The sequence below is a fragment of the Engystomops pustulosus genome, chromosome 1 (assembly GCF_040894005.1).
Source record: "Engystomops pustulosus chromosome 1, aEngPut4.maternal, whole genome shotgun sequence".
NCBI classification, from domain to species: Eukaryota; Metazoa; Chordata; class Amphibia; order Anura; family Leptodactylidae; genus Engystomops; species Engystomops pustulosus.
The window spans coordinates 243,685,969-243,966,367 of record NC_092411.1 but is presented as its reverse complement, the minus strand read 5'-3'; the positions used below and the strand labels follow the sequence as shown (position 1 = coordinate 243,966,367).

Below are 280,399 nucleotides of genomic sequence, written 5' to 3'. Positions count from 1 at the left end.
TAATGTTACCTACATGTAATACCACGGAGTTATTATATGTATTTATAACCCATCCTGAAATATTTGGCAGAGAATTTTTTTGACTAGTTTCTTCAATGCTGTAATTCTGACACAAATATTGTTTAATTGGAGACCGCATATGCAGTGGGACTGTGGATTACGAGCATAGTTTGTTCTGGGATTCTGCTAATAATCCAATCCACTTGTATATCAAAGCAAGGTTTCGCATAGAAGATCATTGAAAAGCAGATGATTAGTTCCATAACCAGAATATGGTCATGTATAGCAGCATTTAACCCCTTTATATCTTTTTTACTTCAATATTGCATTTTACATTTCTTTTGTGAGAGGGAGGTACACTACAGTAGAGGGTGGGGAAGGCTTACATAATGCCCGTATAGCAAACTTTGCTTGTTAATCAAGTTTCATTTTTTTGGTAAATTCAGGCCGTCTTCTAAATCATTTGTAGACTGGGTTACTCATAATCCAAGGTCTACAAAACTAGCAATTCATCTAATCTGGATTATAATAATTTCTGTCTAGTATCAGTATAATCAGGGCCAGCACCAGCAGAGCTGCTTGGGGGGCCCATATAAGGCTGTGCATAAAGAATCCATGGTGGTGAGGGGGGTTGTATGTAATGAATCTAATGAATCCATAGGCGGTGAGGGGGGATTTATTATAAAATAACCAAGAGTGGACAGTTTGGTATGATAAACTAGGGAATATTTTAGGGGACAAGAGACTGTTCTGAATTTTTAATACCAACACGTGAGTTCACTGCAAAGGGGCCCACTGAGGCTATAATACAGTATAATAATAATAGCCTTTATATAACATCAACATTTCTCCAGCACATTATACAAACCTTATACATTGATAAATACCAAACACAGAGCAAGATCCGTCCCATGAGAGTTTATAGTACAAATGGAATATAGGTGACACAATGGGGCACATTTACTAAGGGTCCTCAGCCGCGAATCCGTCGGGTTTTTCCTGAATATTTCCTCTTTGCGCTGTATTTCACGGGATTGTGGCGCACGCGATCGATTTTTGGCGCAATCGCGCCGACTTTCGCGCGACAGAAATCGGGGGGGGGGGGGCGTGGCCACCGGACAACCCGAAGGATTCGGAAAAACCGCAGAATTTAAAAAGCCATTTGTGTCGCAAGATCAAGCACTCACATACACCAGAAAAAAGCAGGTGAACTCCAGCGGACCTCGGCGCAGCAGCGACACCTGGTGAATATCGGCGCACGGACCTTAGTGAATCCCGGCAGAACCCGAATCAGCGTCGGAGAACCCGCCGCTGGATCGCGACTGGACCGGGTAAGTAAATGTGCCCCAATAGGTACAGAAAGTATTCAGACCCTTTCATTGTTTTCATTCTTTGTTTCATTGCAGCCAATTGGTAAAATCCAAAAAGTTAATTTATTTCTCATTAATGTACACTAATGTACACAATGGGGCAGATTTACTTACCCGGTCCTTTCGCGATCTCTGCGCTGGATTCGGGTCCGGCCGGGATTCATCAAGGCAGTTCCCCCGACGTCCACCAGGTGGCTCTGCTGCGCTGAAGTTCCCTGAAATGCACTGAAGTTCACGATCCTATCCTGGATGAAGGAGAGTGCAAGCTCCGCGACACAATTTCCTTTTTTAAATGCAGCGGTTTTTCCGAATCCGTCGGGTTTTCGTTCGTCCGCGCCCCCGATTTCCGTCACGTGCATGCCGGTGCCGATACGCCACAATCCAATCCCGGGGCCATTCAGGTACAATCGTCCCAAATCGGAAATATTCGGGTAACGCGTCGGGAAAACGCGAATCAGGCCCTTAGTAAATGACCCCCAATGTTCACCGCAGAAATGTAGATATTTTTGCTAATTTTTAAAAAAAGAAAAACTGAAATATTACATGGTGATAAGTATTCAGCCCCTTTGCTCAGTATTGAGTAGAAGCAGCTTTGGAGCTGAGTCTTCTAGGGAAGATGCAACAAGTTTTTCAAACCTGGATTTGGGGCTCCTCTGCCTCTTGCAGATCCTCTCCAGTTCCCTCATGTTGGATGGTGAACGTTAGTGGTGAACGTTAGTGTTCACCTAGGCAAAGCCCTACTGCAGTGTGGAACGCCAAAATTATTGAAAGTATGTTCTAATGGACTGGTGGGAGGATAAACAGTAAGAAAAAAAATGATTTCTATGCATTTTTTAACAAGTGAGGAATAAACTGCCTTTGGGTCGTGAACCCAGTGGGGGTCTAACGACCAAAACCGGGGGTCGCCTGAAGCCATCGGAGCCCCAATTTTATTGCGTTTTTACTGCAAATCGCATGGTTTGCGGTCCCTGCAACATGACGAACTGTAATGCGGGGTCACAGCATTAGAACGTTTGAGAACCACTGTTTTAAAGGATCAAGAGGATATGTGTCAGGATATCTCTGTACTTGGCCACATTCATCTTTCCTTCAATTGCAACCAGTTGTCTTGTCTCTGCAGCTGGAAAACACCCTATAGCATGTTTCTGCCACCGCCATGTATTGCTGTTGGGATTGTATTTGGAAGGTGATGAGCAGTGCCTGTTTTTCTACACACATACCATTTAAAATTAACACCAAAAGTTTAATCTTCGTCTTATCAGACCAGAGAATCTTGTTTTTCATAGTCTGATCCTGTGGTTCTTCTTTACCTCTCTCACCAAGGCTCATCTCCCACGATTGCTTAGTTTGTGTCACGGGTGCTCCCGCGATCCCTGTCTCGGATCGCGGGTGCATCCGTGCTCCTCCGTGTGTCCCCGCTGCTGCCCGGTCTCACTCACCTCTCCCGGCTCCTGCTCTTCCCTGGACTGCTGTGCGCGCATGTCCCCGCCTCCTAGGGCGCGCGCGGCTCCTTCCGAAAATTTACAGGGCCAGCGCACTGCTAATTGGTACACTGGCTGAACACCTCACCTTTAAGAATCCTGCCTCTTCCTGTGTTCCCTGCCGGATCTTTGTGCCTCACAGCCTAAGAGAAAGCTTCCTGGTGATTATCTGCGTTCCTGTGTATTCCTGCGTTCCTGTGTATTCCTGCGTTCCTGTGTAATTCTGCATTCCTGTGTAATTCTGCATTCCTGTGTATCTCCGCTCCCGAGTCCTGTGTTCCTGTGTTACCCGAGTTCCTCCGTGTTGCTGTGTTCCGTGTGCCTGTGTTCCCGTTCCCACCTGCCTGGACTTCCCGTTGCTGACCTCGGATTTGGACTTGACCTCGTATCTCTGCCGCCTGCTCTGACCCCGAGCCTGGACCTGACTACGAGACTGTCTTCTGCTAAGGTACCTCAACCTCGGCTGCCACCGCGGGCTGGTCACGCCTGGGAACGACCTGGTGGTATCCTGTCGCAGCAAGTCCAACCCGCTTTGCGGCGGGCTCTGATGAAAACCAGGTGCCCCTTCGATTCCGGTCCTAGGTGTCGGCTAGTTCCATCTCCCGCGGTGGTCCAGAGGATCCACTGATCCTGACAGTTTGGCAGTTCGAGGAAGAGTTGTGGTTGTCCTAAACCTCCTTCATTTAAGGATTATGGAGGCCACTGTGCTCTTAGGAACCTTCAGTGCTGCAGAAATTCTTTTGTAACCTTGGTCAGATCTGTGCCTTTCCACAATTCTGTCTCTTAGCTCCTTGGGCAGTTCCTTAGACCTCATGAGTTTCAGGTGTGCCTTTCCTAATAAAGTTCAATCAGTTTAATTAAACACAACTATGCTATAGTGATGGTTGACTTTCTGGAATTTTCTCGCATCTGTGCAAAGGATCGTTGGAGTTCACTTTTCAGTTCTTGGTTACCTCTCCTACGAAACCCTAATGACTCAGGTGGGGTGGTCAATTATAGAAAGGGGTTTGGTTGTTCCAAAATTCTTCCATTTGAGAACTATTGAGGTCACTTTGTTCTAGGAAACTTTTAATGCAGCAGAACAGTTTTTGTCCAAGAAATAAAAGATGTAGAAAGCCAACACTCGTTTCTTATTCCATTTTAATATTATGAAATAAATAGTACATTTTAATGGAAAAGGAAACGAGTGATGGATTTCCACATGTTTCATTCCTTTAATTATTTGATCGTCCGACAATACTTTTTCTCTCCGGGCACTAGGCTCTACAAGAAGACGCCAAACTACGTATTACACGTGGAACTGTCGTGAGTGAGCGGACGCTCAGTTCATTTTGCTTGTACCCATCTCTATCTGATATATTTACCCCAAATAATGTATATGTAGAGGGCAGATCCAATGGTACTGTGTGAAGGACTCCAGGGTATTAAGGTCATAGCCATTACACGCCTTTCATGTCACTATTTGCCCCCAGAAGAACTATTACAGACAGTAACTACATCTTTTGTCCATTCATGCATTGAACACCTGTAAATGTTGTTTGACATTTATCTGATGCTCTTGTATCATGGACATTCCTGTTACATGTTCCCATTGTCTATGAAACATTTAAAAACAAGTTTTAACAAAGACATCAATGTAATCTTTAGTTATGAAGATGTAATTAGTGACTTATGTAACCGATCCTTTCTCTGTGGTTAATTTATCTCCTAGGAACTTGCATTGTTTACTGGAAACTAAAATAGCCTTTAAATAGATAAAAATAATCGCAATTTCATGCAATGTTCTAGAAATTGTGGTTATTTCAGTACTTCTATGCCAGAAACTGGTCAAGAAGCACTTATAAAATCCCCCATTAAGTTTACAATGACACAACAACTTGAGGAATCTATCTAAAAAAGATACATTGGGGCACATTTACTTACCCATCCGGAGGAGTTCACCTAAAGTGCATTGTCCGACGATCATGCACTGGGCCGCGATTCACTAACATTGTGCGCCGGATATCCTGCATGTGTCGCTTCCCTGATCAAGTACGACAGAGTTCACGTTCTTCTTCCTGGTGCTTGTAAGTGCTTGATCTTGTGACATAATTTCAATGTTAAATCCCACGCTCAGTCCGAATCAGTTGGATCGTACGACCCCCCCCCCCCCCCTATGAAAGCGCCAAAATCCGATCACGTGTGACACAATCCCTGGTTAAATACCTGTCACAGCCCTGCAAATCCCGAAAACGTAGGAAAATCTGATTAAAGTGCGTCCGCGGACCCTTAGTAAATAAGCCCCAGTATGTTCCAATGGCTTAACCTCAAATCAACTTGTATACATCAGAAAATATCCATACGCAAAAAATGGAAAGTTCCTACTGCGTTTTCGGATATGTATGTGGTTAAAGCACACACATTGCAGAAAGATAACACACAGAATTTAAGATGATCTGCAGAATTTTAAATTCCACAACACATCAGTTCTGAAGTGTACAGAGCTATGTATTCTGCTCAAATTCATTTAAGGGTGAGTTCACATGTGGCAGTAACAACAGCTGAGAAGAGGAGATTTGCCTAATTACATTGCTGTTAACATTTCGTTTACAAAAAGCATGCTTTATGTGATAACATAGTGTTAACAAATGAATAAGTGAACACATGCATGAACATAGTGTTAACACATGAGTTTTGTGGACAGCAATTTAATCAGGAAAATCTCCTCTTATCAGCTGTTGTGATGTGCTTGAAAACACAAGCATTAATGCCCCATGTGAACGCAGTCTCAATGCTGCAAAACTTGCATTTGGTTGTCTGGCGTGCATAGCTGCTGTGACTCACCTGCGCCCTGGATATAGCTTCAATATAATCTGACACCTCACTGACCCCCTGATCTATTCTATCTAATAATATATATATACAGTCCCCAACTTAAGGACACCTGACTTACAGATGCCCCTACCTATAGACGGACCTCTCTGCCCACTGTGACCTCTAGGTAAGGTGTCTACAGTAAACTTTAAAGGACATCCACCATCTGATTAGTGATGGTAGACTGTGCTCACATGCATGCTCATTACCTCTAGGGGAGGATGGTAGCATTTTTCATTAATTCCAGGACATCTATTATATGGAGAAATTAAGTTTATAAAAATATCTATCTGAGCGCCTCATGGCTCCTCCGTCTCCCATGCACGCTCCCCGCCTACTTTATATTCACTGCTAGTCCCTCCCACTTATGGCAGACGGCCGATGATGATGACGGGCAGCTGTCTGCAAAATTTGCGTATGCGCAACATGTCCATCCTTGTGCAGCCGCACTAGTAACCTAATTTACATATTTTTATGAACTTAATTTCTCTGTAATACAGATGTCCCCGAATTAATGAAAAACAATGCCATTCACGCCTAGAGGTAACAAGTGTGCATGTGAGGACAGTCTACCATCAGTGATCTGGTAGGTGTCCAACACAGGCTGAAGTGCAATGTCAGTCACACCTTGTAGACAGTTGTGGTTCTGTTTTTGTCATCCTATGTAACCCATTCAAAAAACAAAGGTCAAGTTTCCAAGTGAGCAAGAAGTTTTAGGACAGACAGCATTTAACAGATCCCAGACAAGTGCTAAGGAGGGAAGTGCTTATTTAAGAACAATACAATATCGATCATCCTGACACATCTTGTGTAGTGTGTGTATGGCCTTGCTTTAAAAGTTATAGAATAGAATAGAATAGAATAGAATAGAATAGAATGCTTTATTGTCCCCATAGGGGAAATTGACTTTGTCACAACGACAACAGCAACACCTCCATTCATGATCACAATTGCACATATATACAAAACAGTAAGATACAACGTACATATACATATAAATAATAACAATTATTATAAAAGAGTCAATAAAAAGTTAAAAAGGAGAAAGACACAATGGTTACAGATATTAATGACTAATTACTTGCCCATGTTAACTAATACAATTGCCCTAGGTATAAAGGAGTTTTTAAAACGATTCGTTCTACATTTCATATGCAGAAACCGGTCACTAAATGTGCTACGTTGACCCATCAGTGTGTTATGTAATGGGTTTTTCTCATTACATACAATGCTCTCAATTTGGAGAGCATACGCGCACACAAGATTGACTCCCAATCCTCTATCTTAGTGCCAACAATTGAGTTCACCTTCCTAATCAGTTTCTTAAATTTGTTTAAGTCAGTCGTGCGAGCATTGTTTCCCCAACATACCACCGCATAGAATAAAACACTTCCAATTACAGACTGGTAAAAGGACAGCAACATCCTACGGTCCACATCAAAAGACCTGAGCGATCTTAAAAAGTACAGTCTCCCAGACGCCTTTTTATACAATTTCTCTGAATTTATATGCCACAATAACTTATCATCCAGATAAACACCCAGATACTTATAGTTTGTGACGCGTTCCACTGCGACACCCCTAATCTTTGTGGGCTCACCATCAGTATCACGTTCTTTTCGGAAACTGATTACCATTTCCTTGGTCTTAGATAGATTCAATTCCAAGCCATTTGTGTCGCACCATTCCGAGAACAGGTCAATGGTCGACCAATACTCAGACAAATCTCCCTCTTTTATACACCCTATTATTGCAGTGTCATCCGAATACTTCTGCAGGAAACACTCACTTCTATTTTTTTTTAAATCTGCAGTGTAGATGGTAAATAGAAACGGGGCAAGAACAGTCCCCTGTGGGGCTCCAATGTTACTCACAACCACATCCGACACCGTGTTTCCAATTTTCACCTTCTGCGGTCTTAATATCAGATAATTAAAGATCCACTGAATTAGGCCAGAACCAACCCCCATTTTCTCCAATTTCTGACATAAACGTTTCGGGATAATCCTGTTAAAAGCACTCCCAAAGTCGAAGAACATTATCCTGATCTCAGACCCCGGCCCGGCTTATAATTTAGGGTATTAAATCACTGTAACACTAATAATGGACTATGAGCACTAGATTGTCACCATAGACAATAACTTGTGGTGAGACATAACAGCTGTAGTTACATTTCCAGGCGGATTTCTTAAGTGTTTTTCACTACCTGTACTTCTATCCCATTTTAGCTTCCAATCTCACTAAAAAATACAAAGTTCCTCAATCAGATATGGAAATGTCTTATAAGACTAAAATAACAAAATTATTAGAACAAGTGATCGTCTTTATTTATAGAAAAAAAAACGAAAACATTGCCCTTGTACTCTTGCACAGCTTCCAGTCTTCTTGGGTATGAAGCCACAAGGTTTATATGCTTGGATTTGGGCATTTTCTGTTATTACTTTCTGAAGATTCTCTTTAGCTGAATGAAGACGAAGCTTTATGGAGATTGTGGGGCACATTTACTTACCCGTTCCTTGGAGTTCACCCAAAATGCACTGTCCGACGATAATGCACGGTAATGTGATTCACTAAGATTGTGCGCCCGATATCCTGCATGTGTCACTTCCTCGCTCAGGTCCGATGGAGTTCACCTTCTTCTTCCTGGTGCATGTTAGTGCATTGTCTTGCAACACAATTTGAAAGTTAAATCCCGCGCTCAGTCCGAATCAGTTGGATCATCTGACAGCACGCCCTCGATTTGTGTGGCATGGAAGCAGCGCAGATGTGCCATAAAAAACCGTTGTGTGCAGCATGATCCCAGCGCAGACACCTGTTAAATACCTGTCAAAGCCACACAAACCTAAAAACGGCACAAAGGTCACTTCAGGACATTCAAAGAGTTGTTCCTAAGGCACAATGATGTCCTGGCTGTGATTAGGGACATTGGGGGGCATTTATCACTCCTTCTACGTACAAGGCATGAAAAAGTAGCAAAAGTGTGTGACTAGGAAATAGTGAATTTTTCGTGCTTTCACCTCCCTCATGCCACTAAAAAAAGTGCTATAAGGTCCTCCAGGTTGTAGCTGAAATCTACTCCAGCCAAGAAATTGCAAACTCTGTGCAGCGCTGCGTAATCTGTGTGCGCTATATAAAGAATTATTATTATAGTTTTCATTCAGGCCGTAAACCTTTTAGCAATGCAAACGTATTGTGAACCAGTGCGTGGAGAATTAAGATTGATGCATGATTCCCCCCAATGCTTGTAGGATGGTGAGGTCTGAGTCTGAAGTTCAATAAGAATATCTCTGTACTCTGCTTCATTCAGATTTCCTTTAACTGTAACCAGTCACCACATGCTGAAAAAACCCGTCCACAGCAAGATAACACCATAATTCACTGTGGTGATAACAAGCAGTGCCTACTTTCTTCCAGATACAGGCGGTCCCCTATTTAAGGACACCTGACTTACAGACGACCCCTAGTTACAGACGGACCCCTCTGCCCCCTGTGACCTCTGGTGAAGCTCTCTGGATACTTTCCATTAGTCCCAGGCTGCAGTGATCAGCTGTAAGGTGTCGGTAATGTAAGGTGTTGATAATGTGAAAATCAATTGTCACAGGGGCAAAAATAATTATTGTCTGGAGCTACAATTATAGAATATACCAGTTTCGACTTACATACAGATTCAACTTAGGAACAAACTTATAACTGAGTTCAACCTTATTTTCCACTGACAGATTGGAATTTTATCTGTGAAATGCTGTATTTTTGTTAATAACAAGGAATTAGAAAATGTATTTTGTTATCCTGTGTACATTTGAGAAACTATGTATGACTATGCCTTTTTTAATGTTATGAAATAAATAGTAAGTTTTAATGGAATAGGAAACAAGTGCTGGATTTCCACATCTTTTATTCCCTTGGATCATTTGGTCGTCTGACAAGACTTTTTCTCTCAGTACACAAGACTCTACTAGAAGACGCCATACTATTACACGTGGAACTGTCATGAGCGGATGCTCGGTAAATTTTGCTTTTATGTTAGAACAGTTTTTGTACCCATCTCTTTATCTGTGCACGGATTGCCGGCATATGATTAATTTACCCCAAATAATGTATATGTAGAGGGCAGATCCAATGGTACTGTGCGAAGGACTCCAGGGTATTAAGGTCATAGCCATTACATGCCTTTCATGTCACTATTTGCCCCCAGAAGAACTATTACAGACAGTAACTACATCTTTTGTCCATTCATGCATTGAACACCTGTAAATATTGTTTGCCATTTATCTGATGCTCTTGTATCATGGACATTCCTGTTACATGTTCCCATTGTCTATGAAACATTTAAAAACAAGTTTTAACAAAGACATCAATGTAATCTTTACTTATGAAGATGTAATTAGTGACTTATGTAACCGATCCTTTCTGTGTGGTTAATTTAACTCCTAGGAGCTTACGTTGTTTACTTGAAATCAACATAGCCGATAAATAGTGCAATTACATAATGTGGTGCCCGGCATGATGAAAGGATTGTGCCACTTCCAAACTTTTACTTAAAGGGAACCTGTCATCAGAAATTGGCCTAACAAAACCACTACCAGTATGTTGTCAAGCAGGTGAGCAGCTTCTAGATAATGTTTACCAAAAATCAGCTTTGAAGTGAGATGTAAATTGGTAGTATAAAGTCACAGAGGCAGAGATTTTAATACTGAAGTCAAGCTCTTTCTTCCGCAGAAAGGTATCTTCACTGTAATTGATGGTCCTGCATCCAGAGACATCACTAACCAGATCTCCTGAAGTCCGAGGCACAATAAAAATCACAGAGGAGGAGACGTTCAGAGCTCCCCCCCCTTGATTTCAGTGTTAATCTCTCCACCTCCTTGACTTTATACAACCAATTTATATCTCACTTCAAAGTTGATTTTCTGGATGATGCCACCACAATGGGCCATGAAAGAAACAAAAACTTAAAGGTGTTACGCTACCTGACTATTTACTAGTAGTGGTTTATTAGGCCAATTTCTGTTGACAGGTTTCCTTTAAAGGGGTTGTAGATAACAAAATGATCAACGATGGTCCGACTGCTGAGACCTCACTGATCACGTTAATAGTATCCCCAGCAGTCCGGAGAATGGGGTCCTGTTCTCACTTATGGGTCGAGTAGAAGGACTAGCATGCAACTTGCCGTTCCATTCAATTATAAAGGAGTGTTGAAAAATACTGAGCGCGTTGCTCGACTATCTCCGACACTCCCATAAACAGTGAATGAGAGTGCTGGAGATAGCCGAGCATTGTGCTTAGTAATTTTCAACGCTACCATACAACTGAACAGAACTGCAGGACACATGCTTATCTTACTGCTCCACTCATTAGTGAGTGAGGGCCCCCATTCTTTAGATTGCTGGAGGTTTCATCAGTCAGACCCTCAATTAGCTTACTATCTTCTATACTGTTGTTAGTGATATATACCTCTACAGCGGCCATCTTGGACCAAGACAACCAAACAGTGGCCATTTTGGATCAAGCGGCCACTTTAGTATTAGCCAGGGGTCATGCCGGGGGTCAAGCACTGTCCAGCAAATGTCATGATTCAAACTTCATTTTTATGTAACCTGTTTGCTCACCTGCCAGCTTCTCCTTGACATTTAATGAGAGGCAAGTCTGTCCTTCACTGTTGTCCTATATTTGTGCTCTAGCACCTGCTTATCTTATGTTTTGACTTGCCCGAGTCTTCTTCTCAGGGAAATTAGTATAAACAAGAAGAAATAGTTAAAGGGGTTGTCCGAGTTTTGAAAAAAAAATACATGTGGCCGGGAGCGGGCTGCCTAAAACAATAAAGCGCTGCTGTCGCTCCGGTCCGGGCGCCATGTAAACAAACATGGCCGTCAGACCAGCACTGCATTCAGCTTCCGGCCGGACACGACAACCTTCCGGCCCCCATACACAATGCTGTGTATAAGGACGGATAGGCGTATCCGGCCACGGCCGGCCGAAAGCTGAATGCAGCGCTGCTCCGTCGGCCATGTTTGTGTACTTGGCGCCCGGACCGGAGCGACAGCAGCGCTGGATACAGGAGGGCACCGGAAGGTAAGTACAGCTTTATTTTAGTCAGCCCGCTCCCGGCCATATATATATATTTTTTTTTTTTTTAAACTCGGACAACCCCTTTAACCATTTTGGAGAATGTCCTGGTAAAATTCTTTATGGCCAATAGCATTGCAGTATTCTATCTCCTTGTCACGCCCCCTTTTCCTGATGACTCTGTATTTGATATATGCGGCTGGGCGCACTAATAACCATGGAGATTCTACATTCACTAAGAGACTGGTGTGTCTTGGGTTTGTGCTCTCGTCCCGGTACCGGGCAGCCATGAAAGAGTTAATTTGAAAGTCACTTTTGCAATGTGGGGGTGTGGGGGGGGGGGGGGGTTTGAGCCCCAGATAAAAATCTCTGACACTGTGGATAAGGGAGAACATAAATAAAGAGATGGAGGTGAATACATGTACAAAACATCAAATCTAATCTTAAAGGGGTTATCCGGGTTTAAATTTTTTTTTATGTTCGGGCTGGGGAGGGCTAGTTAAACATAATAAACATGTACTTACCTCCTCCGGTGCTGCCGATGTCCCGCGCCGCGGCCCGTCTTCTCCGTGCGCCGGTTTCATTACACCGGCGCACAGGGAGCTTCCGGCCGGCCGGAAGCTCCCATGCGCACCATCTCTCAGCGCTTACAACGCTGAGAGATAGGGACGCATGGGAGGAGCCGTCCACATCGTGGACCGGAAGCTCCCTGTGCGCGGCTTCCGTGCCCCTGTAAACAAACAGGGGCACGGATCGAAGGGACCGTGGCGCGGGACAACGGCGGTGCCGGAGGGGGTAAGTCCATGTTTATTATGTTTAACTAGCCCTCCCCAGCCCGGACATAAAAAAAATTTTAAACCCGGATAACCCCTTTAATTTCCACATTTTGCTAAAATGTGTATAGACCTAAGTTTAGAGCTGACCATAAACTTCACATCAGCTTTGTTTAGCGTTATCTCAACTGGCTTCTCCATACACATGAACGCTCTAATGGAGAGGGCGTGCATAATGAATAGGAGGGAAGAAGCTCTGGTAAAGCCTTATTACACATAAAGATAAAGAAGTATCAGGAAGTTTCCTGATGAAAGCAGGTGCCATACAGATGACTTGCTGAATTGGACCAGTTGAAATAAGGGCATTTGGTAAAATGAATTCTCATTAAGCCTGTTGTCCAGAAGTCAGTTTGGTCCAAGAAACTTGCTCACTGTGCTTGTTGGTTTTCCTAGCCCAAACATCAAATCACTGAACTGACATGTTGAGTGATTCTCGAATCGCATTGGGAATTCCAGCTAGCGCAACAGGATGGTCAACAAGTCAAGCTTGAGGATCATAGTTAAGCGTATGCATCTAGCTTTAATCATCACACATTTAACCATGTATGTCAGCTATACTGTTTAAAAGGAATGCTAAAAAAAAGCATTAGGGTTACTTACTGAAAGTGACACAGTCCCTGGACTGAAGGGGGTTACAGATATTACCATATATAGAGGATGATGTAGCCGTGTAAAGTAAGATCTGTGTCATTGGGTATTAAATCAATGATGAGAAGTATTAAAGATTGACCAACTATTACTACTGTAAATGTTTCATCTTAATACAAACACAACACAACACCCTAAAGGAATGTACACAAAGCTTCTACATCAAAAGACAAAAGCTTAATAAAACAAAGAACACGCCAATCGCCTGGGCAGCACAGCATGAGGGAAACTGAGGCTATGACCAATGGAGAGACCAAACCATTAAAGGGAGTCACTGGCTCTGGTAGGGTATTATCACATATAACAGGCAGTCCCGACTTGATCCCTTGTTACAGACGGACCTCCCTGACCACTGTGACCTCTGGTGAATATCTGCAGATTTTCTGAACTGTAGTCCCAGGCTTCAATGATCGACTGTGATGTGTTTGCAACGAAGCTTTATTGTTCATCCTTGTTCCCCGGTCAACCCAAAATTCCAATTGTAATCATGAACAAAAAATTATTTAGATACAGTATACACTCACCGGCCACTTTATTAGGTACACCTGTCCAACTGCTCGTTAACACTTAATTTCTAATCAGCCAATCACATGGCGGCAATTCAGTGCATTTAGGCATGTAGACATGGTCAAGACAATCTCCTGCAGTTCAAACCGAGCATCAGTATGGGGAAGAAAGGTGATTTGAGTGCCTTTGAACGTGGCATGGTTGTTGGTGCCAGAAGGGCTGGTCTGAGTATTTCAGAAACTGCTGATCTACTGGGATTTTCACGCACAACCATCTCTAGGGTTTACAGAGAATGGTCCGAAAAAGAAAAAACATCCAGTGAGCGGCAGTTCTGTGGGCGGAAATGCCTTGTTGATGCCAGAGGTCAGAGGAGAATGGGCAGACTGGTTCGAGCTGATAGAAAGGCAACAGTGACTCAAATCACCACTCGTTACAACCAAGGTAGGCAGAAGAGCATCTCTGAATGCACAGTACGTCGAACTTTGAGGCAGATGGGCTACAGCAGCAGAAGACTACACTGGGTGCCACTCCTTTCAGCTAAGAACAGGAAACTGAGGCTACAATTTGCACAAGCTCATCGAAATTGGACAGTAGAAGATTGGCATGACAATGAGTTCACATGACACATGACAATGAGTTCACTGTACTCAAATGGCCTCCACAGTCATCAGATCTCAATCCAATAGAGCATCTTTGGGATGTCCACAAAAATAGAGAAAAGTATTTTCACTATGACCGGAGCTCCAAGGATTCTTCTTCTCCCTCTTATTTTATCTTAAAACTTCGATGAACAGCACCAATCTTCAATTTCTCCTGCTGAAAGTATGTCACCATTCAGACTAGCACCATCGCACTCTTATTCTCCTCTTTTAATTGTATTGTAACTGGAAGAAAGTATGCAGGCAGATGGTGTGGTACGTTCCAACAAGGTTAAAATTTATTCCAATTCATCATCCTCACAAAAATCCATTAAAAATGCGCATATCACAAATTCACATAACGGGACGCTAGCTTTTTATCCGCCCGACCCAGGGTTTCGCCGGCAAGGCTTCTTCTTCTGAAGAAGAAGTCTTCTTTCCATGATATTCTTCAACTGTGGTGTCATTGTATACATAGAACATTTGGTCATTATCATTCTTAACGTCTTCAGTTCAGGAAGAAGCCACCAGGTGTAAGATTCTCTTTCTGCACAAACTGGGGCACAATTACTAAGGGTCCTCGGACCGCATTTCCATCCGCTTTTCGACTATTTCTGATTTGCGCCGCATTTAACAGTGGTTTTTGGCCCACACAATTGGATTTTGGCGCAATCATGCCAACTTTCATTTCACACAAATCGGAGGCGTGGCCATTGGACAACCCGACTGATTCGGACTAAGCACAGGATTTAAAATTCAAATTGTGTCGCACTCACATACACCGGGAAGAAGAAGGTGAACTCTGGCGGACCTCAGCGGGGAAGTGACACATGCAGGATATGGGGCATGCGATCTTGGTGAATCGCGCCGGACTTCATCCTCGCTGGACAGTCCGGATCGAGGATCGCGACAGGACCGGGTAAGTAAATGAGTGGTAGTAGGGTGAAGGGGAGTGGGCTTGGTCACCGTCAGCTCATAGGAAGATTTGGCTATGTGAAGGTCTCTTCTTCCTGACCTATGTTATGTGTGCTTTCTGTGTATGTATATAACTATACAACAGTAATTACACTATAGTAGAGTTTCTACAGTACAGACCAAAAGTTTGAACACACCTTTGCATTCAAACAGTTTTCTGTATTTTCATGACTATAAAAATTGTAGATTCACACTGAAGGCATCAAAACTATGAATTGACACACGTGTAATTATATATTTAACAAAAAAGTGTGAAACAACTGAAAATATGTTTTATATTCTAGGTTCTTCAAAGTAGCCACCTTTTCTTTTGATTACTGCTTTGCACACTCTAGGCATTTTCTTGATGAGCTTCAAGAGGTAGTCACCTGAAATGGTCTTCCAAAAGTCTTGCAGGAGTTCCCAGAGATGCTTTGCACTTGTTGGTCCTTTGCCTTCACTCTGTGGTCCAGCTCACCCCAAACCATCTCGATTGGGTTCAGGTCTGGTGACTGTGGAGGTCAGGTCATCTGGCATAGCACCCCGTCACTCTCCTTCTTGGTCAAATAGCCCTTACGCAGCCTGGAGGTGTGTTTGGGGTCATTGTCCTGTTGAAAAATAAATGATGGTCCAACTAAATGCAAACCGGATGGGGTAGCATGCTGGTTCAGTATTCCTTCAATTTTGAATAAATGTCCTACAGTGTCCCCAGCAAAGCCCCCACCACCACACCTCCTCCTCCATGCTTCATGGTGGGAAACAAGCACGTAGAGTCCATTCATTCACCTTTTCTGTGTAGCAGAAAGACACAGTGGTTGGAACCAAAGATCTCAAATTTGGACTCATCAGACCAAAGCACAGATTTGCTCTGGTCTAATTCCTCGTGTTCTTTAGCCCAAACAAGTCTCTTGTGCTTGTTGCCTGTCCTTAGCAGTGGTTTCCTAGCAGCTATTTTACCATGAGGGCTGCTGCACACAGTCTGCTCTTACCAGTTGTTGTAGAGATGTGTCTACTGCTAGACCTCTGTGCGGCAGTGACCTGGTCTCTAATGTGAGCTGCTGTTATCCTGAGATTTCTGAGGCTGGTGACTTGGATGAACTCTTGGTCTTCCTTTCCTGGGGTTGTTCTCATGTGAGCCAGTTATTTTGTAGCGCTTGATGGTTTTTGCAACTGCACTTGGGGACACTTTCAAAGTTTTTATAATTTTTCAGACTGACCGACCTTAATTTCCTAAAGTAATGATGGACACTCGTTTTCTGTCCTTAGAATTTGTATTATGACGAGAAAAAAAGTAGCTAACAGTCTATTCTGTTGGACTATCAGCTGTGTATGCACGTGACTTCTGCACAACACAACTGATGGTCCCAACCCCATTTATAAGGAAAGAAATCCCACTTATTAAACCTGACAGGACACCTGTGACGCGAAAACCTTTTCTGGTGACTACCTCTTGAATCTCATCAAGGTAGCTACTTTCAAGGACCTAGAATATAAGACATATTTTCAGTTTCAGTCTATTTTGTTAAGTATATTAAAAGGGCTGGGGGCGACTTTAAAATCTTAAATGGGAACCCCCTTTTTTATGGCAGATTCAGATTCCCCAGGAAAAGTTACCTTGATTAAATCTACGATTTAAGTTATTTTCATACAGATGGTGCTGTACTCCCTGGAAATCAAAATGGGTAAAATAGTGTTAAAAATGGGGATATCTCGAGAAATATACATCGCACCGAAAAGCAAAAAATATGTGCGAATATTTCTTAAAAATCTATCCAATGATACTAAAGTTGACCCTGTATTTTCACACCCTGGGGGGAAGGTGGGATGAATCAAACTAGTGGTTTTCTGTTCTCTTTGGGGGCTGCTTTAGTACTATTTTGAAATGGAATCAAAGCGCATAGGAGCATTCCAACTACCCAATCACATTTGCGTTTCTATGGAAATGCCAACAACATGGAGGTGCTGGACTGAGAGGAGAAGGGGGAAATCTCCAGGCTTCCATCCTACATAGAAACAGAGAAGGGCCTGTTCCTCTGCCTCCCAGTATCTGACACATAAGCCCCCAGCCCTTGTGCCCCCTTGACTCCATTCCACCCACTGATTTTCTATATAGGAGGCCACATGCCCTTCTTACCTCTATCACATGCTGTTCCCCCACTAAAATCACTATGGCTTACCATTAGCTACAATGGTGAAGCAAGAGAACAGTAATGACTTTGTGTAAAGAAGGTGGAAGAGATGATGATGAAGTGAGGAACCTAAGGTTTCTGGGTTGCTAAGTCTATAGAGACAAGTTGTAGGTGAAAGAAGCTTACATGGTGGCCAGGTAGAAGAAAATGAGAGACTCCTCCAATCACAGACGTCATATGTTAGTCACTGTGGTATTTCTCATGGGCTCACAATTCTGGAGCATCTCCCGGTGCTGGAACTCTGTTATTTTCTCCTTTGAAAGTGACCCAAATGGAGACAGTCTATAGTGTTAAACTGTGACAAACCTGGTGCAGTAAAGAGCTGTCTTTGTCACTGTACTTTATGTGTATGTAATAGGTTTAGTTATGTTATAGTTCTATGCGCTTAAAGTCAGATTATTTGAAACCTGTATAGTGTTGGGGAGGCCAGAATCACTTTACAGATCAGGGTTTTAAACTTCTACAGCATCTCAAACATAAATTTAAGATGGCAAAATTGTTATAAACCAATAGTGATGATAGCAAACTGTGTAATATACTTTATTAAACCCCTTAACAACCTTCAACGGTTGTCCAGGTCGGTGTCTGCATTGGGCACCTAGATCTTCGTCTTGTACTTGTCACTGTGACAACTGTCAATGGTGACAGCAGTGTGGGAACCCGGCTTCACGGGTCAGCCGGGACTCCCATGTAACAGCTGGCATGGCTACAGACACCTAAATCCCCCTTGAAAGGCCAAACCCTTACATATTTACAAAAAAAAAAAAAAATTCCCCACACAAACAGTGCATATAATATATCACCTGGTCCATTACAACCCCTTCAATAAAATAAAATCATTACTAAACTCGTATAATGAACACCGTAAAAAAAAAAAAAAAAAAAAAAAAAGACAAATATTTGGATTTTTGCGCATTCAACCAAACAAAAACAGCAGTAAAAAGTGAGACCCAGCCATAATCCTTCTTCGATGCTTCTATAGAGGGAAGGAGGTTGTTGGCCAAAATCTTGCAATATTTGACCCCATCCACCCTTCAATAAGGTGCAATTGTCCTGTCCCCCTTTGCAGAAAAGCATACCCCATAGTATGATGTATTCATCTCCCATGATTCACAGTAATCTTTGAGAGCGCAGTCCCAACTCACTTCATGTGATTATCAGGGTTCTGGGTTGATTCCTGACCTCTCTCAGAAATGGAGCCTCAGACCAAGGAAGATCATCTTGTGTTTCTCCCTTTTTCTAATAACTGCACCAATAGTTGTTGCCTTCTCACCAAGCTGCTTTTGCCTATTGTCATGTAGTTCACCCAGCCTCATGCGGGTCTACAATTTTGTCTTTGATGACCTTAGACAGGTCATTGGTCTTGGCCATGGTGGAGAGATTGGAGCGTGATCGAGCATGTGGACAGGCATCTTTCATTTTTTTGCAAACCGCTTATGAGGTTCCAAAATAATACCCCGTTGTATTTGTTCCAAGGTTTCCTGATTAACCAATGTCTACACAAAGATATTTTTCCAGTTGCAGCAGCTATCCAGGACATCCAGATGAGCAAACAGCAGGAGGTTGGTCTGTGTGATCCAGCCAGAGAAGATAATGACAAATATCCTAAGGAGCACCTGCTCACTATCTTTTACTCATCTTTCCTACAAAAAGGGAAGTTTGTGTCTATTCCCAAACTCATACAAAACAACAAGAATACAAGTTACAAGAGCACAGCACATCTTTATTAAACGGGAAGCCTACAAAAGGGGCTTCTCTTTATAAAATGTGGCTTTTATAATAAATTACCAAAGTAAAATAAGAAAAACCATCTAGATGATGAACTGTTATCATGTTGGCTATTAAAAAAAAAAAGAGTCTTCATGATTTCTAGTCATCCTCGGTGGAGCCAGTTTTAGAAAGCTGTAAGAGAAATGAAAATGCTGGTTAATAAAGGAGGTTTCATAGCCTTCAGAAATTGCTGAACTCTCCCTACAATAGGCCAACGACAGCTTACTAGTGTGTGGTCTAACCCTGGCTCCCCCACCCACCAGGTCTCTCATATGTTGGGCTGTGCACAGTGAGGGCAGAAATAGTCGAGTATGTGTGAGGAAAAAAGATGCATATTGCAAACTGATATCCACCCTTATCAACATGCCTAGCATTTCTGGAAAATTGAGGAGCAAAGACTCATTGTCCTGAAGAAGAGATGTTTACACCTTGAAATGCATTGTACAAAGAGAAGATTTTAGTTCTAACTGAATAAAAATAAAACAGTTCCCTTAGAAGGGGTTGTACAGACTCAGGAAGGTCTCCCCTATCCACAGGATAGGGTTTAACAGGTGATCGTGGAGCGCATAACTACTTAGACCAGCACCAATCATGAGAACAGGAACCAGTACTCACTAATGGGTGGAGCAGCAATAGGAGCACGTATCACGCCGCTCCATTTAATTATATGTGAGCTTTGCAAATTGCAGAGCACAGCACTTGGCTATCCCCGGCACTCTCATTGACAGTGTGCGCTGGACATACCTCTGCTCTGCAATCTCAGACCATAGAAATGAATTGAGTAGCATGGTGCATGCTCATCCTGTTAATCCCTTCATTAGTAAGAATGAGAACCCCACTCTTTACATCGCTGGGGGTACCGTTCTTGAAATCGATGGTGAACACATTATCTGCTATTCTGTTTACATGGGATAACATTCTAAGTTGGTCTAACCCCTTTAATTTCATATTCTGTATAAGAAATACACTTTAAGGGCATGCTCCATCTTTCCCCGTGTCTGCAGCCGAGCACCGCTTTTCACTATGGAGGGGTCGCCATCTCCTCCTCTCCGGCTGCAATTGGGCAGGCATAAAGCATAGTTACTTAGCGTTTAAATGAACTCGATACTTACATGCTGAAAACGTGTAAACAAATGCAGCGCCCGCCAGGTCAACAACAATCCAAAGGATAAAATAAAAAGAGAGAAAAATAAACATTACAATAAAAAGAAAATGTTTTACAATTTCACAAATAACGCACAGCAGTAATGATTTACCTTAATGACATCAACCCAGTTCCATCCACGTGGTAGCTCTCCTTTGTGGTCTAAAATGTACAAGGTAATAATTATCACTTTGATTCTTATCAAGTGCATAAATTATTCCTGTCTTCAGAACATTTTGTAAATTAGCAAATGTATTAAGTTTCTCCCCCTCAGGCTCTCTCTAAGGCTACATTCACACGAAGGTATGGGGGATATATATACGTCCCCCATACACTTCTATGGCCTCCTGGTGCCGTATGGGAGCAGTACGGTGCTACACACACGTGCGGCACCATACCGTTCCGTAGCAAGATAGGACATGTCCTATCTTGTGACGGAATACGGCGCTGTGTATTACTATGAAGAGGGGAAGGGGTGAGCAGCGGGCATACATTGTGTTAATGTAGCCTAAAGACGCTTGCCCGCAAGCAATTTTCTCATAGAGCAATCCTAGTCTATGTCAGAGAGAACTTGGACACATTAATATTCTATTGCGCTGCCGCATGTCACATGTTTTTACACAATCTGTTGATCTAAACCTATAAGAGAAAAACAGCACTTAGTTAAGCATTTAGGAGTGAGGGGAAGTAAGGACCTGATCAAAGGAACATGAAGGTCCTCTACCTCAGACTGTAAGGTATAAGCAGGGCCCTAACTCGTATTGTTTCATCTGACGACATTACGGATTTGTAATGTAAAGGATACCACTGCTTATACGAATCTCGGCTATGGAAATTGCGTGGTCATCTGTAGTTAATAAACCACAACGAGACGTCTAGCCAGGTAGTGATAAATGGTTACTGACCAGATTTCTTGTTCACCCTACTCTAGAAACCATGTGCAATGAACTGAAAATCCATACAGTAGATCTTTGAAGCAATGTACCTGTTTTATCTGCAAGTTTTCTCTTTTGTGCTTTCGTCAACTGTTCCTTTTTCTCTTTTTTCTTATTAGGTTGATTCGCATTTGTTGCTTCTACTGTGCCGTCACTTCCTATTAAGGTCTAGACCAAAGGATGCAGACAAAATACAAACCCATTAAATACCTTTTAATAAACCCAACCAAACAATGAGCATTAAAGGAGCACTCCCACAAATTTTGTATTACTTTAAGAGTCCCGACATGTCTCACTAGGTCTCCCCGGCAAATGTCCACAGACGCAGCATAGGGATGGTAATACTGAGGGAGCACATAGGCTGAATTGTGTATCCGTGAATGCGAGCGCATATGCTTTGGGCCGCTGCTTAGAACAGAGCCGGAGGTTAATGTGACAATTGGACATTGGTATCACTGCTGTGCAGGGTGAGCTGCGAGCAGGCGGGAGCATGTTACAGGACCCAGCACGCAATAGGTGTACGATGCCATTGCACATGTTGGTCTTTTTCATAGTACTGTGGGCTCCCGGTGCCAGGTTGTCGGTCACCTTTTGTGCACTGGGATCCAGCCTACCTCCCTCGTGAACCCCTGGCCTTGTGCCTGTTATTAGAGGGGGATTACATAAATTTTATAATAAGGAGATCACTTTAAATATAAATGAGAAGATCTCTGTTTAATTAATGTTGCCAACACCTTTTTCCTTTCCGAATCCCATTATCCCTACTGTCATATCCTCGTTCCAATAGGTGGTGCACATCGTCAGTGTACTTTGCATAGATTTACTCTACATAATCCTGTCTGCCTGCTCTACCTTCCCACTGTCTGCCGAAAATATTGTAGCATCAGTTAACTAATACTCTTTGCTGCCACAAGATTTCTGGAAGAAGGGGCAGGGAGGCAGAGGAGAATTGCTTCAGGAGCTGTCTAATAGCCAGAGCCCCCAGGTGCCCTCCAATGCATCTGTGCTTGATTAACATAAAGAAAGTTTTTTTAAGTACAGGAGCACAGCTCCTAATATACATAGACAGCAAAACCACTCCAGAAGACCACCCCTTTTGAGGAGAACCTCTCCCTAAAATACTTTTTTTTTAGTGTCCCTCATATTGTATGGGCGCTGTCTTCTTATGAGCAGCCCACTCCTTTAAAAGGCCAATTTTCTGTGCAGACTTGGGCAACTGCTCAAAGAGTTTTCAATTCTAATCGCTCTGCTGGGAGCTACCCAACAGCATTAATGGTTAATAAAGAGGAAATCTAGATTTAGTTTAAAGGGATTGTACAGTGACTACAAGTTTCCCCTACCTACAGGATAGGGGATTACTTACCAATAGGTGGGAAAATATAGTAAAATGTAGTAAATCTCATACATGGAGAACAGCAGATTCTTTTGCATAATAGGAAAGAAGCAGGTTTCTAGCACTTACTATAGTGTTGCTGAATGGTTGGTGTTTCTCCATTAGTTCTTCCTTGTTGTCTTTGGCGTATTCGAATAAGGTGTACGTCATTGATGTACCTAGATTTGCCTCCACCTGCTCTTGTAACTTGTCTATGATGTCCTGTTTCAAAGCTTGAGAACTAAATAAGATACACAATGCATAAACCGAATAGTAATCCCAGAATAACAGAACTGTACAATATAGCACTTACATTTGATTATTAAAAAAAGCATTCATAGATATGTTAGGGGCAGTTTCAGGATAGGTTTCCGGCCAAGATATTTCAATGAGAAAGGCTTTGAGTTCCCCGATGTCACCAACCTGAAAGAGAAGCAAAAGCAATTAAATGGATTTTCACAACAACAAAATGTATTCTCTAACCAATCAATGGAATTGATGGGAGTAGCAGCACATGAAACAACCAGGGCTACTCAAGCTCCTTTATTATTTCCATCAGTCTGAAACAGCATTTATGTCTCCTACTACTACAGCTTGTAAAAGGCTGCAGTTTATACTACTCATCGATCTACTTACGATATGAATATGTATGCAACTGAAGAATCACATTACCCGATACTGAAAGACTGTAGGCCCGAGCTCTTTAAAACACTCATCCCCTTCATAGATCGATCGGAGAGCTTCTAGCTCCATCTGCAAAACAACAACGTGTCAGAAAACATCTACTGGCAAGGTGACCTTTAATAAAATAAAATTCTCACTCTATCACATTTCTAAGCATGTTTATCCATCTCCCATATATAAAAGGTTATTATCCCAGACAGCTTTATGCAGGGAATAGGGGTCCAGTCACCCTCTTTCTTGTAATTAGTTTAGTTTAATATGTTCTCACATACATAGAAAGGTGCACCCTACATGTTCTATAATATATCATATGTCATCTCATGGAGCACAACTTCCAAAATACAACACACAACTGGGGTCACTTATGTACAGTATGGATGCATAAGGGATCCCTGGCTTGAACTGCGTAGATATCTCTTGTGACTAAGTTCTCTTATAGACTGTCATCTCATTTCTATATGTCCCCTATGACTTGTAAAGCGCAACGGAATATGATGGCGCAATATAAAGATTATTATTATTTTAAGGAGGAGGACACCTTAGAGTTCTACTCCCCATTTTCCTTATATAAGCGGTCCCCTACTTAAGGACACCTGACTTACCGACGGACCCCTCTGCCCACTGTAACCTCTGGTGAAGCTCTCTGGATGTTACTATAGTCCCAGACTGCAATGATCAGCTGTAAGGTGTCTGTAATAAAGCTTTATTGATCATCCTTGGTCCCATTACAGCAAAAAATTTTGAAACTCCAATTGTCAATAGGCCAAAAAAAAGGTTGTCTGGATCTACAATTATACAAAATATACAACCTCAACTTACATTCAGATTTAACTTAAAAACAAACCTAGGGAACCTATCTTGTACGTAACCCGGTACTGCATGTACAGAAGTTTGTATCTTAGGAGTTAGCTAGGGTGTAAGTTTAGAGCTGTAGGGTTTGTTCACTTATACTTTGTTGGTCGGGATTTTGAGATGTCATTTATAAAGACTGGCACATCCTATGCCAGCCTTTATCTCCACCCTGTCAGGCCCATATGCCCTTGATTCACTAAAATGTGCATGTCTGTTCATAAATTATGTACAACATCTTATATTGTTACATAGTTTATACAATTGAAAAAAAGAAATATGTCCATAAAGTTCAACCAAGAAAGGGAAGGGTTTTGGTCTGCCCTTAAATCGCACATTTTTACCAGCTAGGAGCTCTACCCCAGAGAAGTGGTTAAATAGGGCATAGTTGATGGGGAAAAAAAACCCCACACAAAAAAAAACGCCACATAAAAGGATACATTCACATGAGCATGTCATAGCGTTGCTCACACCTTTCCTCTCCAGCAGCGTAACACCGCAAAATATACATGTCCTTTATTTCGCCGTACACAGTCACAGTGCGGTGAGACAAGGTGTGTTGGCCATACAGTGACCGGGCGCCATGAAAGTCAATGGGGACCAATATGTGGCCACATGTTGGTGCCCAGTACGCTCCTGTGAATATATTTTTAGATGCTGCGGCTAAAAATATGACATCAACCATCAACGCACATGTGTCTCCGATAAACGCATGCGTTCCGGAAACAGCACCATGTATGTTACATTTGAATTTTAAAAAAAAAACAACTGTGTGAATAGGACCTCAGCATAGAACCGGTGTCCACTCACCTGACTGCTGCCATGTGTGCTCATAACCTGCCCTATTACCTGATGCACAAGATAATACTATGGAGCCAGGTGAAGGAGACCATGGCCACTCACCTCCTGGTCCTCGTTGGCAGCCATGCTGTCACTATGGGAAGAGGCTGCAGCTCCTAGCACATAGATGTCACATGAGCCCCGCACTCCACTACTAGCCACTGCTCCCAGAACTCACCAAACCCGCACTGCGCATGCTCCAAGCTCTTAGCGCATCAATTTGCGACACACAGGAATAGCTGAAGCGGACATTTTGGTTAATGGAGAGATGAACTTGATTCGATTCATTTATGATTTAAATAATAATTTTATGGGAACGATATCACACCAACACGATTGTATTTGTTTTCGCTAAAGTTAGAGTACTTAATACGAACAATGTATGAAAAGAATTAGAACTGCATGCCCATAGTAAACATGGCGACTGTGGAGCGCTCCCGGCAGGCTGTGCGGTTGGATCAGCTGACTGCAGGGACAGGTCTGTGTTCCGGGGGTGACAAGTGACTGCTCAGTGCGGTGTATCCGGGGTGGTCGTATCCTGACATGTACTGAGGATCCCAGCGCATCTGGTAATTCATCACCTCTGTATGTATGTCTGTGTGTAATACACTGCACCGGCCTCTGCTTGTACCTGACATCAACACAAGGTGTGCAGAGAGGTCCAGTGCACTGATCTTACTGGTACTGGGACCACTTGTGCCCGCAGTATCCCCGGTGCACCCAGTGCCCGCAGTATCCCCGGTGCACCCAGTGCCCGCAGTATCCCCGGTGCACCCAGTGCCCGCAGTATCCCCGGTGCACCCAGTGCCCGCAGTATCCCCGGTGCACCCAGTGCCCACAATATCCCCGGTGCGCCCAGTGCCCGCAGTATCCCCGGTGCACCCAGTGCCCGCAGTATCCCCGGTGCACCCAGTGCCCGCAGTATCCCCGGTGCACCCAGTGCCCGCAGTATCCCCGGTGCACCCAGTGCCCGCAGTATCCCCGGTGCACCCAGTGCCCGCAGTATCCCCGGTGCACCCAGTGCCCGCAGTATCCCCGGTGCACCCAGTGCCCGCAGTATCCCCGGTGCACCCAGTGCCCGCACTATCCCCGGCGCCCAAACCCGAATGTCGAACTGAAGCTACAGGTCCGCTCATTGCTATTAAACTAGCTGCTGGGGACTCTGAGTTTTAGTTTATGGACTTATGTGTCTGAATATGACAACATCTGCTGTTTGTCTTCTGTATTTACTTAAAATTGATACTATCTTATATTTATATCTTAGATATTCACGCAAAATTCAAAAATGAGCCCCACACAGTGGGATTTTCCTGTGGAATTATGCTGCCGCCCTATGGCCTTTGTAACGCTTACTGGTTTGGATGTGACCTATAACGCTGTTCATCGTGCCATATGGGATGCGTTTTGTGCAAATAGAAGAGCAGACCGGGTACCTATCTCATTCAAAGTCCTCCCTGGAGATCATGAATATCCAAAATGTAGAACAAAGGTAGGATGTGTTTTCGCACATTCAGACATTTTATTCACCTGATCCTAGTTATTACATTTCAATAAGGTCTCCTGTTTTTGACATCCAGTGTAGAAGTGTTTATCACTTTTGTATATTTGCTGTAATAAAAATCATCTTAACATGGACAACATTTCGGTCATTGTTCATACTTCTCCAGAATGATGCAGCCAGTTGCTAACAATGAGTTACATAATAACTAGCATATAAGTTCTTCTATGGGTTGTATTTTGTAAGACCACAACTCTGCTTAATCTTTACAACTCCTTCTTCAGAGAACATCCTATGAATGGTACATCCCCAAAGGAATCCTGAAGACCGGTTGGATGAATAAACACCTGAACCTGGTGCCAGCGCTGGTAGTGGTCTTCTATGAACTAGATTGGGACGAAGCCCAGTGGAAGGAGAAACAGTCAGAATGTGCAACCAGAGTAGAAATTGTGAGGTAAAGATTATGTAACACTAAAACTGCCAATGTGTTTGTGGAATCTGATGTCAATCTAGAATTTTTGGAGTAGCCTTTCATGCCAAATAGCTGTTATTTTTGTCTGAACTTAGGTTAATGTGTATATTATTTGCATAACTCTTCATATAATGCATGGGGCTACAAGTTCCAGCAGGGAATCACTTTCCTTGAAATGGAATTTCACATAAAATCTAAATCATTTTAACAAGCCATGCACATATTTGAGATGGTCTTATGAAGGCAAGTTTCCAGCCACTGATGTGTACAATACATATTTACTCATTGCTTCTATGACAATTTCCTCTACCTTTTAGGTACTTTTTTTTCCTGAATAATATCATTATATTTATTATATTATTATATTATATTCATAATATCTTTATTATTATATCATTAACCTTTTTGTTTTCCCCTGTTCCTGAAACAAATGTCAACTATATACCGGTAGTAGTGATATGCCTGAAGTTCATAGTGTGCTTCTGGGAGCCCAGTAAAACACGAGGCAGAAACAACTAAACATTATGGGTGACATTTATCAGTGCTTCAGTGGCAGTTTTCTGGTGTAGAAGCACTGAAATAATTTCAATTTATGATTATTTGCGCAACTATTCCACGCCATGTGGGCGGGAATGGGCACAGCAGCCGGTGGAGTGGGCTGCAGGAAAGCCCCGTGCCTGAGGATGTTATAAAAGCCTGCAGATATTCACCACTAATGTTTGCAGGCTTTTATGCAAAACCACACCATATTGGACTTGCTGTAGTTTTGTCCACCATCACTGCATGACCATCACATACATCATAAGGTCTAAGCCTCATGATGTATCTGCCCCTGGCAGGGGTCATCGCTTTATCATATGGCGGTGCACTGAGCGCTGGTTATGTTAAATCTCCCCCTCTGTCTCCAACACATTTACACCTCTTCAGTAGAGATAGGCTAAGCATTGTATGAATCTTCCCATACCCACATATCGTGGGATAGCCAATATAGACCTATTTTTGACATTTTTTCTATCAGTGGTAAGCCAGACAGTTTATGTTTATACACGTTATTCTATATTTCCGTGTCACTAACACTCCTCAGCCACAATGTACAATGTAAATATGAACTTACACTTCTATGTATGTGATACAGGCAGAGCTTGCAGGGAAGAAACACAAAGGTGGCCGTTGTCCTCATTCAGAAGAAAACGCCATTACCACCAGGTATAGTAAAATAGAGGTTTATTACTGGAGAACAGTTCATGGACCTATAACTGTGTATGTGAGCTGCTGTTTGTATGTATTTAAATAAATCCTTGTCTTTCTTTACAATGGCCAATTTTCAATGACTATCGTTCAGCTGCACCTAAAATTGTAATTTGTTGGCAGCACATCACCCTTAGTAAAGAGCAGGGAGATGCCAACAAATGCAAGTGTAGTGATTATGATTGATTCACTTAACCCCATACAAAAGCAATAACTCATGGGGTTTGTGATGGGGAATGAACTTTTCTAGGAATGTCCATTGCAGATGATTTGCCTGTGCTTCACACCATATTAAAGCCCCCCTTAATTATTACCGTAATTTCATTAATAAATGTATGTTTCCATGTGCAGGCGAAGACCTGATCGCTTCCGAAAGAGCTGCTGCCCTGTGCAATGCCTGTGACCTGTCAGGAAAGTCTCTTTTTGTATTGCCCCACACTGATCACTTGGTGGGCTATATAATCCGGTACGTGACTGTATAGATTGATAAGATTTGACTACCGGTATGTAAATTATTAAGTTTATGGTTATATTTGCAAGCAACACACATTTGCTAATAAATTAACAGTAAACATTCACTTTGTCATGTTGTAGGTTTTATAGTATAGTCCTTTGCATATTATTCCTGTTACTTATAACTTTCTGAGTACTGGGCATGTAATAACTAGATGTGATCACAGCTTGAACAAAATATATTTCTCAGTTTTGGGACTGTACATTTATATTGTGTTTTTGGCATGTACGACAGGAAAGCTCTAGGGGTTTATGAACATTTCTATAGATTTATAATAGCATATGGGGACATCCTTTTTGCACTGCACCTGCTCAGTATATGAAAAAGCGCAGTATTGTGCAATATATATCATGCTGCTTCCTGCTGGAGAGTGCAGTATACACTCAGCAGAGGCCATAAGAAGCTATGGGGAAGTAAGGCAACTCCATGGCATCCATCCCCAGCCTCCGCTGAGTGTACACTGTGGGTGTTTTCTCTGTCATGGAACTGTTCAAATATGGACAGTTTCATCATTTGGGAAACCCCCTGAACATTAGCAGCAAATTACTGGCTGCCGATGTTCACTCCTCCTCCTCAGGGAGAAGGAGGCGAACCAGAGGAGTATGGTCATACAGTGGGATTTGTTGTAAAGGACACATCAGGGGAATCCTCCTGATGTATCCTAACACAGGAGGGAATGATGAGGTGTGAACAAAGCCTCAGTGAACCTGACAGTTAATTATATTCAGTTTTTATATTTCTAACCACTGTCTCTCTTTCTGTCCTTTAGATTAGAAAATGCTTTTTATGAACATGCACAAACCTACTACTACACTGAAATCAGGAGGATAAAATCCCACAAGGAATTCTTAAATAAAACCACTCATCAGGTACAGACATAGTCAAATTAGAATTGGCCACTTTGGAAGGTGTCAGAAGGTCACTGGTTAAAATAACAGAGTGAGATTGTCACATATACAGTATATGTGTAAGAACAGTGGGCAGATTATTAATACTGTTGTCAGCTGTCTACATTGAAAACTAAACTGGATTGGCCTAATCTATTGAAGTGTCTTATGCTAAAAATAATCTATGCTTTATTATGCACACTTCCAGCTATATACTGCCTCTTGGTTGCTTTACTTTATGCATCCTTTTAATACCAACATATTGGTTTCAATTTGACATATCTCATGCCACTTCTTCTATTCTAGTAAAGGACTAAAAAGGATGTGGCATGTGACATAATATACAAATTTGAGAAGCCCTGCTTCCATAACCAATGGCTATATACAGTTCATGTATATGCTCTGTACATGTCATGTTCACATTATTAGTCAATCAGATCTCCCATGTTAGAATCAATATACCATATGTTCTGATTGTCTCCCATGCATTTCACAAACAAGGAACCATTGTGCCTGAGATGTGGTTTTCCTTCACCTTCCCTTTCACTTGAATATGGGTTCTGTAAAAATTGGTCTGTATGTCTGATCTATGGAAAAAATGGTGTATGGCTATAGAAATAATTTGGAGGAATATTATTGTTCACATGATGCACGGCAGCTTTTTCTTTTGCAAATATCACGGCTGTACAATTTATTGTATTTATTTTATATTTCAGCTGCTTTTCGTAAGGCATCAGTTCAAGATCGCGTTCTTCAGTGAACTGAAGCAAGATACACAGAATGCCCTAAAGTAAGCACCTAGCAGCAACTCGGATTCTTGTAGAATGACATTTACAGACTTGTGCACAGAAGTGAACGGTCTCCATCATGGTTTAGCTTGGTTTTGAGTACTTGAGATCAGTGATGTTACATTTATTGTACTTTATGTTGCTGTTTAGGAATTACAGGACGGCTTATAACCTGGTGCATGAACTGAGGTCTCATGAAACAAATATGCTAGAAATAAAGACTATGGCTGGATTCATTAACTACAAGGTGAGACCACTCATAAATAACTAGACCTCCATACTAGTTATTTCTCTATAATCCCCCCTCCCCTCATCATACAGAAGAGAAAGGCCATTGGAAGAAATTTCATTCATTGATACCAGCGTGGATCAGTGGATCTCAGACTCTTTAGAGTGAATTTGTCACCACTTTTCTGGCCCCTAAACAGTTGTGTGTCTATACTTAGGGCAAAGAACCTGGTGACTAGAGATTAGCGCACCTGGCGTTCTCTTTCGGGTTCAGCAATTGCTGAATTGGCCGCCGATTTGCCAGATAGGCTCTTCAGCCAGCAATATGTCCGGGCCCAAAAGGCCATACATGAGTATCTGGTCAGCTCATCTCTACTTACTCCAGTCCTGCATATCACTACAGTATATTAACACTTTTTTTTCAATTAAAATTCTAGAGATTATTGTCAACTTCCTTGTCTCTTGATTTCTGCTGTAGATCTGCCGCCTGTGTTTCCAGCACAACACACCTCTAGATGCCATTGCACAGTTCAGAAAACACATAGATTTGTGTAAGAAGAAGATAGGCAGTGCCGAACTGTCCTTCGAACACGCAGCCTGGATGTCTAAACAGTATGGACTTCTCTACATCAGTGTATCACTTTGCATATTCTATGAAGTCTAATGATGGTCATTTTTTTTTAAATGTATCTATCTTTTTGTTTTAAAGGTTTCAAGCCTTTGGAGATTTATTTGATGAAGCCATTAAGCTCGGCCTGACGGCTATTCAGACCCAGAATCCTGGATTCTACTACCAGCAGGCGGCATATTATGCCCAGGAGCGTAAGCACCTAGCAAGTCTTCTGTGTCATCATGATGTACGTCATTATGCCATTTATCTTATCGTTTATATGTATTTCTTTGTGACTGTGCATTGTGCAAGTGTCTTACATTCTTTACATGTATTGAATGTTTAGCTCTCTGTAGCATACCCCAGCCCAGATCCCCTGGAGACCCCCAATGGCGTGTTGGACTTCTATGGACAGAGGGCCTGGAGGCAAGGCATATTAAGTGAGTTGATATTACATTCTACTTGTTTTTGTCTATGGTGTCCATTAGATGATGCATGGTGACCTGTTTCACCTTATAGTTATTGTTAAATTCCCTAATTCCTAAACCTTGTACTGTGCTGGGTCCTCCTCACCTTCTCACAGCTGAGCTTCAGCTCTTATGGCTTTAAATCGTTGATTGCTGTATTCAAGATCAAACGAGTGTCTCTTGTTTGATGGGGTCAATTGTTACAGGGACCATAATGTAGTCAGCTATTCGGTTGTCAACTTCCTACAATGTCACTGTAACAAGTAATGTGTCAACATAGAGGAGTATGCAAACACATTGGGGAAGAATTTAACCAGGAAAATGATTTCATTATTGAAAATACATTGGAGGGAAATTTGACAGAAAATCAAATCTATTGCCATTAGGTGTAAATGTGACATTTACACTTAATTTATACTTCATTGGCATAGGTTACAAGGCAGTCTGCACAATGGCATCCTTCTCCATTGAAGTTTAAAAGTAGCAATTTCACACCTATATTCACCTATAATTGTGTTTGTATGATTTCCCCTAATACTTTGGTTGTTCCTGATAATTCATCAATTTAAGATGAGTGTGAGGCCCAGGAAAAGCCTGTAGATACTCAATCAAGATAAAACTGTAATAAACTACCGTATGTAATTGAGAAAAGTATGCAAAATGAAAGAGTAATTATTTAGCAGAAATATTTTTTGAGTATGTATGAGGCGCAGTTCACATCAGCGCTACTGGTTACCATTATGGAAACCTATTACTTGAGGTGAATGGGAGATCTTCAGTTCACCTTCTTTTCTCCATAGTGGTACATGTATGGAAGGTCACTTTCCTTCATGCTTCCACTATTAATAAGGGGAAAAATGATGGAGGCTGTAGTGCTATTTATTCCATTCTAAATAACAAGGTGATGGTCGAAAACCCTTAACCCAGATGCAAACTTGGCCGTATTCAGATATTCTATCCAGGCCATTATATATATATATATATATATATATATATTATATTTGATCTAGCCATAGTTGTTACTAATGTACTAATAATAATAGTGCTGAGATTTTTTGAATTTTTTTGAATTTGGATGATGGTTATTACTTGGCCTTTAGAACCAGTTACATGTGACATTTGTCTCACTGTAACATGGAATGTTGGGAAGTGTCATGTTCTATGAGACCCAACAGATTCTATCATTATATCCCCGAGTTACAGAATGTAATATCCATCCACTGTAGCCTTGGTCATCCGTGTTACACATCATGAATGAATATTACGTGTGTTATGCAGGTTTTGATCTTTCGGATCCAGAGAAGGAGAAGGCGGGGATACTTGCACTGCAACTTAAAGAGAGAGATGTCATCCACTCGGTAAGTAGCATCCATTCTTTTTTTTTTCTCTGAACTATAACGAAGAGGTTCCTTAATTCTTTATTGTTTGTTTACTAGGAACTTATTATCAGCCTTCTCAGCAATGCCGTAGCTCAATTCAAGAAGTACAAGTGCCCACGAATGAAAAGCCACCTAAGTAAGTTATTCTAAAACCTTCCATGAGTTGTTAAATTTACAGAAAAACCCCATGAGGAACAGTACAACCGTAGTAAGCAAGTACTTACATTGCATTCATTCTGCAAGAGATCACTGAGCCAATAGCTGGCCTCAATGGTCACATCTAAATGAATGCTACTTGAGCATAGAAAACATTGGAGTCCTGGAGCCATCACAGAAATGGGTGGGGGGCTCCAAAGGGGGAAGTGTTTTTTAATTCTGTGTTTTAACAAAACCTGGAAATCTCTTTAGATTTGGGATATCAATAATCTATTCCCATTGATAAGCTGTTCTCTGCTACTCAATGGGATTATAAAAACACCTCATGATCTGTTTATGATGAAATTTCCTAAGGATAGGTCAGCAATATTAAAAAATGCCCCAAGGCCTTGACATTCTGTAATAGTCTAAGGGGGCTCGTTAGCAGGGTCTTCTGTTGGGATGAGCAATCATCCAAGATTCACTTTGCTGAAGCTTTGCCAAATTTAAAAATATTTGGTTTGGGTCAGAACTGATGTTGCTCCAATTCTCCTGGCAATTTGTATATATCACCACCTAGTCGTCTAATATGTATAATCGTATATACTCGAATATACGCCGAGTTTTTCAGGGCAATTTTTGTGCTGAAAGAGCTTTACTCAGCATATACTCGGCTTTTGTATAAAAAACAATTAAAATGTTTTTAAAAATTAGTACTCGGCTGCGGCGCTCACCCACGGCGTCCTCTTCTCCCTCGGCTCGTTTCCTGCTCTCTGCTCCGGCTTTCCGTAACCACAGGCAGAGGCATGTCCATGCTCTCTGCCCGCATACATGGCGTGACGTCATCATGCGGCGACATTATTTTATAAGGGGCACTGCTGGACCTTTCTTTAAAAAGGGGGCACTGCTGGACCTTTCTTTAAAAGGGGGCACTGCTGGACCTTTCTTTAAAAGGGGGCACTGCTGGACCTTTCTTTAAAAGGGGGCACTGCTGGACCTTTCTTTAAAAGGGGGCACTGCTGGACCTTTCTTTAAAAGGGGGCACTGCTGGACCTTTCTTTAAAAGGGGGCACTGCTGGACCTTTCTTTAAAAGGGGGCACTGCTGGACATTTTATTAAAGTGTAATTGCTGCATTTAACACCCTAGGCTTATACTCGAGTCAATAAGTTTTCCCATTTTTTGTGTGGCAAAAATAGGTACGTTGGCTTATACTTGAGTATATACGGTATCAAGTTTTATGTTCCCCAAATCTAGTGGCAAAAAAACAAGCCCCCACCAAGTGTCTGTAATAAAAACACCTGAAAGTTAAGGGCTGTAGATGGCGAAATGTACAAAAATAATGTGTCCCTCTCAAAAGCTAGAATAGGCTGGTCCTGAAGGGATAAAGCATGTCCAATACATGTTCTGCTATATAGGGATTTAATTTGTTACCTTACTTTTTCAGTGGTACAGATGGGTGAGGAATATTACTATGCTAAAGACTACACCAAGGCCCTGAAGTAAGTTTGAGTTGTGAACATTACTTCTGTATTATACAGTAGGACAGCCCTGCGGAGGATGCTGCTAAAGATCACAATTCTGGTTACATTGTGTCATGTCTCCCTTTTCATGCTCATCATTATATTTGGGGAATTTTATAGAATGTCCCTTATTTGGTTTGCAACAATGGGGCGCATTTACTAAGGGTCCACGGACCGCGATTCCGTCGGGTTTTCCCGAATATTTCCGCACGCGATCGGATTGTGGCGCATTGGTGCAGAATCAGGGGGGCGTGGCCGTCGGACAACCTGACAGATTTGGAAAAAACGCGGAATTTAAAAAACGAAATGTGCCGCAAGATCAAGCACTCACATGCACCAGGAAGAAGAAGGTGAACTCTGGCAGACCTCGAGGCAGAAGCGACACATGCAGGAAATTAGTGACCACGGCAGACCAGAATCTGGATCGCGACAGCACCGGGTAAGTAAATGTGCCCCAAAGTTTTATTCATCACGCTCCCCCTGCACCTGATGTTTGGAAGCCTCCAAGTCCGATGTTCCTTACTTTCTCAACACCTGGTCAGATGCCTGGATTGGGGGGAAAAAGCAATCTTGTTTGTTTATACTTATTTTGGCCCTTTTTTTACTTTATAAAAATTTTTTTTTGTATTTTTATTAATTTTTACCGTGTAGTTCAGTATATATTTTGTTGCTCAGGTTACTGGATTATGTGATGGTTGACTACCGAAGTGAGAGGTGGTGGACCCTGCTGACCTCTATACTGAGCACCGCACTAAAATGTGCTTATCTTATGGCACAGCTTAAAGATTACATCACTTACTCTCTGGAACTGCTTGGAAGAGGTAAGCTCTCTCTGAGGTCCTTTGCCTACTAAGTTCTGTTTCGTCTACGTTGAACAGCACTCGGACATACACAGACTATGGTGCTATGTTGCACGTTTGTTGATCTGATCCAATCCATGAAAGTTGCAGCACTGGCTTTAAAGGAAATCTTCAAAATCTATCATGATAAACCAGGGACACTTGCTCATAGATCCAGGCACCATGGCTATGGAAATCATCTTTTTAAAATTTTTCCAATGAGCCTGAGGGGCTACCTTAGACCCTCTGTAATACCATCTGGCATTACAGAATATCTCACCCTTTTCCTGCTCCCTCAGCACTTGTATGCTAGGTGCCTGGATCTATAAGTAAGTGGTTTATCAGACTTGATTTTGATTGTAGATTTCCTTGATTGATCACTCTCCCTTCTGTGATTTGAAATTGGTCATTTGTATAAATGGTAATTCTCTGTATTCACATTCATTAGCTCTTGACTGTGTCAAAAAAACTTTTGACTTGATCAAAAATATGGATACTTGTACCAGCAATGGTCGTTGCTCTAACCACCAAAGCCACTTGTATCATAAGCTGTTATTATAGCATTTTATTTCTACCCATCACAGTGACAGATTATTCCAAAAGATACATTTTCCTTTTTTTCCCATCATAACGGAGAGTTAGGTATCTAGTTCCCTTTAAAAATGTATTTGTTATGTATGTTTGAATGTTGTTATATCATTTTTTATCCTTCAAAACAGCTTCAACGTTAAAAGATGATCAAAAGTCCAGAATTGAAAAGAACTTAATAATGGTGTTAATGGTGAGTTTACATTGTATGCACATTATATATCCTATAAAAGATTCTATATGTTGACTCCATAGTGATCCTATTTTTTTCTCCATAATCTGCAGAATGAGAGTCCTGATCCGGAGCCAGAATGTGATGCCTCCACGGTGAAGCTAGCACAGCGATTGTGGGCTGATCGGGTCTCCTTGGCGGGTAGTAATATGTTTACTATTGAAGTCCAAGACTTTGTTCCATTTGGTAGGTGTGAAGGTGTAGATTTCTATGTACTCTCTGACATAATTGTGTATGGTTCATCTTGGGCTCGTGTTCTGATTTAAATGTTTGTTTTTGTGTTGTTTTTTTTTTTTACTCGTGTCATACAGTACAATGCAAGGCTAAGTTTCTGGCACCAAGTTTTCATGTTGATAATCCGGTGGAGCTTTACGTTTATCTTAAAACTGATTGCCCACATCCTATCCGATTCTCAAAGCTCTGCGTTGGATTCAGCAACCAGGTAATATCTCTAAGGCTACTTTAACATTGCCTTTTTATGGCACGCGTTCAGTATATACATACATCAGGTAATCTCCCAGTGTACACGCTGAACATGTCCGTAGACTAATGCTGGCAGATGGAGGCATCCTTTATGCCTCCATCTCCCCAATATACATTGCATCCAGAAGGAAACGCTGGATGAAATAGTGCTGCATACTGCGCTTTTCCATCCTGCTATATAAATTTATCCAAAATCAGAACAAAACTGGTATGGGACAAAACATTCAATTTCCGTTGTATTTCAAGACACTATGAATTTTGGACCATAATATCAATTGACTGGCATTAAACCAAACATTAAGCTTACAAAAAATGCAATACTTAGCATATATATAGATTAAAATAAAATATCCTCTACGAAACATAAATACAATAAGACATTCAGGGATCAAAGGTAAGATGATGAGTTCACAGATGAGATGATGCACTCACAGTACTGTATAGTAAATGAGTATATCATGATGTGAATGTTGGTTTATTATACTTATATGCTGCTTTTTGGTCAAGGAATACAACCAGTTCTGTGTGGTGGAAGAACAGTATCAATCCAGTGATATATTGCAGCAGTCAGCACAAGGAACCATGTGCCTGGTACCTGGAAAGACCAGAAAGTTCACTTTCAAGTTTGTAGCTAAAACTGAAGATGTTGGTAAAAAGATTGAGGTGAGTAAGAGAAGAAATCTCTATGTGTAACACACAGTAGAGTCACTTTGTCATGACTGACAGCTAACATCCATACAGTGCAGCATGGACAGCTGCTGTAGCAGTGACGTAGTAATATCCTGGCTATTGTGTTTGACATATATATATGGCCGCAAGTTTGTGTCTGGATATATGTCACCACACATAGGTATGGTGATCTGGTGGTGGTACGCCGTACCGTACACAGGGGAAAAGATAGAGCAAACCCTATCTTACCTTGTTCATTCGGGCGGTGCTGTTTCCTATGGAAAGTGGCAGGGTGGGCAGTGTGGCCATATGCTCGATAGGCCGTAGTGCATGGAAATGAGGCCTAAGCTGGAGGCATCTGGAGCTGTGAAGACCGCACTGCGTCCGGCAGTTGCTCCCAGGTGCCTGGTAGTTGATTGTGCATGATAAACAGTTGACATATGTGCAGCCAGCAAATCCCACATATCGCACTTATATACCCACCAAGTTGAATGCTCTGAGGTCTGTGGTAGGTGGGGCGTCCATAATAATGTGATGTGACATATATACGTTGTGATCACAATATAAAAGAAGCATAGATTTAATGCGGACACTGCAATTTAAGAAGGCTTTAGTAACCTATTGGTTGTCTCTATCTAGGATGCCAGTTGAGCTACAGTCCTACATATCCTGTGGCACATTTGCCTACAGATGGTGAAGCTAGGCTTGTAAATCCTGTACTTTCACAGGTTGTCCTATTAATGCTTGTTTGGTGATAAATCTGGTGCAGGCCAAAACTATGGTACTATCTGGGTATGTCATTACTGGGAAACCCATGATGTCCCAGATCATCACCCACACACACAGGGCAGTGTAGCAAATTCAGGATTAAAGCTCTTACCATGAGGCCTCCATACTCAAACTTTGGTGTCGTTGGGTCGTAAACAGAACTGGGATATATCGCTAATGACAATACTGTTTCAGTCCTCAGGCTAAGTTCACACTAGACACAAACGGAGCACAAAAGACCTGTTCATCTTCGTTTAGTGTTTCTGTTTATTTTACCAGACGATAAAGTCCTATATGCAGGATTTTTTCATCCTCACTTTGTATTTTTCATTCGCAACACTAATATAAGCAAAAGCAACAGTGTGGGGCTTTCAGTTCTGTTATGGCTCACAAGGTAGTTAGTTAAAGGGTTACCCCTTTAATGTGTTTCATGCAAAATTTTACTCCTTTATTTAATTCAAGCTAAATCAAAGGTCCTTAACTTTGGTTATGGAGTGTCTTTTACTCACACAAATGATAAATGATAATATAAAACAAATTCATCTTCAATAATTGAATGATCCTTTACACAGCGCCATAAAAACCTGTATGAGGAAACATAGTCATTATTACAATAGATAATCCGCATACAATTTGCATCATTGTCATCAGCACAATCATCATTTTTGATCAATGATCCAATCCCCCACTAATGAATCTATGCTCATTTGTTGGATGAACGGTTTTCGACAGATCCATGTTTAACGTTAACTTTTCTTGACTTATCAGTTGTTAGGCCAATCCATTTTATTCTGCCGCAAACGAAAGGCTTACATTTAATTGATCAATAAAAAATTACTTTATTCAAAAGCTAAAGCTAACAATCAATGTGAACACAACCGAAAAGTGCTCTCACCCCAGTAACCTTTTTTGGTGCAAAATGTTTCAAATACATCTGTTTAATACATCTGTTAAAATACCTGTTCAATAAGGAATATTTGTTTTTGTACTTTTCAGATCACATCAGTGGATCTCATCCTGGGCAGTGAGACCGGCCGCTGCGTCATCCTGAACTGGAGGGGCGGTGGAGGCGACGCAGCCTCCGCTCAGGAAGCCGTCCAGGCTGCTCGCTCTTTTAAACGCAGACCAATGCTTCCTGACACTGAAGTGCACTGGGATAGCATCATAATCCAGGCCAGCACCATGTAAGAGAAAGTCCTGTACAATATCTTGCACTTATGTAACTTTACCATCATGAAACTCAAATGAATATACTTTTGCTTCCAAGGATTATATCCAGAGTACCTAAAGTTTCTGTGCAGCTGCGTCATGAGCCTCCAGCACTGAATAATGAGATGTACTGCCTGATGATCACCATACAGTCCCAGGAGGACGCGGTCATCAGAGATGTCAAGCTCACTGCAGGGCTAAAGCCAGGTATGCCGCTTCTTTATAGATGGATCTGTATTATGTAGACATATTTGACACACACAAAGCTTGTCCCGACTGAATCAAACTAGAGGAATCCTAGTGATCGGTGATGCTGCTAGGTCAGATCATTAGACCCATGGTCAGGACTGAAGTTGTGGTTGCAGCATATTATGTACCACACAGACAGACTATTTCTAGCTGCATAAGCCATCCGTTTTCATCCTAAATTATACTGTTCTCATTTCTACTATTTATAGCTTGGTAACTGAACACAAACCACCACATTTTTGCTATACAGTGAATACCTGGAGATGCCAGAAAAACTACCCTTTCTATGACTGACAGTGAGAGAGAGCACAAATTCATTCTGATTGATACTGAATATGAATGAGGTCTATAAGGACTTGGCTATCACAAAAATACAGGAAATACTATTATCACTTGTATTTTTGAGTTTGCTATACACTAAGAGTGAATTCACACGTGTTTAATACTGCCGGTTATTCTGGCAGTATTGATTTCCAGGTTCTATTGAGAAGAATAGAACTGATCTGCTACATGCACATAAACCATTTTCTTAATATCTAAAATATGGCCTCCTATATATATATATATAGGTATGTATGTATGAGCGTGTTTATAGCACCAACATATTCTGATACATGTGTATGTACACAAATGTACTTGATCAGACAAAATTAGAATTTGCCATTTAAGGCGCAGTCCACACTGAGTTTCAGTTACACCGAAATACTAAAGGTAAATGTAAGCTCTTCTGTTCATCTTCCCATTCCACAGCAGACTGTATGTAGGGAAGGGTAAAAATGAGTTGGGCTGCAGCAAATCACAATAGTTAGGGTTCATCTCAGAAGAGCGTGCAATCTATGAGGGCGACTTAATACTAATAAATCTTTACTTCAAAAGCACCACCATTTCTCGCAACATGGGGTAACAGTCATATGCAAAAAGAGCAGCAAGGGCCCTGCTCACAAGAGCTTGCAATCTATGAAACAATGAAACTTGGAAAATGCTCCAGCTATGTTTTATAGAACAGGAATTACAATACAAACCAAGGACTGGTTATATACACATACAAAGATGTTGTGCCATTATTCTTTGCGCCATTCTTTTGTTGTCCCTCCTTGTTAGGAATACATTGCCAACTGGGTATATATCATTACTCTTGTCACGAGGCTGTGTCCTTGTGTCTGCATCAAATACATAATAGCCCCCTCTACCAAATGTATTTCTACATTTACAAGAAGAATGATGGGGGAATAGCATGATACACAATACTCCACCTCTTATGGATCTTGTGCTGAATGCAGACTGACATAATTGCATATCCACTACAGGAAAGGAAATGTACCGTACATAGAATACAGATAAATAAAACATCATAGAGGATGGAAATAATAGAAGGTGAAAGCTTCCAGATTGGGGCACTTGGGAGATGTGGTCTGGATAGTACAACATGGGTCTTATAGGCAATATTTCTGCTAATGCTTAGACTTTGTAGTAATAGCTGCTTGTAGGAATGTAGTCCTGGAGAGAGAGTACAACATGGGTCTTATAGGCAATATTTCTGCTAACGCTTAGACTTTGTAGTAATAGCTGCTTGAAGGAATATAGTCCTGGAGAGAGCGGCTTCATTACTGCTACTAGTCGTCACCTTGTCTGACCCCACACCATGGTGTATATTGTGAAATAACCCAATAATACAATGTCTCTCACAGGGCAGGATGCCAACCTCACACAGAAGACTCTGGTTACGCTTCAGGGAACAGAAATATGCGATGACTCAAGCCCGGCTCTGCTCACTGACATCCCCATAGGAAACCTGCAACCTGGAGAAAAGGTGACCTTTCTGATGAATAGCAAGCTGTGTGTATTCTTCAAGGAAATAATATAAACTTTACCCGCAGCTAAGGCAAATACGGATCATGCCGACCTGTATACTGATGTAATACCCAAGCCGTATATTTATATAGAGATTGAGGCCAGAGAACTGAAGCCTGATGGTTGCTGTGTACACTATACATGTCTTGGTTACCATTTATCAAATTCCAGAAAGGGCCCGTAACTGGAGTAACTTCATAGTAGCTTAAACTTATTGACGTGCGTTTAATCCTTAGATTTCACTGGTGCAGTGCAGTACCTATCCTATATTTTGGATTATTTTATTGTTTATCTTTATAGTATTTCTCTATATTTCTATTTCACTCGGAGTATTCTGTGACATGACCACTAGGTGGCACTAGCTTACTTCTGGTGTCTGGATATCAGTTGCCCCAATTCTCTAATAATAATAATGTTCATTTATTTCGCGCCTTTAAATTTCGTAGCACTTTACAGATTATATACAAATAAAATAAGACATTACAGAGTAATAAGAGTCGTATGAAAAAATAGTGAGGGCCCTGCTTGCAAGAGCTTACAGTATATGAGGATGAATGGGGTAACACAAGAGGTATAAGAGCTTGTATAATGTATATATGATGTATAATATAATAAATAAAAATGCTGCTGCTTATACCAGCCATCAGCCACCATCTTATATACAAAGTCCAAGGTAAGTAGGACTGCAGAGAAGCCAGGAGCTTGGTACCGGGCATTTGCCAAATAACAGAAGGGAGGAGGACAATAATTGGTTAATAAAGAGAGAGTTAAATTTGCATGTAGTTAGCGAATGTGATAGGCTTGTCTAAATAAATTAGTTTTATAGGTTTCAATTGTAAGAAATGGTCAGATTCTAGAAACGGTTTAAGGTGCATCCGGCAAGAGCAATCAAGAGATTGAATATACGGTGCAAAGTAGAGGTCAGCACAACCCCAAGACAGCGGGCCCGCTGCCTCTTGTTTCTCTACTAAGCAATATAATTATAAATCTTATATATATATATCTCGATCGCCATCAAACTCCACAGCCCTTTACAGATTTTGTGGTACATATTCCAAAAAGATAAGACATTAAATAGTAATAACATATATGACTGTTGGGCTGTATGTCCTCCATTGCTATGGCATTCATTGCTTCCTATGTGTAATGTTCAGGTTTGGTAAGTGTATGTCTTTCTATCTCTGTAGCTGGATATGCCCCTCTACATCCGCTGCAGCACTGTCGGGACACGGGTCTTCCTAGTTTATGTTTCTTATCTGATAGATACCTCTGTGGACGGTAAAGACATTGTCTGCAGATGTCACAGGGTAAGTTTATTTTACTATATATTATAATACTGGGGGCAGCATCTTGTTGTAAAATATGTCCATGGCATTTTAAGAGCAGCTGAAAGTTTTTTTTTATCTTGAGAAGGTTGTAGACTAGAGATGAGCGAGCACTAAAATGCTCGGGTACTCGTTATTCGAGACAAACTTTTCCAGATGCTCGAGTGCTCGGCTCGAATAACGAGCCCCATTGAAGTCAATGGGAGACCCGAGCATTTTTTTGCTAAAAGAGTAAAAGAACACTTTTTATTCTATTCTTCACTTTGAAGATGTGCGCGCGTATCTCCGAAGACACGCGCGTACATCTGCAAAGTGAAGAATAGAATTAAAACATTAAAAACAGTGAATACAGGACCATTTAAGTGCAGAACACATTGAAAGAACAATATTCTTCACATTCCAGATGTTTGCGCACATCTCCAAACCTACAGGGAGACACGCGCGAACACCTGCAAAGTGAAGAATAGTGTTATTTCAATGTGTTTTACATGCAAAACATCAGGAAACATCTGTAATATTTTGTTAAACAATAAAAAACACTGTTCTTCACTTAATTTAATGCTCGATCGCGAGCAGGGGAAATACTCGTCCGAGTAACGAGCCGGTCCGAGTATGCTAATACTCGACCGAGCAGTATACTCGGACGAGTATACTCGCTCATCTCTATTGTAGACCCCTGATCTATTATTCCTACAGCTGAAAGGCACCAGAATTGTCCATGTTCTATATTCAGGATAATTGTGTCATATTGACTCTCTATTTACCCTCCAGGATGAGACGGTAACCATTGAGACCGTGTATCCCTTCGATGTTGCTGTGAAGTTTGTCTCTATAAAGGTCAGTATTATAGGTAATAGCGGCTATACCACATGTAAAGCCACAGCAAATTCTACCTCTATCTGGTGGAAGGAGACGTATCCACCTGTATGCTCGCACCCCGCTGTATGTGCTCGCACCCCGCTGTATGCTCGCACCCCGCTGTATGCTCGCACCCCGCTGTATGCTCGCACCCCGCTGTATGCTCGCACCCCGCTGTATGCTCGCACCCCGCTGTATGCTCGCACCCCGCTGTATGCTCGCACCCCGCTGTATGCTCGCACCCCGCTGTATGCTCGCTCATGGGCTATACACACATTTATTACAGATTCTGTCAACAATAAGCGACAAAAACTAAAAAGTCCAGCACCCGTAGGACTGTTATAGTTAGTAGTGTCCAACAGGATCTGTTTATTATCACAATATGACTGATTTCCCCAAAGGTATTTGAAGGAAATCTACCATCAAAATCAAGCATGGATAAAGCAGGGCCACTAACTCATAGATCCCGGCACTGTGACTGGGGTATCTTCTTATATTTGTTATTCATGGCTTCCTTCTAAAATCAACTTTTAAACTTATGCTAATAAGACAGAAGGTCTCTGGAGGTGTTACCAAAGCCTCTCCATGCTTTTGCTTCACAGGCTGTTACACTTTCTCCTCCTCCCCCAGCACCCCTCTCCCTCTGCCTGCTGTAAATGCCCACATTGGGAGGGAGGACGTGCTCCTGCAAAATGTAACAGTCTGTGGAATTGCTTTTAGAAGGAATGAGGTAATGGATAACAAATATACGAAGATTACAAGTAAGTGTCCCTGGTTTATCAAGCTTGAGATTTTCTTTGTTTATCTTTTCCTATAACCGTACATTGCGTTATAGATGTGAACGCAGTGCAATACTGATGTGCTTTCAGGATGAGGTATCAGGACATGTTATTTCCGGCAGCAGTGATGGAAATCCATTGTCTGATAGTGATTTTTGTGCCCCAGCAGTTTGAACATTTGGACCGCGTCTACACAGACATCCCATTCTTGCTAATGGCGGATATTCTAAGCGCCTCTCCATGGGCTCTCACCATCCTCTCCAGCCAACTGCAACTCTCATCATTCGTCACCCCTGTGGATGAACTGGAGTCACACGTGGAGAATGGTGAGTGCTCACGTGACCCTCTTGTGAGGGATAATAAAACCCAAAAAGCATCGCCTTATAGTGTTAAATGACTACATCTTTGATACTGATACCAATGTTATACCTCGTCAGTATGATTAATGTAATATATAAGCACCAGGGTGACTGTTCTTCTGTTTGTACCAGTTGTGTTACAGACTGGTGAGAGCGCCAGCGAGTGCTTCTGTCTTCACTGTCCTCCCATGGCCAGTCCTCAGAGCGGTGTGGCCACTGGGAGCTATATTATTTCTTGGAAGAGGTAAGTATTAATGCAGCATCTAAATTATGTAGTAGTGTATATATGTAAATCTTACATCTACAGCAGAGACTGAGTAAATTGACCCTAACACATTGATACATCATTTAAAATCTGTCACTTTTTATCATGAAAGCACTAGACACCTCAGCAAAACTTGTCGGACTCCATTAATATTCCATAGTATTCATAATGCTACAGATCCCATTGTGAGAATAATCTTATTACTTATTTCCCAGTGGCTAAATAGCAACAAGATAAAGAACAGCTATTTTACTAGGTACTCTTGTCATCTAATTGGTCCAATCACAATTTCAGATGCAAACCCATTCAGTGGGTTCTAGAGTGTAGAAGGTAACATTAGTATATGCTTTAGTTACGTTTTTCTTAAAGCAGGAGAAGCTGAGCAGATTGTTCATAGTGTCCTATCTGCAGGCAGAATGTTATAGAGCAGGGGGAGCTGAACAGATTGCACACCGTTTTGTATCTGCAGACAGCATGTTATAGAGCAGGAGGAGCTGAGCAGATTGTACATAGTGTCCTATTTGCAGATAACATGTTATAGAGCAGGAGGAGCTGAGTAGATTGTATATAGTTTTCTATCTGCAGATGGTGTGCTGTAGAGATGGAGCAGCGGAGTAGATCTATCCCTTTATATGTTAAACACATAATATTCCCTGTTTCATCGATCTTCTAAGTACATTTTATATTTTATATTTGGTTTTTCAAGGAGTTCTGCTGTAGACAATGTACCAGTGGTGAAGACGGTGGTTACGTTACCCCACGTTATGGTTGAGAGTATTCCACTCCACATTCGAGCAGGTAAATGTTTGATATCCATTGAACACTTGACTTTCTCAAAGGTCTATGTATACAGTTCATTGCCGCAGGCTCTGATGCTCAGCTTCTTCATATCACTGCAATATGTGAGACAAATGGTGAGGGTGGTTTTCACTTGTCTCCTTATACATCTCTAACTTTACAAATTTATAGTTATATTTGCCATCCAGTTGTGTTTTTAAAGAGAAAAATGTAGAAGCCTTGAATTCCCTTTTCTCATTTGGCTTCCAAAGCACAGGTTTATATTTAAAGTAAATCTACCATCAAAATCCATCATGATAAACCAGAGACACTTGCTCATAGATCCAAGCAGTGTGACTGTGGTAATCTTCTTATATTAGTTATCCATAGCCTCCTTCCTTCTAAAATCAACTTTTACAATATGCTAATGAGACTGAAGGGGTCTGGAGGTTGTTACCAGAGCCCCTCTTTGCTGTAGCTTTACAGAGCCCCTTTGCATCTCCTCCCTTAGCACTTCCCTCTGCCTGTTGTAATCTCACTGCAGCAGAGGAAGTCTCAGCACACAATGGGAGGGGGAAGTGCTCCTGCACAGTGTAACATCCTGTGAAGCTGCTGCACAGAGGGGCACTCCTTAGAAGGAAGGAGGCCATGGATACACATATAAGAAGATTTCAACAGTCACGGGGCTTGAATCTATGAGTAAGAGCCCCTGGTTTATCCATGCCTGATTTTGATTCTTGATTTAGTTTACATGACCATTTGGGAAATTATACACATAATAAGGATTCTGCCACAGTATAGAGTTATAGGAGTGTAAAACACATGAAATTACACATGTCAAGTAATTTGCTAATCCTCTGAAGATAGATAGATAGATGGATAGATATATGGATAGATATAGATATATTTTGTGTATGTGCTGTATCCTTACATGTGTCCATTTGCAGATCTGCCATCTTTTGGAAGAGTAAGGGAATCCCTGCCCGTCAAGTATCATCTGCAGAATAAAACCAATTTAGTTCAAGACATTGAAATCGCAGTGGAGCCGAGTGACGCCTTTATGTTTTCCGGGCTCAAGCAGGTAGAAGATGTTAATATACCTCCTGTTATTTCTTGACATGTCTCTCATGGGAAAAAAAAGTTTTAAACTAAGTTATCTATCATAAAAGCATTTACACTTTATGTCAAGTGAATGTTAACACATTGTAAATGCAGCACAAGTGCATGTGAACACAGCCTCAGGATTGGGATCGGGAATAAACAAAGCAAAACACTTGGTGCTTATTCCCCATCCCAAGCGTTTAGGTCTAAACTCATACGATTGGGAGAAACTCATCCAAATTTCAAAAAACCTGATTCAAACACAGCACACTACCCTGATGCTGCGTTCACACGTTGTGTTTGTGTTGTGTTCTGAAACGTAATTCAAAGGCATCGGGGAGGAGCTCGGCCTGATTGTATTGCGTTTAGGCCACGTTCATAGGTAGAGACGCAGCACTCTTTATTTCACAAGTGGGAAATACTTTAGGCCACGTTCATATGTTTTTAGTTTCATTAGTGTTTTTAAACCTAACTCAAAGATTGCATTTACATTGAGTTAAAGGAAACCTGTCAGCAGAAATTGACCTAATAAACAAATACCAGTCTGTTGTCAATACCTTCTAGATGTTTCTTTCATGACCCAGTGTGGTGGCATCATCTAGTAAATCAATTTGAAGTGAGATGTAAATTGGTTATATAAAGTCAAGGAGGTGGAGATTTTAACACTGAACGCTGCCTTCATAGTAATTGATAGTCCTTCACCCAGAGAAATCACTACCCAGGTCACCGAAAGTCTGATACATGATGTCAATCACAGGAGAGGAGGCAGGGAGAGCTGGACTTCCATGTTAAACTCTCCGCTTGACTTGATGCAATCAATTTACATCTAATGTCAAAGTTGATTTTGTGGATGATGAAACCATGCAGGGCCATGAAAGAAACACGATCTGGAAGGTTTAAAATTGATAAAAACTTTATTCCTACACTATCCCTTACAAACTACAGAAAACTAGAATGGGTCTGTTTGTCATTGCCACTCCTGTGTAATCCTAATGTACATGTGTAGCATAGGAGCAAAAAGTGCAAAAGCCTTGACTTGTAGTATGTTAGAGTTTTTTTCTAAATCTGAAAAACCTTTCCTTCTTGTGTATAGATCAGGTTACAGATCCTCCCCGGGACACAGCAGGAGATGCTGTATAACTTTTACCCCTTGATGGCAGGATACCAGCAGCTTCCATCTCTCAATATCAATGTGTTAAGATTCCCAAACTTCACCAGTCACATGCTGAAACGTTTCCTACCTACTCATGTATTTGTGAAGGTGAGTCTTTTACATTATTCTTTACTATAACCATTTAGTCTTTATCCTGTATCCATAGTTTTCATTGTAATGTGCGTTTGTAGCATGTACAGGTTTTCACTTTGGCAGTAGGGATCTAAATAATATATGCACAGTGGCTTAGTGGTTGGCATTACAGCCTTGCAGCGCTGGGGACCTGGGTTCAGGTCCCAGGGTGAGCATCTGCAAAGAGTTTGTATGTTCTCTCCGTGTTTGTGTGGATTTCCTCTGGGTCCTCCAGTTTCCTCCCACACTCCAAAACATACTGGTAGGTTGATTAGATTGTGAGACCCATTGGGGACAGGGACGGATGTGACAAGCTCTGTGCAGCGCTGTGTAATCTGTGTACACTATATAAATAAAAGACTTATTATTCTTCACAATAAATGTAGATTGACCTGAATACAGTATCACAAAGTCCATCTGCACCTGCACTGGTTAATCAGTCCTGAATAAGTAGAAATTGTAATGTTTTTACCCAAAAGAGACTTTTTTTTTAAGAAAAATAAACCTCTGTGACTGATCCAACAAGGAATAGGTGCTTCAGTTATTGTGTTACCCAAAAGGATTAATATGAGTCAATGTTGCTTTGTCTTTTCAGCCTCAAGGACGCCGCGTGGATGATGACTCCATTGAAGCAGCGTGAGCTGCAAAATCCCAACCATATAATAATTCTGCTCAATACATCTTGCTATCAGAAAATGTGTTTTTGAGTTTTTAGGTATAGAGAAGGATGTACCTGAATATGTGTCGAGGCCAGGTTAGGCCCATATTTATCAATATTCAGTCATTCAAGGTATAATAACCTATGGAAACTGAAAACCAATCAATACAAGGAATCCCCTCCAAAAGGTCAGCTCTTTAAGAAGACTATTTGCCCTTATCTAGACCAGATGTTCAGCGCCCCCATACTGCACATACTCTTCTGTCAGAAGGGAGACTACTTTTCTATGTCATTTCCGGTGATCATCTCAGAGTTGGTTTCACTATATCTTGTCTTGTTATACATCAGTACATTACCAGGCAAAAACCTAGACAACTGAGACTATGAGGGTATCTGCACTCGTTGTGGATTGTCATGTGGAAATCCTGCATTGAAATCTGCCTCATAAATGCACGGTTTTCGGTTTTTATGTGCGTTTATACACAAATTTGTAGTACATTTATTTTTTTGTACACTTTTTTTTTTTCACCTAATCTGACATTGTTTCAAGCTAAAATATGCATCAAATCCGCATCATGGTGCAGATCTGCACTCTCCCATAGACAACATTGTAAAAACCGTGAGGACGCACAAGAAGAGTGACACGATCATTATTTTATTTTCCACATTGAGCAATTTTTTTTTTTTTTTAACCGGGCCATTGCTGTGGTAAGTTTTGAAATTGATCAAACATGTACTGATAATACACAGATATATTGTCATTGTGTAAATGTGGACACCAAATATATATAACCTGGGATGCAGGAGCTGGAATTAAGAAAATATGACATTACATATGGGATGACACTGAGTTGAGCGGTGAAAGCACATTATATATTTATATACCCTCAACGATTTGGGTCACTAATTTGAACACGGTGATGTGGCCCTTCAGATTTCTAAACCCAAATCGGTTGCAGGTTTTTCTGTCATTACAAGTTGATGATACATTTGCAGGCAACTAAATTGCTATATTTATCAGCGGTTATCTATTACCTCTTATACAGGCTTATACACGCACAGCTGTAAAGTTTTGCTAACGTCGCCATCCTCACCCTTTCTACCGTTACTATTCCATTAATGACTCCAGAGCGGCTTCATTGGGTTGGATTTCAGATTTGGCTTAATTCACATTGTCCATTGTAAATCATTTGTAAATAAACCATGTGCTATCCAATGATTAGTAAAAAGTAAAGTTTGTGCAGCTCACCTGGTTCAATGTGGATGGTTGCTTGTAAAAGCCTGGAAATGGAAATTTTCACGTGTATTTAACACGCTGGGAGTGCAAACCGCGTTGCCTGCTAGGATTGCAGGTGTGAAGTGGAAGCATTGAACAGGAGAGATCGCGGCACTTCCGAATAAAACTTGGATCTTTATTTGATAGTAGAGTTAAAACATGGTAGATGATGTGTTTGTTTCATCTACCATGTTTTAACTCTACTATCAAATAAAGATCCAAGTTTTATTCGGAAGTGCCGCGATCTCTCCTGTTCAATGCTATCCAATGATCATTGCCTTATTTACTATATAATAATTTAACGTATATGTCAGTTATTTGGTTGCATTTCTGGTTTGTAGGATCGAGTAGGTAGCCAGAGGAGCCACAGGGAGAGCCCAGAGGGGCATGGGGGAGCCTCAGACAGCCCTATGTGGAGTTAATTCCTCAGTGCCCTGTTGACAGGCAAGGTCATATATATCTGCCAGGGGAGCCAGATTGCAGGAAACCAAAACCAGTCATCAGGAGTTCCTGCATTTGTTGGGTTAGAGCTACTTCTATAAATGGGAATGAAACCTAGGCCTTGTCTGGCTTTACAGGCTATTACACCGTCTCTCCATGACCCCTGCTCCTTCAGCACTGGGGAAGTGCTCACTGCACAAGTGCAAAGGGAGCAGGGGAAGGGTGAGATATTGTAGTAGTCTGTAAAGCCAGATTACAGAGGGGATAGCCCTTCAGGCTAATTAGCATATGTTTAAAAGTTGATTTTAGAAGGAAGGAGCTGATGAATGACAAATATAAGATGATTTCCGCAGTCACGATGCCTGGATCTATGAGTGTCTCTGGTTTATCCATGCCCGATTTTGATATTGGACACATTAAAAAATGGAGGTGTGACGGAAGTCGCACTAAATTTTGCTTTCAACTAAGCTTACAAATAGAAGACGAGAATTAGACCATCGCACACCACATTATCATTAATCAGCAGTATAAAGCCCGTTGCTCACAAGGGAGTTCAGTCCATGAATCTTGCTATGTTCTTTGTGGGATTTCTCGGACTGAACCTCTAATAACACGACTGAACAGACATGATGAATTCAGTCCAGTGGTTTAAGGGTTCATTTTGAGAAATCCCACAAGCGCACAGATTAAAACAACCTTTCTAGTGGGCAATGGGCTTAAGAATGTCTGGGGTTTTTTTTTTTACATATTTCTAATAAATATGCTCCAAAATATATCTAGTATCCACAATGAAGTGCACTGATCATACACTGCTGTATATTTCACCATTTTGAGAAATTTAGTGTGATACTTTGAATTTTTTAGACCAAAAATCATGCAGCTTATGACACCATGTGGAATAGTCACATAAGCACAAAAGAGCTGGTGTGTATTAGCGACCCATAAGAAATAACAACACATGTGATACAATAAAGTTGTGATATTTTTGCAACATCTCCAAAAACATTTAAAATAGCACTACACACTATCCTGGGTCTGGTGATAATAAACCAGCATACCCAATAACATCACCCCACCCACATCACCAATGATGGTGTGGATCCTGACCAAAAAATTACCAAGAATTCATCTAACAGCATAATATGCAATCCATTTCACTATAGTGAATACAAACAAAATCACACCAAAAGTCAAAGACTTTATATGCGATAACATGGAAAAGAAGGTGGAAAATAAGATCACCGGTCAATATCCAGAAAATAGGGGTAAGGGGGGGGTCAAGACGGTCCCACGCGTTCCGCCACGTGTTGTGGCTTCCATCTCTCAATATCACGTGGTGGACCGCTTGGGGCCGTTTTGCCCCCCACCCCTTACCCCTTTTTCTACAAAACAATCCGAGAGTTTAACCAGTGTCAGCGGATTTCAATAAAATGTGGGTGAGACCAAAGTGCCTTTTATATTTGTCAGTCTGTTTTGTATTTTTTTTAATCGTTTTTTTTTTTGTTTTACAACTAGTAAAAGTTTACTCCAACACCAAGATAAGCCAGCATAAATACAAACTGGACCTGTAATTTCCATTGGGACAAAGGCTTTGGCAATTGTTCTGTATTGTGTGATTATTGTTACAGTAACGGCTTGTTAATCTCCCTGGATGATGTATGGAACAGCAAATATTGCCAACTGCCTGGCAGCATGGTGAGAGCACGTAGTGCTGATAGATGCCGCCTGCCCTCACACTTGTGATAATAGCTTCAGCTAAGCCACGGATCAAAGTATCAAACATTGACCAAAATATTGATCCTTTCATTGGAGATTGTTGTCATTAGAATTGTAGGCTTACTGAACACCGTGCGTCTCCACAAACATCGCTGTAGGCAGTTATATCTATGTCTGGTGATTGTTGTGGTGGGCAATAAAAAGGGTGAACTTATCAAGGGCTGGGATACTGCGCCAGCGCTTGTACTTCCCCCTGCCCTGCACGTTGCAGCAGATATACTAAGAGGTGCATCCGGATTAATCTACAGTTGTGCTATAACCTACAGTGCGGAAGTTCCCTGGACTGGTCCCTGCCTGTCCCAGCCCTCCCCGTGCTCACCCGCACCTGGCGGGGTGGGTTGTTAATTGCCGTTGCCAGTTATATTCCTATCGGACAAAAAAGGCTCCTTGTTTCTGTATTAGAAGTAATGATTTTACTTGAAGACATAACACAGAAATGCAAAATAATGTGGTAGGCCAAAGTATAGAAGACGCAGAGGTAGCAGTCACGGGGTGGTGGCACACGTGGCGTTTTGAACCCCCTTTTAGTCAGTGTTTAGTAGTGCGTTTTTAGATCGTTAAAAACGTACGCGTCAAAAAAAGCATATGTTTTTTGACGCATCCATTTTTGTCCAGTTTTCCCATTTAACTTAATTTAAAACGGACAAAAACTGATGCGCTTTCAAATGATCTAAAAATGGGTTCAAAACGCCCAGTGAGCCGCCACCCTTAGGAGTCACAGGCAGCCCAATAGCCTCTAGGCCTCATACGAAGACACAAGTATCAGAAAGTAAAGTTAGGGGGCAGTTATATATTTTTGGAAGACAGAAACTCATCCAATTTGTCACAAATGGCTTTTTTTTTTTGCATTGTGTACATGCAAAACACAGAGGAGATCGGGTTGGCTCGCCTGGATTACACTGTGAAATGTAAGCCTAAGGGTGGTGGCACACATGGTATTTTGAACCCGTTTTTGGGCCGTTTTTAAGCAGTCCGTTAAAAAAGCATGCTTTGTTGAAAACGCATGCGTTTTTTGAAAACGCATCCGTTTTGACAGGTTTTACCAATTATCTTAATTAAAACTGGTCAAAAACTGATCCGTTTTTAATGCATGCATTTTTTACTGGACTGCTTAAAAATGGCCCAAAAACGGGTTCAAAACGCCACGTGTGCCTAAGGCGTGGTCACACGTTTCGCTAGTGTTGCATTCATAACCCGATGCTAGCGCATAGGGGACGGACCTCGGCCCGATCGCATATGCGTTTCCTGTAATTCGGCAAATCTCCTTTTCAGCTGTTTAAAAAACGCATGCGTTAAACGCAAAGTGTGACAGCAGCCTCATAGGAGCATTATATGTATTTTTTTTTTTCCTTTTTTAAACATAATTTTGAGACTGCATGTTTTGTGCTGCAGCCAACAGACTTGTGTATATTCAAGTTATTCTAGTTATTTAGGAGAGACATGGGAGAGCTACTCCTGTGAGCAGCAAAGCGATATAAAGCCTCCAGTAAGTGGGTGACACTGCTGATTCTTGGATCAGTGGAGCGAGGCTGTATAAAAGGCTATTGTAGACCACAGGTCAGGGTGACCCTGTATAACACTGGCGTGTAGACCAGGCGTAATCTTGAGAGCCCACAATGTAGACAGCGCAGGTCAGAAACTGGAAGCCATTGGGTTCTTGTCCGTCATCTGTACATTTCTTTACTCCGTTCTGCTAGAGTGACCTCAATGCTGAGAATGTCTTTCAGTTTGGATATGATTGATGACCCTTTGCTACAGAATACAGGCGTAATTGTGAGCTGTAACAGACGAGGTGTGGATGGTGACCATAGGTGGATCCTTCGCAGTGTGTAATACAGGTTATTTGTTCCACACTATTAGCTGAGGTCACTGGGTGTTAAACACGGGATCACTGAGCAGAAAAGACAATTACAATAAACTAATGGCGTTTATGTTGTAACAAGGGACACACCTTCTACATAAAAGGGAGCCTGGAGGGCCTGAAACCCCATAATAATAGATGCTGAAAACTGGGCACAGCTTGTTTTACAAATCACTTCAAAGACACATGGAAAGGAAATCTCCAAGTAATGGCCTCAGCCGTCTAAGCATACATGTCATCAGATTTATATAAAAAGGTTTACTCTGATCTTGTTTTCTGAGGTTTGATGGTAGAATAATAATAATAATTCTTTATATAGCGCACACAGATTACGCAGCGCTGCATAGAGCTTGCCAAATTGGTAAAATACGATTTTATGTACATCATCACTACATAGACACCCAGGGTGAAATTTATTGTGCGCTGGTGCATAATAAAGGCCACGACCCCCGTGTTAGTCAGATACAGGCGGTCCCCTACTTAAAACACCTGACTTACAGACAACCCATAGTTACAGACGGACCCCTCTGCCCACTGTGACCTCTGGTGAAGCTCTCTGAATGCTTTACTATAGTCCCAGGCTGCAATGATTAGCTGTAAGGTGTCTGTAATGAAGCTTTATTGATAATTCTTGGTCCAATTACACCAAAAATTTTGAAACTCCAATTGTCACTGAGGCAAAAGAAAATTTCTCTAGAACTTCAATTATAAAATATACAGTTTCGACTTACATACAAATTCAACTTAAGAACAAACCTCTGGACCCTATATTGTATGTAACCTGGGGACTGCCTGTATATCAAGAGGTGTAAGCCAGGCAAAACTATGTGAGGTCCGACCTGGCATAGTTTTGTGTAAAAACCTGCAAGCGAAAGTTTACAGGTCATTTAAAAGTATGCACGCACCACTCCGCCGGCGCCTGCGATGTGATCACAATAATAATCGCCAATTCTTGAAAGGCAAAAAAAATTGCGATTATTTTAGTGATTCTATGCCAGAAAACTGCTGTAGCAGCACTAATAGATCTCCCCCCTTTTAATCTGATATCAAACAATCATGATGTTCCATTTTCTAAGACCAAAATTGCAATATAATGAGGAATTATAATGTGGAATTATAATGAGGAACTAAAAGCATAAAGATGAAAAATGATCAACAATTATGAAATGTTTTTTTGTTAAAGGGGTTGTCCAGCCACCTCAAGTTTTCCCTTATCCTGTGGAAAGTGAAACTTGTGGGTTGATAACCCAGCTGTCAACATTGTGTTTACGAATCACAGTCTTTATCTGATGACTTGACACCCGTCCACTTTGATTAATGTTGCCTGGAAGTTAATAGGAATCTGTCAGCTCTTTGACCACATACACAAAGCATATGACCTATATTGTTGTATAATGAGCAGACTTTTCTTAAAAAATCTTGGACTGAGTGCAGAGAAATCTTCATTTATGATTTGTATGTAAAAAAAGAATTCAGCCCGGTCTAAGGGGGACGTTTATCATAAGTTTCTTAGAGCAGAACTGTTCTAGTTGCCCATGGAAACCAATCAGAGCTCAGCTTTCATTTTCCCACGGCCGTTTATAAAATTAAAGCTGAGCTCTGATTGGTTTCCATGGGCAACTAGAACAGTTTTACCTCAGAAACCTATGATAAATCTCCCCCTAAGAGTCTATAACATTGACTACTTTAGTAATCCTTTGCAATATTCCTCTCCTCCCAGGTGATGTGAGGACACATTTCATAGAATACCTCAGGGATGCTAACAGTTTATAATACTTATACTAAGAATTACTTTAGGTCACTCAATATCGGTTAGTGGTGAGTTAGGCTATATTCACACTGCCGTTGCCCGCCCGTACCGTAGCGGGCAACGGCAGTGTACGGGGAGAGGAGGAGGAGGTGAGCGCAGCTCACCCCCGCCCCTCTCCATAGCAACCTATGGCGCACGGCGCCGTATTATGGGAAAAGATAGGAAAGGTCCTATCTTTTTCCCGGGTACAGAACGGTACGGTGCCGCACGTGTGCTGCACCGTACCACTCCCGTAGGGTGCCGTGCGCCCATATTAGTGTATGGGGGACGTATATCGGCCGTATATACGTCGGCCGTATATACGTCCCCCATACGTTAGTGTGAATGTAGCCTTAGAGTTCATAAAAATTTTACCTAATCTTATAGAACGGCGCTGTGGTAGCACTTCTGCCTTGCAACACTAGGGACCTGGGTTCAAATCTCAGGTCAACATCTGCAAAGAGTTTGTATGTTCTCTCCGTGTTTGCGTGGGTTTCCTCTGGGTCCTCCAGTTTTCTCCCACACTTCAAAAACATACTGTAAGATTGTTTTGATTGTGAGCCCCATTGGGGACGGGGACTGATTTGGCAAGCTTTGTGCAGCGCTGTGTAATCTGTAGGCGCTATATAAATAAAGAATCATTAACCTATAACCACTGATCTTGGTGATTTGTAGCCATTATAACCCACAAAGATGAGAAGTGAGACAGTTGCTAATAGTACACAAGTTCAGTTAATTTGGCTTCCCCCGTCTAGATTTAGATAACACACCGCTATAAGTTACTGCACTCAATTTCATATCAAGGCCCAATAAATGAAGCTGTGGGAACACCAAACCTTAGTATAGACCTAAAAGGAGTTTTTTTTCGCCAATGTCACCTCACGTCTCCCGGTATCTCCCTCATCCCCCCTCCAGTCAGCAGAGCAGAGGATAACATCACCTGAAGTTTTGGGGGATGAGACTCGCATGAATAACACACGCCCTTTGGACTTGCTGCTCCTTTCAGCAGGATGCCTGGTAGGCTTACAAAGTTCATATTCTAGGGAAAGAAAAGATGTATTTTAGCTAAAAACAGTGTGGGCACAGATTAGTATTGTGCTATGGAAACCTGCCATTAGGTTAATTAGTGAAAATCTCTTTAAGGTCATGGCCTTAAAAGTATTGCTAACAATGCACTTACCAGGTGCTTCAATGCAAAGTGATCAACCCTTTTCAGGCCACTATATGATCACATAATGTGCACCTGCTACATCCTATTGGTCACTTGATTCTATTGTGGCCTTAATGCATTACTTGAAAGACATAAAACTGTGTGAAGTGTGCCTTTCAGGTTTAACAGGTAGTGACTGAACATTCAGAAGCCTTTTTAACAGGTAACATTATCTCATGTAACCTCCCAGGTATCATAGGATCATAATAGACAGAGTTGAATAAAGTCAACCTATAATGCCGCATGGTAGGAGTGACATTGTGTGGAGAGAACTATCAAGTGGATGACACCCCCAACTTAACTAAGAATTCCCCACCACCACCACCATACATATGCCATTTTGCGATAAGATAGCAATGGAACTTTACGTAAAGTAAAAAAAATAGATATTAATTAATTGGAAGTAAGGCTTTGATTTCAGATATTCAGTACACGTCTAGTTACAGTCTATCACGAAAGTTACCAAATTTCCTCAACAATTAGTCCATCTTTTTTCGGAGTGTCTATTACTCCCTTGGGCAGACAACTTTAGACAGTAAGATAGAAAGCATATGTGAAGTTCTTCAGCATCTGAAAGGTGTATGCTCCTGGGGGAAGCCGGGGATAGGACTACTCAACACTTATTATTCAGAAGTTCCCCTTTAGCAAAGTCTTAAGTGAGTTGTCAATTATTGCAACAACTTGACAAGAAATCATTTTATCTTCCTTAGGTTCAGCCATAGGGAGAAATGCAGACCAGCACGAAATAAGTCCCAAAATCCATGATCTCCAACCTCAGGCTGGGACCATCATCAAGTTCATTTTATTGCAGCTATTTTCTTTAGACTCTATGTGACTTACTGTCTTCTAAATTCTTCACATTATGATAATGTAGTCTTGGCCAATCACAGGCAAGAAATGAGACTCCCTTCTTTTGTTGGCCATATTTAAACATCTTAGAATTGGTTCTGATATCATGTCCACCTGTTTATTCATGGAATATCATTAGTCTGTAATCAGACATATCAGATATAAACCACTACCAGTATGTTGTAAAGTAGATTAACACTGATCATGGTTTTACATGTCCTGTCATGATGGTATCATCCAGAAAATCCGCTTTGAACTGTAATATAAATTGTTTGTATAAAGCAGAGGCATAGCTAGGGGTTCAGCAGAGGAAGAGGGGGGGGGGCTTCAAAGCTGCAAAACTTACCCAGGTGGGCCCCTAACCTAGGTATATCAGTATTCCACCATACAGTGACCATATAGTGGTAGATACTGGTTCTCTTCAGCCCTCCTTAATAATTATAGTTTATAGCGATGTAGTGACTTACAAGAGACATCTTTGTACTCTACCACTTCTACCAGCAGCATCTTGGAATTGTTAAAGAGAATCTGTCAGGTAGATTTGGGACACTAAACCACCTACAGGTCCTTATGGAGCATTTATATTTATCCAAATGTGAGTCTGCTGTGGCCCAGAGGACTCACATCCAGGGCTCTCGTGCCTCCTCTCTCAATGCTTCACTGAAGCTGGAACACTCCGGCTTCATAGTACATGCTGCATATTTACAGTGAAGCCAGGGACTACTACTCCGGCTTCATAGTACATGCAACGTACTTAGAGGACTTCTGTAGCATAGCTAGGGTGTACTACTGCGGCTTCATAGTACATGATGTGTACCTACCTCGCTTGTGCAGTGAAGCAAGGGTGTACTACTCTGGCTTCATTAGCAGGTTCACACAGGTGCTCAGAGCCCCGGACTGAGGGATTTTGCTGTCACTTTCAAGTTACAGAACCATCCATGTTGACAGATATGAAAGGAAAATCTTCCATCAACCTTAATTTATCATTACTAGTACTGTGCCATGCCCATATATACATGATAGGAGTAGTAGTACTGGGCTGTGCCCATATATGCAGGGTAGGAGTAGTACTAATCGGTGCCCAGATATCCCAGATTGGAGTAGTACTGATCTGTACCCCTATCTATCAGATAGGAGTAGTAGTACTGATCTATGCCCATATATATGGTATAGGAGTAATATATATATATATATATAGGAATTATTATTATTAATAAGACTGAAGGGCTCATGGGGGTGTTTCCAGAGCCCCTATGTGCTACAGGCTCACAGGCTGTAACACTGTGCACCTCCCTCTTCCACTGTGTGCTGGAACTTCCTCTGCTGCCGCGTGAGATTACATCAAGCAGAGGGAGGGGGAAGTACTGAGGGAGCAGGGGGCAGGCTAAGACTATGTAACATCCTTCAGAGCCCTTCTGGCTCATTAGAACAATTTTAAAAGTTTACTTTAGAAGAAAGGAGGCCATGGTTAAGAAATAAGAAGATTACCACAGTCGTGGAGCCTGGGTCTAGAAGAAAGTGCCCCTGGTTTATCATGCTTGATTTTTGATGCTATATTTCCTTTGAGCTTGACAAAGACCTTGAAGGGTTGAAATGTTACATTGATGCTTGGTGCTTTTGGCTTCTATCTGCTATTGAATACATAATAATTGATAGAGTCTGTGCAACTGTAAGTCCTACTTTTCCATAGTAATGAATATAAAGATATTTACAATGGGTCTGAGTATAGTGAAGACCATTCTGACATTGACAATAAGCAGCAGGTTGTATAACATGTAACTACCACTAGCCTGCAGCTTTACTAATAATATCTACTTTGAGCTTTGACATGAAAGAATATTCCAGCATTCAGAGAATAATGGATGAGTTCCAGTGTTGATGGAGGTGCTGTCTGCAAAGGTCAGGCTAACAGGAGGTTGGATTCTGCCTTTGTAGTCCATATTTTCTGCTGCACAGGTCAAAAGCCATCATTTGACTCAAAATGATGTTGGAGTGTCCACAGGTTGTAAGGGAAAATTGTCCAAAGGGGCAGATATTAAAAAAATGAGTGAATGAGCTAGAAAAATCTGGTGTATGTAACTCCCAGTAACAGTTACATGCTAATATTACCATGGAAAAAGCATGGCCTCGATTCCTATTAAAGTCATGAATGTTCCTCAATATTACAATTTTGAATGTTGTAAGATTTTCCTAATTTTTCACTACATATGTTTTAAAAAAAACTCTCTTAGAGCTGTATTATCCGTAGGGAAAATCTTGGGGGGGGCTTATATTGCAAGTAGAATCAAGGAGTAGAGTACTCGGCATATTGGGCATATTTTGGAAAATGATGGAATTTCCCATGTGTACGTTTGTCTTTTCATGGTTTTACATGATAACTACTCTCACCCTTTCCCGTCGGACATTAGTCAGCATGTTCCTACAAGGCGGCAGGTAACCCTTTAATTAGACAATCTCCAATGCACTTAAAAGAAATGTCACTTTGACAAATGGTGAAGTGTATGAACTCTGAATTATGCAGTATGTGCTCGCCTCAAGACTACATACTCACAAAAGTGGCCATTGGTATCAGTATAAAACTCTATTCAAATCCGCTTTGTTTCAGGTTAATCTTCCAGGTCACTAGCTGTTTACTGCGGGGCTAACAGCTGGCCCCTGCACTGATCAGCTGTTCTGTGCCTTTACTACCCATTGGACAGAGACGGAAGGAAATGTCTCTGTTCCAAGACCATTCCAAGTGATTCCAGGCTCATCTCCCATTCAATTGAAAAGGAGAATCAGCCATAAAGAGCCACACCCTCAGCCACCATCACCACCCTCACCACGCACACCCCTAGTCACCTTCACCCCCACACACATACCCACCCAGCCACCATCTTCACTCCCCCACAGCCACCATCTCCACCCCACCACACACATAAACCCACAGAAAATATCTCCACCACCACACACACACCCCGACCACCCCTGCATGCGCAGTAGCTCCAGCTTCGGAGCAGTGGCCGCGTAGCCTCGTCCGCAAAGCTGCATGCCAAAAATGTCAGGGTAGGAGGAACAAAGAGGCAACTGGGGCGTGGAGTAGCCGCAATATGTAGCCTCATGTCCGGCTACTCCATGCCCCAGTGGCTTCTTTAGAAAATTTACCTATTAGGGAAATAAAGATTAGCTCTAAAAAGGTGATAGGTTCCCTTTAAGTTCATGGTTCTGAAGCACGGCTAAAACATAATGCTGAAATGCTTAGTTTTGACACTTTTTCACCAAGGCTGTGTTCTTTTTTAAAATGGAGAAATAAGAGATTGAATTTTATCAAGGCTTTTTGAGTATTGGCTCAACAAATCTTCATTGTTCAGTATATTACGGTATAGAAATGTCTTAATAACATTAGCCCCTACAAAATGTGTTTACTTAGGATGAGAATATGTCCGCAGCTCAACTACATCAACTAATAGCTTGGTTGGGATTATAATTTAGTATATCAGCAGCATAAAAGTTAGGGGGAGATATGAGGACCTCAATTCTAAAGGTATTACCTGTTTATGGTTGAGTCCGAAAAAACTGCTTCCTATTCCTGGTTGAGCCTCGTATATTAACGTATATAATTTTAAGTTTGGATGGAATTTTAGAGGGTTTCCCTTGCACTCCTTATATCTTATCTCAAGAAGCAAACACCTAGGAGAGAAATTCTTGGTATATTTACGAGGAGTGCCTAAGATATAAGCACAATGTACACACATTAAAGTTCTTCTGGCATCACATTATTGTATGAAAACTAACAATGTAGGTTCAGTACACATTTATAACAGGAAGCAAAGGTGACATTTTGTATACAGGTGGTCCCCTACTTAAGGATACCCGACTTACAGACGACCCCTAGTTACAGACGGACCCCTGTGCCCACTGTAATCTCTGGAGAAGCTCTCTGGACACTGGATTACTCAACTTCCAGGCTGTAATGATCAGATGTAAGAGGTCTGTAATTCTTGATCCCATTACAGCAAAAAATATTGAAAACCCAATTGTCAATGGGACAATCAAAAATTTTTCTGGAGCTACAATTATACAAATATGCAGTTCCGACTTACATCCAAATTCAACTTAAGTACATACCCGGGGACTGCCTGTAATCTAGAATTTTTCTTAACAGTTTTTGTAATATTTCTTTCTAGTGACAACCTTCTGATCCTTAGCTATAGTACTTGACTTACCATATGTCTTCTTCATTGTACTATAGTAACTCGCTATTTTGAAGTCTGGAGCATTGCTGATAAGCAGTCCAAATATGGTACAAGGTCAAATTTGATAACAATCTGAGGTCAAGATCAAGAAGCAAAAAACAAGATAAATCTATAAGGACAAAAAAGCATCTGAACCTATGAACCTTTTTTGAAGTCACTTGTTCAAAGTTACGGATGTGGATCAGGGCGCACTATTATTATAAAAGGCCTCAGGGTCCACTTTTCAAAATGGAATGCCTTGTCATATTTTAATGGCTGATTTTATCAGCTCAATTAAAAAAAATGTGAAGCCTAAGGCATTGTCCACATGTCAGATGAACATTCTACAAGTGTAATAATCAGCATGTGTAGACCTACTTTGCTATCAAACTGGTTTGACTTTGGGCAATTTCTAGAAACTTTGTGTAAGTTGTGTCCTTGTTTTCACCCTTTACCCTTCTATATGGGGATCTGAATTTCACTTCAGGGAAACCTTCAGCTTGCCAATCCCTTGGCACAGACCCAGTGACAGCAGACTCAGGCAGGTCTAGAGGGAAACAGTTACGTTTAGGATGTGGTCCTGGCAGGCAATGTTCATGTGGTGTCCATTATGGAAATAGGTCAGGATAGGCTGAAAATCAGGAAACAAGCAAAGGCCAAATACACCTTTGTATGCTAGGTAGCAAATAACTAGACCTCACATGGCTGGAAGCCTATGATACCCTTTGGACAATGAATATTGGCTGCAGTAGATCTGGGCGAGTGTTAAGAGCCATAGAGTAGGTATGGTAGCAAGCAAGGTAGTGGTTGAGGCCAAAAACAAAAGGGAGAGATATTCCAGCAGCAACTGACACTAGGAAAGGGTGGATAGGGGAATGGTGACTTTGAGCAACTGGTTTCCCACAAAGGCTATACTGTCATGGATATATGTCATGGATTTGCTACAGGCACATAGCAGATCCACAACAGATTGTCTAATGTGGCTTTCTAGCACCCAGGTTGAGGAGTCTTAGGGGGCACCCAAGGTGTCTCTTCCTAATATAAGGAGAACAGACTATAATTGATAAATTATTGTAGCTGGAAAAGGAGCACTCAGGTCAACTGGTGTGTGAGATTGATTAACTGAACATAGCGATGCACCTTTCTTCGGCTGTAGCAGGCTTCTGTTTGGATACTATAGCAGTAACTTGAGGAGGGGGGTATGCTGTGTTCACTGAAGAGATCTCATACACAAGTACAACTACAATTCTGAAATATAAATCCATTTTTCACAGTCCTGCTGCTACTAACACACACACAAAGATATACAGTGGCAATACCTAATACTGTCTGCAGTACAATCCAAACTACAGAGAGATCCCCTTTGTAGATCCCCACAGATTACAGGCTATTAAGCAGGATATAAAGAGATTTCGGATGCTCTTTTTCTGCTGATCACAGTCGCTGTGTGGAAGCTGTTGTCCTGGATCACAATGCTATAACTTAAAATGACAAATGGATTTATAGGCTTTGATCTGGGCTGCGGGGCTGGGCTTTTATTTTATGAGGTGAACATCTGTGCTTCACATGAATAGCATTCCTGGTATTACCAAAGACTGCTCCCAACAATAACTCGTAAAAATCCAACACCACAGATCAACTTTTCAACACATATCTTACTGCTGGCAGCGCCTGTCAGAAAAATGCACAGTGTGTACAGTCATATAGGGAGATTGCATCACCAACTCCTCATTGCTGAAGAACTTTACTCTGTGCTATAAGTTGAGCAGGAACAGAACGTTTAAGCAAGTGACTATGAGAGGAACTCAAAAAGCCTCACAAATTCTCTCTTTAGAGTAGAGTTAAGTTTAAAGGACATCTACCACCTTCTGATAGTAGATGTCCTTTAACCCCTTAAAGGGGTTTTCCCACAAACAAAAATTAGGTTCTATCCAAGGGATAGGGCATAACTTGCTGATCAATGGAGGTCTCAGTGCCACAGATCACAAAAACGATCACAAAAAAACGAGGGTCTGTCAGACCCCTCGTCTGCTCCAACAGACTAATGGCCACGCATGACCGTTCAGCTCCATAAGTCTCTATGCAGATGAAGGAGATTGGTGAGCGCAGCACTCGGTAATTTCCGTCAGCTCCATAGAGATTAATGAAGCACAACGGTCATGTGCGGCTGTCTGCTCCATTAATCTGATGGAGCAACAAGGGGTCCGATAGAGGTACGTGGGATCCCATCGGACCACTCATTTTCGTGATCTGTGGAGGTCTCAGCACTGTGACTCCTACTGATCAGCAAGTTATGCCCTATACCTGGTTATTTTTATTTGTGGTTCAGTTTTCTGCCTGCTCAATGCACATGACAGGAGGTGGGGAGGGAGCTGGATAAGTGCGGAGATGAGGAGACTGACACATACAGGCTGCAGCTGTGATTCAAGACTCTTTAATGTTTTAGTGACAAACAAACAATTAAAGGTCCTTTTACATGGTAGAATATTTGGCAAATTGTTGGGAAATAGAATTTTTTTTTTTATAATGGTTGTTCCCCAAAGCTGATTTTATGTTCAAGAGGATCAACTTACAAATTGAAGAACAGGTATTTGAGATTTATAAAGTACATGAATGTAAAAACAAGTTACAACAATTTGGGTTCGCAGAATACCCAACAACTTTTATTTATTCCATGTCATTAAAAAATAATTTAATAATAATTAAAAAGGAACATTAAAAAATACTTTACACTAACCATGAACAGACTGGTGCAAAAAAAGAAAAGACCCCGCTCTCCAGGGCTTACAAACTTCAATGAAATGGGGGTAGATATAGTAGGTGAGAATATAAGCTGCTCAGATGGTGATAAAGAGTTTGCTTTCTTTTGAAGGTTTGAAATAAGGAACAGATAAGGAACCGAAGAGGGTGCACTTGTGAGAATTGGAGATTGTGGGGAGATTACATGGGAAATGTAGAACAGGTTATGGACAACCTTGTATCTCATTGTTCATTTTCTAAACTGGACTAACTGGGAAATTGATAGCCATTGAAACTTGGACTGGAAGGAATAGGTAGGAGATTAGCATTAAGAAGAATGGAGATATTTGGGTAAAAATAATATTGGTAACAGTATAGTAAAAGGAAGTAAAATGATGGTAAAATTACTACTCATTGGATGTGTATAAGGTGAATTTTTATCTCACAAAACATGATCAGAAATAAATTATTTTATCCCGTCTTTAGGCTACATGCAAACTGCCGTATGCTGTGCCTTGTTATGGCTGCGATCACGGCCACCATTATAGCACAACGGGGCATACGTTTTAAAGCGTTTGTGACAGTTTTCTCTCTGATTTTGCACTGAAAAGAACGTGCAAACTGCTTGTACATGTATTTATAAAGTGTCTGCACCAGTTTTTTGTTGCGGCTGCACTGTGTCCACCGCACCGCAAAATTATTCACATAAAGGGGCGCTACACTGCTGATTACAAGTAAAAAAGTAAATACAGGCTTAAGAACACCCAACTTACAGATGACCCCTAGTTACAAACGAACCTCTGGATATTGGTAATTTACTGTACTTTAGCCCTAGACTTCAATGATCAACCGTAACAGTTATAAAAGGTGTCTGCAATAAAGCTTTATTGTTAAACCTGGTTCTTACGACAAGCATTTTCAAAATCCAATTGTCACAGAGTCCAAAAAAATTCTGGCTTGGGTTACAATTATGAAATATACAGTTCCGACTTACATACAAACTCAAATTAAGAACAAACCTACAGAACCTATCTTGTACGTAACCCAGGGACTGTTTGTATATAGAAAGACTTGACTTATAATATGCTTGACTCGATATAAATAGGTAGAAATTAGATGTAAAGACAACTACTACTTCCAATAAAAAATATATTATTAAGTACCAGGTGAAAAGGAGACATAGTTATATTATATAAAGTGCAATAACATCTAAAGAGATCTTGAAATATATATAATAGACCCTAGAACCATTTAATCCATTAAAAAACACCATAAGAAAGAATAAGACTAACTACCATATACATGCTGGATGGTGGATATTGACGAATAAGGGTATATAAAATACACAAACAACAACAATACTTTGTAGATAGATCAACATCCGCTTTCTTGATTGTGCAGTTTCTTCTATCATCACTTGACCATTACATTTTCAACAAAAGACTTGTACTGTTAAAAGAACAATGGGCGAAATTTGTTAAACTATAATTACCAAACTGTGAGAGAGAAAAAAAAACTTTTTACTTTTAAAAAAAAAAACCTGTAAAGAGAAACTCTTGATTCAGGCCTCTGGGTCTTAGTGTCTCCATTTCGAAATTCCATCTAGCCTCAATTCTCATCAGTCTGGCTCCCATATCACTCCCTCTGATGTTGTCTTGTAGAGTTTCCAATATATAAACCCTAAGTCCATGTGGTCGACCCTGATGGAATTTTAGTACATGTGTTGCTACCAAGGATAAACTTTTATCCTGCGCAGCACTCTGATATCCTGTATTGATGGTAGACAAATGTTTCTGAATTCTTTTACGTGCCTCCTGTGAGGTTTGACCAATGTAGACCTTCTCACACAGACATAAAATTAGCATATTGTTGTAATCTCCTCAAATGTGGTCTGTGGGTCCACAAATACATCTGTTGGACTCACATAATGCCAAATACGCAATTTCCGACAAGGATAGGAGCCTGTTAGACGTTCCCTTTGAGATTTTTCTCTTGGGATAACCCCTATTCTGAAATCTTGCAGTTAAATCTCTAATCTCTATCCAGAAGTCTTCCCATCTACTGCAATTTCTTCTCACTAGTAAGAACTGTCTTGTAAGAATACCTTCCCGGAGATGTCTTGGTCACGAGCTCTCATACCTCAACAAAAAGTTTGTTGCTGTCTCTTTGCTAAATAGAGTTGTGTGCCAGTGATTATTTTTTTTAGATTTTTTAAGATCCATCGTGCTGGAATAGATGGTGTATGTCAAATGAATGTTACAATCATTTTTGTTTAGATGCTCAATAAATTGCATACATTCCATTTCATTTCCCGACCACAGTAGCAGGATCGTCTATATATCGAAACCATCTAAGCAGTTGAAAAACCTGTGATGAGTATATGATTTTCTCCTTCCACCAAGCCAAAAATAGGTTGGCCTTGGAGTAGGCACACCATAATAATATAGTGCAGGACCTATCCTTGCTCTGTTTTGCTGTGCAGCCTCTCAGCTTCCTATGTAGAGTGGAGGGGTCAGCAGCCTACCAATTGTTACTGTTGCTTTTGTCAAATGTAACATGATAATTTGTTGATCGCTGCTGGCAAAGCTGCCGGCAGTGCATGGGCATTGCCATCTTGGTTATGATCGTCACTCTCCGTGACGTCATTGGGGAGTGGCGAACCTTTGCTATGACCGGAAAAAATGCAAACGCCTCATTACAATGGTCTAACACTTGATCATTACAGGAAGTAGCAATTTAAAGGATACCTCCCACCTCGGATCTACACGGTTGCAGGTTCCTCTAATGTGTAGTAGTATAGCCCTTTTTAGGGCTAATTCTTTCGTGGCCCATAACTGTTTTAAATTTCAATCCCCCCAATATTAAAATTTTCTAAAGAGGCTACTGGGACGTGGAGTAGCCAAAGCTGAGGCTACAAGGTGTGGCTACTCCATGCCCCAGTAGCCTCTTATGTTCTGCCTACCAATGCATCTCCAGCACCCAGCTCCTGCTAGCTGCGCACACTCGTCTGCGAAGCTGGGTTCAGCGCATGCGCAGTAGCTCCGGCTTCAGAGCAGAGACTGCACAGCTGGCGTCGGCTTCACAGACGAGTGTGCGCAGCTACCAGGAGCTCTGCGCTGAAGATGCATTGGGAGGTGGAACGCAAGAGGCTACTGGGGCATGGAGTAGCCGCGCCGTGTAGCCTCAGTTCCAGCGACTCCACGCCCCAGTAGCCTCTTTAGGAAATTTGAATATTGGGGGAATTAAAATTGTAAAAGTTATGGGCCACAAAAGAATAAGCCCTTAAAAGGGCTATACTACTATACATTAGAGGAACCTGCCACCGGATCTACCTTAAAAGGTAGATCCGTGGTGGTAGGTTTCCTTTAAAATTGAACATTGTGGCACATTTACTTAACAGTCCCTGGCGCATTCCCCGATCCGGAATGTCCGACTGGAATGCATTGTGCTGTGATTCACTTAGATCATGCGCCCAGTATCCTGCATGTGACGGTTCCCCAATCAGGTCCACCGGAGTTCACCTTCTTCTTTCCTGTGTATGTAAGTTTTAAACACAATTTTAAAGTTAAATCCCGTGCTCAGTCCGATGGCCGTCTCCCCCCCCCCCCCCGGTTTCTGCTGCATGAAAGCCGGATTGCGCCAAAATCCGATTACGTGCAACACAATCCCCTTCTTAATATGTGTCACAGTGGTGCAAATCCCAAAAATTTACCAAATCCGACTAAAGTGCATTCCGTGGACCCTTAGTAAATAAGCCCCATTGTGACTCACATCAATTTGGAAATAGTATGAAGAAAATACCTTATTCGATCAATTGGTAATGTACACCTAGGGTAGGGGGTTGATAACACATCGGGATTTACTTTGTTCCCATCTAGTATGATGATGCCAAGGAATACGGTATATGCATAGTTCTTTTTAACTGTTTTTATTCATTTGTTTTGTGCCTTGATAGTCTGTAAGCTCTTGCGACCTAAATCCTTTTGTTCCATATGAATGTTTGTGCTCTGTCATGTATTATTATATTTGTATTTGTCCCCTATGCTTTATAAAGCGCTGAGGAATATCATGGCGCTATATAAAAAAGATTATTATTATAATAAAGATTTCTGAATTTATACAGTTCACCCTGGATTTCTCTGTATTTTGTATAATGATAATACAGGCAGTCCACTACTTAAGAACACCTGACTTACAGACGACCCCTAGTTACAAACGGACCTCTGGATGTTGGTAATTTATTGTACTGTAGCCTTTGGCTTCAATAAACACATGTAAAAGTTATCTAATGTGTCTTCAGTTGAGGTTTATTGTTAATCCTGTTTCTTATGAGAATCCAACATTTTTAAAATCCAATTGTCATAGAGACCTAAAAAAACAATTTGGCTGGGGTTACAATTATAAAATATACAGTTCCGACTTACATACAAATTCAACTTAAGAACAAACCTATAGAACCGATCTTGTACGTAACCCTGGGACTGCCTGTATTATGTAGCCAATGGAGGTGGTAATATTATATTATATTTTATAGGCCAGGCTCTTCAGACATTATAGTTCTGTCACAACCTTGTGATGAGATAAAACATTGAAAGATTGAAAGATGTTTCTTTCCAGGTAAAACTAAGAAGTTAAAGCATATATTATGGAGATATCATGGAGGTATAAAGTGCTAGGAATGATTTATGGCATGAAATGATCAGGTCAGGTAAGGTCATTGGGTATCTGAGGAATCTGGAATGGCATTCCCCTAGCACTCTCAGAAAAAGATAGATAAGATTTACTTTAAAAGGAAAGAAGATGTGTAAAACAAACCTGTATTTTCCACAGGTGACCAAAGGGTTAAGATCTGGACGGCCCCAGGCAAAATTCATGTGATAGATACTAAGAGACTGCTCATCTGCATCTGAGGAGGTAATGAGGGAAGGAGAAATATTATAATGTAAACTATTAGGACACACATGCACTGTTTAATCACTTTATTCACAAAAATAAAAAAATTGTCAAAATTAACAAAAGTTATGTTAATTGATATGGGATGGGAAATTGAGAAATGATTTGCTATTTACAATCTCTTTATAATTTTTGACTGGCTGATTCCCCAGAAGAAGGTATTTTAGGTGAAATTTGAATAAGATGTATTTTGATTCGGACAATGTTAACAATGTTTTGTTTTATCATTTATTATATCCAAGAACAAAAAATTATTCCAATATATTTGATTAATTTTTCTTAATTATACTGGAGCAGGGGGTGACTACTAAATTCCCTCTCAAGTAGAAAACAATGATTGTTTATTAAAGGAAACCTACCACCATGGATGTACCTATTAAGGTAGATCCAGTGTCAGGTTCCTCGAATGTAGTATAGCCCTTTTTAGGGCTAATTCATTTGCGGCCCAGAACTTTTTTACATTTTAATTCCCTAATATGCAAATTTTCTAAGGAGGCTACCGGGGCGTGGAGTAGCCAAAGCTGAGGCTACACGCCGCGGCTACTCTACGCCACAGTAGCCTTTTGCGTTCTGCCTACCAATGCATCTTCAGCGCATAGCTACGAGGAGCTGCGCCCACTCGTTTGCAAAGCAGAGAGCAGGCCGCCAGCTGCACGGTCTCGACTCCAAAGGCGTAGCTACTCCTCATGCACAGAACTTGGCTTTGCAGATGAGTGTGCACAGCTTCCAGGAGCTGCGCGCTAAAGATGCATTGGTAGGCGGAACGCGTGAGGCTACTGGGGCATAGAGTAGCCGCGCTGTGTAGCCTCACCTTCAGCTATTCCATGCCCCAGTAGCCTCTTTAGAACATTTGCATATTAGGGGAATCAAAATGTATAAAAGTTCGGGGCCACAAACGAATTAGCCCTAAAAAGGGCTATACTACTCTACATTACAGGAACCTGCCACCGGATCTACCTTAATAGGTACATCCGTGGTAGTAGGTTTCCTTGAAGTAAGCAGACCCAATTTAAAATATGCCACATCAACCAAAAATAGTCATGGAGATCTGTGGACTCATAGGAATCAATGCCTTAGACAAGATGTATAATCTATACTATATATGGCAAATATTAGGGATTAGAGACAATTACATTTCGGATAGGTTTACCTAATAGTCATATTAAAATCCCAGCATTACCACAACTTCAGTGGTCTAATCTATGGGAAACTAGGAAGCAGACGACCTTCACTTATCTAATGTATATGATCAGTTTAATCACTTCCCCTGATCTGCCTTGTAAACATACAGTGTCCCCATCCCTTAATTGGCATATCAGAAGCACTAATGGTTCCTCACATCTCTGTGCATGTTAAGAGACATCTGAATTCAGAGCAGGAGATGCAGGATACAGCCTAGTTGTGAGGGCCCCACCTTACCTGGATGTTTTTACAAGCTCCATAATCACATAACACCTTCAGGCAGAGACAGTGTCAGGAAGCTGCTGCATTTACATATCCGTAACTCGGCATCTAACACCAGAATTTATCCAAATCAGATCTGAGTCATTTTTTATGTGAATGGAAGGGTAAAAACTTAACATGATGATATATCATAAGAATTTATAGTTATGTACATCTAGAGATGTCAATGTGCATTTTAGATTATAAGGGCAAATTCTTCCCCTGCAAACCTGATATTGGGCCTTATTTACTAAGGTCCCGCGGCCGCATTTCTGGGTTCTCTGACGATTGCATCACACGTGATCGGATTGTGTCACAATCGCGCCAGCTTTCACGTGACACTAATCGATGGGCGGTTCGACGGACGATCCGACGGATTCGGACAACGCGCAGGATTTAACAAATCAATTTGAGTTGCATCCAATGCACTTACATACGCCGGGAGGAAGAAGGTGAACCTGATCGGGGAAGCAACACCTGCAGGTGTCATTGTTTGGAGGCGTATAGATTATGTTTTCATTGATACCATTATTGAGGACTTCAATTTTTCTAAACTTTTTTTATATGTTGCAAAATGGCAAAAAGGTGGCGTTTCAGGTTTAATTGTTGTGAATAACTGCTATTAAATTTTGATAGATTGGATATTTTGGGGCGCGCCAATATCCAACATGTTTATGATTTTTACTGTTTATTTTAAAATCAGTTCTAGGAAAAGGGGGGGATTTTTAGGGTTTTTTATTTATTTATTTTTACCTTTAATTTTTTGTTTATTTTTTACTATTTTTCAGACTCCCTAGGTCAGTGATGGCAAACCTTTTAGACACCGAGTGCCCAAACTACAACCAAAACCCACATATGTTCCGCAAAGTGCCAATCCAACAATTTAAGCAGTAACTTATTACTATCTGCTCTTTCACAGGATTAAATTGTATGGGCACCTGAGGACACCAATATAGTAGAAAGAAGGAGAAGAAGTTTGGATTATCATTGTAGCTTCCTTCTAGGGTCCTGGGTTGCCTGGGACTGCAAGAGGCCTTGAGTCCTGTCTGGCAAACTCTGCCCTGGGATGATGGCAAGAGTGCCCATAGAGAGGGCTCCGAGTGCCACCTCTGGCACCCGTGCCATAGGTTCGCCATCACTGCCCTAGGTTGTCTTAGTGACTCTACAGTAAAGCAGTATATAGGGATTTTACTGATCATTACCTACAATGTGTACTGGCACATGGACCCAAGGCTGTCATGGTAACAGATCGTCACTCTCCGATGACGACACGTGGTGCCCCCAGGATCCAGTGTATAGGATGACCCCCGACTTTTGAAAAGATGTTCTGGGGTTTAAAAGTCATCTTATATGCCAGAAAATACTGTATATTCACTAAATAAAATTTTGAATTAGAGGTGGTGAAGCCAAAACACCTCTATTCCAATAATTATTATTTTTATATCCCGAAAACAGTGTTTTGTCCCTTGGTGTGCCACAGACAAAGAGGTACACAAAAGACTTTATTAACAAAAAAATGTTTTGTTATCATCTAAAATCCATAATGTTGTTATACTTTGAGGTACGCATCTCAGTCGAGTGTTCTTAAGTAGGGGACCGCCTGTAATATTAGGGCCTTATACTTATTCTGTTAAAGTTTTGTAAAATGACCAAACCCTTTAAACAGTAGAAATCATACATGTCCTCTAGCAAAAGGCTGATACTGAGTTACTGAATTTTTAAGCGAGGGAATATTTATATGAAACCTTTACTTTGAAGACTATGGCAGGTATGTACATGTAGAACGTTTATAGGACATTCAATACTCATACTGTATGTCCTGGGAAAAAAATAATGATAAAAGTAACTGCACTTTGCTTGCTGATTATAATAATCTCATTCCAAGATTAAAAAGAACCAGACTGTCCTCTTAAAATATGTCATCACATCTAGCATTATATGATAATAGTGTTTCTACTACATTTTCATGCAATCAGTAGAACTCCCAAACTTTGGATCAGCTTTGATGGTGGTGAAAAAAACTCCATAGATTGTTTTCATATACTGATCACTATCACTGGAAACATTTACTATCAGAGGAGTATATATATATGCCTGCAGCACTTCAAGGAATAAATCTTTGTTATGCAGTAAAGTCTCCCAAATATTCATTGGCAACAAATAACTAAAATCACCCAATAATCTGTTGTTATTGAATGGATTTCTCAAATGTCTTTTTGCAAGGGACTCAATGGAGGGGAGGGGGTGGGGTATCATTATGTTGTCTGGTTTCTTGCATTACTTTTTGAAACTTTTTTGTCACAGTTGAGATGCAGTTGGGTCTGTAGAATCAACCTCATTGTCTAGTTAATATCTAGTAATACTGGACCAGCTCATCAGTGGAAAACCATATAAAAGGCATGGATTTTGTCCCAGCTCTCTGTTCAGAACCAGTTTAATGAAAGCTGAGTGTCCAGAACCATGGATATAACAAAGGAGATGCATTAAAGACAAGCAAATGAGAGGAAAGAGGAGCAGAGGAGAGGAATGAAGAGGAATAAGGGGAGAATAATGAAGAGCAGCAGAATAGATGCAGAGAAAGGGAATAAAGAGGAGCAGAGAAGAGGAATAAAGAGGAGCAGAGGAGAAGAATGAAGATGAGCTAAGAAGAGGAATGAAAAGGAGCAGAAGAGAGGAATAAAGAGAAGAGAAGGAGAGGAATTACGAGTAGCAGTGGAGAGAAGTGAAGCTGAGTGAAGGAGTGGAATAAATAGGAGTGAAGACTAGAAATGAAGAGGAGTAGAGAAGAGGAATGAAGATGAGCAAGGGAGATGAATGATGAGTAGCAGAAAATAGGAATAAAGTAGAAAAACAATATAAAGAGGAGCAGAGAAGAGGAATAAAGAAGAGCAGAGTAGAAATCATGGGGCCCAAAATCCCAGATGCCGGGGCCCTCTGACACTTCAGGCCCCATAGAAGCTGCCATGGCTGCTACCGCTCTAGTTACACCCTATGTCCTCCACAGGTCCTGAAACTGCAAATTGAAAAAGCAAAAGCGACGCATTATTGAAATGCAACTTTTTACTAAGAGTCACAGATCTCACTTTCGTCAAGATTCTTCACAGTTTTCGGGATTTGCGCAGCTTTGACAGGTATTTTACAGGGGTTTGCCCTGGGATGGTAATGCAAGCGATCAGATTGTGGCGCGGCTGCTCTGGCTTTCATGCGACAGAAATGGGGGGTGGGCTGTCAGACAATCCGACTGATTAGGACTGAGTGCGGGATTTAACTTTCAATTTGTGTCACAAGACAATGCACTTACATACACCAGGAAGAAGAAGGTGAACTATGTCGGACCTGAGCGGGGAAGCGACACATGCAGGATATCGGGCGCACAATCTTAGTGAATCGCGGCACAGTGCATTCTCATCAGACAATGCAATTTGGGTGAACTCCATTGGACAGGTAAGTAAATGTGCCCCATTATGTGTAGTTTCAGTGTGACCTGGAAGTTGACAGATTTACTTTAAGGACTGAGTTTCCAGACAGTTTTATGAATTCTAAGTGCTGCTGCAGACAAATAAAAACTATAATTAAAGTCTGTAAAAACTTCTATTGTCTCAGAGGAAACAATAGGAGCTTACAATTATGTATACAAGAAAAAAATGTTTTATGTTTTCTTTTTTATGGGTCTCCACCTACTCATGGATAACCACCCACATCAACTTCCATGGACTGACCCTGCTGTTACCCCAGGCTACTCTACAAAGACTAAAGCACAGTGATTGATTGTTGTGACCTAGAGTAGCCTTATAATGAGCTTCCTCTACCTGATAGTCCTCTATACAGAAGGCAACTTTTATCTCTGCATTATCACACTTAATGTATATTCAGAGTGCCAGGACCCTTCCTAAACCTATGCACCAGCCATGTATAGTTTTCTGCGCCTTGGGGAATTTGTATCAACATAGTAGGTATAAAAAAGACATCAAAATAAACGATGGGGGAGACAATGATGCAAAAGCTTCAAAAAGTTGCAAAATTCTGTGTCGTGTGCGTCATACACGACATGATAATTCTCCTCCTATATTTTATATGAACATAATTTAATTTTTTTCTAAATGTTTACAATTTTTTATATTCAAATTATGTTGTATAAACAATGTAAGAAAGAACAATGACAACAGAAATTGTGCATTTTAGGCAAATAATTTTGTATGTTCTATTGGGTCATATGGAGGCATTTGTACTTGGGATATTTGTATTTGGGATATCCCCAATTTCTACAGAAAGACAAATTAATTCATAATTCCTTAAAGGGAACCTGTCACCAGATTTGAGATGTCCTTTCTAAATTCCCTCTTTTATGTGAAATCTCACATGTTTATCTATAAAAAAAATCTCAGTCAGGGACATATGATTCTTCTCACCTCATTTTTACATGAGATGAGTAAAGTTTAGTGAGTGCAGGTAGAGTGCAAAAACCCAAAACTTTGGTTCTATTTTCATATTTCAGATCCCATTAAGCTTATATTTCTGTGAGCTACAGAGCTGGACATACAGTTAAAAAATAGACAACTGGATCTTTATCTGAAGCTTGCAATTCTGTATATACCCGAGTATAAGCCGAGACCCCTAATTTTACCTCCAAAAACTGGGAAAACCTATTGACTCGATTATAAGTCAAAGGTGGGAAATGCATTGATCACAGCCTCCCAGTATATAGCCAGCCAGCCCCCAATAGTATATAGCCAGCCAGCCCCATGTAGTTACAGCCAGCCCCCTTAGGTATACAACCTGCCAGCCCCCTTAAGTATACAGCCAGCCCCCTTTAAGTATACAGCCAGTCCCCTTTAGTATATAGCCAAGCCGCAGTTTGCCAAGCACATAAAAAAAACAAACTTACATACTCACCTTTGGGTGTTCCTGATGCCCGGCGCAGCTCCCCGATGATCCGGTCCCCGCAACTCCTCCTCCTTTCTTCTCTCTGCTCTAACAGCAGGCCAGCAGGCATACACTATGAAGTCATCAGCGGCAACACCGCCGCATCATAGTGTGCAGATAGCATGGAAGTGTCTCTGACAGCTAATACAGCATAGAGAAGACAGAAGAGGAGCCACCAGGAGCTGCTCGGAGCATCGAGAGCTGCACTGAGCATCGGGGTGCCGGAGGGTGAGCATGTAAGTTTTTTTTTTTTACTAACTCGTGTATAAGCCAACGTGAGGTTTTTCAGCACATTTTTTGTTGATTGACAACAATAGAGCTGGGCATTAACGCGGAAGAGAAGTGAAAGTGGAGGAAGCGACTGCAGGGGAATGGGGGAGGTGAGTATTGGCAAAGGGGGGGCATGCTGCAGGAAACAGGTCATGGAGGGAGGGGGGCAACTACAGGACAGGCAATATTGAAGGAGTGGGGCAGCTACAGGAAAGGGGACATTGAAGGAAGCGGGCTTGCTGCAGGAAAGGAGACATTGGAGGCAGTGGAAGAGACAGCTACCGGAAAGGGGATATGGGAAGGGGGCATGCTACGGGAAAGGGGACATGGGGGGCATGCTACAAGAAAGGGGAGAATGGAAGCAGGAGGCATCAAACAGAAAAGGGGACAATGTAAGTTCAGAGGCAGTTCTTCAGGAAATGGAACAATATAAGCTAGGCTAACGGGTGTTACAGTGGGGAGTGCAAACATACATTTTATGTCACAGTCGGTCCCTGGGCAAAAAAAGGTTAGGGGCTACTGCCCTAGTATATATCAGCAGAGATTCTGCTAGATGGACAGGGTTGAGGAAGAGGGCAGTGTGAAAGTATATATATGTATACTGACCAAAGGAGCCGGTCCCCATATGCAGAAATGGTCTTGTTGCGAACTAAATTTCATTGCATATATAGAGGATTCCCCACAAGTAGAATAAGCCTCTGGATGACATTGCTCCTCTTTATCTAGATGTAAATTATGGTTATATTTCACATATAATACAGGAATTCCTTCTTCTTTGGCTGTGGAATTGAGCTCATAAATTACATTGCAGCTTGGAATGGAAATTCTCCAGATCTGCATGTAAGGGCTAGGCATGGCTTCACCAGACAAGTGTGAAATGATCACTGCTGCTATGTGATGACTCAGGGGAAAAGCTCTTATGGTTTATTACGTTTTCTTCATTGTTCTGTGCTCTAGACTATATATTCGTGAAAGTTACTGTATTGTTCATCTTTTCACTAGGGTGTTTCATGTGTTTTGTGTGTGTCCATGTATATTTTATGTAGGTTATGATGAGACAAGTTACAAGGAAAAGTTGCTGAGAAGTGACAGCTCAGTGGGGCGCACCGCGTCCTGTGCGCCGGCAGGGGGCAGCAGTGTGCGCTGTCAGCTCTGGAGGGAGGGTCTATAGCTGCCAGTAAATCAGACATTTATTACCCACCTGTAAATTCCTCCCGGGGCTCTTCAGTGTCTCTCTCCATTGGGAATGGCCAGCAGTCGGGCGAGCAGGGTCTTGTTATTGGGGAGGGTTGCCTTGTGCCGGTGACCTGGGCAGCAGAAGTTTGCAGGGAGCATGCACTTGCCCTCCCCACCTGCAGCAGAAGTTTGAGTGGGCACCTAGTGCAGCCAAGATGCCTCACAGCATAGAGCCCCTGCTGCAGATCGCCCCCCACTCCCTGGCAGTGGTCCTCAGCCACAGGGGCACCTCAGAGAGGCTCCTACTGGCAGATGACAAGCTCCAGAGGCACCATGTGGGGTATGAGATCTTTGCCGACTTCAAAGCAGAGAACATGCAGCATTTCTGGAACAAGAAGGTGACTGCTGCCATCTCTGAGACCTTCTTCCTGGGCTGGATAGATGAACATGTCCTGCTCATCCAGGGCAAGGAGGAGCACCTGGGGGTCCTGAGGGAAGGCTGGGTTAGGAGGTCTCTGAAGCCCCCTCCTGGCTTTGATATCAAGTATTTAGGTAAGTCTATGTCCTTTGTATTTAGTGTTGTGGATACTGGATACAATGTCTCACAACATTCCCTGCCCTGTAGAAGGGACATGTGTCTCCAGTCCTGCTCTGTTACGGTGTTTATTTATGGATCACTTGTGTTTGTATTGTATCAATGTCAGTATAAACATCTATGTGCTGTGTACATGTTCTGTGGTCGGGGCCGGGGCACTACAATGCTATTCGGTGGCAGGAGTATGATTGGCATGGAGGGCATTCCTGGAGTCTGCAGACTTCATCAGAAAGTGCAAAGAGTTTTATTTAGGCTGCATGTAGTGGTAATGCCCTACCAGTAGCAATGTTTAATAATTAAATATATATATATGAAAATAAGTAAAAAGCAGCACAAACTGCATGAATTACCCAGGTGCCAGCTCATGATCTAGACAAGATCAATCAAATGAATAAGAAGCAAAAAGAAACAGCCCAAAAGTGACAAAAGTTAAGGTGCTTTATCCATCCAGTGTCCACAGCACCGTTGAGCCATTCTCAAATGTTTCTTTTGCTATATATATATATATCAATCATACTATAGGGTGCGTCAGGTCCAATCAATATATATATATATATAAGCTTGTAAATAAGTGTTTGAATGTGTGGCCATTGAGCTTTCCCACAATCTTTTTCAATTCTCGAAAAACTTGCAGATATTCAATGAAACCGTTCCTACCTTTGATGTGGATTTCAATGAGTTGACTGATTAACCAATAGTTCTACTGCCTCTGGTGTCTATGACCTCCCCTTTATGTTTTTGTTGTCACAGCATTGGCTGAGAATTCTAAGAGTAGAGTATCTATAGTAAGTATACTCGTCTAACTTGAGGACCATCATAAAGCCATTCACTTTAGATAAATCCTAATGTGTGATAGGGTAGTGTAGTGGTCTTGGTATAAACTGTGAACCAAGTGGAAGTAGACAACATTTTACTAGGATCCCAACATTTCTATTCCTTACTTTGATTATTGTAAAGAGGACATTGTATGTCAAATATGTGGTGAAAAACAACATATTGAAGGAAATCTACCATTAGAATCAACCAGGGACACTGACACCATGACTGTAGTAATATTCTTATATTTGTTACCCATGGCCTCTTTGCTTCTAAAATTAACTTTTAAAATTATGCTAATGAGCCTGTGGAGCTAGCCTTTACCCTCTGTGAGCTGACATTACAGACTGTTAGGGTACATTCACATGGCCGTCTGGGGGGGTGTATTTTCCAACTGCAAATTTGCGGCCACATATACGTCCCCATAGACGGCAATGGCGGCCCGGCAGCAGCACGGTGCCACACTTGTTCAACGCCATACACGGGGAAAAGATAGAGCATGTTCTATTTTTCCCTGTGTATGCAGCCATGTGCCACTGTTCTCTGGGCATACGGCTGTGTGAATGTACCCTTACACTGTCTCACCCTCCCCCTGCTCCCTCAGCCCTGAGAATACAGCAGGAAGTGCTCAATACAGGAAGCATGGGGTAGAGTAAGAAGTGTAACAGTCTGTAAAGCCAGATCAGAGAGGCAAGGGTAGCCCCTCAGACTCATTAGCATAATTTCAAAAGTCGATTTTAGAAGGAAGGAGGCCATGGATAACACAAATAATGGTGCCTGGATCTATGAGTCAGTGTCCCTGGTTTATCTTGATGAATTTTGATGGTAGATTTCCTTTTAAATGATTGTTTTCATCGGAAAAATATACTGCAGATTCAGCCAAATTCAGTGTATAGTTGCAACAGGGGGATGAGCCCTCCTGGGCAGGGTCCTCCTTCTACTTATATTATTATATTATATTAATGTAGTTTTGCGGTTTCTTGCACATGTTTCAAGAAAGTAACTCAAGAAAATATGACAAAACTAGGATGACAATAAGACTACAAAGACGGATGGTCAAGGCCCAAAGTGAAAGAAGTTGCAGGAGTGGCACAGTGGTAATCTGGATCAAGATCCGTGTGGGTGTAGGCTTTAGGGAATCTGGCTCAAAAAACCCTTACGTTCAGAAATCCAACAACAGGGAAGCAGCACTCCAAATTGAATAGTGGTATTTATTTCACCAGTGGAAAAGATACAACGTTTCAGCTAACTCTATGTAGCTACATAGAGTTAGCTGAAACGTTGTATCTTTTCCACTGGTGAAATAAATACCACTATTCAATTTGGAGTGCTGCTTCCCTGTTGTTGGAAGACGGATGGTCGGATACCACTAGAACTGAGATATCAAACTCTGATCAAAATTGTTTTGACACTTGGGTGGAGAACTTACAGTCAGGTGGATTTTGAACAATAAAACAACTACAGGTCCTTATGGTCTGTGATTTAGTGTCCCAAATTGCCCTATTTGAGATTTGTCTGTGGGCACCTCGTTTTTATTGTACATGGACCGTACATACAGTTTTGGCGTGGTGAAGCCTCGGTGTACTACACCGGCTTCACTTGCAGCTTTGTACAGGTGCTAAACGCTCAGAAACGAGGCGCGTATTTTTTAATGCAGTCAAGGACACTTAGGACATTTAGGACACTTGTGCTTTTAAATCACGAATTCTGTTTTGAGCACCAAGTATCTATTCATACCCTATATTATATACTTTAGCTCATAAATAAAAGTTAAGTTTTAATCGCCACTCCTTATTGTCAGGATATGGGCTCCTTTGTGCCGCCCTAGGGCGGTTTTTGTATCTCTTTCCAGTAACAAACCCTGCCTGACAATTGGTCCAATTCCTTTTAGTAAAATAAGGTTCACATAGGGCACCAAACCATAAGGACCTCTGATTGGTTTAGTGTCCCAAATTTATCTGATAGGTTCCCTTTAAAGACTGGTGAGATCCACTGCAAACTCATAAGAGAAAATTGACATACAGGATATTACACAATTTGAAGCAGTTTCTTTTCACGCAGAATTAGGCTGCATTCACACGGACATGTATTTCTCCAGTCCTGTATCTACAGGCTGTATTTCTGTATAAATACGTGACGTTTTTCATCCGTATGCAGCACGTATTTAACCCGTATTTTATACATGCCCATAGACTTTTAGGGCATACAGAACTGAAATACGGGAGAAAATAGGACATGCTCTATATTTTTATATGGCCAGTATACGGTACGTACACTCCAGTGTCAAAAACGGCAATATAAATGGTTGAACGTATTGTCCATTGAAATGAATGTGGCCGTATGTAACCTGTAAAAAAAACGGTACGTATACGGCCGTTTTTATACGTCCGTGTGAATGTAGCCTTATTCTGTAGTGCGTGTATGGATAACTTTGACATTGATGTTATATTCCGCTCCAATAGAATTCTGGAAATCTGTTTTGGATCTGTTGGTCTGGACTTGGTAACTATTATTAGGCAGATTTGTAGTGCTGCTCTGGTTCACTGTAGACTTTCTCAGTATCTGTTTCCAGTGGATTGAACATGTCCTTTATACATTGATTGTTCTGGCTCTGACACCAATGTACTAAATTATTGTATGAACAAGTCTTATCCTCCTTACAAAGCCGTCACTGTTAGGCGTCCATCCCTGCTTGTGCTTGCTTCATACTTGGATGTTAATGGGACAGTATTAAAGCAGATATTAGATTTCATGACCCTGCTGATATAGGAAGATTATGTTTGCACAGTCTATGTAAATCATGTCCTCCTTTTGTACTGTACAAATGACTCAGCCATAGACCCCATGTGCTGTGGATTCAGTTTCACAGGATTAGGGATCAGGTTGTTCTTCCTGCGCCCTGAGGGTCCTGTGGCATCAGCCATGTTTGTGAGTTCTGTATGTGGCTGGGAAATAGCAGATAAATGTAGAATGTATTTGCAGTTTTTGTATTTGGTGATGTGGAGTTTGAGCTCTCCATCCGCACTCTTTACCATAATAAGTGCTAGTAAACCTGTCAAATGGACCTGTCATTGTAAAGCATGCTGTGAAATGCATGAAATGCGATAGCCCCAGCCATACATACCGTATCTAAACTAGTTTCACCATCTTTTCAGAGTCAGAAAAGTTTCTGGAAAGTGTATTGTTCTCTGTATTTTCACTTCGCTTTGTTGGTTTAAGCATTAACTTTTCTTTCTTCAGTGGTTTGGATGGAATCATGAAAACAAAGGAATAATTGTATTAAAATACATCCTATCTGTTGAGGAATATTACATCAATGTGGATTAGTGACTGTGAACTTTAGTTGATGGATGTTTTATAAATGTTAAGAACCGTAATCAAGCCCTAAACATGAACATGGTCTTTCCATATCTGTGGCGGGCTCAGATGACCAGGACTAAGGAGATAGACAGGTGCTATGTTATTTCCAAACACAGGTGTGCCTATATTACACAGTAATGTCACAGGGTGAAGATACAGTACAGAGATTGTACAGTGATGTCACATTAAAGAAATATTGTCCACAGTGATGTCACAGTACTGGACACAGCTAAATCACAGCATAGATATATTACATACAGTAATGTCACAGTACAGGGACAAAACATACTCCAATGGCACAGAGCAGGGATTATACACACAGTGATGTCACAGTACAGGGATAATACACACAGTGATGTCACAGAGCAGGGATAGTACAAACAGTGATGTCACAGTACAGGGACAAAACATACTCCAATGGCACAGAGCAGGGATAACACACACAGTGATGTCACAGTACAGGGATAATACACACAGTGATGTCACAGTACAGGGATAATACACACAGTGATGTCACAGTACAGGGATAATACACACAGTGATGTCACAGTACAGGGATAATACACACAGTGATGTCACAGTACAGGGATAATACACTCAGTGATGTCACAGTGCAGGGATAATACACACAGTGATGTCACAGTACAGGGATAATACACTCAGTGATGTCACAGTGCAGGGATAATACACACAGTAATGTCACAGTGCAGGGATAATACACACAGTGATGTCAAAGTACAGGGATAATACACACAGTGATGTCTCAGTACAGAGATAATACACACAGTGATGTCACAGAGCAGGGATAGTACACACAGTGATGTCACAGTACAGGGATAGTACACACAGTGAGATCTCAGTATCGGGATAATACACACAGTGATGTCACAGTACAGGGATAATACACACAGTGATGTCACAGTACAGGGATAATACACATAGTGATGTCACAGTGAAAGTATAATACACACAGCAATGTCACAGAGCAAGGATAATGCACACAGTGATATAAAAAAATGTACATATCACAAGAAATAAAAGTCATAATGATATCACCATTCCTTTATAGTGCAAATAATTTTGTCAGCATACAGATATTATGCTTCAAGCACACAGGCAGGTGGAGAAGGGAGGCGGGTCAGCAATCCTAGTAGGAAGCGGAGCAGATGCTCCACAAATCAGGTCCAGCTTGGTCATAGTGTGGTGAGATCAGGTGATCGGTGTAATAGACCACTATGGTCCACTACGCCTCTTTTGGTAAATCGACAGAAAAACTGCACCTAGTTGAGTTTGCATTACTTTTGATACATGTGGGTCAATGTGAATAGACACATAAATGACCTCTGTTTTTGTTTTGTTTTTTGTCTGCATGAAAAAATTCAGTGGGAAAATAAAAATATTTATTATATTGTTGCTTGTTGTTTTGGGCTTGGTTCTGAATAATGAACCCAGGGATTATCTCCGCTTTATATTGTGTGACTACAGCCCTGACAGTTTAATTGTCTATGATCATTGTATTACTGTGATGGAATGTGCATCTTACGTCATGTAGATCAAATCCTAACAAAAGATCCCAACTCCTTGTCATCCTTATACAGACACCTCACTAGGTGCTTCACAGATGCTATCAACACACCATAGCTTGACAAGTCGGTGCTAGTAAGTTCTGTCCTGCCATTCATTTATGTATCTCCATGTACAATTCTTACTTAGAAGACTCATCATTGCAATTTTTTGTTACTTTTATGCTTCTTTTGCAATAGGATTGTGCAACGGGTTCAGCACCAGTGAATGGCATAGACATAACCTAGTTCTCAATGAAAATACCGTACTGGTCCCCCCTACTATTATGTATTATGTCTTATAATACTGGTTTCCTTAGGCCTGCAGCACACGTGGCGTTTTGCACCCGTTTTTTGGGCCTTTATTAAGCAGTCCCTTAAAAACTCACACGTTTTTGACCAGTTTTAATTAAGATAATTGGTAAAACCAATTTCAAAAAACGCATGCGTTTTTAACGGACTGCTTAAAAACAGCCCAAAAAACGGGTTCAAAACGCCTTGTGTGCCGCCAGCACAACTCTTTGCCCTCTATTGTAAAGATATGTTAGGTGCATTTTTTGATCTGTCCTCATAATGAAGGGCTAGAGCATATACCCCTGTAGTCCCATCCAGGTCAATATCTGCAAAAGAGTTTGTAAGTTCTCTCCGTGTTTGCGTTGGTTTCCTCCGGGTTCTCCGTTTTCCTCCTACACTCCAGAAACATACTGGTAGGTTGATTAGATTGTGAGCCCCATTGGGGACAGGGACTGATTCGGCAAGCTCTGCGTAATCTGAGTGCGCTATATAAATAAAGGAATTATTATTTTTATACATATACAGAGGAATACGTAATTTTCAAAGTGTGAGGAAGAGCGAATATGCCGATGTCTAGGGTGTTTATCTATCTTTTATGAACAGTGACATCACTGACAACAACCCAGAGTGTATGCACAGTGGAGACTGGAGGAGGAGGACATGCATTGCATCCGTCCTACTTAAGCTCCGGTGGCCTCTGCTAAGCAAATGCATCACTCAGCAGGAGGGAGCAGGGTTTAAAGATGTATGTTGCGGCCTCTTTCCATCCTGTATTGCCCACAGTATATGATGCATAAATGGAGACATACAGCACATATGTCTTGAGTATACACTGAAGTTACCAAAAAAAAAATACATATGAATGTAGCCTTACAGAGACCACATCTGTGTGCAGATATCCACAACCCGTTAAGATGCAGATGGGATCAGCCTGGCGTGGCAGAAATGACCCCATATCAATAGCAGGTGTATGGATGAGACCATATGATCGTATGTCGGGATAAAGGCGGATGAAAACTCCAAATTGATGAAATCCAAATTGAAATGTAAATTTGTCAGAGAACGGTAATTCTGGTTTCTCCACAAAGTACAAGTCCCATGACTGGAAATATCCACCCTGTAAAACACTTAAAACGTCGTAAATAGGCTGTCATGACATTATTAGAGCAATAGCTTTGCCCAAGCCTACATTTATCTTTTTCTTATTAATAGCCGGTTTTCCATGCAATAAACAGTCATAAATGCAGATAATAGCTACTTGTTTCTGTCAGTTCAGTGAAAGTTTGGTAACTATGATGACTTTGGCCTTGTTATCCCAAGAACATGATGAAGTAGCCTCTGGTGGATGTAACCTGCAATGGCCAACTCTATCTGCACCCCAAAAGTTTGCTCTGGGGTCTAATTTCTAGTGATGTCCTTGAACATGACATTGTAAAATACAACCTTCTACACACTACTAGCTTTGTTGATGCAAAGTTGTGGATACTGTCAGCAGTCTAGTACATTTTTTTGGATGTATGGTTTGGCAATAGATTACACACTCATTGCATAGCGGATTCAGCACTCGTTCATGTGCAGGTAACTTAAAGGGAACCTGTGACCACGTTTTCACAAATACAGCTAGTGGTAGGTTTCCATAGAGCCCTAGTAACTAACTGACATTATTTTAGCTAAAATTTGTTTCCCTTATATCTCCCATAAATCAACTTTATCTTGTATTACCTGGCATCAGAGAAAGCTTGTCCTACTCAAATGACCCCTCCTATCTACACCTTCCCATTTCCCATGCTTCTTCTCAGCATGTCATGTGATCAAGGTAACAGCATCACAGGTCCTAGGCCTACTAACATTAGCAAACTGCACACTATGCATATATCTGATCACATGGCATTATCATGGCATGATTGCAGCACACTGTCGACTTCTACTCCTCCCCATCCTCCATGCAGACTGCTGTGATTTCATGTGATCAGATATATATATGAGGTAGACTGTGCAAATATAACAGGACCCTAGATGATTTCACCCTGGTCACATGACTTGAAGTGGCCAATGATGTAACAGAGCTATAACTCAATGTTTCATATAGCAGCAATTCGGTAATACCGAGACTTGCCAATCAGGAACTAGGAGGCAGAGCAGTGCATATGCAGGGCTTCACTGGACTTAAGTAGTGAAATTGCACTCATGTCAGGTGAGTTGCATATAAGTTTATGATATAAGTGTACATTTTTTAACATTACAGCCATGAAATGGGACCATTTAGGGATAAGGGCAATGCTTTTTAATCATAGTTTTTAATGGATTATTAGAAACTCTAGCTTTAAAGGACATCCACCATCAGATATACTGATGGGAGACTCCTATAACTCACCAGTCTGCCATCTTCTCCCCTTTATACATTTTTTTTATTACTTTGTAAAGTATTCTTATATCATTCAGACTGCCAGGTGACGTCACTGGCATTCTGAACGATATCAGAGTGGGACCAAATACAATTAAAATATACAAGGCATGAATAAATTATCATCCCTTAAAGCAAGGAGGCGCTCAGGTGACGTAAGCCTGAGCACCTCCGGCTCATTAGCATATAGAATGTAAGTGTATATTTCCGCAATAAGAATACTCTATAAAGTAATAAAAGACGTTTTATAAAGAGAAGATGGCAGACCGGTGAGTTATAGGCGTCTTCCATCAGTATATCTGATGGTAAATATCCTTTAAGCACTTATGTTGTGTCCTGACTCTTGCAGTTGTTATGTCTCGTGTACAGACACCTACATGGATACATGAGTTTTACTACTGGCTGTCTATGTAGGGGATACTTTAACCAGACAAGTGGTTCCGGATGAAAACAAGTCAGAGACCTACAACACAACAGGAGGTTTAGTCCTGTACATGTTCCTCATGGTGATATGGAGAGATAAGCTTGTTTCATCTGTGTGCTGTTATGCGGGTGACTGAAATGTCAGGAATGAAGTCTAATGGCTGCAGGACAGTTAGCGGACAATTGTCTGAGACATTTCTCTTCTTGCATTGAAATGTTTTGTCATGTCTCCAAAATCTTTGATTTTAGGCTATAGTTCATCATTTTAGTAATCAGAGTCAAAGGGTCACATGTATGAAACTTTTGGCTTTTTCTTTAATTTTTGAGACCTTTCATGGTGCTTGCTCTGATTTGCAAAACCCTTCAAAGTTCATCAATATCTAGTTTTTTTTTAAAGCGTTCCCTAAATTTTGACCTGAATCCTGATGTAAAACTTTTTTAAAAGTTGCAAATTTTGGTGCAAAGCTACGGCTGCCCCTGACCAGATGTAGATATAGTTTAGAACTGATTGTGGCTTTTTGGGACTTTTTGTAAGTTTTGTTTTAAAAAGTTGCAAATTCCCTAAAGACCCTGTACCAATAAGGAAAAAATGCTAAGATACATCTGACCAGCAGAGAAGCCAAGAAAAGACCCAAAAAACAAGAAGGACAAAGTCGGATTTATGATATGTGTGCCCCAAAGTGTTCTTTTTTTGCTGCCTTTTATAACATGTGGAAAACACTGCCCGTAGATGTTACTAATGTTTTGGTTATTAAATCAGATTTTCATATTAAAGAACATATAAAGGGAACCTATCAGCATAAATTTATCTACTACACCACTACTAGTATGTTGTCAAGCAGATTAATACCTTACACATCAAGTCTATATGGTCTCATGTGGTGGCATCATCGAGAAAATTAACTTTAAAGTAAGATGTAAATTGGATGGATAAAGTCATGGAGTAGAGATTTTATCGCTGAAGTCAAGCTCTCCCTCCCTCAGAATGTCCCCTTATCTGTAATTGACATTCAGCATCACTAGCCGACTCTCCTGAAGTCTGATGCATAATGTCAATCACAATGAAAGGAAGTTGTTCTGAGATGCAGAAGTCTTAACTTCAGTTCTAAATTCTCAACTTCTATGACTTTATTTACATCATCACTGGATGATGCCACCACACTGGAAAAACCATGATCTGGAAGGTGTTCATCTGTCTCCATGTTGTACCACACTTAACTACTAGTCACCTCAGGTAGGGTATGAAGTATCCTTTCTAAAATTCCCACTTTTATGGGAAATCTTGCCCTTTTACCTATAAAAAAAATCTGCCCCAAATTAAGGGAAATTTGACTCTTTTCTCCTCATTTTCATATGAGACGCGTCTAGTTTAGTGGTTGCAGGGGTAGTGTCACTTTAGAAACACATATCTTCTGTTATAAAACAAGCCTTTTTCATATTAAAGATATGGATCTCAACTTTCATATCTCTTAGATTACATCAGGGTAATGGCTTTTTGATCTACAGAACCAGAAATACAGCTAGCTAAAGACATAGTTGTAAATGTAAGGTTCAGATAAAGATGAAGTTCCTGCCTATTTTATAACTGCCTGTATGTCCAGGTTTGTTGCTCAGAGAAAGCTTGGATCTTAAATGATGAGTTCCTTAACTTTAATTTGACACAGTAAAGCATGTTTCTAGGTGCTATAGAACCAAAGATGGAATCTTGAAAATGTGAAAATGGGATGACAAGAGTTATATTTTTTATAGGTAAATGGTTGAGATTTCACATCAAAGAAGAAATTCTAGAAAGTAAATTTCATCCCCTACTATCACCATTGTTGATAAATAGTTGCACTACCTGCAATACTTTTTAATGGATTAAGCTCTTAAAAATGTGTGACATCTATACTCGCGGGCTGAGCCCTCTCCAAACACTCACCAGTAACAGCTGTGATGGCGCCGTCGTCATGGCCTCTTTGTAAGATCCTAGGCTGTGTAGCATCTGATCATTTGTTACAATGTGACAGTGGCAGACTGTAATGCATGATCAATAAAATCCCCGTATACTGTCATATTTTAGAATGGCAGTATATGGTAGGATTAATCAGACAACCTTTGGTTAAAGTACCCTAAGGGGCCGGAACTGATGGAACTGATAAATATAAATAAACAGTAAAAATCATAAACATGTTAGATTTTAGGATGCAGCAATACCTATCAAAATATAATAAGGGTTATTCCCTATGTTTAATGCCGTAACAAAAAAAAGTGCCCAAAGATGAAAATGCCACTTTTTCACAATTTTGCAATACATACAATTTGTAATAAAACGTGATCAAAAGGCCATGCAGTCTTCAAAATGGTATGACTGAAAATGTAATCTCATCTCTCCAAAACTGACACCACACACAGCTCCATACACTGAAGCATGAAAAAAGTACAGGTACAGGTTTTAATTTTTGTAAATGTATGAAAACATAATAAAACCTATGTAAATTTGATATACTCATGACCGCTCCGACCCAACGAAGACATGTCATTTGGGGTGTACAGTGGAATCTAAGCCCACAAGAATATGACACAAATATAGTTTTATTACCAATTACTGTATACTGCATTTGGAATTTTTTTTCCCACTTCCCAGTACATGGCATGGGATATTAAATACCATATGAATTGTAATTTGTTATGAAGAATGCAATCCCTCACACAGCTCTTTACATGGGAGTGACATGAAAACTCAAAAACTAAAAAAGGGTCTGGTCGTTAAGGTGTTATTGTGCACGGCAAACATTTTAATGGATGTGCGACTGATCCTTTAAAGAGTAATGTGCGAGTCAGAACCATTTTTAAAAAATTTCTTTATTAAACCTTTACAAATACATCAGAGAGAAAAAAAAACAAGAATATGATTTATACTTCAATTATAAGGCATGAGATCGATAACTCTAGATTTCCTTTCAATACACATATCCAAATTTTTAACATAGAATAGGTACCCATTAATTATTTCAAATACCATTATCATACATATTCCTACCAATAATCCAGATAATATCTACCCCTGCCCAGACCCCCCCCCCCCACCCTACCTCAATAAGAGAGGGGAAAAAAAGGAGGAAGGGACTTCATATCTTTCAAATCTCTTCATCAACCATAGTCAGAACCTTTTTGAACGGATCACTCATAGACTGCAGCCACTGCAGGTCCTATAGTCTCACCTTCCGATAGTTGGGGTGTCATTGGATTATGTGTTCAGGGTTGGAGCTGCTGTAGTGATTGTATAGAGGTGTGTGTCGCCAAAGCTCTGACAAGGTGCTGTGACCAGCATATAAATGCCATATAAAATTGTAATAGCACATTGTAGTTGGCTGTACACTGAGAATTTGACTCAGATCACCCATAAACCTGGTCTACAAAATGATTGTCCCACGAGGTGAGTGCTTAAATATTGATCATCCTTTATTAAGTCTATTTGCTGCACATTTAAGTGCTTTCCAAGTTAATATGTAACTTTTTGAGAACTTTCTTCTGCAGTTTTTCAATTCTGAAGCATCTTCCTACAATGGCCTATTTTACTTTAGGTGGAGTTTTACCTATTCCTGATTTTATACTACAGTCCAGTAGGATATTATTCTTGAGTGAATTGTGAAATCTCTAGCACTGGATATGTCCCTGTGTTTATCTTTGCAAAGAAAAAGAAGAGAAATTACAACTCTTATTTTTCAAAGAGCCCATGAAACAATGAATATGATTGGTTGACATGGCCTATTTTTTTCAGTTTTTTTGGAAAATGAGTTGTAAAAGGATAGATGCATACATATAAATGATTGGTTAATGCTTGTAGGTAATGGAAAGAACAATAGCATTATTCTTAAAGAGAACCTACCATACAAATTAACCCACCCAAGCATTGCCTTTATCCGTAAATGGTTCCTTTCTATGGCTGCAATGTTAATAACAAAATCAGATTGTATACTTATATGCAACTCCCCTCATGTGAGTCCAATGATAGTAATGGGCTCAGGTGTATGCAGATATATAACTGCACTACCCCGGCTTTCTACAAACATGCTGCTGGTATGGAACTAGTACTTAGGGACCCTCTGCCAATATTCAATTGCCGACATATGCTTTCTTTCACCTTCAGGGGCAGTAGGAAGTTGTACACAATCCCTTGCTGGATAATTGAGAGAGAGAGAGACTGATAGTGGCTGTGACTCAGTGCTGCTACATTATTAACCACTCCCTCAGAAAAGTGGGGGCCGAGAGAGACCCGGCTATGTGAAGAGAAATTAAAGGAAACCTACCACTTGTAGTGGCAGGTTTCCGATGGCAATACTGGGCACCAGCTCAGGGTGAGCTGGTGCCGGAGCTTATTTTAGTTAGTGTTTTAAACCGCGGTATCGCGGTTTAAAACACTTTTTAAACGTTATAGCCGGCGCAGGCAGGTACGCGCTCGGCGCTTACCATGCGCGCGGCTACATAGGAAGTGAATGAGAGCCGCGTGCACGGTAAGCGCCGAGCGCGTACCTGCCTGCGCCGGCTATAACGTTTAAAAAGTGTTTTAAACCGCGATACCGGTGCCCGGTATTTCCATCGGAAACCTGCCACTTCAAGTGGTAGGTTTCCTTTAAGCTCATGCTCCGGAATTGTCTTCAGAGAGTCACCTGAGAGTCACATTCATGAGGGGGATGGGGCTAGCATTGTCGGCTTCAGTGAGGAGGTGGGGCAGGGCAGCCATCAGGAAATTCGGGGCCCCATACAGCAAAAGTGTCTGGGCCCCAACACACCCCAAAACCGAACAAGCCTCCTGCCCCCCGCAGTGACCTTTCACAAACAGGGTTTGAGGCCTGTTGCTACGACAAGGCACACTCTTCTGGTAGATTGCCAATAGGAGTCATACTATTGAACGTCACGTGCAATTTTTCACATTTTCATAAAAAAAGCTAAATCCTGCTATTGAGGGACCTGCTCAGGTTTCAAGTCACTTTGAGAGGCCTAAATAAAGTAAAACCCCATAAATTACTCCATTATAGAAACTACACCCCTCAACGTACGTAAAACAACTTTTATGAAGTTTGTTAACCCTTTAATTGGTTTACAGGGGTTAAAACAAAATCGGATGCAATTTCGAAATTACATTTTATTTGGCTAAATTAATGTGTTTTTCATAAAATGTACAAATTCTCAGTGGATAAAATTCCAAAACGCTCCTCAAAATTTGATCCCCCATCTCTCCCGCGTATAACAATACCCCATATGTGGTGGTAACCTGCTGTATGGGCACACGCCAGGGCATTGAGGGGGAGCTGCGCCATTCAGAGCAGATTATGCATTGTCACTTTTTATTGGCTATACAATCTTTATTTTTTTGGCAATTTGGACATTTAAGGGCTTATTTTTTGCGACATGAGATGCACTTTACAAATACTTCATTTAAGTGGGTCTATAGCTTTTCGATGAGATTTTATTAACTCTTTAATGTATGGAGGAAAAGAAAATTGTCAATTTGGGGTTTCTTTTTTTTGTATATTTTGGGGGTCGTACACCATACACTAAAAATACTATAATATTTTCATTCTATAGATCACTACGATTACGGTGATACCTCATTTATATAGTTTTTCATTTATTTTTACAATTTTACTGGAGAAAAACTAATACAGAGGAAATCTTATTTGTTTCTGCATCGCCATCTTTTCGGGAACTTAACCTTAATATTTTTTGGTTGACAGAGCTAGTTTAGGGCTTATTTTTTACGTGTTGAGTTGTTCTTTCAATTGGTACCATTTTGGGGCACATAACTTTTTTTGATCACTTTTTAGAACATTTTTGTAAAGGGATTTTATGAAAATTTATATTTTTGGCGAGTTTTTCGGGTTTTGTTTTTACGGCGTTCACCGTACGGGTCCAATAATGTTTCTGACTTATTGTACAGATTGTTACGGACGCGGTGATACCAAATATGTGGGGGGTTTTGGTGATTTTCAGGTATTTTTACTTTATTAGATGTGTATAGGGAATGTTTGTGTTTAGGGGACTTTAACTCTATTTAATTAATTATTTTTATTAAAAATTGTGTTTATTCAGTGTTTTTAACTTTTTTTTCTTTACTTTTACAGGTTAGCTTGAACAAGTGATCCACTGATCACTTGTTCAAGCTATTCTTCACCTAATACAGTGTAATACAGATGTATTACACTGTATTATGTGAAACACTGAGCATGCTGCGCATGCTCAGTGTGTCACAGCCGGGTCCTGCCAGGAGGCACGGACCCGGCACCCGGAAGAAGATCGCGCAGCCCCGGGCACCGGCAGTCCCGGGGCTGCGATCAGAGCAGCGGGACCCCCCCGGTAAGCGCCGCGGGGGGGTCCGAATCCTGTTAAATGCCCCTAGCACTCCGCGGTCAGCGCGACCGCGGCGTGTTAGGGGTTAACACCCGCGATCGGAGAAATCTCCGATCGCGGGTGTTAGAGGAGGGTGTCGGCTATAATATATAGCCGACACCCGCAGCTTCTGGCCCCGGCTCCATTCAGGAGCCGGGGCCAGAAGTTTGACGTACTATTACCGCATATTACCCCACCGGCCGGGCCCCCCCCCCCTAGTGTCTTAGAGTCCGGGCCCCATAGGGCAGTACCAGTTGTACTGCCCTATCGGCGGCCCTGAGGTGGGGTATAAAGACTGTATAAAAAAGGTCCCTGCCTCCATCACTGGGACAGAGCACATCATTAATGTGTTCTGTAGATGAATATTGGCTCTAATCCCATGTATCAAAGCATCAGTTTAACATGTTTAAAAACACCTAGAAGGTACTATGTGTGGCTTATGGGGGCGGGGTCGCTGGTGACAGGTTCTCTTCAGTTGGTAATTTTTATGTTGTGTCAGTTAAAATACTAACATTTAGCTTATTTAGAGATTTTTCCCAAGTCTGGGTCCCTAATTTGCAAACAGATTTGGAATTGGAAGCCATTTTTCCCCATTCATTCCAATAATGAACTTAAAGTCAGTCTCCTATGAATGAAAATGGCCAAATACTGGGAAAAATGGCATCGTGAGTTGACAACCGGTAGAATAATTAAAGGGGTTTTCCCACAAAGGCAAGTTAGGCACTATCCACAGGAAATATTTTCAGTATCAATGTCCAAATACCTTATTTTGGTGTTCATAGCCAAATGTCCATTCAAAATTCCAGTAATAGGTAATCTGACTATAAAGTAACACTTTATAGTCATACTGGATTCATCTCTTGATACAAGTCTAATGAATCGACAGGTCTCTTTGCTGATAACGTGACCCTGCCAATACAAAACTTTAAATAATAAAGATGCTTTTGCATGGTTTGGTATCCTGAGACATAGTGCTGTGACAGAGGGGACTGGATCTCTTCAGTACTACCACACTTCATTTTGTGGACATTCCTTCATTTTCAGACACAATATTGTCAATTTGGGCATATTCTGCTCTAAAAAGTGTTTGGTGCTGCCCAATTTAGGGCACAGTTTATGTGGGTCCTAGGATGACTTAAGGGGTGTCATCACTATTAACCCAACGATAAAAGTGGATAGGATTGAAGCTACAGAGAATGTAAAAATTCAATTCATTCTTAAATTATCGTTATTAAATGTATCTGTCTGCTAAAGTAATTTTATTAACATGGACTGTATTTCAGAGAATATAAAAATACTGTATAATCCTTAAAAATTGGAGAAAAGATTGTACTTATAATATATATAATAAGTCTGTGGATCAGCAGTATGGATGGGCTCTGGGAAAAACCTCAGTAGCTTTCTAGGAATAATTAGCATAATATTAAAAGTTGATTTTAGAAGGAAGGAGGCCGTGGCTAAATATAAGAAGATCACCACAGTCCTAGTGCCTGGATCTATGAGTAAGTGTCCCTGGTTCATCGTGATGGATTCTGATGGCAGATTTCCTTTGAAGACTCAGTTTGCACTCCATTTTCTGATGTATTATGAACGTAATTATTTTTTAAAATAATTTTATGAAAACTGTGGGTGTTCTCGCTCTTTGAACTCCACAAGTTGAAACACAAAAAAGGGAATTGTCCATCAATCTCAAAATCACAAATTCATTGCAATCTTCAGAAGTTTACAGCTCGTGCCTGCCACGCCTGTGCCCCACAGGATAACCTTGCCTCAGGTATTCTGAGACCTCATCTACTGCATATCTTAATAAGGAATGTCAGGAAATAGGTTAGGGTGAACCTGGACTTTTACTAATGCGGATCATATTCGTTTTTCCAAACACAACACACATATTGGGAGATACTGTCTCTGTCCATGTACAGGTGCTGTCGGTGCACTTCCTTTTCTTAGGTGGATCCATGTTATAGACTAAAGACTTAGGCTATATTCACACTGCCGTTGCCCGCCCGTGCCGTACCGTAGCGGGCAACGGCAGTGTACGGGGAGAGGAGGAGGAGGTGAGCGCAGCTCACCCCCGCCCCTCTCCATAGGAATTAATGGCGCACGGCGCCGTACTACGGAGAAAGATAGGACAGGTCCTATCTTTTTCCGGGTACGGAGCGGTACGGTGCCGCACGTGTGCTGCACCGTACCGCTCCCGTAGGGCGCCGTGCGCCCATTGACGTGTAAGAAGGACGCATATATCGGCCGTATATACGTCCTCCATACGTCAGTGTGAATGTAGCCTTAGATGGTATTATTTGAAATAATCTCTTAAAGTGAAATTGTGTCAGTTATTTAGCGCCACAAAAGAAAGACTGCAGGCTATTCTTCTTATAAGTTTTTACGATATCCTGACATCAAAGACAAAGCGTTAAAATGTATGATATAAGAAGAAAGGAAATATAACAAAGGTGACATGAGATGATAGTTGCCATTCTGAGCAAAGTCATTGTTTTTTTTCATTAGCCTTGTGTGATAAGAGGAGGATTTAAGATCAAAAACAATATTAACATTTTTGTGAGAGATTTCGTTTTTTTTCTGTCATTTATTTGCAATTTTTTCAAATACAAAATACATATAAAACACATACAAAATAGCTGTAAATTGACACTGACAACATTAATATGTATAAAAATGTAATAATCACATAATCATCTACATTGGTCCCCACCACCACCTTTGCCCACCCTACTGAGAAGAGGGAGAAAAAAAAACATGCGGATGCATTGTAGTTATATAGTCACTATTCCCATATGATGATAATAATAATAATAATTTCCATTGGTACGCTTATCAGCTTGGATTTGTTCATACTGTATAATCTTTACTGATTCTGGCATGTTTGGAGCCTTTCTACCACCCAACTACTTCATAATAAGCACCTTGCCTATTGTCAACAGTTTAATTAGACTGATTCTCTATCACAATTTCCATAGCACATATCATTCCGACAATTGCTGTATTACTTGAGGGGTTCTTAGACAGACCCAGAGCTCTGTTAATCCATTCAAATACATTTATAACATTTAGAAGATTCCCTAATTTTCATCTTGTGCAGCTCTGCAGGTGAATAATAAAGTATATAAAGAATTTAAACTTACATAAGTCTATGGTTTTCATTAATCAACCCTATCTTAGCATCTCTGTAAACCCCCTCCCCCAAAATCAAACCTACCTAGTTTTCCCAACATTCCTGTGACTTATGTTTAACTTCATAAGAATATCCTTTAATCAGGAACCTATATATCCCTTCCACCAAATCCTTTCTTTTCAGTGGTTTTAATAAACTCTATACTGTCAGGCTCCAGAGGTAGTGGACCCCTTGGACCACCGTGGACGATGATGTAAGCCGACACCTGGGACCGGAATCTAAGTGGCACCCGGTTTTCACCAGAGCCTGCCGCAAAGCGGATTGAACTTGTTGTAGCGTAGGACGTTCCACAGGTGCGACCTTGTCCGTGGTTGCAGCTGAGGCGAGGTACAGTAAATTGTAGTCGGGGACAGGCAGGAGGTCAGGACAGCAAGCACAAGATAAGAGGTGGGGACATAGCAATAGGTCAAGGCAGGCAGCAGAGGAGCCTTGTCAGGAACGTACCGGGGTCACAACAGGAAATCACAGTATCAACGCAGGGCATGAGACAAAGCTTTCTCTAAGACACAAGTCACGAATATCCGGCAGGTAGAGGCAGGTTTATATAGATTTCTGGGAAATCAACGGTGCGCTGGCCCTTTAAATTTTCTGAAGCTGGCGTGTTAGTGCCCTAGGAGATAGGGACGCAGGGACTGGTAAGAAGCGCGGGTGCCACTCCAGTGTGTACAGAGGGCCACGGGTGAGCCCACGATCCAAGATATGGGTCGCGGGAGCACCCGTGATATAAACATTAGGGTGATTCTGCTTTTAAACTTCTATGAAGACCTATTGCTTTTATAGCGTGTGCCAATTATGAATATTTCAAAAAATCCCCACCTCCCCATGAAAATGTTGATTTCAATAGCGTGAAACCTATCACCTTCCCGTTTTCAACTACTTGTGTAAAGAAACAAATACCTTTCTTTTCCAAAAAATTGGGTCCGCTAAGCTCCCAAACTCTGCAAAGTCCGGATTATTAGTAGAGTGTCTTTTGTAATACTGTTAATATGTAACATCTTCTTTGTCTCCTTCCCACTCTTACACACTACCCACATAATTACTCCGTTCTACCCCACTTTGTGATCCGTCCCTCTTACAAAAATTGATATTAAGTGATTGCCATCCCCTAACAATAACTTCACTGATTCTATTTTATCCTTCCATCCTACTATTCTAGAAATCTGACCTATCAAAAAGGAAGGGCAACCCCATTCCTCCCTCTACAATAGGCCAATACCAGTACCTCAGTCTAATTTTAGTTCATGTAAATACAGTACTATTTTACGATTTTGATCTTTCATTGTCTATTCTGTGAGTGATGGAGGTCTCCTACATACAACAAGCTTTAGTATTCATGTCACTGATCGGCCAAGTGTTAACCATTGATAAAACGTGCATGTTATTAATGTGGATCACTGCTTATATCTTTTTTACTTTTCCATTTTGACTTGAGTTTTTGGCACAACATCAGTTTTGTTGCATGAGCTCCTGGTGCAGAGTGATTCATTATTATTTATACGACCTTTAATAATGGTACAAAACAAAGGAACCTTCATACTGTTCATTGTTATCTGATATTTTCCAGTTGCGGTGCCAAGTGCTGGTTTAGGAAGTGTGAGGTGACTGTGATTTACCCCTTGAGCTCAAGCCATTGTCCCAATGCCTTATACTGTACATACTACAGGAACTCGGGGAAATTGAAAATGTTATAATAAAAAGCATCTCTTTAGAGAAGTACCGTAAATAGCTTCTTCTTTGGAACCACCTACCATGTTGGATCAGCGTTGTATAGTATTATTTGGGTTATACCTAGTTTTCCTGCATGCAGCATGTATTTATATTTTTATTGGTCCATGATTGACCTCAGATTCCTTGCTGGAAGTATATGATAAAAGGGGTACTGCAGTATTTTTATGATTTCTTTTGTCAATACCAGATTTGCGTCTGACACCTTGTATCCCCATTGTGGTGTTTTCAGTCTTCTGAGCACAGCAGTGTCAATTTTATAGTGGCTGTTCTTGGTATTGCACAAAAATATCTTAGATAAAATTGAGGCGCCTTATTTTCCATTAAAGGAGTTTTCCCACGAACAAAAGTTAGGCCCTATCCCGTGGATGTTATAAGTACGCTTCACATTATACATATACATTGGAGCTTTGTTCTGAAGGCAGCCATACTTTCAGCTAGCTGAATAGCAGTGGATAGTCAACTTTTGGCACCATCTTACCTTCCGAAGAACAAAAGAATTGGGCATTTGAAAAGGCTTCTTATGTAAAGAGCCGGTACCAAACCGCCATTCATTATAGATGGACGCTGATGCCATTTTAAATAGTGGGTTTGGCCAATACGCATCTAATGTTTATGGCATATATTGTTACTGAAGAATTACCGAGACCATAGTGTTAATTAGCATCAAAAATTGTTTTATGTTTGCTATGGATCTTTTTCACCTCTAGTTCTAACAGTGGGTTAATATTTCAGGTCAAAGAAACATTAAACTGGGAAAGACGTGTGAACAATTCCTTTTTCGCTGCCAATAAGTTTGTACTTCTCCGAAAGAAAGAGTCTTGGCAGGACACAAGCACCATTTATTACACTGTGGTAATCGAATGTTACATACTGTCAGTACATGATACATTGTTGGACAACTGGCGTCACACACTGCCATGTAAGCCTTAATGTAAAAAGGCGTTATTATTTATTCATCTCTTGTCGCCTGTACAGCAAAAACAGTACAAAATACAGTCACTCCCCGATCTCGCTTTGTCAGGTATTTACAGAAAATGGTGATTTTACAAAGAGTAAGCATCTGAGACACTAACCAATATTTGGAGTTAAAGGCGTTTTCCCACAAAAGAAAATTCTCACATCTCAATCCCCTAGTGATATTAAAATAAAGATAATAATAATAATAATTCTTTATTTAATATAGCGCCTACAAATTATGCAGCGCTGCACAAAGCATGACAGATTGGTGCCTGTCCCCATGGGGCTCACAATCTAAACAACCTACCAGTATGTTTTGGAGTGTGGGAGGAAACCGGGGGACCCGGAGGAAACCCACGGAAACACAGACATTTTAACCTCTTACTTTACAATGTTACTCAGTTTTATTGCTGTTTTAGCTCCTATCTCCCTCTAGGCTGGTCAGTGCAAAATCCTAGGGCAGGAGCATTTGAGACACTAACCAATATTTAGAGTTAAAGGGGTTTTCCCACGAAAGAAAATTCTCACATCTTAATCCCCTAGTGATGTTAACACAATAAAGATCATTTAACCCCTTACTTTACAATTTTACTCACTTTTATTGCTGTTTAGCTCTATCTCTCTCTAGGCTGGTCAGTGCAAAATCCCAGGGTAGGGGCGGGGCTTCTCTAAGCAGACACATTATTATCCATCTAGTTCTGTGGGGTGACAATGTGGTTACATTATCAGGGTACAGGGTTTATATGCACTTTCATCTGGCTTCTGACATTGTACTAACACACTGACACATAGAGATGAGACAGATCAGAGATGATGAGATGCCTATTGCACACACAGCTCTGCTACATATCACAGATCATGAGATCCATTAGATGCCTATTACACACACAAGTCTGCTACAACTCACTGATTGTAGTTTGCAGCTTCTCTCTCTGCTCACCATGTACTGACGGGAAGTAATCAGTGAGAGTCTCTGAGCTCCGGGCAGGGGGCGTGGCTACATCCACACAGCAGAGACAGACAGACAGAAACCAAGCTCCACAATCTCACACAAAAATCCAAGATGGCCGCAACTTGTCTTTGTGGGAATATCCCTTAAAGGATCATCTGGATAATACTTGGGCCAAGTTTTCCTGTCTGAACTCAGTTTTGTGAAATCAAAGTATGGGATCTGAATAATGTGGATCCACAATGCGGTACCAATAGGAGTCTACAAAGTTCATTTGTCACCCACTGTGAAAATGAATAAAACAAAGTTCTATGCACTGAAGTATCCTATGGAATATGTCTATATGTAAGTATCACTACCACCTATCATAGATATACATTTATCAAACTGAAACCAGAAACAGACCTCAGTTGTGACCCTTAATAGTCTAAGAATACATTTTTACAAAGTAGTAAAGCTCAATAAGAAATCTCATCACAATGAGACAAAGAATGACATTTACCCTTCGATCGCTTCCCAGAGACTATAACCGCCGTGTTTGCTTTGGGTCAGTACACAGGTATGCTAGCTAAACACAGGACGTATTGTGTTACTGCCACCTTCGCATTGATTTTTTTGCTCCTGAGTTATAGTGGGGTTGTAGACATTGTGAAGAAATTAAACAAAAAACTTTTGAACAAACCTTCAAGTTTGTAACAGATTGTAAAATGTATTTTTGAACTATTTATATACAAAAAACCAACACTATTTTGTTTGGTTATCTTTAGTCTCCAACTGTGAACTGTAAAATTCCAAATTATCTTCTGTTTCTAGAATTTCTCAACTATTAGATGGCAAAAGCATTTTCCCATAGTTTATTGGACAGTCAATCCAAGACATTTCTTTTTGTCTATTATTAAGGTTTTATTCTTCCAAATAAATATTCCTTGTTCCGATGACATATTCAAATAGTATTTGGTGTTCTTCAGAGGGTCATATAGTAGGAGTGTTCATAAACAAATATAGGGCACCGTAGCAAAAATCTAATTTGACCCTTCCCCATAAATACTGCTGGACTCAATCTATGAGACCAGTGTTTTCATTGAGCAGTGCTAGCAGCTAAATGACACATATATGTTTTGTCTTGTTTTAGCTACTAGCATTACAGGCCTGTAGCGATGTTACTCTGCAATTATATAGAGCAATAGACCTTGGTACATGGTGTGTGGGCTGCCAATCATATCTGCTGACATCAACTGGGACCAGGAATATTGAGAATATTTAATAAGTTTGCAAAAGTTAAATTTTGTTCTCATCAGATCCCCTCTTCTCACATGTCAAGGTCTAGATGCAGATCCTTTTTAAGTTCATCTACCACTAGAATTGTAAACCAAGCACACTGACATTCTGGTGTGCACCCCCTCAGACAGGATCTGCTCTTCTTTTAACTTCTTATTCCATGGTTTTTATGGCTTTAAAAATTATGCTAATTTGCCTTAGGGGCTCCAGGCTGCATTAACACCTATGGAGCCTGGAGCTCCTTAAGCTCATTAGCATAATTTTAAAAGCATTTTTTTTTTCAAAACTGGGGCAAAAGAAGCTAAAAGAAGAGCACATCCTGCCAGAGGGGGCACACACCAGTATGTCAGTGTGCTTGGTTTACAATTCTTCATCCTGGTAGTAGATGCCCTTTAACTCCTTCTTAAGGGGCCTGACATTCCTTTACATTCATGGTAAATATTTTGGTAGTTAAGTGAATATCTCCACCCAACAGCTACTTAAGTTTGCATCTGTTAACTATTGTTTGAGGTTATTGTCGGGGCAGATCAGGATTTCTCATTGAATCGCTTGACAGCTTTATGTCACAGGGGACACAATGGCCCGGCTTCCCACTACTATAAAATGATGAGTGACAATAGCATTGGGCTGGCCTCCTATACCAGCCTGGAGTATCCCTCTGTATTGTTCTCCCACACAAGCAGAATTCCCCCCTTTTATTTAGTTGGATGTCAGCATTCCATATGGGGGGGGGATGTCTATGGAATAAAGCGTCCAAGTAATACAATATGCAGAAGTCTGCAACTAAATCTGGAGCTGAACTCGGCTCCATTTACAAAAGCACCAGTGCACTAAGTGTATTGTACTTACCAGTGTTGTAGTTACCACTTGTGCTCTTTGTCGTCTAGTACAACTATGACCAGCAAACTAAACACACTGTCCCTTTCCTGATAAGAACATGTATCATATGTCCAGAAACGTTACCACAACTTATTTATAAACGTCCCGATGTTATTTATCAAATTATTCACGATCTGATTTATTTAATAAAAAGTTGTGATATAAAGATACTGTGCAGTCTGGCCGTAACTTTAGAGATAATAGATATGTTTGTTCCTGTAGGATTATACATGTGAGTTTGAGCAAGTGGTGAGTTTTCAATATCCAATAAATGGGGCATCTGCCACCTTAATGTAACATTTGTGTAGGCGCCATCCTCTCTTCGTAGACTACGCTGAGGATGCGCTGATCGGATTATTATGTGTTAATCTGACACCACTAGTGTGAACTGTAATTTATGTTTGCTGAATACCTTGATTAATTTGCACCACAACCTGTTATTCTCCCTATAGCTCAGCTCTGGTTTATCCACAGTTAACTCTCTGTTACTGACAGGCTCTCCATCCGCTCACATCACTCCCTTCTGTTCTTTTGGCCGTAATGGTACAGCTCTGCTCCAATCATTTATGGGGCATCACAAAAATCATCTGCTCACATTTTGTTTGGTGCCTGCTATAAACCCAGTTTGTAACAAGCTCCTGATATCTTGATATCGTGTTATTTCTGATCTCTGTATTGTGGTATTTTGACCTTCTGCCTGTATTCAGGCATTACTTTTGCCTTGTGATTTTGTACTGCATGTGTTCTTTGTTGTGACCTGGCTCTAGAGTCTATTCTTCTGTGTTTGTTATGTCTTGTCTTTGTGATTTGCACTATGGTGCAGGGTAAAGTAGAATAGAAAAGAGATGGGGATTTCAGTTCACTTACTGTGGTTATACATTGAACTTATCCATGCTTGTATATTTTTTTTTGCTATGTATCAAGCAGCATATATTAGCTCTATGAAAGAGTGTTCTAGACTATGCTAATTTATTTAGACACATACGTTATACGGCATAACGGCCCAAATATATGAAAACAGGTGCAAACTCACTACTGTGCCAGATAATCTAATAGTGGTGTTCGATGTGAGTAAATCTGCTCTGTTTTCAGGATGTGCACACCGTTGCTACTTTTTTTTGGTGCACTTTACTCCCTGCTGCAGAATTGTGGTGCAAACTCCCACTTAGCACTAACAGTGCCACAAAAGTGGCACAAACACTTTATAAGTACATGTGCAAGCTCCAAAGACACTTCTTTTGTGGTATAAAATACTGATGCATACACATATTGCTCTACCTGAGCATATGTGTATGGTAATTTTTTCCTGCAGAGCCATATGGGATGCTACAAATTGTAATGGATTTTGTAACATTTACAGATAAAACTAAAACCTCCCCACTATTTACAGGCTGCCGCACAGCGCGGCTTCCTAGAGGTCAGGTGTGCGTGACACCATTGCTCAGCATTATTCTATACTGCACGGTGACTTCTCGGTTTCTGGTGTCCTGTTGCATCTCCTGGTTTTATGTTGCTCGTTGGAGTGAGATTCTTGTGGAGAAAATGCTTGATTTCACACAGGAATGAGGGAGGTCTGTACCACGAGGAGAGATTCCTGTAGCGCCGGGCAGATAACCTCCCATTAATATTAATCACGTCATCATGACAGGCATGTGATATAGAAGTGGCTTTGTGATACAGGTGTATTAGTTCTCTTCTATACTATTATACTTACTACTCAGCTTTTATATTATAAACGCGGTCACATTCATATTATTGGGACTATTATCCGTGTTAATGCCCAGGCATTTTTTTTTTTCATCAACGCCTCTTTCAACCTATAACTTTTTTTATTTTATGGTCACCATAGCTTTATGGGGTCTTAGATTTTGGTGGACAAAATGCAGTTTTTAATAGCACAATTTTGGGTTTCATATATCCCCCTGTTGAACCATTATTAACCTTTTCTGTGTAGTTTATTTGAAAAAAACCCAAGTCTGACATTATTTTTCTAATAAAATTCTACACTTATTGTGGATAATAACATAAAATCTTTTTTATGTGGGTCACTACACATACACTGATACCAAATGTATAGGTTTTATTTTATAAATGACCTATTTCATTTGTATAATGAAATCCTTTTGGGGAAAAAAACTTTTCTATCATTGCTTCCCAAGCGTCAGAACATTTGACATTTTTTGTCAATGTGGCTGTGTGAGGGCTTATTTTTTGCAGAATGTCCTGTAGTTTTTATTTGTTCACATTTGGGGTTTATAAAGCTTTTTTTTTATTGCTTTTAATATTATTTTTAGTGTGATGGATGATTAAAAAATGTTATTACGGTATGTCATTTGTATCCGTTCTCTGATACTTCCAACTGGGTCAGGAGTGCAGGTGATTGAATCTATTTGTTGATTTGTGGATTTGGTACAGATCTCCCATTTTTCAGACGCCAAATTGAAGCCAAATGATTTTTCTTTGCTGTGGAAGAATCTTTTGAATGGGCAGATAGCTACTGCTATCATTTATTTCACAGGTTAGCAAGGGGGAATGGGCGAGGAAAAATGAAAAGATCCATAAAATAAACAAAAAACAGTTTTCATTAAAAATCTGTTAAGAGCACTATATACGTTTTTTTCGGAGAATTTGACCAATATTGGATAGGACTAATTAGCATCTATTGGGCAATCAGTACCCCCAGCAGACTCCAGTGACATGTGAGACTTAACTTTAAAGGGGTTTCTCCAGAAATTCAAAGCGGAGGGGCATTTTACATCCAACATGACCTATTCTGATAAATGTGGTGCATTGTTAAGATGTTGAGCACCAACGTCTTACAATTTAATACACTGGTCGGTTTGATATACTTTTGGGTTGGAAGAAAACCAAAACCTGTGGCGGAAGCCACTGCGATGCAAAAGACCACATACAATTTGTTCCCTGTCAGGTTTGTACCCCCTGATAATAGGGGTGTGCACACAGTGTGTTTATCAGGGGTGCCTCACCCAGCACTGTTATGGGTGGTATCAATGAAAGCCTGGCTTATGAGCTGTAACATCATCTACTTTGGTAAATGAGTTGGATTTTTATTATATTAAGCCTAAAGCAGGATATACAACTTAAACTGTCTGAACCTACCCAATTGGACGTGGGTTTCCTTCGGGTCCTCCGGTTTCCTCCCACACTCCAAAACATACTGGTAAATTGATTAGATTGTGAGCCCCATTGGGGACAGGGACTGATGTGACAAGCTCTATGCAGCACTGTGTAATCTGTGTGCGCTATATAAATAAAGAATTATTATTATTATTATTATTATTATTATTATTATAGTCGGCCAACCATTGAATGTGTATGGGGTTCTCCAAACTCACCATTAATGGCAGGGACCTGACTTGTTGGAATTCAGCTGCCTAAACCTTGTTCTCTTGGGGAGATAATCTCCAGAATGGGGGTTCTCTTACCTGTGTCATGGAGTTGGAGTGAAGGAATCAATGGCCACACATGCAGTTAATTTTTCTTACTTGTAAAGGATCTCCACAAATAGCCAAGCCTGCCTGAATCCTGATATCCTGATAACCTCATTCACACTGAGGTTAACATTGTGTGCATATCACGTGGTTCAGTGTATCCAAGGCTGTGACATACTTTGTAGACTGGCTTCAGGCAATGAGCTGCATATGCTCTACATACATGGAAGCTAGTTCAGTAGGTCAACTATAGGACCCTATAGAGCACTAAGCTGCAGGTAAGTATTTACAACCGACATGACAGTCTTGGCTAGATGTAACCTGCTTCTTATTGCTGCAGGCACAAGACATGTGGAAAGTTACATTAAATTCTCAGCCAAAGGACAGGACTGTGCCGTCTATACTGTCTGCATATAATATGTCAGGGGTCTTTGCCACTGTTATCCATAAAACCCTCTCCCTTCTATACTACAATCCGTTTGCTAATAGATTTGAAGGATGCTATTGGGTTGTAAGGAAATCAAGGAGAGTAGAGGAACCCCAAAGGCGACACAGCTGATCCGAATTGTACCCGGGGATGGTAACGGGAGCGCATCCAGTGTGTTTGGCAGGAGGGCATCATCTATCCAGATAAAGGTGGAATCATTAGTGGCCTGGCAGAGGTTAAATAGCAATAAGAGATTATACTGTTATACTCCAGGTGTGCACCACCTTCTAGTAGCTCAAATGAATAGGGAATGAGGAGAACAAAAAAAGTAAGGGGTGTGTTAAAACATAGATTTTATTTTTGTATTTAAAATATTATATTGTAAATATACTCAGAGCTTCTTAAAATATTATTTGCAGGGAAATTTTAAGATTACCTGCCAATAATACTCTAAGAAGCGCTGAGTATATTTACAATATAATGTTTTAAAGACGCCCCCCCCCCCCCTTACGTTTTCTCTTCTCCCCATTTCCTATTCATCTGGTATGTTAAATAGCACTTGTTGCTTTTATTTGGTTATTTTAGGTCAGGAGGTCTTAGAGCAGTGTGTGAGAATGTATAACACTGCTCCTTAGGGCGCGTTCACACGTTGCGCTTTGCTTGCATTTTCATTGCGTTTGAAAACGCATTACAACAGCTGAGATGAGGTGATTTGCCTAATTACATTACTGTTAACGTTTCCGTTTACAAAATGCATTGTAAACGCGACGTTAAGGCGTGTGTTAACAATGTGTTAATGTGTGTGTTTTGTTCATACATGTGTTAACATTGTGTTAACAAATGTAAACATTGATGTAATGAGGCAAATCACCTCTCCTCAGCTGTTGTGATGCGTTTCAAACGCAATGAAAACGCAGAACAAAACGCACCCTTAGGCACGTGTGAACGTGCCCTTAGGCACAGGATAGTATATTCATTGCATTGCACAGGGCATCAATATGTTTATGGTTTTCTTTGGTTTGCACCTAGCACCTTATTTATATATAGGGTCAGGACGTAATTCCCCTAATATGGGTTATTGGCATAGGGGTTTTTGTCTTGCTCTGGATCAACACAATAGGATTACAGGTTGGGCTTGATGACACTAAACCAGAATGACTGGACGACTTGTGATTGAGGTCATTGATTGAAGGACTGAATGAAAGACCTGGAGTGCAGTGACCTCAGCAGGTGTATCATCTTCAAAGGCTTCTAGCCACAGATCAGATACCCAGATTTGGACAAATTACATGGAATTTCTTATAAAATGTTTAAAATATAGAAAATATAATGTAGAAAATATGTAATAATTTACTAAAAGAAAGACTGCCAACAGAAAAAATGCTAGTGTGACCTTCGATGGCTTCACTTTTATTAGTAATATGAAAAATATTAAAAATGGCTGACGACGGTCAGCTTCTGAAACTGTCTGCACAAAGTCCAAAGCTGTTTCCATACTTCACATTAAACCCTTAAAATACAGCCATTAGCGATTAATTTATTGTGAGTTGTAATATTACAAATAAGCACTAGAGGGCAGAAGTAACATAGAAAATGTAAGACTTGTTGTTTATGTACAATGTGAAACAATGTCTCCCTCTAGTGTTTACATAGCAGTACTGCAGAACCACCTTTTATTTGTATATATGATGTCTATGTCTTTGGCTTGCTTTGTACTATTAGTGTATAAATTACATTTTCCCTAAATATAATGTTATAATCTTCTGAAATTTGACTCTTTATAAACAATGCCAGATTTTTTTCAAGCTCTTTAACCCCTTCATGACTGAGGGTCATTGGTGCCTGAACATCCAGGTCAAATTTTGCAGTTCTGTTCTGCTCTTCTTTAAATGATGGAACCGCTTTACATATCATAATATTTTTTTTTCCATAACGTATTACACTTTAGATAGATTTAATTTTATTAATAACACTTTTGTATAGAATTAGTAAACATTAGTGATTCTGGTTGTTACCTGATCACTCAAAATACAATAGCGCGCTACTAGAAGAAAATTGCCGTTATAACTTACAAGTCTATTTGATTAGGGTTAATGAAAACAAATGGCGGCCTTGATCCTTGATTGTTAAGAATTTTTTTTAACATTGAATGGTCTGCTTGGTACCAGTATTCTGTAACCATGAGACTTTAGAAGAATTTGATACATTGGAAGATACATCAAAGTCTACGGAATTAATTTTGTTTTCTTACCTCTATTTCTTCCTCTGTAATCTTGGTAAGACCTCAAACCCAGGAGAGTCATGTGAGCGGGGGCAGGTGGTTCAGTTTTGGGACCCAAAAGCCTTAAAAAAGAACAGGTGTACCCCACTAAACTACTAGTCCCCTCAGTATGAAAGTCAGACAAATATAACTCTTCTCACCTCACTTTCACATGAGATGAGTCAAGTGTAGTGGTTGCAGCATTAGTGTCACTTCAGAAGCCACTATCTTCTGTTCTATAGGACCTAGAAACACAATAAGAATCACATCTTTCAGATCCCATCAATCTTATGGTTCTGTGAGTTACAGAACTGGACATACAGGCTGGTAAAAAATAGCCATGAACTGGATCTTTATCTAGAACTTGCATTTCCAACAATGTTATGAACTGTCTCTATCTCTGGTTCTGTGAATGACAAAGCCATAAGCCTGATATCTTAAAACAAAAAGTCTGAAAATGATATCTTTAGCTAAGCATATTTATAGGTACTATAGAACATAAGATAGGCCTCCTGAAATGACACTACCCCTGTAACCACCAAACTTGACTCATCTCATGTGAAAATGAGGTGAGAAGAATCATATTAGGCTGACTTTGGAGGATATTTTTTATATAAAAGGGTGAAATTTCATTTAATAGAGGAATTCTAAGCACATTTCATACCCTTCCTGAGGGGACTAGTAGTTTAGTGGGGTAGAACCTGGTAACAATTTCTTTTTAACCCCTTCACGACGGATTCCGTGATATGGAGAGGGCTCACGGGCCGAGCCCTCTCCATAGCGTATTGCAGCAAAGGCTTACCGGTATCACCCGTTCCTGCCTATCGCTGCTGGCAATGGTGCCCGTGGAGGGAGCGGGAATGCGTCACCATGACAGCCTCGGGTCTTAAGAAGTCTTGTTTTGTCTCTCTGTTTCATTTTGACCCATGCTAATTGCACATTGTAATGAATGAGGAGGAAAATCCCCATATACTGCCATACTGTGATATGGCTGTATATGATAGGATCGATCAGACAACCTAGGGTTAAAGTACCCTAGGGAGTCTAAAAAATAGTAACAATTAAAAAAAAGTATAAAAAAAAAATCTAAAAATTCAAATCACCCCCCTTTCCCTAGAACTGATATAAATATTAATAAACAGTAAAAATCATAAACACATTAGGTATCGCCGTGTCTGAAAATGCCCGATGTATCAAAATATAATAATGTTTTTTCACTGCGTTTAACCCTATATCGGAAAATAGCGCCCAAAGTCGAAAAATGGCACTTTTTGCCATTTTGAAAAACATTAAAAAAATCTATAAAAAGTGATCAAAAGGTCGCACAGTCCTAAAAATGATAACAATGAAACCGCCATCAAAAGTCTCAAAAAATGACAGCACCCACAGCTCCGTACACCAAAGTATGAAAAAGTTATTGACGCCACAAGATGGCAAAATAAAAAAAAATTGTTGTAGAGGAGGTTTTAATTTTTGTAAATGTGTGAAAACATTATAAAACCTATACAAATTTGGTCTCCCCGTAATTGTACCGACCCAAAGAATAAAGTAGACATGTCATTTGCGGCGCACAGTGAAAGCTGTAAAATCCGAAAAGAAAACATTGCAAATGCGTTTTTTCCCCATTTTCACTGCATTTGGAATTTTTTTCCCACTTCCCAGTACACGGCATGGAATATTAAATACTGTCACTATGAAGTGCAATTTGTTACGCAGAAAATAAGCCATCAGAGCCCTTTATGTGGAAAAATAAAAAATTTATAGATTTTTGAAGGTGGTGATTGAAAAATGGAAGTGAAAAAACTAAAAAGGGCCAGGTCGTTAAGGGGTTAAAGTGTCTCTTTTCCGTAAGCAGAGAGTAGTGCAATAAACAATACATTACAACATGATGATGCAACCTAGAGTTCTTTGACATTTTTTCAAATTTATTGTTATTTAAAAACCCTGGCCTATAAATATCACATCTCTTCTCCCATTTTTGGAACCTGATGTGACCACCATAAACTGGCTAGCACTAGCAGGATTCCTATTCTCTCACATCTTGCTGTAAGATCTAGTTGTAGCCCAGCGGTTTCATTTACATGACTGAAACACAGGAGCCTGAAGAGGTAGCACCTGATATTTCACTTATAAATATGACCATTAACCATTCATTTTCACATACCACCAATGATGTATTAAATGCATGTTATACTTTGTTCTCAAAAATATATATATCAATCTGCTCAGCTCTACCTTCTCTGTAACATGCTGTATGCAGATATGACACTATGTACAATCTATACAACTCCTCCTGCTCTATAACATACTGTCTGCAGATAGGACACTATGTACAACCTGCTCAGATTCCCCTGTTCTATTACATACTGCCTGCAGATAGGAAACTGTGTACAATCTGCTCAGCCTTTCCTGCTCTATAACATGCTTCCTGCAGATAGGACACTGTGCAATCTGCTTAGCTCCTTCTGCTCTATAAGATACTGCTTGCAGACAGGACACTATGTGCAATTTGCTCAGCTTCTTTTGCTTTATAACATACTGCCTGCAGATAAGACTCAAAGTACAATATGCTCAGCTCCTCCTGCTTTATAACATTCCGCCTGCCGAATAGGCTGCATTTCATAGTGACTGTTTCCATTTAATACAAACGATTCTAGCAATATAAAAAGACAGGGAGCCCCTCAGCCTGATCAAGAGCATAGCAAAAACTTAGATTGAAAGAGTTGATTGTGGATGCATCAAGAAAATGTATAGTGAAAGTGCACTAGCATTGTATATGATATTATGTACATTAAAGTTGTCTGTCTATGAAAGTCACTGCTAGTTAATTAATTTGCACAATCCAAGCATAAAAGCCCTTCACAAGGCTGAAAAAAATTTCTTGTATTGTACAGTTGCTTGAAATTGTCACAAAATGTAGGATGATATATATTCTTTACTTCACCTTCCACCTTGAAGACCCTCTCAGACCTCTTCTATATGGATGACTTTCCAAGAATACAGAAATTTGGGTTCATCTTAGGTCGGATCTTTTGTATTGACTTACCTGCGGGAGTAGAGATTGTCATAAACTGTATCCATGAATAATTAGGAAGCAGGTTAGACTTTAGAGGTGTACTAGACATGACAGGCTACAGATTATAGAAATTATATTCTTAACTTAAGCCAAAACATTTGGATTTGTTTGGAAATTGGAAGGGCGTGCGCACGTTAGAATGTCTTTGAAATGTAAATGTAATGATTAACTGTAAGCCCTTGTCAACGTGTTACCTAGAGAGTATTATCCTTGTCCTAATGATCACCCCAGGTCTCCATCTACCCTCACGGGCAGGGTCCTCCTCCCACTTGTTTCCTGATCTCTGTCGTTTTTGTATTTTGTACCTGTATTTGTTCTTGTCTTAGTGTAACATATGGGAATCCCTTACAGATTGTACAGCACCAAGGAATTACTAATAATACGGTAATAAGCAATTGTCTCATTACTTCCCCGGAGTAACTTGGACAATAGTCTTATATCAGTTCAATAAGTGAAAGTGGAACGCACTCTATGTTTAGGTTACATGGACAGGTGTGTTGTGATTTCCAACCTGTTTTTGGTACTTCTGTCTATTATGTGGTTTACAAGATATTCCCTGTGTACTCTGAATGCTAATTAGGCAATTGGTAGACCCAGAACATGTCCTCAGCACCCCGAGCACTGATATTCACATCTTTATCACTTCCTTCTTCCAGGGTCACCCCCTGCACCTCATAATACAAATGACTATTGGAGAGGGTAGTGGAGGCAGTCCTGAGTCCAGAGTGCACAAACTGTCTAATTAGCATATGGATTAAAATGGGGATTTCCCAGAAATGACTGCAATGTGTACAGGTGCACATCAGTCGGATTAGAGGTTCATATTTTGAGTTCCCACCCTTTTCAATATTATAAGCAAAAATATGTTGATTGAGTGAAATTAGGGCATTTTATTCCTGCTATAATTTTCTAGTGGTCTAGTTGGTGGTCTAGTTGACCTTTGTCAACTGCAAATATATAAATACAAAATAATAATGAATACAAAGTAAATATCATGATGGTAAGGACATGGTAAGTATAACCACAATAAAATCATAAAGTCCAGTGAAAAAGCCGTCCACCATTCCAGATAATGGGGCACATATACTAAGACTATGAGACACACTTTTTTCGGACTGTGCCCTTTTTTCAATGGGAAAAAAGGCTTGCACAGGTATTTAACTAACGGGTGCGTTGCGATTGTGTTGCACGTGACCCTTTCTTTTGGCACAGCTGCGCTGGATTCCTTACGGCACAATTTGGGACACGAGGCATCAGGTGGTCCAACTGATTCGGACTGAGCGCAAGATTTAACTTTCAAATTGTGTCGCAAGCCCAAGCACTTAGATGCACCACTAAAAAGTTGTTGAACTCTGTCAGACCTGAGCAGGGAAGTGACACATGCAGGATATCGGGCGCACGTTCTTAGTGAATTGCGGCACAGTGCATTTGGGTCAGACAATGCACTTTCTGTAAACTCCGGTAACGGGATAAGTAAATGTTCCCCACTATCTTTCACATATCTCAAAGATAAGTACAAAAATGAGTTGTACTGCGACATCCAAAATTATGGAAATACAAAGTATGATCACCTCAGTATAGACTACCATGGAGTCTCTTTTCACTGGACGTCTTTTTCACTGGACTATATGATTGTATTGCGGTTATACTTGCCGTGTACTTACCGTCATGATATTTACTTTGTATTCATTATAATTTGTATGTATATATTTGCAGTTTGGCGAAGGACAACTAGGCCGAAACATCACTATAATATTGAAGCTTGAATAATAATAAATGGCGTAATGGACAGAATTCATAAAGATATTTTTTAAATCACATTATAAAAGCAGATTATATGTTTTTTTAGAAGGAACTTAGTAAATGGCCCTTCCTAAAATTTGCCATTGGGGAAAATGTGGTGACCCTCATGAACCCATTAGAAAGATAACTGGACCATGACCAGTTAGATGATATCTATAAGTGCTCATTCACATGGCCGATCAGAGGGCAGTCATCTGGTCACATGATTTGCGACCAGATCACGGCCCTCATAGACTTCTACGGCTCCCAGTGAAGTGCGCTCACCCTCCCCCCTCTCCTCCCGGACCTATGCACACGGCCTTCTGAAAAGCACCCAAACTGTAATTAGTATGTTTTTGTTTCAGAACTAATAGCTGTTTGATTTGTTTTACATTAATAATACAAAGTGGGGGAGGAATGTATCAATAGTTGGGCGCTAGAATTGTGGAGTTCATCAGTAAATGAAACCTTTTTGATGATAGCAATGTTGTATTTGTTGGAAAGTTAATGAATTAGTTCAGATATACTGATATCCTAGTTAAGGAGAAGTAACACATGGATACAAGTAGCTGTCATTTTCCATTTGTCAGAGGTGTATGGCAGGTAAGAGGTTTCAGCAGGTGGAACATATACAGTTTATCTTCATGAATCTCTATAAGAACCTTAACAATGCATGGCAATGTAGAGGGAAAAGTAAACATTTACCGGTAGGTCAACCAGATCCAGTCCTTTCAGAAGAAGATTAAAGATCTGAGGTAAAAGTCCTTAAAGAAGGACTTTAAGATTTGTGGTAGAAGTAAAGCAATGAGAGTGTTTCCTCTTCCTAGCCCTGTATCAGTGATCATGTGGCACTGCCAATTAGGTTGCCACCATTATAATGCACTATAATGCCTATGAACTGTCCGGCAGATGTTCTTCTATGGGGTAGCAGTTGGGGGCAGCTGTAAGATTCCTGACTTCATGGCAGTAAAGAATATCAGATTCTACAACTTCTACTCAGCTTTTACTTTGTTGAAAATGTTAAACTCATGACCCATTGGGAATTTAGTATCTCAAGTCTCTGGTGTAGTTCATCCTCTGGTGTGGAATGATGGGTTCGTACTATGATTGTACTTGCCTAGGATGGTACTAGGTGTCTCATTGACAAGATTAATCCTTGTATTAGGCTATGTTAAAAGAGTATTCCATAGGGAAACCTTTAGCATTAGATGGGTGGTGAATGTTAGATTGGCGGTGCACATTCTATTCAATCTTGAATGGGAGACCTTAGTTTTCTGACTGTGTGACCACAGTGAGGAGGAGTTATTAGACTTTGGTGGACAAGCATGCGTTCTGCTACTCTATGCAAAATATGGAATAATGCAATTGTGTCTATAATGTGAATAGGACCTGGAAAACTCTTGTAAGTATAAACAAGGAACCATAAGATGGAATTCTCTGGTGATATCTTGCAAGTAATTTACTGTACTTTATTGTTAATCCTGGTTCTTATGACAATCCAACATTTTTAAAATCCACAGAGTCACAGTGACAAATTTGTCTGGAGTTAAAATTATAAAATATACAGTTCCGACTTACATACAAATTCAACTTAAGAACAAACCTACAGAACCTATCTTGTACGTAGCCCGGGGACTGCCTGTATAAGACTTCATGTAGGTGTGAGAGGTCTACATAGGAAGATGAACAGTTACAGTTCCCCTGGGTTGTACTTGCCTCAGCAGTGACATTCTATTTTATGAGAGGCCCGATGACATAATCAAATATGTCATCACTAAAAGACGTAATGAAGGACCTGTTCTGACCATGCTGCCATTACTGGAAAGGAGATCCTGGAAATAGCTTTTAGGACCATTTTTATTTTAATCATACAACCCTTTTAACCTTTTATGGACACGGACAAATTTTGTTTTTGCGTTTCCATATTTTATTTTTTTACAAAAACCATAACCTTTTATATTTTTCAGTCTGCAGAGTTGTTTGAGGGCTTGGGTTTTTGTGCAACATATTTTAGCCCCTAGTGGCACTATTAAATATTTGGTGCAGTGTACTCTGAAGCTGGAAAATTAAATTAAAATTGATATAAAGTGGAAATGACAAAAATGACCAGTTGGGCCATTTTCTTAGAGGTTTTATTTTATGTAGACTGAGTCCAATTGACACTTCCTATTTATACTTCCTCTCATTCTAAATTTATTTAGTTTGATTTGCTGTTTTAATTCCTACTTTGGGGGAAAACATTTGTATTGTTTATTCTGACAATAGTAAGTATGTTATCCTTGAAGAGAATTGTGTAAGAGGTTGTTTTTTGCAGGGCCAGCTATAGTTTGTATTCTACAATTTGACTTGTAAAAGTACCATTTTTTTCCGCAATCACTGCTTAAATAATTGTTTTCATCAGGCATTCTTAGGTTTGCAGTTTTTAAAACCTTATTATTAGTAATTCTATCAACCGGTAATGAGTGGGTGCCATCTTTAAACTTCTGACAGTAACTTACATGTATAGCAACTGTGGTCAATTTTTTTTTTCATTTGGTAATAATAACAAGATATTACTCCATGTCAATAGGCTGTTTTTATCTTTCATCAGAAGCAGATATTTAATGTGGGAAGTATGAAGGTAGCATTAGTGTAGTATACACCATCTATAAACAGTTTAGTAACTATACAGACATGTAGGTAAAATAAATGAGCATCCAGCATGTCATTCATCCGTGAACACAGTAGCCCGCCAGGATTGTATTTGATATATTTTATAGTTGACTTTGGACAAGTCGTTTCTTGTGTACTTTTTTGTCATGGTCTGTGAATTATGGGTTTTATGGCGTGTCCTCAGAAAATATTTACATGTGTTTTTTTTTTTTTTAAGCAGCCAGAAATCATTTACATAAGCTGGTTGTGTGAATGTCACTTGAGACGTTTCTCACCCTTGACACCTCAATAACACTTCTGTCTTTTCAGCAGTCACTGTTTTGCAGCATTTAGTAAAGTGAGAGCTAAGTGATATACTGTGTATATGAGACGAGGCAGTATGGAAAGTGTACAAGCCATGGCAGGTTTCCAAGCTATGTGAAGTGAATTGTCCCTTCCGTACTGCGGTGGTTACATACTGTATAAGCACATGCTTCACAGCTACAAAGTGTGACTTCTCTGTGCGTATAAGAATAACTACTGTTGGTAATTTATGATACTGACATCACTGAAATATCTATGAGTTTATGTAATCTGGAAAAAACTAAGCAGAACCTGTTACAAGGAAGGAGTCTGCTTTCATTCTGTATGTTTTAAACTAAAGTAGGACAACTATAAGCCTTCATTTTTTCTAGAATTTAGGATACCTGCACATTAAAGGAAACCAACCATCTCGGATCTACTTAATAAGGTAGAACCGTTGTTTGGTTGCTATTTACTTGATTGTCTTCATCCCTTTTTTTATTTTTTTGTGGAAAAGCTTAGATTTATCAGAAATGAGGAAATTATTATCTTAAAAAATATGCAAATTACCAATGGGGCTACTGGGGCGTGAAGTAGCCGTGCAGTGGAGTAGGAGCTGTGGCTACTCCACGCCCCAGTAGCCTCTTTGCATCTCTCCTACACGTCTGCTTCAGCTCGCTATAGCTGCACACTCGACTCTGAAGCCGGGGTTCTGCGCATGCGCAGTAGCTTCAGCTTTAGTAAGAGGCTACGCGACTGTACCTCCGCATACTCATCTGCGAAAATGGAGCTCATGCCCATCTTCGGAGACAAGTACGCACAGCTATAGTTGGGTTTACGCTGAAGAGAAGAACGGTTGGAGGGATAGAAAAAGGATACTGGGGCGTGGAGTAGCAGCAGCTCCTGCTACACCGCATGGCTACTCCATGACATAGTAATTTTCTACATTTCTCCTGACTCTAAGCCTTTGCTAAACAAAGGATGACGGTAATAAGGTATATAGCAAACAACCATCGGATCTACCTTACTAGGTAGATCTGAGATGGTTGGTTTCCTTTAACATCCGTGAACTAAAGTCTATGAAAAACAGGACTGACTAGGACTGCTCTACTTTTTGGGCACTGATCCATTAAACGATAATGCATTTAGTGCTGTTGTGTGCTGTCTGTTACACGGCCGCTTTTCGCTGTTTTATTAAGCTGTTCACTCAAAATTGGTGATTTTTGTATTGGAGTTGTGTCCTCTCTGCTCTTTTATTGTCCCTCCTGTCTGCTCTGATCGACATCGTCTTACGTTTTAGATTTCTGTTGTATTTCTCTGGTATCAATCCCATGATGCCTCTATACAAGATGCCATGAGTAACTTCTCTCTTTGCTGCAAGGGCAGTGCAATTTCTATATCTATTTATTTTATTTATAGTTTTCCGACAAGTCTAAGAGCATATCTATATATTCAGGGATTCCGCACCGTTATCTTATAACATTATATCTGTCTCATTTTCAGCATTAGACGTAAGAGGAGTTTGTATCCCTTCTCAGAGTTTGTATCGTACATTCTGTACAGTTTTGTTACACAGGAAGTGAAATTGTGACTTTTCCAAAAAAAAAACAAAACAGGAAATTCCCAGTATGTTACGATCCATTTTGGGATTGATATGCAATATAACTACCGGTAAATTAGGTAATTAGCTAAATGATACACAATGCAGTATATTGGGGGAATAGGTACATAATGATATATAAAAGAAGATTATTAAAGTATTACTTTAGTTAAATAGATATTTATAGCGAAACTGTCACCAGATTTTACCCCATTAAACTACTTTCTAACCTCTCAGATATGGTATGAAATGTGCTTTCTAGAATCCCCTCTTTTATATGAAAGTTCTCCCTCGTAGGAGGGCAACAACCCAGCAGCAGGACCTCTACCTCCTACTTTGCGCAGGGAGGAACAGAAGGAGCACTGCCAGAGCCCTGCAAAATTACCATTTCCCAAAGAACATCAAGATTGGCAAATTTGCCACTGGCGCCCTGTGCCCTTCACAGGTGAAAGCAGGTTCACACTGAGCACCTGGGACCTGTGAGTCTGAAGACGCTGTGGAGAGATGCCATGGAGAGTGATTTGCTGCCTGCAACATCCTTCAGCATTAACGCTTTGGCAGTGGGTCAGTAATGGTGTGGGGTGGCATTTATTTTTAGGGCCACACAGCCCTCCATGTGCTCATCAGAGGTAGCCTGACTGCCATTAGGTGTAGTTGGCCCAGGGTTTGTACTCATGTGGGACAATGCTAGACATAATGTGGCTGGAGTGTGTCAGCAGTTCCTGCAAGATGAAGGTATTGAAGCTATAGACTGGGCTGGCTTGTTTACCAGATCTGAATCCCATTGAGCACATGTGGGACATAATGGGGCTCATTTACTAGGGGTCCGTTGACCGCATTTTCGTTGGGTTTCCTGACAATTTCCATGTTGTACTGCATTTAACAGGGTTTTTTGGCACACACGATCGGATTTTGATGCAATTGCACCAACTTTTATGCGAGGCAAATAGGGGTGCATGGACGTCGTACAACCCAACGGATTCAGACTACACGCGGGGTTTAAAATTCAAATTGTGTCCCAAGACATGCACTCACAAGCACCGGGAAGAAGAAGGTGAACTACGGCGGACTTCTGCGGGGAAAACGACAGATGCGGGAACTCGGGCGTACGAGCTACGTGAACCGCGCCGGACTTCATCATCGTTGGACCGTCCGGATTAAGGATTGCGACAGGATCGGGTAAGTAATTTTGCCCCCATGTCTTGCTCCATCTACCAGTGTCAGTTGCACCACAGATTGTCCAAGAGATGGAGGATGCTTTAGTCCAGGTTTGTGAGGAGATCCTCAGGAGACCATCCTCAACTTTATAAGGAGCATGCTGAGACACTGTAGGGAGGTCATACACAATACTGAGCCCCATTTTGCGTTGTTTTAAGGACATTTAATCAAAGTTGGATCAGCATGTAGTGTGTTTTTCCACTTTAATCTTGTGGGTGGCTCCAAATCCAGGCCTCCATTGGTTAATAAATTTGATTTCCATCGATGATATTATTGAGATTTCGCTGTCAGCACATTCAACTTTTAACAGAACAAAGTATTCAATGAGAATATTTCATTTATTCAGATCTAGGATGTGTTATTTGAGTGTTCCCTTTATTTTTGTTGAGCAGTGGAGTTCTCTGTGGATGCCCATAAACTTATACATTATTAAGCTTGTGCTTCGGAACTCTGCGTCTCGGCTTCCCCAGTGTTTTTCTGTCTGCCTTTCACTATTTTAATATGTTTTCCTTTTCTTACTGAATATTCTGTAGAGTTACTGATTTACAGTATGCAGACATTGAATAAACTTGGGAGAATTTAGTCTCAAATGAAAATGTTAACCAAACCCAATGGAGTAATGAAAGGGGGTTAACTCAGGTCAGACATTGCATATTCTCAATGTATTACAGACTGATGGGTTAATAAATAACTGTAGATTTGTAATGTTACACATTTGATGAACGTGTGAAACTGCCTTAGAGTTTATAGATATACGCTGTACTTGTAAAGAGCAGGGTTTTTGCCTGTGATATGCGAATTAATATCTTATAAAGCATGAGATTCATTTTTTTTTTAATGATGGATGAAAATAATACTGCGTTGGTGCAAACCCAAAAATATGCCCAAAAATATGCCAGGCAGGGCAAACCCAGAAGTCAATAACTACTAGTCCTTACCAGCCCTTTTTTATTTCTTCTTTTATTGCTCTACTATTTTGTGTATATTGAAGCTCATATGTTATTTCTATCATTAAAAAGAGAGTGAACTTTTTCCCTAAGTGCTTATTTCTATTGAGGTTAATGATTATGGCTTTTAAAGCCAAGGAAAACTCAAGTCATGATCTCAGAAAATTAGAATAATAAACCCAAAACCCCTGCAAAGGCTTCCTGAGCATTTAAAAAGGTCTCTTTCAGGTGTGGTTCAGTAAGCGGCACAATCATGGGGAAGACTTATGTCCAGAAGGCAGTAATTGACACACTCCACAAGGAGGGTAAGCCACAAAAGGTCATTGCTAAAAGAACTCAGTGGTCCAAGGTGTTGTTTTCAGATGAAAGTGAAGTTTGCATTTAATTTGAAAATCAAGAGTCTGGTGGGGGATTAGAGAGGCACAATCCAAGCTGCTTAAGGTCTAGTGTGAAATTTCCACAATCATTGATGGTTTGGGGAGCCAAGTCATCTGCTGGTGTAGGTCCACTGTGTTTTATCGAGACCAAAGTCACCAGGAAATTTTAGAGCCCTTCATACTTGAGGATGGATTTTATTTAATTTCCATCAGTATTTGGAACCTGCCTACCATGCCAAAAAGACCAATACCTGGTTGAATAACCACAGTGTCACAGTGCTTGATTGGCTAGAAATCAATGGGGTTTTGTCAAGAAGAAGATGAGAAACGCCATATCCAACAATGAAGATGAGTTGAAGACTGCTATCAAAGCAACCGGGGCTTCTATAACACATGCCAGTGGTCTCCATGCCATATAGGGTTAGGGAGGTTGGAAGGAATTGGAGGTGGTGGGGGATGTGAGGAAAGATATCCCAAAATGGCAAAACTGGAGTCTCAGACAAAGAAGCGCTGAGGCTTTGGAGAGTCTCAAAAGAGCAATCAAAGTTGCCAGAGTAGAAAGAGGATGGGTAACTTTCCAAAGGCAGGGAACAAGCACAATGGCAGCCAACAAACAAATACGGAGTAAAGGCTTCTCATGTTATTGTGCACCATGGATATCTGGAGTTATGACAATAAACATCTATTGTCTATATCCTGTAGACTAAAGAACAACATTGAACACCGTGGTGCATAAGACAAATCCCGTTCATCTTCTGATTCCGGACAGGGGTGCTGCCCACTGTCTTATATAATTCATTTAATAATTTTGTGTCACGTTTTCCTCACTTGAAAACGTGACACAAACTCACGTTCAGTTTCACAGGACATAACGCTGCTATGGGCGGAGCTCCCATTTATTAGTTCCTCCACTAACAGAGAGTGAATAGCTCATTGTTAGAGTAATGTATTTCTAAGTGGTTTTGTTCACTTTGTTTGTGGTCATGCTATGCAAGCGCTTTTACTGGTTCAATAGCCCTGTAACTGATATTCTAGCCATGGGAATGAAATCAAATTTCTAGAATTAAATGTGTACATGTATTCATCAGGAAACAAAGAGCCAATGATGTTGAAATGTGAACTGGCTTTTTATTGATCAACACAGAACTTTTCATGTGTAATTTGTTTAGGTATTCTCTGGGGGTGTAGTAGGCATTATACCATTGTCTGCGATGTCTACCACACCGAATAGATACATGACTAAGGGGAGAAGCAGATATCTAGTGGTACAATAGAAAACCCTCACCTGAAATGGATGGGAATAAACGGAATAAAACTGAAGCTATAAATGAAGAATACTGGTAAATGAGGAATCTAGTTGTCCTCGATGTTTGCCAGTCTACACAATCTTAACTTACATAATCTAGACTTGTAGAAATCTTGATATTATATGGACATCGATCTTAAAAAAGAGCTGAGCTGCAATTTCTACCAAAAAAACCTTTCTGGGGTTGAGGAGGAATAACTTCTGTGGCCCAAATTTTTAAGACCCAGGCAATGAACTTTGTAGCTAATGCTACATCAACAGGTCATATCAGCGGATAAAAAGGTTCTGATGAGTGTGAGGAAAAATTGCATTTTTGCCCCAAGCTAAATTTTTGCCTGGGACCCTGGATCTTTAGTTACGTGCCCAGGTTGCCGTTGTGTCCGGCAGTTATATTTTTCTTTTATTCCTAAGCTACAGACCGTGAGAGAGGGAGCAGAGGAACCCAGGACTGCACGATCAGTAGCAAGTATGGTAGGATTGGGTTATATATTATCCAAATGTGTTTTTCTACTATCAGGGACTTAGGTGCTCGAGCTTGTAGAATTCATAATATTACCTCATCCTACTTAACCTGAATGGTTTGTAGATGTTACGTGGGAATTGTTTTCATTTTAAACAAAGCTGCAGTAAATGGGAACAGAGCCATGGGCCAATGTATGTTTTGAGATCTCAACTTCCTCTTATAAATGTTTTTGCTTTTTTTATGGGCACTTCTAACTTTATGTCCAACTTCACAAGCTGTTTTTATAAGAAACTATATATGGGCTGTGGTTTACAACAAATCCAAGGATTTTAAATATTGTCCTCAATGGAGGTTACTCAGAACGTGCAGGTGGCTTTTAATCCTCCTGGATTTCTTAAGAAATGTGCTGTTTTGTGCTTCATTCAGGCATTTCTCTTGGTATTATGGCCATTCGGAGTTGACTTTACTAATGCATTATACAAATTCCTATAATAACAGCTTGTCAATAGAGAACTAACATGTTGGTATACGAAGACGTTACATGCAATGTTTTCTCCTGTTTGCTTACGTGGCTATGAACGCTGCCCAACTTAAAGGATTTTATTGTTTCTGGTTGTCTATCAAGGCCCACTGCAATCCCCCGCAATGATATCATATTTTCAGGCTTTGCAAAGGAATGTGTAAACAGAAAGCTTAACCCTGACTGTATAATGTGCATATGGAATCTAGGTTCATAGACGGATGATTGTCGAGGTCACACATGGTTGTAATTTACCCTTACATTTAAGAAATTAAATCACATTTCATTGATTAAATAGCAGATATTTTAGTAAATAAGTTTAGTATAAGAGAACAATCCCCTACTTAAGAACACCCGACAGACGACCCCTAGTACAAACGGTATTTAGCCTTAGGCTACAATAAACAGCTATAACAGTTATTAAAAGTGTCTTTAATGAAGCTATATTATTAATCCTGGTTCTTATAACAATCCAACATTTTTAAAATCCAATTGTCACAGAGACCAAAATACATTTGTCTGGAGTTACAATTATAAACTATACAGTTCTAACTTCAAATTCAACTTAAGAACAAACCTACAGAAGCTATCTTGTACTTAACCCGGGACTGTCTGTACTTAACACAATGTAAATCCTAGTCATTCACACTTCTGTCAAATCAACTGGTGCGGCTATGAATCAACACCCGATTGTGAATCAGTTTCTTCTGCTGTTGTGTAGGTCAGACCCCAGACCATTTCTCTTTTCTCATTCTTTGTTACTGTTGTTTAAGTCACTTTTTAATTTTGTCATTGCTTTGTCATAGCATGAGGTGGTGTTTACAAACCACAGAAATTGCTCAGGTAGTGCAGCTCATCCAGCATGTCACATCAATGCGAGCTGTGGTAGAAGGTTAGCTGTGTCTGCTCAAAATGTAAGAAACCTACTCCATGAGGCGAGTATCCAAAGTGGCACCTGGGATATTTTCATTCATTTAGTCTACTCTGTTTTTAAAACCACGGTGTATTGGTAAATTGTGTATATCATTTTGTGACACTATATCAGGTATAATGTCTTGAGAAACTAGTAATTATGTGAGACAGACAAACCTAAGTCAGTAAGAAAGGACACATCTGTAGCTCATTTAAAGAGGACCTGCCAGGGCGATTTGGGACACTAAACCACTCACAAGTCCATATGGACCAGTGGTTTAGTGTCCCAAATTACCCTTCAGCAAGTCTCTGTTGGCGCTATAAAAAAAAAATATATATATACTTGCCTAGAAATGGGTCCAATGAGACGCATCAGACCCATCTATTGTGTTCCCAAACCTGTGCAGTACTTCACAGCGGACTTTTGAAAGGGTGATTTGGAACACTAAATCACTAGTCCATAAGGACCTATGGGTGGCTTAGTGTCCCAAATAACCCTGACAAGTCCTCTTTAAATGAAAAATTATTTGGAAGGTTAGCGTGGAGCCTCAAACTTTCTTTTACCTGGGAAAAACATTTTGGTCTGGTCCCTTAATACTGTGACCAAAGCACAGTGTATTATCTCCTGTATTTGATATGTTATATGGCTTTTAATACATATATTAATGAATATTTGGAGATAAATTTTTGAAGGTCAAAAAACCACATGAGCTTTTGTTCCATAAATATATGTAACCGAGTAGAGCAAAAGCTGAGAATTATAGACATCTCCACCTACAAGCTATTATCATTTCCCACTCAGTACGTTAACGTGTTACAGTTTACTTTCTTTCACCCTGAATAATTCGCAATATGTTCTCAGCTTCACATCATTCTGTTTATATATGACCGTAGAAGATATGTGGATGCTCTATGGAAATTGTTTAAACATGTGAAGTGAAATGTTCCGGCAGATTATTGTAGGAGCTTTACAGATGCACCAAATATTTTAGAAAGCTGAATTAAGGATCATTAGGAATAAACATACAGGAAGTCCCCAGGTTACGTACAAGATGGTTCTGTAGGTTTGTTCTTAAGTTGAATTTGTATGTAAGTCGGAACTGTATATTTTATAATTGTAACTCCAGACAAATTTATTTTTGGTCTCTGTGACAATTGGATTTTAAAAATGTTGGATTAACAATAAAGCTTAATTGCAGACACCTTTAATAACCGTTTATAGCTGTTTATTGTAGCCTGAGGCTAAAGTACAGTAAATTACCAATTACCAGAGGTTCGTTTGTAACTAGGGGTTGTTCTTAATTAGGGGACCGCCTGTATACATATCCCTAACATTAAAATCTGCAGGTTATTTTGAAGCTTTACCTTGTGCTACGAGGCAGAGTTGGCGGGTATACCGGGGAGGAGTCTGATGAGGTTCATTACTATGAGTAGGAATGTTTATTTTTTTTTAAATAAGTTACAGAGTTTATATAGGGCTAGTTGGGAAATTTGGAACTGTGGATTATTTGGGGTCCCACAACCTTTTGACAGATTCCCTTAAATGTGGGTTTCTATCCTTTTTGCATTACAATATCACTGGTCTCTATATGAGTATAAGGATCTGACAGCAATAACCTCAGCCTGCTAAGGATGAGCCAACCATACTCTGGTTAAATGGAACACATAAAAACATATAAAAAACAATTGTTACAGACATTTATGTGTTAGTAAATGAGCCCCTATGTGTTGCTTAGCCTAAGGGTCCGAATCGCGCATTTTCATGAAATTTTTCCGATTTGCGCCGCATTGCCCCGGGATTGTGGCGCACACGATCAGATTGTGGCGCATCGGAACCGGCTTTCACGCGACAGAAATCGGAGGGCATGGCCGTCGGAAAACCCGACAGATTCGGAAAAGCCGCTGAAAACAAAATTTGTGTTGCGAGAATATACACCGGGACAGAGAAGGTGAACTCCAGCGGACTTCAGCGCAGCAGCGACACCTAGTGGACATCGAGTGCACGGACCTTAGTGAATCCCGGTAGAACCCGAATCGGCGTCGGAGAACGTGACGCTGGATCGCGACTGGACTGGGTAAGTAAATCTGCCCCATAGTGTCCCTCCTACAAACATATACTGACCAACTCTATCAAAACATATCCAAAACCCAAAGCACACAGAGTAATCCGGTCCAAAAAGTCAATTTTTATTTAAATTATCCAATTTAAAAGATATATATCACAAACAATATATTACAGATCAAGAATAGGACTCCAAACAATTATTTTACCATCAGACCAATCATACATACAGGAGCATATAGGTAGCTTTATAAATGGATCATGCATCTTAGTAAATTTATAAACGGGTAGTGGATCCTGGGAACAACATTATCGGTACATCGAAAAATAAAAGGATCAGTGTCCATGTATAGTTAGATAATCATAATATCCCTATGGTAACATACGTGCACATACCCATTTTGAACTTCTATTCAAGGTCGTGATTAATTACTCCAACGCACGTTTCGAGTTCCCTCCGCTTCCTCAGCACCTGAATACTACATTTTTGCCTTATTTTGTGGACAAAAATAAGTTTGCAAAAAAATGGTCACGTTCACCTATGGTAAAGAAGTCAATGTTTTTCACCATTATGAACTGAAAACAAAAAAAAAGAGTAACATACAGTGCTGTAAATACGAGAGGGATAGTTTTTGCATTGAATCACCAGCCTAAGCCCTAATTTAGCCATGTACCCACTGGCTGCATGTTAAATAGGGTCCCTGGTTTTGTGGAGCATTTAAACTTACCGAGCCAAAATTTTAATCAATATCAGATTAACGCTCCTTTTTCTCTATCCTTTGTACGTTAATAGAGGGTTTTGGCTTGGATTTGGGGATTTACTGTCCCTGCTAAGCAGGCAGAACTCTTCCCCATGTACAAAGTGGGGTTGGTTGCATTTGGCAGCTCAGTAGTTAATATCTCTCAATAGGGGTGACGGAGGTGATTCCTTTATATTTGGAATATGGGTATAAAGATGTGTTCTTAATGCTATTAAGGCCAGAACCGCATTTCCTTCCACTATAACATTCTAGTCATTAAAGATGAGAAATATTAAAAGGTAATTATATGGTTTACTGGTCTATATAAAATCCATTTTGGTAAACCACTGGAACCAACCTCCAAATTTCTGAGGTTACATTTCTCAAATCCGGAAGCTCTATTGTAATTACTATTTCCATTGAAACATAATGATCAACTGGTATTGAAACTGAGGTTGTCTATTATATTTGGTAGAGGCTATAAAATGTGGCACCATGCTCCTAGGATCATATCTGACCTCTGATAGTTTACATTCCTTGTTGTTGAATGCATTTCCACCCATGTTTGTGGGGGTCCACTTGGCACACTTACCGATTAGCTGATACTAGCAACCAGTAAAAAAATCACTGTTAAAAACTCAGCCCCCATAGGTGTAAGCAGAGAAATTTGTGTTCTGTTCCCCAAGACAAATTTACAAAATGTAGCTAAAAGTTCAATAGACAGTCTTTATGCTTTATCAGATAATTATGGCATCTAAGGCCGGCTGATAAAGTTTGTGAGCGGCTTGTTTAACATTGCATGTCCAGTTTGTTTACTTAAATTATAACTAAAAACTGAGCCAACATTTTGGACAATTAACACCCCCCCCCCCTTTCCATCCAAGCCTTACCTTTTCAGTGGGGTTCAAGCCTCTTTTGTATTAGTTGTAAAAATGTATAAAAACATCTAAAGCCCTTGGTAAATGTGATGCAATGCAAGTGCAGTTTGCCTGTGTAGTGTTCATGGGGTGCCAGATTCATGAATTGCGGAGCACGTTCTTCATAAATCTGTCGCCCCCTGCAGTGCACCAACTTTTTTTGGTGCTTCTATAACATAGGTTGTGCAACACAATTCTGTTAGACTTTGTATGATAAATGTTTTGCTTAAGGGTATCGCGGACACTTTATAAATACATGTACAAGCAGTTTGCACTAAAAACTGTCGCAGGGGCTTTAATAGATGAGGGCCAATAGGTCAGTTAATACAGTAGGTCACAAACATAAGCAGAGTCCAGAGCAGTCAGCTAGAAAATACAGGAAATACAGAAATGTAGGAGCCATCTGCAGTAAAAAGGCCTAAGTGTCCTGTCAGGGGCCTCTTGGAGGCAATGGATCGTGCGGCAACATATGGGAGGTCTTGAAGTCTTTAGGGGGAGGATGGGTGCCATGGAAGGGTGGAAAGACGCCCAGGCTACAGATCTGCCTGTCACCATTTTATATAATTGTTGGCAAGTGATGAAGTTGATGTGTTGTAAGCAGAAGGTAGAAAGAAGGAAATCTGGGAGATCGTTAGGGGGAAACGTGGAACTTAGTCTTTTAGATGTTTTGGTCTATAAACATTCAATCGTATAAATATCAATTATATTCCTGTACAAATAATTACTTCATAGCAGTGACATTAAACTATGACAATTCATATAGATACTTACCAAAAAACACAGACAAATCATGCAAGTCTTACCAAATATCTACTTTTACCTAGGCTGTAAATGACGTTTTTTTTTGTTGTTTTTTTGCAAAAGGATATTTTGTTTAACTTTAGGGCTTCAGTTTCTTGCCATAGTCATATGAAGGAATTATAGGCTTGTGGTGCCAAGAGTGGTTTCTGAATGTTTGTTCTAAAATGTAGGCACTTAGTGTGGGGTTACTAATTACAGTTTAATGTTCTCTCCATTTACTTTGACCTCAGAATTCTAGAATTACAAAGAACACGCTAACATTTCATTCATGCTGGATAAGAAGTTACATAAAATCCTTGAACACATATCTTTTAAACATCTGAATTCCTATCCTGGTTCCTGGTGGGTTCTGTGGGATGAAATGGTAGTGCTGTTCCTGTTTCTCATGAAAAACTCCAGGTTGAATCATAGCTATTGCGGAATCTAGTGAGAATTTAGTATGAGAATCTATGAGAATTTAGCATCGGACCTCAATTCGCAGTAAACCATTGGCCCAAATTAATAAGAAATCAAAACCTGTTGCCACCGGGTGAGAAATTCTTTCTGCCAAATTACCTCAGAAGAAATCGAAATAGATGCCTGCAATCCCGTGAGGAACCCTCCTGAGGGTCCGGGTTCCAAACATTCTGTAATAAACACACACAAAGGTATGATTACACACATATCTCTAGGGCTGCTACCTATACCTTGCATTTAGGCTTTCTGCTGTACCTTGGGTGGAGCCTAACCTACTTGTGCACCGGTTTTCTTCTTTGTAGGCCACCAAACAAAATTCAGGACTGACTACCCCTGTAGAATTTTAAAAAAGAGCACTAGCAAGTAAAGCCCACCCCCCTCATTTACTCATTTACTGAAATCAGAATTTTCTCTAAAATGTCTGATCACTGGGAAACAGGAAATGTGTTTTTGGATAACTTTTAAAGTGGCCTACACAATGCTGTTTTGTATGGTGGTGGTGAAGATTGAAGACTCCTTTTGACCCCAATATACATAAACACAACCTACTTAATCCGACTTGTTTATAACCCCTTGGCCAATTTTCGACATGCTTAAACCAGATAAAAATTATGCTTTTGGCAAATTTGTATAGCAGTGACTTGCTTCCCTCTTATTATGGAGAACACATGCATGCTCAGCCAGATGTTGTATGTATGTGTGTGTGTACTGTATATGCGGACGTCAGCTCATTTGGCAAATACTATAGCCACCCTTACCCAAATATGGTTAACTCTTGAAGTCTATGACAATAATAATCCAAAAAGCCTCTCCTCAAACTTCAAGCTGTTTGAAGTAGAATCAGTCTGTCTCCCATGCAAATAGGTTTTGTCCATATTTTTAATTTTGGTTTTTACCATTGCCAAGATGTCAGATAATTTATTTCCAAAGGTTTTGAAGTCACATTAAATGAATGCAAAGTGTTTCATGTTATTCCAGATTCTAAGATGATCGTTTGGCAGAGGTTGGGATCCGTTGTTACTACCTGTTCTTACTGGAAATAATGATTTTGATTATTTGGCTTAGTTAACAGTATTCATGTCTTTAACAAGTTTATTTGCTTTATAAAGTGTTAGTTGGGTAAATCTCTCTAAAAGTCCCCTATAAACTTGAAGGCTATTTGTAGATATGATTGTTTCATATTACAGACCCAAAGTCTAAGGCTGCTCTTATTTCATTAGATCAACTCTTGGTTTTGTAGACTTAGCAGGACATGCCTTACACGGTTTCCCTTTCATCTTAATGGGGATATTATAATAATATAAATATATAATAATATAATGACACCTCTGAAGGTACTTAGTGATATTCCTGGAGAATCACATAAGAAGAATCAAAAATACATTTAATTTTAATTCTGTAAAACAAAGAAAAAAATTTTTTTTTAACATAAGGGATTTACGATAAACTTTAATGTGATGAATAATTGGCCATTTTTTGGGATTTGAAGAGAAAACAAAAAAGTATTCCAGCGCAAGTCTCCAGGTGGTCTAAAATCTCCTTTATTTGTGCATCAGAAAGTTCGGGATACAGTGAAGAAACGATCAATATTTTTTGGGATTTGTGCTTTTGTTAGTGAGGCCCAAAAATTATTGTTGGTAGTAAACCCCTGATTAAACAGTTGTACTGCTGGAAATCAATAAGACTATATGGGTTTGAACAAGAACTTTAGGGTTAATGTGACCTTTCCACCTCCATAGGTTTGCACTGACCTTTATAAAAGATGTTTTTTTTTAGTTTTCAGCAAGTAGTCTAATAATTTACTAGTTTGCTTTCTGGAACCCTTTGATACATTCCTGTATCACTAGTAAGGTGATACAATGATGTATCGTGGTGATTACTTGATTAGTAGCAGCCCTTCTCTCCGGTTTACAGACTTTTTGTAAAAAGTGGGTGTCCAGTTCAGATATTTTACATTATTTTCATGTACATTAATCCATTAAGCTTCATCAGGAAAACCATAAATAATACTACTTCACCAAGCAGTGGTGTGATCATTCAGAATATTTCTCACGTTTCTGCGTAGATGTATCTCCCAAGGTTAAATGAAGTTCTGACTAATAATTATTCATAGTTGACACTTTGGAAACATACCTATATGTCTCCATTCAAGTGCTCACATGAGCTTAAAGCCTAAGGGGTATTGGAATTCCATAGTCTCTTGACAGATATGGCACTGTATATACTAAAGCTTCATTTATTATGTACCACAGAACTGTGGTGGGCTTCCATATTTGTACCCTGTCAGTAAGGGGTGTAGCATACAGTTGGGTGCAGGAGGGAGAGTAGGGGGGAGGGTAGAGACATGTTCTATCATATTTTAATGAATGACTGTATTGCCTATTGAAGTGAATATGGGCCTTGTAGGGCCATTTTTACATGGCTGTGTGCTACCCGCCCCATACCGTTTTTATACGAGTAGCACACGGCCATGTAAAAATGGGCCTACAAGGGGCCTAAGACTGAGGAAGCCTAAGACTTCTTTCTTCTTCCAACTGGAAAAAAGAAAACTCCTATAGGTAAGGTAACATTTTGTGCACTATATCTTTACCTATCTATTAATAACTGTGATCATAAAGGCACCTGTGTTGTTGTCAATAAGATATTAACCTGTATATTGGCAGCAAAAACTATCATTGCTCCTAAATATAGAAAAGAAGGGATTAAAGTGGACATGAAGTGTAAACACAATTTTCCTTCCATGTAATCCCCTTCAATTTTACTGTCCATTATACATATGCTCAATATGGATTTATAGATCTCCCCTTCTTTCTCTCTATGTATACTATACTATCTATCCCATGATGACCCAGCCCAGCTGAGAGACAGAACCAGGTCTGGTAGCTAGGGAGGGGTTAAATCTAATTATCATCTCCATTAATAGTCTCCATACAAGTCTTTTTTTTTTCTTTGTGACAGGAACCTGTTTGATTATTATTAGTTAATAGACGTTTCTCTCTCACCTGTGTGGAGCCTGTATGGAACAATCCTTCATAAAGGAAGATCTGATGCCTATGATGGATGACACATAGACTCATGTATAGAAAGGGTGAAGGGTGTCACTGGAGGCTAGTGCACACTCACTGTAATATATAGAGAATGACAGCGAGAAAAAGGACAGGTGAGAGCACATCTTAGTTTTGGCTGGAGTGTAAAAAGTGTTTGGAGAATGTTTGGAAACTTGTTCAGAAGAAAACAGCATGAGAAAACAGAAGTGTTTGAGGATCATTCATTTGTAAATATTAAAGGGTGTATAAATAATGCCTAAAGGAAATCTACCGTTTGTTTTCATGCATTGTAAACCAAACATACCTTGGGAATGCTGTAGTGACACTGACACAGAAACATATCTTGTTCAATCCCTGAACCAAGTGGTTTTGCTCAAAAAATCTATTATATAATTCAGCACCTTGGATAAGCTGGGTGCCTACATAACCACATTACACACGGAGCTTCCTAAACTGTCCAGACAAGACTAATCAACCTGAGTTGGATGACTCATACACAGCTGGGTGCAGCTATTGATTACTTCTGCCTGTCAGGGACAACACCATGATGACGTATTCTCAGCTTATGCTGGGCAGGACAAGTATAAAGCAGGTTGGTTCATAAAGCATAAAAGCAAATGCTAGATATCCTTTAATTTGCCAACCGACATAATCTGTGCAACCTCAGGTAGTGAGCGTTGTAAAGAGTATAAAGCAAAATATTGTAGAATTAAAATTTGGTTCAGGACTCAAAACAGTTTATAATATACAGGGGTTTTGATAATGTATTACAGAATACATGCCCAGTATGGAAGAAGTCTTGGAGACATGAGTGAGACATGAGGAATTCTAGTCATTAGCAGAATGGTGGACATGAGTGTGGGATAGATAGGAAAGGACGTAGATGGATAGCTATGTGGGAGAACCATTACTACATCTATATTGATAACAAAAACGGAGGAGTGGCTAGTGGGTTGCAAAGAAGGGAGATATTGAGAGATGAATTTGTTATTAATTTGTTAGCAATTATTTCATTATTATACCCACTCTTCATCAAGTCCTAGGTAAAAGACCCCTGTAACCTTTTACTCAGATTTTTGCTGGGGCTTATTATTGGGTTAGAGCCTTGGCCCAGCAGAGGCCCCTCTGGTATTCTTGTGTGCCAGTCCTACGCTGGTTATATAATGCTATGTATAGTATACATTCTGTATTTGTAACATTTTCTCTATTGTACTTGTTTTTGGTATAGAAACCTGTGTGATGCTATAGAAATAAAGAAGAATAGGAAGAATTTGAAAAATTGCTTCTATCAGCAACCAATTTCCAGTGTAGTAACATGCCTACCTGCGAGTCTTACACTACCCCTAAGCTACAAGTTGCTAAAACTTTGTGGAATACTATACCTTGCTGAACTGCAAAATGAGTGACAAGATATGTAGGGCTTTAGTCATAATTTGTCATACATGCCATCACTTAGGTGTGTAAAGGTAATTGACAACTATGTAATGTTATAGATTCTATAGACTAAACTAGTGATATCTTAATACATTCTGTGAATTCTAAACAATGAAGAATAAACTAGTTTTTAACCATTAGTCAGGCATGGCATATCACAGCTTCTGAGAAAACACTTCTGAGTGATTAGTAAAACATGAAATAGGATAACGCCTATCATTATTTTACTTTCATCCAATCAGATGGCGCACTCTGAGTAGAATTTTCAGATCAATGTATTAAAGGTCTAAAACACAACGCGTTGGAGGAAATGCCTTGGAGGACCCACATTGTATCTCTGGCATAGTCTTTGGCTACTTGATAAAGAGGTTTTTAACCCCGAAACGTGTTGTGTTTTAGAGCTTTAATAAATTGATCTGGAAAATTCTACTCTGAGTGCGCCACCTGATTGGATCACAAATATAGACCACTTCCCACAAATCCTGAGTAGTGCTGCCACACCACACAGGAGATTTCCACCGGGAGGCAGCACCGGACCGTTTGCTACCCAACTCCTAATACTTCATAGCGTTGTGCCTATCCTAGCACAACCCCATACGGTGAGCTTAATATTCACCCTCACTCCAAAACTATATCTAAAGGTGTGACACTGTTAGCGCTTTTCCCTTGTCCTTTCTTGCCACACTCTATCACATTATTTTACGTTGGCAGGGCTGCCACTAGGAAGTTTTGGGCCCCTAACTGGAAAATTGTGTGGGCCCCGAACAGAATAATAATCCAGCCCTGTGTGCATAGTGAGTTCTCTGCACATGGGAAGATAGGAGAGTTTTCTGTGACTTGGGGCCCCTTCCTCCTCCTTGGGGCCCCCAGAACACAGTCACACTACACACCCCCTGATGGCAGCCCTGTACGTTGGTGTCTGTGGAGTGAATGGTGCAGACATAGATAGTAAGGCAGTGGTTCTCAACCTGTGGGTCGGGACCCCAGCGGGGGTCGAACGGCCGAAACTGGGGGTCGCCTAAAGCCATCGGAGCCGAAATTTTACTGTGTTTTTACTGCGAGTTGCATGGTTTGGGGTCACCACAGCATGAGGAACTGTATTGCGGGGTCACAGCATTAGAAAGGTTGAGAACCACTGTAGTAAGGTGTGACATCCATTGACCACTATCTGTCAGTCATTGAACATCTCTCCGGTACAATGTGAGCAGAGCCATCATCCCTGTGTTCCATTGGGTAGTTTGGTCGGGAAGACGGATTCTACCATGACACTTTTATGGCATTTGTACAGTACTAGGAATGTACCAGCCCCCATCCCTCCTCCCGCAGACCTTATTAATACGCGGTCATACAATCGCCACACTTACGGGTCTTATTTATTTATTATTCTGCTTTTCTCCCTTCTCCTTTTTCAAAACAAACATTTTCTTTCCTCCTTGGAGAGGGGCCGGACTATCCTAAAAATACACAGCTTTGTATGTAAATAGACGAGAGCTGATTATAGGCTGGGACTTGAGCCAAGGGTTTTTGAGAGAGCCTCAGGGTGTTTTACATTTAAAATGTGATGCCTGACAGGATCAGTGTGTCTGTCTTAACCCTGTCGTGGAATGGCATTGATCTTTTGGTGGGAATGACACAACCCAGGCAGCACTATAATTCTGGTTGGTAGTATAAAACCCAACCCCCCTTCATAGAAAACACAGAATTTGGGGGGATGTTGTGTGATTATGACGCTACGAGGTTGACTTTGCAAGGTGAAAGGGTTAAGATTAACCTCCTTGATTAGCATGAGACTGGGTTGGCTGTCTTGCTTCCTGCCCTTCAATAGCTTTTCACTGCATTCAAAGGCACGGAGCCATTCATCGGAGGACAGAGCGAGCCTTGCAGAGCCGGGAATAGGAACTGTCCGGGTTCTGATTGTATCGTGGATCGCTATAAGATTGGACGAGCGGCCTGCAGATGAGAGCGATACATGATGGAATATGAGCAGTGGCAGGAAAAGGCTACGGGTGCAGCAGGAGAAGGGGAGAGACACTGATCGCCAATCCCAGGATCATCACTGTGGGGTATATGATGCCATGGGGGCTTCTGCACGCCCAGTGAATGAATATTGTCCCTCGATTACTGCAATGCCGATCTAGATTGCCTCATTGAGCCTGATAGGTGAAGAAGAGGAGGGGAAAAAAATCTACTTTTGTCGTCAGTCGTCATCGCCTCCTCATTTTAATGCCACAACTATCGGGATATTGACGTTGGGTTTTTTTTGTTCCTGGTTGCAAGTCTTCAGGTTGAAACCAAATTCTGTGTGTGTGTTTTTTTTTTCCCCCTGTGTTCTTTTGTGTTGTGCCTCACAGTTGGCTAAGCAGAGCCCTATGCTGAATCAAGCTATTGTTTGGGATCTCCGAGCTTTCACGCTACAAATCTCTGCTCACTCCCCCTCCCCTTCTTTGGCTGAGAAGCCACATAATAATGTGCCTTTCCTCCACATGAATCTGGAAGCTATAAGCTGGATTGATTGCAAATGAAGTGTAATGCATTGTGGGACGTGTGTAAAAAAAAAAAAAAAAATTGGATCATTCGGAAGGAGAGAGAAAACCAACGGACCCGCAGCTGTGGCTTCCCCTAGAAGAGGCAGCAGCAAAATGTGTGCAGCCCGGGCTCAAGCTGTGGGCTTAAGGCTTTGATTGGGAAAAAAAAGGGACCAGCGGTGAGGCCTGTGTCATGCAGCTGGACTATTAGGCTTCAGGTAGCCTCACCATGAAGAAGACTCGGAGTACAACCTTACGCCGGGCATGGCCTAGTGCTGATTTCTCTGACCGGGCCTCAGACCGCATGAGGTCCCGGAGTGAGAAGGACTATCGCCTGCACAAACACTTCCCACCAGCTTTTATTTCCCAGGCATCACGAGGCTATATGACATCAGGTTTGTCCAAATTCTCCTACATTCATCCTGTGCTTCATATCAGCTCATTGCAAATGCTTGTTTTTATATATTCATGGTCTTTATATTCATTGCATGACATAAATAATACATCAGAAACCAGAGCTGTCTGTGTATTATCAGTGTAGAATGTATACGATGTATAGAATGTATACAATGTATAGATAGATCTATTTACATAGGGATGTGAATTGTGTGTATATATATATTTAGCTGCTTGTGTCTACATCCACCATTTTGTACATCACTAACATTCAATGTTAGGCCTCTCCAATATGGTGTTATTTGGCAAATAATGTATGCAGCACATCTAGATCTCCGGCTGAGAAGCTGCCCTGGTCACATATATACAAGAGCCCCCACTACTAACCCTATTTTGATACAATTTGGTTAATATTTGGAGCTGCTTACTCAGCAATATCAATATAATGGCATGGGGGATAGCTGCAGATATTTCATTATGGCCATTATAGATAATAGGTCGACCCTCGTAGACCGGACCGATTATTTATTTATTCCCCCCCCCCCCCCTCGTTTACAGGAATGGTGCAGTCATAGTCTTAATTATAAACAATAGCCATAGATGAAATCCCTTTTATGTATAGGGGGGATATAGTTTTCTAACATTGCAGTGTTCCGGTACGATGCGGTGGATAAATACTGGTTTAATTTACAGAGGGAGAAGAGGCATGCTTAAGCAATGACCAAAATCTATTTAAAGACTGCTGCGTAATCTCAATGCAAAGCAGCTCTGGGCTGCAGAAAAGGATGGAGCTTCAGCTCCCCTCTCCTCAGCTATATTCTCATCAATCTGAACAGATCCTTCCAAATTCTATTTTAGCAGGCCCAATCCCTTGACAAATCTCTATTTTACCTAGGTAGTGGAACGTGTGTCCTTACAGGTTATCTGCTTATGTATACGGCTAAGACTCCAGATCAGCAAGCATTCGTGTATATCTGGCTGTACTGATGTCATAGCTGTTGGTTAGGTCTTCCTCATTTATTTTAGAGAACCCTTCAGTATATGAGATTATCCTCCTCCGCGCCTTAAGACGACACTTATACGTTGCATATTTATTATTTTACCAAATATTCTTTTCTTAGAGTAAATGTATTACATGTTACTAATGTGACGGAGGCTATAGTATCGTCAATGTCTATGTTGGGTTTTACAAGGCCTAGGCTGATTCCACTAGTGAAATGAATGGCATCATCCGTATACACCTTGTAAGGCTCGTTCATTGTCTCATAAGGATATAAATAATGTGGGAACATCTTGGGCCTGCAGTGCATCCTGCTGTAACGTATCCTCCTCCACTGACATCACAGCTTTCTCTAGTCACCGTGTCTATTGATCTCTGATAACCTCAGCATACTAGTATTGTAATGGGGGGGGAGGGGGGGGTTATAGCCGGCTTAGCCATAAGAATTGCATTTGGATTGCAGTTGTTTCATAGAAGAGTTATTTTTATTGATGATGTGTAGCATTCAGGCTTTCCTGACTACCAAGCTTTCCGAGGCCTTCCTGTATCTTCTCTAAACCATCAGTATTACATACATTTAAATATGGCTGCCAGTGCATCAGTAGAAAGACACAACTTCATCTCGGTGTGACGTGGCTTTCTCTTGACCACTGGAGTGAGCCTGACTCAGCTATATTGAAAAATGGTGTTTAATTATCATATTGGTTAAAAAGAGGGGGGCTACCATTGTGAGTGGCATCCAGGGACCCCTGCTTCACCTACTTTATAAGCATCATCCTTGTACATGTAACAAGATGATAAGTGGCCAGTGTATTACTCTTTCATGGGAAATCCTCTACATGTATTATATTAGTTAGATGAATAGGGCTTATAGATATACAGGCGGTCCCCTACTTAAGAACACCCGACTTACATAGACCTTTAGTTATGAACGGACCTCTGGATATTAGTAATTTTCTGTACTTTAGTCTTAGGCTACAATAAACGTCTATAACAGTTATCAAATATGTGTACAATTAATCTTTATTGATAATCCTGGTTGTGATGACAACCCAACATTTTAAAATCCAATTGTCACAGAGGCGAAAAAACATTGGTTGGGGTTACAATTATAAAATATACAGTTCTGACTTGCGTACAAATTCAACTTAAGAACAAACCTACAGTTGTAAGTCACCCAGGGACTGCACATATATATATCTATATCTGGTTTCTATGTCTGTTTGTAATACTTTGCTGCGTGTATAATACTTTGCTGGTACGTGTGTAATGGATGTTTACATGTAAATGTATAGGCGTGCTTGACTCTCTTGTGTAAAGTGTTGAGTTGTGATAGCTGATGTGTCTCTAAGAGATCATATAACAGTTTGGGTTACGTCTTGACGTTGAAATGGGAAACCGCCTTGTGTCCTCTCAATGGACCGTCACATAGTGATCTGTAAAAAGAGAAAAGAAGGCGACCAGAGTAAGGGAACATTGCCAGTATCGCTTTATGTGAAGGGTTTACAATGTTGGGTTTTCTTTGGCTGACATCAACCTCCTCACTCTACAAATAAGAGACACTGTATTATTTTATTTCTGTGAGCTTATATGTCATCTTGCCAACATTGTAACTTAAAGGGGTTGTCCACTTTCAGCAAATAATTGATATCGTTTGTGTAAGAAAAAGTTATACAATTCTCTAATATGCAGTTTTCTAGATCTCTGCTTGCTGTCCTTCCATAGAAAGATTCTATGTTCACTTCTAGTGGGTAGAAATCTGTCCATGGTCTTGTGATGGACCCGCAGGTACATGAGAGTAATCTGAGCCATGTGATACTAATGGCTTGTGCACCTGCGTGTCCATCACATAACCATGGACAGATTCATATCCACTGGAAGCAAAGATAGAAGGACAAGAAGCAGAGCTCTAGAAAACCATAATACATTGATACAAAAAAGTTTACTGGAAAATTGTATAACGTTTCCTTTCACAAACCATATCAATTATTTTCTGGAAAGTGGACAACCCCTTTAAGTGATCTTGGATTGCCATATTTGGTTGTGCTCCTTCCCGAAATGCAAATGTATCTGCAGTAGTGACATAATTGTCAGGAATCGTGACTGTGTTTGCTGACTTACAGATTTACAATTTAACATTCTATCCACCTTTACTGTGGATTACATGAATGTTTTAATTCAAATAATATCTTAAAAATACATTTGTTTTTTCATAGTAGGATCTACCCAATCTTTTGGCTCTTGCAGCATCTTTACCTGGAGAGGGAATTTTCTTAAGCCTTAAAATCAGTACTTTCCTTTACCCAACCATATTGCACAATTTGGCTTTATAGCTCTTTCAAGACCAAATGCAATGCAGTGCAAGTAGCCAGTTCTAGAAACTAAAAGGGAAGACATTTTGGAAAATAGAATTTCACTATTGCCCTTTACATATTTTAAGTTTCTTTTTCACTTTGCCCCCAAATATGTTACATATCTACATTACATCTGCTCCATCCTCCAGACTTACTCCTTTTGGATCAGATACGTTTTTCTTACTACTAATGTCACAATAATCCACTTACAAAAAGTTGGGCATAGTTTGGCTTCTTGTTACCCACAGACAGTATTTCTCCACCATATTAACACCTAGTGTTCTGGCTTTTAGGATCAACCTTTAAGTCAAAACAAGTTGGCCATAGCTTTCATGGACCATATATTTGGTATTCCAGCATATGTAGTCCATTCTTTGTATCATTAAGTCCTGTTGTGACCATAGACATTGCTAGGATGCTGTACACAATGCACGTTTGAGTGATGACAGTGTCCTCAGGTGTGTGGACAATAGGCAAGCAGGGGCTTATTGACTCCCATGGCACAAACTACTTTACATCTGGTTGGAGTGTAACAAAGAACCTTAAAACAGCAGATTTACAGAAAATGAGTTTGTTAATCTATTGAAGGGAAATGCAAATACATTCTTATGGTCAGGCTTGTTAGGGAACAATGGCTACTAATTAGTGGGATGTGGTTATAAGTTTATTAGGAGCCAAGTCTAAAAAAAAAAAAGGAAGTCAATTAGCTGTTGGTAATCTGCATAATATCAACTTGAAACACCTGTCGGCAAAAATTTCTAAAGTAAAAGTTGTAATGTAGTAAATAGTAGTATAGTATATAGTAGGGGTGGACCCTCCAAAATAGTCATCTCTGGGTAATCCATTGTGCAAAACTCTACTGTGGATGGCAGAGCACGTAGTCGATGGTTCCCTGCCCTGCTTTCCCTGCAAAGAGGTTGTCCAAGGTCTATTATTTATTTTTGACTCCCAAACATTACGGAAGGTAGTAACATAATGAAGTGTACTCTTTTTACCTCTTTTGATCACGTTCTGCACCTGTCGCCCGGTCCCTGGTCTGCTGTGGCCACAGTCTTAGCCAGAGCCGGGAGCTGTTTTTGTTGAATTGATGGGGGAAACAGATGTAAGTGCACTTTATTATGTTACTATCTAGCATTTGGTAATAAAATATAAAAAATATATATATAACAACCCCTTTAAACTGTATTGACATCCTGAAGTTAGGAGCCCTAAGCAGTTGCATTGGTTACTTTATGGTTAAATCTGCCCCTGAGTATGTGGTGTATGTTGCAGTCAGTCAGGAAGGATTGTTTGAGCCGCATTAGTCCAAAAAGAAATAAATGATAATACTAGTCTGAGTTTGCCCTATTATTTTCCCAATTATTTACCTCTCTGCACAAGGCCAGTGTCTCCCTCACTTGGATGAACAATCCCAAGGACGAGTGAGTGGCCGTAATCAAAACATCACTTCTCGAAGTCTACTTTGTTTTTCATACGTTTTTCCATCATTTATTAAAAACATTTGACCAAGTCCTTTCCCTGTACTATGCTTATGTGTAGTATGTAAACATGTGACCACCTCACTCCATCACTGGTGGTAGTGATGACACCACAAAGACATAGTGCTGCCAGCTGTGATTGGCTGCGGTGGTCACATGTCCTTTTGACACAATGGGGCAGATTTATCAAGCTGTCTGAAAGGCAGAATATTTCTAGTTGTCCATGGCAACCAATCACAGCTCAGCTTTCATTTTACCAGTTCTCATGAATATTATGAAGGGGAGCTGTGATTGGTTAATGGCCAACTAGAAATATTCTGACTTTCAGACAGCTTGATAAATCTGCCCCAATATTGATGGTGGCATATTCATGAGGATAAACATTAATTTAATGTAATTAATTGTCATTTACCCGTATTTTCCGGGCCATTAGGCGCACCGGAATATAAGGCGCAACAGTCCGATGCGCCTTATATATGTAATAATTCCATATATAAGGCGCATTGGACTATAAGGCGCAGGGTCGGGGGCGTGGCGGAGGTCCGGGGGCGGAGCGGAGACCCGACGGGACGCGACGCCGAGAAGAGACGCGGCGACGCGGGGAAGGTGAGTGGGGAAGGTGAGGGGGAGTTGGAGGAGGGCAGCGGACCATACTTACATAGGTCCCCGCTACCGGAGACAGCAGATCTCCAGCGGGAACTGCAGACCACCGCGTGGTCTGCAGTTCCCGCTGGAGATCTGCTGTCTCCGGTAGCGGGGACCTATGTAAGTATGGTCCGCTGCCCTCATATAGGGCGCACCGGACTATAAGGCGCACTTTGGATTTCCAAGGAAATCCAAGGCTTTTAAGTGCGCCTTATAGTCCGGAAAATACGGTATATAGCATGGAATGGCTTTATCTTTTTTTTAAGATCTCAACAATTATATCCTGGTGTAACAGCACAAAACAGATAAAAAAAAATCTATGACTGAATAGAAAGTGATAATTTTTACCTAAGAATCTTATTATTGTGTCTTGTAAATGTTTCTTGTCCAACTTTTCTGGTTAAGACATAATTTGAAAGGTATATAAGTGCTGTAATTGTAATAATGTTAATGAGCACCCAACACTTAAAAGTTTGTAAGACGGCTAATTTTTAGTAGTTAAATAATTGTTGAAATATAAAAATCCAACAGAACATTCTAGAATCCACCAGCATTAATTAAATTAAGTTTGAAATAAACACAACATTAAACCATCACTTAGGTTTTTCTTATCAAGGGAGTCGTTGTATGTTATGGTTAAAAAAAAATCCATTGTTTGTTTTTAGATTCAGGTGGATCATAGATTGTTTTGTAGTCGAGAAGGTCCGGAATTGGAGACTTGTCATTCACCCACAATTTGTGATATATACCCAAATTCAGTATTCAAATAGACATGTTGGTATTATACAGTTGTGTTTTATAGTAGTTATTTTGTAAGGGAAAATTGCCACACAGTTGTTATTGTATTGACATTGTCACATAGTTTAAATAGTCTGATTTATCTATGCAATAGTTTTAAGTAGAATCCGTGATGCTTTATGTTTGGGATACAATCAGTGGGGAGATTTATCAGAAGTGTCTAAGGGCAGAACTGTTCTAGTTGCCCATGGAATCCAATCAGGCCTCAACTGTTTATAACATTGAAACTGATCTCTGATTGGTTACAATGGGCAACTTGAACATTTTGACACTTTTGATCAATCTCCCCCATTGTCCTTGTTTACAAGTCTACCCAAGTAGCTTGTTATTGTCCATGAAGGAAAGTGTTATATTTGTGTACTGTAAGAGAAATCAGGCAGCAGTATTTGACGATTTAGATCACACCCATGTTTATCTGGTCACTGGTTATGTCTATTGACTTCCCCTAAAAGGTTAAATAGAGTCCAATGAGACTCCTGTCAAAAATAGATTAAAATACTAATTACGAAGTCTGAATATAACACGTTTCGGACTGTCTCCGAATATATATAATAATTACAAAAAAATGTACATTTATTTTTCTGACCACTGGAGGATAAGGCAGGCTACTCACATAGTCCAATCTCTTATTTTTTCTTTGCACTGTACGGTCTATGTTAATATAGTCTTACTTAAGAAACTTGCAGTATGTTAAGGAAAAGGCAGATGGAGGCAATCGTACTAGTTAAAAAAAACTTCAGGTTATCGAAGGTTGGCTGACGTAGCCTGAGCGCCCCAGGGTAATTTGGATACGTTTTATACCTATATATTTCCATGATCTCTGCATATAGACTTATAATAAAAGAAGTCATGAGGAATGATGTTCATTAGGAACTTCCTATAAGGACACATCTACCATCAATAAACTGATGGTAGATGTCCTTTAAGAGGACCTGGAAAGTGATTATAAATTTTGCCAAAAAAAAAATGCTTTCTTGTTAAACAGCTCTTTATATGGAGGCGAGTCCACCGCAGCAGGCAGTTTAGGAGAGAGGGATTCAATGAAATTGTTGTAAAGCAACCTGATCCTTATTTGTTCGCAGTGTGAAAAAATAAAGAGCAACTATCAGCATAAATTGACCCAATAAACCACTACCAGTACACCTTCCAGATCATGTTTCCTTCTTGGTCAAGCATGATGGCATCGTCCAGAGAATAAACTTTGGAGTTGTTGTATAAAGTCAAGCTCTGCTTTCCTCAGAATGCCCACTCTGGCTTTATTGATGGTCCTGCATCCAGGGACATCACAAACCGTCCCTCCTGAAGTCTAGTGTATGATGCCATGCGCAGCCAAGCTTGACTCTCCACCTCTGTGACTTTTTACGACCAATTTACTTCTCATTTCAAAGTTGATTCTCTGGGTGATGCCTCCATGTGGGGCCATGATCTTGAAGGTGTTAAGCTGCTACACCACATGGTAGTGATTTAGTTGGTCAGTTTCTGATGACAGGTTCCCTTTACGTCTGATTTATATAGTTCTGGATAAAGGTTCTAGAGGACTTGGTTCCAGATATAAGGATTTAATTGTAGCCTTGCTGTACTAGGGTATCTATTAGTTCACCCAAAATTGATGACTGGATGGATGGTCTAATTGTGGCAAGCTTTTATATTCAATGTGATATTAATTGTTTCCGTCCTTTTTCTGAAATATGGAACTTAGTAAACATATTAAGTCATTAGTCTTTAGAAATAGCTGAACTTTTATTAACTGTGGCCTATTTTTAGCTCCCACTCACATGAATTGTCAAGGATGTCATACTACGATGATACTATCATACAATGGTTTTGTTATTAAACATTGGATTCTAAGCTTTTAGGCAGACACACTTTTTGCATTAGAGAGTTAAACATCATGCTTAAAATCCAATATTTTCTTCTTTAATTTAACTCATAGATGACTGACATGTAGTAATTTGTCTGGGGTCACTCAGCCTGTCATCCAGACTTGGTTTTTATGCCTCTTCAGTGAACGTGTGAAATCAGAGTTTTACATGGAAGCTGTGCACACTCCTCAGTGCAAACAAGTCCTTGCTGTGTTATTGTCGCCCGCACAAACAGTGTAATGACATGTTGATGACATACAGCGTCTTTGTTTCTTTACCCAAGTAAGTTATTTGATCACTAAATCTGCTTGACAAGAGCAGTTAAAAAACAGTAATTTGGTCAATTTGGCTTAACAATGATATGGGAACACCATAAAATAGGTACTGTGCTTGAGCGCAATCTTGTTCATTTCGACTTAGAAGAAAAGGTTTCCAAAGAGCTCAAGTAGACTAAATGGATGATGAAAAAAAGTAATAAGGGCTTAAAATATCAGGGAAAAATGTTAAATGAGTACATTTTTTTTGTTAGATACGGCCACATTAATTTCAGTGGACAGTACGTCCAACCATGTACAGTAAAAAAGGATTGCCAAAGCCACAAACACAGTCAGGAATACGATGTGCTGCAAAAATGTGTGGCTCAGGCAGTCTGCACACACGGGGCCACGAAAAGCACAGCCATGTGTCATGTGTGCCATGAGGCTTTTGAAACAATGGGTAAATCACGTACATGTGCCTTAAACTGAAAAATTAAATCTTCAGGAGCTGGTGCTAGGGCGCTATGACTGCATTATGAGTGCGCTATGAATGAAGGGTGCAGATGAGTTGATTTTATTAAACACTCAAAATAAAGTCAGCTGGCTATTTAGAAATCTCACATAAATCATTAGGAAACTGCGGAGCCTCAGGCTCATTTGCAAATATTTTTTTTAAAGTTCCTTTCTGAGGAATCCAGGAGCCCCGGAACTAGCTAAAGACTGGGCCATCATCCCTGAAAGGTAATGAGCATGCATTAGAGCACAGACTACCCTACAATCTGGTGGTCCTTCAAATAAAAAAAAAAATTTAATAAAATCACGTTAACACAAAATTACTGGTTTCTTCCAGTTACAAAACTGGATTCTAAACCCATTTCCTTTACCTTAAACAGAATTGAAGGAGAACTGAGCTTCTGTATTCTGGGAAACCAACTTAAGCAGAGTTGGGGCCCAACAGAATGTAATTACTGACCAAGTCAAATAAGCCCGCTATGAACCCACTGTAACATGTGCTGCATAATGGATGGGATTTGCACAAATACCAGTGACATGTGGTGTAGATGTGGTTGTGACCCACAGACTTCAATCTTTGTAATGCAGCAATAAATTGACAGTAGCCATCCAGAAATGTCTGCAGAGTATATTCCAATGCAATATTGCTCTGTGAGGCTTCACGTTAAGGTGCACATGAACATATCAGCCTGGTATCTATTTTCCATGGAACGCTTATGAACAATAGTCCGTAGAGTGATTTTTCAACATGTTGTCTAGTTACTTCTATGACTTTTTGAAACATTTTTGTCTTTTGTGATAAGTCTCAGAAAGTAGTAGCAGAAACCAGACAATGGCAGACATGTATCTTAATGTTTTGTTGGGTGTATAATTGAGACTTTTGGTCTTATGTATGATCATGTCTTTTTTCTTGTGATAGATGTTAATTTTTTCCTGTCCTGGCATGTGCAACCTTTGCCTTTTTTGAGACTTTTTGTTGAAAATGTCTCAAATGAACCTGGACATAAACCATGTGAGGGGTTTATGTACAGGAGTGGATACTACTGTAAATTTTGTATTTGAGACCTTGGCTTGTATTTTTAAACTCTCTAGCCACACCCCAATGAGATGACAAAATATGAGGGTGCAGTCACACATGGCGTTTGGGATGAAGAAAAAACACTTTCTAAACAGCCAAAAGCATGGTAACATGTAAGATACATGCATTTTTGCAATGTAAACACCACATGTGAATGCAGTCTTAAAGCGTTTACATGTTAAAAAAGGGTCGGGGAAAAAAAAATCCTTCCTCTGCACCTGCCCTGGACCAGGTGGACATTTGCACCTAGAAAGTCTCAAAAGTAAGCCAAAAAACTGATACCGAAGTGTAAAGTCGCATTGAACATCTGGAAAACAAAAATACATAAGACACACTGAACAAGGTGCAGACCAAGGCGTACTTGAGAAACAACAGCAAAAGTTGCAAAAACAAAATAGTCACACAAAAGAATATAATAAGCAAAAAAAAAGATGCATGTCCCCCCATGTGGGGATAAATCCCCCCACCTCCCCCTATGAGTGATCCATGAAAATTAGATCGGTCACAAAGCTCATAAAAGTAACAGCCCTGGACATTGATCATTAAAAAGTATTTTGTGTTTAATGCAGCATGGTACCAAGTGGTTTTTTGACCATGAAAAAAGCTATGGGGGCACATTTACAAAGAATGGTTCAAACTGCACTAAGTTGGGTTTGCCTGTGTATAGTGCAGGGTGCGCCAGATTCAGGATTTCTGGTGCACGATCTTGATGAATCTGGCACTCGATGCACTTCCCCGACAGAGTGCAGCAACTTTCTTTTGGTGCGCCTTTAACATCCACCTACCAGATCTCTTCGGCACACAGCTACGAGGAGCTGCATGCCTTCGTCTGCGAAGCATGCCATCTGCGTGGGGCACAATTCTGTTGGACTTTGCATGTTAAATCGGTCCGTCTAAGGTCCGGAACGCCCCCTAATTTGTGTTGCATGATGCCTAGAACAGTTGCGCCACAAAAGGGTCGCGCGTAACACAATTGTGGTGCGGAGAGTACTAAAATACCTGCGCAAGTAGTTTACACCTAAAACAATGTGCAAAGTCCAATGGAAAACTGGTGCAGGGCCCTTGGTAAATGTGCCCCATTTTCTTTGAAAGGTTACATAGATATTAACAATTGGTCATTGTCTTCCATATCTGGCACACAATGGGGCAGATTTATCAAGCAGTCTGAAAGTCAGAATATTTCCAATTGCCCATGGCAACCAATCACAGCTCCCCTTTAAAATATTCATGAGCACTGGTGAAATGAAAGCTGAGCTGTGATTGGTTGCCATGGGCAACTGGAAATATTCTGACTTTCAGACTGCTTGATAAATCTGCCCCAATGTCTGATGAATTGGACAAAATATATTCACATACAAGCAACTAAAAAGATGTCAATTACGCCATAGAAACCATGTAAACCAAATGCTCGGTAAAATTGAAGACTTTTTGATTTATTTTTGGGCTTTGGCAGCTAAAAGTCTAAACAAAGCTTAGTGTAAATAGATGGATGGATATAGATAATAGAAAGTGCTTGGATAATGTGGCTGGTGGGGGATTGATTGATTGCAAAGAAAGTGCCATATACTCAGAGCAGGCGGACCTGTGACGGCTTCTCTTGTCAGGAGTTTTTCAGCAATGCAGTAAAAGTGCAGGCCAAGAATATTTCATCCAGGCGTTTGCAGAGTGAGCACCACAGCCACTTACCCTGTTTAAATGTTTGTTACCACTAATCCCAGAAGAAAAACTTGCATTTTTAATATGTCAGAAGCAAGAGATATCATTTTCACTGCAAGTAATAACCACCGGGCCGGTGTGTTTGCTCTGTGCTGAGCAACTGATGCAAAATACAAATGTTAACCATAACTCCCTAAGATCTGGCAGTGATGCGCAGCCGGCTTTTACGAGCCTATGAAAGAAATCGTAGACAAGGAGAGCAAACATTCCTGAGGCGTGTCGCCAGCAGTTACAAATGTCCAACTTGAATAATTAAAGTACATATCGCATTTATTCATGGCTTTAAAGTAAACACTGATACCGGTTTCTTATCTTTAGCAAACATCGTTGATCGAGTAGATAACGTTAAGGCTCCAGTGAAAGGAGATATGTTTGACTGTGGGAGAACCTCATCCTGGAGCAACATTTATTTTGGTGTTCATCCTATTTTCAGACTCGGTATTATATGGGTCAGCCAAGAGTATAAAGGAAACCTACCACCTATAAAGGTAGATCGGGTGGTAGGTGCATCTATTGGACGTCCCCGCAATCTTTTTATAACTTTTATTTCCCTAATATGCAGATTTTCTAAAGAGGCTGTTGGGGCGTGGAGTAGCCGGAGCTGAGGCTACACGGCGCTGCTACTCCACGCCCCAGTAGCCTCTTTGATCCACCTACCAGATCTCTTCGGCACACAGCTACGAGGAGCTGCATGCCTTCGTCTGCGAAGCATGCCATCTGCGCATGCGCAGAACAGCAGGCCCGCGGCTGCATGGACACTGATCTGAAGCCAGAGCTACTGCGCACACGGCATGATTCTCGGACGATGACGCACAGCTCCTCATAGCTGCGCTTTGAAGATATCTGGTAGGAGAATCAGAGGCTACTGGGGCATGAAGTAGCCGTGCCATGTAGCCTCAGCTCTGGCTACTCCACGCCCCAGTAGCCTCTTTAGAAAATCTGTATATTAGGGAAATAAAAGTTATAAAAAGATTGCAGGGACATGAGGATTAGCCCTTAAAAGGGCTATCCTCACGTCCAATAGATGCATCTACCACCCAATCTACCTTTATAGGTAGATCTGTGGTGGTAGGTTTCTTTTTAAGAAATTAAATTGGTTGTCCCACTGATGACTTTTACCCCTTCTCCACCAGATCAGGCATAGCATGTTCTATTAGAAGAACAGGGGTCCATAAATGTGTACAAGTACTGTAAATAGAGAAGTAGTGCTCATGCTTCAGCACCACTGCAATAAAATTCTATGAAAAGTGGTCTATGGCAGCTCTATTCTGTTTACATGGAAATTTCCTAATTGCAAAGGGTCCTTGCCCTCTACCCTATCCATGGGAGATAATTGTTATTAATGGTAAAATATATTTAAGTAATAAAATAAGAAAAAATACTGATAAAAATTATTTACATCTCACGTTAAAACTCTTTGGTGGTCCTCGCTGATCTTGTGTGTTCTCTGCATTGAGGTGCAAAACAGATGTATAATAATAATCTTTATAAAGCACAATCATATTCCATAACACATCACCCAAACTCCCCATGGAGCCTTGTATTTTAATGTATGCACATCTCCCCCCCCCCCCCTTTTCCTTTATGAAGACCTGTCACAACCCCCTACCTGTTACTCCCTACACCAACAATACCTTCTGGTAAGGGGGTATTCCCCATATTAGCTAAAAATAGCTGCCAGTGAGGCACTGTACCTTTTACTACAGACGTGTTTTTTTTATTTGCAAATTATATGCATATGACTCTTTTGTCCCTGGCGGCTAGTCCACCACACCCCCTTGTTTTGGCTGACAGCTCTGTTTCTTCTCGGGCACTGCCCTGACTCCTTGTTACTGATTGACAGGTCTCACAGCTAGGACATGCTGCTGTATGGAACTTCTATTTGGGGACCACCTGATTTTTTTTTTTTTTTTTTTTTACTCAGTGCCTTGCGTTACATTTATGTTGTGACCAAGTTGATGTCATCTAAGTTCTTTTCCCCCCTAAAATGTGCCATATTTTCCCCATGTATGTATCTGATCACATGAAATAACAGCATGCCTCTATTGACATCTACTTCTCCCCATCCTCTATGGAGGCATGTATTCTTTTAGATTTTTGTGTCAGATGTAAATAGAAATCCTATGCAATTTTTAGGATCTTCTGTCCAAACTTTTTTTCTTTAACCTTGTTGCTATGGCAGCTGACCCCGACACCTCTTAAACATTGTTAATTTGACATTGAGCTGCTCGCCAACGCAAAGCCTCCTCCTGCCATTGTCCTACCACAATACACAGTCCCAAGAGCAGATCTGTGCATTATTATCATCGTAAAGTCTTCTAGAACATATTCAACAAAGTTTCCCACGGATTTGCAGAACACTGTACTTTTCAAAATGGGAATATTAATAGTATCTAGACATCCAGACGTTCAGCCAGCAAGAAACAACCTTTTGTATTTATAACAAGCATATGTATTAGGACTGGTTCAGTCCAAGTGCAGATTGATATCATCTGTAAAGGAGAGAAAGAGAAATCTGAGAATTTCAACTGTGGGAGAAACATGAGACCGGTTTTCCGGCTATGGCTCTGGAATTCCAGATAGGTAACGCAGCAAGGAAATGACTATTATTATCATTATTAGGCTAGACATTCGGTTAAATATCACAAATAATGGCTTTGGTGACTTTTTTTTTTTTTGGTGATTTTTTTTTTACTCTTTTTTTTAAATTAAATGTTTTTCTGCCATATGAGCAAAAAAAAATCCCCAGATTTGTTTGACAGGTAAATATTTCACTATGACAAGGTGTTTACCTGGCAAGAAATGTAGAACATTAACTTTTGTTGTTTTCCACAGTAGTAGCGAGCCATTGTTCGGTTTGCTATACATCCAGGCAACTTTTTTTTTTTTTGAGTTGGGAGTTGTAAGTTTGGTAACTTTACTATGAGTTGGAAGGACTTGTATGATTGATAACCTTACTATGAGTTGGAAGGACTTGTATGATTGATAACCTTACTATGAGTTGGAAGGACTTGTATGATTGGTGACCTTACTATGAGTTAGAAGGACTTGTATCATTGGTGGTCTTGCTATGAGTTTGTAGGACATGTATGATTGGTGGTCTTGCTATGAGTTTGTAGGACATGTATGATGGGTGACCTTACTATGAGTTGGAAGGACTTGTATGATTGATAACCTTACTATGAGTTGGAAGGACTTGTATGATTGGTGGTCTTACTATGAGTTGGAAGGGCTTGTATGATTGGTGGTCTTACTATGAGTTGGAAGGACTTGTATGATTGGAGACCTTACTATGAGTTGGAAGGACTTGTTTGATTGGTGATCTTACTATGAGTTGGAAGGACTTGTATGATTGGTGGTCTTACTATGAGTTGGAAGGGCTTGTATGATTGGTGGTCTTACTATGAGTTGGAAGGACTTGTATGATTGGAGACCTTACTATGAGTTGGAAGGACTTGTTTGATTGGTGATCTTACTATGAGTTGGAAGGACTTGTATGATTGGTGGTCTTACTATGAGTTGGAAGGACTTGTATGATTGATAACCTTACTATGAGTTGGAAGGACTTGTATGATTGATAACCTTACTATGAGTTGGAAGGGCTTGTATGATTGATAACCTTACTATGAGTTGGAAGGACTTGTATGATTGGAGACCTTACTATGAGTTGGAAGGGCTTGTATGATTGGTGACCTTACTATGAGTTGGAAGGACTTGTATGATTGGAGACCTTACTATGAGTTTGTAGGACTTGTATGATTGGTGACCTTACTATGAGTTAAAAGGACTTGTATAATTGGACTTTGTTTTGTGAGGCAGAACCAAGCTTCAGCCGAGGTCATAAAAGATTGTTACCTCAAGTCATGGAGGAGAATCTTAGGAGATCTCCTCAAAAACCGAAATTCACTTTGCAAAATAAGTCATCGATCTAGTTGCAGCCGTTTTTTTTTACATTTTATTTTTAATGGACTATAGTTAGAAAAGGATCACAAAGTAAATCATTATTTTCTAGGACCTGTTCATTCATATTGTGGAAAATATCATGTATGTCTTTTTCCCATATGCATTTTCTTAGACAGTATTGAAGCAAAGCTCCAGGAATGTCATTTTTAGTTGCTCAAAGGTTTAATAGCCTATGCTATTCTGATTATAAAAATGCTTTTGTCAGCATTCTAAATACTAACACTACTTCATAAAACTTTATTTCGTATGACCTGGCTAACAGTAGCTTGTGGGGAGCTCTGCGCAAGGGACAGCTGCAGCAGCCTGTGCCTCAGTTTCCTTGATGCATTCTTACTCTCCTCCACACCTTCCCCTCCCTTCCCTGCCTGCTCGATGCACATCACAGGAAGCGGGGAGGGGTGCGGGAGCTGGAAAAGTGTGGAGGAGATTGTGACACAGCCTGCAGCTGCCTACCCCTGGGACTCCTGCTGCAGGTAGCCAGGTAATGTGAAATGAAGTTTTATAAAGTAGTGTCAGAATTCAGAATACTGACAAAGGCATTTCTAAAATCGGCATAGAATAGTCTATTGTAACCTTTCACCAGCTAAAAATAACATTCCTGGTGTCAGGTTTGCTTCAACATTATCCAAGACTGCCAAGAGACCAGAAGAGAAAAAATGAATAAGAATCAGTAAATGAAAATAGTTTTGTAGATAAAACTATTATTACTACTGATCTGAGAGTTGGTAATATGACTGAGAATTTGCAGAAAAACTTAAAGCGACCGATTTTTAAGTATATGCTTTTTTTCTACTATGCTGTAGATCTCTTAAATCTACGTAAAATACGGCAAACATTTTGCATAGGATGAAATCATATTTGCAGAATCCCACATTACAGCATATGTTTCCCATCTTGCATACCTCCCCAATCAACACTAGTATTTATACTTGGATGTTACACAGGTGGTACAGTGCATTAGAGAAGCAAAGTGAACTGTAAGTCTTATCAATGACACCAGGGAGCTCCTGGCTCAGGTAGCTGTACTGAGCCATCTCTGCTTCTTCTTCAGTAGCCACACAGTGAGACAGAAGGGTATCTGTACTTAAACAATCTGCTACCCTCTCATAACATTTGATGTAAATATGGAATGTGCAATATTCCAGATTCACCTAATAGGGGTCATTGAGTGAATCTGGAATGTAGCAAATTCCATATTTACATCAGATATTATGAAAGGGTAATGTGACCGGTAATGCGACATGGGGCGGGTCAAGACTGTCATGGGCCCTGGGCTTATGGTATTAGAATCAAGCTTCCTGGGGAATAGAAGATGCCCTTCTCTGTCTTTGTGGACCTTAGAAGAACCCTCAAAGGTCCTGAAACAGATCTTGTGAGGCCAACATATTTCCATCAATTTCAAAGGCCACAGTTTCAGCATGTTGACATTTTCTCTATATGTCTGTATACATATCCATCTATTGTGAAATATATACATATATATACATTTATCATGGCTTAAACATGAAAAAGTCATAAGTCCTGGCCCAAGGAACTGTGACTTTTTCTCACTTTACAAAATTGGTTGGGGAGGGGAATGGAATAGGCCACGGCTTGCCATGGGATTTGCTATAACTTGTGCCAGTTTCCTGGTGTACAATTAATCTGGCCACACGATGCGACAACTTTTGGTGTACTTGTTACATTAAAAAAAATTGTGGAAACTCCTATTATGCAGAAAATACAGATATATAGGAAGGAATAATATTATATGAACAAAAGCCATATGAAGTTACATGATGTAAAATAAAACTTCCTTTATTATTCCCTATGGGCAAATGAAATGGTACAAAACCGCTCCTTATAACACCCTATAGCCTCGACTGGAAAACCGTATTTGTCAGTAAGTGACGTCAATGCGCTAAGTTGAATTTTACTTAAAATTTTTACAGCTTTTATCCGTAGTGATTTTTATAGCCCATGTGTGTCCGGCATATGCTGCTCATTCTCGTAATAATTTTACTTTATAATTGCTAAGGCATATTTTTTACCTTGTGCCAAGCTGCAGTGTGGATTGCAGAGTGTTGGTGAGTAATCTTCTGGCATAGGGCCTCCTATTACAGATGACTTCACGAGGTGACAACATGCTTTGCACTTGGAGTCAGACTGCAGAGATGACTAGAGCCTACAAGATGTAGCGTATTGTGGGGCTGCAGACTCCAGCATTTCATAGGTCTGCAGTATATAGCAGTGATGTAAAGCCTTAGTGGACAATTAATGGATATCCAATTACTATTATACTACGGCTTCCAGTATTCTCTGCGTGAACTTGATGTACAGCCACAATGTGCTGCATTACGTTATGGGAAGATTAAAACCATCAATATTTTACAAATAATTATTTCGTTGACATATTGCTGCAGAGAAAATGCAACTTAAGATCTCATATCCAGTAATATCGGGGTGGACCTAAGCATTTTTATACTGCAATCCTTGCAAAAATATTATAAGGTTGGCCAAGAGATCAAATCATAAGAAACAGATAAGTATATTTGGTCGTGATGGATGTTACTAGAGGATAATAATATCATTGGTGGGGTCACACCAATTGATTGTCCTTTTGCTCCTTCAGTTCTTAGTGTGTTTTGCAAATTGCTGAGCAGAGCGCTGGGTTGTGCCCATTGTCTTTGAGGGTGCTGGAGATGGTTTCTGATAGTTAGTAAGCTTGACCTGCTGCATCATCATTTAGTAGGAATAGGAAACCCATTCTCATGATCATGGTGGTCCCAGCAGTCACACCCCGACCAATAAGCTATTACATACCCTATGGATATGGTTTAACAATCAAGCTTGGTTCAACTCCTTTAGCCAAGTGAAGAAGTTAGATAAGGTAAGGAAGAAACCATCTAACAAAGTCATATTTTTCTCTAGCAGAGTTTACCTTTAATACGGTTCTTAATTTAAAAATGGGGAGAGTGATTACATAACTTAAGGGGAGCTTGTCAGTGATTTGGGACACTAAACCACACACATCTCCTTGTTTACTGGTGGTTTAGCGTCCCAAATCTCCCTGTATGATCTTTAAGCATTCGGGAAACAAACAAAAACTTAATATTCTCCTCCTTCCCCGTTCCCTCGGAGCCTGATCTGGCAACTGATATTAGAGCATTACAGTCCCTATTCACTTCGGATACTGGCGCTGCTGTCCCGGCTTCACTTCCCGCATTGCAAGAGGAGATGCTGGCGCAAGATCTTTAGGTGTGTGTCTCATCGGGCTCACATCTAGGTGAGTACAGGCAGTCCCTGGGTTACGTACAAGATAGGTTCTGCCGGTTTGGTATTAAGTTGAATTTGTATGCAAGTCGGAACTGTATATTATATAATATTATATAACCCCAGTCAAATTTTTTTTGGTCTCTGTGACAATTGAATTTTAAAAATACGGCGTTGTCATTCAAACCAGGATTGACAATAAATCTTAATTACAGACGCCTTTAATAACTGTTATAGCTGTTTTATTGTAGCTCAAGGCTAAAGTACATTAAATTACCAAAATACAGAGGTCCGTTTGTAACTAGGGGTCGTATGTAAGTCAGGTGTTCTAAGTAGGGGACCGCCTGTATTTAATTTTATTTTTTTAACATATAGGCTTCAAAAAAAGTTGATTTGTGACCCTAAACCACAGGTCTATAAGGACCTGTAGTTGGTTTAGGGTCCCAAACAGGCCTCACAAGTCGTCTTTAAAGAGAATGCGGCACAAATTTTTTTTTTTTTTTTACTCATTATAACCATATATCAAAAAATTTTATTTTTATGTGGATGTCTGATATCTTGCCTGAGGCCAGAAACCTCATGGCCATAGGGAGCAATGGACTGGAGCCGACTCGTGGATCTATGGAGAGTTTTTAGGCATGTTCTGTGCAGATAGGAGGTGTAGATAAGATATCATCTGTTGTTGGTAGTGGAGGCAATAATGGAGTTTTCTATGGAGTTGTTATCTTCTACTGTAATGGTATCAGTCTTGTCTGTGATGTAAATGAGGTGACTTCTGCTCAGCAGTCCCCTACAGAATTAGAAATTGGCAGCCCTATCATCAAGCCTACTGTCTATTGTGAGATTTGCAGGACTTTTCATTAACTCTTACATTTTATAGTACTTTTTATTAACGAAAGATTAAGCATTAAAAATTCCTTAAATAGTTATGGTTAACATAAAAATTTAGGTCATTTTCTGTTGACACCTTCCCGGTCAAATACAAATTCATATATTGTACTTGGGAGGATCAGAGGATTATTCTATTTTATAAATTAGTTTGGTTGCAAACAGAATGTAGAACAATATTTACAGGCAGTCCTCGGTTTACTTACAAGATTCTGTAGGTTTGTTCTTAAGTTGAATTTGTATGCAAGTCGAAACATGATACTTTATCATTGTAATCCCAGGCAAAATTTTTTTGTTCTCTGTGACAATTGGATTTTAAAAATGTTTGGTTGTCATAAGGACCAGGATTAACAATAAGCTTAATTGCTGACACCCTTGATACCTGTTATATGTCTTTATTGTAGTCTAAGGCTAAAGTACAGTAAATTACCACAATCCAGAGGACCTTTTGTAACTAGGGGTCGTCTGTAAGTCGGGTGTTCTTAAGAAGGGAACCGCCTGTATATATATTTTATTTCCCGATTTATGGTTTTGAAAAGATTTTTATGTGGTTGATTATGAACCATATCCTTGGTTAAGGGGTTATGCCAAGCTTAATAGTGGCTTAATATTGCTTCTGCAAATCCAGACCCAGTTACTGGGTTAGTTTTGGTAATAGCCGGATTCGTAGACAAACAAAGCTCACACTTGCCTAAAACAAACCTAAGGGTAAGTCACACAAAAGTAAACAAAAAAAATACTTATATCTTGAAGAAATAATTACAGAATGAAATTATGACAAAAAATAAATTCTGAGCACATATCAAAAGGCTGTTTGTTATTGTAAGACTTTATATTGCCTTTGTAGACAACTAGAAGCCTGAACAAATTGTGAAATACCTTGAGGCACTATCTCAAATACTGAGGGCATCTGGTTGATTGATAACAGCAGTACACAGTGACTCCACCTCCATGTTATGTTGTGGAGGTCGAAGTTTGTGACCCTGCTTTGCCACCAATAGACTACAAGTGCAGGAAGACTTTGCTGTGGCACAAAAACTATAATTTCTGTTGTTGTGGCGCTAGGTCCTTTTTATACATACAGCAGACTTGTTGGGCCAGATTTGGTGTACATGTGTGCTTTAGAAGTATTCATTATAGTTCTAGAGAAGATATAAAAATAAACACAGTCATTTTCAGTTGCTGACAGTTCTGCCTTTATAACGCTACATTGCTCATGGGTCAGATTTTCTATGCCCATTCTGAAAAGTTGTCATGGAGCTTTTCTGGTCAAAAAAGTAGAAGTGACTGAAGCAGGATTGAACATGCAGGGACATTTGGTTTCTGAATATAACATTGTCACAGTTAGTATTTTATAGCAGTTGTATTATCTCCATTACTTGTGGTTTCTTCTCAAGCGCAGTTTAATTAATACCTTGTTTTCCTTGCGCTTCCTTATTATTATAATGGTTTCAGTTTACATCTTGGGTTACTGTTACATTTGTGTTTGAGGTTTCGTGATTACATTTTTGATGAAAAAAAAAACACCGTTCTTTTTTTATTATAATTGGGAAATGACTGATTGTAAGGATTTTACTACTAAAGAGATTTATTTCATGTCCACGGTATAGGGAATAAATAACTGGGGGTCTAACCTCAGGGACTGCAGTCCCCCATGACCTGCCCTACACAGAGTGGGACTTCAGAGACGCACCTTCCCTTTTACTTTCCAGGAAATTGACACAGAAAGTCAATGGAGTCTGCGATGGAATAAATGCCATACAAATGAATGACCCAATTGTCAACCTAGCCCAAAAGGGGATACAAGGCTAATTGGTTACTGCCAGATTGGGGGTTAAAGTCAGCATCCAAGTTGTATGGGGCAGGTGATGGTGACGCAGGTCTCCGTTCTGGTTATAGATCCAGGTTGGATCACAGGTTACATCACAGATAGTAATGTTATCATGTCGTTGGGTACACCACTATTTACTGATATCGCTACTAGTTGGAGTAAAGAAATAAGTATCTCCTATATATAGCGGCTTCCTTTTCAACAGCGATTTACAGATCATGTGATAAAGAGTAATAAAATTGTTGAAACTTTTGGAATAATGGGTCTGGTTGTTTGTCAGGGGTAACCCCATAGTGAAGGTGATGCTAGAAGGTGGATGATATAGGTGGAGACAAATCTAACAATTCCCACCCCAGGCATGTTGCTTAAATTGCTTTTGTTTTTGGGGGTCTACAATTTGCAATCCATATGTGTAGTCCATTTGATCTGGCTCATATATCATTGCACTACACGTCTGGAATGTACTGTTTGGTCTGAATTCTGTTAGCCTACACAAAAGCGTCACATGATCCTTGCGCTCATTTTTACTCTAATTAAAAATGTTTCCCATTTCAACATTGAGCTAGTGCAATGCCTAAAATTCCCCTGCTGTGTGTTTAGTGTAACTTTGATCACATTATAGTTACAAAAATACTTAGTGAAAATCATGGTGAACTAAACACAAATAAAGAAGCCCTTATCAAAAAAGATGTGTGACTGGGTGTGCAGTATAGGCCATCATATGCACATGTTTAAAGGGGTATTCCCACAAAGACAAGATTCTTATATGTACTCGGTGTACTCAGGATAACAAAATGGCACATTCTCTAATTCACTGTTATTAACAAAAATACAGAATTTCACAGATATAATTCCAACCTGTCTCTATCAGTCCTGGTGTACACAATTTCAGTTGCCCCTAGACACGACTCTGTCACTTCTGACTTAGGGTTGGGCAACCATCTTGTATTCCTTTGTGACACTGTGCAGCTGAGATTTATGTCTCTCTCTGTTTTGTGCCTGTAGCCACGCCCCCTGCAGATCAGCCCTGAGTTCACACCGACACATACACTGATTCACTTCCTGCCAGCAAACAGCACATAGTGAGGAAAGAGAAGCTGCAAACTCCAAACTCCAGGCAGCTAAGTGATCAGGGGGAAGGGGGAGGCAGGCACATATCTGTGAGAACAAATATGTAGCAGAGCTGACAGTGTAAATGTCTGTCAGTCATGCCTCTATGTAATAGGCATCTCGTGCATCTCATCTGTCTCATCTCTTTCTATGTGTCAGATACTAGTACAGTCAGGAGCCAGATAAAAGTCTATTTACATCTGTGCCCTGATAATTTAACCACTCTGCCAGCTCACAGAACTAGATGGATCATAATGTGTCTGCTTAGAGAGTCCTCGTCCGTACCCTGGAATATTACACTGACCATCACTAAGTTATAGGAGTAAAATTGTAAAGTAAGGGGTTAAAATGATGGAGTGTTGGATCAATGTAAAATATTCATGTTTTTCCGTCTCTTTTTTTAGGCACTTTTTTCTTTGATTTGTATTGGGCATAAATGTAATAATATGAGATATAAGAATATGTGGTGTTTATAGGAAAACCACAAAAAGCAAATAACAGGTCAAGTTTTTTGTGCTGCTGTGTAGTGGTATACAGCTTGACACTGTCTACTCCTAAGTTATACAAGTTATACTATTAGAATATTTTGTGGCCAGATTGTGACTTGGTGTCTTGCAAGTACCACATCCTATACAAAAAGCTATTTGCTATAACCAATAATTTTTGCTCAATGAGCAGCTTTTTAATGAATGAGATCCCTGTTCACTGCCTGTCACAGTCGATCAGTTTCTGTAGCAGATTTTTTTGTTGTTTTTGGCTGATCCCCAGCAGCCCAGGGCTTTCCCCTCCCCACACCATACTGTGTCTCTTCCTCGGCGCATTACAATAGTGGCGGAGCTCTCCCTGGTGTCATCATGCATAGCGCAACACTTTGTGCTCCGTCCTCTATCTCCTTGCTTGCAGAACACATTTCATGACAAGCAAGTTGAATAATGTATGACAATTTTTTGCAAAGGTTATCATAAAGCAGCACGTTACCTTACTGTAAATCTGCCCTATTTAGAAGAACAATTGCATTTAGACAACTGCAAATGTGTGTGCTGCAGTATTTGTTGTATATTTGTTAAAGAGCAAAATTACTATTTTATTTTATTATTTGTATTATTTTTTTTTTTTTTAACAATAGTTCTTTTCTTAATATTTGTAGGTTATCTTATTAAAATTGACTGTAGAGAAATCTGCATGCTCCATAGGGTTTGGCCACTATCAGTAAATACAATGACACGTTTTTTTAGATCTCTGCTTGCCGTCCTTAAATAGGATTTTTTTTTTGTGTGCTTTCTGTCAATTGAAATCTGTCCCTGGTCATGTGATATCATAGAGGTCACGGCTCATTGTATCACGCAACTCTGTTTACTCTCCAACGCACTGTGCACCTGTGTGACATCACATGACCAGGGATCGGTGTCTATCCACAGGAAGTAAACAATGAAGCTTCCTGTTGAATGACAGCAAACAGAGATCTAGAAAACAGTAAGGAATTGATACAGAAAGTATATTGGAGAATTGTATAACTTTTCATTACAATGATAATATAAATTATTTGCTGGAAGTGGACAACCAGGAAGTCGTCTCCTCTCACCCGACCTGATCAGATTGTTGAGCCGCGCTCGCAATGCCCAAGGCTGAGGCAGAAAATGCAGAAAGGAAAGAAAATCCAGCGCAGCGTCCTTCGTCCTCATATAAACCGTCTTTATTAGTGTTACAGCATTCAGTACATCAGGTAATAACACAGGATAAATAACAGGATAAGATGTACTACATGCTGTAACACTAATAAAGACGGTTTATATGAGGACGAAAGACGCTGCGCTGGATTTCTTTCGTTTCTACAAATATGTAATGTTTGGTGAGATGTAATAAGGACATATACTCACCTAGATCATGTTATCTCTGTGTACAGTACTGGTAGTAGGCAGTGACCAGTGGTCATTTGTCTTGGCTGCATCATTTTTCCAAATCTTAGTGTTGTTTTTAACCTTTTTGGTCTGAAAGCATGTTTCCAATATACATGTCTAGGGATATTGCTGTCTAAGATCCTGTACAGGCAGTCCCCGGGTTACATGCAAGATAGGGTCTGTAGGTTTGTTCTTAAGTTGAATTTGTATGTAAGTTGGAACTGTATATTTTATCATTGTAATCCCAGCCAGAACTTTTTTGGTCTCTCTGACAATTGGATTTAAAAAATGTTGGGTTGTCATAAGAACCAGGATTAACAAAGCTTCATTACAGACACCTGTGATAACTGTTACAGCTGATTATTGTAGCCTAGGACTAAAGCACAATAAATTACCAATATCCAGAGGTCCGTTTGTAACTGGGGGTCGTATGTAAGTCGAGTGTTCTTAATATGGGACCTTCTGTACTGGGTGTTGCATTGCCTCTTCTAAAATGTCTTTTCACTGTGAATTAGTGGTTAGCATTACAGCCTTGCAGTACTGGGGACCTGGGTACAATTCCCCGGGTCAACATCTGCAAATAGTTTGTATGTTCTCTCTATGTTTGTGTGGGTTTCCTCCGGATCCTTCGGTTTTCTCCCTTACTCCAAAACATACTGGTAGGTTGATTAGATTGTGAGCCCCATGGGGACAGGGACTGATGTGACAAGCTCTGTGCAGCGCTGGGTAATCTGTGTGCACTATATAAATAAAGGAATTTTCAGGCCCAGACTGCCATGTATCCCATCTGCATGTTTGACTCATAAATTGCACCCATTACTGTGCCTCTTATGTTATAATCCATACTATTCTTGCTTTGTTGCATCCAATGCTATGCTTTATGCCCCTCAACATTACTCCAATTGTGAATTCCAGGGCTGTGGAGTCGGTAAGCAAAACCCCCAACTCCGACTCGTCAATTCTTTCGAACTTTGACTCCAACTCCAGCTCTACCAAAATGGTCACTGACTCCGACTCCAAAGTCCTGTTTTCCTGGTCACTATAGCAGTGCTGAGCATGTACATATAGTGTAGCACACATTCATCGCAACTAAAAGGGGGATCAGGGGTGCACACTGACAGGCCACATACAGCCGGTCAATCCATTAGTTGCGGTCCACACGCTGCTGAAAGTCAGAGTCCAATGAGCATTTCCATAACTGAAAGAAGCATTCGTTGGTGCAGGAGGCCGATGAGTGCAGCTGAGAAGTCTAATTGCTACCGTGTCCTCTCCCAAGCATCCCCAATAGAAAACCCAGAAGAGGTTAGTACTTGTCAGCTGCAGTATACTGCTCCCGGGACTCTCCTGCTCCTGGTGCAGTTATCCCCTGGTCCTGATGACGCTGCATACAACCACCATGAGACACAGAGGAGAGAAGAAGCTGCAGTGTGGTGCAGAGAGGAGAAGGAGCTAGGAAAGGAGAGGATTTATAAATCTTTTGTCTGCTCTGGGGTCTCCAGTATTATTAGTTATATGCTCTGGGGGTCATCAGTATGGTCTTCAACGACATTTCCAGTATTGTTAGTCTGCTATGGAGTCTTCAATATTATTATCTGCTCTGGGAGTCTCCACTATGTTAAGCCGGCTATGTGGTCGCCAGTACTATTATTGTCTGCTGTGAATGCAGTTTTTGGTTTCTGGGGTGTTATTCAATGCTGTACTGTGGCATTTATCATTTCTGTACTGTGGTTGTTGGTGCATCTAGTGTACTGGTTACTGATGTGGCTCCTGAAAGTTGAGCAGTATGACAATATGGCCCTTGGATCACTATGGCCCTGGTCTTAATCCTTTGATCAGGAATACAACAGACACAATGGAAATTTAACAATATTTGTGGAGTCGGTACATTTTATCCCAATTCCGACTCCAGCAAAATTGTTTCAGACTCCACAGCTCTGGTGAATACTATGCCTGCTTAGTTACTGCCAATATGGGGCCCATTGCCAGTGGAACCATGAGCTTCCCCCACACTGTGCCATCTGTGCCACCTATAACACTGCGACTCGTGTTTTGCTGCCAATACTCTGACTGTTGTACTGTGGCTGATGTGTTGCCTCCAATATTGCTCCGGCTACCCTACTACACTGCAACTGCCATTATCCCTCCAAAATATGTGCCTAATGCACTAGCAATAACCTTGCTATTTTTCCTTAAAGGACATAAAAGAACTTCCACTTATACTTAGGTGACTCTTAAAGCGGTTGGCCACTTTTCAATAAATCTCTTCCATTACACATACCTCTGCACGTATATGTACCTGCTTCTTTTGGAGCGGCGACCTTTTCCTGTTCTCACCATGCTGTCCTCTTCATTTATACATAACTTCCCATTTACTCCTTCAGTCTATCCTCGTCTAACCTCTCCCAGCAGGCTGAACCCTAAATAGAGATGAGCGGACCAGAACTTAACGTTTAGGTTTGGGGTGTGCACTGCTCAACCCAGACATATTGTCTAAGCCATGGCTAGTTACTAGGGGCGTTACTATGTTGGTTTGTTTGTTCGGCAGCCAATCCGCCAATATGTCTGCTTTGCGCAGGGCACACTTGATCCCTGAACCAAATGGAAAGTTCGGGTCCGCTCATCTCTGGTCTCCTGCTGCTGGCCTCTCCTATTAATCGGAGCTCAGACATGTTCAGAAAGATCCACAGAGAGTTTGCAGAGGGCACAAATCCTAAATTACTTGAACATTCTTGGATTATTATTGAGGCAGTAAAGGCACATGGGCAACTTATGTAACAGATGTTGGTAAAGTTGATGTGGACATTTTTGGTCCCACTGGACCTCTCTTAGTAATGGGTCTATGATATAAGAGGACTCTGTTTACTACACTAAGTTATAGTAGAACATCAAGCTTTAAATGGCTGGTACAAAGATATTGAATGGATTAATGTTTATGGAGGGGGTACAAGGCCTCAAGAGCCGTGATCCAGTGATTGCTGGTCATCTAAGCAGGCAGTAATAAATGTACTAGTTGGGACAATCCCAACAATTTAGACTTTTTTTTCTCTGCATCAGCCAAGAGGTTAGACTGTTATCTCCCGGGTCACATGTAAACTAAGCATATAGCCATGTAGGTGAAATGTCTTGTAGGTTGCATTCACACTTTGCATTTGTTTTGCAGATGCTTTTAGACCAGAACGATTGCAGTCATGAACTTATAACTCAAGTCTTGCCATGTTAACAGCAAAAACATATATTGCTAGTTCCCAAACACAAGCTTTTAGGTCTAACCATCTGGGTTCAGGCGTAGCTCCTTCCCACTGCACTGAGTTTAAAAATGCAACATGTGAACATGGACTCGAGAAAATCTGTAGTCTGAATACAGAAAAATCTTAATGCTTATTTATATGCAAATTGAGCACCATGGATATGGCTTCAAAGTGAACCCTCTGTTGTCCAGTCTTACTATTTGGGAGACTAGCACCTCCCAAATAGCCTTGAATGACGGTGCCCTGCCCCTGGGGGGTTAAGGAACAACCATTTGTAAAATAATAAAATACACCAGTGTGCTCTTAAAGGGATCCTGCATTTGATGAACTGAGTTATCGTTGATATTTATACATTTTACAAACTTCTTTATTCTTTTACAATATGTAACAAAATGTAGGATAGGAAAAAAAATAACAACATAAAATTTGGTTTAAATGTATAATAGATCACAAAAGTCATAAAATCCACCCTATATAATATGAGAAGTGACTATCTGTAAATATTTGAAGAGCTTTACATTGTTTCCATAATTTCTAAGTGTTATTTCCTTTTTCAGTGGCATTTACAGTATTTGATTGAAAAGACTTACAAGATCTTCCCTTCCCCCACCATAGGTGTCACTTGACCATGTGTTTTTAACAGGGAGGAGGGGGAAGCTTTTTGTGTAATTAGGTAACCAATGACACTGGCAGGCAGACAATTGTCACCAGAGTTCCCATCCCGCCCCCCAGCCGGCTACAGGAGTCATCAGTATGAGTCTTCCACTCACTCAGTGCTCTGCCTGCCCTGTTTATATCCCCTGATCATGGGTAAGACACCAGAAAATACAGTGTTTCTAGTATTGTAACGGTACAGGAGGCTTGTTGGTGGAAAGATTATTAATCCGGCATGTGGGCACATTTGGAGGGGGGGGGGGCCCTGCTGCTTTTGTTGTTTTGCAGGGGAGGCTCTGGAGCTTTAGCAACAGATTCCATGTGACCAAATCCGTCTAGTTGTCTGTCTCTCCCCTGATTGGTGGTAACAGAATATCCCTCTTCCTGTTACTCTGTGTTTATGATAGAGACATCATTTTTCCTTTGTGTTAGCTGCAGTTAATCATCTGAGCCAATGTCTCAACCTCCTCAATTGGATACATGTGGTTAAGAAGTTAACCATTTGCTAGCAAGAGGGGTCCATGTGTGTGTGTGTGCGTCCGGCTCAAGCTATTCCCTGCACATTCCAGAGCGGAGCAATGCAGTCCTTACACATTTCCACATCCATTCCCATATTTTGTGTCATTGACAATGTTTAGAAATGTAGCAAGGCTGAGTTTGTATAATTTGTTACCTTTGTTACCGTATATAAAATTAAAACGCTTAATAAATGTGCATAGTACATGTGCTGAGAGTACAGATCTTCTAGAAAGTGCACAGATCTGCCCGAAAACGGAATTATTAATTCATCCGGTTAAACTCGATCTGTTGTTCTGAAAAAAAAACCTGGCACTTCTTCAATTTTGAAAAGAATTTGGACATTTACTGATACTTCGTTATCAGTATCCAGGCAATAAGGGGTTAAAATAGTTGTGCACTGAGCTGTGCAGTGCCATGACCGTGTATAAGGGGTGCACATTACTATATACAGTCTACATTAAAAAAAATCACAAAGCTTGGTTTTTGATTACACGAGGGGAGGTTAAAAGAGGAATAATAATAATTTTTTTTTAAAAAAGCCAAAAAAGAGAGCCCTATAGGAAGCCGCTGGGACATGTTGCCATGCCAACAGGTTCAGGAGCCTGCCAGCCAGCTTGTCAATGGGCAATACTAAGAGGGAGCGTCCAAATGCAGCCCGCTAGCTGCAACCCGATTGGTCACACCTCTGTTGTCTTTGTGTAGAGCAAAGGATGCTGGGTAAGACCCAGAGTGAATGCTCAGTTTGTCTCAAGGCTGCAGTGAGGTAATGCTTTTGAATCTTTTGGGATTACGAGCTTGAACCTCTTAAAAAAAAAAAAAAAAAAATAGAAAAAAAAAAAAGACTGCAGCGTGTAGAATATTTTTTTCCCCCCATTTGCTGAGTTTCCTACTCGGCACAATTTTAACAAGTTGTAAAAGCCAGGCAGGGATGTAGATGGTAAAATGCAGCAGATCACGAGGTGAGGACATTTTTATTTACCTTGTGCGTGTACAGTCACTTCCCCAATATGTCATCTTCTTGGGTCAATCCCCCCCCCCCTGTCCCCGTAATTCACATTAATTAAACGACTGCCAGTCCCGCTGCCGCTATATTTTTTTTGACTGTAAAGGTATGAATGGGCTTATTTGCGTTTTATTGTGCCGTAGCGTATTGAGCGAAAACAGCAGCTTTATTGTGGGTGATACAAGGTTGTGTTAGCTACGTCGCCATAAAACATGTAATGTTATACTGTCCGCACTGGTTAATAGCTGCGCACCATTCAGCAGAGTATCCGGTATGACCATGGTCATTGTATACCAAATACATAACTCTTAGTGACTCCAAGCCTGATGGCGTATTTATTGCTAGACGCTTGCTACGCAGACAATTTGTGTCGATTCCTTTGCTGGATGTTTGCTTTCTATTTCTCAGTAGGATTACATCACCTGATAGTTTTTACGGGCAACATTGAGTTAATAAAAAATGAATCACTATTTGTACAAGACGCAGCAAGTTCTGATCTTGTGATCCGGGGCTTCTCCTCGCCCCTATAGTCTAAATATGGCGGCTGCCTGTATTGTGTTTTGTGAATAGTCATCGGTTCTGAACATTGATGATTCGTTAAATTCCATGCAAAATACAGCATCTGACGAACATGTTGTCCATGAATAGACTCGTAGCCGGATCACTTCTTTTCTTTCTAGTGATTTGTTGACCCTTTTTTGCTTTAGAGAATGAATCTATAAAAACCGGTGTGGATTAACTCTCTCCCAGACATAGGGCTATCTTAACACATGGCTTCCAAAACCTCAGCGGGGTGATCTATAGCTTACTAATATATGTGACCACCCGTAAGAAGGCAATTATTCCGTTACAGTGTAGTTTAGTTCACCGAGTGAATAGGATTTTTTGTATAAGTGCCAGACATTCACCTTAAGGTTATGTTCACACTAGAGAGTTTATATTTCTTAGATCCGAAAAACATCCTTTCTTATTATTTCTTTACCTGTTCCATGATGAGTCTTTTTAATAATATTTGGCAGCTTATAGTAAGGATAAAAATACATATAAAAACATTACATACAATGTATCCATCATCATCATAATTTGATGATAGGATTCTAGAAATGAGTGGAATGGTTGTTTCCTTTTTCTACATTCCCTTGGCTACCACCAATGTTGCCGGCGTTCTTGGCCGTCACTTGTTTGACTATGACGGCAGAAGACGCAGCTGGCAGATTTGGCGTTACTGTTGCCTAGGCAAATGTACGATGCTGGAAAGCTCTTCTGCAGAATTTCTATAAGTAGGCTGTGTCGGCCGCTGTCAGACCTATGTTCGTGATGGAGCATGCCGGCCACATTGGAGATATCCTTTAGCTAAATAAAACCTAAATCTTAGGGCGGTAGCCAACATCAATACCGTGTATGTTACTATCCAATTCTGGTTAAGAGAAGTGTTGCCTTGGATTTTAACCTGGACATAATGAATGTTTTCCCCCATATAAGCAAGGACTATAAGCGTTTTATCTCCCTCCAAAAAACATGCATGTTTATGGTGAAGTCGGATCTGATATTGATGAGTTTCTTACAATCGTTGCTCCTGTATCTAGTGCTTTGTATCCTGTTAGGTGACAATCCCAGATTTTTTAAATTCTTGTAGTTTTCTATTTTCTCTTCTAAGTTAAGTCTATTCTTAAAATATAACTAAATCAGCTTTTACCCCACTAAATTATCAGCATCCTCAGGTAGGGTGTGAGTTATCCTTTCAAGCATTACACTTTTATTTTTAAACTTGCACGTTTACCTATATAAAAAAAAAAGCTCAGTGAGACACTGAGAAGTGTCTTTTATTGCCAGAGATGAGTCACTTTTAGAGGCTGAAGTGGGAGCATCAATTTACATGCCCAATGGGACAATCTTGGTCTCTAAAAGGGTAAAACTATTGAGTCATTGTGAAGACGAGAATCTCATCTTTCAAACTTGATTGTGGTTTTGTTTGCTACAGAACCAGCATCTGGTACTGCAGCTCAGAAAACCACAATCGTGTTTGAAAGATGAGATTCTTTTCTTCAGAATGACTCCACGGTTGTATATAAGATGGCGGCTGATGGCTGGTTCAAGCAGCATTTTTATTTATGAAATTATGTTTTTCCTTTCCCTTATAAAATATGGCTGGACCATTATACAAAGGCTTATACCTCTTGTGTTATCCCCTTATCCTTATAGACTGTAAGCTCTTATGTCACCCCCTCATCCTTATAGACTATAAGCTCTTGTGTCACCCCCTCATCCTCATAGGCTGTAAGCTCTTGTGTCACCCCCTCATCCTCATAGGCTGTAAGCTCTTGTGTCACCCCCTCATCCTCATAGGCTGTAAGCTCTTGTGTCACCCCCTCATCCTCATAGACTGTAAGCTCTTGTGTCACCCCCTCATCCTCATAGACTGTAAGCTCTTGTGTCACCCCTCATCCTCATAGACTGTAAGCTCTTGTGTCATCCCCTCATCCTCATAGACTGTAAGCTCTTGTGTCATCACCTCATCCTCATAAACTGTAAGCTCTTGTGTCACCCCCTCATCCTCATAGACTGTAAGCTCTTGTGTCACCCCCTCATCCTCATAGACTGTAAGCTCTTGTGAGCAGGGCCCTCACTCCTATTGTTTCATATGACTGTGTAATGTCTTATTTTATTTGTATATGTTCCCCAGAATCTGTAAAGTGCTACAGAATTTGATGGCACTATATAAATAAATATTATTAATATTGTAGTATGTGTATATATGTTTATATCAGACAGTTAAAGACATAGTTGTACATGCCCTCTACAGATTTTGATCCAATTTCAGACTGTGTCTTGAATTTTCAGTATTTTTGGTTTGAAAGTTGTCATTTTTATCTTAACATTGATTAGTTAGTTCTGTCTGCTATAGAGCCTAAGATAAGGTCATGTAAAAGGATGCTCCCCTTCCAGCCTCTAAAGGTGACTCCTCACTGGAAAAAAAGTGACTCTTCTCAGATAATTTGCATGTTACTGTGGAGGCAATACCTTATATGTAATAAGTAAGTTTTAATATTAAAAAAGGCTACTAAGAATGTTACAATTGCCTTCTGTTAGTTTAGTGGGGTAAAACCTGATGACAAAGTCTAGGGTGAGCACTTGTTTTTGCATTATTTATTATGTATGTAATGAAAGCTCCCATTGTAGATGCTAAACATGTCTATACATGTATCTGGTCAGTGATGGATAGAAGAGGGGGAAAAGTTGTATAACAGTGTCTTAAAGGGCATCTACCACCAGGATGAAGGTTTGTATGCAAATGAGCTTGAGGTGCTCCAGGCTCCATAGGTGTTAATGGAGCCTGGAGCCCGTCTGGCTCATTTGCATAAAAGTATTTCTTCCTGCTGGTAGATGTTTCTTAAACAGGTCCTGTCGCCCATAACAAAAGCACTAGGAGCTGCTTACTAAAGTAAGCAGCTCCTAGTGCTATCTCCGATGCAGCAGTGTTACCCTGCTAGTGTTATCGGAACCCTGCAATTACGCTAGAAAACACTGCTGCGAAGTACAATAGAAACGCCGGACCGCGCTCAGAGCAGTCCGGTGTATTCATGAGGGGGCGGGGCTAGGGGCGGTGACTGCCGCATGAAGCTCGGCTATGGAGTGGGCAGGGGTGGTCCAGGGAAGAGGCAGAGCCTTGGACCGCCCCCTCATGAAGCAGGGTAACACTGCTGCATCGGAGATAGCGCTAGGAGCTGCTTACTTTAGTGCTTTTGTTATGGGTGACAGGTCCTCTTAAAGGATCAGGGATGGTACTGTATGACAAAGGCATGTTTAGGGGAAGGATGCCCAATTAAGTAGTGCTGATACAGTTTTAAAAGCAAGAATCGGAGGTGAATCTTAGTGTGAGGACCTATTAAGAGCAATGTTTTGACTTCAAATACAGTCCCAAAAGCCTGAATGCATACTCAGAGCCATGAGTGGAAGTTTTTATAGGAATGCTTGTACACTCAGTCACTGGTCCATGTAAAAGGGCTTATAATTCTCTGCCAAACAGTGTAAGCAGTGTAGCTAGATCGGGGCAAATTTATCACCGATTACCAGAGCAGTAAGAGTGGAGCATGGATAGCAGCGTGTGGAGGCTATACCTAGCCAGTAGGCCGGTTGGCCATGAGCGTGCGTGTACTGACATAGTCGCTCCGTGCATGCGCAGCATTTACCAGTCAGAACCTACAACTTCTGAACTGAACTGATGTTGAGTTGAGTTTAGCAGTTGTAGGTTGAGGCTGGTGAATCACGTGCATGGAGCATGTGTTTGCAGCCTACCTATGATTTTATACATCTTCCAATAGTGGCCATATATAGTCTCTCTTTAGAATCCATGCGCATTGCAGTATTTTGACTCCATTTTGAAAAGTACAGTAATAGGTCTTTCATAGAGGGGTATGGGGACTCTACTACACAACCAGATATGCCTCTGATTTCATATTGATTTAGACTGTTTTTTCTGTTAGATTCCATATAAATCAACCAAATACTACATTCTGACATGCTTCATAAGCTGTGGTATGTAGAAAGGTATTCTTCCCCAAGGCGGAATATGCTGTAGAAGAGTCCATATTGCTGCCTCCATTACTGCTCATGTTTAATGATGTCAGCTAAGATCATGTTGGTGGCTTGTATTCTGTCATAGATACGAAAAAACTAAATGGATTAGTAAGTTGAACATCAATGCAGCCTCACAGTTAGGTTTATGTTTTCATATATATCACACTGGAACTTTTACGGAATCTGAGCAGCAAGACGCTTACAAAACCTACAATGCAGATGTCAACCTAGCTTAAGTTTTGTTAAACACACCCCTCCATGCCCCACTGGCGTGAAGGTACCGGAAAGGGGAAAATAATTTTGGCAGAGAAGCCCTTATAAATTTCCCCCTATGTCTCCATCACCAGCTCAAAGCTATGTTTTTATTGTGTCCTTGCTCTGAAGCTGAAACAATGTTGCAAATGTACTTAGCCGTCCCTGCGCGATCCCCGAGGTGCGGTTTCCTGACTCCAATGCACAGCTCATGCGCACGATATCGTGCATCTGTCACTTCCCCGTTCAGGTCCGCTGGAGTTCACCTTCTTCTTCCCAGTGCATGTAAGTGCTTGATCTTGCGACACAAATTCAAAGTTAAATCCAGAGGTTTGTCTAAATCCGTCCGATTGGCCGACGGCCTGCCGCATGAAAGCCGGCGGCAAAATGAAAGCCTACGCCAAAATCCGATTGCATGCGACACAATCGCTGTCGAGATCCCCGAAAAGTCAGAAAACACGACGAAAATGTGGCCGCTGGACCCTTAGTAAATAAGCCCCAATGTATTTTTTGTCATTAAAAAATTTTTTTGGTTCACAAAGTTGTGCTTAAATTTTTTCACCTAGAAAAAGGATGGCTCTAGCCATATATAAAACTTTTTCTAACTTTTTAAAGGGAACCTGTCACCACATTTTCACATATACAGCTAATGACAGGTTCCCATAGAGCCCTATCAACTAACTGACCCCCTTATTTTAGCTAAAAATTGTTTCCCTCACATTACAGAAACTCAACTTTATCATATGTTACCTGGCATCAGAGGGGAGTATTGCTCAGCCAGCACCTCCCTTATACTCCTCCCTATGACCCATTCCTTTTTTCAGCATGCCATGTGACCAGGGGGAAGTCATCTATGGTCCTTTAACCAGTTACATTTGCAACCTCTACCACATCTATGTATCTGATCACATGGAAGTATCATGGTTTGATCACAGCATGACTCCATGGACTTATACTCCTCCCCATCCTCTATGGACTTCTACACCCCCCCCCCCCCCCATGGAAGCTGCTGTGATTTCATGTGATCTGATACATACATGGGGTAGACTGTGCAAGCATAACTTGACCCTAGAAGACATCACTATGCTCACAAGAAATTAAGTGGCCAATAATGTAACAGCGCTCTCTCAATGTTCCACTCAGTAGCAGCATCCTAGCAGTGACACCTGTCAATCGGGAACAAGCAGGCAGGGCAATGCAGTGCAGTAACCACAGAATATCCACGGTCTTTTAGGACTAACATAGTGTCATTGAATTCAGGAGAATTACATATAAGTTTATAAACTGATTTTTTTTAACATTGCAGCCATAGAAGGGAATCATTTGGGTATAAGGACCATGCTTTTTAATCAAAGTTTTTAATAAAGAATTTATTTAGGGTGGGTTAATTTGCATGACAGGTTCCCTTTAAAGGAAATCTACCACCAGGATTAATGTTTGATGTGTGCTTCCTCTGTCCGGACCAGTTCTCCTTTTAGCTACTTAAGTCCTTGTTTTATGAAATAAAAATTATAAAAATTATGCAAATGAGCCTGTGGGACTCCAGGCTCTATTGTTATCTATTGAGCTTGGAGCCCCTCAGGCTCATTTGCGTAGTGTTTAAAACCTTTTGCATAAGAAGCTAAACAAAGAGCAGTTCCTGCCAGAGGGGTTGCACGCCAGTATGTCCGTGTACTTGGTTTACAAACCTTAATCCTGGTGGTAGATTTCCTTTAAGAAACTACTTATATCGTTCTATTTCCTCCAGTTGAATAATGAACACTGTGACAGAAGCCCATTGAATCCCATTAAAGTCATTGTTATTTTTTGGTTTCTGTTGGTGCCTCATCGTTAGGTATCTGCCTCTAGAGCATGGGTGGGTTTATTCCTATCATTTTTATTTGATAAATGACATAGTTCAGAAATGTCTATTGTTTACTCTGACTCAAAACCTCATTGATTAGACTGTGCCAGGTATAGAAATGTTCTCAAGGTATAAAATCCACACCTTGCTTCATATTAGGTGCCAACTATGATGAAGCCTTTAAAAGAACATATCCCAACTTGTTCTCTTCATTTCTGTTGATGAGATTTAGACCCGAAAGGTGTTCTAATGATTTAATTATACACAGATATTTACATTGTTTCTATTTTAACAGGTTTTATAGGGAGTAGAAATAATTAACAACATAATAGATACCCAATATGGGCCTAAGTCCATGTCACTACCTATAAAGTACATATAGGATCTGGATATCCTTATGTCAGGTGGATAGCACAAAGTACCGTATATACTCGTGTATGTGCTGAAAAACGTCCCCTCGGCTTATACACGAGTCTATTACAAAAAAAAAATGACCCACTTAAAAAAAATAAACTTAAATACTCACCCTCCGATGTCAGCGCGGCTCCCCGATGTCAGCGTGTTCCGTCTTCTTTCTTCTCCGCGGCTCCTCTTCTTCTCTCTTCTTTCTTCCGGCATGGACACGGCCATGTTTTCTTCGTGGCCGCGCATACTATGACGTCAGCAGCAGCCGCCGCGTCATAGTATGGGCATGCTAGAAGAAAACATGGCCGCCTCCATGCCGGAAGAAAGTAGAGAGAAGAGGAGCCGTGGAGAAGAAAGAAGACCGGACACGCTGACATCGGGGAGCCGCACCGGGCAGGCTGGCTGTATACTACTAGGGGCTGCTGTATACTACTAGGGGCTGCTGTATACTACTAGGGGCTTGCTGTATACTACTAGGGGCTGCTAAATACTACATGGGGGTTGGCAGGCTGTATACTACTGAGGGGGTTTGACCAATGCATTTCCCACCCTCGGCTTCTACTCGAGTCAGTAGTTTTTCCCAGTTTTTGATGGTAAAATTAGGGGTCTCGGCTTATACTCGAGTATATACATATATTCACCCATCATTCAGGCAAGTGGTTAAACAACATTTGGTAGCCATTAGATAAAGCCCTGGTGGGCCAGTGTGTGTGTCCAGACATTCATAGACATAGATGTATTTGTGATTTATTCCTGCCTTGTTGTTCTTGCTTGTATAGTTGATGAGATCACTTTATTGTTCACTGCAGGGTAGCTGGGCTATATTCCAACATTTAAAGCGTCCTAAAGACAAAGAATCGTGCAGAAGCATAGAAAGCGTTTTGTGAAAGAACCGCAAACCCTGTGAATAGCAGTTCCCTATAGTAAGGGTTTCGTCACTGCACATCACAATCTGAGATAGTATCTCTATAGTATGTTTTATATTAAAACTATCAGATTTGGTGTTTTTCAGACAAACTATAGTCAGACAAACTTGACACTTTCTGACATGACCACCCTGTTATGTTTCCAAACAATATATAAGTGCAGGAACTTTTTGAAGACCTGTTTGTAGTTTCTATCATCCATCTGCAACATCCCCCACCGGGCCCAGCCTTTTCTTGGGGCCTGGAGGTAGCCTGGGCCCAGAATACCGGAGTGGCTGGCGGTTGCGGCCTAGGCACGCTAGTGTCACAGTGCTTGGTATGGGGACCGGAGGACTGTCCCACAGCCTGTCAGGTCGCCAGCAGGTGGTGTGTGCAAGAAATGATATAGAGGGAGAGGCTGATGTACTGGTTCTCCCTGGGACAGCCCTTAAAGTCTGTAGTATGTTTCCCTGGAAGATAGATGGGGCGCCCTTGATGGTGACACAGCCGTAGCAGGGACCAGATGGAGGCAATATTGTGCATAAAACTAACTTACAGTTCTTTATTCGAACCAACAGCAGCAACAGGCCAAACAATTCTGTACAAGTGCAGTACTGGAGTGAACCTCAGGAGTTGGGTCACCAGCCTGGATGCAGGCTGGGATGTAGCTGTGTCCAATGCTGGAAGCTGCAGCTTTGTCCTGGTAGTTCTGTGTCACTCAGTGTGTAGTTGCTGAGGCCTGTGGTCAGAGCATGTGCTCTGAGGTGGCGCTTCTCTGTCAAGAGCTGGGCCTCAACAGACCTAACTCGTCCCCTGACTAAGGGTTTAGTTAATCCCTGGTCAGGTGATCTCCTTCTCCAATCACACTCCAGTTACAATAGTGGAACATCATTGGATGACAACATTAAACATTCTTAACCCTTGCCTATCCAGGCAGTATCTACCGCTGCAAAATTACCTCTATATGTACTGGATGGTACAAGGGGCTTATTCGCAATTACTCCTCTGCCCATGCATTGGCAGGGATGTTGCACATGTGTTTGTAGAGAATCCGTATCTAAAGGAGCATCCCGTTTAAAGGGGTATTCTTAGCTAATGTGTGCAAAAAGATGTTGTGGACATACACTACAATGGAGAATTAAAATACTACTGGCCCTTCAATCAGTCCATTGAAGTTTTCCCCTTTGAAGGAGACACAGGACAGAAGATGGCCACTGGTCACATGTCCACAACACATATCCTGCCTGAGCAGTTCATGCAATCACCAATATGTTTGGCTGTAGACGGTTGGTTGCAGTGCATCTCTTATGGCGGGTGTCATCTCAGTTAAGCAATATGCAGTGATGGAAGTTACACATCATTACTATGGTAACAGAGCAGGGCAGTCTATTACATCATCACTGTGAGCAGAGCCTGAGAGGGAGGAGCTGTTACAGACAACTGAAGGATCATGGGACTTGTAGTTTCTAGTGGCGTCCATCTTGGAGATAACTCCGCCTACTTTATAAAACTCATAAAATTTAGTGAATCATGAAAGCGCACTATTTAAGCTCTGTTTTGTGACTAATGACATTTGAGTTATGTTGTATTCACTTATTCATAGCATTATGGGTTTTTGTAGCAGATGTTCATATTCAAGGAATACCCCTTTAACTGATTTAACATGTCCACTTCCTGTGCTGCTCTTAACCAAACTGTTCCTCACAAATTTACCTTCTAGTTTAATCACTTTTATCATGCATTCTTTTAAAGTGTTACCTTAACTTCCCTAAATCTTTGTATAAATCAGTTGTACATGAGGAGTAAATAATTTTCAATTATTTCACTGTCAATTTGCACTTATAGCAGTTTCCCCTCAGCAGTTTCTATCTATAATTCTCAGTTCATGCTGAGCTGTTGGGTGGAGACCACATGCAATGATGTCACCTGTAGAGATGACTGGACCCAAAATTTGAGTTTGGGTGCATCCCCTGGCCAATCACAACCATGGCTAGTAGCTAGGGGCATCAATTTGCTAGATTGGCTGCACGGTTGCCAATCCGACAATATGTCTGGGTCGCACAGGACGCACCTGAACCCTGGACCTGAACTCAAAGTTCGAGTCTGCTCATCTCTAGTCACACGTACACTGGAAGTATCTGCTCATCTAAAAAATATATTCTGTGCTGCTTATTATACAGGCCCAACACTTGATTCAGAGTAGCACATGTGATAAATGTGAATAAAGTGTGACATTTAATATGTGTTAAAATTCAGTGGTTAATAGGTGATAACGATGTATAGATTGCATTGTATATGATTACTGAGACTTAAAGGGGTTGGCTACTTTACCTCATGTTTTTTGTAATGTGTGTGGGGGCAGGATATTAAGTAATTCATTATACATCTATTAATATTTCTGCTCTGCTTTCTTGATATGTAACGTGAAACCTCCTGTCTTTCACCCAGACATTCCTGTCCATAAAATGGCCCCAGATGGAGGGTCATGTGCAGTGGCGTGACTTGAGGGGGTGCAGAGGGTGCGGTCACAACCGGACCCAAGAGGCTTTGTGGGCCCATAAGGTGTCACTTTCCCATATGAGAAGACTAGTACTATAGACTATACATTATAGTCGGGGCCCTGGCACAGACTTTGCACTGGGGCCCATCAGCTTCAAGTTATGCCACTGGTCATGTGTACAATCGACCTGCCAGAACCTTATGATACTATTCATGAATATAATAAGATCAAGGTCCTGACAGGGTGATTGTTCATGGACAGATAAAGATCACATGACCCTCCATCTGCAGCCATTTTATGGACAGAAATCTCTGGCTGATGGGGGTAAAAGATGGGAGGCTTAATTTTAAAAAGCGGAGCAGAACTGTTAATAGATGCATATTGGTACACACCTACATACACAAAAACATGAGGTAACGTAGCCAACCCCTTTAAGTCTCAGTAATAATATTCCAGATCATGTACAACGCAATCTATACTTAGTTATCACCTATTAACCCACATTGCAAATAACATGAGGTATAGTGGCCAACCCCTTTAAAGATGCACGTACCCCGCCCCCCCCCCCCCATAGAGTAATGTGAAACTTACTGTACATGTGGTTAATAGAAATGCTTTATTGTTGTCCTTTTCGGCTTGGACCAGGCAAACAGGCTTGCAAATTCACATTGCCTTGGTGAGAAGTGAAAGCCAGTGTCTCTATTAATTCCTGACATTGCCTTTCAAGGCCTTATCAGGAAGAATGGAGAAGCGGGCTTCCTGGTCAGCGGCTTAGCCAATCGTGTGTCTGGGCCAGGAACTGGACCGAGCCAAAGAAGTCCTCAATAAAGCATAATGTAAAGCATTTTATATCCCACCCACCTTCACATGACTTTCTGTATGTTAAACTATAGGGAGGCTCCATAAGACGTGACTATAATTAACTATGCCCAGAAATGCTTTGTAATAGAATTCCATTTTATAAATTGTTCCCTTACTTGTGAGTACATTCTGAGGAGGTTAATTATGTATAACAGAGGTTGTAACTGCAGGGTACGGTGTCTATAAAAAGAGTCCCACCCCTTGTGTGTTTTATTGTGTAACAACGCCAAATAACATTGGATTAATAAGGCATTTTTGACACTGTTCAACATTTTTAGGATACAATTAAACATTGAAAGGTTACAGTTTCCATTTTTTCGGACAACAAAAATTTATGTTAAAAGGATAAAGCAAATGTGAGGTGGGAGGTAAGAATAAAAGCTCCAATCATCAGCCAAATGATTGCTGTGGATGAAAATGTATACCGTATATATTGACTGGAGCGGATGACAGGCTCTTCTAGGACAAAATAATTATGCAATTGAGTTGCACCGTATACAGTAGAGTTGGCACAACCCACCAAAATCTCTGGATTTTGACCATTTCTGTGTGTGGGGGGGGGGGGGGGGGGGGTCTTATGACTTTAAATAAAACTTGACAGGGTTTGTTCCCTTTCAGCTAATTATTAATATTCTTTGTGTAATGAAGTTACAATATTCTTTTTGTATCAATTCATCAATTTCCAGATCTCTGCTTGCTGTCATGGAACACAAAGCTTCATTGTTTACTTCCTGGGGATAATAACAGGTCCCCCTGGTCATGTGATGCCACACAGGTGCACAGCTCGTTATAACACTCAGCTGTGATTACTCTCTGTGATATAGTGAGCCGTGCACCTGTGTGATATGTTTTATTCACAGGAAGTAAACAATGACGCTTCCTGTTGAATAACGCCAAGCATAGATTTAGAAAACCATGAGGGATTGATACAGAAAGTATATTGAAAATATGTATAACTTTGCAGTTCACAAACAATATAAATTATTTAATGAAAGTGGAAACCCCTTTTAAGATATGTAAAATTGCACTAATATATGTTGGTGTCACTTTAAATATTGCATATGCTTATTCCCTGCTCAGGACACCTTTTAGAAAGAGGCCTTATTCATTTTACATAAAAGCCTTATTACTTTTAAAGTGATTTCTTATGGTGTGTAGAAATTTAGATTTAGTGGGAATTGTCATTGGATAGAAAGCTTTTTTCTGATTTATTATTATTATGTTATAGAATTGTTACTTTGGCGATTTTCTCATGTTTTCCTTACATTGACTTCTACACATTGCTGAAACAAAGGTAAAATTATGCAGAGATATAAGGGAAAATCTGATTATTTTGAAAATATTTCCGATAGTTTGTTAGCTATAATAGTTTTTAAACAATGTTGTTTAATTTCATATGGACAAATACTTAATAAGGAAAAGTTCAGTCACAATACAAACGCGTGTTTTGCCAAAGCTTCGTCAGGAGGAAGCTTAGGTGAAACGTGTGTTGGGGCACGGAGGATACATTCAAGGTGACCATACCCTGAGTAAGTAGCCAGTAATGGGTGATGATAGTGTTTTCCTGGGCCAAAATATTCATTTGTTTTTTCAAAGGCTTTAGTTACCACTATTCTGTCTAGCACTTTATGCTTATGTTATACTTTTGGTGGTTGCTATATAAGAGTAAGGCTACATTCACACAACCGTATGATTTCTCCAGTCCTGTATTTACGGGCCGTATATACGTGACGTTTTTCATCCGTATGCAGCACGTGTGTAACCTGTATTTTATACGTCCCCATAGACTTCTAGGGCATACAGAACTGAAATACGGGAGAAAATAGGACATGCTCTGTATTTTTATACGGCCAGTGTACGGTACGGTACGGAACGGAGTTAACAACGGCAATATAAATGGTCAGACGTATTGTCCATTGAAATGAATGTGGCCGTATGTAATCCGTAAAAAAACGGTACAGATACGGCCGTTTTCATACGTCCGGGTAAATGTAGCCTTAGGCTACATTCACACGAACGTATGGAGGACGTATATACGGCCGATATACGTCCCCCATACACTTCTATGGGCGCACGGCACCCTGCGGGAGCGGTACGGTGCAGCACACGTGCGGCACCGTACCGTTCCGTACCCGGGAAAAAGATAGGACCTGTCCTATCTTTTCCCGTAATACGGCGCCGTGCGCCATAGGTTGCTATGGAGAGGGGCGGGGGTGAGCTGCACCTCCTCCTCCTCTCCCCGTACACTGCCGTTGCCCGCTACGGTACGGTACGGGCGGGCAACGGCAGTGTGAATATAGCCTTAGGCTACATTCACATGGACGTATGAAAACGTTTTTTTACGGATTACATATGGCCACATTCATTTCAATGGACAATACGTCTGACCATTTATATTGCCGTTGTTAACTCCGTTCCGTACCGTACTGTATACTGGCCGTATAAAAATACAGAGCATGTCCTATTTTCTCCCGTATTTCAGTTCCGTATGCCCTAGAAGTCTATGGGGACGTATAAAATACGGGTTACATACGTGCTGCATACGGGTGAAAAACGTCACGTATATACAGCCCGTAAATACGGGACTGGAGAAATCATACGTCTGTGTGAATGTAGCCTAGGCTATATTCACCCTGCCGTTGCCCGCCCGTACCGTACCGTAGCGGGCAACAGCCGTGTACGGGGAGAGGAGGAGGAGGTGAGCGCAGCTCACCCCCGCCCCTCTCCATAGCAACCTATGGCGCACGGCGCCGTATTATGGGAAAAGATAGGACAGGTCCTATCTTTTTCCCGGGTACGGAACGGTACGGTGCCGCACGTGTGCTGCACCGTACCGCTCCCGTAGGGTGCCGTGCGCCCATAGAAGTGTAAGGGGGATGTATATCGGCCGTATATACGTCGGCCGTATATACGTCCCCCATACGTCCGTGTAAATGTAGCCTAAGTCTAAGTTATTCTAAGTGGGTCAGCTGTAGACCCCAGATTTTTAAAGTGTGACCGCACTTTTCCTTAATAAGTATTTGTCCTTATGAAATAAAACAATATTGTTTGTGAGCTACAATAGTTTATACAGAATAAAATAAAATTATTTACTGAAAATTTTGGTGTAGATTGGATCTTGTATTTTGAAGATATGCAGATTTTGAGCTGACAGTGAAAAATATGTAGCGAATTGATGTTGCTAAAGGGGAAGCATCTTGCAGCCATGTTCCCCTGTATGGATCCAGATGTATGGAGTATATACCTGACATGGATATTTTGAGCATCTACCATCTCACTTTACTTGGCCCGCAGACATTTCCTACTGTCGGGGTAATGTGGTCCTTTCATAGACTGCAGCCTGGCATGAGCAGACGCATGGTGCATACTCAGCCCCCTCTGGCAGTAAAGAGACTCAATGAGAGCCGATTCCCTATAAGCAACAACAAAAGTTAATGGACTCTATAAAGTACACGAATGGAGCCAGACTTGTATTTGTCCTCTCCTAGCTTATTTTCTTAATTTTAAAGGCATCATCTTGTCCTGAAATAAGGTAAATGTGTTTGTATGTATTATTAAATGTATTGTGAGACATGGGTCATACACTATTGGTGGAAATGTTACTTTTATAAGGCATTGAAAGTTTCTGGCCAAGCATCTTTATACCCAAGTACAGTAAGACAAAACAAAAGACTGAAATAAATTAACATTAATATGTGTTTTCATCACTGTATGTGTTTCTCTCTCTTTCCTGTTAATACCCATGTAGCTGCAGAGTTGTACTACAGTGTATGTTTGTGTTCATGTCTACATCCGGGTTTGGATTAGAATTGGTGAGGGTGCGGCTGCTGGTCATGGGAACTGGACTCCCAGCAATTCAGAGAACAGCGATCCCTTTCCCACTAATAGGTGCAACGGCTGGATAGTAGTATGGGAATTTTGGAAATTGCAGAACGCAGCACTCTACGGCAATCTCATCTCCAACATTTAGGACTGAGTGTTCCCATATTAAAAATGGGGCAGCAGGGCGCATGCTCAACCTGCTACTTCACCTATTAGTTAGAATACAACTCCCATTCTCCGGATTGCTACGAGTCCAGTTCTCATGACTGGATGGGTGTCCAAAAGGTCAGTAGGAGATAACATTGTAACTTAGTACAACCCCCTTTAATGCTTGTGCATTCATATTTGTCGTTCAAGGTTGTACAACCTTGGCTTCAGTTTCATTATATAACTTATTCAAATGTACTGCAATGTTTTTGTGTATTAACAAGTCATGTTTAGATGCACCTTAAAGGGGTTGTCCGGCATCTTCACTGTAAAATGTACTGCAGTTTCTTCACTCCATATTAAGCCAACCACTAAACATTGTATGGTGGAAATCCCTCTTCCCAATTTTGAAAATTTTGTAGCATATTTTGTTTGAAAAATGGTTTATCATAGGAAACGGTGGATTTAAGCCTTTGAGCTTTTCAGCCAACCTGTAGTACTTTTGACTCCTTGGATCTCCAATCACATACTTCATTTTAGGGAATAGATATTTAGGCATTTCCTGAAATTGGTCAACTTGGTGATGTCCTGAAACAAACATCATACATATACTTTCAGGTTTCGGTGTGAGAACTGAGCTGGTTCCACCCTTTTTAGGGATGTGGTGGAATATTGAAATAGTAATTACAAAGCACACTACACTAATTCCTTATTCCCACGCCTGGTGCTTGTAAATTATTCTAATCCTCTCCTCCAAAAGCAGCCCACATAACATTTCCTTCTCTGGCCCTGCTTTTGTTGTAAGTATTCAGCTGGGAGCTGTGGATTTGTCACTTGTACAATGCAATATTTCTATGTAATTCATGACATTGCTATCTGGCTAAGGAGTTGTTCAGGTACGTTCTGTGTCTATGTTATCACTGTATTTGACATAGGTTTCTCTTTTTGTTGTGCGCAGGTGATGTTTCGCCCATCAGTATGTCTCCAATCAGCCAGTCACAGTTTATTCCTCTTGGGGAAATCCTATGCTTGGCCATTTCCGCTATGAACTCTGCAAGAAAACCTGTCACGCAAGAAGCACTAATGGAGCACCTGACCACCTGTTTCCCAGGTAAACATGGACGTCCTGAGCACCTGCGATCTATCTCACTGCTCTCTTTCACATTTAGGTTCCTTGCACACAAACATGCATTTTGGACGTGTACTGGCTGTTTTTCTAACAGCACATGGCCTTGTGTAATTTGATGGACTTGCACATATGGACGCAGTTTCTATGCCAACTGCCTGGGCCCCAGAAATATGAGACGCCTCCTATTCCTGCCTTTATCTGCGGCTCAGGCCTTCCTTTTCTAGGCCCGTTCCACACTTGCGAGTGTGATGCAATGAACCCGCATCACACTCGCAACGCATGCTGCCCTGATCGCGCGGCCCAAACACTGCAAACCGGGACTGAACTGACACGCTGAGTTCAGTACCGGTTTGGAGCGTTCGGGCTGTGCTATCCGGGCAGCACGCGTTGCGAGTGTGATGCGAGTTCATTGCATCACACTCGCAAGTGTGGAACGGGCCCTACTCTCATTGGCACATGAGTGACCTTCCTCCAAACACTGGACCACAAGACCGTTATTTACAGCCCGTGAAAAGCCTTAGCGAGCATGGAAATCCATCATAAACATAACAGGAGAAAAAAGGGAAGGGGGGAGGTCGAAGAACTCGACAAACTAATATAATGTAAAAATGGAAGCGTAAACAGTTATTTTGAAATATTAAGATTATTAGACCAACTTTTTACGTCCTCATCTGCAGGGTAGTGGAAAACCGTGTCCAACTACTGGAACACCCAGTGATCAGGAGAACAGGACCACAAGCAATCCTTAAAAATAGGTGTCCCATTCTTACTAATTGGTAGGCCACTCCGTTACTAAATCAATGGTAGAAATCTCTGGCACTCCTATTCACTGTTTATGTGAGCCCCAGAGATACCTAATATCCGAATCTCCGATACCTTCTGCTCCACCCTTTGGTAAGAAGTTGACCCTGTTTTCCAGATCACTGGAGGTCCGGATCGGTGGCTATCCAAGCAGTTGTTTCCTTTTTATTTTATATACAGTGGATAGATGATAACTTGAAACGTTGGTACAACCTCTTTAGATAATGCTTTTTTTTATATTGATCGTCGGACTGACACTTGGTCCCCGCACAGAGAGCACAGATCTGGAAGCACTTGATTCAGGTCCAGTAACAAGTGAGAAGTCCTTATCTCTAGTTACAGCTCACAACCACTAGAGGGAGCATAGAGGCATCTGCTGACCATTCTGTGCTTTCAGACCACCCCTTTAAGCATAGAAAGAGTATAAATACATTTTTTAAGGATTCATTTGTTTATCCTCAATGGTTTATAGAAAAAAGGCTGATGCCGGTAAGCATGAGTTTTGGCTCAATGAAGTGGATGTATCTTTTCTAGCCTTGATCCTCAGTTAAAATACAAAGATCAGTAGGACTTTGAGGTGGTATGAATAACACGAGTGGATTGATTCCAGTGCTAAACTTATAACATGAACCACTTCTTAGTGGCCAGTAAAAGTGGTTACTGGCTCTGCTTAGTTGGTTATTATTCTTCATAATGGGCCCTTCTGAGCCCCGGAGAGTAAAAAGATGTAAAAACACAATAAGAAGGATCCTCCAGCCCCTCATGAAATCTTTTTCGTACATTACAACCAAATGTAGGAAATTGTGGCAGTAGTTGCACCTTGTAAATTTGTAAAGTGAGAATTAATCAAACCAATAAAACCCTATATCCCTTCCTCATCCAATCCCTACCCTTCCTTGGTTGAACTTGATGGACAAGTGTCTGTCTTATTTCAACCGTATAAACTATGAAACTATGAAACAATGACATGACCTACAAGGAGCCACATCATACTCATTTGGCAAGCTCTGTACAGCACTGCGGAATCTGCTGGCGCTATATAAATAAAGGAATTATTAGATTTTTTTATTACTGACCATTGTTATCACAACTATTACTGGAAATGGGGGTCTGAGGGGACCTCTCCTCAATGTACATCAAATATTGAGCTCAGATTTTGCTACACGGTATATGGTTTAGCTTTGCCTTCAATCCTCAGAACTAAAATATGTGCAGCAGTAAAAGCCCAAATCACTGGGTGCCCTAGAAGTGACATTTCCTTTTTTCCTAAATACTACAGGCTTGTATTACATTTAATTAGCATGGATTGAATCGCAGCCTACATTCCAACTGCGGTTGTAGGATAGTTAAGACAGTGAAAGAAATTGTTTCCTAGAGAGGGACATTTTCACAATTCTCGCCCTTATTTCGAAACTGAAGAGGAATCAAATTACTTTTGTACCTGAAGAGATATCACAGCTTCCTTCCTAATGCAGACCTAGGAACAGCTGGGGACGAAAAAACAAGAAACCTTGCTCAGGAATCCATCTTAATCTTCAATTCTCTTTTATTACATTCACGTGTTACTTCAAACAAGCTCGCTCACCTTTTCAACTCACTCCTTCACTCCTCTCTCCGCTTCCTTTCCTCTCTTGGGTGACTGCGTTTTACTACCAATAGCCTGAATATGTGTGCAATAAAAAAGGGAATCTTATAAAAGGATGGGTGCTCCGGTTAATGTATTCTATTTTATTTTCCGTACAAATACAGATAAAACGGAACTCAAATTATTCTGTATAGAAAACTATGCAAGTTTAATAGTTTTGGATACTTCTGACTTGGAGTGTACTCCAGTTAAACCTTTAAACTTCCAATGACTTATGTGTATGTTACTGTATGGGGGAATATGGAGCAAGCAAAGGTAATAGTGATGGTCATGTTTTACTGCTGAAAACCGCTATGACCGAGATCGCTGTAGAACTGCCACCATTGTATCTAAGCCATAAATTTGTATGGGAGATGCCATATTTTAACCATTCAGCAACATCACAACGTTTTAGTCAAATTGCACCCCCCATATTGTGGGAGCAGAAAGCTACGGAAAGCTCCCAGCCCTGCACTTATTTTATATAAGCCCCCCTCACACCCCATAGATTTAGTAGATGCAGCCCCCTCACCCCCATGGATTCCTTATGTAAGTACAGCCTTATGTGGGCCCCCCCCCAGCAGCTTTGGGTCCCGGCACTTGCCCAGGTATGCCCAGTACTGGCACTTCAGCTATATTAATGTTAATATATAAAAGTTTCAAAAAAGCTCTTTGAAGACTATATGGAAACTAAAATTGTTCAGGTCCTTAAGAGGTTAATATGTTGGGGCAATGCATTTTCTGCAATTCCTTTATTTTTTTTTTTCATTGATCCGGCTAAAGTTTAAAAAAAAAATAATTTTTTACCCTATTCTCAAGCTGCTTGTCAGAAATGTTTTTCAGCAACAGTGAAGTGGACGGTGATCAGCCTCTTCCTGTACCTGCCCAAAAGCTGAGTCAAATCTGCCCACAGATCCCATCATGCCTTGTGTTTACTCAATACATTGGCATTCAATACACTGAACACTGCATAGTATACATAGAGGATGTATATAATAACTACCCTGTCATCAAAATGAGGAGCAGGGATAATGTAATAAATAGTAGAAACCAACAGTGAAATAGTTGTATAAAGTATATGAACTCTGCTGTGTGAGCACTAAGGGTTAATAACTAAGGGTGAGTATCTGTTGTGCAGAAGGTGTCTTGAATGTAGAAGGTGGAGGAGGGTCAGCAGAGGAGTCTATGGTATTAGTAATAGGCAAAGGTCTTCTATATTTCAAGAGCCATTGATTTGTGAAAAAAAAAATATATTGGGCTTTGAGGAAATTACCATCAAGCAAAATGAAGCATCATAAATGAGGGGCATTTACTCATTGGTCCTAGCACTGTGGCCGTGGTAATCTTCTTGTATTTGTTATACATGGTCTCCTTCCTTCTAAAATCAAATTTTACAAATATAGTAATGAGCCAAAAGTGCTATGGGGGGCTTTAACAAAGCCCCCCTTTGCTAAGGCTATTACTCCCCTCCTTATATCTTACCACACTAACCAATCCCGCCAATGTTAAATTTCTTTCTGTACTTTCTGAGGTTTTTGGTGTTTTTTTTTTTTTTTTGGTATCTTAGGATTTTTTAACATGAAAGTTTTGTATCCGAGTTTCCACTTTTTGTAACATACATTGTAAATCATTGAGGCATGAAAAGTTTTATGAAAGCATTCTGAAAAGTTCTGAATAGATGTATTATTGCTACAAATAAAATTCTGAACAGATAGTGGCTTTAATCTGTGAAACTTTTCTGGTTCTCAGATTCTTAAGGGAATTGAAGGTGTTAAATATTTATTACAGTGAAATGATGATGTAATGGTTTTCCTGACACCATGCCAGGAAACATAGAGCCTTGTGCTATACATTGCTTTATCTCTCCAAATCAACCCACGTGGATGTAATAAGTGAAATAAGTATTCACAGGTGACACAGAAATAAATCCTATAAATATTATACTACAATGCTCCTCCCGCAGCTCCATCGTGACTATTCGGGGGATAACATAGGTAAAATAAAAACACAGTTCATTGGTTTTATCCATCACGAGCTGTTTCTTGTGTGGCACCATGACTATTTTACACCTTTTTACAGGCCATCCGATGACCCAGATGACATTATTTTTCACTATGTGTCAGGATTGCTTTCTAATTACTGATAGATTTCTGCTGGTGTCATGACTTTGCGTAGCTTTTTGCACATCTTTTTCGTCATGTCTTCAATACTATTCCCTTCATTCCTCATCATTTATTACACATAATAATTTATGATCATCTATGGCTTGTTTTTTTTACCAGTGTGGACTGGATGGGATGTTACCAGCATATGGGGAGAATCTAGTGGCAAATTTAGAAATAAAATTGGTGACTTGTTCAATTTTCAGCTTATGTATGGAGTTGTACAAAAATATTTAGAGACATTGGGTTAATTAGTTTTTTTTTTGTTGTTGTCTTAATTCCAATCCGATTTTTTATTACATGGGATAGTGCAGTAAAATATGGTACATAGCGTACATGTACATCTACACTCACCGGCCACTTTATTAGGTACACCTGTCCAACTGCTCGTTAACACTTAATTTCTAATCAGCCAATCACATGGCGGCAACTCAGTGCATTTAGGCATGTAGACATGGTCAAGACAATCTCCTGCAGTTCAAACCGAGCATCAGTATGGGGAAGAAAGGTGATTTGAGGCCTTTGAATGTGGCATGGTTGTTGGTGCCAGAAGGGCTGGTCTGAGTATTTTAGAAACTGCTGATCTACTGGGATTTTCACGCACAACCATCTCTAGGGTTTACATAGAATGGTCCGAAAAAGAAAAAACATCCAGTGAGCGGCAGTTCTGTGGGCGGAAATGCCTTGTTGATGCCAGAGGTCAGAGGAGAATGGGCAGACTGGTTCGAGCTGATAGAAAGGCAACAGTGACTCAAATCACCACTCGTTACAACCAAGGTAGGCAGAAGAGCATCTCTGAACGCACAGTACGTCGAACTTTGAGGCAGATGGGCTACAGCAGCAGAAGACCACACCGGGTGCCACTCCTTTCAGCTAAGAACAGGAAACTGAGGCTACAATTTGCACAAGCTCATCGAAATTGGACAGTAGAAGATTGGAAAAACGTTGCCTGGTCTGATGAGTCTCGATTTCTGCTACGACATTCGGATGGTAGGGTCAGAATTTGGCGTCAACAACATGAAAGCATGGATCCATCCTGCCTTGTATCAACGGTTCAGGCTGGTGGTGGTGGTGTCATGGTGTGGGGAATATTTTCTTGGCACTCTTTGGGCCCCTTGGTACCAATTGAGCATCATTGCAACGCCACAGCCTACCTGAGTATTGTTGCTGACCATGTCCATCCCTTTATGACCACAATGTACCCAACATCTGATGGCTACTTTCAGCAGGATAATGCGCCATGTCATAAAGCTGGAATCATCTCAGACTGGTTTCTTGAACATGACAATAAGGTCACTGTACTCAAATGGCCTCCACAGTCACCAGATCTCAATCCAATAGAGCATCTTTGGGATGTGGTGGAACGGGAGATTCGCATCATGGATGTGCAGCCGACAAATCTGCGGCTACTGTGTGATGCCATCATGTCAATATGGACCAAAATCTCTGAGGAGCTTCCAGCACCTTGTTGAGTCTATGCCACGAAGAATTGAGGCAGTTCTGAAGGCAAAAGGGGGTCCAACCCGTTACTAGCATGGTGTACCTAATAAAGTGGCTGGTGAGTGTATATTCAATAGAAAGTATGCAAAAGTGCACGCTAAAGGAAAGTCCATTTTGCTGGTTTGTCCACTTGCTGTAGTCTGATCTATATATCTCTCTCCTTTTTATTACCTGTTACATGGCCTACCTTATTATTTTATATGCTTTTCTCATATGGTGTTTCAGCATTGCACAGATCAGATCTTCGGATCAGGGCCAAAGAGCTTTAAGTATTGAGTCTTTACTCTTATCCAGTGATTAGGTTGTGTTCTTGGGTACAGTATCAGATGTGTCATGTATCTCCTGATGTCTTAGCTCTTAAATGCTCCAGTCTTTGTGAGCTCCTAACATCCGCTCCAGTAATGACATGTGCACACACGTTCTTCAGAGCCATCTTACATTGCATTGAAGCAAATGCAAAAGCAAATTATTCATAGCAAAACTTTGCATAAACCTTCCTTCCCTCCCTTCTGCTTCTTACTTCTATACTCAGGACTGGCGTTAGGTCGGGGGGCGGGTGGGGGTTCTGCAGATTAAAACCGCCTTTTGTTATTTGCTTCATGGCATCCACAGGTAAAATACAGGTAGAACAGTCGGGCTTGTCCGCACGTTTCTACCATACATGGAGCACATAAGTGCGCTAGAGATGCGTTGACCAGCCTGACTGTTCTACCTGTATTTTACCTGTGGATGCCATGAAGTAACTAATAAAGGTGGTTTTAATATGCACAAAAGCTGGATCAGGAATTTTCTTTTCATGTGGAAGTATTACCCTGCAGCAGAGTGGATCCGTGCTTGCGGAAAAATTTACCGTGGATCTAGGTGATCTAAAGAAAACTCTGTGTTCATTTATTTGCCCAGGGCCCTCTGTCCTAAAGGGGCCTCCTGCATGTGGACTTTTGTGGGTAGAGGATGTATTGCTCTTTTATTACTCCTTGGTTGAATGCGTATCATCTATCTATCGCATATACTTTGCATATATCTTATCTATATATCTGTCTATCTAACCTTTTATCTATCATAGCTTTTTATCTGTCTATTCATTTATTTATCTTGTATCTATCTATATATCTATCCATCTCCTATCTATTATCTATCATCTTACAATCAATCTATCATATCGTCTATCATATCTCATTTTATATCATCTATGCATAATCTACTTTATATTTATGCATCTATAAATCTATCATCTATCTATAAATCTATATTATTTTCATAGTTATCTTCTATCTGCTATAAAATGCCTTGGTATAGTACTGTATGTAAACTACAAAGTGTTATTATGGTGTAGGGCTAAAGGCAGCCTCTTACTGCATGTGACTGCCCTTGAAATAGTTTTATTTTATTTTTTATGTAATAGTTTTATTATGGCGTTCTATTAATAAAGATTATTATTATTTCGGGGCCCCACTTTGAGTTTTGCCCAAGGCCCCACTTTGTCTTAAACCGGCCCTGTCTATACTGGTATAACACAATATACCCCCAGTCCAGTTTATCCTGGGGTTAAAGTGGTCTGGGCTAACTTATTTTGTCCTAGGCCATTTTATACCCCCATCAGTAGAATTGTGATATTATTAATTTTTCTACATTTTATTAAGGATTCAGCTGATAAGCTACATGAGAAACCGATTTGACTGAAATAGTACAACTCCACACACAGAACTACCAATGTTAGGCTGTGTTCCCACATTGAGGTTTTCAATGCAGTTTTGGAAGCATGGGTGGATCATGATGGGTAAGAATATATGATGGAGAGGTGCAATTCCTCCTGTTATTTTTACTCCCCTCCTGGTTTGGACATCAATAACTGCATCTACAAACCTCAACATGTAATATAAACTTAGCATAGAAATTGCGTCAACATGGTGTCAACATTGTTCAAATAATGTTAACAGAAACATGGTTTAGATCATTGTTAGGGCTCGTCTATGGGGATGTAGTTGCGGCCGCATGTACGTCCCCATAGAAGGCAATGGCGGCACGACGGCCCGCTGTTTCCTATGGAGGGGGAGGGGCCACCTACTCTTCCTGTCCAGCGCCGGGTGGGCATACCACCGTGTAAATGTAGCCTAAGGCTACATTCACACACATGTATGGGGGACGTATATACAGCCGACGTATATATACGGCCGATATACGTCCCCCATACACTTCTATGGGCTCACGGCCCTGTACGGGAGTGGTACGGTGCAGCACACGTGTGGCACCGTACCGCTCCGTAGCCAGGGAAAAGATAGGACATGTCCTATCTTTTACCGTGATACGGCGCTGTGCGCTGTATCTTCCTATGGAGAGGGGCTGGGGTGAGCAGCGCTCATCCCCTGCTCCTCTCCGCAGCGCCGATGTATGCCCGCCGTACTACGGTACAGCGGGCATACATTGTGTTTAGATCGCATTTAGGCTACATTCACACGATGTAAATGACCCTCTGGTCTGGTCTCTCCAGACACAGGCAGTTCAATAGTCCTTAGCGGGCCCTAGGGTATACTGTGGCCTGGGTCAGACTTTATCCAGGCTCCACGTACGAGGGGTATATTTTGGCTTAGAGGACTATAATTGACCTAGGTTATTTTATACCCTGCGCTATACTCTGGGCTGGCCCAACCTATACCCAGGTGTAATATGGGACAGGGTTATTCTGGCCTGCTACTTTGGGATAGGTAAACATAAATCCCAAGAATCCCTCTTCTTAACCTATTTTCATACAAGAGGTCATAACTTTTTAACTGTGTTTCCCATATCTATTGCTATGTTGTTTTGATTGCAGCAAGGGAATGTCTGGTGCCGATTTATCTAATCCATAATCAAGTTGCTAGTGCAAAATCCCCCAGCGGGGCCTAGCCTTTTCTTTGGGCCTGGAGACAACTGGGGCCCAGAATACCGGAGTGGCTGGCTATTGCGGCCTGATGCCACGGTGCTTGGTATGGGGACCGGAGAGCTGTCCCACAGCCTGGCAGGTCTACAGCAGATGGTGTGCGCAAGAAATAATGAGGGAGAGGCTTATGGACTGGTGTCTCCCTGGGGCAACCCCTGAGTGTCTGTAGGATGAGTCCCTGGGTAATGGATGGGGATCATACGGAAGCAATGTTGTGCAAATCAACTTACAGTTATTGAACTTAAAACAGCAGACAACGGCCTTAACATCAGCAAACTTCTTGTAGAAGGAGATATCTGGTAGAATCTGATTCCCCAGGATGATGGGCTCACAGCCTGGCAAGGCGGCTTCAGGCTGGACGATGGTTGGCTGCTACAGCAGCAAGGTTGAGGCAGATATCTAGTAATGTAGGTCTGCAGGCCATGTGCTGAGGAGTTATGTGATCTCAGCACTCTCTGGGCTCTCCCTGGAGAGACCTCGGGGGGGGGGGGGGGGCGGGGATGGAGCCCAGAACCTTCAACACCCAAGGTTTATATAACCTTGGGGTGTGTCCAGCTTAGATGGATCATCCAGCCAGCTTACACCAATTACTAAGCATATCATTGGCTAACAACATTCACATTGTAAGGGATCTTTCACACGGCCGTTCATGGGGACGTACATGCGACCGCAAATTTAGCGGCCGCATATACGTCCCCATAGACTGCAATAGCGGCCCGGCGGCGGTAGGGTGCCGCACACCACAAAATGATAGTGCATGCTCTATCTTTCTGTGTATGTGCGCACTGCGGGAATACCGTGTGTGCATGAACCCTTAACTGTTGCCTTGCACCTACAGCTGCAATTACACAATGCCCAGGTTCCAGAACCTTCCTAGAGAGGTGATCAGTCTCTCTAACAGCTCCTGACCTGGAGAGGGCGATATTTGCAACTACCCACCTGCCTATGCATTGGCAGGGGTGTTGCACCAGACTAAGATGAACCACAAGGACTGTACCTACATTTTTCCCATTTGTCTACTGTAGGAGAAAAAAACTTTAAAGGGAACCCGTCATCACATTTCTCACAAATACAGGTAGAGACAGGTTCCCATAGAGCCCTAGTAACTACTGACACCTTTATTTTAGATGCAAATGATTCCCCTGAGATTCCCATATATTCAACATTATAATATCTAAGCATGTCTACGGCAAATCAAGGTGGGCATGGCCTCCTCGGGCTGAGTCCATCAGCTCTTTTTCATCCTATCTCTGTATGCAATTATAATGTCATGTGACCAGGGTGACTTCATCGCAGGTCCAATAGCATTAGAAAACTGTACACCAAGCATATATCTAATGAAATCACAGCATATTGTATCACATGAAATCACAGCAGCCTGCATGGAAAGGAGTAGAAGTCCATGGAGGCTGCTGTGATTGTTTTATGTGTTCAGATATGTACATGGGGTATAGTTTGCTGTTTACATGACATTGGGCCCTGCCCCCTCAACTTGCTCCAAAGATGCTTTGATAAAGGCAAGATTATAACTCTGATTTTATGGGGATCTGAGGGAAACTATTTTTAGTTACAAGCAGGCTGTCAGATAGTTACTAGGGCTCTATAGGAACCTGCCACTACCTGTATTTGTGAAAAATGTGGTGACAAGTTCCCTTTAAGCAGTGGATAATTTTCTTCGAGTAGCTCTATGAAATAGAAATAGGCCAAACACATGATAGTAGAACCATACTGAACACTGCAAACGAACTATGAATGACTTTTGTTATGGGCCATGAACAAAATAAACTGTAAACTTAATAAAAATAAAACTAAAAAGGCAAATATAAGTACCAAAAGAGAGCAAGGCCTAACATCTAATGCAATAAAGACTGTGACCAATAGATGGAGACATAATACCTTTATATTATAAGCCTGGTGCAGCATCATTTACAGCATTTACACTTATTTACAACCATTTTATACAAAATGTGCCTCTCTGAAGAGGACTTATGCTCAGTGTTGGTGCATCTTCATTCGAATGGTCCAAATTAAGGACCCCCAACTTACAGATGACCCCTTGTTACAGACAGACCTCTCTGCCAACTGTAACCTCTGGTGAAGATCACTGGATACTTTAGTTCCAGGCTGCAATGATCAGCTCTAAGGTGTCTGTAATTATTGATAATCTTTGTTCCCATGACAGCACAAAAATCAAATTGTCATAGGAACAAAACAAAATCTTGTCTGGGGTTTCAATTATAAAATATACAGTTCTGACTTAGTGCACATACAAATTCAACTTAAGAACAAATCTAAAGAACCTTTACTGTATGTAGCCAGAGGACTGCCTGTATTTATCATTTCTGGGATGGCATTTTGTGCAGGCCTTGGACCAATAAATGTTGTTTACCATTGGCCTAAACCATTAGCTCAGGAATAAAACGGACATTTAAAGGAAATGTCTTTTTTTTTTTTTTTTTTTATAAATTATTAAATATTTGCAGAGTTTGGGTTGGTCCATTTTATCATAACTCAGACTCTGACTCCACCAAAATGGTCATTTACTCCAACTTCACAACTCTGTTACGAACACTAAGGCTACATTCACACGACCGTATGATTTCTCCAGTCCCGTATTTACGGGCCGTATATACGTGACGTTTTTCATCCGTATGCAGCACGTATGTAACCCGTATGTAACCCGTATTTTATACGTCCCCATAGACTTCTAGGGCATACGGAACTGAAATACGGGAGAAAATAGGACATGCTCAATATTTTTATACGGCTAGTATACGGTACGGTACGGAACGGATTTAACAACGGCAATATAAATGGTCAGACGTTTGTCCATTGAAATGAATGTGGCCGTATGTAATCCGTAAAAAAACGTTACGGTACGGTACGGATACGGCCGTTTTCATACGTCCGTGTGAATGTAGCCTAAGGGCTATTTCAGACAAGCTGTGTTTCAGCTTTTTAACAGCTTTACGACACGTGATGATTCCCTCTACAAATATACAAGGTGTTTGCTGCATTATGCTGCAAATGCCCGCAGGGGATAGCAGCAATCAAGTCTGTACCAGACTACAGGCATTGTCATGTGTGAAGATCTGTCACATTGCAACAGATCATCAGTAAAAGCACCACATACCACAATACAGCTGTATAGCAGTATATGGTAGGACCAATCAGACCGTTTTTTTACCGTAGTTGCAGATCACCTGGGGTACTTTAACCCTAGAATTTCTACAATTACAGTAAAAAAGAAAAAGTAATAAAAAATAAAGAAAACTAAAAGTTAACCCCCCCCCCCCCCTTTTTCCTAGGCCTTTTTAAAATGTTCACTCTTTGATTCTTTGTAACCAATTGGTAAGATCAAAAAATTTATGCCAATTAATGTACAATCTGTGCCCCATCTTGACAGAAAAACTGAAATTTCCATATTTTTAAATAATTTGGGAATCATCATCATTGGGAATGATGCACCAAGTTTTGTCGATTTGGGGATCTTCTGTTATTCTTCCTTGTAAATCCGCTCCAGTTCCCTCAGGTTGGATGGTGAATTTTGGTAGACGCCTTTTTCTCTCCTGAGATGATTGATCATTTAATTAGGTTAAGTCAGGGCTCTGGCTGGATCAGCTCATAATGGTCACCGAGTTGTTCTGAAGCCTCTTCTTTGTTATTTTAGTTGTGTGCTTAGGGTCATTGTCTTGTTGGAAGGTGAACCTTCGGCCCAGTCTGAGGTCCAGAGCATTCTGGAAGAGGTTTACAGGATATCTCTGTACTTGGCCGCATTCATCTTTCCTTCAATTACAACCAGTCGTCCTGTCCCTGCAGCTGAAAAACACCCCCATAGCACGATGCTGCCACCACCATGTTTCATTGTTGGATTGTATTTGGCAGGTGACAAGCAGTGCCTGGTTTTTTGCAGACATATCGCTTAGATTTAGCACAAAAAAGTTCAATATTCATCAAACCACAAAATCTTAATTCTCATAGTCTTTGTTTTTGTGCACACTGTATGAAGCCTTTCATATGTCTTTCACTGAGGAGAGGCTTCCGTTGGAACCATAAAGCCCCAACTGCTGGAGGGTTGCAGTGATGGTTGACTTTATGGAACTTTCTCCCATCTCCTACTGCATCTCTGGAGCTTAGCCACAGTGATCTTGGGGTTCTTCTTTACCTTTCTCACAAAGACTCTTCTCCCACAATTGCTTAGTTTGGCTGGATGGTCAGGTCAAGAAAGAGTTATGGTCATCCTAAACTTCTTCCATTTAAGGTTTATGAAGGCCAAAGTGCTCTTATGACCATGAAATGCAGCAGAAATTCTTTTGTGCCTTGCCACAGTTCTCTCTCTCTGAGTTCCTTGGGAAGTTCTTAAAACCTCATAGTGCATGTCAGAACACATGAGAATTACAAGCTCTGAGGTCTTATATAGACAGGTGTGTGCCAATCAGTTTAATAAAACACAGCTGGATTTTAATGAAGGAGTAGAACCATCTCAAGGAGAATCAGAAGGAAATTGACAGCATACTCTGAATACTTATCATCATGTGATATTTCAGTTTTTCTTGTTTAATAAATTAGCAAAAATATCTACATGTCTGTTTTTTTCTGTGGAGATCGGTGCCCATTGTAAATTAAAGAGAAAAAAAAATAACTTTTTGAACTTGCCAATTGGCTGCAATGAAACAAATAGTGAAAAATCTAAAGGGGTCTGAATACTTTCCCTACCCACTGTATTTGTTATCCATGGTTTCCTTCCTTCTAAAAAAAAAAATTAAGTTATGCTAATAAACCTGAGGGGCTCTTGCGGGTGTTTCCAGAAGTCCTCAGTGCTGCAGCGTCACAAGCTGTTACAATAAGCAGAACATGCCTCGCCCTCAAACCTGCAGCAGCAGGAAGTGCAGGGGGAGGTAACAACCAGTGAAAAGACATCACTGAGGGTCTCTAAAAACACCTACCAGAGCCTCTCAGGTCATTTGCATAATTTTAAAAGTTTAGAAGGAAAAAAGCCATGGATAACATATAAGAAGATTACTACAGTCACTGTGCCTAGATCTATGAGTAAGTGCCCCTGGTTTATCAGGATTTTGATGGTAGATTTTCTTTAAAACCTAAAAAAAACCTATACAAATTTGATATCCCCAAGATCTACAGGCACAGAGAATAAAGGGGAAGTGTTAAAGGACACTATAAAAGCCAGAAAATCAGTGCCCACAAAAAACTGCTGCAATTGCATTTGGATTTTTTTTCCCGCTACCCAGTACACGGCATGATATATTCAATACCACCACTAGGAAATACAATTTGTCCTGCAGAAAACAAGCCTTCATAAAGCTCTGTACACAGCAAAATAAACATATTTATCTTTAAGTGAGGGGAGAAAATAATGTTAAGGCAAAACTTTAAAAGGACTTAATGCTTTGAGTTGGAGTTTAAGCTTGGAGCTTTGTCCCAAAATAGGGATGATTTATAGACTACATTTTTGCGAATTAAAAAAGGCCAAAAGTTCTTATCCAACAGATAAAGTTGTGCTATAATATCAGTTGAAATACTATAGGAACAAACTGAAGCTGGACAGCACACAGATCTAAACAAAGCCTTAAAAAAAAAGTGTTGTGGCCCTTTCCTTCAGCTTCTCTGAGCATGTCCTCCTGTCATCCAGCTCGGCCTCCTCCTTGGTGACATCATGCTGTGAGGAGTGACGGGCAGGCAATGACCATGTGTATTCTGTGTGATTGTAGTATGTGTTTTATTTCCCACTCTTTGTAAATGCTTCATCCTGGTCTCGCCTGGTTATATCATGTTAGGATTTTTGCGGCTGACATAATCGTAGACTTATGCAGCACGAAGGAAATGCCTCTTCCATTAACGAAGTTCACCTTGGGTCAGCGTTCCTTGTGAGCAACAAACAAGACATAATCTTCTGTCTGCAAACTCAGTGTCAGGGCGCAACAGACTCTCTTGAGATGCAGAAAACGTACATGTCTGATGATTCAGTGTCCAGACAGCTTCTACTTTTGAATTATTAAAGAACTACATAATCTTAAGTAACACTGTTGCTCCTGTCATGCAGTATTTTAAAGACTAGAACCTCTAATGTTAGGGTTTCCTAACAACCATTGTGTATTTTTAGGAGGTTGAGGACAGAAAAGCACATGGAGAACAGAAAGCCTTGCAGAGTTCAGGTTCATGCTCGTGGTTCACATGATTGGTACCTTTCTGTTAGTTACCCCATTGTTAAGGAGGCCATACACAACAGAATAATGTTGTCTGGACCCTTGTGATAGGAGGACCATGTCATGTGCCTGGGGCTGTTCCATGATGTTAGATGTCAGGAAATAAAGGTTGAATTATCCTGCTCTTCATTTTCCGCTCTCCATTGAGGACACGTGCATGCTTAGCTAGTTGTACATATGTCTGGTGGTAGAGGAAAGAGTTGGGAAGATATACCTTTAAGTCAAAAGAAGTATTAAAGGACATCTACCATTAAAATGAAGCATGATAAACCAGGGACACTAACTCATAGATCCAGGCACCGTGACTGGTATTTTTTTTTATTTGTTATCCATGGGCTGCTGCCTTCTAAAATCAGCTTTTAAAATTATGCTAGTGAGCCTAAGGAGCTATCATAGCCTCTCTGTGATCTTGCTGTATTCTCAGTGCTGAAGAAGCAACAGCCTGTAAAGCAAGAAGTTCTGACTGCACAAGTGCTGAGGAAGCAGGGGGGATACAGTGTAACAACCTGTAAAGCCTTAACACAGAGGGGAAAGGGAAGTCCTTCAGGATCATTAGCATAATTTAAAAAGTTTATTTTAGAAGGAAGGAGACTATGGATAACAAAAATATGAAGATTACTAAGGACGCAGTGCCTGGATCTATGAGTGAGTATGCCTGGTTCATCATGCTGGATTTTGATGGCAGATTTCCTTTGAGTGATTAATGTTAAAAAAATATTTTACTCAGCAAGTTTTATCTTTCCATCCCCCAAAAAAATCCCATTTCCTGTTTGCCTGAAGGGGTCTGTTTGACTTCTAGATGAGAGTTAAAAATAAAAATGAGTCTCCAACTTAGAAATGTGAATTTAGTCTATGGTAAGTGTAGCCTTAGATTACAACTAGAACCTGAGAAGAAGGATTAGTTTGCAGTTAATAGGAAAAGTTATTTAACCCCTGATGGGAATCATTGCAGGCCAGTTTTTTAAAATAGTTTTGTAAAATTACATGTGTTTGATTTCTTCATCTAATTGTTTTTTCTTTTTGATATTTTCATCTAGGTGTACCAACCCCAAGCCCTGAGATCCTGCGACATACACTCAATATGCTTGTTCGAGAGAGGAAAATTTATCCTACTCCAGATGGATACTTTATAGTGACGCCACAGACTTATTTCATAACCCCATCCCTTATAAGAACTAACAGTAAATGGTACCATTTGGATGAGAGGATACCTGACCGGTCTCAGTGTACCTCTCCACAACCAGGAACTATTACGCCATCCCCTTCAGGATGTGTCAGGGACAGAACTCTCTCCAAAAACCACTGCGACTCTTGTCACTGCTGCAGAGAAGATATGCATAGCATCCATGCATCTACCTTACAAAGGAAATCTGCAAAAGACTGCAAAGACTCATATTGTCCCCCCTCATTGTGCCAGATTCCCCCTACAGAGAAAAGCAAAAGTACCATAAATTATTCATATAAAACAGAAACCCTCTCAAAACCTAAAGATGGGGAAAAGCCATCTAAAAAATTTGGTCTAAAGTTGTTCAGGCTGAGTTTTAAAAAGGACAAAGCAAAACAGCTGGCTAATTTTTCGGCCCAGTTTCCTCCGGAGGAATGGCCCCTTAGAGATGAGGACACACCAAATACTATACCCCGGGAAGTAGAGATGGAAATTATTAGACGAATAAACCCAGATTTAACAGTGGAAAATGTTGTGAGGCACACTGCACTAATGAAAAAACTTGAAGAAGAAAAATCTCAGAGAAGCAAAGCTGGTTCATCAGCTCACCATAGTGGGAGAAGCAGAAGAAGCAGGACACATAGAAAAACTCATGGAAAATCTCGGTCACATAGCAAGAATAGGGCTTCCAAAGGTGACCCTTCTGAAGGATCCCACTTAGACTTGCCTGGGGAGAGAGAATACGAATTTTATCATCCAAGGAATCGATCGCCAAGGGAAGGTTGTTTCATAATGGAGCGCAAAGGTGGAGAGAATTTTGTTGTACTCAGTAATCCAAATATGATAGAATCACATTTTCCTGTTACACCAGAATGGGATGTGTCTGGTGAACTGGCCAAAAGGAGGACTGAAATGCCTTTTCCTGAACCCTCACGGGGGAGTTCCCATTCTAAGGTCCATCGAAGCCACAGCCATACACAAGATAGAAGGTCAAGAAATGAACGGTCAAGTAAAGCCAAGGAAAGATCCAGGTCAATGGACAACTCAAAAGGACCTCTTAGTGGTGCTTCTTTAGGTACACCAGATGACTTAGGTGAAGGCTGCAGTCTTGATGAGAAAACACCAAGCCAGTCTTATATAGATGATGGTACTTTAAGGCCATCACATAGTAGTTTGAGTCATCAAAGGACTCTATCTTACAAAGATCCATGCGTTCCTGAACTAGCTAGTGGTGGTGCTGATACCCCTAAATCATGTAGCCTGTTGGAACAAGGCAAGCTTCCAGAGACTTTATCGTCGTACAGTGAACTTAATTCTTGTTCCAAAAAAACAGCAGATGACTATTTTCAGTGTAACACATCTAGTGAAACAATTCTCACTGCTCCATCCCCTTTAGGCAAAAATAAGGAGGACATTGACATGCCAAGTCTCACTGAAGGCTTAAAAAGACTTTCTCCCGCTGAGAAGCCACAACAACATATAGCCAGAGAACAAGGGGAATACAAAGACGACTCGCCAAAAGGTACTGTTAGTGGTCTATCCGTTGCTGCAACTAGTCAGAGCCCAGAGTTGATTGCAAATGGGAGGTTGGTACCGCATCATAATGCAGAATCGAGCAGCCTTGACAAAAGGAAAGAAATTTTCAGTAAAGATACTTTATTCAAACCTTTGCACAATAGCCTATCTGTGAACAGTTTTCATAAATCAGGTGTGGGTTTACTAAAATCACACCAAAAGACTTCTCCGGAAACACTGCCAGCAAGCATTGAGAACTTTGAGCAACCTATTACCACCTCAGTTACCCCAAACCTTGCCGTCTCACCCAGGCCTCAAGAGCCAGCAGGAAATCAAGAAGCCTCTTTTGATTACTACAATGTGTCTGAAGATGACGAGTCGGAGGGAGAAGGGACGCAAAAACCAACGGAGGAGGAAAAAAACCGAGATGACGTGGGGACAATGCAGTGGCTGCTACAACGGGAGAAAGAACGGGATTTACAAAGGAAGTTCGAGAAAAACCTCACACTTCTGAATCCAAAGGAAACGGACAGCAGCGGCAGCCAGAGGGCCACACACTCGGCTCGTTTGGACAGCATGGACAGTAGCAGCATTACCGTAGATAGTGGATTTAACTCCCCACGGTAAGAAGATCTAGAATCTCAAGTGTTTGACATGTTCTAGTTATCCGGAATGTGTATGAAATGAGTGCATGGACTGTCATTCATTGTAGGCGGCAGCCAGAGGGTGCTCAAACAGCATGTTTTGTGACATTTGTATGTTTCATTTGAAATCTGGTTTATGCCATTTGAATATTTCATGTACATTTTTGGGTCTTTGTGAGGAATGTTCTTTTTTTTTTATTTGTTTTTGTTTTCTTTAAAAGCATCTCACGGGTACAAGTGAAGTTACCACCAGATTTTCAGCAATCACCTTTTTAATTTGATCCCAATCTTAATGGAATCCTTTTTTACAAAAATTTAGGGGACTTATTTTTGTTCAAAATGGATCTGGTATATGGCAGTTTTTCATTTGCTTTTGGAATACTTTTATGATTTTTATTTAAAGAAAAAAAAAACTCCTGATTTCCCCATTTCCAGTATTTTTAATGACTAACCACTATCACGTAAAGTTTTACAGTCAAGGTGATAAAAATCCATTTTTAACAAATCAACAATGAACGAAGGGGTCCCATGAGCTACTTGTAATTAAATGAAATCCTGTCTATTTTATTTGTCATTTACTTTTATAAACACCTATTTATACAAATTCGTCTCTGATAGTTGTGTTATTGATGTAAAGAATAGGACCTGTTATAGACTTTCATTTTTAATGACGGAGGGGCACCATTTCCTGCTAATTGTTTACCAGGCACAGCTGTATATAGTGTGTAGTGGCCATGCCTGGTATTGCTAGTCCTCCTCATTCACATAAATGGGACTAAGATGCAAATACTAACAGTGACGGACACATCTTCTACAAAATCTATGGAGCTGATTGTTTGGAGTCAGGCCCACACTCACATGATACTAACAGCCAATAGATGGGCTGTTGATCTAAAATTCCCACAAAATCACTTTAAAGTTACCGTATATACTCAAGTATAAGCCGAGACCCCTAATTTTGTTACAAAAACCTGGGAAAACGTATTGACTCTGGTTAAGCCTAGGATGGGAGATGCATTGGTCACAGGCAGTTTATAGCTAGTCAGTCCCCTTCCCCCCATTATACAGCCTGCCCCCTACCCCAGTAGTCAGACTGCCTCAGTAATCAGTCAGCCCCCTGCCCCTGTAGTCATGCCAGCCCCCTGCCCCTGTAGTCATGCCAGCCCCCTGCCCTGCCCCTGTAGTCATGCCAGCCCCCTGCCCCCCATAGTTGCCTTTTTTGTACCATACACTAAATAAGGGTCATAATTAACTATTTTAGTACCTATTTGGAGTCCTCATGAATTAACTATTCAGGGTCATCTATTCATAACTTTACACTGGGCCATTCCACAGTTATTGCTTCTAATCATGAATAAATTGAAAGCTGGGTGACACCCTACACCATTTTACATGGGGAGTACTGATTAAGTAATATTATCCGCAATGACATTTTTCATACATTTTCAGGAGGAATATCCTAAAAATATTGTAAGAATGTCACCTAGATCTGAAATTTTTTTTTTTTTAAACTTATTTACTATTACAATTTTGTTTGTTTTTTATTTATTCATTTCTTAGGAATAAGCCTGCTCTATTTTGTGAAAAGTGTAAAATATTTAATTAAATAAATAGGACTTAAAGAGGACCTGTCACCCAAATTTTTGGCACTGGGAGCTGCTTACTACAGTAAGCAGCTCCTAGTGCCTGAACAAACGCCGCAAAACGCCTCCGGTAACGCTATCAAATACTGCGGCGGGGTACAGTGTAATTGTCGGACAGCTCGCAAAGCTGTCCGACGTATTCATGAGGGGGTGGGGTTGGGGCGTGGCTAGGGGCGGTGACTGACGGCCTATGGAGCGAGCGGGGAGGTCCAGGGAAGAGGCAGCGCCTTGGACCACCCCCCTCATGAATACATCGGACCGCTTTGTGAGCGGTCCGATGATTACATTGTACCCCGCCGCAGTGTTTGATAGCGATACCGGAGGTTTCCGTTAACGCTATCACTCTAACACTGCGGCGTTTGTTCAAGCACTAGGAGCTGCTTACTTTAGTAAGCAGCTCCAAGTGCCGAAAATTTGGGTGACAGTTCCTCTTTAAATAGCATTATATGTACTTATACTGCTCTTGTGGGTTATGTACTTTTGGTGTACTTTTTATGTACTTTTTGGTGATCACTGTGTTTATGAGATCAAGGGCTCTAAATTTGACTTTTTAAATCAGTGTTTGATGTGGGTTAAAGTAATTAGAAAATAAAAGCTGCTATACATCTAATATCCATTCTAAGTTACAATCGGTAAGTGGTTCTTAATAGTGATAAAAAAAAAAACACGGTAATGATATGGTGGTGATTTGCTACTATTCTGTTATGCTGATGCATTACAGAAGGTGGAAATATGACCTGCCATTTCTAGTCTCCGTCATGATCGCCATAGATCGAGTGTGTAATGGAAAGCCCAGATGCAAGTGTGAATTGGCACGAAGTTCTAATGGATCTTGTGGATGGTTATGTGAGGTCTATTGTCAGGGAAAACCATGGAACTGATAGCTTGAATTTTTTCAACCCAATTTTGTGCTGTCTCCAGAGCAGTTAATGTCTTCCCACTGCACCCTGAGAAATAAAGGGGTTTTCCAATTAAATTAAATTTGATTTTAAATGTATGTAAATGAATACTCTCCTCATGGATCGCTGACTGAAGCAAGTCACCATCACTGGGGTAATGGGCGGCTATAGTGATGACAAAAGTCTCTCTTCAAGACCAGCAAGTTCTTTTCTATACAAGTAGCTGGAACATTTTGAATCAAATTGTATCACAATGGAAATCCCCTTTAATATCCTCATATGGGCAAACCAAACAAGGATGTTGATTCAGCCATTTGATTCAGTCAACCATTATATCATATCTATAGCCAGCAATAAGGGGATGTCCAGTCTCGGGCCATTTTCACATCAGCGCTGAAAGCAAACTCCATCAAAAATAGATGACAGAAAGGTGCAACCCATCAGACTCCATCACCTATAATGGCTCCACGTGATTGAGCCGGCACTGCCTTTGTTTATGTTATTTGTTTCCTATGATGGATAGCAGAATAATGAAAATCAAAGACACAAATAAGACCCCCAACCCAATATCGGCAAGCCTTGATGTTCTCAAGGCTTTTAAATATAGGTAGCTCATTTTTAGGTTTGCTGTCATTGTAAATAGCCGATTACTGTTGGAGCGGATTGCCTAAGGCCCAGTAGTAAAATGTGTTAAATGGGCGAGCCGCTGTATAGCTACATTCAAATATTCCCTTTCACCCATATGAACATTTCTTTAAACATGGACAACAAAAATTTTATTCATTTATCCAATACATCTACAATATATAACATAAAAAACTTGGGAAACTGTTAAGAAAATAATATCAAACCGGATGGATAAGATGCTGGATGCTAATTATCTCTTTGAAGTACAATGCATGTACTATGCCATGCACTATTCATAGACCGGGTAGGGGCCCACCTGTGAATTCACATGCCGGCAAATCCGAGCCTAAATACATTTTAGAAACCTGTAGTCACTCTTTACTATAATGGGATCCGTTGGGTTACCACTATGATGTCTGTTACATATTGCAAGCATACTTAAAAAAAAATCTGAAGGTGAAATGGAGTGCTTAACCCTGATGTGAAGCTAGCCTAGTATTATTCCATCTGCTAAAAGTAAGCAAAATGCTCCCCAGTCACTGGGGAAGGTACAGTAATACTTGCACCTTATATTAATGGTGTGCCAGTTTTTCCACTGGCGATTTGTGCAATACATAAAGCTAAAATGGTGCCATGTTAGGTCTCGCTATGTTTGTTTTTGAGATTCTTCTCATAGTATCAATCTATTTGTGCTGAAAATTGTGGAATAAATATATTTAAAAATGAACTGAAAAAATATTATAAAAAATAAATACAAAGTTGCAGAGGTTTTCATGATTCAATGATCAAGCATAAAACAGGACAACCCCTTGAAGCCATCCAGAACCCATAAAGCCAATTTGATTCACTACCCCATAATATATTGGTTACATACCTCCCAACAGTTCTACCCAATTATTGGGGAAATTAGGCCATATTCTCCTCCATGTCATATTTCGTTTTCACTGCAAGTCTCACTTCTTTTTACTACAGAAAGAAACTGGAACTTGTTGGGGGGTATGCAGATATTATATTATGTGCATATATTTCTCCATAGAGCTCCCCCAAGCATGCCAGCTTCCTCAAAGTGAACCCTTCTCTACAGCAACTGCTTTAGGTAACGCCATGGGATGACAGTCACAAAATGCAGACTCCAAGTAAGATTTAGAGCATCCAACTACTCTGCTCTATACAAGAACTCACTCTAAGTCTTTAGATGACTTCTGGTGGCCCTTTTGTGCCTGCAGATTTGGTGAGTGAATGAATGCATTCTACCTACATTGCGTTTCCATTTGACATCAGAGTTATTTTACCTAATATTTCTTACATTAAAATGTATTATAGGGTAATGTAAATAATGGGAATCGCTGTAAATGTGCATATTACACAATGAAATTTTAGCATATGGAAAGATACACTGGTGCTCTTATTCTCCTTGCAGTTTTGGTCTTTGAGATTGGCACTTAACGGGTGTAACTGTGCCAGGGAATAAGAACAATTCTGAACTGAAATAGATTTACTGCACTCTGTAATAAGGACACTTAAAATTATACTGCCAAATGAGCATTATACTCATTATAATTCAGGGCAAACCTCATTGCTGTGTATATAGAACTTCTTGGACTCAACTTAAAGGAATTTTCTTAAAATAAACAAATGTGCTATTTCTGTTTTGGAGTGGGGTTCATCGTACTGTAGAAATAGACCCTGCTACATCCCTGGGGACCAATATTTTACAGCTTGGGCCCACCAGAGGATCCTCTGATTCTCTGGTGGGCCAGTCCAATACCTGTTAGATCGCACACTATAAAAATTTTCCAGTCGAAATAATTAAGTGGAATGGCTTCTCAATAGTACAAAAACATGAAATTTGGAACACCTCGGGGCCTCCAAAGTATAAGACAACAGAAGTATCTAGACTCGAGAAAAAAAAATCCTAACTAATTACTAATGAAAAAAAAATATGCTTTGACAGAATAAAAGAAAAATTAAATAATCATAGAAAAACCTCTTTCATGCTGTTTATTTGGACTCTTTAAAAATTAGAGATTTCCATCCCAAAATCTTCATATTAATGATGAGCATGTGTTGTTGAATGCAGTGGGGATTTCCAGTTCGGATCAGTCCAGTGCTGACCCCAACCACTTTAGCCATTGTTTAGCTCAGTGATGGGCAACCTTTTGAGCTTGGTGTGTCAAAATTCGCCAAAAAAACGAGCATAACTCGGGTGCTGTGTCACCTTTTAGGAAAAACCTAATTTTGTAATAACATGTCCAGCAGCGGCCTCCCCTTATTAATAACATGTCCAGCAGCGGCCTCCCCTTATTAATAACATGTCCAGCAGCGGCCTCCCCTTATTAATAACATGTCCAGCAGCGGCCTCCCCTTATTAATAACATGTCCAGCAGCGGCCTCCCTTTACTATTAAAATACCCCTAGCGGCCTTCCTTTACTACTATTAAAATACCCCTAGCGGCCTCCCTTTACTATTAAAATACCCCTAGCGGCCTCCCTTTACTACCAAAATACCCCTAGCGGCCTCCCTTTACTACCAAAATACCCCTAGCGGCCTCCCTTTACTACTAAAATACCCCTAGTGCCCTCCCTTTACTGCTAAAATACCCCTAGCGCCCTCCCTTTAAATATAATACAATAATAAACTTACATACTTACCCAGTGATGTCTTCTTCCCTGTAGCTTTACTGCAGGTCTGACGATAATGGCGGCTCGGCTCCTCCAGGTTGCACCGCGCGCCTCGGGTCACGTGACTGACGTGACCTGACGTCAGGTCGCCTCAATCAAGTGACGAGCAGCGCGCATTGCAGCCTGGAAGAGCCGGAGGAGTTGCAGAAGGTGGGCGGACCAACGCGGCGCCGGACAGGTAAGCAGGGATCAGAAACACAGGGATGGGAGCGGGACATTAACACAGGGGCAGCACATTACACAGGGGCAGAAACACAGGGACGGGGGCGGGACATTAACATAGGGGTAGCACATTACACTGGGGCAGCACATTACACAGGGAGGGGGGCGGATAGCGGGCGCTGGGCGGCCGCGTGTCAGCAAAAATGACTACGCGTGTCATAGGTTCGCCATCACTGGTTTAGCTAGTGTGTATAGTCAAGTTTTGTGTATCCAGAGTATCCAATATGAACATAGAGTAACATGGTAGTAATAACTTGTATTATATTCTGTTTTATTTGGAACTAATCTGGCATCAGCTGACGAATCTGGTACAAAAATCTTGTTGAATTGTAAAAAAAAAATTTTGAAATTGGGTTAATTGCGATAAAGTTACATAGTTACAAAGGAAATCTACCATCAAAATCAAGCATGGATTAACATGGGACCCTTACTCATAGAGACAGACACCGTGACTGTGGACATTTTTTTTTATATTTGTTATCCTTGGCCTCCTTTGTTCTAAAATCAACTTTTAAAATGATGCTAAAGATGGCAGTTCCCAGAGCTCTTAGGGGCTGCAGATTTATAGGTTACAGTGTGCAAGAAGCACATCCCCCTCCCACTGTGTGCTGAAACTGTGCTGTAGTCAGATTATAGCAGGCAGAGGAAGGGGGGGAAGTGCAGAGGGACAGGCATACATCATGTAACAGCCTATGAATCTGCAGCATGGAGCGATACTGGCAACAGCTCCAGTAGCCTTTCAGGATTATTAACATCATTTTAAACATTGATTTTTATTTTTTATTTTTTTTATGGGGAAGGAGCCCATGGGTAACAAATATAAGAGATTACCACAGTCACAGTGCCAGGGTCTCCGAGTAAGTGTCCCTTGTTTATCCATGCTTTATTTTTGTAGTAGATTTCCTTTAAGGTAGCAAGGAGACATATCACCATGAAGTCCAACCTTATTTACAGTTTTTATCTATAGGAAACCCCCTATATCTTGAACACCAATATTGGAGGAAATATTCCTTCTCAACTCCAAATCCGATTAATCCGTGGATCAGCATTTCCTTCCAGAATCCCAACTTCTATAACTTGTTGCAAAGAAACCCAACGGACCTGTTTTCGTTTCAACAAGATTTGATTGAATTTAAAGCATAACCGTGCCTTACAATAGGTCCTGGCATAACATGTGCCCCTCACAGGGGGATCTCACAGAAGTAATTTTAGAGTGATGCATAACCAGCTACTGTATTAAACTGAACAAGTGAATGGGGAAGGAGGGTGGGGGAGGGCAAAGGGTTGGGGAGGGTTGGATTTACCTGAGAATGGAGTTAGTACAAGATCAGTATAGATGGTCGCTACCAATGGATCTGACCAACGTTTGTTCTCTGACTAGTTAGAACTATCCTTAGTATTTGTTGATGTCTAAATCCCCTTTCTACCATCTATAATGTATGTCCCATGGTCCTGTGTATAACTCCCTGTAAAAATAAATCATGTGCTACGGTAGTACTTGGTACTGGCCGCACATTTATTTGTACATGTATATCAGGCAGCTCTGCACGTGATTTAAGAATCACAATGGACTTGTGTATGGGTCCAGTGTATTCATCAGCAGGTAGGCCCTCCCACCTCTCACTTTCATTCCAATAATGATTGAACGGCTGATATTGTGGATCGGAGAGGCCTATGAGACTTCATATTTCCAAGAGGTTAGAAAATGCATTTTGTTTAAAATGCAATGTCACAGAAATTGTTATCATCACAAATACTATAAACTCCTTTTGGTCTATTTTATTAGCCATATAATCTAAGCATGGGGCATACAATGTTTTGACCTCCTTCTGTCTGTCTGGGAATGTCGTGACTGACAGATGTACCTTCTAAAATGGAAGGATCTATTTTTAGAAGACGAGTGTGAAAGGGCATTGATGGGATCACAGCTGCTGAGCAGACAATGGTGCTTACTCTCCCTGAGCTCCACATGCGTGCCAGTTCAATTTCCAAGTCCGTGTATCACCATGTAATAGCGTGCAAGCTTCTGATGCCATGTTTAACACTCAACCATAAAAGCTCTATGAAGGGACAGTGCGCTTGGGTGAACACTGAGGCTATGAGGGATCGATAACAAAAATAGAAAAATTAACTTGTGCTTTGAGTGATTAGAATTCAAATAGTTAAAACCTGACAATTACAAGATTATATACAATACCTGTAAAAATAACTCAACTGTCTTCTGTGATTAGACCCTACATACAATTTTATTATATTAAGATCTTTCTCACATGTGGAGCGGATAGGGAAAAGGAATACCATAAGAGTCAGCCAGCCAAGGTCAATACCAGGATTATATTTCAATAACAAAATACCAAGACAAATCAGGTCCAGGACATTAACCATAATTATAGATGAACAAAGTTACATTGAATCAGTCTGAACCAGGACTTTAAAAAAAAAGTAGTTACGGTACCCTCCTGGAGCCCTGACCCGGCCTTAGGGAAAGGTCCTCCCAATGGTGGAGAACCAGAGATACCACCTGGCAGATGCTCCATCGGAACTGTATCTTTCCAGGAAGTCTTGGAACAAATCAGGGCTCAAAGAGAGCGGGAACTTTTTGAGAGCAGGGAAGGGCTCCAGATGGTCTAACAGGGCTTCCATTAATTCAGTCTCACGAAGGAGCCGAAGGGTTGCCCCATTTCTCCTGTTAAGTCTATGCTCACGGTGTCCTAATTCTCTCGCCAGGTCTGGGCTCTGTGGTGTTACTGGCAGGTTGTGAAATCCCTTCCTGATGTTTTATCTGGGATGGTCCTAGTGGTAGCAGGATTTAAGCTATGAGCTGGTGGTTCTCAAAAAGTGGCCGTACTCCTGGAGCCTTAAGTTTGCCTGGGCCAAGAGCTGCAGTTCCCGGAGAGCGCCTGGTTGGCCTTCCTGGAAGTCTGGGAGCAATCCCCTGGAGGACACTCAGGAGGACACCCAGGAGGACACTCTGGTCACCCCCATAAGAGAAACACAACCTCCCAGAATCGGCCCATTTCTTCTGCTATCCTCATGGTGTCCAGGGTTGCATGTGGAAACCCTGTCTGACCTCCTGGAGCCCTATCCGCCATGCCTTCACATCTTGTCCTGGTCACGGCAGAATTTAAGCCATGACCTGGAGACTCTCAAATATTAGCCACCCACCTGGAGCCCAGTATTTTTAATGTATATTGCAGCCTGTGAAGGGTTAATTTACATAGAATATTAAACAGAATTTGTTTCGAGAGAAATTGAACTCCTCAAGCAAATGTATGGATTGACACATCTGTATGATACGGTGTGTACATGGGCTTGCTGCATGTTACTTCCGATGAAGAGTTGTGTGTGCCATACGATATATAGGAGCCCTTGACATGATGGAAAGTGGGCAGTTCAGAACTACTTCTTGCCTGATACACAATGAACTGTCTTCTGTTAGTCGTTGTGCTAAGAACTGCTCGTAGCTTTGCCAATCGATCGGCTTACAGCAGCATTAAGCCAAGGTGGCCAATACAATCAATAAGTGTCAATTTATTTCAGTAAGTGTTCTCTAGAATAAGAAAGGGTTACATGTCTCATATGTAAAGCAGTGGTCCGAGAGCCCAGATCTATGTGTATTATTCATGTACAGATTAATATATAATACATAAAAGACATTGGTGGAAAACACAAGACGATCTTAGCAGTGTGATTGACCATATCTATGTGATAGAAATGTTCACTTCAATGAATGTTGCTATTGATAATTTGCATTTACTATGCAGAAGAAGAGTTTCTAAGTTGACATTGATTTTTGTTACAGTATAGGAGCAAAAACAACTATCTGCCAGCATTGGCCGAATGAGGGATCTTCCCTAAAGGACCTCATTGCCATAATAGGTTCTGTCGGGTTTCTATTATGCTGAACGTTTTGGCAGACAGTGGCTCCTAAATTATTAGGAACAGAGTAAACTTGATTTAAGCTGAGTTCTAATTTGGTTACACCAATGTAATTTTTTTTCTTTTCATCAGCTATGATATCTGTGCACCTAGTTCTTGTGTTGCAGTATTTTCACGTTTATCAATCTATAAGAATATGGCATTGTCACATGAGCTGTGACATCACTGAGTAAGGTATTGTTGCTTTAAAGGGATTTGGGTAGAAAAGCTAATTGGTGGAACTGTACTCCTTATGGGTTAAGAGTTATAGCCTATAATAACCCGTCCAGTCTTCAGGCAAGTTCCCTACTGGGTCTCTATTCTCTGCACTCTAATTAACACCGGAGGACAACCAGGTGACCCACCAAGCAGGGAAACGGGCAATGTCATTAGTTCTTATAATCCTTTTAGTACTGCGACCAATTTTGTCCAACCGGAGAACCTCCGTATAGAGTGGCTGTACACAAATATGTTTGCCCATGGAAGCAGTAGAAGTGTCGGTTTCCACAAATGCTCAAACAAGGAAGAAAGCAGAGTGGCCACTGCCAGCCTTTATACAGCCTTATAGTCGTTTATGTCCATGATATGCACAGGCAACAGAAAAGTTGTTAATTGAGCCTGGAGCCCCTCTGGCTCATTTGCATAAAGGCCTTCATCCTGGTGGTAGAGGACCTTTAACAACTGAGCTTTGGTTGTGCCCTGATCCACAAACCATACCAAGTTCAAGCCAAAAAAATCAATAGAAAGAAAGATAAAGCTACAACCCCCATACCAGGTTCAAGAACACTGGACCTGCTATGATGAGGGCCAATATTTTTTTCTACACAAATTGAGCATTTTTCTTTCGCTGCCCAAAACTTTTATCATTGGCCCACTAGATAGATGATCAATGTGACCTTGGAAAAGAGAAGAGGTTGTCAATGTACAATTTAACTGCCATTAAGGACGACCTTCTTGTACAAGTTCTGTCCAAGTCTGCATTCCAACACAGCGTGGCTTATTTACTAAGGGTCCGTGGATGCACTTTTGTCAGACATTTTCGGGTTTTGCACAACTGTGACAGGTATTTTACAGGGGATTGTGGCACACACTATGGACTGTGTTGGCTTTCGTGCGACAGAAATCGGGAGAGTGGTCCGTTGGCCGATTCGACGGATTCGGACTGAGCACGAGATTTAACTTTCACATTGTGTCACAAGATCAAGCACTTACATGCACCAGGAAGAAGGTAACTCCATTGGACCTGATCGGGGAAGAGACACATGCAGGATATCGGGCGCACAATCTTAGTGAGTCGCGGCACAGTGCATTATCGTCGGACAGTGTACTTTCTGTGAACTCCCTGGGACCAGGTAAGTAAATGTGCCCCAGTATGTTGAGACCGTACTTGGAAATTACCCTGACCTATTGATAGTCTGTTGTGCTATGTTGATGTCAAGTAGGTAGGCAGTTCTAGCGTGGTCAGTTTTTCATGCAAGTGTTTCAAGGAAGTAGCTCAAAGTGGTAAAAATAAGATGTGAAAATCTGACACTCGAATGACAGTAGGACTACAAAAACAGATGGTTGAATAGCACTAGGACTGGAATGTGACAAAATCAAAATTAGATGGACTTCTCCTACCAGAATCATGCAGACACTGACAACAGGAGCAGCAGGTCCCACAAATTGCGCATGCTTGTGTGCAGCTAGCCTAGAGGTTACATTTCTTATCACCAGTACACTGGAGAGGTGATCAGTGTGACCTTCGTTGGAAAACAACTAGTGGGGTTACACCAGAACAATTGTTCGCTCCCAATCATTGCTCCGTGAAAACGCGCCCATCGATGTATTAATCCCATCTCTCTGACCACAGCTTCCACTTGTCAAAGAAATAGCGTACAAGTAATAGTCTGTAAGCAGCGAATTTCTGTCTATAAACAGTAATGCAAACTATACGGGGATGAACAGTCTGTTGAATTTGTAAATTGACAACCGTTTCTCTACATCTTATCTGTCCGTGTAATGTCGAATCTTCTGGTAATGATCTGATGACCCCAAAAATGAACATACATTTTAATAATTACTTGATGCACAAAGAGTGTTTTTATAATTCACCATTGTTGTTCTTCTCTCCCCAGTACACGTGAAAGCCTGGCTTCCAATACTTCAAGTATTGTTGAAAGTAATCGACGGCAGAACCCAGCTCTTAGTCCTGCCCACGCTGGTGCCGGTCCAGCTTTTAACTTCCGAACATCTGCTGCAGAAACCACAACGACGGATGCTGATAAACTACAGAAACCCGCTAACTGTTTGCAAGCTTCTGTAACTAGTGTTTGATAGCCGCTCAGCCTCAAATCTTGTTCTGTCTCATCCTCTACAGCAAAGTTTACTACACTGGGACCGATGTTTACATCTCTTTACAAGCAAGCCTCACATCCACAGTTTTTATGTCTTTCTAAAACTGTGCTGCTAATTAGCCCAGGGGGCAACAACAAGAACAGAATACCAACTTTTTTTGTATTATTATTGTTATTATTATTATTTTGGTTTTCTTGTTTCTTTCTTGCCATCATTCTTTACCATAACGTAGAGCTCAGTAGAAAGTGAAAAATGATAGAAGTGAATATGCACATTATTCTTCATGTAAATGTAACAGAGCACATTCAAGAGTCTAAACACTGTAATTTTCTTTTTTTAATTATTTCATTTTACTTTTTTTTTTTTTGACGCTGTGCGGCATACAGCAGAGTACTTCCTTTAAAGCAGCGGTGCTCGGTAGAAAACACAACTTTGTAGATTTGCAGAACAGTTTTTATTCGGTTCTGTACTATAAAAAGAGAAAAAGAAAAAATATTTATTTTTACCAACACACAAATGATATGAACCTAATTTTAAACGTATATACAGTATATATAAATATATATTCCTACTTGGTGCCCATGATGTTCAGCCAATGTGAAGAACCAAAATAGAAGACCATATCACACTGCAATAACAATTGCTACATCTGTGCTTTTTATCTTCTGGCTATCTACATACAGTTCATTGTGCTGTCACTTATGAATATAAAATGTATTGGATGTGTTGTTCAAGGACCTGCATGCATATAGTATACAGAATGAAGGTTGTGTTACTCTTCTCAATAATATTACACTAGCTAAAAATACAGTATTATCAAAACTCAAGTAAACTAACTCATCATAACAGTACAAACAATAGGGAACTTTTCAGCAAAGTATGACGAGGTATTATATGGAAAGCAAGCATATTGTGTCATAGTGAGGGTATAGGCACTGGTGTACAAATGAGGCTTTAAAATAGATCTGTCACCATGAAAATGCCATCAAAAGACTACATGTTATAGAGCAGGAGGAGCTGAGCAGATTGTACATAGTGCCCTATCTGCAAAACAGCATGGTATAGAGCAGGAGGAGCTGAGCAGATTGTACATAGTGTCCTATCTGTAGCAGCATGTTATAGAGCAGGAGGAGCTGAACAGATTGTACACCGTGTATTATCTGCAGGCAGCATGTTATAGAGCAGGAGGAGCTGAGCATATTGTACATAGTGTCCTATCTGTAGCAGCATGTTATAGAGCAGGAAGAGCTGAGCAGATTGTAAACAGTGTTCTAAATGCAGGCAGCATGTTATTGAGCAGATTGTACAAATAAATTGACTTCAGAAGTCTTAATTTGTGACTGACTGCTAAATATTTTCCTGAAAATGAAATGCCAGCTTGCTCTGTTCTTCCTGCTCTACGCCATGTACCATGTCACAGGTTTCGCTTTCACTGAGATTACTGACACTGAATTCCATAACCATTCATTTTCATACCCAGCATATATAAGAAATGCATACTAAATTACCTACATAATGGAAACCTATTTAATACATAGCCATATAGTCACCTTCAAATATTAATAGTTTATAACTCTAAATATACTGTGTACATATAAAGTGCCCAACCAGGGGTTGTACTCGATTATAAACCTTGTAAACATATGCCAACCCTTGCTTGGATAATCATATGAGAGAAAATGAATATTAGCTGTGGAAGTAAAGGTCAGAGGCCTTTAACACTTTATCACTGACTCTTGTACAACCTCATGCCCACCAGGACTTCCTGACAAACCCCATTCTCATCGGGACAGATCTGTTTTGAAGAGTTCAGTCCATATTTGTCACAAATTTCCTATTACCACTTTCCTAAACTTGCCCACTAAAATGCTGCTCCATGGAGTAAGAAGCCATCAGTGTCTAGCATAGCTTGGATACATCTTCTAATCACACGGCATGTAAACAATACATTCATAGATATCTGTAGATCTACACCCATGTCACTTATGTATACCCAGCGCTGCTGCTTTAAAAATCCCATGTCAAAGGTTCCATTGTGCCAGAAATCTTTGTACTACCAATAAAGTGGCGGGAGAGTGGGACCACTGTTATTTTAACCATTAATGGTGCCAAACATCACTACGTATAGCAATTGGGCTATCTCTGTACATACTGAACCATTCTACAGTCACTTATTTAATGGTTTTACCCATTTAGTTTTTGTGCCATCAGATGACTTAAGTTTTATTTGGCTGGTACAAGTTTTAAAGACAAGTCAAACTTTAAAGGGGCTGGTAAAGCCTCCTCTCTATTACCTCATCAGCCACACATTCCTGTCCATAAAATGGCTGTAGATGGAAGGTCATGTGATCTTATCTGTCCATGAACAATCGCCCTGCCAGGAAGATCAAGGTCCTGGCAGGGCGATTGTTCATGGACAGATCGAGATCACATGACCCTCCATCTGCTCCGGATAGTTGTCCCTTCCATAGCCCTGCACAGTGTTAGAGGTGAAGCTGTCGCATCCACTTTCCAGTATTGTCCTATGGATTGATTTTACATTAAAAAGTGAAATAATTAAAGATAAGATCCGCCCCGTTGTACTTTATTTATTTAGACATGGATGATGGCTGCTTCCCCAAATAAACATGTTGCAACCAATCACCTTGTCACAACTGCTAACGCATCTTTAGTTTTTTTTTTAATTTAGAAATGGCAAAATTGTACAAGCCAATAAAATACAAGTGATCTGAATGTGCAAAAACTATTCACCCGCTTTAAGGCAGGAATCCAGGCTACTAAATAAAAGAGCAAATTATATTTTTGGTTGCTTTTACAATAATTTGATTTGCCATCTGGAGCCCTGCATTAAAGTGGTTGTCCATCTTTGGTTGGGTTCATGCACAAGATATAATATAGACTACTTGGTCTTCCTACCGTGATATCTGCATCGTGGGATATATTGATGCTGGACTCCTTTAAGTGGATTCCAATGCAATAAAATTGCTGTAAAAGGGCTCATGTTTATGAACATAATGGGGTATGTTGCCTCTCGTGAATCGCCATTGCTTCGGCACAGATGCTGCCCGGGTCCCTTCTGTATTCAACTTTATTTTGTCTCCTGAAATATAAGCAATGCTCAGAGATGTTTGCTGAGCCAATCAATTGCTCAAGTGGTTATATAACCTGTCCACTGATTGGCTGAGAAGGCATCTCTATTTCCTGTATCATAGATACGGGTTACAGTCTAAAGCGGCAAAGATTCGGAAGAGTTGTGGAGCCTTTTTTGTAGAGGCAATGCTCTCTTTTAAAGTTGCTTCAAGATGATCCCTTTAACTTCGGCATTGCTGCATTTTTCATACATATTATCCTAGGAAAACCAAGTAGTGTATCATCAACTGTGTGGATGGAGGTGGCCAACAGTTGGCAATCCCTTTAATGTTAATAAGTCATTAGGGAAGTGCAACATTTGGGGTCAGATTACATAAGATTTCGTTTAATGTCTGACATTGGGGGGAAAAAAAATTTATGACAATTTTATTTCTCCTTATACATTTATTTGTATTTAAAACAAAAAAAAGGCGAGGCTAGCCTAATAACATGATTTCTTTCAATTGGAAGGATGTAATTTTTTTTATTCTGTGGATTAGATTGTAATGCCTAAATTAGGCTTCTCAAAATAAGATGATTTGTGATGGTGATCATTAGAACAAAGCATTAAGTATGTCTGAACATTAAGGCTTTCTTTTCACACACAATATTGCTTATCCTTTAAGACATTTGTGATGAGAACAAAAAAAAAGAAGTGTTTTGTTTCATATTTCAATATTACAAGTGGAGAAAAATGTGCAAAGTCTGGGTGAATGTGAATTTCTAATTTTCTGCATATGATTATAGAATGTTTCAATATTGGAAACGAGATGCTGGAAATGTGACAGGTCGGATGGTGTGAATATCTGGTTACGTTAGTAGAGCTCTAACAAACAGCTGCCCACCTACAGTGATGCCCGGTGGATACAACCTTCAGGGTTTTTTTGTGTGCATTCTCCACACTTATCCCAACAATAACAAACAATATTACAATTTTATGACATAATCCAACGTACTTAATAATTAAAGAAATGTTATCAGGACATCTTAACAAAATTGATCCAATGCTGGTCATGAACATCCGTTTCGGGCTAGAACCTAGAACTCTACTATGTAAAGATACCCTCAGCATCCCCACTTGTTGTTTTGCTTTTTTAATATTTTTAAGTGGTGCTGTGTATCTAGAGCAAAGAGAACTGATTTTATTGATCTTTTACGTGCTCCAACAAGATAAAAAAAAAAAAAGCTTCTTAACATTTCGTATTTGTCTCTAGGAAAAGAGATGAAGAAGTATATCTCTAAATAGACTTAAATCCTCTTTTAAACAGCTTATGTTTTTGCTGTAGTGATATACAGCTTCATCTCCAAAAAAAGGCATCTACAGTTCATATTGCTACATTCTGGATTTTGTCTCCACCTTAGACGTAAAGTGTATCTGTCACCTATTTACAATGGAGGAAGCCATTTTTGTGTTGCCCGGTTCTTCAATGTCAACCATAGTTCTGAACGGGCACACTAAATATTAGCTTTTTCTTTTTTTTAATTCTTTAGGTTACAGATACACTGGACTATACGGGAGGCGCTACATTTATGTTCATTTCTCACTTATATCCTATATTTCTTTTATGTTCACTTAAACTATCTGAAAAGGAGAAGTTTGCTTTTAACAAGTACGGTCCATTAGGCCGGGTACTTGAAGTGTTAAGAGTTTCCCTGTTGTAAAACTTCATAGTGCAAAAGAACAGAACTCAAAAAGGGCAGGCGAGGACATGGCTGTGTTTGTCTGCACTGTCTGATCGGTGTGTGCTGCTCTCGGGATGAGCTTTGTATATTGATTTCTATACACGCAGCTTGTCATGAGAGCTACATATACAGACGTGGCTATATAAACAAACACAACCGTGTCCTCAGTAGCACTCCCTGACTTGTGGACTTCTGGGAAGACTGTAACAATTCACATGCCTAGTCCAGCGAGCCGTAAATGTTAGAAAGGAAACCTCACCTTTAAATGGGTGCTAGGTTACCACTTTTGGTAAACTGAATAAAATGGTTTTCAAACAAGTCCATTTTTATTTTTGGCAGACAAGATTTGAGATGGCTTTTCAAATGTCTCGAAATAAGCATTTTTTTTTAATGTATCCAGTACTAGAAGTAGAGACAATATGGCAATAATGAAACGGCTATTTTATGATATCTTGTTACATCTTTGACTACCCAAGTGAAATCAAAAATAACAATATGCAGTATTGGGATCCTAGAGACCAGAACTTTTATACGACGGCCTGTGTATAGATAATAGTAAGCAGGTTACGATGTTACAACAACAACAACAAAAAAATCCAAGTACTGTCTACTGGTATTAGATTTTATTTTGGAGCTTGAGGCGTTCGGATTCTGCGAATGCCCTTTGTGCAGCCTCAAAACATCGACATAAATCTAATGGCTTTTTGCACACTTGATTATTGTTGCTATAGTACATGTTGTGTTTCCTTTCTTGCTAATGTGTTTTCTTTGTTTTTGTTTTGTTTTTTTCCTTTTCTGTTTTTACATAAAACTACCTCCACAACTTTTAAACGGCAGCAATGTTAACGTATACTGTACAAAAAAAAAAAAAACATTCTAATCATATGGAAAACTTCATGATACATCAACGTTTTTGTAGACTGAATCATAATGACCACGGTTTCTTTCCACTAGGACTACATTTGGATTTTTTTATAAGAAATGTATATTGTAAATTAAGGGCAATCAATAGTTTTTTTTTTTGTTTTTGTTTTTTTTTTTCGTTTCATCATGGTTGGAACATTCACCAACACTTTCCATCACAGCTGAAGGTTTCTTCCTGTTGTCACCCGGCCATTGCAAGTTTTTCAGGGGCCAGTGACCTCCGTCATACATTTGCCAGCCTGACTTTCCTATGACGAACAAAGCCAGATCTTTCAATACTACCGATGAGTTGACTCCGCTATGACATTGTTGTTTATAGATGAGACTTAAACTGAAAGAAGTCATAATTTCTTCAAGTCAGTGACTGAATGTGACTATTGCATTAGGGGAATAAAGTCAATACATACAAGGAGGACTTTACTGTATGTTTAAAAAAAAAAAAAAGAATTTTGCAGCCAAGACTGCCTTGTATAAATGTGTTTGCACTGAAAAAAAAATAATAAAAAAAATCTAATTCTCGGTCTCTGGTTGCTGTAAAGGTCATCCAGATATGGATTATGTTCTGTTTATATTGTATAGAATTTCATATAAAAGAAAATACAGTTCATGAGATGTCTTCCCTGACGTTACTGATTTCTAACAGCACATTTGTATCATGGTTTTTATTGTGTCGGTGTATCATATTGTAAAGGATGTTTTACCTGTCATGCTTAACATAATAACTTAAAAGGAAAAAAAGTTCACAGGGATTTTTTTTTTTGTAAACTTATATTCAAAAGTCCCTTTCTATGTCAATATTGTGTCCATGTTGGTTCTGTAGTGTTGTGTGAAATATCCAATTTTTTTTTTTTTGGATTGTGTTACTTTCTAAAATATTAAATAACATTTTGGTTATATGGTTTAAGTAAACCGACTTTTTGTGCTGAAGAGAGTCAGGGCAGAGAGAAATCCTTCATAAGGTGTCTTTTTCTGTAATATTAGGATTATTGACATCTTGTGTTTTTAGCTTTTATGGATGAAGGGTCAACATTTTCTGCAGCTCTCTACAGAGTGTGCACTATGATTGATTCCTGTAGCTAATGGGGTTGGAGAATCAATACTCTCCACAAGGCAGCACACATGGACAAACAGCGCTGGGTGCAGTCCCACCAACCCAAACATGGTGACTTTTTGACTAAAGTCCATCATAAAATGACAAATATTGTAAAATATATTTTTTATATTTTTCCTGGGGTTTTTATTTTTTTTAATAGACATTTTAGTATTAAAATTAGTATAAAATGAGTCAGTGTTATGAAGGTTGGAACCGCTCGTTTGCTGGAAAGTCCAAAGCCCCAAATTGGTTTCCATCAGACTGGTAAATGTAAGTGTATATTTTTTTCTTAACCTGTGGATTTGGTCAGAAGCATAAGATAAGGAGGATTTCCCAACATATGCCTTATACAGTATATGATAATAGCGTTTGGAAGAGCCATGAGGAATTGCCTTGCCTTAGAGTTTGAGAGATTTGGACATTTGGACAATATAGGATCACACCCCCACCCCTTTAGATTTTCTTTCTCCAAAGAAGAGATATTTTTTAGGTGAAGTCACACAGGTTAGGGCTGTGACATTGAGCTTACAACTCTAGTACTGTAAGGCCAGTGGCACACAACAGTGATTTTTTTGTAACATATGGCACATAGCTGTACCAAACTTTTTACCAGTTCAGTGCCCACAACCATTTTTTTTAACACACTTTGCAACCAATCTGTTAAAAAGTAGAGCACGTCTCAGTTAGAACTGTTTTTCATGGATTGCACATAGACTATAGTCCAAACTTTCTACTTCAGCAAAATCTTCTATATATTGTCTCATTGATCAGAAGATCAAAGGGTTGGAACCTGGAACTCCTAATCATGGATTTAGTGACACAATTTTTTAAAATAAATTTATACATTTTTGTGAAAACAATTATTCTACAGACAGAACACTATAGCATACATGGTGAGTATGGATGTAAGCAGAAATACTGAGTTTTGAAAAGTGTGAATTAGATACGTCACCTTCAATTTTTGTGACTTTCTGACTGTGCCATCACAACTTCCAGAAGGGTCATTACACGTCTGGTTCAGTTCAAGGAAAAACATCAAGATACTCTGTAAAAAAAAAAAAAAAACTATTTTAAAGGAAATCAACAACATAAATGTTTTATTTTATTTTTTTAAAACCTAGAAATACTCACCCCCGTCTTGATCCCAGTGCTGTCCTCAGCTAGTCCTGACAGCCAAGATCACCTAGAAAACAAACTTATAATTAAGTTGGGATGAAGAGGAGCAAAGATGAGTATTTCTTGTTTTTTTTTGTGTTTTATGTGGTTGATTTCCTTTAATATTGATTTGCACCACAATCTCTAAATTGATGTTAATTGATGTTAAGTGAGGATGGACCCAACTACAAGTTACATCTGAAGACCTGGAACTAAACCCTACCTATTCCAGGGAAGGCATTAGTCAATTATATAGACAATGTATTATAGTATAAACTTACAAAATGTATTTGGGGGAAATGAATTACAACTGGCGTTCTAAATGCAAATCTTAATATTCCCCACAGCTTCCCAGATCTACTAAGAGGCTCAAGCATCTTGGAGCCATCTTAAGGACCAGGTCTGACCTGGCGGAGATTTAAGACAAAACTGAAGTAAATACATCTCAGAACTTGGGCATTTTACATTACTTCTCCGACACAAAAGAGGACCCCCATTATCAGACCAACACTAGTCTACTAATTGTATTCTGATATAAAAAGTTTAAGCCCTTTTACAGAACTATTATATATAACTATATATATTTATATATTATTTTTCACATACAAAAATATTTATATAGGTAATAAAAAGATAATTTAGTATGTCTAGAACAAAACTCTTAATTGCTCTACAGCAAAATTGATACTTTATATCAGCGCTCAGACGATCTCAAGTTAGAATATGGAACTACCCAAAATGTTTTAAAAATATTTTTGAAATATTTTAAAAATACAAAAAAAAAAAAATTCCACTACTATCACTTGTTTTTCCCCTTTAGATGGCAACAATCTCCAAACATACACAGTGGGTGTAAGGAAGGGCAATATGTGATAGGCAGAAGGCATTGTGTTACCCATAAGGGGAACGGAAGAGAATTAAACAAGTTGGCAAAAATTTTTTTTTAGAAGTCAAAACACCAATTTCTACATTTTGCAGATACCAATAAGCAAAATCTCTACATTTAGAAATGCCTGAACTATAACATATTAAAGGTTTTAATTTAATGTGGGGAATGTTGTGATGGAGTAATCACTTTTTTTGGATAAAAAATGCAAATGTACCGTAGATATCTCCATAGAGTTAACTAGATTGTTTAGTTTTTAAATATTTTTTTAAAAGAAGTACAATAATTCATAAAATGCACCTTAAAAATTTGGTAGTGATGTGGAACTTCCTGTAATTCCCACTCTTTTGCTGGAGTTTTGCCCATTTTTCCACGCTAAGGGTGTCTCCAAGCTTAGGCTGCAACCCAGAGAAACAGCCACAGCCTGATTTCTAAGATGGTGCCAAAAACATCATACGTGATACGACACCTTCTTCTTCCTCAGCTTCCCGATCTGCTACCACAGTGGACAGCGCTCTGCAGTATGCCACCGAGATCCTGCCAATTGCAAAACAATCCCGTCCTGCCCTCCAGCCTCTCTGCTTACTGAGGTGTGTCCTGCTACTGCAATTCCCACCAAGGGCTCTTCTCTGCTATGCTCTCCTGCCGCCCGGCCCTCAACACCACAGTTTGATGCTGACTTAGGATTTCTGAAGTGCATGGAGGAATCACTTAAACATCTACCTTCAGGTCATGCACAAAATCCCTGCTCCTCCAGCTCCATCCCTGAACTTAAAGGGGTATTCCAGGAATCAGCATAATTCATATACAAATGGGTACTCAAAATATAAGCTAATGTGTAATTAGTTGTTATTTAAAATGTTGCTCCCTTTAGCAGAAAATGCTGGTGACATAAACTTTGATGGAGAATTAAAATGCTACTGGCCCTTTAATCAGTCCGTAGATTTCCTCCGCGCGGTACGTTGCAGAGCATACACAGGATAGAAGATGGCCGCTGGTCACATGTCCACATCACATGTCCTGCACCTGCCTGGGCAGGTCATGTGATCACCACTACGTTTGGCTGCTGTCGGTTGGTTGCAGTGCATCCAGTATGGGCAGTGTTTTGGTGATGGCAGTTGCACATTATTGCTATGGTAACAGAGCAAGAAAGTCTGTTAGATCATCTCTGGGAGCAGATCATAAGAGGGAGGAGGAGTTACTGAGAACTAAAGGATCATGGAACTTGTAGTTTACAGTGGCGGCCATCTTAATGGTAACTCCACCTACTTTAGAGAGCCCATAAATTTTGTAAATCAGAAAATCAAACTATTTAAGCCCCGTTTTGTGACTAATGACATTGAGTATTGTTGTATTCATTTATTTATATCATCATGGGTTTTTGTGTCAGGCGTTAATATACCCGGAATACCCCTTTAACTTACAGCAATGCTGTATCATCTCCTGGGAAGGCTCACTCTGGGCTTTCTCCCCCAGATCATGACAGGGCCTTGATATCTCCTGGCTCATCACTACAATGGGTCTCTGAAGCCAACCGAGGGTCCCTGGTACCCTCATCTGCAGGCAGGTACGGTGCTGTTAATGCACCAACATCCATCTGGACAGGACAGAAAATACAATTTTTTATGAACAGAGGTTATTGAGGAACATTCCACCCAAATAGGGACCAGAAAAACAATATCCATATTGGTGGCCTCTCGGGAAGAGATTACACATGCCCAGCTGGATCCCTCAGTTCAGCACTTCTTTGGAGAATTCCTAAAACATTCTGTGTCAAAGTCAATAGAAATTGATCGCATTCATAGATCCCTAGGGCCAAAGTCTGTGGTTGCATCAAGTCTTCAGCTTGATTACATAGACCTTGCTTCACAGATTTGTGTCTTGTGTTTCATCTTCCATTTGTGTGTCTTTTACACTGTGCTGTGCTACATCCTTCATGTCCTGGGTGTCTTAGTTCATCTAGTTTAACCTTTTATTTTTTATCTTGCCTTTGTTTTTCTGTGTCTGTATTGAAGCTGCCTTGTGGTGTATGGGATCAGGTCTAACTTAAAGAGAAACTGCCCTTTAACCCATCCAAAATAAATACTTCATTATTGCAAACATAAATGCAACTCATCTGATGTGAGTCCAACAACACTGAGTCCTGCATAATAGATTTTACTTGCATTGCCCTACCTCCTTATTCCTGATTGAAAGGTCTCACTGCTAGGAAATGCTGCTATGTGCGACAATGAAAAAGAGCTCAGTTACATCATTGCACACTTTGTATCATATGTATGGTCCTTTCACATGAAGTCACAACAGCCTCCCTGGACTTCTACTCGCCCCCCATCCTTCACAGAAACTGCTGTGATTTCATGTGATCAGATACATACATGGGGTAGATGTTGCAAATGTAACTTGGTAAAGAACCTTAGATGGCTTCACCTTGGTAACATGACATTAAGTGCTGAATGCAGAGAAGAGGCATGGGTCATGGGGAGGAGTAGATGGGAAGGGCTAAAGTTGATTCATGGGTATGTAAAAATTTTTTTATAATTCTCGGTATCATGCCCCTAATGCTTTTCAGAAATTCAAAGGGGTGTCCAATGCTTTTCATACTTTCTTCACTCTACAAGTTATTGAAACCAAATGTGACCCAGAGGATAGACATCTATTCCTCACACAGGTGATGTTTATCTCCTGGTCAATGTGTATTTCCCTAACACAGGTCAAATGTCCTATGGTATTAGGATGCTGCAAAAATTGTAGAATTTTCAGGAGGTTTGGCTGTCATCCTGAGAGGAGAGGTTAACGTCCCGTTGGACCCTCTCTTGGACACCTTAAAGAATAAGTCCTCAGTTTCCCAAATTGAAGCAGCAGCTTGCTATACTTCACCTGGTTGACTTGTGGAGAATTCTCCATCCTGGCCAAAAAGACTATAGTTGCAACTCCAACATACATAATTCTTATAGCCAGATAGATGTTTTAGTCATCTCACACTCCCTTCTTGGTCACCGGCCTACATGTTCTATTAACTCCATACCCTGGTCAGACCATTCCCCAGTGTCGGCACCATTTGCCCACATCATAACTTTTTCAAGCAATTCTCTTGGTGCCTTAATGATCATATTTTGAAGGATCAAGAACACTATCCATGAATTCAAATCCTCTAATGTAATTGACCACACCAATGCCCATGTAATATGGAAGGACCTGAAGGAAGCTTAAGAAAGAAAATGCTCATAATTTGAAATCTCTCTTGTCCACATCTGAATCGTTGGAATTAGCCAACAAGAGACAGAGGTCCGATACCCTGAGATCTCCTTGATTAGGCAACAGATTTCGCACATCTTGATGAAAAAACGTTCTGCGCTAAGGACGCTAGCAGTATGGCTTTTATGAGTACAGCAATAAATTATGTAAGTAGCTGTCAAGGAGGCTACATCTCTGAATCTCCTCCTTCCAGATTATGTCCATTAACACCCTGTCTAGAGGAATGCTCCAGACTCCATCTGAGATCCTAGAGGAATTTAAGCATTTCCATGAAATATTATATAGCTTATTTCCCATCACTTGCTCAGATAAAACCGTTGCTATTTGCACATATCTCTGCCGAATCTCTCTTAATCAGTGGCCAAGAGCCACTCCTGAAGAGGTCTCCCAGGTCATCAAAGATCTTAAAGTAGGTAAGCTCCCCAACCCTGACAAGTTTCCCTTTGCTTCTTTAAACTACTCCATGGGGACATTCTAGACCCACTTTCATCCTCTTATTATGCTATTGCAGCTGGGGCCCAATTTCCGGACCATCATACCCAAACCGAGAAAGGATATTAAAGGGGTTTTTCCACCAAACAATTTAGGCCCTATCCACATTTATTTGCCGACTGGTGGGGGTCTCAGAACATGAGAACAAGGGGTCCGGTGGGGTCCGAGGTACCTCTGTCATACCCCCTCTTCGCTCTCCGAGATGAATGGAGCAGATGACAGCGCATGTCTGTTTTGCTGCAGTGATCCAGGATTGTGATCCTGTGGTGAATCCTGCCTCACCTATTCATGATCTAATTGGGGTTTGGCTGGATTATAGTTAGTACGTTGCTATATATTTGTATTCTGGTATGTGTATGTCTAACAAGAATAATTCAGGACTGCGGTATTGAAGGGACACAAGAACCGGGGTCCTTTGTATCCCAAATGAATGGAGTGGCAGGACGGACATGAGCGCTGCCGCTCCTTTCACAGTCTATAGCACTGACGGAGATATAAGAGTACAGTGCAGAACTATCAACCTCAGCACCATAGAGATGAATACAGCAGCAGGAAGCATGTTGTACTCTGTTTATTTGTGGCACAAAGGACTCCTCCTTCTTGTAATCTGTGGGAACCCCAATTGATTATTTGCAGTAAGCATAGAATGTAACTATTTGATCGGTGAAAGGGCGGCCGTCTTTCTATAGTTTGCCTCTGGCAGCAAAGAGGCCAGGTTCACCCCTGTATCTGACTCTTAAAGACAGATAAATTCTAGTTAGTGGGACAAGGTTGGTGGTAAAATAAAATGTATTGCATCCCTGGCTGATGCCCTCTGCCAATGGGGACCCGTACTGAGGCTAATGACCAAATACCACACATATCCGGATACCGATAAAATTTTTACCCGCATCATTAGTGTTCCTCACTATTACACATTATTACCCCCCATTGCGGTATACATGGATGAGCTTGAAACAGGTTGGCAACCATGACAGTTAATGATTTATATGATTTATATTTATATTTTATACATATAAATGTTATATTTATATTTTTTTTACATTTTGTAAAACATGAAATATTATATCATTTTACTAGTTACAAAACTGTACATAAAGTTTGCCAAAAATGGTCCTTTAACCACCAGGTCTTCACTTCCTTATCACGATTCAGAACAGAATTGACCCTTTTTTGAATATTTTGTTCCTTATGAAAGTTGAAGATTTCCAAAAACTTGTACAAGTAAACAGAACATTCACTTTTGTTGCTTCTCAACATCCGCTGTCTGTTTAAAATGAGATAACACTTCTAAAAATGTCAGAGGAGGAGCAGAAGCCTTCATAATGAGGACATACGCAGCATAGTCACCTCCAGCAATTACCTTTCTGCCGCTACCACACTGTAGCCGTAGGTTTTTCCATTTTTCTCTTTTTTTTTTTCCTCTACTTTTCCCTGACATAATAAAATGTGTTGAGGCTGGGAGATATATTTCTAAGATGATTTGCTTCTACAGTATCACATATATTGACAACCAGAGGGATCTGTGATGTGTTACAAAGCTTTTTGACAGGAAAGGAGGTGAAATAAAGTTGAAATCCAGATCTGTTCTGCTGAGTGAGTTTATAAGAGCAATTAGTGACTGGCAAGTCAGGTAATAAGGCAGCAAGAGTTCACAGAAAGTTTACAAGCTTCAGAAGATTTATCATTTATGATGAGACAATCTGGAAGACTTTCTACTTTGCGTTGCTGCTGTTTCGAGCTGACTGTAGCAGTTATGTTTAATTTAGGTATCTTTATCTAATTTCTTTTGATAAAACATTGATGAAACACTGAAATGCCTCTGTACTAAATGTGAAGTTGGTTCTTATAAGGGTCTTCTCCGCCTGACAAGCAGTCACTGATAGAGCGGAGTTGTTGCCGAATAGCGCTACACGCCACATATAGCATAAATGTCACAACAAATAAATAGCAGTGCAAAATACGAGAATAATTCATGAGAATCCGGATACATCAGAGAGTGACTCCCTTCTGTTCTATAAAGGAGGAAAAATCTTGGGTATTACTTATTGATTACTTATGTGGTGAGCTCCGTCCTCTAAGAACCCCCCACTGAGAGAGATATTAATGAGTCTTTGGAGACAAGGAGATTTTCTGTAATGGAATACTTTATTCAGTCGGGTTACTTAGGTCAATGCATTATAAAGTTTTTATATTAGTTGGCATGGACATATAGCGAGCGCTGAATTTGAGGGTTTCGGTTTCCCTTGGGTGGATTAAGTAATAAAATGTTCTTGGGTAATGAAGTGTTGGGAAACTTTATGAATGGAAACGGTGCTATAAACTGGCATCCTTCCCTTACATAAATCTCTTATGTCAGGACTGAGGGAAGAGGAACGTTGCAGAGGTATGTGAAACCTGAAGAGTTCCCTATTTACATTGATTTTACTTATTTATGGACGCAGGCCCCACCATCTGGAGAAGAGATTATCCCGACATTGCCACATGAGCATTATTTTGGGCAGTCTGATATATGCTCGGGTTGTCACACAGCACTCGTTGTGTTCTTTAATACCGCAGGTTTTTTCCATTTCTTTTTTTCACTTCCCGTATTCCAAAAACCTTTAAAGGGAACCTACCACCCCGATTCTACCTATAAAGGTAGAAGGGGTGGTAGGTGGATGGATGGGACGTGAGGAGAGCCCTTTTTTGGGCTAATCCTCACGTCCCGGGTGTCTTTTACAAAACTTTATTACATGTATATGCAAATTTTTTTATGCGGCTACTGGGGCGTGGAGTAGCTGGACATGAGGCTACTAGTCGCGGCTACTCCACGCTCCAGTAGCCGCGTTACTCCGCCTACCAGGTAATCTTCGGCACGCAGCTCCTGGTAGCTGCGCGCCCTCGTCCGGGTCCCCTGCGTTCTGCGCATGCACAGAACGCAGGCCTCAGCTGCGCGGCCGCGGGGCCGGAACTACTGCGCATGCGCAGTAGCCGGGGGACTCGGACGAGGGCGCGCAGCTACCAGGAGCTGCGCGCCGAAGATTACCTGGTAGGCGGAGTAACGTGGCTACTGGGGCGTGGAGTAGCCGTGACTAGTAGCCTCATGTCCGGCTACTCCACGCCCCAGTAGCCGCATAAAAAAGTTTGCATATACATGTAATAAAGTTTTGTAAAAGACACCCAGGACGTGAGGATTTGCCCAAAAAAGGGCTATCCTCACGTCCCATCCATCCTCCTACCACCCCTTCTACCTTTATAGGTAGAATCGGGGTGGTAGGTGCCCTTTAAAGAAATCTACCATTTCCTTTTATGCATTGTGAACCAAACATACCTTGAGAATGCTGTAGCTACACGGATGCAGAAACATATCTTGTTTAATCCCTGAACTGAGTGGTTTTGCTGAAAAAACTGTTATAAAACTATGATAATGAGGCTGTTGCTTCTCCTCATCCTTATTATGCACTGCTCCAGCCTTGTCCCACCCAGCATAAGCCGAGAATACGTCATCACTGTCTTGTCCCTGAATACAGAAGTAATCAATCACTGCACCATCCCCCAGCTGCTGTATATACAGCTCAGGTTGATTAGTCCTGCCTGGACAATGCAGGCAGCTACGTTTATTTCAGATCTGAAGGATACTGGGAAAGCTGGATGACATGACATGCTCTTGGCAAGGCTTACGGTTGGGGCGGGATGAGGCAGCCTTATGCATGCTGGAGGAATGCATAATTAGAGTAAGAGCCTCATTATCATAATTTTATGATTGTTTTTTTCAGCAAAACCACTCGATTAAAAAGATATGTTTCTGCATTAGTGTCACTAAAGCATTCTCAAGGTCAGTTTGCTTCACAATGCATAAAAACAAATGGTAGATTTAATTTAACCAAGAGGGCTTGTCATCTCTGGTACAACTTGTCCACTCCTAGTGCCACTATTTAACCCCTTACTACAGCTTTTTACACCTATTTTACTTTTTAATGATCAAGCTGTTTGTCATTTTTCTGTCAATACTCAAAAAAGAAATGCTGATCAGGCACTTGTACTAGGCTTGAACTAGTTGTTCATGTTTAACCAGTTAACAGCCTTTCTTTGCTTTTGTGTGTCTGTTTTTTGTTCCCTACCTTCAAAAATCCATAACTTTTTTTATTTTTCCATTTACAGGGCTTTATGAGAGCTTAAACAACATTAAACCTTATGTACAAAAAAATGTCTGTATAAGTCTCCAGGCTGTCAAAGCAACCTATCCCTGCCCACCTTTGACATCACTGGGGTGAGTGATCAAGTCAAGGATGGCAGTGCCCATGTGCCACCGCAATTTAAATGCCTCTGGTAGCTTTGCCAAAGGCATTTAAATAGCTAACACCCGTGATCAGTGCTGGCCCGTGAGCCCTCTCCATACACCCATTGCAGATGCATGCTGAAGTAGCGCAGCACATGTCAGGAACAGGTTAAAATCGTGGTGTACAAGTATGTATACTTGAAAGCAGAATATCTTTGCATTATGGACTCTTACTCCTCAATTTTTAGACCAAAACGTAATATTAAGTAAAAGAACGACACACATAGGTCTTCTGCTTGTACCCTACAATTTTAAACATGCATCAAAAAAATAACTCATTTTTAACTTTTTTTCCTGTTATGAATACTGGGTCAACTTTTTTTTTTAAAGGATTTATCATACCAGTACTGACAAGGCTTAATCTGGAACTGAGCACCATACATTTACTTGAGAACGAAATTGGAGATACCTTTGGAGACTTTTTATTTAGCTATGCCACTATAGCTGTATGTGTGTGCAGGAGCAACTGCAGTTTGTAGTAGCCCAATTTCGGATTTCATATGTCCTACTGGTGAACTTTTATTAACCCTTTCAAGAGCCATAACATTTTAATTTTATTGTTTGCAAAGAGACCAGTTTTTTAAATTTATTTGTTCGCATTAATTATAATTTTTTTTGTGTGATGTCTTTAATTTTTTTTTGTTTTAAGGGATAAATATTTTTGTCATTATTTATTTATTTTGTACCACAAGAGGACACTTATCTGAGATCAGTGTCAGTCACTGACAAAGTTATAGCAACCCAGGATTTCTACAACGGACACCCGGCTGCTGTGTGACATCATCAGTGCTGCAGGGTACAGAGGGAGTGACAGAGGGAGCCATATCCCTCAGCCACTTACAAAAATGGTCCATGTTTTTAATCACTTGGAAATGTTTCCAGCTTCCCATTTCATTGCATGGAATATTAAAAAGTGCCACTTGAAAGTAGAGTTTGTTCCACAAAAAACAAGTGCTCATTTTCTAAAGCTGCTTCTTTAAAATAATAATTTAAGAAAAAAAGGCACAAAGGGCGTGGCAGTGGGTAGAACATCACAAAAAGAAATATTAGAATTTACACTTAAAAAACAGGCATAAAGTATACCTTTAATCTAGAAAATCCTTATATTAATGGCAGCATTCAGTTTCTTGATCTGCATTTAACTTTCTATAATTGTGCAAAATGATCTTATATGAAATTCACCAAAAGATTTTATTTGCAAGCATTCTGAAGTGAACCTGGCAGCTGCCAATATGCTACCAATTTTTGTTGTGTTTTTATGGTGCATTAATTCTAGCTTTGGAAAACACAACAACATGTAAATATAGTCAAATATAAATCTATACAACCAAACACAAAAGTCACAGTACACGTAAGGGGACATTAATCATAGTGGGTCTCAGGTTCGCTTGTTTTTGCGCCTGGTTTGTTCTTTTTGGCTTGTGATCTATGATGGCTCTAGTTCTGCCTTAGTAAATGCACTTTGGAATTGTCTCATGTCCCATTCTTTTGCGCCTAAATTTGCGCCAAATTTGTCTCACATTGTTAGATCATTATTTGTGAGCAATAATGAAAGGAGACTGAGAAAATGTGACAGGACGTTCAGGGCTTCATCTCTGCACAAAAAACTATTATTGTGATGTAACTGCAGGGACTAAAAGTTACAGATATGTAAAAAAAAAAAAAATAATTCTTGCTGAAATGAGTCTTTTCCTATTTTATTATAATATACAGTGAATGGAGACTGATAATATTCTCAGATCTGTACAATAAGACAATAATCACTCACAGAGATGATCCCATAGAACAGTGATGGCGAACCTATGGCACTGGTGCCAGAGGTGGCACTCAGAGCCCTTTCTGTGGGCACTCAGGCCATCGCCCAAGGACAGAGTTCACCAAACAGGACCAAATCCATTAAAGCTTCCTGCAGTCCTAGGCAACTTATGAGATGCTGCGCTCAGCACTATTTTACAGCGACACTTCATTGAACTTCATTCATTTGAACTGCTTGAAAAGTGAGAAGGTGTTAAAAGAACTGCATTATCTTTGGAGCTCATCCTGCTGGACCCACCGTTCTTCCTAAACAGAGACACCTTGGAGAGAAGCTACAATGATGGTCTGAATTTGCCCACATTCTTTCAACTGTATTGGTGGAATCAGGGGGCCGATACAATTAAAGAAGTGGAAGAACAGGTAGCAATAAGTTACTGCTTAAAATGGCACATTGGCACATCAGGGTAAATAAGTGTGTTTTGGTTGTAGTTTGGGCACTCGGTCTCTAAAAGGTTTGCCATCACTGCCATAGAAAATGACGAAGTCGTTACTGGAGAAATTTTACATTTTAAAACTGCTCTGAAGTATTTTCCGTGTTGCATAGAGGGAATTTTTCATTTTGGAACCTAAAATTTATGTTTTTAGTAATGTAAAGTGATTTTTTTTTTTTTTTAAGTGCACCTGCTCAGAGTAGGTGCATTTTTGCGCCTATTTTGCGCCTTTTTAGGCGCCTTTTTAGATCCCGTGCAAACATCTGTATAGGAGGCTCTCACTATGTCAGATAAGGCGCAGGGACTCAAAACCACATAAATGCGCCAAATTAACGAGATGCGCCAGATTTTTGCGCTAAAAACGCTCAAAACAGTCTAACAGACTATGATTAATGTCCCCCGTAGAGCTCTGAACCCTAGATGGATATACTTATGCAATCCATATAGCTCCAATGTGACTGCTTTATACTGGTACATTATAGTCAGCACATATTTGTACTACCTTCAATCACATTCTCATCAATATCTCCTTCAAAATAATCCGCTAAAAAACTTTATTACTTTATGATTCTGCAAATCTGCAAAATATTTTTTTTTAATGTAGACTTTAGCTTCCTTTAAAGAAGGAACTCCCATGGGGTAAATGATCTTCTGCTCACCTTTCTATCTATCCTCCGAGCCGAGAAACACCTGCGATTACTGACCACCCTTTGTGCTTGTGCTCCTGTCCCTAGTGGCTTCTTGTCACGCATACTGTCTGGTTTTTTGTACTACAATGTCTTGTCTCATGAAATCACTGATACATATATCAGGCTGAGTCCTGACAGAGAGAACTTGATATCACAGTATTGTGATTATTAATCATTGGTAAGATATTGTGAAAGTTTCTAAATGTTAGACGGTGCAATTAGGAAGAAAGTCTTCTCCAGCCAGGAGAAGAGGACGCGGCAGCCACGTGGGAACAGAGATGTAAGTATTTATCTTATTCATTTCTACCCTATTTTTATAGACTGGGGGTGGTATATAAATAGATTGTGTATGTGGGTGCATACGAATAGACAGTTTGTGGGGGGCTGGGGAGGCTGAATATAGATAGTATGGGGGTTGTGAGGCTGTAGATATACTGGGGGCTGTAGGGGGTTGTATATAGACTGGGCCTGGGGGGACTGACTATAGACAGGGGGCTGGATATAGACTGGGATATAAAATATAACCTGTATGAACAAGACAAATATTATAAAAATTCGAACTTTTTATTGTAAATATCTAAAACAACTATAAAAAATGAATGCATCGGTTACACAAGAGAAAGTCAGCTCCGGAGGCTTTACTAAGGCGTTGATTTTGTACACAGATGATGCTACATACATGCATAGAACCAATTTGAGGAGCTTTATTACCATGATGGAAAATTTCACATTTTAGAAGCAAGAAAAAAATATAAATATATAATTGGATGTTCAATGTGTAATTTTTACCAGCATATATACTGCAACCAATATTACTTACTAATTGTGTGCTAAAACTGTGAACAGTATATTATCTGAATATTGGGGCTGTGTTAGATTGTGAAATTATTTTACCTTATATCCACTGCCACAGGAAGACTCCGATATGAAGGTTCCCCTACATGTGTTACGGCTCAAGTGCCTTTGTCTGGGGCTGCATATAGACTGGAGTCTGTGGGGGGGCTGTATATAGACTGGGGGCCGTGGGGGGCTTTATATACACTACTAAGGCTTCGATCACATGATCCGTTTCAATTGTGTTTTGCAACACATTGGAAGAAACGTGTCATCAAACGCATACAGTAAACCATTGCCGAGGGAAGTGGTAATGAAGTCCTCTCCCTGAAGGAGCAGATCGTCATCTATATATTTGTAGACTTAGTCTCCCAGTATCCGGAAAAGAGATTATCTTGGTTAGAATACTCATCACTACACTCATTCTTGCAAGAATAAGCCTGCAAGAATGAGTAAATATATAATAATGCTTGTTATCCAATGATGTTCCAATCTGTAAGCTGGAGTGTGATTGGAGAGTGAGCACCACCTGACCAGGGTTTAATAAAACCCCTGGACAGGAAGGGGCAAGTCCTTTTAGGATCCAGACTCTCTTGAGTTCCAGAAAGATCTGTGAGCACATGCTCTTGCTACAGGCCCATCTCTCACCACATGAAGAGCTCCTAGGCCTCAGCTCATCAACATAGAAGATACACTGAGTGACCAGAGACAGTGTCAGTGCACCACTAGCACAGACACGCAGCCAGGACAAGCTGCACCTTCCACATCTGGACACAGCTTCATCCCAGCCTGCACCTACTTCGGGGCCGGTGAACCTGGACACTCTCGAGTAATCCAGAATCCCTCCAGTAATCCGGCATCTGTTCTGAAATTGTTTGGCCCGTTGCCTGCAGTTGTTCCAATAAAGAACCGTGAGTTACTTTTGCACAACGTTGCCTCTGTCTGGTCCCTGAATACGGCTGAACCATCATGGGCTCCCCCATCCATTACCCAGGGACTCATACTACAGACACTAAAGTACATCAGCCTCTCCCTCTACAATTTCTTGCACACACCACCTGCTGGAGACCTACCAGGCTGTGGGGCAGTCCTCCGGTCCACATACCAAGCACCCTGACATCAGCGTGCCTAGGCCGCAACCACCAGCCACTCCGGTATTCTGGGCCCCAGCTGCCTCCAGGCCCCAAGAAAAAGACTAGGCCCCGGTGGGGAATGTTGCAACAAGAAAACATAATCCGGTTTGGGCACATAAATGACCTTAAAATGGACATGCTCCGCGTTTCTTGCACCTCTCCTCCCTCTACCCTCTTTCTTTAAGAAACTACGATCCACAATGTTACGTTTTGTATGGGGCTCCAAAAGGCCAAGGGTAGAGTGGAACCCTGACCTGCTCCGAATCCTCTGGGGGAGCTGGTCTTCCTTATCTGTAGGTGTACCATTGGTCCTCAGTACTCCGGTAACACAGTTACCACCGGACTCACTATGGATTCGTTCTTGGAATGGAGTGATACAGACGACCCAAGGATGTATGGGATATTGAACCGTGAACCCCTCCCAGCCTTTGTGGACTTAGTTTCCCAATATCCGGAAAAGAGATTATCTTGGTTAGAATACTCATCACTACACTCATTCTTGCAGGCTTATGGGAGTTGTACACACTTCACCTCTTCTATTACGGCCTTCGAGGGAATGCTTAACTTTTACCTCAATCCACTGCACACCATCTACCCAGACTTATTCTATATAACATGACGAACTGCACCCAGACGACCCCAGGTTTGTGGGTACATGGGAACAGGACCTGGGCATTGAACCTGGTCTGTGCCACTCAGAAAAAATCTATAGAATCCTGATGAGATGGTACCGGGTCCCTGTAACACTCCTTCATTGTAAACCGAGGCTCAAGACACCTGTTGGTGTTGTGGCAGTTCCAGGGGGACGATGTTTCATATTTAGTGGGAGTGTGATAAGACTTCAATTTAAGTGTTTTGCACCTAAAGATCTGTCTCTAGGTGCTCCCAGAAATAGAGCCTCCTATGCTTCTTTCTCACATCCCGCTGCATTGGAGATTCCTTATCAGTGCTGGTTTTCGTGAGTTCAGAAGTTCCGGAGATTTTAGATATAAAATTCTGCACATAAAGGGGCGTTTCGGTGCACAGTCAGACCATGCGCCACATTTAGTGTCTGACAGAATTTTGTTGCAAGTGCACAAAAAAAAACTTGGCACACTTTGTTGGAGAAGTGCAGGGAACACCAGATTCATGAAGAATGAGTGACACATTTAATGAATCTTACACAATCTGCTTCACAGGGAATCTACAACTAGTGCAGTTTGCATTGTTTTTAAAAAAATATGTTAGCAGTGTTTCAGGAACAAGGAATACTCCTCAGTGTTTATGTTGCTGGAGGAGGGAGCTGGGGTACTGCAAGTACAATATGATCAAGCTCAGCGTAAATGGACCCAAGGGACTGAAAGAAATTGTTCCACAGATGTCCACGGCTCCGCACCTGGAGGGAGTTTTATGACCAAAGATTGAGGATCTCCCTGCAATAGTGAGATAACACCTACCATCAGAGCTTGGGAAACATGCAGGTTTAAACTAAAATATAGCAGACATAATTACTTACTCATAGATCCAGGCAGTGTGACTGTGGTAATCTTCTTATATATGTTATCCATGTCCTCCTTCCTTCTAAAATTAACTTTTAAAATGATGCTAATGAGACAGAAAATCTGCCGCTTTACAGCCTGTTACACTATTCATGAGTACTTCCCCCTCCCACCATGTGCTGAAACTTCCTCTGCTGCTGAGAGATTACTTCAGGCAGAGAGAGGGGGGAAGTGCTGATGGAGCAGTTGGAGGAGGAGATAGTGGAACCGTCTGTGAAGCTAGAACACAGAAGGGCTCCCCCAGGAGCCATTTATTAGCATAATTTTAAAAGTTGATTTTAAGAGTAAAGGAGGATAACAAATATAAGAAGTGTCTGGATCTATATCCCTTTCTACAGCACCTGTCTACAGCGGCGCGTCAGAAGAAGTTTTTGGGTCATTATAGTGTTTGTGTCGGCACTAACACCCGGGATCAGAAAAACTCAGATCCCGGGTGTTTAACCACTGTGGATCGAACCCCCCTGGGGTGCTTACCGGGGGATCCGATCCCTCCTGCCTCAGCCCCAGGACTCAGCATGCTCAGTTACTTGCACTGTACACTGTAATACAAGTGTATTGCAGTGTAAAGGCTTGAAAGCTTGTTTAATCCAAGAAGTAGAAAATTTAAAAAAGTTTTAAAAAAAAGATTAAGTCATTTTATAATATGATTAAATAAATAAATATAATAAAAGTCCCATAATCTCCCCAGTTACACATAAAATGCAAATAAAGTATATAAAACACAAAAGAACGTACATATCTGGTATTACCACGTCTGTACAATAAATAAACACAAAAAACTTCCTGTAATATACAATTTTCCATCAAACACCATCACAAAAAATGTTCTAAAAAGTGATCAAAAAAAGCTACGTCCCCTAATATGATACAACTGAAGAGAACAACTCTTTTTGCAAAAAATAAGCCCTCAATTAGATCTGACAACAGAAAAATACAGAAGTTATGGCCCTGAAAGTTGTCAATAGTAAAAACAATGCAATTTCTCCAATACAGGCAGTCCCCTGGTTACGTACAAGATTGGTTCTGCAGGTTTGTTCTTAAGTTGATTAATTGTATGTAATTAATTTGTCAATTAATTAATTTGTATGTAAGTCGGAACTGTATACTTTATAATTATAACCCCAGGCAAAAAATTTTTTTGGTCTCTATGACTATTGGGTTTTAAAAATGTTGGATTGTCATAAGAACCAGGATTAACAATAAATCTTAATTACAGACACCGGTGATAACTGTTACATTTTAGCCTGGGACTAAATTACAGTAAATTACCAAAATCCAGAGGTCCGTTTGTAACTAGGGGTCGTCTATAAGTCGGGTGTTCTTAAGTAGGGACCACCTGTATTGGTTTTGCTCAGTAAAATTGAGCAAAGATAAGAAAAACTATATATCACCGCAATTGTAGTGAACCAGAGAATAAAGATAAAATATTATTTTTATGTTACGGTGAGCGGGGGGGGGGGGGGGGGGAGGGGTTGGGAATGCTAAAAATCCTAAATAAAAATTGATGATTTTGTTTGTGCCCCCCTTGAAATAGCTAATAAAATTTCATGAATAAGCTATAGACCCCCTAAATGAATTATCTATACATTGTATCTCATCCTGTAAATAATAAGCCCTCATATGTTCACATTAACAAAAAAAATAAAAATTTATAGCTTGTACAATGTGACAATACAAATCTGCTTTCATTCTATGCTCGGCCGTGCGCCCGTACCGCAGTTTACCACCACATGTGGGGTATCAGTACACTCGGGAGGAATTGGGCATCAAGCGTTGCAGTGCGTTTCATCATTTAATTTATTATGAAACTGTCAGTTTTGGCCTAAATGAATGTATTTTCCAAAAAAATTCTATAGTTTCTAAATCGCAGGTCCATATTGTTTTAACCCATGTGAAACACTTAAAGGGTTAATAGACTTGATAGAAGTTGTTTTACATACGTTGAGGGGTGAAGTTTCTATAGTGGGGTAATTTATGGGGTTTTACTATTATTTAGGCCTTACAAAGTCACCTGAAAGCTGAGTTTTCCCTCAAAATGTGAGTTTTGGCAATTTCCATAAAAATGAGAAAAATGGCACCTAAAGTTCTGCTCCTCATAACATCCTAGAAAAATGGGAGGACACATAAAATATCATCCCAACATAAAGCAGACATTCCATAAATGTTAATAATCAAGCTTTTTGGGTAGTTTTACTTCCTGTCTGGAAAGCAGAACATTTCAAATTTGGAAAATGAAGGATTTTTACAAACTTTTGCAAAATTTTAACTTTTTTTCAGAACGAATCACAAAACTTATCACTTAAATTTTACAACTAACATGAAGTACAATGTGTCACGAGAAAACAGTCTCAACATCACCTGGATATGTTAAAGCGTTCCGAAGTTATAACCAATTATTGTGAGACATGGCAGATTTGAAAAATCGAGTCTGGTCATTGAGCTGAAAACTAGTGTCGGTGATAAGGGGTTAAACAGTGTCTGGATCTATAAGTAAGTGCTCCGGTTTTATTTTGATGGTAGATTTATTTTAAGACTCCACGGTTATATCTGTACTAGTTAATATTAGCCACTAGATGGAGATGTCGTTACATATTACATGATAAAGCACAAAACACATGGCTAGAGTTTATTAGCAGCAGCAAACAGGAATATTCAGATAATAATAATAATACACATATCACAGTGGGCTTGTGAATCCCACAGTGTGTCCCCAAGCTAGGTGGGACCCTACAGTAGAGTGCACTTACTGCACTTCAAACAAATGTTCAGAATACAGAATCTCAACCATTTTATCTATTCACCTAAGATTAAATGCCAAAATCCTCAGATTATTTTCATACACTGTAGAGCAGTGATTTTCAACCTTTTTTGAGCCGCGGCACACTTTTTATACTTAGAAAATCCTGGGGCACACCACCAACCAAAATAGCACAAAATGACACTAAAACAGTCATAACAGGCCTCCCTTTACTAATAAAAAACCCCTAGCGGCCTCCCTTTACTAATAAAAAACCCCTAGCGGCCTCCCTTTACTAATAAAAAACCCCTAGCGGCCTCCCTTTACTAATAAAAAACCCCTAGCGGCCTCCCTTTACTAATAAAAAACCCCTAGCGGCCTACCTTTACTAGTAAAAAACCCCTAGCTGCCTCCCTTTACTAATAAAAAACCCCTAGCGGCCTCCCTTTACTAATAAAAAACCCCTAGCGGCCTCCCTTTACTAATAAAAAACCCCTAGCGGCCTCCCTTTACTAATAAAAAACCCCTAGCGGCCTCCCTTTACTAATAAAAAACCCCTAGCGGCCTCCCTTTACTAATAAAAAACCCCTAGCGGCCTCCCTTTACTAATAAAAAACCCCTAGCGGCCTCCCTTTACTAATAAAAAACCCCTAGCGGCCTCCCTTTACTAATAAAAAACCCCTAGCGGCCTCCCTTTACTAATAAAAAACCCCTAGCGGCCTACCTTTACTAGTAAAAAACCCCTAGCTGCCTCCCTTTACTAATAAAAAACCCCTAGCGGCCTCCCTTTACTAATAAAAAACCCCTAGCGGCCTCCCTTTACTAATAAAAAACCCCTAGCGGCCTCCCTTTACTAATAAAAAACCCCTAGCGGCCTCCCTTTACTAATAAAAAACCCCTAGCGGCCTCCCTTTACTAATAAAAAGCCCCTAGCGGCCTCCCTTTACTAATAAAAAACCCCTAGCGGCCTCCCTTTACTAATAAAAAACCCCTAGCGGCCTCCCTTTACTAATAAAAAACCCCTAGCGGCCTCCCTTTACTAATAAAAAACCCCTAGCGGCCTACCTTTACTAGTAAAAAACCCCTAGCGGCCTCCCTTTACTAATAAAAAACCCCTAGCGGCCTCCCTTTACTAATAAAAAACCCCTAGCGGCCTCCCTTTACTAATAAAAAACCCCTAGCGGCCTCCCTTTACTAATAAAAAACCCCTAGCGGCCTCCCTTTACTAATAAAAAACCCCTAGCGGCCTCCCTTTACTAATAAAAAACCCCTAGCGGCCTCCCTTTACTAATAAAAAACCCCTAGCGGCCTCCCTTTACTAATAAAAAACCCCTAGCGGCCTCCCTTTACTAATAAAAAACCCCTAGCGGCCTACCTTTACTAGTAAAAAACCCCTAGCGGCCTCCCTTTACTAATAAAAAACCCCTAGCGGCCTCCCTTTACTAATAAAAAACCCCTAGCGGCCTACCTTTACTAGTAAAAAACCCCTAGCGGCCTCCCTTTACTAATAAAAAACCCCTAGCGGCCTCCCTTTACTAATAAAAAACCCCTAGCGGCCTCCCTTTACTAATAAAAAACCCCTAGCGGCCTCCCTTTACTAATAAAAAACCCCTAGCGGCCTCCCTTTACTAATAAAAAACCCCTAGCGGCCTACCTTTACTAGTAAAAAACCCCTAGCGGCCTCCCTTTACTAATAAAAAACCCCTAGCGGCCTCCCTTTACTAATAAAAAACCCCTAGCGGCCTCCCTTTACTAATAAAAAAACCCCTAGCGGCCTCCCTTTGCTAATAAAAAACCCCTAGCGGCCTCCCTTTACTAATAAAAAACCCCTAGCGGCCTCCCTTTACTAATAAAAAACCCCTAGCGGCCTCCCTTTACTAATAAAAAACCCCTAGCGGCCTCCCTTTACTAATAAAAAACCCCTAGCGGCCTACCTTTACTAGTAAAAAACCCCTAGCGGCCTACCTTTACTAATAAAAAACCCCTAGCGGCCTCCCTTTAAGCGGCCTCCCTTTACTAATAAAAAACCCCTAGCGGCCTCCCTTTACTAATAAAAAACCCCTAGCGGCCTCCCTTTACTAATAAAAAACCCCTAGCGGCCTCCCTTTACTAATAAAAAACCCCTAGCGGCCTCCCTTTACTAATTAAAAGACCCTAAAGGGCCTCCCTTTACTTATTGAAAGACCCTAGCGGCCTCCCTTTACTAATTAAAAGACCCTAGCGGCCTCCCTTTACTAATTAAAAGACCCTAGCGGCCTCCCTTTACTAATTAAGAGCCCCTAGCAGCCTCCCTTTACTAATTAAGAGGCTCTAGAGGCCCCCCTTTATTAATTAAAAGGCCCTAGAGCCCCCCCTTTACTAATTAAAAGGCCCTAGCGGCCTCCCTTTACTAATTAAGAGCCCCTAGCAGCCTCCCTTTACTAATTAAGAGGCTCTAGAGGCCCCCCGTTACTAATTAAAAGGCCCTAGAGGCCTCCCTTTACTAATTAAAAGGCCCTAGAGGCCCCCCTTTACTAATTAAAAGGCCCTAGAGGCCTCCCTTAACTAATAAAAAGCCCCAGCCTCCCTTTACTAATTAAAAAAAAGACCCTAGCTTCCTTCCGCGTACCTTCACTCCTAATGGCGATCTGCCCACCTTCTGCAGCTCCTGCACCGCGCGCCTCTGGTCACGTGACATGGGCCGCGCGATGCAGGAGCTACAGAAGATGGGCGGATCGCCGACGCGAGGCTTGTAGGTAAGTACGGGGGCAGAACCCCGGGGTGTGGTGGCAGCGCTACACAGGGGCACCATGGTTCGGGGAACTTTCCCCGCGGCACACTCAACCATGTGTCGCGGCACACAGGTTGAAAATCACTGCTGTAGAGTCATCGGCCCTCATTCATCAAAAATAGCGCAAGCTGCACTATATGCGACAGATTCATGAAATGTGTTGCACGGTCTTCATAAATCTGGTGCCTTCTGCACGGCTCGAAAAGTGTGCACATTGTTCATGCTGCTAAATTGTGGCGTAACATAATTGTGGTGCACGTCAGTAATAATTGTGGCAAACCCCTACTTAGCAGTAACGGCCGTTTAGTAGCACATTTTTTAGTCTTGTTGGACACAGCGCAGCCGCGACACAAAACTGGTGCAGACACTTTATAAACACATGTACAAGCAGTTTGCTAATTCTTTTCAAGTCAGACAGAAAACTGGCGTAAACATTTTAATAAATGTGGACCATTGTGTGACTTAAAGGGGTTGTCCAGGTTTTTATTTGTTTTAATATATGTACACTGATTTTCAAAGCTCCCTGCAGCCACACAGTGACTCTGGGACAACCACTTTAACTCACAATGACAACCCCTTTAAATCACTAGATTTACGGTCAGATCCAACAGTATCTATCAGGCCCCACATCAGGGGGTATAATCATACCGGCCAACCATTCAGGGGGACAGAGCAAAGATTTCGGGGTCTGCCCTACCGTCCTAGGATTGTGGAGACGTACCACAGGCTGCAGCTCTATACGTGTCTCAGTGAAGAAACTAAACTCCATTAGAAGAATTTGCCATTTTTGTATGTGTGTGGAGACTTGAATGCCATTCATTAGGGTATACTCAGAGGAGCACGCATGGCTGCTAAATCTCTACACAACTGCAAAGGCGGCCTTTAATAGAAAATTCTTCTTAAAGGGAACCTGTCACCCCACTTTCATGTCATCTAAGGTCCTGTTACATTTGTAACGTCTATACCATGCATGTATCTGATCACAGGGCAGTAACATGGCATGATTATAGCAGCCACCATGGATTTTACTCCTCCCCATCCTCCATGGAAGCTGCTGTGATTTCATGTGATTAGATCCATACATGGGGTAGACGTTTGAAATGTAACAGGATCTTAGGTGACATCACCCTGGTCACATGACATGAAGTGACCAATGATGTAACCGAGTTCTCAAGTGAGATCTGTCAATCAGGACAAGGGAGGCGGGGAAGTGATAGATCTGCATATACTGGACCCCAATATAATTGGACTCACATCAGGTGATTTGCATATTCATTTAAAACTGATTTTGTAACATTGCAGCCATGAAAAGGAACAATATAGGCATAAGGGCAATGCTTTCTAACCCTTTCAGGACACAGCCCTTCTTTGTTTTTGCAATTAGTCCCCCCCCCCCCACCTATAAGCTATAACTTTTTTATTTTTTCATTTACCGAGATGTGTAAGGGTTTGTTATCTGCAGGACAAATTGTAAACTTTTTCTTTTTTAACTGGTTCGCAACCGCGGTCGGGTCCCGCTGCATGGAGAGGGCTCACGGGCTGAGCCTGTGAAAGTCGTAAAAACTGAGCCCACAAGAAAGTCATGCAAATGCGTTTTTTTCACCAATTTCACCACATTTTAAATTATTTTCCAGCTTCCCAGTACACAGCATGGAATAATAAATAATGACACTGAGAAGTAAAATTTGTTAAGCAGAAAATAAGCCCTCACACAGCTCTGTACACGGAAAAATGAGAAAGATTAATGAGCGAAAAAACGCTGTGAGGCCAAGGAGTTAAAGAGAATAGTTTCATCTATGACCTCTCTTCCAGACAAACCAGTTCTGTACACTGTGCTCATGAGATGCAAAAATGTATGGGGGCTGCTGTACAAGGAAGCTACAGGGCGTTATCCGTCCTTCTGTATGTCTATAACGCAGGGAGTGAACACAATGAAGCAGGGATCCATCGGTTCCTTACATCACCACTGCAGAGGCGATGATCTCTTAGTGGCCGCCAGCTTCAGAGCCACACACAGCTGCGGCACAGGAGAGAGCAGCACTGGGGGAGGAGAAGGAGCACAATGCCTGGGTATTATAAGTGGGGGATAAATAATTGCGCAACCAAGGTTAAGGGGGGCATTATATGTGAGGGGAAAGAGAGAAAAGTTGGGAGTTATATAGTTTTTCCTCAGCATTTCCGCTGGCACAGAACATCTGCGCACATCACGTGACTCCCGGTCTCGTCCGTATTAGTTGCGGGTAATAATAATAATAAATGCGGCAATCTGAGAATGAGCCCCGTTCTGTTGGCGAGGTGACCCCCGCTACCCGCGTTTCTATGGTGACTGACGATGGTCCCGCCCTCACCCGGGCCGCTCGGCTCTCGGAGCTTCTTGGCGGGCTTGGCTGCGGGCGGCAGGGCGGGAGTATTACGCGCCTCGGGAGCGCGCGGCACTCTCTGCCCGAGGTCCGGGGACTTTCCCCTAGGCGGGAGGTGGGAGGAGCGAAGCGTCCTCAGTGCGTGGCCTAGACGTCAGGTCTTCAGATTGCCTGGCACTGAGGGCGCGCACCGCTCCTTATATACCCCGGGAGCCGCGGGCAGCGGCAGCTCAGGGCGACACCTCACAGCTTCAGGTGTGTGCCCGGTACCGCAGGCAGTGTGCGCTGAGACGTGACCGGGAGATATTCATAATTACCGCATCTATAGAAGACGGAGATATTCATAATAACCGCAACTGTACAAGACTGTGCAACACTGCGGCTCAATATTAGAATATTGAGCCGCCCCCTCACACGGTGACCTGTAAGCGAGCTGCGCTCAGAGGAGGTGGAGCTGGGAGGGGAGGGGCTATTTCGCCCTGCAGAAAGTCACATGACTGATGACGTGTGCTGTCCGGCGCTGAGCCCTCTTGGAGTGAGTGTGCGCATGCACCGGTGTAAATTATCATTCATCGTTCCATTAAATGTGACTGTTATGTCTCGTTCTATTCAATTTGATATCAAAACTTTATTGCTGATAAAGAAATTGCAGGTTCTCCAGACTTTATCCTGTGTAGTCGGTGACAGATGGGCTGCAATACCCGGTTATGTACCACAGCCCAGTATAGCCTGTACAATACAGATACAGCCACTCCTCCACCTATTAAAGGGAACCTACCACCACGGATCTACCTATAAAGGTAGAACGAGTGGTAGGTGCAGGGCCGGATTATAGGCGGGGCTCCCGGGGCTCTAGCGCCGGGGCCCCCACCATCTTGCCCCCCCCCTAGGGGCCCCCACCAGATCGCACCTCCCGTGCCCCCCCTCATGAGCTGAACGCCGCCCTGCGCCTCCGGGCATTGGTGAGCGCCTCCCTGGCGATCCATCCCCTGCATAAACTGCCCGCCCACTCATCCTGCTGCATGGGGAGCCGCCGCCCCTCCCCCCCTCCGGCACAGGTGACAAGCAACCCCGCTCAATCCCGGCTAAACACCGCCCCGGCTCCCCGCCCCCTGGTCCGCTCACTCGCTCTCCGCTCCCGCTCCGCTCAATCCCGGCTAAACACCGCCCCCGGCTCCCCGCCCCCTGGTCCGCTCACTCGCTCTCCGCTCCCGCTCCGCTCAATCCCGGCTAAACACCGCCCCCGGCTCCCCGCCCGGCTCGCTCTCCTCTCGCTCAACAACCCCCGCTCCCCGCTCCGCTCGCTCACCACCCCCCGCTCCCCGTTCCGCTCGCTCACCACCCCTTGCTCCCCGCTCAGCTCGCTCACCACCCCCGCTCCGCTCGCTAACCACTACCCGCTCGCTCACCACCCCTTGCTCCCCGCTTAGCTCGCTCACCACCCCTTGCTCCCCGCTCAGCTTGCTCACCACCCCCCGCTCCGCTCGCTCACCCCCCCGTCCCCCGCACAAAACATGCACCCCCCCTCCCCCCTCCTTCCCGGCCGAATAAGCAACAACCGACCGACTTCCCCCCCCTGGCGAACAAGCACTGGCAAGACCCCCCGCCCGAACAAACAGGCACCCGGTCAACCCTAACAGGTAAGTATATACATATGTGTTTTTCTGTGTGTGTATATGTGTATATACAGTGTATATGTGTATATACAGTGTATATACAGTCAGAGGTCGCATTAACGCCTCACCACGCGTCATAGACGCGTGATGAGGCGCCATTACCCCCCAAAATAATTGCCATGCGTAAAGTTACGCATGGCAATTATTCCCTGTAGCGCGCAGGCTGAGAGGCCCGGCGCGCGCTGCAAAGGAGGTACAAGTCAGTAGCGTGATCGCAGCGCGCGCCGGGCCGCTCAGCGCGACACGTGACACAGTTTCAGGGGCGCGCCGGAGAGACCCGAAGTGAGTGCACCGGCCCCGGGGGAGACTTGTGGGCTGCGAAGATGATGCTCCCCGTCCCGCTCTACCTGCCCGCAGCTGCCTGCGTTTGTGATCGAGGAGACCTAGAGCAGTGCTGGGTGAGTGTGTGCAGTGTTGTAGTGTGTGCTGTGCAGTGTTGTAGTGTGTGCTGTGCAGTGTTGTAGTGTGTGCTGTGCAGTGTTGTAGTGTGTGCTGTGCAGTGTTGTAGTGTGTGCTGTGCAGTGTTGTAGTGTGTGCTGTGCAGTGTTGTAGTGTGTGCTGTGCTGTGTTGTAGTGTGTCCTGTGCTGTGTTGTAGTGTGTCCTGTGCTGTGTTGTAGTGTGTCCTGTGCTGTGTTGTAGTGTGTCCTGTGCTGTGTTGTAGTGTGTGCTGTGTTGTGAGCGGTGAGTGTGCAGTGTTGTGAGTGTGCAGTGTTGTGAGCGGTGAGTGTGCAGTGTTGTGAGTGTGCAGTGTTGTGAGTGTGCGTGCTGTGCAGTGTGTGGGTGGGTGCTGTGCAGTGTGTGTGTGTGTGTGCTGTGCAGTGTGTGTGTGTGTGTGCGTGCTGTGCAGTGTGTGGGTGGGTGCTGTGCAGTGTGTGTGTGTGTGTGTGTGCTGTGCAGTGTGTGCTGTGCAGTGTGTGTGTGTGTGCTGTGCAGTGTGTGTGTGTGCTGTGTGTGTGTGTGTGTGTGTGTGTGTGTGCGTGCTGTGCAGTGTGTGGGTGGGTGGGTGGGTGAATGTGTGCTGTGCTGTGTGTGTGCGTGCTGTGCAGTGTGTGTGTGTGTGTGCGTGCTGTGCAGTGTGTGTGTGTGTGCTGTGCAGTGTGTGGGTGGGTGGGTGGGTGAATGTGTGTGTGTGTGTGTGCGCGTGCTGTGCAGTGTGTGTGTGTGTGTTGTAGTGTGTGCTGTGTTGTAGTGTGTGCTGTGTTGTGAGCGGTGAGTGTGCAGTGTTGTGAGTGTGCGTGCTGTGCAGTGTGTGTGTGTGCGTGCGTGCTGTGCAGCGTGCAGTGTGTGTGTGTGTGTGTGCTGTGCAGTGTGTGTGTGTGTGCTGTGCAGTGTGTGTGTGTGTGTGTGCTGTGCAGTGTGTGTGTGTGCTGTGCAGTGTGTGTGTGTGCTGTGCAGTGTGTGTGTGTGTGTGTGTGTGCTGTGCAGTGTGTGTGTGTGCTGTGCATTGTGTGGGTGGGTGCTGTGCAGTGTGTGGGTGGGTGCTGTGCAGTGTGTGGGTGCGTGCTGTGCAGTGTGTGGGTGGGTGTGTGTGTGCAGTGTGTGTGTGTGTGTGTGCGTGCATGCAGTGTGTGTGTGTGTGTGTGCGTGCATGCAGTGTGTGTGTGTGTGTGCGTGCAGTGTGTGTGTGTGTGCGTGCGTGCTGTGCAGTGTGTGCGTGCTGTGCAGTGTGTGGGTGGGTGGGTGAATGTGTGTGTGCTGTGCAGTGTGTGTGTGTGTGTGCTGTGCAGTGTGTGTGTGTGTGTGTGCGTGCTGTGCAGTGTGCGTGCTGTGCAGTGTGTGTGTGTGCGTGCTGTGCAGTGTGTGTGTGTGCGTGCTGTGCAGTGTGTGTGTGTGCGTGCTGTGCAGTGTGTGTGTGTGCGTGCTGTGCAGTGTGTGTGTGCGTGCTGTGTGTGTGTGCGTGCTGTGCAGTGTGTGTGTGCTGTGTGTGTGTGCGTGCTGTGCAGTGTGTGTGCTGTGCAGTGTGTGTGTGTGTGCTGTGCAGTGGGTGGGTGGGTGCTGTGCAGTGGGTGGGTGCTGTGCAGTGGGTGGGTGCTGTGCAGTGTGTGCTGTGCAGTGGGTGGGTGGGTGTGTGGGTGGGTGAATGTGTGCGTGCTGTGCAGTGTGTGTGTGGGTGTGTGTGTTGTGCAGTGTGTGTGTGTGCGTGCTGTGCAGTGTGTGTGTGTGTGTTGTGCAGTGTGTGTGTGTGCGTGCTGTGCAGTGTGTGTGTGTGCGTGCTGTGCAGTGTGTGTGTGTGCGTGCTGTGCAGTGTGTGTGTGCGTGCTGTGCAGTGTGTGTGTGCGTGCTGTGCAGTGTGTGTGTGTGTGTGTTGTGCAGTGTGTGTGTGTGCGTGCTGTGCAGTGTGTGTGTGCGTGCTGTGCAGTGTGTGTGTGCGTGCTGTGCAGTGTGTGTGTGCGTGCTGTGCAGTGTGCTATGTGTGCGGTGTATTACCAAAATTTTCATACTCCTCCTCGGGTAAAAATACTCCTCAAAAATGGTGAGAGGAGTATTTTTACCCTTTTGGAAAAATGTTAGTGCGACCTCTGTATACAGTGTATATATGTATATACAGTGTATTTATGCATCTACTGTGTATATATATGTATATACTGTGTATATATGCATCTACTGTGTATATATATGTATATACTGTGTATATATGCATCTACTGTGTATATATATATGTATATACTGTGTATATATGCATCTACTGTGTATATATATATGTATATACTGTGTATATATGCATCTACTGTGTATATATATATGTATATACTGTGTATATATGCATCTACTGTGTATATATATATGTATATACTGTGTATATATGCATCTACTGTGTATATATATATGTATATATGCATCTACTGTGTATATATATGTATATACTGTGTATTTATGCATCTACTGTGTATATATATGTATATACTGTGTATTTATGCATCTACTGTGTATATACTGTGTATATATGCATCTACTGTGTATATATATATGTATATACTGTGTATATATGCATCTACTGTGTATATATATGTATATACTGTGTATTTATGCATCTACTGTGTATATATATATATGTATATACTGTGTATATATGCATCTACTGTGTATATATATGTATATACTGTGTACATATGCATCTACTGTGTATATATATGTATATACTGTGTATTTATGCATCTACTGTGTTTATACACGCATATATGTGTGTACATTTATATATATGTGAATGATGTGGTTTTTGTATATACTGTGTATTTGGAATGTATGTATATACTCTATATATATACATATATATATGTTTTGTGCTGTCCCCGCTGTATGTAGCTGTGTTACTGGGGATGAGGCGGCTGTATGTAGCTGTGTTACTGGGGGTGAGGCGGCTGTATGTAGCTGTGTTACTGGGGCGAGGCAGTTGTATGTAGCTGTGTTACTGGGGGCGAGGCAGCTGTATGTAGCTGTGTTACTGGGGATGAGGCGGCTGTATGTAGCTGTGTTACTGGGGATGAGGCGGATGTATGTAGCTGTGTTACTGGGGGTGAGGGGGCGGTATGTAGCTGTGTTACTGGGGGCGAGGCGGCTGTATGTAGCTGTGTTACTGGGGGCGAGGCGGATGTATGTAGCTGTGTTACTGGGGATGAGGTGGCTGTATGCAGCTGTGTTACTGGGGATGAGGCGGCTGTATGTAGCTGTGTTACTGGGGCGAGGCGGCTGTATGTAGCTGTGTTACTGGGGATGAGGCGGCTGTATGTAGCTGTGTTACTGGGGGGGAGGCGGCTGTATGTAGCCGTGTTACTGGAGATGAAGCGGCTGTATGTAGCTGTGTTACTGGAGATGAAGCGGCTGTATGTAGCTGTGTTACTGGGGGCGAGACGGCTGTATGTAGCTGTGTTACTGGGGTGAGGCGGCTGTATGTAGCAGTGTTACTGGGGTGAGGCGGCTGTATGTAGCTGTGTTACTGGGGGTGAGGCGGCTGTGTGTAGCAGTGTTACTGGGGTGAGGCGGCTGTATGTAGCAGTGTTACTGGGGTGAGGCGGCTGTATGTAGCTGTGTTACTGGGGGTGAGGCGGCTGTGTGTAGCAGTGTTACTGGGGTGAGGCGGCTGTATGTAGCAGTGTTACTGGGGTGAGGCGGCTGTATGTAGCTGTGTTACTGGGGGCGAGGTGGCTGTATGTAGCTGTGTTACTGGGGATGAGGCGGCTGTATGTAGCTGTGTTACTGGGGGGGAGGCGGCTGTATGTAGCCGTGTTACTGGAGATGAAGCGGCTGTATGTAGCTGTGTTACTGGAGATGAAGCGGCTGTATGTAGCTGTGTTACTGGGGGCGAGGCGGCTGTATGTAGCTGTGTTACTGGGGTGAGGCGGCTGTATGTAGCAGTGTTACTGGGGTGAGGCGGCTGTATGTAGCTGTGTTACTGGGGGTGAGGCGGCTGTGTGTAGCAGTGTTACTGGGGTGAGGCGGCTGTATGTAGCAGTGTTACTGTGGTGAGGCGGCTGTATGTAGCTGTGTTACTGGGGGTGAGGCGGCTGTGTGTAGCAGTGTTACTGGGGTGAGGCGGCTGTATGTAGCAGTGTTACTGGGGTGAGGCGGCTGTATGTAGCTGTGTTACTGCTGGGATAGTGGAAAGGAAGCAGGAGGACGTGTGTGTACGCTACACTTAGTGGGGGCCTCCACCAGATTTTGCGCCCAAGGGTCCCCACCAACCTTAATCCGGCCCTGGGTAGGTGCATCTATAGGACGTGAGGATACCACTTTTAAGGGCTAATCTTCACGTCCCTGCAATATTTTAATAACTTTTATTTCGCTAATATGCGCAGTGGCTCCGGATTCGAAGCAGTGACCACGCAGCCGTGGGCCTGCTGTTCTGTGCATGCATCGGCAGGCATCGTGGACAAGGGCGCGCAGCTATAAGGAGCTACGCACCAAATTTATCTGGTAGGCGGATCAAAGAGGCTACTGGGGCGTGTAGTAGACGCGCCGTGTAGCCTCAGCTCCGGCTACTCCACGCCCCAGTAGTCTCTTTAGAAAATTTACATAGTAGCAAAATAAAAGTTATTAAAATATTGCGGGTATGTGAGGATTAGCCCTTAAAAGGGCTATCCTCACGTCCTATAGATGCACCTACCAACCGATCTATCTTTATAGGTAGATGCGTGGTGGTAGATGCGTCCCTTTAACTATTAATTTATATGGACAGTGACATCACTGGCTCCTCCCTCCTAATCGCGTCTGTGGGGAGAGAAACAATATGCTGCATCTGCGGGGGACATTGGAAAGGTGAGTACAGAGTTTGTTTATTTTTTTAATAGGCTCGGCATAATGGGAGCAGGAGGCTGCTGGCTATAGATAAAGGGGCAGGCACTGGCTATATACAAGGGGGCAGGCACTGGCTATGTACAAAGAGGCATGCACTGGCTATGTGCAAGGGGGCAGGTAACGGCTATGTACAAGTGGGTAGGCACTGGCTATGTGCAAGGGGGCAGGCACTGTCTATATACAAGGGGGCAGGTAACAGCTATGTACAAGGGGGTAGGCACTGGGTATGTACAAGGGGTCAGGCACTGGCTATACACAAGGTGGCATTCACTGGTTATATACAATGGGGGTGCCAGCTATACACTAGAGGGCTGGCTATACACTAGGGGGCAGGTGTTGGAAATATACTAGGGGGCACTATTGGTTGGAGGCTTTGACCAATGCATTTCCTACCCTCGGCTTCTACTGTAGTCAATGGGTTTTCTCAGTTTTTTGTGTTAAAATGAGGTACCTCTGCTTATACTCGAGTATATACAGTATTTTTCAATGTATATGGTAAGTGTATACAGCGGGTACTTTCCCGACGTGGTGTAATTCCAGCCTTAGTGACAAATGTTATTAGTTCTTTCATGGATATTCAACATCCTAAAGACATCCTAAATTTGCCAGATCAACATGTCCTTTCTTTCCCTGTGTGCATGGCATCTCTAGCACGTCGGACGTATGCCCGCTCGGTCTTAGCCCCTAAGTTAGTGGTTGTCTGATGTCTGGTGATAGCAAGTTAAGCCCTATCCACACAATAGGGTCTAACTTTCTGATCAGTGACAGTGTCAGTGATCAGTTGAGGTCCCATCACTGAGGCCTCCACTGATCAGCAAGTTAGGGCCTATCCTGTGGACAGGGCCTAACTTGCTATTACCAGACAACCCCTTTAAATTCTAGGAGAAGGCTCTTCCTGATCTGTTAGGGTGCGGTCACATTTACTGCATGCGTTTAAAAACGCATTGCGGCAACTGAAGGGAGATTTGCCTAATTAACCCCTTAACGCTCTGCACCGTAGCTCTACGGTGCAGAGGTATAAGGGATGTATGAAGAGGGCTCACGGGCTGAGTCCTCTTCATACAAAGGTGGGGTTTTTTGCATTTTGCATAAAACCACCACCGCTAATAACCGCGGTCGGTGCTTGCACCGATCGCGGCTATTAACCCTTTCAACGCCGCCGGCAAAGTCGCCGGCGGCGTTTAAAAGACAGCGGCGCGCGGGTGCCGGCATCTTTTTTACGATCGCCGCGCCCCGAACACCATCGGGGGGCGGCGATCGGTTGCCATGGTAGCTTCGGGTCTTCGTTTGACCCGAGACTATCTGGCATCTGCAGATTCGTTACAATGAGCCAGTGGCTCATTGTAATGAATGTACTGCAAAAATGCCATATATTGCAATACAGAAGTATTGCAGTATATGGTAGGAGCGATCTGACTATCTAGGGTTAATGTACCCTAGATGGTCTAAAAAATAGTGAAAAAAAAAATAAAAAGTTTCAAAAATAAAAAAAATTAATAAAATATTAAAAGGTTAAATCACCCCCCTTTCCCTAGAACGGATATAAAACATAATAAACAGTAAAAATCACAAACATATTAGGTATCGCCGCGTCCCAAAATGCCCGATCTATCAAAATATAAAAAGGGTTACAGGCGGCGGTGACCTCCGAGGTGGGAAATGGCGCCCAAATGTCCGAAATGCGACTTTTACACCTTTTTACATAACATAAAAAATGATCAAAATGTCGCACAGACCTCAAAATGGTAGCAATGAAAACGTCGCCTCATTTCGCAAAAAATGACCCCTCACACATCTCCGTATGAAAAAGTTATTAGCGTCAGAAAATGGCAAAAAATGTTTTTTTATTTTTTGTACACATTCGTTTAATTTTTGAAAATGTATTAAAACACAATAAAACCTATATAAATTTGGTATCACCGCGATCGCACCGAACCAAATAATAAAGTAGGTGTGTTATTTGGAGCGAAGAGTGAAAGTCGTAAAAACTGAGCCCACAAGAACGTGACGCACGTGCGGTTTTTTTTCAATTTTTCCACATTTGGAATTTTTTTTCAGCTTCACAGTACACGGCATGTTAAAATAAATAACATTACGGGAAAGTAAAATTTGTTACGCACAAAATAAGCCCTCACACAGGTCTGTACACGTAAAAATGAAAAAGTTATGGATTTTTGAAGTTGGAGAGCGAGAAATGAGCCGAAAAACCCTGCGTCCTTAAAGGGAACCTACCACCACGAATCTACCTATAAAGGTAGATCGGGTGGTAGGTGGATGTATGGGACGTGAGGATAGCCCTTTTTAGAGCTAATCCTCACGTCCCCGCTAGCCTAGCATAAACTTTATTGCCCTAATATGTTAATTTAATCAAGCGGCTACCGGGGCGTGGAGTAGCCGGACACGAGGCTACACGGCGCGGCTACTCCACGCCCCAGTAGCTGCTTTCCCCCGCCTACCCTGTGATCTTCGGCGCGCAGTGCGCAGTAACTCCGGCCAAGATGCGCGATCTCGGGAACGAGGCCGGAGTTACTGCGCATGCGCAGAACTCCGGCTTCTCGGACGAGGGCGCGCAGCTGCCAGGAGCTGCGCGCCGAAGATCACAGGGTACTCGGGGGAAAGCAGCTACTGGGGCGTGGAGTAGCCGCGCCGTGTAGCCTCGTGTCCGGCTACTCCACGCCCCGGTAGCCGCTTAATTAAATTAACATATTAGGGCAATAAAGTTTATGCTAGGCTAGCGGGGACGTGAGGATTAGCTCTAAAAAGGGCTATCCTCACGTCCCATACATCCACCTACCACCCGATCTACCTTTATAGGTAGATTCGTGGTGGTAGGTGCCCTTTAAGGGGTTAAACAGCTGTTAACACCTGCGTTTACAAAATGCAAGTGTTAACGCATTGCTAACACAAGCATTAACATCGCGGTTAACGCATGTGGCTGTTAACGCATGCGTTAACATCGCGGTTAACGCATGCGTTTTGTAAACGCAGGTGTTAACAGCTGTTTAATTAGGCAAATCTCCCTTCAGTTGTAGCAAACGCATGCAGTAAACGCGACGTGTGAACGCACCCTTAAGCTCTTCCACAGAAACGCATACGATCAGTAGTAAACAATGCAAAACACCAGGTGCTTCTTACCAATTGTGTGCGTTTCAGTGGCATGTCACATATTTTTACTGTACACATAAATGTTTTCTATTTTTTTTTTTACAGGTTTCGGAACCCTTTGGATTATTATTACATTTGATAAAATGGTCTGAGGGAGTTTTTATTTCAATAAAATATTTTTTCATTTGTGTGTGTTTGATTTATTTACCACAAGACTAAGTAATATTCTCTATCTTATATAGATGGTGACCATTACTAAGGCTGGGGCTTTGTGCTAGCACCAATTCCAGGGGTGTCGGGAAGAGTCGGGTACCCACAGGAACAGACCGTCTACACCAGGGGTCAGGAACCTTTTTGGCTGAGAGAGCTATAAGCGCAACATATTTCAAAACATAATTCTGCGAGAGCCGTACAGTATGTTTATACAGTTTATAGCCAGCCAGCCCTCCCTAAGTGTGTAACCAGCCCCCAATATACAGGCACCTTAATAAAAACTCCCCAACAAAATCCTTTTGTTGAAAAATAATCCAAAGGGTCCCGAAACCTGTAAAAAAAAAATAGAAAACCTTAATTTGTCCTCCAAAACATACAATGCTACCTTCCTGCATGGAAACTTATAATGGAGTCGCTGCTTTCTTGGCTGCTTTTCTAGTTACATGCACCACCTAGTGGCCAAATTGTTTAAATGCATCCTTTTTACTATAAGCAACATCTACCAGATTTACTGATGGTAGGTAGACTGTCCAAACTTACATGTTTGCTGGTTAGCAAAGTCACTGGTTAATTTAATTGTGGATGACGAGGCCTTTTTTTTTAATAACAATTATGCGGGCACGGCAAACAGGTTAGAATCGGCCCTGTGCATACATAAACCCAAAGTAGAAAAGTGGAATTTTAGAAATGGCTTAAATCCTGTTGTTTTATACAATCTTAATAGTATAACAGTGAATATCCTACATGATTTACTGAATACAGGATTTCATCCCTTGGGTCATTTAAAGTGTCACTATTACCTTTATAAGCACCAACATTATCAGTTTTCCCATTGTCAGTGTTCAGAATTTTCTGGCAATGTGAGAAGTGTCTTTTTCCTGCAAATCCTCCAAATCATTTGCAATATGCTTTTTTATTCACAACCCTGTATCCTGGTTCCATGTGGAATATAATATACAGTTCAAGGGGTTTTCCCATGAAAGACAGTTCTCAAATTTTAATCCCATACTGGTGTTTGCACAATAAATGTTTACTCAGTTTTATTGTTGTTTTAGCTCATATCACTCAGTGATGGTTATTGTAAAATGTGGGTGAGGACTCTCTAAGACACTGCATAATTACTCTGCGCTATGAGATGCTGTGTGCTGACAATGTGCTTAGATTCTCAGGGTCCAGGTTTATCTACACTTTCATTTAGCTCTGAACATTGTAATAGTATCTGACACAAAGAAAAAGAGAGATGAAACAGATCAGAGATGAGAGATGAAATTTTAGTACTATGTAAATTAATTGCAGAGGCTACTTCTGATTAGTAGTAGAGTAGATTTCTCCCTTAATACTGAGGCCCTTTTTCATTTTTGGGTTTCCTTTTTTTTACTCCCCACCTTCAAAAATCTATAACTTATTTTAATAACTTATTTAAATAGCTCTATGAGGGCTTGTTTTATGCGTAACAAATTGCACTTCATAGTGATGGTATTTAATATTTCATGCCCTGTACTGGGAAACAGGAAAAAATTCCAAATGCAGTGAAAATGGTGAAAAAACGGCATTTGCATAATTTTCTTGTGGGCTTGGATTTTACGGCTTTCACTGTGCACCCCAAATGACATGACTACTTTATTCTTTGGGTCAGTGCAATCACAGTGATACTAAATTTGTATAGGCTTTATAATGTTTCCATAGATTTTCCTGTACAAAAGAAAAATTCTTCATTTTGCCACCTTCTGGCAAAATACTTCAGTGTACGGAGATATGTGTAGTGTCATTTTTTGTGACTTTTGATGATGTTTTCAATGCTACCATTGTAAGGACTATATGGCCATTTGATCACTTTTTATTACATTTTTTATATTTTTCAAAATGGCAAAAAAGTGGTATTTTCGACTCTGGGCTTTATTTTCCATTACAAGGTTAAACGCCTGGAATAATTGTTATTTTATTTTGATAGATCGGACATTTTGGGATACAGCGATACCTAACATGTTTATTATTTTTACAGTTTATTTATATGAGTTTTAGAGAAAGGGAGCGATCTGAATGATTAGGTGTTTTTAATATAATTTTTTTTAGCTTTTTAAAAAATTTTTTTTCTAGTTTTCAGATCCCCTAGGGCAGTGGTGGCTAACCTATGGCACGGGTGCCAGTGGTGGCACGGGTGCCAGTGGTGGCACTCGGAGCCCTCTATACGGGCACTCTTGCCATCATCCCAAGGCAGAGTTCGCGAGACAGGACTCAAGACCTCTTGCAGTCCCAGGCAGCCCAGGACCCTAGAAGGAACCTACAATGATAATCCAAACTTCTTTTTCTTTCTACTGTATTTGTCTACTCAGGTGCCTATACAATTTAAACCTGTGAAAGAGCAGGGAGTAATAAGTTACTGCTCAAATTGTCGCATTGGCTCTTTGCGAAAATTATGCGGGTTTTGGTTGTAGTTTGGGCACTCAGTGTCTAAAAGGTTTGCCATCAATGCCCTAGGGTTGTCTGATTGATCCTACCATATACTGGCATACTAGAGTACGTCACATGTCAGTAAACTGTGCCATAAGAGGCAACCCATCTGGATATGGCACATCGTGAAAATAGTGTCCTTTGTTTTCTACTAGAGATGACTATTAAATGCAAGCGATCCACAGACCATTAAAACAGTAGTCGCTTCACAGCAAAGAAACGCGTCTGGCAAGTTTTTTCTCCATTTTGAATTGACTCCAAAAGAGGATCGTTGGATAAGCAAATATACAATCCGCCTATTTGGTTATTTGCCCAACAATAGCTACTACTACAGAGGAAGAAAAAAGCAGAATTGAGCTCAACTGAGCTGGACCCCAGGATCTATAATGCTACATGCCCGATCCTGTGGCACATACCCATAGTGTAGACGCGAGCCGGCCGAGGTGGGCGTAATAGAACAATGCACATGGATACTGTAAGTAACTAATGGAAAAAAAAACTGATTTAACTGGTTTAACTGAATGCTACATCTGCGACAAAGAGTCTAATTTACAGTTTTTGTCTGTAGTTCAATGTATTAGACCCTGTATAAGACTGTTTTGGAAAGGCACCACTAGCCAAATTAGGATTTTAGTTTGTTTGCAGACAACATAGGAAGTGAAATTTAATAGAGGTGCTGCATCAAGACTTAGAGACATATAGAGAATTAGATCTATATATATACTATATATACTATAACTATATGCATTGGATCTACAGTTATTTTAATGATTGATTGCAACTGATATATAAAACGTATATAATTTTATTAATTTTATTATTTTTTTTATATTATTATGGGAATATTCCTTCTGCTCGCATGTAAGATACACTTTTAAGTGGTGTTCTGGATAATATGGTCAGGTCTTTGAGGTCTTTTGTTACAGAGGTCAGTCTAGGCGAGTTCAGGTGTCTATGGCAAGCTGCCCTGACTACCTTGGCCTGAGAGAACACCAGGCCCCAAACAGACATCCACCCTCAGGGGTCTGTCCTACCTTGCTGCTGAGGCAGCCGATTATATATCCAGCCTGGAGCCACCTTGCCAGGCTGTGAGAATCTTCCTGAGGAACCTGATCCAACCAGCTATCTCTATTCAGTTGCTGTAGTTGTGGCAGTTGCCAGTTCTTAAATAAAGAACTGTAAGTTATATGCTTTACCTACCATCAAGTGCTCCCCCTCACTAATCTACACATTCAGCCTCTTCCTCCATTTTATTGTACCATCCGCCTGCTAGAAGCCTGCCAGGCTATGGACGAGGGCTCGGTTCCCTGATATCAGTCACTGTGACCACCTACGAGCGCTAGGCCGCGCTAGCCAGCCACTCACGTATTCAGGGCCCCCGGCTTTCTCCTGCCAAGAAAAAGGCTAGGCCCCGGTGGGGGATGTTGTATCTTCTCTACTGGTGGTCTGTCTGGACCACCAAGAGCCTGTTCATCAGGTGTGTAACCACTTCTCCTAACAACTAAGGCACAACAGCCAAGATGGTGAGCAACTTGCCAAAACGACCATCACACCTCTTTCAGTTCAATGATACAATCCTTTTAAATGTTGGCCAACAGGAAAAAAATGTCTTTAAATTTGTAGAGGTATTTCTAGCAGTCAATGATCTCTTATTGAGTTATACAACCCAAAAGTAGACTCTTTTTATACAGCGGCGGGGGAAGCATATTTTATTGCCTCATAGCAAGACTCAGATAATAATCATCTGTAAGTGGGTTCATATTTCTAGGAGACATAACTACATGCTGAATTCTATTTGTGAATGTTCTTTGTTACATCAGTAAATGTTTATAGGTTTGTATTGTGTCGGACTGACAGAACAGGCAGATGTAGAAATGTATTAGTAATTTTGGCTAGGCAGTATCAAATATTTAGGCTCACATTTACCAAAAACAGTTTGCCTGTGGAGTGTTCAGGGTGAACCAGATTAATTAATTTCACAGAGGGCACCAACTTTTTTATTGGTGCACCTTTAGCATAGGGTGTGCAAAACAATTCTGTGGGACAGTACATGATAAATGTGGCACATGGTCCGATTGTGCACCGGAATGCCCCTTTATGTGCAGAATTGCTTGTCATGTAAGGCATAGTGGTGGTCGACACTTCTTAAATGCATGTGCGAGTAGTTTCCTTGTCTTTTTCAGTGCAAAGTCAAACAAAAACTGGTTCAAATTCTTTAATAAATGTGGGCCACAGTGCAAACAATAGTGTTTACTATACCAAAGTGGGCTCAACTTTTTAACATGCTCTGCACCCTAGACCATGATCCATTGTTAGGCTTTGGCTCCATACCAAGAACTTTACACATTAGATTGTAAACGTCAACGGCTCTGATTGGAGCAGCTCTGAAGTTTTCTTTAAAATCTGAAACAGAAGAATAAGTCATGAGCCACTTTCTATCATGACATTCCATGTAATAGGCCTAGAAGCCCCTCGTCTTACATGTATACAGTATTTTTATCAGAAAATTGTGCAATAAGCAAATAAGATGTCAATAAAACTTTCCAATACATGTTTTGATCAAATTATTTTCAATAGAATAAATCACATATGTTGGAAGGCTAAAACCATGTCCTGAAATTAATCACTTGGCACATGTTAAAGGGGTTGTAGCAATTTAGAAAAATATCCCCTATCCACAGGATCAGACAGTTGGGTTTCTCAGCAATCTTGAGCATGGGACCACCAGCAGTCCCAAGAACACTGGTACTGGTCTCACTAATGGGTGGAGTGGCAGGTTGAGTTTCAAAGTATGGGAGCGTCAGAAATTATCAAGCACAGCGGTCAGCTGAAATGGAGTGCCAGAGATAGCCAAGCGCTGTTCATTGCAATAAATGATACATGCTAGACCTGCCACTAAACTCATTATTGAGAATGGGACCCTCGTTTTCTGGATTGCTATGGGTCCCATTGTCTTGATTAGGGAGAGCCCGAGCAGTCAGGCCCTCAGCGGTCGGCTTGCTATCCTCTATGCCAGTGGTGGCGAACTTATGGCACAGGTGCCAGGAGTGGCACTCAGAGCCCTCTCTCTAGGCACACAGAGCATCACCCAGCAGAGAGGTCACCATGCAGGACTCAAGACCTCCTCCTCAAAGGTAGCCCAGGAATTGCCACTTTCAGCAAATTTTTAATCGAACTGCAGAAAAAGCAAGGAAGCGTGGACAAAGCTTAATTTACATTGGAGCTCTTCCAGGGCCTGTGATTTTCCGGTTTAGGGGACCCTGAAGGAAAGCTACAACGATAATTTGATTTCCTTTTTTCTATGGTATTGATTTCCTCAGGACGATGATACAATTGATGGTAAAAGCTATATGGGCATTTACCTGGGCCAGATGCCAAAAAAAATCCTTTCATGTCCACCAGCTCATTGTCATATCCATGCCACCCATACCGCCGGCCTTGATTAGGCACTGTTCCAATACTCCAAAGGGGGGATTTTTTTTTACTCTAAATAAGATAAAATGGATACGTTTTATGGCAACCATACTACCGAGGCTGAAATACCATAATTCATATCTACTGTACCTGAGCTATGAACCAGCCCTTTTCAGCTACCAGAGTTAATGGCGATACAAATTTTCCATTCTTATAATGAAATCGATCTGGAATTTGCTCCTTTTTGAAGACAGCCATGTGCTGTACAACTTTCAACTGGTTGTAGACCTGTCAAATGCAACACGATACGGTGAGAAGACATTGTATAAGGTCAAACCAAATCTTAGGCAATATGATCTACTTTACCTCCAGTGGCTCTGCAGGAGGATAAGTATAGTATATAGTGGTAGATACTGGTTCTCCTCAGCCCTCCTAATTAATAATCTTAGGACAAAAATAGTGACTTACAGGAGACATCTCTGTACTCATACACATTTCTTGTCACTTCTGTCTGACCAGAGCCACTCAGGCTTCTATCAGGGGCATCTTGGAATCTGAGAGAATCTGTCAGGTGAATATGGGACACTAAACCAACGTCCTTGTAGGGCATTTATACTTACCTAGATGTGAGTCCAATAAGGCACATCAGACTCACATCTGGAGCTCTTGGCGCCTCCCCTTTCAATGCTTCAATAATGCTGGAACACTCTGGCTTCATAGTACATGATGTGTACCTACAGCACTTGTGCACTGAAGCCGGGGTGTACTACTCCGGCTTCATAGTGCACCATCATAGTCTCTGAGCTCTGGAGCCCCCCTTGTGGTATCTACACTTCTGTGAACAAATTTAATGCAGAGATATATATCCCCATCACATACCTTGGTGTCCTTACCCTGTGCAGGCCACAAACTCACAACAGGACCACGGTCTTTCATTTGTAAGATGTCATTAAAGTCAATATATTTTTCAAGTTCTATCAGTCTCTCCACCGATACATCTGTCATTCCATGGTCAGAGAAGAGAATTATGTTTACTTTATGCTTCAGTCCACTTTTCTAAATAAATTAAACAAACAAATAAGAGTCATCACTGAAAACATGTTTAATGTAATGGTAATATCTAGCGATGAGAAATTCATTCAAAATTCAATTTGCTGAAGTTTCAACAAATTTTTCCAAAGATTTAATTTGGGTTTGAATCATTCCTCATCATTGTTGCTCCAATTTATATGTATATAAACCAGTCCTATCTCAATTTTCTCATTCTTTATTTTTTTTCATTAGGTTAAGTGTTAATTGTAGGGTTAGGGTTACGGTTAGTGTTAGGCCCGTTCCACACTTGCGAGTGTAATGCGATGAACTCGCAAATTTACAACTTTATTTCTGACTTCCCTTTAAGTTGTAAATGTGCCAGAATCAGTATTCCATGACATTCTTTATGCAAAATGTTTATGTGAGACCCATTAGGCTGGCAAATAGTGTCCTAAACAGGAACTTCATGAGCACATAATATATTCTGGTCACACACATTAGTAGTCCTGTTGTTCATGGAATGTGTTTTGAATGCGTTTTAGTTATCAAATATCACACAGAGATTAAATTTGAAATAATGTGTTAAAGGTTAATAAGAAAAAAACGAAACTGACAAAAGATGGCTTGTGTGTGTTTCTTTTCTAATCTGGAGAAATAATACCTCATCATTCTATAACAATTGAAAACTAAATAAAATTCGGGGGTGTTCTGGGTGTTTTAGGTAACAAAGTTTAATTATTGCATCAATGGAAAATTGAGCTTTTTAGATGTTTGCTCTAGGTGATTATATGAGTAGAAACCTTTCTTATTTCCAGGCACTGTGACTGTGGTAGTTTTCTTATACTTGTTATGCATGGCCTCCTTCCCTCTAAAATCAACATTAAAAATTATGCTAATTCCAGATGTGCTCCCCCGGAGCTTCTCTGCTTTCTGTCTTCAGTTGTTACACTGTCTCACCCTCCCCCTGCTCACTCAGCACTTGCCCCCTTCCTGCCGTAATCTCTCAGCAGCAGCACATATTGCGAGGGAGGGTGGTGCAGAAGGAGCAGGTGGGAGTCCTTCTGGCTCATTAAGGGACATCTACCACCAGGATGAAGGATTGTAAACCAAGCACACTGACATACTGGTGTGTGCCCCCTCTGGCAGGATCTGCTGTTATTAAACTTATTAAGCCCTTGTTTTTATGAAAAAAAGGTTTTATGCAAATTATGACATCTATGGAGCCTGCAGCCCCCCCAACTCATTTGCATAATTTTCAAAACCCCTTTTTCCTAAAAACAAGGTCCTAAGAAAGTAAAAGAAGAGTGCATCCTGACAGAGGGGGCAGGCACCAGTATGTCAGTGTGCTTAGTTTACACTACTTGAGCCTGGTGGTAGATGTCCTTTAACCTAACATAGTTGATTTCAGAAGGAAGGAGGACATGGATAAGAAATATAAGAAGATTAACACAGTCACGGTGCCTGGATCTATGAGTAAGTGTCCCTTATCTATCTTGATTTTGATGGTAGATTTTCTTGACATAAATCTATGTGCTTTTCATTCGGATTTCAGATTTATCATAAATATGTAAATCGACAGTTACTATAATTTGTTGTTCCAGATTTTGTAACATCTGATCTACTACTCTTGTGGCATTTTTGGTTTGCTCAGACAAGGGTCCAAAGTGATGACCTTCTATATCAACACGTTCATAATAGACGGCAGCCATTTCAGCGTTGCCCTTCCTGTGAATAAATGAATTTTTTAAAATTATCATTATAATAACAATTAAGACAAGAAAGTATTTTAGACAATATTGAATTTATACATTTCATTATAAATGAAAATAATATTCTTGGTCTCATCTGTAATAAAAATGTAACTGTAACCTGTCCACTATCAAATCTAAATCACTATATCAAATACTTAGTGAAATATGTTTTACGGTACCACAGCGTTTCAACAGCGTCATTCACTGCACGTGTAAAATTAGCGTCTGATGGGGAATTGTAATATTCACGGCAATAATTTGGTCTAACGCCAAGAATTTCAACTTCACAGCCTGTAAAATGGATAAATATTAGTCAAGTATCCTCTTAATAAAAAGGCTATACCATCAATAAATTAAAAATACCGTGTGTTTACTTGGAATAAGACACTTCAATGGTGATACATGAAATATAATAATAGCAAATCATATAATGTCTGGTATTATACAATTTATGCTGACCGGCCTGTGGTGGTATGACAATTGTTTTCTATGACCTATGACAGAAGTATGACATTTCTACTTCTATGTGCAATTATTGATTCCAACATAGATGAGAAAAAAATTATTTATAATAAATCTATTTGTATATCTACTGTCTACTGGTTGCAAATAAATTCCTAATTAGCCTCCACTGCATTTAGTTGGTTGTTCATGTTGGGCTAAGGTTTGTGTTCCCCTTTAAAGAGAACCTGTCATCAGCAACTGGCCTAATAAACCACTACCAGACTATTGTAAAGCAGCGTAACATCTTCTAATTTCTTCTGGTTTTTGTTTCTTTCATGGCCAAATGGGGTGACATCATCCAATAAATCAACTTTGAAGTGAGCTGTAAATTGGTTTTATAAAGTCAAGGAGGAGGAGAGTTTAACACTGAAGTCAAGGAAAAGAGCAGTAAATGTCCAGTCCTCCCTGACTGACCTCAGGAGATCTGGTTATTAATGTCTATGGATGCCGGACCATCAATAACAGTGAAGGGGGGTCAGAGGAAGAGAGAGCTTGACTTTAGTGTAAAATATCTGCCTCCTTGGCTTTATACAACCAATTTACACTTTAACCCCTTACCGACATGTGACGTAATAGTACGTCACACGCCGGGTGTGGGTGCATGGAGCTGGCTCACGGGCTGAGCCCTCTCCATAGCTGGTAAGTCTTTGCTGCATATTACACCCGTGATCGGTGCCATCCATCTGGCAGAGGATCGTCGCTCCCCATGACATCATTGGGGAGTGGCGATCCGTCGCCATGACAGCCTCGGGTCTTCCAAAGACCCGAGGCTGCTTTGTGTTAACCTATTCAATACAATGTGCTATCAGCACATTGTAATGAATGAGGAGGAAAATCCCCATATACTGCCATACTTTATTATGGCAGTATATGATAGGATCGTACAGACAACCTAGGGTTAAAGTACCCTAGGGAGTCTGAAAAATAGTAAAAATAAAAATAAAAACAAGTTATTTAAATAAAAAACCCTAAAAACTCATAAACACATTAGGTATCGCCATGTCCAAAAATGCCCAATCTATCAAAATATAATAACGGTTTTTCACTGCGTTTAACCTCGTAACGGAAAATAGCGCCCAAAGTCGAAAATGGCACTTTTTTGCCATTTAAAAAAAATTTAAAATTTCGTACAAAAGGTGATCAAACAGTCGTACAGTCCTAAAAATGCTAACATTGTAAACGTCATCAAAAGATGCAAAAAAGGACACCTCCCAAAGCTCTGTACACAAAAGTATAAAAAAGTTATTAAGGCCAGAAGATGGCAAAATCCCAAAAGATTTTTGTACAGGAGGTTTTAATTTTTGTAAATGTATGAAAACATTATAAAACCTATACAAATTTGGTATCCTTGTAATCGTACCGACCCAAAGAATAAAGTAGACATGTCATTTGGGGCATACAGGGAAATCCATAAAATCCAAGCCCATAAGAAAATGGCACAAATGCGTTTTTTTACCAATTTCACTGCATTTGGATTTTTTTCCCGCTTCCCAGTACACGGCATGGAATATTAAATACCACCATTTTGAACTGTAATTTGTTACGCAAAAAATAAGCCATAACACATCTCTGTACATGGAAAAATAAAAAAGTTATAGATTTTTGAAGGTGGGGAGTGAAAAATGAAAACGCAAAAACGAAAAAGGGAAGGGGTTAAAGTTTATTTTCTGGATGATGCCACCACACTGGGTCATGAAAGAAACATAATCTGGAAGTTGTTCAGCTGTATGACAAGATACTGGTAAGTGGTTTATTAGGTCACTTCCTGCTGACAGATTCCCTTTAACATCAAGTACAAACATTTTTAAATCTTTGCAAGCAAAAATAATAGCAGATACTGTCAGAGGGGTCACGCACCATTATGTCATTGTGCTTGGCCTACAATCCTTCATCCTGGTGGTAGATGTCCTTTAAACTTACTTTTCAGGGTGGAACAAGGAAAACTAGGCCTTAGTACTTATCTTTAGAACAGCATCTCTGGCATGCACCAGTGTGTAATTATAAATTCTATATAGAGAGAGGGTAACACTGGGTTATCAATGTACTTTTTTTTTATCACTGCTTTGCGCAACATTTATCAAGGCCTTTAGACTGTTAACCTAACAAGTATGAAAAGTATGACTGAAAAGAGGGCATTGCCTTGTGACAAATAGTCAGTGCGCCAAAAAATTAAGTTTATGCGCAAAAATTTGATGCAGTAAACTAGATCGACTAATAGGAGGTGCAAAGTATGACACAACAATCTTAAACTACTCCAGATTTATCATCCAGCATCAGACATGATGATAAATCTGGCACAGCAGTAAACTGCTAATTTTGCTAAGGTAAAATACTCACATAGAGAAACTTTTCGTGATGTAAGACTAGCTGGTTGCCTACTGAGGAAATGTCCATTTTGCACATATTAGATCTTCTTCCAGCCTCTGTGCACTAGGTCTGCTGCAGCGCTAATAGGTGCAAAAAGGCCACCGACAGGATGATGCCCAGGGCCCAGCAATAAGATCTAAGATGACAATGCACATGCTCAGTTTGAGCATGGCATAGGTTAACTCCCACAACCTATGTATTATACAGCAGACAACTCGGCTAGAGAGCCGTTTCTATGCAGAGTGAGCGACCAAGAACCGTAAATGCCATTAACGGTTGAAACTGTCTAGTCTGTTTTTGCACATTTGTACCCTTAATAATTCCATTTGATCTGAGGTCTTTTTGGTGTGAAATGGATGGTTATCAAGCCAACAAGGCAATCAGGCAGTGTCATATAGATATTGTAATGAAGGAACTAGGTTGAGAAAAACGGACAAGACAGTGAGCACTGATTCTGAAGCCACCGTTCTCGCCCTACCTACTTACTTAAAACCACCGTAGGTGGTGGCCAATAAGTGGTCGACAATCCCTTCCATGTGCCAGAGAGCAAAACAGAGAAATAAAAATAAAACAGTACAAAGAGATATGAATCATCTCCAGAGCAAGGTCAAATGCAGTACAAATTCACAAGACACTAGAGTAGTCTGAACAAGAGCTAAAGGTCAGGATACCAGGAAAACAAAGATCAGAGTCACAATCAATGCATGGAGATGGCTAAGAAGACTTCTATAACAAGCTCCAGGGGACGACTGGAAATTTAAGGTAGCCCTGGAAAAAATTCAGACTGTAGTTGTTCCAGAAAGGGACAAAGGTACAATCAGTACCTCCTCAGCTGGTAGCACAGACAGTGGACAATGCCGACACAGATGTTACAGAAATAATCCCCCTACAATCCCCTACATACAATATAAGCATTTCTTCACATAATTCAAATCACAATTAAATATGTGACTTTTGTCAACCGTTATGCCTATAAAGTATGACTATAAAAACAATTACCTGGCCAGTAATACATGAAAACTTTCCTTTTTGCTTTTACCATGCTGACCCAGAGCGGTTCTGATCCATTCCACCACATTGGCAAAAGACTATCTGTATTAGTACCAATATCAAATGACTTTTTAGTCTTTGGATCCCACATGTAGTTTCCAGTCATCTGATGAACCTCACTGTGATGCCCTATAACACACAATTTATATATCAGTTATTCATCCAGACAAAGAATGTAATATATTTTTCATTTGTTTTGCAGTAGTTTTTATTTATATTTAATATAAAGACATAACAGCACTCCAATGTGACCATATAACTAAATCCTGACAGCTGTCCCCATCCTGCACATACGACATATATAAGCTACACACATGTACACATGAATATGTGCCAGTAGTGGATATAATGCAAATTTTCCACACACACTCTGCTAGTACCTCCCTAACAAAAGGTCAAGGTTTGGATTTAAAATGTATCAGTTGTGCGGGAGTACCACAGGGTACACCCACAGGTTTAGAGTTTATGAGGAAAAGGACACCAGAATTGACCCCCCTCAGAATGCCCCCCCCCCGCTCCTAGGATTTAGTGGAAAAAATGTTTGCCATCGAGTTCAACCACTGCTGGATAAAGGTTACAACCTCTATGCGGATACCAGCATTCCAATATTCCGATCCCTCATCCCAGAGGCACAGTAGAGTGTGGCACTACATGCAAAAACCAGGGAGGCCTCCCTGAATTAGGCAGCCACTTAGAAAGGGGAACTTCAAGGCACTCTCTAATGAGAACATGATGTCGGTCAAGTATAAGGACAAGAGGGATGTACTTAACCAAAAACCAACAAGACATGAAGCAATGACCCCTATATAATAAAAAAGGTCAAATTTTATTGTAGAATATGCATAACATGTTATAGAAAATCTTACTTAGAGAAGAATTAAAGACAAAACAACAGATAGATGCAACGGATAGAGGTGATACATGATACAATGACGAGACCACCATATTCATCATATATGCAATAGTGATGCGGGTACTGTACCTATGTACACTAGTGCTTAAGTTCTCCTAGATAATACCAGTTATAACATATCTAGGGGGAAAAAAGTATAGAAAAAAAGTGGCCATATATATGATTGTTATAATAACAAATAGCCAGTTCTGTGCTGCACAATGTATAATGTATAGTACAACTATCAGCTGCTAAATATACACAAAATGCATATACGCTATACAGATATGCATATATTAGCAATGACCAATACAAGACAGGAAGTAAATACAGGGCCCACAACTAGTCATGGCCAAAAGTTTTGAGAATGATACAAATGTTAATTTTTACAAAGTCTACTGCATCAGGTTTTATAATGGCAATTTGCATATACTCCAGAATTTTATAAAGAGTGATCAGCTTAACAGAAATTAATTGAAAAGTCAATATTTGCCTAGAAAATGAACTTTTTCCCCTAAGCACATTTCAACTTCATTGCAGGCCTGCCTTAAAAGGAGCAGGTAACATGGTTTCAGTGATTGCTCCAGTAACACAGGTGTGGGTGTTGATGAGGACAGGGCTGGAGATCAATCTGTCATGATTAAGGAAGAATCAAACCACTGGACACTTTAAAAAGAGGTTGGTGCTTGGCATCATTGTTTTCCTTCTGTTAACCATGGTTATCTCTAAAGAAACATGTGCTGTCATCATTGCACTGCACAAAACTGGCCTAACAGGGAAGAGTATCGCAGCTAGAAAGATTGCACCTCAGTCACTAATCTATCACATCATCAAGGAATTAAAGGTGAGAGGTTCCATTGTTGCCAAAAAGGCTCCAGGGCGCCCAAGAAGGACCAGCAAGCGCCAGGACTGTCTCTTAAAAGTGTTTCAGCTTCGGGATGGGGCTCCCAGCAGTGCAGAACTTGCTCAGGAATGGCAACAGGCAGGTGTGAGTGCATCTACACGCACTGTGAGGCGGAGACTCTTGGAGCAAGGCCTGGTGTCAAGGAGGGCCACTTCTCTCCAGAAAAACATCAGGGACAGACTGATATTCTGCAAAAGGTACAGGGAGTGGACTGCTGAGGACTGGGGTAAAGTCATTTTCTCTGATGAATCCCCTTTCCGATTGTTTGGAACATCTGGAAAACAGCTTGTTAGGAGAAGACAAGGTGAGCGATACCACCAGTCTTGTCTCGTGCCAACTGTAAAGCATTCTGCAACCATTCATGTGTGGGGCGGCTTCTCAGCCAAGGGAATCGGCTCTCTCACAGTCTTGCCTAAAAACACATCCATGAATAAAGAATGGCACCAGAATGTCCTCCAAGAGCAACTTCTCCCAACCGTCCAAGAGCAGTTTGGTGACCAACAATGCCTTTTCCAGCATGATGGAGCACCTTGCCATAAAGTAAAGGTGATAACTAAATGGCTCAGGGAACAAAACATAGAGATTTGGGGTCCATGGCCTGGAAACTCCCAAGATCTTAATCCCATTGTAACTTGTCGTCAATCATCAAGAGACGGGTGGACAAACAAAAACCAACAAATTGTGACAAAATGCAAGCAATGCAATCAAATATAATATTTGTGTAATTCTCAAAACTTTTGGCCATGAGTGCATATGGCTGACATTTCAGGAGAATGTATACACAAGTCCCACATATTAAATATCTTGTGACATGGTGAGATAAGGGTGGTCAGTGTCAAAAGACTATCCTAGACGCATATTTAGGGATCTTAAAGGCACAGTGTAGGTCTATACATGAGCATAGGTTGACACAGCTAATACCCTGCAATATACCATCATGTCCCATGGTGCAAGAAATAAAAAAGTTTAAAAAACAAGTTCTTAAATGAAAATAAATTTTAAAAAATGCCCATAAGCCCTATAAATATATGAAGAGACACAAATTGGAAAAAAAAGTCTAAATCATTACACAAACCCCACATTTATAGCATCACCACTTCCGTAGCAACCTGTCGAATTAAAAAAAATCATTATATAACCCGCTTGATGAACACTGTAAAAAAAACTATTAAAAACCGACCAAAAATTATGATTTTTACCTATTTCATCCCACAAAAAATGCAATAATAAGTGATAAAAAAATGTACTACAGAATGAAACTCTTGCAAGGTAAAACATGTCCCGCAAAAAACAAGCCACCAACCAACTCCAACCAGCCAAAAAAATAAAAATGTTATGCCACTTGAAACACAGAGATGCATGATAGATTGATAGATTAAAAATGATAGATTTTCCCCACAGTAGGTTTTATTTTGCATATTTAGTAAAACGTAAAAATAAATATCTATGTATGGTATCCCCATAATCGTATTGACCCATAGACTAAAGATAACATGTTTATTAGGCTATAAACCCTCCCACCATTAATTATTACATATGCTTCCCCCCACCATTAATTATTACATATGCTTCCCCCCACCATTAATTATTACAAATGCTTCCCCCACCATTAATTACTTATGCTTCCCCCCACCATTAATTATTACATATGCTGCCCCCCACCATTAATTATTACATATGCTTCCCCCCACCATTAATTATTACAAATGCTTCCCCCACCATTAATTATTACTTATGCTTCCCCCCACCATTAATTATTACATATGCTGCCCCACACCATTAATTATTACATATGCTTCCCCCCACCATTAATTATTAAATATGCTGCCTCCCACAATGAATTATTTCATATCCCCCCACCATGAATTATTTCATCTTCTCTCATAATGAATTGTTTCATATGTTGGGCCCCAGGCTGGAACTATGTTTGTACTGTTATATAATAAATTAAAAAAAAAATCTATATTCACCTGTGGCTCCTTCTGGCTCCCACCTCTTGTTTCTTCTTGCCGCTGCCAGACAGGAAGGGGTGCGCGACCTCCTGATGACATCATCACGCGGCGGCGCATCCTAGTTCATGGAGCGATATGCGCGGGGTTGTCTTCCAGTCACATCGCTCCTGTAATAGTGTCCGTTTCCGGCCGCATCGAGCACTATACAGTGACGGGTAGGAGCTTCCTGTCCGAACAGACAGAGGCCCCTGCCCGACTGCCGGAGGCCACGGCCCGCCGGAGTCCCCAGCAGGAGCCTAATCATTGGCGCTTTTGGTGCGCCAGCCCGGGGGCCCCCAACCAATAAATCCGGATGCGGGGGGCGGCGATGCCGCCCAAAGAGCGTCAATGACAGGGGCCGGATAGAGAAGGTCCGCGGGCCGTAGTTTGTGAACCCCTGGGTTATACGGTGAACACCAAAAAATAAATAAAAACATCTAGTACAGAACTGATGCTTTTCTACCCCTGCCCGCAAAAAAAAGTTGATACATTTTCAACAATAGGAGATACCAACCCTAAAATGGAAACACTGGAAAATGCATCTCATCCCACAAAAAATGCTGTCACATGGCCCCACTAACAGAAAAACTAAAATTTTATAGTCTACAAAAGGGGCCAATGAGGAAACTAAAATCCTGGCAGCTGCAGGGCGCTCCTTCCATTCTGCTCCTCGCGGTGCGCCCATAAAACAAGTAACGGCCAAATGCAGGGGGTCTCTGTACTCGGGAGAAATTACATAACAAATTTTAAGATGGGTTTTCTCTTTTTATCTTTGGGAAAAGTGTAAATTTCAGGGCTAAATGAACGTATAACGGACAAAATCAGACCATTCTAAATTTCACCTCCATTTTCATTTAATTACTATTGAGGTTAACAATCTTCCTAAAAGCTGTTTCTGATAGTTTTAGGGGTGCAGATTTGAAAATGGGTTGATACATAGGGGATTTCTAATGTTATATATTTAAAACTCTATTAATTATCCCCAAAATAGTAAATTCTGAAAATACAGAAAACCGATGTTTGACTTGTAAGCTGTGTGACATCAAAGTAAATTATCCAGACATTTCAAAAATGATGAAAATGTAAAGCAGACATATGGGAAATGTTATTCATTAACTAATTTATGTGGTAAAACTATCTGCCTGAAAAACTGAAAATGGCTAGTTTTAAAAAAAATTAATCAGTTTTTATTTATTTTAATGATTTTTTCGTTTATTTTTATATCAGTTCTAGTAAAAATGGGGCGGGGGGGGAGTTATAAGAAATTTTAGTTTTTGAAATTTTTTTTTGCAAGTGCCAGCAAGCAATGTCATTCTTCCCCTTCCCCCCGGTGTTGAATTTCTGGAAACAGACTATAGGTTCAGTATCTACCGTAGGCTATAGGTAATGTAGGGCAATAATATTAATTGTTTTATAGCCACAAAGTCTGGACATTCTGTAATTCCACCGGCCATAGTTTATAGAATAGCAAAGCCCAAATCTCAAATATAAGATTGGTTCATTGAGCTGGAGTGTTCAGATCTTATACTCAAAATATATTGTTCTGAAAAGTACCTACAACTTTATTATAAAGACTCATAGGAAGCCAATGAGCCACTGCTCAGTCCTTGCACCTGACTTCACGGTTCATTAAAAATCTAGAGAAACCGGATTTGTTTAATCAACATCCTTATGTACCGGTGCCAAGAGTGACAGGATTAGTTTTCTCTTGTCTAAATAACCAATGCCTAAGATTATTAAACTAATTAAATGATGAAAAGACCCAATTAATAAGAGGAAATAAAAATTACAAAACCTAATATGTTTTCAATTACATTTTTTAAAAAAAGCTCCGGTGTATAGATGTTGTAACCTACATGACATGGTATCCCCTATGACATGGTATCTTTTAATTGACATTCAACCTACTGTATATGATGCTGTTTCTGCTGTGCTCAACCTTATTCTTTTGTCATCACAGTAGCAAGGGCCAATACTTTTTGTGGTTGGTTGAACAAAATAATTAAATTACACATATTTTTACATAGCCAAGTTTAAGGGATTCTACCACCACCACCCCATAGCTTAGAAGCTGTTGGAAACCCCAACTTTTCATGTTGAACTTTACAACGATATAAAGATAGATAATCCGTTTTTTAAGAAATCCACCATATAACCCTACTGATAATGAAGTTTGTGCTGCACCCAGTCACTGTCTTTGTTATCTTTGTTGTCTTTTATTGACTTTTCGACTTCCTCTGCCAAAACTGATCTTGAGAAACTTGGGAAATGCTGCAGAAACCATTCTAAGTGGCTTGCCTTGGGTGAAGCTAGATACTATGGATATGGTTATTTTTTTATATTCTGTAACATTTTCACTAACAATACATTGAGCTTATTGGTCTATTTGTAATGGGTGGCCAAAGTTCATCATATAGCCTTTTCTATACACCAGTAAGAATTACATCTAACTGTAATCTCATGTGTTTAGTCTCCATGTACAACTACAGCATGGGGATCTCTAGTTCACCACCTCACCACACATTGAAAGCCATAAAAACAAAGCCCATTAGAATATGACACAACTGTGTTTTTTCCCATTTCCATCATATTTGGAACTTTTTCCAGCTTCCTGGAACATGACAAAGAATATTAAATGGTGCCACTAGAAATAACAATTTGTCTAGCAGATAACAAGCTTTAGAAAATGGAAAAATCAAAAAGATATGCCTTGTGGAATGACCGTAGTGAAAAACGGAAACGCAAAACCTGAAAATAATTGATCCTGAAAGGGGTTAAAAAGTATATCATATTCACACGTGTATATTGATAATACAGGGATAAAATATTTGTTGTATTAATGCAGTACAGAAGTATATACAAAGACTTACCTGTCATGAGAGTGTAGTAGTTGGGATAAGAAACGCTGGGAAAGTCTGGGGTCATATAATCCACCTTGACTCCACTCTGTATAAACTTCTTAAAGCCAGGAAGGACTTTAAGTTCTTTCTCATCAATATAATCAAATCTAAGACCATCAATAAGAAATACTAAAAGTTTGTTGCTTGCTAAGGATGTGGCGGCCAGATTCAGGGTGAGAAGCAGCACAGAGAAGGTTCTGTATGGTGGCATGGCTGTAGCTGGAAGTTTCCCCACTGTCAATGACAATACTAAGTGAATAAGAGATAAGAGCTACAGGCTGCTCTGCATAAAGGGATTGGCCTAATATTTGCTTATCGTCAGCTCTCTCAAAACGCTCTTATTTGGAAAAAAACACCCTTATTTAACCATAAGGCGAACTGTCCAGGTGCTTTGGCATTTGGTAGCCACTGTATCTGCACAGTTTGGTCAAGCTTTTCCTGACAGTATCCTGACACTATTTATAAACCATATGTTGGGCAGCATTGAAAGCCTGAGGTGTAAAGTGCTCCAGGGGTGGTAAGGCCTAAATACATTGGATGGGGGAGTGGAAGGGTCATTTACACTCATAAACACACACACCACTAAGTCCGTTCTTCTGGCTGGTACTGGAAAATCTTTAAAGGTCTATCTGGATATATGGACTGCACACTAGGTGTGCACATCATGTTTGTAAGGGTTTCTTACAGTGTAGCTTGCCCCTCCAGGAGAACCCCTAAAAGTCTAGGGTGTATGTGGCCATAAGGTTCTCATATGTCCAAACTTTTCACAAAGAGAAAGAGGGACATAAACCATGCATCCTCCTAGCATCTGTATAGAAAGTGGCAAGGAAGGACAGGGAGAAAGCGCTAATAGTGTGACATCTTAGGGGGTAACAGATGGACATAAAGCTGTAGATTGTGCTCACCGTTTTAGGTTGTGCTGTAGATAGGCACAACACTATTGTAGGCTTTGTGGTGATAATTTTTGTCTGGTGCTGCCTCCAGAGGATGATCTTCCTAAATGGAGTTGCCAAACTCTATAGAATGTGGTGAAAGTGGTCTATTGTTGGGGTCCAAAAGGATGGCGCACACAGAGGTGAATATACTAAAATTTTTTATTCAAGGTCTTTAAAACACAACGCGTTTCGGGGCGTTCTACCCCTTTCTCAAGTGAACAAAAGACAGATGCCGAGGAAAGTGTGGCTTCCTCCTTGGGCATGGTAGTTTAACCTGGTTTCTTTTCGTTTTTTGCATTTCCATTTTTCAATCCCTTCATTTAAAAATCCATAGCTTTTTATATATTTCTGTGTACAAAGCTGTATGAGGCTTGTTTTCTGTGTAACGAATAGCACTTCCTAGTGTCAGTTTTTAACATTCCATTCAGTGTACTGTTTAGCAGGAAGCAAATTCCAAATGCAGTGAAATTGACAAAATTTGACATTTAGTTTCCCAAATTGTGACTTGGTTTAAGTCCAGACAGAGATGGTACAAGGTGATATGAGACACTAAACTTCCAGTTCACAATGCTTTAAAGGGGTTTTCCCACAAAACAAGTTAGGCCCTTTTCACAGAATAGTTCCTAACTCGCTAATCGGTGGGGGTCTCACAGATCATGAGAACGGGGTCTGAGGTACCTCTGTCTAGCCCCTTCGCCGCACCGAGATGAGTGGAGCAGCCGGCCATGCCTGTCCATACTTCCCCATTAATTTCTATGTAGCTGACGTAGATTGCTGAGCGCCACGATTAGGGGATAAGAAGCCTGGTTAAAGAGGAGTGGAGAGAAATTTTAACATTTTATTGTGGGTTACAAAAGGATGGCCAAGGATCAAATCCAGCCTGTGCCACCTAATGTTGTCATATGCTTTCTCCACATCTATGGAAACTAACACCTGCCAGAATAGCCTACCTCAGTCACAACTTACTAGTAGTGTAGATTTGTACCGTGTTAGCCATGGAGAGCAGAAGAAGAGTGAAGAAATCAGGCGATACCTTTTTGAGGCTAACTGAGTATATTTGATGGTGAGCTTTCGAGAAGACTAGTTCTCTTCGTCAGACATGATGTTATGCATGAAACAGAAAATTCACAGCATTTTATACATACTAAACAGTGATCATCAAAGGATATTAAAAAAACCTCTAAAACAACAGATTGATAAAAACAGGGACATCTTATTTACAACAGGATGGCAATAAAAACATTAAAAACCTATGAGGCGAGACACATGAGCTCTGGCTCTTATCTGCTTGTAGCCCCCAGGTCAGAGGTAGGAGGTCATGAAGCTGGCATGGATGTTAAGACCACTTTGCAAGGTGTTGAATCTCCTCATTAATTTATACTCCCATTCTTTCCTTTCCCTCTGTGTCTTAAAATGTCCCATTAAAATAGTAATCTGCAAATCCTCCATAGTGTGGTCCTCTCTGGAGAAATGTGCAGCCACTGGCAGATCTTTTCTTTCATTTTTAATGTCAGATCTGTGTGAATTCATACGTTGATGGAGTCTCTGACCTGTTTCCCCAACATAAAGGCCTGTGGTTGGACACTGTTGACACATAATAAGGTAGACCACATTAGAGGACCTGCAGGAAAAGGTCCCCTTGATCTGATGTACCTGCTGTGTTTGAGGTACGGGTACCTGGTCACCTGTGCGAATGTGATGGCACGTTTTACATCTGCTTTGCAGGCAGGGTGAGGTACCATTTTCTGATGGAGGTCTCAGGGCACTCCGGACAACCAGTTGTTTCAGGTTTGGTGGTTGCCGGAAGGACAGGAGAGGAGGGACTGGAAATATTTCTTTCAGTCTTGTGTCTTTATGCAGAATCGGTTGGAGTTCCTTGGCAATGTGACGCAGGATCTCCAGTTGTGGGCTATAAGTGACTACTAGGGGTACTCTGGCCTCCTGTTGGGTCTCCTTATATTTGAGTAAATCATCTCTGTTGACGGCTGCTGCTTTACCTATTTGGTTATCAGTCACTTTTGGCCTGTAGCCCAACTGGAGAAATTCAGACCTGAGCTCCAGGAGGTGTTTTTCCAGGTCTTTCTTGTCTGAACAGATACGGTTGTAGCGTATTGCTTGGCTGTATATGATAGACTGTCTTGTGTGTTTGGGGTGGAAGCTGTTATTTATCAGGTAGGCCGTTCTGTCTGTTGGTTTATGGAATATTGTTGTGGTTAAGTGGCTGTCTTTAATCTGTATGGTGGTATCCAGAAAGTGTATCTCCTTGTCTGAATAGCTTAGTTTCAGATTGATGGTGGGGTGAAAGTTGTTGTAGCCCTCATGGAATTGAATTAGGGCCTCCTCACCTGCCATCCAGATGATCAGAATATCATCAATATAATGGAGGTAGATCATGGGTTTTGTGGTGCATGTGGATAAGTAAGCACCTTCCAGTTCAGCCATAAAAAGATTGGCATACTGTGGTGCACACCTTGAACCCATTGATGTTCCCATACACTGTAGGTACAGATCCTCTCCAAATGAAAAATAGTTGTGGGTGAGCACAAATTGTATGAGATCTGAGACCAGTTCTGTTGGTAAGTTGTGCTTCTCCATATGTGCCCGGCATGCTGCTATTCCATCTTTATGGGGGATGTTAGTGTATAGGGATTCCTATATATTCCTATAGGGATTCAGACACAACTTAATCTGTTCCAGCACTGACAAGTTCTTCTATATGTTCAACTAGCTGTAGCTCCAGGCATTGCCCAGGATAGTAAATAACTGCTCTTAGCTATAGCCTGTCTCAGTCCCTGTCACAGCCTGTCATTCCCTGTCACAGCCTGTCTGTCAGTCAGTCCCTGTCACATCCTGTCTGAGTCCCTGTCACATCCTGTCTGTCAGTCAGTCCCTGTTACAGTGTGTCTGTCAGTCCCTGTTACCTCTGTATCCATCTTACCTCACACATAAGCGTCTTATACTAATTTCCTATAGTAACCAATCACAGCTCAGATCTCATATTAATCACCTGTGGCAAAACAGCAACTAATTACGGCTCAGCTTCCAACTGCCAAAGCAGCAGCAGACAATGGCTCTTGTATATGGTGAGCTACAAGTGGATTTTGGAAAGCGTGGGGGTTAAAATTTTGGTCTATGACATTCCCTGAGTCACAGGCAGCAACTGTGTAAAATTTGGTGATTGTAAATGCGATGGTGCAGATTCCATTAGTGGACATACATACATACATATATTGTTAGGATTGGTACACAAAAGACAGGGGATAGTGTGCCCTGAGCTTGCCCCAACCTCTGTCCCTTCCTATAGCCCCCCCACGCTAAACCGTGGGGCGACTACTTGAAGACTCGAAATATTCTGGGTAAGTGTGGGAAGGGGAACACAAACAGACTGACAAACATAAAACATAAAAGAATCGTAAACAAGCCGGAGTCACAACTAGAGGGTACGTCAAAAGCAGAATCAGTAAGCAAGAGTCAAAGTCCAAAACTAGCCGAGTTAGCAACAATATAGATACAGAGCAATACAAACTAGCAGCAACCAGGTGGAGAAAGGGATTTTCAAACACTGGCACTGGTGACTAGTGAAGCTGCAATTTATGCAGCCAGAACTCCACCTCCAGAACCTGATAGGTGCTGGACAGCATCTGGGAATTAACCCCTCATGGTGCAGAAACAACCAAGCACCAAGCAGAGGTTCAAAGTCCCAGCCACTCCTAGACAGCGCGAGATCTTAGCAGCCGCTGCCCAGGACGAGAGGTGGAGTTTGCGCGGATACGCGCCGGGGTTCGGAGAACGCTGCTGGTACCACCAGAAGAACCAGAAGTCCCAGCAATCTCCCTAGCGAACCTGACAGTACCCCCCCCCTGACGGGGGGCCTTCGGACCCCTAGATCTTAAAGATGGCTTCTGAGGGTAGGTCTGATGAAATAACCTGAGTAACCGTGGAGCATGAACATCTCTAGCCGGAACCCAAGACCTATCCTCAGGACCAAAACCTTTCCAATGGACCAGGTACTGCAGGGAGTTACCTACCCATCTGGAATTCACCACCTTTTCCACCTCAAATTCCAGATTCCCCTCCACAATAGATGGAGAAGGAGGGTCAGAAAGAGGCAAAACAGGCTCAACATAGCGCTTCAGAAGACTCTTATGGAAGGTGTTATGGACCCGCCACCCTGCTGGAAGTGTAATCTTGAAGGAAACCGGGTTAACAATATGAGTAACAACAAACGGACCCACAAACCTGGGCGCAAACTTCAAAGAGGGGACCTTCAATTTAAGGTTTTTTGTTGATAACCACACTTTATCCCCCACCACAAACGTATCAGATTTAGTGCGCCTTCTTTCAGTTTGTTGGACCATAGAATTTTGTGCCCTCTGAATATTCTCCCGAACTTGTGACCAGAGCGAGCGCAACTTGGATGTAATGGCTTCCGCTCGAGGAATATTAGAGACAGGCACAGATGAAAAAGAGAAACGTGGATGAAAACCATAATTGCAGAAAAACGGAGATACCTGTGTGGACGAACTACAGTGGTTATTAATAGCAAATTCTGCCAACGGAAGGAATTTCACCCACTGGTCCTGACTGTCCGAGACAAAGAGTCGCAGATATTGAATCATCTCCTGATTCATTCTCTCGGACTGACCATTAGACTCAGGATGAAACGCTGAGGAGAACGACAGATTAACTTCCAGTCTAGAACAAAATGCTCGCCAAAATTTGGAAACAAA

The 280,399-nt window shown here is 41.0% G+C and overlaps 4 protein-coding genes and 1 long non-coding RNA gene across 15 annotated transcripts; 2 read left to right on the top strand and 3 right to left on the bottom strand.

The window, feature by feature from the left end:
- Window positions 1-19,241: 19,241 nt before the first annotated feature.
- RWDD4 (RWD domain containing 4) lies at window positions 19,242-38,096 on the bottom strand. Of its 2 annotated transcripts, none has more exons than XM_072123238.1 (7): window positions 37,941-38,096; window positions 23,433-23,513; window positions 23,074-23,183; window positions 22,851-23,001; window positions 21,439-21,556; window positions 20,422-20,615; window positions 19,242-19,441 (listed from the first exon to the last, which is right to left on the bottom strand). In XM_072123238.1, exons 1-6 carry the CDS (start codon window positions 37,998-38,000, stop codon window positions 20,527-20,529), a joined length of 609 nt encoding a protein of 202 aa, XP_071979339.1. In that variant the 5' UTR covers window positions 38,001-38,096; the 3' UTR covers window positions 19,242-19,441; window positions 20,422-20,526. The 2 variants fall into 2 exon arrangements, with proteins under 2 accessions (XP_071979339.1, XP_071979346.1); XM_072123245.1 differs by lacking the exon at window positions 37,941-38,096 and adding an exon at window positions 25,197-25,350.
- On the top strand, window positions 25,546-50,392 carry TRAPPC11 (trafficking protein particle complex subunit 11). 3 transcript variants are annotated; one of them, XM_072123221.1, is made up of 30 exons: window positions 25,546-25,702; window positions 26,398-26,622; window positions 26,916-27,085; window positions 28,239-28,309; window positions 28,703-28,817; window positions 29,635-29,734; window positions 30,469-30,542; window positions 30,691-30,787; window positions 31,247-31,380; window positions 31,478-31,625; window positions 31,725-31,818; window positions 33,124-33,203; window positions 33,282-33,360; window positions 34,805-34,859; window positions 35,556-35,701; window positions 36,439-36,500; window positions 36,593-36,725; window positions 36,851-36,981; window positions 37,530-37,685; window positions 39,456-39,643; window positions 39,727-39,875; window positions 41,606-41,727; window positions 42,956-43,075; window positions 43,865-43,930; window positions 44,900-45,056; window positions 45,222-45,333; window positions 46,061-46,152; window positions 47,079-47,212; window positions 48,326-48,493; window positions 49,113-50,392. In XM_072123221.1, exons 2-30 carry the CDS (start codon window positions 26,419-26,421, stop codon window positions 49,155-49,157), a joined length of 3,402 nt encoding a protein of 1,133 aa, XP_071979322.1. In that variant the 5' UTR covers window positions 25,546-25,702; window positions 26,398-26,418; the 3' UTR covers window positions 49,158-50,392. The 3 variants fall into 3 exon arrangements, with proteins under 3 accessions (XP_071979322.1, XP_071979313.1, XP_071979328.1); XM_072123212.1 differs by having other exon boundaries at window positions 44,897-45,056; XM_072123227.1 differs by lacking the exon at window positions 26,398-26,622 and having other exon boundaries at window positions 25,584-25,702; window positions 44,897-45,056.
- A 27,743-nt stretch (window positions 50,393-78,135) lies between these two features.
- Window positions 78,136-220,201, top strand: STOX2 (storkhead box 2). 7 transcript variants are annotated; one of them, XM_072123144.1, is made up of 4 exons: window positions 78,136-78,647; window positions 182,896-183,048; window positions 199,332-201,597; window positions 213,727-220,201. In XM_072123144.1, the coding sequence occupies exons 1-4, from the start codon at window positions 78,311-78,313 to the stop codon at window positions 213,923-213,925; spliced, it is 2,955 nt and encodes a 984-aa protein (XP_071979245.1). In that variant the 5' UTR covers window positions 78,136-78,310; the 3' UTR covers window positions 213,926-220,201. The 7 variants fall into 7 exon arrangements, with proteins under 7 accessions (XP_071979245.1, XP_071979261.1, XP_071979253.1 ...); XM_072123152.1 differs by lacking the exon at window positions 78,136-78,647 and adding an exon at window positions 135,215-136,556; XM_072123169.1 differs by lacking the exon at window positions 78,136-78,647 and adding an exon at window positions 160,715-160,775.
- LOC140076603 (uncharacterized) lies at window positions 214,300-259,060 on the bottom strand. The gene is made up of 5 exons (XR_011849625.1): window positions 258,964-259,060; window positions 221,907-221,958; window positions 221,728-221,820; window positions 216,863-217,046; window positions 214,300-214,415 (listed from the first exon to the last, which is right to left on the bottom strand). It is a non-coding gene; the product is annotated as an uncharacterized lncRNA (long non-coding RNA).
- Window positions 259,061-260,139: 1,079 nt separating this feature from the next.
- LOC140107696 (glycerophosphocholine cholinephosphodiesterase ENPP6-like) lies at window positions 260,140-274,964 on the bottom strand. 2 transcript variants are annotated; one of them, XM_072131692.1, is made up of 8 exons: window positions 274,705-274,964; window positions 267,997-268,176; window positions 264,306-264,417; window positions 263,959-264,100; window positions 262,223-262,399; window positions 261,494-261,631; window positions 261,292-261,415; window positions 260,140-260,332 (listed from the first exon to the last, which is right to left on the bottom strand). In XM_072131692.1, exons 1-8 carry the CDS (start codon window positions 274,943-274,945, stop codon window positions 260,199-260,201), a joined length of 1,248 nt encoding a protein of 415 aa, XP_071987793.1. In that variant the 5' UTR covers window positions 274,946-274,964; the 3' UTR covers window positions 260,140-260,198. The 2 variants fall into 2 exon arrangements, with proteins under 2 accessions (XP_071987793.1, XP_071987794.1); XM_072131693.1 differs by lacking the exon at window positions 261,292-261,415 and having other exon boundaries at window positions 260,200-260,332.
- Window positions 274,965-280,399: the final 5,435 nt, after the last annotated feature.

Bases quoted from the DNA above. Each gene is read 5' to 3' on its own strand.
- LOC140107696 (XM_072131692.1), bottom strand. From the start codon at position 274,945: ATGCCACCATACAGAACCTTCTCTGTGCTGCTTCTCACCCTGAATCTG. The intron at 264,101-264,305 runs GTACCGTAAAAC...ATTTATTCACAG, and splicing joins GACGCTGTTGAAACGCTGTG to GAAGGGCAACGCTGAAATGG. The intron at 262,400-263,958 runs GTAACTGTCGAT...TAATTTATTTAG, and splicing joins ATCTGGAACAACAAATTATA to AAAAGTGGACTGAAGCATAA.
- RWDD4 (XM_072123238.1), bottom strand. From the start codon at position 38,000: ATGGCCACACTGCCCACCCTGCCACTTTCCATAGGAAACAGCACCGCC. The intron at 23,002-23,073 runs GTAAGTGCTATA...TATCTTATTTAG, and splicing joins GCTTTTTTTAATAATCAAAT to TTCTCAAGCTTTGAAACAGG. The intron at 20,616-21,438 runs GTACATTGCTTC...TGTACATTTTAG, and splicing joins AAAACTTGCAGATAAAACAG to ACCACAAAGGAGAGCTACCA.
- STOX2 (XM_072123144.1), top strand. From the start codon at position 78,311: ATGCCTCACAGCATAGAGCCCCTGCTGCAGATCGCCCCCCACTCCCTG. The intron at 78,648-182,895 runs GTAAGTCTATGT...TGTTGTGCGCAG, and splicing joins CTTTGATATCAAGTATTTAG to GTGATGTTTCGCCCATCAGT. The intron at 201,598-213,726 runs GTAAGAAGATCT...TTCTCTCCCCAG, and splicing joins AGTGGATTTAACTCCCCACG to TACACGTGAAAGCCTGGCTT.
- TRAPPC11 (XM_072123212.1), top strand. From the start codon at position 26,419: ATGAGCCCCACACAGTGGGATTTTCCTGTGGAATTATGCTGCCGCCCT. The intron at 41,728-42,955 runs GTGACCTTTCTG...CTATCTCTGTAG, and splicing joins ACCTGCAACCTGGAGAAAAG to CTGGATATGCCCCTCTACAT. The intron at 45,057-45,221 runs GTGAGTGCTCAC...TGTTTGTACCAG, and splicing joins GGAGTCACACGTGGAGAATG to TTGTGTTACAGACTGGTGAG.